This window comes from Periophthalmus magnuspinnatus, chromosome 17 (assembly GCF_009829125.3).
Source record: "Periophthalmus magnuspinnatus isolate fPerMag1 chromosome 17, fPerMag1.2.pri, whole genome shotgun sequence".
Classification (NCBI taxonomy): Eukaryota; Metazoa; Chordata; class Actinopteri; order Gobiiformes; family Gobiidae; genus Periophthalmus; species Periophthalmus magnuspinnatus.
The window spans coordinates 8,340,905-8,614,802 of NC_047142.1; the positions used below are offsets into that span (position 1 = coordinate 8,340,905).

Sequence of the window (273,898 nt, forward strand, 5' to 3'; positions counted from 1 at the left end):
GAAGGTAAAACTCCCTCACATCTCCATCAGATAACAGCAGCTGCAGTAGCACTAACATAAGTAGTTTGCAGGAAACAGAGGAAGTCCTGAGGTCCATGTGTGAAGCAGATAAGATAAGAACAAGGAAGCACGTCTCCTCCTCCACTCACAAAGGAGTCTGCAAACAAGAACCTACAGAGTCCATGTCTGAGCCAGGATCCGGGTCAGGATCAAGCCGGACCTTCCAGATCTGAGTCAGGATAGATTAGTCTGGTGTTCGTGTTCGTGTCTTGCTTAATAACAATCCACGGATCAGAGTTTTCACATCAAGGATAAAAGTTTGGCTGTGAGTCATGTGCGGGATCCATGTAAACATTTAGATGCTCTTCCTGCTGCAAACCTCATCTGTGATTCTGCCAAAGATTTTAGATCTGTGCTCCCTGGTGGCACAGTAGTTTGACCTCGGGATCATGAGTTCACCTCCCGTATGTCTCTCCCTCTCTCCCCCCATGTCACTCCGCGGTCCTGTCATTATTAAATTAAAAGTATACCCGTGCAATATCTAAAAAACAGTCCCAGTTTAGTCCTTAAATTCCACCCAAACAGTTTTAGACTAAACCACAGCCTCTGCGTAAATCCCGCCTGAACACGCGCACGGGAGCGGAGCGCAACACGTCCGCCTCCTGTCAGCTGCGCGTGCGTCCGACCACAGCCACGTGCACGCGCTCTCTCCGCTTCTGCCGCTGCTCGTCTCTCGCGCGGCGCGGCACTACAGTCGGCACGCGGCACAGGCGGAGGGAGGAGCGCGCTTTCCGCCCCCTCCTCGCGCACACGCCTTCAACTAGTGGTTCTCGGCTCATTTGGAAGTCCGCAGCAGTTCTGTCCGCACCGACACCGCTCTTCTTTCGGATTTTACGCGCTGGATTACCGCTCTTTCTCGGGAATATTCGCTTTTTGTGGATGTGTTTGTGACGCGCAGGGGATGCCGGGACCGTAGCGCTGCAGTTTGGACCGTACGGAGCGCGTTTCTCTTCCGTCTCCAGCGCGATGTTTGACGGAGCCAGGATGAGCCGCGGGTCGCTATTGTTCCTCCTGAGCCAAGCGCTGCTGGTGGGAGCGCTCACGGGTAGGTCCTGCTCCCCGCGCTCCCTCCACTCCCTCCCTCCCGGCTCTCCCTCTGCTCCTTTCCGGCTCTACCTCCTCTGTATGCCCGCTCTCCCTCTGCTCCTTGTCCTCTCCCTGTCCGCTGTGTGCGCAATCTCTCCCGGCTCTGTCTCTGACCTCTCTCTGTGTCCACTCTCCCTGACTGTTCTTTCCTCCGCTCTCCCTCTTCTCCGTCTCGGCTCGGTCTCATCTCTCTTCCCCGGGTTCCTTCTCATCCGAATACCCGCTCTCCCTCTGCTCTCTCCCTCCTCTCTGTGTCCGCTGTCAGTGCGTAAATCCGGACCGCTGTAATCGCCTCTCGTGTGTCTACTCCATCTGACAGTGAACAATGACAGCGCGTGGCTTTTGACCGCGGGATCAGACGCGGCCACTTCGCGTCCTCACGTTTTACACCACCTTTATTCACACATGTCCCGTGTCATTTTCGCGTTTTGGTGTTTTTTTGCGGTGAACACTGCGTCGTGCCATGATCCGTCGCTCTTCACGTTACGCGCGGAGACACCTTTTTACGCGCTGTTAAACCTGCGTGACACTACATGGCACAGCTGGCACAGAATGCGGCATTTCACCTGTGAAAATGACACTTTTACGCACAACGCACCGCAGACAGAGAAGCGACACCGTTTTACCAGAACATGTGAATGAATTAGGCTAATTAAGAAAAATGCGAGAAGAAAAAAAAGAAAAAACGTTTATAGCGATAGGATTTTTTTTTATATTTGGGAATTTATATTTTAAGGTTCGATAAATAGGTTAATTAAATAATGTGCCATAATGAGTAGAGATGTGGCTGATGGATTTCAATTTGTAGATAAAAAAAAAAAAAAAAAAAAAAAAAAAAAAAAAAAGATAGAAAATTAAGTTAAACATTTGATTTTTGCCCTGTTACAGCTGGTTCATAACATTCTTTTGTGTTGGACAGTTTTACGCAGTGGCACAGGAGCTGTTATCAAATGGAAAATACGCTTTGGCGATGTTAAATCTCCCACTTTTCGCTCGTGTTTTTGTTCACATTTTGGCTGCAGACATTTCTCACACTGCGCCAGGATTCCGCTCGTGTTTCGGTTGTTTTTTTTGTTTTGTTTTTTTTAAGTTGAACTGTTGAGTTTTACCCAAATCCTCTCCCGATAATCAGGCGGTTTCTGTTCTTTCCTGGTCTTAAATTGTAAGCCTAAAACCAAAGAACGATGGGTAAAATGTTGAAATATGCGCGGTAATAGATTCCAGTGTGGTCTGCGCTGCTTGTACATTCCCACGTTTGCTCATAATGTGTGTGTGGGTCTGAACTAAACGATTCTATTTGTCACTGTGACGCTGCGTAAAGATGTGGCGTTATTTTTGAGTTTGTCAGAGAGTCATGTGACCCTCTCTCAGACGGAGCAGAGCCAGGATTCTGTCTCATTCTCTCGAATTTACGTCAGAAATGTCCAAAAGTCAAATCCACAAATGTTTTTTTCCCCCTTTTTTCATTTCTATCAGTGACGAGGTCCATTTTCCCGCTGTATTTATTCAACCACATCACAACATCTGCAGATTAACTAGAGACATCTGACCTGCCCCCAACTCAGTCTGACACTACAGGGATATACAGGGAGGATGGGAGGGCATCTGACACACAGGGATGGAAACAGAGGATGGGAGGGCATCTGACACACAGGGATGGAAACAGAGGATGGGAGGGCATCTGACACTACAGGGATATACAGGGAGGATGGGAGGGCATCTGACACACAGGGATATAGGAGGACGGGAGGGGATCTGACACACAGGAATATACACAGGGGATGGTAGGGCATCTGACATACTGATGGGTGTTTGTGTCTTGGCAGAGGAGTGCGGGGGGAACATAGAGATCGATACCCCGGACTACCTGACCTCCCCGGACTACCCCTCGGCCTACCCGCCCTCGCAGCACTGTGTCTGGGTCATCACTGCTCCAGAGCCCAGTCAAAAGATCCTCATCAACTTCAACCCACACTTCGACCTGGAGGACCGCGACTGCAAGTGAGTCCTACCCCCCCACAGAGCGCACCCACACCGGGGAGGGAACCACGGGAGGACCGCGGGGAGAGGGCTAGGGGAAACACCCGAGTCCTGCCCGCTCACAACGCACTCACACCGGGGAAGGGAGGGACAGGGGAGGACTGGGAGAAGAGGGGAGAGCTGTGTCCTGCCCGGTGACAGCTGCGGAACTGCGCCCTCTTTTGGGGAGAGGATGCGTGTCTGCTGCTGCGCGGTGTGGGGAGCAGGGAGAGATCTGTGGATTTTTTTTTTTAAACATTTTATTTAATTTGATGAATGAGGATAACTCTTTTCTCTTCTCTGCAAAGAACAAAAATACGCAAGTTCCATCAGGCGAGACTAACGGACTGAAATGGGAATGGAATTAGATTTGGGTTTAAGATTAGATTAGATTTTCGTTTTGTCTTATTTCTTGCTGGTTGGTGGTGATTTACTTAAACAAAGTGAATGACGGGTTTCACTGTTGTTTGAGCTCAATAATTGTGAATAATTATGAACTCGTGCTGTTTCTTCACAAAAATAGTAACAGTAAAACTATGACATAAATATATAAAACCATCAGCTCCAAATGATTGTCTCAAATGCCCTTGTTCTTGAGGCTGCAGTGTGTTTGGAATGAGGGGATTTTTTGACTTTTTTTTTTTTTTTTTTTTTTGGAAAGTTTTGCCTGCTGCAGTGCCTGCCTGCTGCAGGTCCTGGCTTGAAGAAGCCATCAGGACAACATCATCTGCAAACAGCAGAGATGAAATCCTGTGGTTCCCAAACCAGGCCCCCTCCGGCCCCTGGCTGCGCCTAGAAATTCTGTCCATAAATATAATGAACAGAACCGGTGACAAAGGGCAGCCCTGGCGGAGGCACTGGGGCGGTTTGCAGCCGAGTGTGAAGCGGCTGGGATGAGAATCAGCTCCTCCAAATCCGAGGCCATGGTTCTCGACCGGAAAAAGGTGGTTTGCTCTCTCCGGGTGGGTGGTGAGTCTCTGCCCCAAGTGGAGGAGTTCAAGTATCTCGGGGTCTTGTTCACGAGTGAGGGAAGGATGGAGCGGGAGATTGACAGGCGGATCGGTGCAGCGTCTGCAGTGATGCAGTCGCTGTATCGGTCCGTTGTGGTAAAGAAGGAGCTGAGCCGGAAGGCGAAGCTCTCGATTTACCGGTCAATCTACGTTCCTACCCTCACCTATGGTCATGAGCTTTGGGTAATGACCGAAAGGACAAGGTCGCGGATACAAGCGGCTGAAATGGGCTTCCTCCGCAGAGTGGCCGGGCGCACCCTTAGGGATAGGGTGAGGAGCTCGGTCACACGGGAGGAGCTCGGAGTAGAGCCTCTGCTCCTACACGTTGAGAGGAACCAGCTGAGGTGGCTCGGGCATCTGCTCAGGATGCCTCCTGGACGCCTCCCTAGGGAGGTGTTCTGGGCATGTCCCACCGGGAGGAGGCCCCGGGGAAGACCCAGGACACGCTGGAGGGACTATGTCTCTCGGCTGGCCTGGGAACGCCTTGGGGTCCCACCGGAGGAGCTGGAGGACGTGTCCGGGGTGAGGGAAGTCTGGGAGTCCCTGCTTAGACTGCTGCCCCCGCGACCCGGCCGGATAAGCGGAAGAAAATGGATGGATGGATGGATGGATGGATGGAAAGTTTTGCTCTTTTGAAACTGACAGCTCATGTTTGTGTAATTCATTGCTGTATTTGTATGGTGGCTGGTTGAATTGTCTCAGGTCTGGTCTCTGGTCTGATCTCTAGTCTTTGGTCTCTGGTCTCTGGTCCCTTGTCTCAGGTCTGGTCTCTGGTCTGATCTCTGGTCTGGTCTCTGGTCTGATCGCTAGTCTTTGGTCTCTGGTCTCTGGTCCCTTGTCTCAGGTCTGGTCTCTGGTCTGGTCTCTGGTCTTTGGTCTCTGGTCTCTGGTCCCTTGTCTCAGGTCTGGTCTCTGGTCTGGTCTCTGGTCTGGTCTCTGGTCTGATCTCTGGTCTGGTCTCTGGTCTGATCGCTAGTCTTTGGTCTCTGGTCTCTGGTCTCTGGTCCCTTGTCTCAGGTCTGGTCTCTGGTCTGGTCTCTGGTCTGATCTCTAGTCTTTGGTCTCTGGTCTCTGGTCTCTGGTCCCTTGTCTCAGGTCTGGTCTCTGGTCTGGTCTCTGGTCTGATCTCTAGTCTTTGGTCTCTGGTCTCTGGTCTCTGGTCCCTTGTCTCAGGTCTGGTCTCTGGTCTGGTCTCTGGTCTGATCTCTAGTCTTTGGTCTCTGGTCTCTGGTCTCTGGTCCCTTGTCTCAGGTCTGGTCTCTGGTCTGGTCTCTGGTCTGATCTCTAGTCTTTGGTCTCTGGTCTCTGGTCCCTTGTCTCAGGTCTGGTCTCTGGTCTACTCTCTGGTCTAGTCTCTGGTCTGGTCTCTGGTCTCTGGTCTCTGGTCTCTGGTCTCTGGTCTCTGGTCTCTGGTCTCTGGTCTCTGGTCTACTCTCTGGTCTAGTCTCAGGTCTGGTGTCTGGTCTCTGGTCTGTTTTATGGTCTGGATTTTTTTCAGTTCCCCTTTGGTCAAATGTCTCAGGACATATTGATTTAAATGATGTTTCCTATACACATACATGAAAGAACAAAGCAAGTGGCAGAGTGGTTAGCACCCCACGGCAGGAGGGTCTCAGGTCCGAGTTCAGGACAGCCTGGCTTCAGGACAGCTGTGGAGTGACTGAAGACTGCACCACACTGTAAACCTCAGTATAAATCTAATGAATTATTATTACATCACACAAAAGTTCCATAGGATAATCTTAATCTTAATGTTTGTTTTGTGACTGTGGCTAAGTTCTTGGTTCCTCTCTGAGTTCTTGTGGATCTAAAGAAGCAGAAGCTCGTCTGTTCTGCAGATGTGTTTGGGATAAAGATAACAGAATTATGTGGGAGAGATTAGGTAAAAACAAACATGAAATTTTTTTCAAATTGTTGATAGAAAAGCTACAGCAGGAATAAACCAAAATTAAATCAGGATTTCACAAAGATTAAACTAGGTGTAAATTAGGTTCAAACCAGGACTAAATCAGAACTAAATAAGGTCTAAGCCAAGACTAAAGCAGGTCTAAGCCAGGAGTACAGCAGGACCAAAGCAGGTCTGGACACAGTGACATATGGGAGGTCAGCTCTGTGACCCGACACAACAGTTCAAAGTCTGTCCATCTGTTTCTATAGGAGCAAAACAAGAGGTAATATTTCACATGCCCACACAGGAAACAGGACTAAAGCAGCACTGGAAATGGACTAAACCAGGACTAAACCATTACTGAAACTGAACTAAACCAGGACTAAACCAGGACTGAAACAATACTAAAGCAGGACTAAAAACAAGACCTAATCAGGACTAAAACCAAGACTAAAATGGGACTGAAACTGGAGTAAACAAGGACTGAAACTGGACTAAACCAGGAATAAACCAGGACTTAACCAGGACTAAAACTGGACTAAAGCAGGACTGCAACTGGACTAAAACAATTCTGAAACTGGAAAAAAAGCAGGACTAAACCACGAATAGGACTGGACTAAAATAGAAATAAACCAGGACTAATTTTAGAAGTTAAATGAGGTCATTTAAACCCCACAAAAGTCAACCTAAGTATAAAAAGCTTTAATACTGGTCCGTGAGTGTCTCTGTTCCTTTCTCAGTCATAGAATGTGAGGTCAAGACTGCTCTCACACACTCTCACTCTCAGAGACTCTGCACACTCTCACACACTCTGCACACTGTCACACACTCTGCACACTCTCAGAGACTCTCTTAGACTCTGCACACTCTCACAGACTCTGCACACTCTCACGCACTCTGCACACTCTCACAGACTCTGCACACTCTCACGCACTCTGCACACTCTCACAGAGTCTGCACACTGTCACACACTCTGCACACTCCCAGAGACTCTCTTAGACTCTGCACACTCTCACAGACTCTGCACACTCTCTCAGACTCTGCACACTCTCACACACTCTGCACACTCTCACACACTCTGCACACTCTCAGAGACTCTCTTAGACTCTGCACACTCTCACACACTCTGCACACTCTCACACACTCTGCACACTCTCACACACTCTGCACACTCTCACACACTCTGCACACTCTCACACACTCTGCACACTCTCACACACTCTGCTCTTTCGTCAGTTGGTCAATATTTGGGAATAAGCTTAGAAATGTGATGTTTTTTCTCACAATACTCACAATAATCAGTGAAATGTGACATGTTACATCACTACTTATTAATCAATATGAAACTTGAAAATGGCTGACCGCTGAGTGCTGAGTCTACATTCTTTCTATGCTTTATGTTTTTGTTTAGTTAAATCAAATCTAAACCGGATCCTCTCTGTGTCCCTGATCCTTCACTGATGTTTGAGTTTCACATGTTCTCGTATCATTCCATTCCTCTGGACCATGATCAGAATCTGAGCCAGACTTGGACCGGTCTAGACTCTGGACTCGGGTATAATCTTGGTCTAATCCTCCAGAAGTTTGGAACATTCTGACTTAGTCCCAAAAACAACAACGTCTTACTGCCAAAGTCTGAATCTCTGAGGCCCACCCACAAGATACAAATCTGACAAGAGGACAGAGCGTCAGAAAAGCAGAGGAGCAGAGGAGCAGAGGGTCAGAGGAGCAGAGGGTCAGAGGAGCAGAGGGTCAGAGAAGCAAAGAAGCAGAAGATGGGTGTAGCTGTGGTTTCTGGTCACTTAAACTTCCTGGTTTCATTTCCTCATGTTCTTAACAGTAAAAACTCTGTCTCTGCAGAACATGGCTTTGGGTGGAGGTTTGTTCTCCATCGTTTGCATTTTTTTATAGTTTAGTGGTTTGGTCCTGTTGCCATGAGTCCCCGTTCAGTGCCGGCTCAGTCCCGGTTTAGTCCTGGTTTTCCCTCTCACATTAAAGTTTTTATGAGGCGACACGACTCAACGTGCTGCAATGTTTTAATTTTGCAACAACAAATATTTGTATAATTATGGTTTTTAAACTTCAGTGATACATATTTCCTCCGGGCTTTTCTGTCCGATGCCCTCCCACAAACAAAACAAGCTTATCCACCTTCCTCAGCACAATATATTTACCTTCTTTTAAAAATATTTTCCTACACAAGTGATGTCGTTGTTTTGAATTGGCTGAAGTCACATGACCCCAGCTCGGAGCAGTCACATGACCTCCTGAGTGGAACTGTCATGGCCGCCGGGGGGTTTACAGTCTATTTTGGACTTCTGAAAGGAAGAGGAACTGATTTCAGGAATTGTTTTGAGTGTGTTGCAGTAATCCTGAAGATTTTTAGTTTTAATAACATTTCACAACAAGACTTACCTAAACCAAGTCTAAACCAGGTCTAAACCAGGTCTAAACCAGGTCTAAACCAGGTCTAAACCAGGTCTAAACCAGGTCTAAACCAGGTCTAAACTAGGATTGAACTGGGATTGAACTGGGACTAAATGAGGACTAAACCAGAACTGTTTGCAGATGTGGTAATGTTGACATTAACCACACAGGACAAGACCTTGACTCTCCCATAAAAACTAGGACAAACAAATAAACCCTGACCTATTTCTGTGCACCAGGTCTAAATCAGGACTAAACCAGGACTAAACCAGAACTAGACCAGGAATAAACCAGGAATAAACCAGAACTAAACCAGGACTAAACCAGGACTAAACCAGAACTAGACCAGGAATAAACCAGGACTAAACCAGGACTAAACCAGGCCTAAACCAGGCCTAAACCAGGACTAAACCAGGACTAAACCAGGTCTAAACCAAGAATAAACCAGGACTAAATTAGGTCTATACCAGGACTAAAGCAGGTCTAAAGCAGAACTAAACCAGGTCTAAACCAGGACCAAACCAGGACCAAACCAGGACTAAACCAAGACAAATCCAGGTCTAAACCAGGACTAAATCAGGACTAAATCAGGGATAAATCAAGACTAGACCAGGACTAAACAAAGATTAAATTAAGACCAAACCAAAACGATATCAGGACTAAACCAAGACTAAACCAGGACCGCAGCAGAATTAAAGGAGGCCTAAACCTTGAAAAAATGACCTGGTTTAGTCCTGTTTCAGTCCTGGTCCAGTCCTGGTTTAAGGTAGATAACAGTTCTCATTTTGACCTTATTTAAACTGTAGTGTAAAAGTGAATAAATCTGGTTCCTGTTTCTGTCCTAAACATTTGTCCAGAAAAATCCCGTCTGTTCTTTTGGCCGGAGCAGAGTTTAGATTCTGAGGAAGTCGCCTTAATCTGAAAATAAACAAGTCACAAAGAATTTACAAAAACAGTGTGAACAATGAGCCAGAGGGAAGTTACACAGTGAAGCTTTAACAGCAATGTAACACAATGGGACTGAACCAGGACTGAACCAGGACTGAACCAGGACTGAACCAGAACTGAACCAGGACTGAATCAGGACTGAACCAGGACTAAACCAGAACTGAACCAGAACTGAACCAGGTTTGAACCAGGTCTTGTTTACCTCTGTGTCACAGTGAAAGTCCATGTTGTACAAACCTCAGAGGTCGTTGAACTCTGACCCCTCCATGACCCCTGTGACCCCTGCCTGACCCCTCCAGTGTCACATCAGGTCAGACCCGAGAACGTCACATAAAAAAAGTTTGAGAATGAAAGAAATGGTGTCAAATTCAGATCTGACACTCTGACAGAAGAGTTACAGTGTGACTGAGTTCAGTCCTGGTTTAGTCCTGGTTTAGTCCTGGTTTAGTCCTGGTTTAGTACTGGTTTAGTACTGGTTTAGTCCCGGTTTAGTCCTGTTCCTTACATGTTTTTATTTTGTTGTTTCACTATTTTGTTTTACTTAAATTGAAGAGTCTAAACCAGGACTCAATAGGGACTAAACCAGGACTTAATCAGGACTAAACCAGGACTAAACCAGGACTAAACCAGGACTAAACCAGGTCTACACCAGGTCTCAGTTTGTGTTACACTAAAGTAGGTCGTGAGTTGAAAAGTGCTGCGCCTCAGAAAATCTTCCTCTGGGAAATTAACTCTGAATCTCATTTAGAAACTTCATCTGAAACAGAAAGAGAAAGAGAACAGAGAGAGGGATGGAGGGAAGAGAAGGGGTGAGAGAGGGAAAGAACAGAGAGAGGGAGGCAGAGAAATAGAAGAGGAGGAGAGAGATCGGTGAGACAGGGAGAGAAAAGAGAGAGAGAGCAAAAGAGGAGGGACAGAGAGAGAAACGCTGAGGTGAAGGAGAGAGAACAGAGGAGGAGAGAAGCAACAGAGAAGAAAGGAAACTTCATCTGAACAAGAACTAGAGAGAGAGAGAGAGAAGGAGGAGAGAGCGAAAGTAGAGAAAGAGAAAGAGAGAGGAGGAGGTGGGAAGAGGAGGGGATGGAGAGGGAAAGAGGGCAAGGGAGAAGAGATAGAAAAAGGATTATTGACACTAATATGAAAACAATTATGCTGCTTTTAAAGCAATCTGACTCTCCTCGGGGTCAAAGGTCGCTGCAGTCGCTGTTGGCCATGTTGTGTTTGTTCAGAGAGTCCAGATAAATCCCTCACACAAATGAAACAAAACAACCACATTCAGCTGTTTGACAAGAAAACACCTCCACGACTGAACCAGCAGCTCCTGAAGTCAAGTCACATGAGTTTAGAACATTTAACAAGGACCGCAGTGCTTCAGTCATGGTTCAGCTTCAGTCCTGTTTTAGTCCTGGTTCAGCCCTGGTTTAGTCCTGGTTTAGTCTTGGTTTAGTCCTGGTTTAGTCTTGATTTAGTCCTGGTTTAGCCCTGGTTTAGTCCTGGTTTAGTCCTGGTTTAGCCCTGGTTTAGTCCTGGTTTTGTTCTGGTTTAGTCCTGGTTTTGTTCTGGTTTAGTCCTGGTTTAGTCCTGGTTTAGCCCTGGTTTAGTCCTGGTTTTGTTCTGGTTTAGTCCTGGTTTAATCCTGGTATAGTCCTGGTTTAGTCCTGGTTTAGCCCTGGTTTAGTCCTGGTTTAGTCCTGGTTTAGTCCAGGTTAATCCTGCTTTATTCTTCTGTATTATATTTGTTCTAATTTCACCAGATTAGATTTCAAAACCTGAAACACAAAATTAAGGGAGTTGTGGTGTTTGTGGGTGAGCTCGTCGATGCTGATGGGTGTTTTTGCTCTGGAACATTCTGTTGTTCAGTTGAGTTTGAGTTGTGTTCTTTCCAGTGTTGTATATAGAGTGATTCATGAATCTTTGAGTTATTTTCATTCTTCTGCATTTTAAGGTAACATTGGTCTGAAAATCCCAGTTTTCCCCTACCCCCCAGACACGCCCACTGTGACGTACACACTTCCATCTCCAGTTTGATTCTCCTAATCGGTGATACACATTGGATTTGGTAGAGTTGCGTTGTCATTACAGATGGAAATTGTAATGCAAATAAAATGAATAAAATGTAATATAACCTACGTTTGTTTGCTCTCTACCATGTTATAACATTGTTCCCTCATCAAAAAAATGTCTGAAGAGGTTTGAGATGTCATCCCTGTATGTTTGAATAATTTAGCGATCTCTCCAGGGCCCTATTCAAACCCTCCTTATGGTTAGCAGTACGAGCCTGTACAACGCTCCGCCCACAAGCCTACATCACCCATGTGCCCACATGACAATCATCCATACATATACAAAACATGAAACAAAACTGTCCACAGCAACTTGACAAACCTGATGTGATGTGCAGTAGTTTCATAAGTGGGATGCATGATGATTGTGTTGTGAAAGGGGAGTGACTTAGTGTGGAGAGCAAAGGGAGAGGGGAGTGAAACTTATAAAACATGTTAATACGTTGCTTTGGGTGAATATAGTATTAATGTAATACCCCGTAGAAGTGAAGTAGCTCCTCTTTAATCATGTCGTGTTGTGTGTTGTGTGTTGTGCGTTGTGTGTTGTGTGTTGTGCGTTGTGTGTTGTGTGTTGTGCGTTGTGTGTTGGTGCTGTAGACTGTGGACAGTACAAACACAGTCTGCTCCTGTACGTCACATGACTTGATAACCCAGAGCTGCAGAGACGTCTGTACAACATGACAGTTTGATTCTGATCTCATCGTGTTTCAGGTTAAACTCAAAAACACTCGTTTAAATGATCACTGCTTTTACTGTGGAAATAATGATGGGATTTTACTGCAGTTTGTCCTTGGGCCATTCTCTCTCTCTTCTCCCCTCTCTTTCTCTCTCTCTCTCTCCTCCCTATTGTCTCTCTCTCTTCTCCTTCTCCTCTCTCTCTCCTCTCCTCTCTCTGTATCTCTCCTTCCTTCCTTCACTCACTCTTTCTTTTTCTCTTTCTCTCCATCCTTTTTCTCTCCCTTCTCTCTCGCTCCTCCCTCTCTCACCCCCCTCTCTGTCCTCCTCCTTTGCCTTCTCTTTCTCTCCTCCCTCCCTCTCTCACCTCCTCTCTTTATCTCTCCTCTGCTCTCTTTACTTTCTCTCTGTATCTTTTCTCCTCCTCTTGTTCTACACATGTTCCTCATCTCCCTCCCCCCTTCTCTCTTTTCCCCTCTTTCCCTCTCTCTGTTTCTCTCATTTTACACATGTTCAGATCCAGAGGTGATTTTTTACAATGGGACATAATGACTGTAATAAAACGTCTTTTATTTTTATAAGGTCAAAGTTTCATCAGGATTTTACTACTGACCCACAGACATGCAGAGGAGGGACAGTGGGGACAGAGGAGGGACAGTGGGACAGAGGAGGGACAGAGGAGGATATGGTACAGAGGAGGGACAGTGGGACAGAGGAGGGACAGAGGAGGATATGGTACAGAGGAGGGACAGTGGGACAGAGGAGGGACAGTGGGGCAGAGGAGGATATGGTACAGAGGAGGGACAGTGGGACAGAGGAGGGACAGTGGGACAGAGGAGGGACAGAGGAGGATATGGTACAGAGGAGGGACAGTGGGACAGAGGAGGGACAGTGGGGCAGAGGAGGATATGGTACAGAGGAGGGACAGTGGGACAGAGGAGGGACAGAGGAGGATATGGTACAGAGGAGGGACAGCTGTGCAGAGGACACACGTGGGACAGAGGAGGGACAGTGGGACAGAGGAGGGACAGAGGAGGATATGGTACAGAGGAGGGACAGCTGTTCAGAGGAGGGGCAGTGGGACAGAGGAGGGACAGCTGTGCAGAGGACACACGTGGGACAGAGGAGGGACAGTGGTAGAGAGGAGGGTTGTTGAGGTCTAGAGGAGGACAGATTTATGCCGCAGAGTATAGTTTTTCATGACAGAGGAGTACAAAGGCCTCCTGTGCTGCAGTGCATTCTGGGCCATTACTCATAGTGTAGCAGTGATTGCAGTTCTCTGTGGGGGTTCCAGATGGCGCTGCCATTGTGCCCTGGAGCAAGGCGTTGTTTGTGCGGCGGACAGACCCCCCTCTGTCACAGCAGGTCGTTACCATGGCGCCTCGGGGCGTTTACAGCGGCGGACATTTTGGTTTTTTCAGACACACTGCTGTAGAGCGGAGTGTCACACAGAGGAGCTGAGGCTGAGAGAACGACTGCTGTCAAAAGAATCGAACATCAGACACTAACGATACTGAAACTAGTATCAAAACTAGATACTCATTTAAGTAGGTATCGATACTGAAAAAGTCACATTCACAGGACAGAAATGAACTTTTCCTGAATATCTTTTTGTGAAATTTGTTGGTGCAGAACGTTTCATTGACATTGTGGGTTTTGTCGGAGAGAAAACTTACAAACATACAGCACTTCAGAGTCACACTGTGATCCAACATTTATGTAAATTTGTCTGAACACATTCTGTACTGTACAGGAGACACGGCACAGAGGAGACTGATGGACAATGGTCTACAGTCCAACAGCCAATCAGGACGTAGAACACAATGCATGTTCAGACGCTGTAAAAAAACATGTAAAATTGCACACACAAAAAAAATGTGCGAGACTACAAAAGGTGAACCATGATATAGTGAGGGACCGTTGTACACAGATATAAGGCCACATGGAAATATAAAAGAAAGTACTACCATTTAATGTGGAAAATCACATTCTGGTGTCTAAAGAAAGAATGTTTTTTATTATCATTGTAGTATCAGAATCGGCATCGAGTCTATTCCTTAACAATGAAATCACCTTTGAAATTGTAGTATCATGACAACACTTCTCCTGACACATTACACACAATACTCAGTCTTTCTAAAATGTGTAAAATCTATAATAACATTTCTGGATGTATAGAGTCAAAACAAGAATTTAAAGCTTCAGTGTGTAACATCCTGGAGGTGTCACGTCACCTGGATGATTCCATGGAAATAGAACGCAATGCTTCAGAACAATCTCCATGGAAACAGATATGTTTTATGCCATAATGTGGAAGATTATTGACAAAGGAACAGCATTTCCATGGAACAATACTGGAGTGTCTCATAAAGACCATGAACTCTGCAGCAGTGATTCTCAACCTGGAATAGTCCCGTTATAGACCTGGTTTAGTCCTGTTATAGACCTGGTTTAGTTCTAGATTAGACCTGGAATAGTCCTGTTATAGACCTGGTTTAGTCCTAGATTAGACCTGGAATAGTCCTGTTATAGACCTGGTTCAGTCCTGGATTAGACCTGGAATAGTCCCATTATAGACCTGGTTTAGTCCTAGATTAGACCTGGAATAGTCCCGTTATAGACCTGGTTTAGTCCTGGATTAGACCTGGAATAGTCCTGTTATAGACCTGGTTTAGTCCTGGATTAGACCTGGAATAGTCCTGTTGTAGACCTGGTTTAGTCCTAGATTAGACCTGGAATAGTCCTGTTATAGACCTGGTTTAGTCCTGTTATAGACCTGGAATAGTCCTGTTATAGACCTGGTTTAGTCCTGGATTAGACCTGGAATAGTCCCGTTATAGACCTGGTTCAGTCCTGGATTAGACCTGGAATAGTCCCGTTACAGACCTGGTTCAGTCCTGGATTAGACCTGGAATAGTCCTGTTATAGACCTGGTTTAGTCCTGTTATAGACCCGGAATAGTCCTGTTATAGACCTGGTTTAGTCCTGTTATAGACCTGGAATAGTCCTGTTATAGACCTGGTTTAGTCCTGGATTAGACCTGGAATAGTCCTGTTATAGACCTGGTTTAGTCCTGGATTAGACCTGGAATAGTCCCGTTATAGACCTGGTTTAGTCCTAGATTAGACCTGGAATAGTCTCGTTATAGACCTGGTTTAGTCCTGGATTAGACCTGGAATAGTCCCGTTATAGACCTGGTTTAGTCCTGGATTAGACCTGGAATAGTCCTGTTATAGACCTGGTTTAGATCTGGATTAGACCTGGAATAGTCCTGTTATAGACCTGGTTTAGTCCTGGATTAGACCTGGAATAGTCCTGTTATAGACCTGGTTTAGTCCTGTTATAGACCCGGAATAGTCCTGTTATAGACCTGGTTTAGTCCTGTTATAGACCCGGAATAGTCCTGTTATAGACCTGGTTTAGTTCTGGATTAGACCTGGAATAGTCCTGTTATAGACCTGGTTTAGATCTGGAAGGACCTTCCTGTCTCCACATATTTGATGACACAGTGCGTGACTCCCAACAGTGATTTTGAGCTAATAACTGACCAGTGTCTCGCTCCCTCCAGATTCTTAAAAACACTTGTCAGACAGACGGACTCCACTGCTGAAAAAAGCATGTGTGTGTCAGTTATTTCTCACATCACGGGGACCAAGAATCTTATTATCAAAAACTTGATTTAAAGTTCTGATCTGAGTTCAGGACTGAACCAGGACAGGTTAAGGTTAGGGTTTAGGTTAAGGTTTGGCAAGTAGTGACTGAGTGGTTAAGCTTAGTATTAGTCTCCAGAAAATGAGCAGAAGTCAATGCAATGTCCTCGAGAAGCATTGAAACCCAGCGTTGTGTGTGTGGTCTATCTGAAATCAGGTTTAAATGTGACGGGACTTGGAGTCGCTGTTTTGTCTTGAACTAATCAAAAATGTCTGGTATGTCTCTACTCCTGTCTGCTTGGGTTTTTCTCTGACTGAGCAAGGGATTTTGGGTCTGGCCTCTCTGGACTCTGTTCTGGTCTCTGGTGTCTGGTGTCTGGTGTCTGGTCTCTGGTCTCTGGTCTCTGGTCTCTGGTCTCTGGTCTGGTCTCTGGTCTCTGGTCTCTGGTCTCTGGTCTCTGGTCTCTGGTCTCTGGTCTCTGGTCTGGTCTCTGGTCTCTGGTCTCTGGTCTCTGGTCTCTGGTCTCTGGTCTGGTCTCTGGTCTCTGGTCTCTGGCCTCTGGTCTCTGGTCTGGTCTTTGGTCTGTGGTCTCTGGTCTGGTCTCTGGTCTGGTCTCTGGTCTCTGGTCTCCGGTCTCTGGTCTCTGGTCTCTGGTCTCTGGTCTCTGGTCTGGTCTCTGGTCTCTGGTCTCTGGTCTCTGGCCTCTGGTCTCTGGTCTGGTCTTTGGTCTGTGGTCTCTGGTCTGGTCTCTGGTCTCAGTTCTCTGGTCCGGTCTCTGGTCTCTGGTCTCTGGTCTCTGGTCTCTGGTCTGGTCTCTGGTCTCTGGTCTCTGGTCTCTGGTCTCTGGTCTCTGGTCTCTGGTCTCTGGTCTCTGGTCTCTGGTCTGGTCTGGTCTCTGGTCTGGTCTCTGGTCTAGTCTCTTGTGTCTATAGTTAAAATCTATAACTCGTGTGGATCATTTTGTTATAATTTGCACATTTTAAATCACAATATTCATCTGAAACGACTTAATAAAAAAACAAATCCGTTGATCTCTGGGCTGGAAAATTGCACAGCCCAATGAGGTGTGAGGAGAAACTCTCTGAAAAGTACATTTTGAAGAATAAATCCTTTAATATTTGTGGATTACGTTGTTCACAAAAGTGTTTAAAGGGAGAGAGAGTAGTAGTAGTAGTAGTAGTAGTAATAGTAGTAATAGCAGTATTTTCAGAGACATGTCCTTCACATATAAAACAGTCAGATTCCTGTTGAGTCCAGAAAAGTTCAGTTTGAATTTGTTGCGTAATTTTGACATTTTCGAAGTGTCTGTGCAGATGTGGAACAGATGTGATAGACAGAGGAGAGAGAAAGAGAGAGGACAGGAGGAGGGGAGGAGAGAGAAGGAGGTGAGAAAGAGAGGGGGTAGGGAGCGAGAGGGGTGGCGAGAGCAGAGGAGCAGAAAAAGAGAGGAGGGAGAGGAGAAAGACAGGAGCGAGAGAGGAGAGGGTGTTTGTGCAGATGTGGAACAGATGTGATGGACAGAAGAGAGAGACACAGAGAAGGAGGGAGAGAAAGAGAGGAGGGAGAGAGGGGAGATGAGGAGAGACAGGGAGAAGAGAGGGAGACTGTGCAGATGTGAAGCAAATGTGATGTACAGGGGAGAGAGAGCGGGGGATGGAGAGAAGGAGGAGAAAGAGGGAGAGGGAGAGAGAAGAGAAAAGAAGAGGAGGAGGATGGAGGGAGGGAGGGAGGGAGGGAGAGGAGGCTACGGGAGCAATGTTGATAACTGTTTAGAGAGTTGTGGGAGAAAGAAAGGAGAGTGAGAGAAAGAAAGAAAGGAGTGAGAGAGAAGGAGAGAGAGGGAGAAAGAGGGGGGAAGAGGGGGAAGAGAGACAGCAGGAGAAAGAGGGAGAGAGCAGAGAAAGTGAGAGGGAGAGAGAGAGCAGAGAAAAAGAGAGGGAAGAGAGACAGTGGGAGGGAGAGGAAGAGAGAGGGGGAGGGAGCAGAGAAAGAGAGAGAGAAGAGACAGCGAGAGAAAGTGGGAGAGAGCAGAGAAAGAGGGAGGGAAGAGAGAGGGAGAGAGGGAGAGAGAGAGCAGCGACAAAGAGAGAGAAGAGAGACAGTGGGAGTGGGTGGGAGAGAGCAGAGAAAAAGAGAGGGAAGAGACAGTGAGAGAGAGGGATAGAGAGAGCAGAGAAAAAGAGAAGGAAGAGACAGTGATAGAGAGGGATAGAGAGAGCAGAGAAAAAGAGAGGGAAGAGACAGTGATAGAGAGGGATAGAGAGAGCAGAGAAAAAGAGAGGGAAGAGACAGTGATAGAGAGGGATAGAGAGAGCAGAGAAAAAGAGAGGGAAGAGACAGTGAGAGAGAGAGGGATAGAGAGAGCAGAGAAAAAGAGATGTAAGAGAAACAGTGGGAGAGAGGGAGAGAGCAGAGAAAAAGAGAGGGAAGAGAGGGAGAAAAGACAGACGACAGCAGTATTGATTTCATATTTCACTGTCTGTGTTTGGAAACCTGAAACATGCTGCTCTTGTGAAACAAACTTGGCTTTTCTTTGCTTTCGTCAAAGAGTGAGACCCCTGTAGATCTGAGCAGGTTCAGAGGAGGTTCTGTGGAGGTTCTGAGGAGGTTCTGAGGAGGTTCTGAGGAGGTTCTGAGGAGGTTCTGAGGAGGTTCTGTGGAGGTTCAGAGGAGGTTCTGTGGAGGTTCAGAGGAGGATCAGAGGAGGTTCAGAGGAGGTTCAGAGGAGGTTCTAGGGAATGGAGTGCATGTAAACAGAGACAGATCAGATCTACTTTATAAAATACATTGTTTCCTAGTACTTTTTCTGCATAAACAGAAGTTTTTGCATGAACTCCCCCTGCAGGTGTACTCTTGTGAGTGCAGTCTGGGTCAGATATATACAGATACGTAATAGTTATAGAGCTTTTGCCACTCTCCCATTTTAGTCGACCATTTGACACAGCTTTAGTTAACTGCAGCCCTATTCTGAACTCTATAATCTGAAGAGTGTGTGAGAAGTGTGTGAGGAGTGTGTGAGGAGTGTGTGAGGACTGTGTGAGGAGTGTGTGAGGAGTGTGAGAGGAGTGTGTGAGGAGTGTGTGAGGACTGTGTGAGGAGTGTGTGAGGAGTGTGAGAGGAGTGTGTGAGGAGTGTGTGAGGACTGTGTGAGGAGTGTGTGAGGAGTGTGAGAGGAGTGTGTGAGGAGTGTGTGAGGAGTATCTGAGGAGTGTGGGTGGAGTGTGACAAGAGTGTGTGTGAGGAATGTGTGAGGATTATCTGAGGAGTATGTGAGGAGTGTGAGAGGAGTATGTGAGGAGTATCTGAGGAGTGTGCGAGGACTGTGTGAGGAGTGTGAGAGGAGTATGTGAGGAGTATCTGAGGAGTGTGCGAGGAGTGTGAGAGGAGTATGTGAGGAGTATCTGAGGAGTGTGCGAGGAGTGTGAGAGGAGTATGTGAGGAGTATCTGAGGAGTGCGAGAGAAGTGTGAGAGGAGTGTGTGAGGAGTATCTGAGGAGTGTGCAAGGAGTGTGTGAGGAGTATCTGAGGTGTGCGAGGAGTGTGTGAGGAGTATTAGAGGAGTATCTGAGGAGTATCTGAGGAGTGTCTGAGGAGTGTGAGAGGAGTGTGTGAGGAGTGTCTGAGGAGTGTGCGAGGACTGTGTGAGGAGTATTAGAGGAGTATCTGAAGAGTGTGTGAGGAGTGTCTGAGGAGTGTGCGAGGACTGTGTGAGGAGTATTAGAGGAGTATCTGAAGAGTGTGTGAGGAGTGTCTGAGGAGTGTGCGAGGACTGTGTGAGGAGTATTAGAGGAGTATCTGAAGAGTGTGTGAGGAGTGTCTGAGGAGTGCGAGAGGAGTGTGCAAGGAGTGTGTGAGTAGGAGTTCAGATGTGGAGCAGATGTTCCAAGCACAGATTCCTCAGGGAGCTTTTCATTCTCTCACCTCGTTAAGATCCAATCGACCCACACATCTCATCCTCCTTTCTCTCTCCCCTCTACTTATCTTCTCATCCCTCTTTCTCTCTCCTCCTCTACTCATTTCTCTCATTGCTCTTTCTCTCTCCTCCTCTCTCATCTCACTTTGTCTCTCCTCTGCTCATCTCCTCCTCTCAATCCCTCTCATTTTTTCTCATCCTCTCTTTCCCTCTCACTCTCTCTATCTCTCCTCCTCTCTTTCTACCTGTCCCTCCCTCTCTCCTGTCCTCTGCTCCCCCTCTTTCTCTCCTCTGTTCCCTTTCTCTCTCTCACTCTTCTCTTTCACTGCCGTTGTGGTATTTCCTGGTTGCGAGTGCGATTCCCCAGATGCTGAATCAGAATAGTTGTGATTAGGAATGTTTAGATCAGCAGGAGCTTTCCTCTTTTCCGAGTCGCTCTCAAAGGGATGTGGAATGACACATTATACACTGTTATGGGGAATAGTTCATATTTGATTCCTCACATCTATGTTTCTGTAAATGTTTGTGCACTGACACATGAGGAATGGCTCATGTTTCATAGTTAGCTCACGTCTAAATATAAAAGTCTATCTGCAGAGGTGATGGAGTAGACAGAAATTGTACTGCACTGTATATATTACTCGAGTAAGAGTACTGAGCACTGTGAATACTGCAGATGTCTGACAGGAGCAGGTCTGTGACAAGAGCAGGTCTGTGACAGGAGCAGATGTCTGACATTTGAGTTAAAGCCGCTCTGGGGGAGACACATCTGGTCTGGATTCATCACTTTTACAACTATTTTTGGAGCAGATTTTTTTTTACTCAGCACTGTAGATCTGTAGTCCTTTAGTCTAATAATCATGTTATTCAGATGATAAGGATTTATGTGGGACAGCAGCAAAAAGAGGAGTGAGGGAGGGAGAGAGTGAGGGAGTGAGGGAGTGAGAGAGTCGGCAAGTCAGGGAGTGAGGGAACAGAAGATTTGTTAATTTTGGTATTTATCTGTAAAACATCAGATTAAACATCAGATTAAACTCATGATTAACTCGTCTTTATATAAATACATAGTTTCCCATAGTCATATAGGCCCCGCCCACCACCTGAAATTCAGTTCAAGTTTATTTATGTAACATATTTAAAACACCTTCAACTGACCAAAGAGCTTCACTTAAAAGTCAACTGTGTGTATATATATATATATATATATATATATATATATATATATATATATATATATATATATATATATATATATATATATATATATATATATATATATATATATATATATATATATATATATATATATATATATACATACTGCTTGTTTGTTTATTATTTAATGAAGGGACAATGCATATTAAGAACAAAGGCATGGGGAACAAATTCCACACCTGTAAATATGCAGGATTATAGCCAGTGCCAATTTTCATCCTTTGTCCCTTGCTAGAAAAAAACAAAAAACAAACCACGCAGCCACACCACAGCTTATAAAAACAATACGTACAAAATACAAACCCTCTTTCATATCTTAAAACTCCATAGACCATCCATAGACCATCTATGTATGTGTATATATATATATATATATATATATATATATATATATATGTATGTGTATATATATATATATATATATATATATATATATATATATATATATGTATGTGTGTGTGTATATATATATATATATATATACACACACACACATATATGTGTGTGTGTGTGTGTATATATATATATATATATATATATATATATATTATATATATATATATATATATATATATATATATATATATATATATATATATATATATATATATATATATATAGTCTAATCTTAAACTGCATTAAAGACTGAGGATCTGATAAGCAGAGGGTGTTCCATAGTCTGGGTGCAGCCACAGAAAAGGCTCTCTCACCTCTGGTCTTGAGCCCGGCTTTGGGCACAGCTGACCTCTGACCTCAGGGCTGTGGGTGGAGTATAGGGCTGCAGCAACTCAGAAGAGGATGACCCATAGTGCGCAGACAGAGGACTGATAGAGCATAGACAGAGGACCGATAGAGTGCAGACAGAGGACCCATAGAGCGCAGACTGAGGACCCATAGAGCGCAGACTGAGAACCCATAGAGCGCAGACAGGACCCATAGAGCGCAGACAGAGGACCCATAGAGCGCAGTTTGAGGACCCATAGAGTGCAGACTGAGGACCCATAGAGCGCAGACTGAGAACCCATAGAGCGCACGCATTTAAACATAATCACATTTTTGAATTACACTTAATGTGAAACAGGAGTCAGTGCAGATCACACTCTCAGGCCTGATGTGTCTTGCGTCTTAATTTTTGTCTCAGTCGAACTGTAGTCTTCTGGACATTTTGTGAGCACTGCAGGGAGCCGTGGTTCAGCTTCACAGACAAAATATTAAAATAATCCAGACGCCATGTTACAAATGTGAGGATTGCATTTTTAAAATCCGCCTGTGGAAGGTAGAACTTTACTTTGGCAAGGAACCTCAACTGAGAGAAGCTGGACTTTATCACATAGTTAATGCCCTTGTCCAGTTTGAACCTGGAGTCCACAGTCGCCCAAAGGTTTTACACTGCAGGGAAATGACTTCATCCAAATCTGGAACATTGATGATTGTGTAATTTTTCTGTTGAAATGTTATTGTGTAATTCCAGATATGACTATGTGGAGGTGTATAACGGAGGAGGCGAGAGGGCTCCGATGATTGGGAAGTTTTGTGGGAAAATCGCTCCGTCTCCGATCGTGTCCAGCGGCTCTCAGCTCACCGTCAAGTTTGTGTCCGACTACGAGACGCACGGAGCCGGCTTCTCCATCCGCTACGAGGTCTTCAAAACAGGTGTGTCAGATGCCCTACCATCCTCTTATATCCCTGTAGTGTTAGACTAAGATGGAGGCGGATCAAATGTCTCGAGTTAATCTGCAGATGTTGTGATGTGTCAGATGCCCTCCCAGATGTTGTGGTGTGGTTGGAGAAATATAAACATGAATATAAGACTGGACTAACAGGAGAAATACATGACTTTTTATAACATTATTGAATCAAAACGTCAAAAAAGGATACACTTTTTTTCATTTTTACCAATACTACACTTTGTACATACATATTCTATCTTGATGTCTTCATCCATCAGATTTAAAGAGCGGGTATTTTACTTCTATGGGGTATTAATTGTGACACATAACATATTTAGATCACAATTTTACCTTTTATTGTTTTCAAAATGCTATATTCGCCCAAAACAAACATATTAACATGTTTTATAAATTTTGCTTTCTTTTTTGTTGCTCCGCTTTCCCTTTGCTTTCCATGCTAAGTCCCTCCCTCCTTCAGAGCGCAACACAATCAGCGTTCAGTTTGGATTTGACTTTTGTAGATTTAAAAATGCCAAAAATGTCAGAAAATGAAGCAGGCCTTATATCAGATGGACTAATCCTTTTAAAAGTCCTGTTGACCTCTGCACTGGGGTCAGATGAACTCAAACTCCCACAATCCCCCTGGTGTGCGCTTTAACCCAGATAAACACAGTGTCCTTCATGAGAGCGCCCCCTCCTGGTCTCCGCTGGTCCCTGAGGAGCGTTCAGAGCGCTGTAGCCCAAAAACGTCACTCTAAATCGGGCGCGGCGTTTACCTCCTCTCTCTGCCAGCTCCGGCGGGTCCCTGGGGTCCAATAAGAGTCCACACTGAAGCCTGAAATAACTGCCCCCTAGTGGAACGTGAAGAGTGCAACGAGAGAGAATGAGACAAAGAGAAACAGGGGGAAGGGGGAGAGACAGGAGGAGAGAGGGAGGGAGAGAGGGAGAAATGAGCTGCAGAGAAATAGGACCGCAGAAGAGGAGAAAGAGAGGGAGAGAAAGAGGAGAGAGGGGTAGAAAAAGAGGGAAAGAGGGAGAGAGGGATCAACAAATGAGCCACAGGGAAACAGTAGGGGAAGAGAGGAGGTTTGGCAGGAAAAAAGAGGAAGGGAGAGAAGAGAGGGAGAGTGGAGGCACGCAGGGTAGACCGGAGAGAAAGAGGGAAAATGAGGAAGACAGAAAGAAGGGAGAAGGACAGAGGGAGGGAGGTAAGGAAGAAGGGAGAGGAAGAGAGAGGGGGAATGATGGAGAGGGGAAAAAGAGGAGGCAGAGAAGGACAGAAGAGCGAGGCAGGGCAGACAAAAGAGAGGGAGGAGGAACAAAAAAGGTAGAGAGAGGATGTTTTTGGCCAAAACATGGAAACAGTTTAGTTTGATAAATATGTGTTTGTTTGAGCTGTTTGTTACACGACTGCGGCTGCTGCTGGAGGAGTCATGTCTCTGATTTAGATTCTGTTAAACAAACTGTGTCTGAGACTATAGGACCAGACTTCTGCTCCTCCCTGTACTTGTACTTGTACTTGTATTACATGTACCTAATATGATATGATTTACCTTATTGATCCTTTGTGAGGGAAATTCATCAAACCAGGGACCCTCTTGCTGTGAAGTGTGAGTGCCGCCACAGCTGTACTACAGTAACTGAGCAGTAGCTATACTTGTACTACAGTATACTCAAGCAGTACTTTTGCAGTATTTTAGGCATGTTTGTGGTTTTCCTGTTTTGGTGGAGGAGGTCTGTTGTTCTGTTCCTCTGTTTAACCACAAAAATAAAACACGGAGAATGTAAAGAGGGGTTTTCCAGAGAGAGGGAGAGGAGGGGGAGTGAGGGAGTGAGGGAGTGAGAGAGAGGGAAAAGGGAAGCGGGGGTGAAAGAGAGGAAGAGAGAGGAAGAAAAAAGAGATGTAGAAAGAGGTGGATAAGGGACAAAAAGGAGGGGAGGAGGAGAGAGGGGGGAGGAGAGAGGTAGTAGTGGGACAGGTGGAGCAGCGGTTAAGCTCATAGGGAGGAGGGGGGTGAATTGAGAGAAACAGGGGACATAGAGAGAGGGAAAGAGGGGAGGAGGAAAGAGAGAGTGGAGGAGGAGGAGAGGGTTATAGGGAGGCAGGTGGAGCAGTTGTGGAGCAGTGGTGTAGCTCATTAGCCGGCGTCGTGTTCGTCCTTGTTCGTCCAACACTGAGATGGATCTGTGTTTAAGAATAACACAAAACAACTGGGTCAGACTGCAGGGGGCGCAGTCCTCTGTGTGTCTGTGTGTGACTGTGTGTGATTTAGAGAACAGAACTGCAAAACAAATTGCACAGGTTTAAAGCAGTCCCCTTCCTCTCCCGCTCTCTCTTTCTCTCCTTCTCTTTTCCCATCTCCCTCTCCCTCCTCTTCCTCTCCTCCCTTTCTTCTCTCCCCCTCTCTCTCCCCCCTCCATCCTTTCCCTTCTCCCTCTTTCTCTTCTTTCCCTCCCTCTCTTCTCTCCCTCTCCTCCTCTCCTCTCTTTCTCCTCTTTCACATTAACCTAAATGTATTGGTGCTGTCTTCCTCCTATGAATCTTCTAAACCGCCGGAGCTTCATTCTCAGATTAAAAAAACAAAAAAACAAAAACCATCTATCTGGACTGAAGCATCATGGGAGAATCTTGTGTTTTAATTGCTCTGCACTCAGCCCTGTCATTCACAAAACCAAAACCACCCCACACTCCCTGCCACGCACCACAGCCCCGCCCCCACACACCACAGCCCCGCCCCCACACACCACAGCCCCACCCCTCCTCACCACAGCCCCGCCCCACACCATACTGTTTTTGTTTTTTGTTTAATTCTTCTTTCCAGACACTGTTGCATCTGCACGCGTCAGTGGCTTTGTCTGCGGCCAATCAGAAACAGTTTTATAGCTAAAAAACACAAGCCACTCAGGCCTCTTATTGAGCTCAGAAGTCCCGCCCACTTCAAAGTCCGCTCTGCTTCCGGAAAAAAAGTTTCTCATAGACTTTTCCAAAACATTAAAATATACATGCAGACATTTGAGCTGGTTAAATAATGACACTCCCGCCCACTCACCACAAGCCCCGCCCCTGGTCACAAGCCCCGCCTCCTGTCCTCTTCCTCGTCACATTCTAGTGGTCATGTCGCCGCTTTAATGAACACTTCCTAAATAGAAACACATGTGCCTGCGGTTGAACCAATCAGAGGGGAGCAGCGACGAGTCCAGACCACAGTGACTGACAGGGCATCTGACTCTCACAGGCAAGGACTCCTCCATAAACTGTCACTGCTTAAGCTGAAGAGGGGGCAAATATTCAAAGAGTCCAGTTCAAGTTCAGTCCTGGTCTAGTTCAAGTTCAGTCCTGGTCCAGTCCTGATCCAGTCCTGGTCCAGTCCTGGTCCAGTCCTGGTCAAGTCCTGGTCCAGTCCTGGTCCAGTCCTGGTCCAGTCCTGGTCCAGTCTTTCCTCGGTCCTAGTCTGATTTTTAGTCTGGTCTTTGGTCTGGTTGTTAACATAGACTATGCTATATAAATGGATATAGCTAACCTCCTTGCTGCCACGTTCCAATAAGGAAGGTAGCATGGTCGGCTCCATCGACGTTGGCTCCAATTCAATTTACATTGAAAAACTGTCGCCTTCTCTCTTGTATTAACCCGCTGTATATGATTCAAGTATTTTTATTTTGCTATTTTGTCTGTAAATCCAGATGTTAACATTAATAAGAGACAAATCGGGTGCCTTCTTTCCCCGTGGACGTTCCGGCTAGCGTTAGCAACAGGTTTGACTGACAGCATTGTTAAGAATCAGTTCCTTGGTAAAGCAGCTGGTCTGGGCTTTACCTTCAACAGCCTCACTCCAGATTGGCTCTTTTGTTGCTATGATACTCACGGTCGGAATTTTAAATATGAACTTGGCTCCGTCTCTATAACCGTTAGCCTCGATGAGCTTCACTTGACTGGAGCCGAACACTATGGATGACTTCCCACTGACTTAGTCCACTTCTTTATACAGTCCAGGTCATGCATTTGACCCTTGGGCCTTCAGTAATGTCCCACTTACACATTACAATCACCTCAATACAGGCTCGTCAACCATCATTTAATTTCAGGTGCATTTAAAACCAATAAGCAGCACTGCATTCACAATTAAGAGTAGGAAACTAAGTTCACAGATACTGTCAAAAATAAAAAATAAAAATGTGATTTAAAGATGCCAAACAAAATGGCACCAAAATGATCTGGAGTTAAAGAAGTCTGTACAATAAATTGTGCAGTTTCATATGACACACAAACCAAACAATAACAAAACAAACTATTCTTTGAAAATAAATTAAAGATGTCATTTGTATTTTTTGACAATAGCCTATGCAACAGCAAATAACTGAAAATATGGCACAGCTGAGATTGAACGAACTTTAGTGCAGTTTTAACTGAAATGACTTCAATGCACCACGTTATTATTAACATTATAAATGTACTTTTTCATGATGGAGCTCCGTCTCCCTGCGTACTGCTAAGCTGCAGGTCCACTCGAGTGTCTCCAAACATTTTGAAACGTGCAGCTCCAAACACCAAATCGATGAGTTGCAAGCAACAGGCATTACCAACAGCACAATTTGCAGCTTTTCTCAGAAGCTGTGACTATGGGTACAGTTCATAGTCGCTCGTCTGGAAATGACGGACAAACCCTTTTCCTTGCTGGGACAGGTTAGTTAGCGCAGGGGTTGGCTGACCTCTTCTCATAATATCCAGCTTTTCATGAAAGGCCTGTCTTGAAAATGACGTGGAAAGTATATCTGCAACCAGATCAATCTCTTCTCCTCCTTCTGCCATTATGGGTTAATAGCACAGCAATAGCTGTTGGATCTCTGGGTTTAGTTTGACATTCTGCAAACTGCCACCTTTCACACTGTAGCAGTGTATATGTGTATCCAATCACAGGACACGTACATGTCCAGTTCAGAGTAGGACCTTTACCCATCCCTGGTATGCAGAATCAAGATCTGACTGGCTATTGACACTGACTGTGTCTGTGTCTACTTACAGTAGAGGGGCCTGCTCTGTTTACTCCCAGGAAAATGAAGGTCCCAGGAAAATGAAATTTGCCTGACAACTCAAGCAGCTGAAATATAATTGGATAAAAACTGTAACACAATAAACAACATTGGAAGTCACTCAACTAAGTGGATATGATATGACATACAGAGAACAGAGGATAGAGAATATTTTTGTTTACATATTTATTGTAGTTCTTTATTAAAATAAAATTGAATAAATTCACTTTCCTGAGCTTGATTAGGCCAGCTGGCCCTGACAGCCCATCACTGCTACAGTCTATAGTCTTTAGCCTGATCTTTAGTTTGGTCTTTATTCTGGTCTTTGGTCTGGTCTTTGGTCTGGTTTTGGTCTGGTCTTTGGTCTGGCTTTGGTCTGGTCTTTGGTCTGGTTTTGGTCTGGTCTTTGGTCTGGTTTTGGTCTGGTCTTTGGCCTGGTTTTGGTCTGGTCTTTGGTCTAGTCTTGGTCCCTCAGACTCTGGTTCAGCCTCTATTAAAGTGTGAACCTTCATCTTTAAACGGCGAGAAGCTTTGAAATGGTTTGACCTGACTCATGATGTCATCACCTTTGACCCTGTGACCTTTGACTTTGCCTCGGGAGCCTATGGACCAGCACTAAATCAGGACTAAACCAAAAGAGAGTAAAGTCAATGTCATGCCTTCTAAATCAGGACTAAACCGGGACGAAAGCTGAACTAGACCAGGTCTAAAGAAGGTCTAAAATAAGACTCTGGGTCTATACCACGTCCACAGTCCACACCTGTCCAATACTTCTGAAGACGTGAGTGTGGTCACCGCTCAATCTCCCAGAGTTCAGATGGGCGTGACTGACAGGTGGATTAGCCAATCAAGGACACACATGGTCTGTCCATATCAAAACAAATATGGCTGTTACGAGGAAAAAAGAAAGGACAAAAATATCACAAGGGTTGAAAAATATCAGAGAGCGAAGCACTAAACTGTTCATCTGAGGGGAAAGAAATGTGATTTTGTTTGTAAATGATGAGTGACCAATGACCTCCTTTCTCTGAAATAAACAAATCTGATTGGACGATCATGTTTGGTTCTGGCTTGAGACGTGACAGAGGGAGTTTGGACCAGACTCATGTCACTTTGTACACAACATACAGACTCATATCAGTCTGGATTTGCCAGGCAAGTGACCCAGCACAAAATTATGGGTGAATTTAAAGCCATATTATGTCATTTTTCTGTCAATTTATTTATTTATTATTCATTGCACTGAAAAACTTGGAGTTCCTCCTCCTGCTTGTTTTCATGGAAATATTGTTCTTTTGGCTATAATGTTCCACAGTATGGCATAAAACCTTTCTATATCCATGGAATCAATCAGGTGACGTGCCACCTACAGAATGTTACAGGGTGCTGCTTTAAAAAGAAAACATTTATTAACCCTGCATCCCCTCCTCCTTCCTGCTTTCTTTCTTCTCTTCTCTCTCACCTCTCTCTCCTCTCTCACCTCTCTCTCTCTCCCTCCTTTCTCTCTCTTTCCTCTCTCTCCTCTCTCCCTCTTTCCTCTCTCTCTCTCTCTCTCCTCTCTCTCTCCTCTCTCCCTCTTTCCTCTCTCTCTCCTCTCTCTTTCTTTCCTCTCTCTCCTCTCTCTCTTTCCTCTCTCTCTCTCTCTCTCTCTCTCTCTCCTCTCTCTCTCTTTGTCTCTCTCTCTTCTGTCTCTTTTCTCTCCACACCCTTTCTCTGTTTAGGTCCCGAGTGCTCGCGGAACTTCACAGCTGCACAAGGACGCCTTGTGACGCCGGGGTTTCCCGACAAATACCCAAACAACTTGGAGTGCACGTTCATGATCCTGGCGCCTCAAATGTCGGAGATCGTGGTGGAGTTTGAAACGTTCGACATGGAGCCTGACACCACGCCTCCACCAGGGGCGCTGTGCCGCTACGACTGGCTGGAGATCTGGGACGGGTTTCCTGCAGGTGAGGGCCTGTGTCAGAGTAAACCTTATTTCAACTTTATTTAAACTTTAAACTTTATTTCAACTTTATTTAAGCCTTATTAACCTGGTTTAATCGAGGACTAAACCAGGTCTAAACCAGGACTAAACCAGATCTAAATCAAGACTAAACCAAGACTGAACCAGGACTAAACTATAACTCAACCAGATCTAAACAGGAATAAACCAGCACTAAATCAGAAGAAAACCATGGCTGGGGTGTAAAGTAAATGCACTATGTAATTTTGGTCCGGTTGGTGGTTCCTCCACCTGCTTGTCTCCATGGAGATGTGATTGCTTTGTCTGGAATGGTCCACAGTGGCATTGAAGTTAGTGCAACTATAGAGAATCTACAGAGCATTTATACGCCTCTCCATAGATCAGACGTATAACTAAGCCTGGTTAGCATTAGCTTATTTTTTCCATGGAGATAGATATATTTAATGCCATACTCTGGAATGTTCTAAGCAAAACAAGAACATCTACATGGAGACAAACAGGTGGAGGACAGGAGGGTGTGGATGGATGTCTCTTACACAGGTGGAGTCCCTCGTCTTGGGGATAGTGTGGAGGGTGTAGGGGGGTGTGGATGGATGTGTGCCCTCAGGGGGAGAAAGTGTAGGGACTCAGATCTGGAGCACACCCAGAAAAAGTCACCTGTTGTGGGGACAGGTTGTCAGTGTGAGGGCGGGGTCACGGATGGATGTCTCCTCAGTAAGAGTCACTCGACCTGGGCACAGTGTGGTGGGTGCAGGGGGGCGTGGTGGATGGCTCTGGCCCATAAAACATCCCTCGTCTTGGGGATAGAATGTTGGATGGAGGCGCTCTGTATGGATGTCTCACCCAGATATTCAGCCTGACTGCCTCGTCTTGGGGATAGTGTGAAGGGTGCAAGGAGTGTGGATGGATATCTCTCACCCAGGCAGAGTCCCTCATCTTGGGGATAGCATGGAGGGCGCAGGGGGGTCTGGATGGATGTTCTTACCCAGGATGCGTGCCTCGTCTGGGGGATAGCGTGGAGGGTGCAGGGGAGTCTGATGGATGAGTGCCCTCCGGAGTGCAGGGGATGTGGGGATGTTTTTGAAGGATGTGGCCTCCTGGAGCAGAACCAGGAGGAAGTAGGCCAAAACAGACAAGACGGATGACATGGAAAGACACGGAAAAACAAGGAAAAACAGGGAAGCTGGAGTATTTTTAGACGTGTGCTGTTACTAAGGCTCAGACGGAGCAGAGAGGAGTCACATAGAACATTAACTGGAGCTGTCATCTTTAGAAATGGGACACCAATAAATTATTTACACCTTAGTAACAAAGAGGTTATTTTTTTACACTTAACCCTGTACTCATGTGATGGAATGGTTCAGCTCTGGTGTAGTCCTGATTTAGTCCTCATTCAGTCACGGTTTATTCCTGTTTAGTCCTGATTTGGTTCTGGTTTCAGTCCCGGTTCAGTCCCGGTTCAGTCCCGGTTCAGTCCTGTTTTTTTTTTGCTCGTATCCTCTCTTATATTCCTAACAGTATTCCCTTTCTGTCCCAGTGGGCCCTCATATCGGGAGGTATTGTGGTCAGACGTCTCCGGGCCGGATCGTGTCTTACACTGGGATCCTGTCCATGACCATCACCACGGACAACGCCATCTCCAGGGAGGGCTTCTCCGCCAACTACAGCATCCGAGCGAGAGGCCTCCCACTGGGGCACGAGTCCTCAGGTCAGCCCTTAACCTCCATCTCCTTCTCTGCTCCATGTGCTCCTCCTCTGACTAACTGGATCCCCTCTGCTCCTCTGACCCTCTCTTCTGCTTCTCTGACCCTCTCCTCTATTTCTCTGACCCTCTCCTCTGCTCCTCTCCTCTGCTCCTCTCTCCTGCTCCTCCTCTCCTCCTCTCCTTTCTCCTCACTTTTCCTCACACATGTATCTTGTAAAGTTGTGAGTTATGCCTGACGTTTGACCCCCCCTGCCCCTCTCTGCCCCTCTCTGCCCCCTGCTGACCTCTTGTGGAATGTTCTCCCGTGGTGTAGTTGAAGATGGTTTAATTTAAAACAGTCTTAGTTGTTCCTGTTTGTTCCTCCTGCTGCAGAGGAGGTGTGGGAAAGGTTCTGGCTCCTCTTGAAGGCCAGAAGTGACGTTTACAGAACAGGAAAACATATAATCCACACTTTGAATCAGTTGAATGTGTACACACTTATATTAAACTTCAAAAAGTTGTTACAAATCTGCACTTTGGGGAAATTAGTGCAAAATAAGTTGTTTCATTCAGTGTTGTTCCAAATGTTCTAAGTGCACTACTAGTTAAAAGTTTACTACTATACATTTTATATACACACAGAACACATTAAATCTATGACACAAGATGTATGGCATTATGTAGGAAGTTAAATGGCTCAATTGAAGTACTTTTTGTCCCTGTTCTGAAGTACTTTTTGTGCCTGTTCTAAAGTACTTTTTGTCCCTGTTCTTAAGTAATTTTTGTCCCTGTTCTGAAGTACTTTTTATCCCTGTTCTGAAGTACTTTTTGTGTGTGTTTTCCAGACTTCTCGTGCCTGGAACCGTTGGGGATGGAGTCTGGAGACATCGGATCAGATCGGATCGTGGCCTCGTCCAAATACAACCAGAACTGGTCTCCAGAAAGATCCCGACTCAACTACAGAGAGAATGGCTGGACCCCCTCTGAGGACACTGTGAGGGAGTGGATCCAGGTGAGACCAGGACCAGGACTAGACCAGGACTGAACCAGGACCAGACCAGAACCAGGACTAAACCAGGACCAGACCAGACCATGACCAGACCAGGACTAAACCAGGACCGGACTAGAACCAGACCAAGACCACACCAGGACTAAACCAGGACCAGGCCAGGACCAGGCCAGGACCAGACCAGACCATGACCAGACCAGGACCAGACCAGGACCAAAGCTAAACTAGGACCACATCAGACCAGGACCAGAACCAGACAAGGACCAGTGCTAAACCAGAACTGAACAAGGGCCAGACCAGAACCAGGACTAAACGAGGACCAGGTGAGACCAGGACCAGAATTAAACCAGGACCAGACCAGACCCAGGACTAAACCAGGACCAGAGCAGGACCAGATCAGGACCAGACCAGGACCGGACCAGGATTGCCAGCTCTTTGTTGTATATTGTTGTTGTGTCCCTGGGCAAGACACTTCCCTCTAGTAAACTGGGGGAAGTGATGATCACATCCCCATTGTCTTGGGACATTTCTTGTCTTGATACAAACTCATCAACACCTACAAAGGACAGGAAGAGGACAGGAAGTGACCAGGGGCTGGACAGGAAGTGGCTGTCATGGAGGTCACACTGTATTGTTGGTCAGTGGAGAGCTGTAACTGAACAAGGCTGTTTTATTCAAGGATGTGTTTTAGTCTTGGTTTAGTCCTGCTTTGGTTCCGGTTTTGTATTTTTATTGTTGTATTGTTTAGTATCTAGTTTAGCCCTGATTTAGTCTTGGTTTAGGCATGATTTAGTCTCTGTCCCTCTCTCTCTCTCTCTCTCTCTCTCTCTCTCTATGTCTTTTTCTATGTCTCTCTCTCTCTGTCTCTCTCTCTGTGTCTATCTCTCTCTCCCTGTCTCTCGCTCTCTCTCTGTCTCTCTCTGTGGCTCTCTGTCTCTCTCTATGTCTCTCTCTCTGTGTCTATCTCTCTCCCTGTCTCTCGCTCTCTCTCTGTCTCTCTATGTCTCTCTCTCTGCGTCTATCTCTCTCCCTGTCTCTCTCTCTCTATGTCTCTCTCTGTGGCTCTCTGTCTCTCTCTTTCTGTCTATCTCTCTCCCTGTCTCTCTCTCTCTGTCTCTCTCTTTGTCTCTTTCTCTCCCTGTGTCTCTCTCTCTCTCTCTGTAGGTCTCTGTCTCTCTCTGTGCGTGTCCCTCTCTGTCTGTGTGTGTGTCTGTGTCTGTGTGTGTGTGTCTCTGGCTCTCTCTCTCTTTCTTTGTGTGTGATTCTCTTTGTCTCTCCCTCTGTCTGTCTCTCTTTGTCTCTGTCGCTCTCTCTCTCTGTCTGTCTGTCTCTCTCTTAGTCTCTGTCCCTCTCTCTGTCTCTCTCTATCTCTCTCTCTTTGTCTCTCTCTCTCTCTGGATCCTTTGCTCTCTGTCTCTCTACCTCTATCTCTCTCTCTGTCCGTCTCTCTCTGAGTCTTCCTCTCTGGCTGTTTTCTCTCTGTCCCTCTCTCTTTGTCTCTGTGTTTTTCTCTCTCTGTCTATCTCTTTCTCTCTCTTTGTGTGTCTCTCATTGTGTCCTTCTATCTCTGTTGCTTTCTCTCTCTATGTCCCTCTTTGTCTGTGTCTTCCTCTCTGTGTGCGTCTCTCTCTCCTCCAGTCTTGTCTCCCAGGAGGATTTAAAAGTTTTATCATGTCATATTTTCAGTTTTACGATGTTTAGCCCCGGGTCGATCACATGACCTGTTTTATGATAAATGTATGAACACATCTGCGTCAGACGTAAAGGAATCATTCTGACCGGGACCATTTCAAATCACGGCACAAACACTCAATGTAGCATCATGGACAAAGAGACGTGTTAGTCCTGATTATTCCTGGTTTAGTCCTGGTTTAGTCCTGCTTTAGTCCTGGTTTAGACCTAGTTTAGACCTGGTTTAGTCCTGGTTTAGACCTGGTTTAGACCTAGTTTAGTCCTGGTTTAGTCCTGGTTTATTCCTGGTTTAGTCCTGGTTTAGTCCTGATTTAGTCCTGGTCTAGACCTAGTTTAGACCTGGTTTAGTCCTGGTTTAGTCCTGGTTTAGACCTAGTTCAGACCTGGTTTAGTCCTGGTTTAGACCTGGTATAGACCTAGTTTAGTCCTGGTTTAGACCTGGTTTAGTTCTGGTTTAGACCTAGTTTAGTCCTCTTTTAGTCCTGGTTTAGTCCTGGTGTAGACCTAGTTTAGACCTGGTTTAGTCCTGGTTTAGACCTGGCATAGACCTAGTTTAGTCCTGGTTTAGACCTGGTTTAGGAGTAGTTTAGTCCTGGTTTAGTCCTGGTTTAGACCTAGTTTAGACCTGGTTTAGACCTGGTTTAGCCCTGGATTAGCCCTGGTTTAGTCCTGGTGTAGACCTAGTTTAGACCTGGTTTAGTCCTGGTTTAGACCTGGCATAGACCTAGTTTAGTCCTGGTTTAGACCTGGTTTAGGAGTAGTTTAGTCCTGGTTTAGTCCTGGTTTAGACCTAGTTTAGACCTGGTTTAGACCTGGTTTAGCCCTGGATTAGCCCTGGTTTAGTCCTGGTTTAGCCCTGGATTAGCCCTGGTTTAGTCCTGGTTTAGTCCTGGTTTAGTCCTGGTTTAGTCCTGGTTTAGACCTGGATTAGCCCTGGTTTAGTCCTGGTTTAGTCCTGGTTTAGTCCTGGTTTAGTCCTGGTTTAGCCCTGGTTTAGCCCTGGTTTAGTCCTGGTTTAGTCCTGGTTTAGTCCTGGTTTAGTCCTGGTTTAGACCTGGTTTAGTCCTGGTTTAGTCCTGGTTTAGTCCTGGTTTAGTCCTGGTTTAGACCTGGTTTAGTCCTGGTTTATCATATATTTTTATTCTGACTGAGTCTCGGCTCTGGTCGATTTAAAATCTGCTGAAAAACTAAAGTTGAATATTTCAGCCTCGAGGGAAAAAGAGAAATGATTTTTTTCAGTTTGAAATGAAATGATCTGAAACGCTTCACAGGAACATTTAATCAAACTCAACCCAGAGCTAAAGATTAAGAACAAGGGATGTGTGAAAGAGAAGAGAGCGAAGAAAGGGATGGACAGAGAGGAGAGGAAAATGAGAATGAGAAAAAGAGGGAAAAGACCGGTTTCTCTGAGATTATGAATGAGGGATCAGGAAGACAGAGATGAAAGAGAGGAGAGAGAGAGGGGGGAGAGAGGACAGTCATGTTTTATCTGAATTTAAAACGAGCATATTGAGATGTGAATGATCCTATCTCCAAAAGAGACGTGAGAAGACGAGAGAGAGGGAGAGGAGAGAGAGACAGAGGGAGGAAAGAAAGACAGAGGAGAGAGAGAGAAAGGAGAGACAGAGAGGAGAGGGAGAGAAAGGAGAGAGCGAGAGAGACGGAGAGAGGAGAGAGAGAGAAGGAAAAGAGAGGGGCGAGAGGGAGAGAGACAGAGAGAGGAGAGAGAAAGGAGAGAGACAGAGAGAGAATGAGAGACAGAGGGAGAAAAGAAAGAGAGGAGAGAGAAAGGAGAGAGACAGAGAGAGGAGAAGAAAGAGAGAGAGGAGAGAGCGAGAGATGCAAATAGAGGAGAGAGACAGAGGGAGAAAAGAGAGTGGGTAGAGAAAGAAAGAGAGAAAGGAGAGAGACAGAGAGAGAGAAAGAGAGAGACAGAGAGAGGAGAAGAAAGAGAGAAAGGAGAGAGAGAGACTCATTAAAAATAACTCATTAAAGTGATTGCTATTTTCAGTTTTATATGTGTGATGAAAACTTTACCACACACTGTCCTGTGCTGTTCTGAGCTTTTGTCCATATACTCTTTAGTCTTTGTGGATCAACCCCGCTCAGCCGAAATTCAGTGTGTAGTAACTATTTGGCTGAGGTGCACGTATATGGCACAACAAGAGCTGCTTTCTGATTGGCTGTCAGCTGTGTCACAGAGCTTCCTGATTGGCTGTCATGTTGATTTGACTCTGGACTGTAAACCAGCCTTGAATGTGATTCTCATATAATTCATTCATTGCACTTCCTGTTTCCTGTCAGGTGACATTAATGCACTTCCTGTTTCAGGTGGACCTGGGCTTCCTGCGCTTCATTTCGGCCATTGGGACTCAGGGCGCCATCTCCAAAGAAACTCGCAAACACTACTACGTCAAGTCTTATAAGGTGGACCTAAGCTCCAACGGAGAAGACTGGATCACTGTGAAGGAGGGATCCAAACAGAAGGTAAAGAGGAGGACAGGGAGGAAGAGAAGAAGAACACATGAAACACTGAAAACTCCATTTAAAATACAGGAAGACATTTAAAAAATTGTTGATATTTATTTGTATTAGTCTAATCATAATTATTGTGTGATTTAGACAAGTTTTCCCCTTGCTCTGTTCCACCTTGTGATGTCATGAAGTGGTAAATACTAGTTAACAGCTCCTCCTTTCTGTTTGAAGGAAGGGATTGTGTCATATTGGGCTTTAAAATCTACTGTGACCTAAGTTTTAGTGAAGTCATTGCATCATTTAAAACTAAACTAAAGTAAATTCCTTGTTTAAAATCCTGAATCTCATGTTTTAATTATGTTTCTTTCAGCTGTTTGAGGGAAACCGGAATCCGACAGATGAGGTGCGCTCCTTCCTCCCCAAACCCACCCTGACCCGCTTCATCCGGATCCGGCCCATGAGCTGGGAACAGGGAATCTGCTTGAGGTTTGAGCTGTACGGCTGCAGGACGTCAGGTGAGTCCCCGTCACACCTGTCGCACTTGTTGCCCCTGTTGCCCCTGTCGCACCTGTCGCCCCTGTCAGAGGGTGTGTATGTCCTCCCTGATTTCTCTGATTGCTCTTGAACACTACCCTTGCTTGATGATGCTGGAGATGGTCTCTGGTCTCTGGTTGTGGGTTACACTCTTGCACATAGAGGTTGGGGGTTAGATTCCTCTCCTTTTTCACAAACTGTCCTTGCTCAGTGGTGCTGGGAATGGCCCCTGGTCTTTGGGGGTTGTGGGTTTGATTTCTCTGGTGTCGCTTGAAGACTACCCTTGCTCTGTGATGCTGGGGATGGTCTCTGGTTGTGGGTTAGACTTCTCTGGTGTCTTGCATATAGAGCATGTGGGTTTGATTCCTCTCGTCTTTGATCTGTGCTTGGTAATGCTGCAGATGGTTTCTGATCTGTGGAGGTTGCTGGTTTGATTCCTCTGGTGTCTCTTGAAGTCTACCCTTGCTCGGTGATGCTACGGATGATCTCTGGCGTCTGTGGGTTAGACTCCTCTTGTGTCATGCTCATAGAGGTTGTGGGTTCGACTCCTCTGGTTTCTCTTGCAGACTAGCTTTGCTCGGTGATGCTGGAAATGGTCTCTGGTCTCTGGTTGTAGTTTGGACGTCTCTGGTGTCTTGCATTTAGGGGGTTGCGGGTTTGATTCCTCTGGTGTCTTTCGCAGATTATCCGTGCTCGGTGATGCTGGGGATGGTCTCTGGGCAGATCACAGACCCTCAGATTTCCGCTTCGTCCTTTGCCGATCGTGGGTGGGTGGCAGAGAACGCCCGCCTCTTGACCGGACGCTCTGGGTGGACGGGGCAGCAGACCAAACAGCCCTTCAAGAACGAGTGGATACAGGTGAGTTACGTGTTTTTTAAAGAGAAGAAAAATTCCACCATTTATGGCCTCTAAACTCCTCAAGTTTTAAAGCTTTCTGCCATTTTATAACTTTCTAAAACATGTCTGAAGATGTTTTAGATGTCATCTGATCTGTTCTCTCCCAAGCCTTATTCAAACCCTCCTTATAGTTAGCAGTACAAGGCTCCACCCACAAGCCTATGTCACCTATGCTCCATAAACACACAAACACATTATATAAAACTGTATACAACAACTTCATAAACCTGATGTGATGTGCAGTAGTTTCATAGCACGCTGATTGTGTTGTGATAGTGCTCTGAAGGGGGCGTGACTTAACCCGAAGTGTGTCAAAAACGAATGACTCATAATAAACTGTTTTCAGTGAATTTAGCATTTCCACAACAATAAAAGATAACATGGTGATCTAAATATGATATGTGTTGGCGGTTAATACCCCAGAGAAGTAAAATACCCCCTCTTTATGTTGGTAGTTTGGATTGGAGTTTGAAATGTAATGGTCCATATGGTGTTTTTTCAATTGCATTTATACTTTTACATCTATTGGTCTACATGTTAACTTTGTTTAGTTGTTTACTTATTTACGGTTTACTCTTTGTTTGTTTCTTTGTTACCAGGTGGAACTTCTGCAGGAGAAGCTGTTGTTACCTGGTTTATATATCTGTTTATGTTTTTATCAATGTGTTTGTTTTTTTCCAGGTGGACCTTGTTTACACGTTTGTTTATTTGTTTGTTTATTTCCAGGTGGACCTTCTGCAGGAGAAGCTGTTGTTACCTTGTTTACATGTTTGTTTATTTGTTTGTTTGTTTCAGGTGGACCTTCTGCAGGAGAAGCTGGTGAGTGGAGTCCTGATCCAGGGCGGGAAACACAGAGACCGGAACGTTTTCATGAAACGCTTCAGAGTCGGACTGAGTTTAGACGGAGACGAATGGAACATCGTCAAAGAGGACAACTCCACCAAGCCAAAGGTACTACAATACTAATACTACTATTATGCTACTACTGCTACTAATACTTGTAATAGTAATAGCAGTAGTACTAGTATTAGTAGTAGAAGTTGTAGTAGTAGTAGTGGTAGTAGCTGTAGCAGTAGTAGCAGTAGTAGTAGTAGTAGTAGCAGTAGTAGTAGTAATAATAGTAGTAGTAGTCATACTAGTAGTAGTAGTAGTACCGTGTGATGAGGTCGTGTTCCTCTGCGGCGCTCACAGGAAGTTTGTCTCACATTTAAAAACATGAATCTGAAACATGAGGTTTAAACATGAGGTTTTCATCCAGTGAAGTTTAAAAAAGGAACATTCCTCCACAGACCTCGGAGAAACTGAGAGAGAGGGAGAGAGGGAGGGACAAGGAGGGAGGAGTGGAGGAGGAGGGAGGGAGGAGGAGCAAGAGAAGAGGAGGAGAAGGCGAGAGAGAGAGGCAGAGAGAGAAGAGAGGAGGAAAAAGGAACGTTCCTCCACAGACTTTTGAGAAACTGAGAGAGAGAAGAAGGAGGAGAAGAGGAGGGAGAAGAGGAGGAGAGGGAGGAGTAGGAGAGGAGGGAGGGGGAGGAGAAGCGTGAGGCAGAAAACGGAACATTTCACTTAGACCTCTGAGAAACTAAAACAGAGGGAGGGAAGAGGAGAGAGGGATGGGAGAGGTAGAGCAAGGGAGAAAGAGAGAGGGAGGGGAACAGCAGGAGAGAGAGAGGAGAGGAGAGAGGGGGGAAACAAGAGGGGGTAGGAGTTGCCTGTTTGTGTGTGTGTGTGTGTGTGTGTGAGAGAGAGGGACCTAAGATACCTCTGAGGAAATGAGAGAGTGAGGGAGGAGAAGAGGAGGAGAGGAGGAAAGAGGGCTAGGAGAAGAGAGAGAGAGAGACACAGACAGTGGCTTCCTCTTTTCTGCATCACTGAAACACAAACTCTGCCCACATCAGTCCAGACCGCCACCATCAGGGAAGCATTTAGCTACATGAAATATGGATATGTATATAAACGGACTCTGTATCTACGCAGCATGAGAAAGAGGGAGGAGAAAGAGGGAGGGAGAGAAGGGGGGCAGGAACATTCCTCTGACATTGGAGAAACTATGACTGGAACAACAAGAGAGAAGAAAGGGAGAGGAGGAAAGGAGAGAGAAGAAGAGGGAGGGAGAAGAAAAGAGGTAGGAGTGAGACGGGATTCCCTAAGTGTTCGGCATTTCGTCACAGGGGGGCGGAGCTTATTGTTCTATTTTTTCCACCTTTTTTCAGCAAATGTTTATTTTCAGCCCATATTTAATTTTAGTGTCAGGTTCAGGTCAGGATTAGGGTTATGCTGCTGTTTATGCAGAAAAATGTTCACTCCAGATTTTAAATTCAAAGTGTACTTAGTTGTGGTTTGTATCATTTCTAAGACTATTTCGTTTTTATTTTCTCCTGCTGCAGATCTTTTTAGGAAACTCAAATCACGACACTCCAGAGCTCCGATCACTGGGTCCGGTCCAAACCCGATTCATCCGGATTTATCCCGAACGAGCCACCGCTGAGGGGGTGGGGCTACGGCTGGAGGTGCTAGGCTGCGAGGTCGACGGTACGATTCCCTGCTCTTCTTGTGCTCCTCTGACCCTCTCCTCTGCTCCTCTGACCCTCTCCTCTGCTCCTCTGACCCTCTCCTCTGCTCCTCTGACCTTCTCCTCTGCTCCCCTGACCTTCTCCTCTGCTCTTCTGACTCTCCTCTGCTCCTCTCTCTTTCAGAAGTTACCACCACAACAGTGACCACCCTGCCCCCAGACGCTTCCTCCTCTGGGCTGTCCACTCTCGGAGCCACGCCCACAGCTGGCACCTCCACTCCTGGTTCTAGTGAGACTCAAGTCTGTGAGGGACTGGACTGTGAACCAGAGACTGGGACTGAGGCCGGCACCACAGAGGAGTACAGCGTCGCCACAGGTAACCACTCTGTCAGAAAGTACTATTAAAATTAGTAGCAGCTTTAACACAGAATAAAACTCCATGGGGACACAGTTGACCTTTGACCTTTGTTTCAGCCGGAGGAACAGCCATGATCGAGTCCTTTCTCCCCGATGACATCATCCCAGGTGAGACTAAGCTCTCTTAAACCTGCAGGATTATAAACTTGTGTTAAAGTAGACCTATTGTGCTCGTGTGTGCTCTATCGTTATAATCAGTGACACATGTGGATCATTATGTCAGTGAAACCACCACCTTTCCCTCTGAAGGTCACTTCACATGTACAACCACAGTTTATGAAGAACATAAAGGGAAAGGTATTTTTCTGACATTACTGGAAGTTGCAGTAACAACTCTCACGTCCTGTTTGCAACAGTAAACAGATTAACAAACCCCCCAGCTCCACTGCTGTTAGAACTAATTTCCACATCTAAGTGCAGTGAGTTTGCAGTATTCTTTATTGACAGCATCCACCTAGACACTTAGAGCTGACTCACTTTGCACCTGTAACTGACAAAACTGTCCAAGAGATTGTCACCAGTCTGAGTTCATCTACATGCTGCCTTGATGTGTTTCTACATTTCTAAAGTCTGTGCTCAACAGTTTCCTATCACCACTCACTTGCATAGTTAACATGTCACTTCAATCTGGAACATTCCCAAGAGCTTTCAAAACTGCAGTTATCAATCTGATGTGCAGATATCCATAGGACAGGCCGACATTTTGTTGTGATGATGTTTACAGAGCTCCCATTGGGCTCCAGTGAATTTGTTTCTTATATTATGTCGTTTTAAATGAATATTGTGATTTAAAATGTTTAAATGATAACATAATTATCCACGTGAGTTAGAGAGTATATCAGACAAAAGTACAATATGTCTGCTTTAAAGTCATGTCTCTATATCTTTTTTGTTTTATTTCAGCCTTTTATTGCTCAAAATAAAGTACCAGGAAAATTACACATTCTTACTATGAGCAGGGTCACCTCTTCACAGATCTGACCTGTAATTTGGCCTTCTAGATAAACTCTACTTTCCTCCATGGAGATGATTAGTTTAATGCCACACTGTGAAACTTTCCAGGCTCTATCTTTATCATCTTTTTTTATATATTTTGTTTCTTTGTATTTTTAGCCTACGTGTGGTTCGCCTGTGACTTCGACTTCTTGTCTCTGTGCGGCTGGAGCAGTGAGGGGGGACAGGGGGCCGAGTGGATGATCCAGGGCCAGGGAGGGCATCTGGCACTCAGGGGACCCGCTCTGGACAGCACAGGTGAGGAAGGCCATCTGACACACACAGGCAGGGCATCTGACACACACATTAAGACAGGGAGGGCAACTGACACACAAGACTGTACAAGACTGTGTGGTCTGAATGAACACCAGCCCATAACGAGTGTCTGAAGGCTCCTTATGCACTACTGCCCCCTGCTGCACACTACCTGTACTACAAGACTTAAACATCAGAAAATGCCTCCAGTTCAAAATTCATTTCATTTTTAGGCATGTTTTTTGAAAGATATTTCCATATGTTTTCACCTTTACGAATGTGCACCTTTACAAATTTATTTATTTAAAGAGACGGTATTCTGCAAAATCAATCTTTTGGACTTCTTTACCATGTTATAACATTGTTCCCTCATCAAAAACATGTCTGAAGAAGTTTTAGATGTCATCCATGCTTGGCTGAGTAATGTAGCGATCTTTCCCAGGCTCTGTTTGAAACCCCTTTGCTGTTAGCAGTACGAGCCTGTACAAAGCTCCACCCACAAGCCTACATTACTCATGCTCCCACACGACAATTCTCCATAAATATACAAAAACATGGTGCAAAACCATACACAGCAACTTGACAAACCTGATGTGATGTGCAGTAGTTTCATAAGCAGGATGAACACTGATTGTGTTGAGATAGTGCTCTGAAGGGGGAGTGACTTAGTGCAGAGAGCAAAGGGAGGGGAGTCTCAGAGCATCAAAAATGAAAGTGAAACTTATAAATCGTGTTAGTACGATCTAAATAAGTTATGTGTTAACAGTTAATACACCATAGAAGTAGAGTAACCCCCTCTTTAAAGAAGTAAAGTAACCCCTCAGACCAATGAGCTGCCCTCTTTCGTCAAGGTCACTCTCGCTAGTGTTAGCAACAGGTTTGATTGACAGTGTTGCTAAGCGCACGCTCCTTGCTAAACCAAAGGTGTGAACGAAAAGGGACTTTATCTTCTATAGCTCCTGATTGTTATATATAAAATGCTCTGCTCTGCCAAACCAGTACTGAACCAGAATTAAACTAAACTAGTACCAACCAGGTCTATTCTAGGACTAAGCCAGAATAAAACCAGGACTACAAAACAAGAGATTTCAGATGAGATCACTTGAAGGGCTGGAGTTCACATGTTGAATAGGCCTGGTTTATGTCCTCTTTCTGGCTCAACACATTAGTGGCATTGTTAACTCCCTGACTAAAATGTTCCACCCCTGTTTTAAAGTGTCCCATGTCCCCGGTGTGTGCTGTAGGTGGTGCTGGTAACTTCCTGTTCCTGTCGGTGTCGGAGCCAGTGAAGGATGAGCGAGAGGAGTGGGGGGAGAGAGAGAGCGTTGCACGATTGGTCAGTTTACCGGTGACCGCCCCCAACGCCGACCTGTGCCTGTCCTTCTGGCACCACGTGCAATCGTTCTCCGGAGCACTCCGGGTGGAACAGAGGGGCTGGGAAGAGGGGGCGGAGCTTCTGTGGATCTTGAAAGGCGAAGGGGCCGGAGTCTGGAGAGAGGGGCGGGTCCTACTGCCCCAGAAAGTAGCACCCTATCAGGTAAGAGAGGAGAGAGTGATATTCTGTGGTATTTATGCTGCATTCATGTGGTGCTTGGGAACTTGGCATTCCGAGATGAGATGTTGGAGTTTCGACTTGTTTTCATTCATGTGCCTTTATATTGGAAAGTCAGGATTTTGATGTCACCATTAATAAAATCACTCATTCTGCTCATAAACAACATTTAAAAGAGCTAAGAGTAAGAGCTGTTGTAGCTGTTAGCCTCTCAAAACTATGTTAGGTTATTTGTTTACTGTAGCTAGTTACCGTTATATTGGATATTGGTCATTTACCTGCTGTACATGATCCTGGTGGGTTTTTTTCACAATTTTGTCCCTATCAAGATATGATAGGGACAAAATAGTGCGTACGTTGCCAAACCAGCGTCAACAGGAAGGGGTGTTACCTTCAACACCTTCGCTCCTGATGGGCTCTTTGGTTGCTATGATACACGTGATCAGATTTCCAAATATGAAACTCAGCTCCCAATTAGCCCATATAACTGTTAGCCTTGATGAGCTTCTTTTGGAGCCAAATCTTAAGGGTGACATCACACTCACTTAATCTGTTTCTTTATACAGTCTATAGCTGTAACCCTGGAGATGGGTTTAGGTTAGACCACAAATCATATAAAGTGGACCAAGGGAGTGTGACATCACCCACAATGCTCAAGTCCAGCCAAATGAAGCTCATCGAAGCGAGCAGTTATAGTGGCTAATCTGGAACCCAGTTCCATATTTGGAATTCCAACTGCTTATCATGTAATCAAAGAGCCAGTCCGAAGCGAGGCTGTTGACATTATGTCGTTGATGTTCATATCTTGATGTAGGGACACAAAAGAACACAGCGACTAGTGGGATACATATGTCCATTTATGGAAACAGTCAATGGGCCAGATCTAAACTTCTGTAGATTCAGAACTTTATATGAAGTGTTTCTTCTGCTGGTGCTGTAGACTCATCTGTAGTACCTTCATTTGTCCTGTAGGTGGTGATGGAGGGTGTGGCTCACAGACACACTTTTGGACATGTCGCCGTCGACAACATCCAGATCCTGGATGGACTTGACCCTCAAGACTGTAAAGGTCAGAATCTATATACACACACATACATACATACATACATTTTATATATATATATATATATATATATATATATATATATATATATATATATATATATATATATATATATATATATACACCAAACGCTGACATACACACAGAAAGGTACATAGAGACACACATACACACAGAAACACATAGAGACATGACTAGAGAGACACATGCACAACCCCCAAGACTGTGACGGTCAGAACAACAACGATATACACCAAATTAAACAAATTAAATGTGTCCAAACATGTCCAATGTTTTTGTAAATCAACATTTTACATACAGTTCCTTTAACCTTTCATGTTTGTGCACAGACCCTGAGGTCCCCACAGAGTCTCCAAACCAGATCATCATCCTGCGTAAGTGCCCCTCACTCCACACTGTATATACATGTCTCATATGAAACACATCAGTGCAGTATAATGTGTGCATTTATATTTATATTTATATTTATATTTATATTTATATTTATATTTATATTTATATTTATATTTATATTTATATTTATATTTATATTTATATTTATATTTATATTTATATATAGTTGCTGCAGTCAGAATGTCTGTGTCCAGCATCTGTTTTACCTGTAATCTCTGTGTAGAGGCGACTTTAAGCACGTCAAACATTTTGAACATTCAATCCAATGCCAGAGTCGGTAAAAACAAGAACCTTTGGAGACATTGGCAAAGCATCAACATGTTCTAAGCCTCTGTTCTCAAATGCAAGGCGTCTAACTAGAGGCATTTGCCTCGGTCTGAAAGTAGCATTAAAGGTTTATATAAAACATCCGCCTCCACAGACGACTGGATCCATTATCAAACCAGACCAGTTAGGACCATAGACTGTATATAGAAGGGAGTGTGGTTTAACACACAGTATTTGGCTCCAGCCAAATGAAGCCAATCAAGGCTAGCAGTTATAGCGGCTAATTTGTAATCAGAGACCATATTTGGAATGCCAAGCATGAAACCAAAGGGGTTTGGCAGGGGGCGGGCGCTTAGCAACAAGACTGTCCATCAACCTGTTGCTAAAGCTAGTGGGAGCGACCTCGGGAAAAGGTGCCTGATTGGTCTGTTATTTATGTTAATGTCTTGACAACATGGCAAAATAAAAACCCCAGGATCATGTAGAGTGGGTTAATACATGACAAGCCTGACAGCAGCAGTTACAGAGAGGAACCACTTTGCGCCTACGCTCACTTTCTATTTGGAATGCGTCAGCGAGTGCTTTAGCTATGTCCATTTAAATATACAGTCTATGGTTAGGACAGAGAGGATCTATGTCACTGACAAACACAGACAAACCTTGAAGTCAGACCTCAGGAGACCACATCTGTGATTATAACCCCATGTCTCTGCTGCAGCGATGGACTCGTCAGAGAGCAGTGAGCTGGGTGCACCCGGCAACATGCTGAAGACCCTTGACCCCATCCTCATCACCATCATCGCGATGTCGGCTCTGGGTGTGTGCGTCGGCGCCATCTGTGGTGTGGTGCTGTACTGCGCCTGTGCTCAGGGCGGCCTCAGCGACAGAAACCTCTCTGCCCTTGAGAACTACAACTTTGAACTTGTGGACGGGGTCAAGCTAAAGAAGGACAAACTCAACGCACAGACCAATTACAGCGAGGCGTGAGGGCAGGGGCGGGGCTGCAGGCTCTACGGACCAATCAGAGAAAGGAGAGAGGGTCTGCAGACTCTATGGACCAATCAGTTAGAGGAGGGAGAGGCTATAAGCTCTGTGGACAAATCAGAGAGGGAAGAGAGAGGCAGCAAGCTGTATGGACCAATAAGAACAAGGGATAATACTCTGTGGACCAATCAGAGAGCAGGATAGGACTCTGTATGAGCGAGGTGCAGTGCCGCGTTAAGAACAGCAGGGGGCGTTATCTCCGAGCCCGTTCACTTTTCTCAGGAGCGGCACTGCAGGAGCTCCAGGGGGCGCTGTGTACAAAAAAAAAAAACAGGACACACTTTTACTGTTTTTAAGCTAAAATCGTACGGGCCGAAAGGACGACCTCACCGTGCGCACCGTGCGCACCGTGCGGAGGGGGCGGCGCTGCGCCGCAATTGGTCGAAAGAGGAGACTGGTTTTACGAAGGTTTACTCTGTTTGTTGTTTTGTCGAATGTGACGTGTCCTTCTCGCAGATGGGTTTTACTGTTTTGGTTGATGCTGAAATCGTACGGGCCGGATGGACGAGCTGCAAATTCCACCTTACCTCACTCCTCAGACCAACAGCCAATCAGAGCCGTGCACCTGTCCCTCAGCCCCGCCCGCCTCGTCCCTCCGGCACGTACTAAACATGTTGCATTTGTGCATTTGTCTCTCGCTGCTGTTCAGAATGTCACACTTTTCCGTTTAAAAAAGTTTTTATAAAGTTTGTGTTTTATTTTGAAACAGAGGAGACCTGACCTTGAATGATGTGACCTGCTGACCTCATGCAGAGTAATGCAGTGTGTGTGTGTGTGTGTCTGTGTGTGTGTGTAATTGAAACTACATACTCATTTCAGCAGGTATCAATACTAAAAAAGTCCTATTTAAAGGACAAGAATAAACCTTTCCTGAATATCTTTAGAGCGATCTTGAGCTGTATCAGAACAAGTATAAGACACACAGACTAGTTTACACCCATTGACCAAATTTTGCATCATGACATGAGAATAAACTCTGTCCACTCTCACATCATGGGCATTAACAACATGGCTTAAACTTCAGATCTGGTTTTAGTTTTGATTAGGCAAGTAGTTAGGGTTAGGTAGGAAATGAATGGAAGTCAATGGAATGTCCCTGAGTGTGCATGTGTGGATGTGAGCGTGCATGTGTGGGGGTGTGTATGTGTGTGTATGGGAGATGAAATGTGTCCATAGGTGTGTGTGTGTGTGTGTGTGTGTGTTTGTGTGTGGACTTGGATCAGTGTCTCTTCTTCACTCAGTGCCTTTAGTTTCTGCCTTTGGTTTGTGCTTCATCAGCTCCACTCACCAGGGTCCTACAGCCTGAACCAGGACTGAACCAGGTCTAAACCAGGACTAAACCAGATCTAAACCAGGACTGAACAAGGACTAAACCAGGTCTAAACCAGGACTGAACCAGGTCTAAACCAGGCCTAAACCAGGACTGAACAAGGACTAAACCAGGTCTAAACCAGGACTGAACCAGGTCTAAACCAGGTCTAAACCAGGTCTAAACCAGGTCTAAACCAGATCTAAACCAGGACTAAAGCAGGTCTGAACCAGAGACTTCATCAAACTATTTACATGTTTAGTGTTGAAGTCACAAACAAACCAAACTGGGATGAATTTAAAGATTTGATCAAATAAAGATTGTTGCTTTGCCACATGAGATTATAATGAAACCATTTACAGCTTTACACAGAACTAAACTAGGACAAAGTCTGAACTTGGACTCAACAGAACTGAACCAGGACTAGAGCAGGACTTGTAGGGCCCTGCGTGGCACATTCTTGTACATAAGTTGAGTATTGTGTTTTATGAAGAAACTCTGAGCTGTAGCATCCTTTCTGTTTAAATCACAGGGTCATAGTTTTATATCAGATGTTTTTCAGAATCGGAAAAACCGCAGAGGGGGAATTTAAATTATAAACCCACTGCCATGTCCTGACATATAGTACACCACCCACAAACGGTTAAAAAAACCCATTATATCTTTACCTCAGTATTTTGGTGTCCTCTCAAGGATAAATGTTAAAGTATACTCCCGTTTCCGTGGTAACAGAGAGGATGCTCCCGTCTCCGCGGTAACAGATCGGACTCTCCCTTTTCCCGCGGTAACTGGGAGGACGCTGCCGTTACCGCGCTAACAGGGAGGATGCTGCTGTTTCCGCGGTAACAGGGAGGATGCTGCTGTTTCCGCAGTAACAGGGAGGATGCTGCTGTTTCCGCAGTAACAGTGAGGATGCTGCGGCCGGGGCTGTTGCACTGATTGTATTTAAATGTTTTATAAAAAGAGGAGATGATGGAGACGTGTTCATGTTTGATAAAGGTTTTTTTTTAATTCTAATAATGTACATTTGATGACAGATTCATATTTGAAAAGCAGATTGTGTTTTTGTAGCGTCCTCGGAACTGCAACAAAATGGACATCGCAAAGCTGAAAGTGACACGTGTTCAGAATGTTGTTGTTTTATTATTTTATCGGGTATATGCTTAAAGATAAAGATAGACTGATACAGACGTTGAAAAGCCTATCTCTAATTGGTAAACAAAATCTTACCAAAACGTGTGAAGTGAGACGCTGCAGGTGAACAGGAAAAAATCTTATATTTACATATATCAGTTTGATCCTTCTTCTGTAGTTTACCTATTACTTTAAGTTTTTCATCATAAAAATAAGACGTTTTATGTGTAGAAATAACCAAAATGATCTATTTTCGGGACAGGTTTACATTTCTTCCTTCATTTTGTTGTCATGTTGGATAGAGATCGACCGAGATATGTTTTTTTATGACTGATGCCGATTTTGAACATTTTCTCCCAATTATTTAATTTAAATTTACTACAAAACTCACCCACAGGCCATTTTTTAACCCCAAACCTGTAAAAGAGCTGTAGTCATGTTTGGTTCAGTTATCAATTTTAAAATAAAGCTCTGTGTATGCTCTTTAGGCAGCGGGTCAGACAAAGCAAAACATCGGCCTGTGCTGGAGATTTAAGGCCGATTGTGCTAAAAAGTCCAAATATCGGCCCAGGATCTTATTATCTTACTTAGTAGTTAGAGTTAAAACTTAAAAACATCAGATTTGGAATTAGATATAAAAAAAAAAATCCTGTACATTTCGCTAAAATCTTGTTAAGTACAGGATTGTAAGGTCTGGTTACATATAGTCCTATACAATTAAATATTAAAACATCTTTGGACACACATGAAAGCTTGTAATCTAAGAGACCAAACTGACCAAATAAACACACACAAAAGAGTTTTGCCTGTAGTGTCTCGCTTTAAAATAAATCTTGAATAAAGTACAAATATGTGATTCTGAACCGTGTCCTTTAGCTCTGGATTGGTTCCTTTTTGTGTATTTCTTGTTTGTAAACTCCAGTCTGCTTCGTGTTTCAGTGTGGTGGTGACGAGCAGAGGCCTTACAGACGCAGACGTGCTTGTCGTTTTAAGAGATTTTAAATGTTTTCAAAGTTTGATATTTTAAATGGCTCATACGTCTCTGTTCAGACTCATCACTGACGTCACATTCCAAAGAACTGGACAAATAAATGTTTTCAGTAAAACACGCTCCATCTTTGTTTCATTCTAACCACAGCCAGGGGGTGAAGTGTCTTGCCCGAGGACACAAAATCTTGCATTGGTAGGAGCTGGGAATCGAACCACCCACCTTATGGTTCTGTCTGTTATGCATTTGATTTATATACGCTAAAGTCAGGTAAATTAGGTCACTTTTTTATACACATAATATATTTAGAGCACCATGTTTGCTTTTATTGTTTTGAAAAATCTATATTGCTCTCCATGCTACGCCACTCCCCCTTCAGAGAGCTATCACAGCACAATTAGTGTAGAATAACTAATTTCTTCAAAATAATACTACTCAAGTAGAAGTACAAAGTAGTAATCCAAGAAGTTACTGGTACACTGTAGTATATATTACTCAAGTAAGAGTAGGGTTACGGAAGTAAATGTAACTGAGTACTACCCCCTCTGGACCTATCTCAATTCCACTTATTTTACTGTGAGCTGGAGTCTTCTCTGTAGCATCATTCATGCTGCACATGTTCTTGGGTAGTGGGTGAAGTGTCTTGCCTAAGGACACAACAACAGTATTGGGATTTTCAGAGGTCTTCCGTCCAAGTAGTGACCCGGCCTGGCCCTGTTTAGCCCAAAGAGACACGAGTGAATGTAAATCTTTCACATTTATCCTAAATGTGCCAGAGGTTTTCATTTTTTTGTGAAGAGTTCATGATGGGGAATGTTTCACAACTGAACGAGTTTAGGCTCATTCTGGACTGTGACAGTTTCCTGTAATTACACTCTTGTCCACACGGTGTCAGTGTTGCTTTTGGAAAGATGAGCCGCAGAGAACGTGACAGTCACTTCAATACTTATAACTGAGAACTTTTTAAAGTTTTTAACCATGTTACAGTTATTTCTTCTCACTGACCCTCTGAAGTTGAATTTAGAGTGATTTATCTTTGAGTAATCTTTATTCTCCTGTGTTCTTTATTCTCCTGTGTTCTTTATTCTCCTGTGTTCGAGACCCTGTTTTCACCTCCGTACATGCCCACTGTGACCTGCGCACTTCCTTCTCCAGTTTTATTTTCTTAATCAGTGTCTAGTTTAAAAACTGCTCCTCTCTAGTGTGTTGTGAAGCTATCCATAGCAAAAAACAAAAGGTAAATAAAGGTTTTATATATATATATATATATATATATATATATATATATATATATATATATATATATATATATATATATATATATATATATATATATATATATCCATCCATTTTCTTCCGCTTATCCGGAGCCGGGTCGCGGGGGCAGCAGTCTAAGCAGGGACTCCCAGACTTCCCTCACCCCGGACACGTCCTCCAGCTCCTCCGGTGGGACCCCAAGGCGTTCCCAGGCCAGCCGAGAGACATAGTCCCTCCAGCGTGTCCTGGGTCTTCCCCGGGGCCTCCTCCCGGTGGGACATGCCCAGAACACCTCCCTAGGGAGGCGTCCAGGAGGCATCCTGAGCAGATGCCCGAGCCACCTCAGCTGGTTCCTCTCAACGTGTAGGAGCAGCGGCTCTACTCCGAGCTCCTCCCGTGTGACCGAGCTCCTCACCCTATCCCTAAGGGTGCGCCCGGCCACTCTGCGGAGGAAGCCCATTTCAGCCGCTTGTATCCGCGATCTTGTCCTTTCGGTCATTACCCAGAGCTCATGACCATAGGTGAGGGTAGGAACGTAGATTGACCGGTAAATCGAGAGCTTCGCCTTCCAGCTCAGCTCCTTCTTTACCACAACGGACCGATACAGCGACCGCATCACTGCAGACGCTGCACCGATCCGCCTGTCAATCTCCCGCTCCATCCTTCCCTCACTCGTGAACAAGACCCCGAGATACTTGAACTCCTCCACTTGGGGCAGAGACTCACCACCCACCCGGAGAGAGCAAACCACCTTTTTCCGGTCGAGAACCATGGCCTCAGATTTGGAGGAGCTGATTCTCATCCCAGCCACTTCACACTCGGCTGCAAACCGCCCCAGTGCCTGCTGCAGGTCCTGGCTCGAAGAAGCCATCAGGACAACATCATCTGCAAACAGCAGAGATGAAATCCTGTGGTTCCCAAACCAGGACCCCTCCGGCCCCTGGCTGCGCCTAGAAATTCTGTCCATAAATATAATGAACAGAACCGGTGACAAAGGGCAGCCCTGGCGGAGTCCAACATGCACCGGGAACAGGTCTGACTTACTGCCGGCAATGAACACAGCTCCTGCTCCGGTCATACAGGGACCGGACAGCCCTTAGCAAAGAGCCCCGGACCCCATACTCCCAGAGCACCCCCCAAAGGACACCACAAGGGACACGGTCGAATGCCTTCTCCAGATCCACAAAACACATGTGGACTGGTTGGGCATACTCCCATGAGCCCTCGAGGACCCGATGAAGAGTATAGAGCTGGTCCAGTGTTCCACGACCAGGACGAAAACCACACTGCTCCTCCTGAATCCAAGGTTCGACTATTGGTCGGATTCTCCTCTCCAGTACCCTGGAATAGACCTTACCGGGAAGGCTGAGGAGTGTGATTCCCCTGTAATTGGAACACACCCTCCGGTCCCCCTTCTTATACAGAGGGACCACCACCCCGGTCTGCCATTCCACAGGTACTGTCCCCGACCGCCACGCGATGTTGCAGAGACGTGTCAGCCAAGACAGCCCCACAACATCCAGAGACTTGAGGTACTCAGGACGGATCTCGTCCACCCCCGGAGCCTTGCCACCGAGGAGCTTGCCAACCACCTCAGTGACTTCAGCCAGGGTGATGGACGAGTCCGCCTCCGGGTCCCCAGTTTCTGCTTCCTCCTCGGAAGACGTGACAGTGGGATTGAGGAGATCCTCAAAGTATTCCTTCCACCGCCCGACAACATCCCCAGTCGAGGTCAGCAGCTCTCCACCCGCACTGTAAACAGTGTTGGTGAAGCACTGCTTCCCCCTCCTGAGGCATCGGACAGTTTGCCAGAATCTCTTTGAGGCCGTCCGATAGTCCTCCTCCATGGCCTCCCCGAACTCCTCCCAACCCCGGGTTTTTGCCTCTGTGACTGCCCGAGCCGCGGCACGCTTGGCCCGCCGGTACTCATCAGCTGCCTCAGGAGTCCCACGAACCAACAAGGCTCGATAGGACTCCTTCTTCAGCTTGACGGCATCCCTTACTTCCGGTGTCCACCACCGGGTTCGGGGATTGCCGCCGCGACAAGCACCACAGACCTTACGACCACAGCTACGAGCAGCCGCATCGACAATAGAGGTGGAGAACATGGCCCACTCGGAGTCCATGTCTCCAACCTCCCCCGGGATCAGGGAGAAGCTCTCCCGGAGGTGGGAGTTGAAGACCCCCCTGACAGAGGGCTCCGCCAGACGTTCCCAGCAGACCCTCACAATGCGCTTGGGCCTGCCAGGTCTGTCCGGCTTCCTCCTCCGCCAGCGGATCCAACTCACCACCAGGTGGTGATCAGTTGACAGCTCAGCCCCTCTCTTCACCCGAGTGTCCAAGACACGCGGTCGGAGGTCAGATGACACGACAACAAAGTCGATCATCGACCTCCGACCTAGAGTGTCCTGGTGCCATGTGCACCGATGGACACCCTTGTGCTCGAACATGGTGTTTGTTATGGACAATAAATATATAAAATAAAGGAAACATTGAATGAGAGGGTGTGTCCAAACATTTGACGGACAGTGTACCAGCATCGTCTGCTCTGATTGGCCAGAGCTCAGAGAACAAACCAATTATGATTTAAAACATTTTAATTCAGTTTAGTCGACCAAGTTTTCTTTAAAATACTGATCTAAAATACAGTGAAAATTGGGATAAAATGTAACTAAGTTGTACTTTGAATACTTGTTTGTTTTTCATGTGTACATTTTATATAACAGCTGTTTCAGTGACGCTCTGGTCCGGGCTAAACATGTGTCAGGAGCCTTCATACAAACTCCACACACACAGGGCAGTGCTACACATTTTCAGTTGGAGGAGCTGTCGAGGTGCTAAGTTCTTCAATGGGGGAACTCAACATTATGGATAAGAGAACAACCCCACCCACTACTGTGTTTGCTTCACTATGTTTGCTTCTATGTTTAAATGCCGTTCGCCCCTGTAGTGATTTATATAACATAGAATTCTTTTTATTGTAGTCTCATTTAGAACACTTTGAGGTTGCCATTTGAACATTTTGAGTTCAAACGTGTTATGAAAATGTGGCAGAAATGTTTGGGGGAGCTAAGGGGGTGCATTGGCCATTCTAGGGGAGGGTCATGCCCCTCAAAGGGAATGTGCATTGATGAGAAGCTATAAGAACTGCAACCAGAGACTTGTAACCCTGTTCTAATGTGATGAAATATTCCAGTGAGACTTTAATCCTGTTTTAATTTTTCACAAAAACATCCCCTTCACATATTTCAATAATCCTCCCGATATGTAGTGATATTCATGTGTAGTTTTTAGAATTTTGAATACACTTGTTCAGTTTGTGCATTTGATCATCCTTAAAGGTCCTAGATTATGCAAATTGACTTCTGTGAGCTTTAAGTCATGTCCTCCTGTGTTTTCTTTCATTCACACATGTTTGAGTAACTCTTTATTATTAGTCTATCTTCATCTCCAAAGCTCAAAATGCTCTGTTCCACTTTGTGATGTCATGAAGCGATAGATTTCAAGTTAACAGCTCCTTTTACCTTTAGTTCAGTAGAAATGGCCATTTCAGAGCTGAATTGATCCAAATGATTCCATTGAAGGTGAATGGAGTTTAAAAACACAGTGAAGCACTTCCTGTATTACCACATGACACCACAAGGTGGAACAGATTGTTTTCTGTTTGAGAGAAGAACTCAGCCTAAACACAACTCCAGGTTTGTTTGTGATGAGGAAACAACATTGTAACATGAATAGCATAATATGGGCCCCTGTGTGTTCTTCACCTCCTGTTCCTCCAGCGTGTTCTTCACCTCCTCTGTTCCTTCTGCGTGTTCTTCACCTCCTCTATTCCTCCTGTGTGTTCTTCACCTCCTCTATTCCTCCTGCGTGTTCTTCACCTCCTGTTCCTCCAGCGTGTTCTTCACCTCCTCTGTTCCTTCTGCGTGTTCTTCACCTCCTCTATTCCTCCTGTGTGTTCTTCACCTCCTCTGTTCCTTCTGCGTGTTCTTCACCTCCTCTGTTCCTTCTGCGTGTTCTTCACCTCCTCTGTTCCTTCTGCGTGTTCTTCACCTCCTCTGTTCCTTCTGCGTGTTCTTCACCTCCTCTATTCCTCCTGTGTGTTCTTCACCTCCTCTATTCCTCCTGTGTGTTCTTCACCTCCTCTGTTCCTCCTGTGTGTTCTTCACCTCCTCTGTTCCTTCTGCGTGTTCAAAGCTAACAGGTCAAAATGACACTACGCAAAGATGTTTAATGTTTATAATTTATTGAAACGGTTGCAGGTGAAGTGGCCTGTAATAAAAGACATGAGTATAAGTGCATCAGCTAATTGATTGTAGTTGAATTGGTTGAATTTCTCCTTACCTATGTTGTCTGTCATCTTAGGTGTTCTGGCCAAATGAGTTCCCAGGGAACTGGAGCCGTTTGCGAAGGTTCCAGGGCTCACAACTGTGTGCTGAGGAGGGGGGTGTCCAAATATTTTAGCTTTTTTATCTAGTTCATTTTCTACTGTTATCACTGATAAATTAATATAGAACTCTATTTTTTCTAACAGGTTTGATTGAATAAAGATTAACACTGTTTTGCTAAAGATAACTTTTAACAATATAATTGGATTTGCTGGAACGTACCTGTACTGCAGTGTGGGAATAACCAATTGAGGGAGGGGCTCTATAAAAAGAGCAAACCTCAGTCTGCTTGGGAGAAGGTGCTGTGTGTACAGGCTTTTACTGCCATGCTGGTTTTAAATTTTGCTGCTATTTTTGTAAATATTCTTTGGTGTTGGTAATAAATGCACTTGGGTCTGCACTGAACAAATCGTCTCAGCTCTGCTCTGTTCTTCATCAAGACCTCTAAGGTTGCTACCCGGGCAGTTACACTCCTGTCTTATTCTGTATAACAACTACTAACCTTAGTTTACTAGTTTAGATTTGCACAAACATGTTCTGAAATGTCCCTGTGTGTCAGATGCCGTCCCTGTGTCTCTGCATAAACCCTGTAGTTTAGATCTGTACAAACAAGTTCTGAATTACATTTCAGAACATGTTTGTACAGATCTAAACTACAGGGTTTATATTCAATACTTCGGGATGTGTTTCAATGTGGTGGTTGTGGTAGAAGTTCCTACTAGTAGTATTAGTAGTAGTAGTAATAGTAGTACTTGTAGCAGCAGTAGTACTTTTACACATACCCAGTTTCTCGACCACATACACCTCCTTGGTGTCGCTGTGGCCATTGTAGGTGAAATAGAACCAGCAGTCGTTGTGGTCTCGCTCTTTGCAGTAGGCCAGGGGGAAGCTCTGGTCTGTGGGTTGAGGCAGGCGGCTGAGGTCCTTCACTTTAATCATGGAGAAGTAACTACAGTCACGCTCACACGTCTCCTTCTTCTCCCCCGTCTCAAATGCCCGGCACTCAATACAAGCCCTGTGAAAAGAATAAAGGGTTTAAATGCCTGTCACTCAACGCCTGGCACTAAACACAACCCCTCCCCGTGCGTCTGATGCCCTTCCCATGCTTGAGATGCCCTCCCCCATCTCCTCACTTGTGTTCGGCGCACACTCCAGGGCAGGTGGGACACAGTTCACATGTGGGACCCTGGAACTTGCGGTCAATGCATTTGCAGATGCCACACTCACAGATACCACGGCCGTTACAGATCTGACCGTTTTTAGCCAAACAAGGAGTCAGGTCCAGAGAGCAGTCGCACGCGCTGCTTGTGAAGTTAGCATCACAGATACACTTCCTGCACTCGCACCGCCCGTGTCCTGGACCAGACAGAGAGAGAGAGGGAAAGATAGAGTTTTTGCTATGACTAATATTTGTGTTAGTCATAGCAAAAACAAACCATTGACTGAAACTATGGCAAACCAGATTATAACCCCTGCTCCTCTGACCATCTCCTCACGTCTCCTGTACTTACCTCCGCACAGTTTATTGTTGGAGCGGTCACAGTTGAAGTTGTCACACTCGCAGTACTTTCCACTGTAGACCTCTGTTGGGTTCTCTCGTTTCTTGCACTCACACGTTCCACACACACAGTCTCCGTTGTTGCTGCAGATGTCGGTGCCGTTGTCTTTTCGGCAGTTTGCGTCCAGGTCTTCAGTTTGGATCTCAAATACGCTGCACTCACAGAGACGCCCAATTCGCCCCTCGTTACACCTGAAACATGACAGACACAAGAGGAGGGGGGATTGAACTCATCTGACACAACAAATCTAGTAGTTTAAAACTACAACTAGTATTTTTATCAGTAGGTGGCACCCTGCTGTAACCTGGCTCTCACTAGACTGATGTGTGGCCCTCTCAATTGAGTTCTATCAGTCTGGGATGGCTCTCGCTGAAAGAAATGGGAGCCAATGATTGGAACGTTCAAAAAATACTTCACACTGATTGGTCGAACAGTGGAACTTTGGTTAGTTCGGCGCCGACTTCTGTGAACTCACAAAAATCGCGAGTGTTCCTTCTTTTGGCCAGGTTAACCCTCCAGCGGTGTGTTGGAATCAGTCCTCTCATAAGCAACACATGTTGTGACCAGTTAAAATAAATAAAAAAATATATATAATATATACTATATATTGTACATGTACAAAACTATGACACTATGTAAGAACTTTAACGTCCAAAGCCCTGTAAACAGCCCTGTAGTTAGTTGTAGACAGGTCCAAACCGCACTCATAGCAGATATTTGAACACATGAATAAAGGGCGTCCCCCACCCCCCCACCCCTCAGTGTCAGATGCTCCTCCTCCTCTCAACGTACTTGCAGGCTCCGCATTCGAAGGTCCCGTTTCCTTCATGGCACTTCTCGCTCTGAGGTTCTCCGCCAAGAGAACACTCACACTCACAGATGAAGTTCAAAACCACTTCCACCTCCTCGTTAAAGCCCAGAGGTTTGATCTTTATCACCTCTGACTTCCCGTGCTCTGGGCACTTCTGAGCCGCAATGGAGATGTCAAAGGTCACCTGCAGCAAGAGGAGCAGAGGAGGGTCAGAGGAGCAGAGGAGGGTCAGAGGAGCAAAGGAGGGTCAGAGGAGCAGAGGAGCAGAGGAGGGTCAGAGGAGCGGAGGAGGGTCAGAGGAGCAAAGGAGGGTCAGAGGAGCAGAGGAGGGTCAGAGGAGCAAAGGAGGGTCAGAGAAGCAGAGGAGGGTCAGATGGAGTAGAGGAGCGGGTCAGATGGAGTAAAGGATGCAGAGGACGCCTTGTCCTCCTCTGTACCTCGTCACCGATGGAGATGTTGGAGCATTTGCGTCCATTCTCTCCAGTTCCTTCGGCTCCGTTCTTACAGTGGGACTTGTAGGAAATGGACATACCTTCAGGAAGTCTGCTGTTCTCCAGGATCACCTCCAATGACAGCGACTGGACCCAAACACAGAGTTTAGGAAATCTGAAATTTCCAGGAGGCATACTGCAGAATTTTGTGATATTGTAATACTTCAGTAACTGGAGTTAAAGTAGATTTTACTGTCCTTATGGAGAAATGAGCCTGTGCCAGTATTTTGTATTTACACTAAAGATGATAATACATTATCCTTAAACAAGCTGCTTTACAATGTTTGGCATTATTCACTCATCACTTAGTGGTGGTGACACTGTTGTAGCCACAGTTTCCCTGAAAGAACAGCCAAATGTTGTGTCAGCCTATCAGAGGACAGACTGGAGCTGCATTGGTCTATCAGAGGACAGACTGGTGGCATGTCAGCCTATCAGAGGACGGGCTCAAGTTGCATCAACTTATCAGAGGACAGACTCGATCTGCCTCGGCCTATCAGAGGACAGACTCACGTTGTAGGCGTCGATGATCAGTTTGATGACATTTGAGGAGTTGGAGGACAAAGTTCCCACAGCTGACTTTGGTATGAGATTTTTCAACTCCTGCAAGAGAATCACAGACTGGGTTATACAACAGAGTTTCCCCATTACTTAACCATTTGCACACTGGGGGTGTCTAATTGTCTCAGTTTAGGTGAGATTTTTGGCAAAAAGATGAGCGTGCCTAATTGAAAAACTGTTGGCTAATGCTAGCTTGTAACTGAATATTATGTGAGAGGGACTTGTTTAACAGCACAAATCAGCTCACCTGTTGCAGTTCCAGCTAAATCAGTTCTTTGTGGTCAGATTGTGTTAAAGATCAGAGATCTTTCAAGTCTAACACAGCCTCAGACAGAGCAGTGTCTACAGTTAGCATCACACCCGCAGGGAATGTTGATGACTGCTGCATCAGTAGGAGACTATGGCGGCCTCCCCATAGTCTAAATTAAACTGAGCAATAAATTTGTATTAAAAATAACACTTTTCACTTGTTGTATCATGTATAGAGTAATTTTATTTAAACTTTAATCAGTCCCTTATTGATTAATAGATGCAATAAGTGACATATTTACTCAAGATTTTTTCCAAAGAAGAACTGTCTGGGCCAACAACAAGGAAACACAAAGATGATACAATAACAGGTTTAAAAGGGCCAGTCAGTTTTAGTTAACAATTTAAATAACTAGTTGCTTTTTCTTTAGGTTTGTTATTTTTGAGGTCGGTTAGCTCTTGATTGATTCTCTCGTGTTTCCTCTGCAGCTTGGGGCCTGAGGAGGGAACAAGATAGTGGGACAAACCATGTGGACAAAGGAGGGGGTCAGAGAAGAAAACAAGAGGGTTAAAGGAGAGAGTCAGAAGATACAGAGGAGAGAGTCAGAGGAGGGGAGTCAGGCAGTTTACTTTACCCTTTTTGGGTCCGAGGCGGGTACAGGACAGTGTAGACAGACGACAAAGAGGGGACAGACCTTATAGACGGGCTGGAAGTCCTCTGTCACGGCGAAGATGGTCTGGATGTTGTGGTCGTTCAGTTTCTGCGCCAAGTGAGCAATGGAGGGGTAATCCTGAAGCACAAACACCATCACATTTAAAACTCTCTATGACATCTTCCAGCTTATTGTCAGGTAGAGAGGTTCTCCACTGACATCATTTTATTTTGAAAAATGTCCCTCAACATTTGACAGAGTGACACTGAGGCAGAACTATGGGCAAAACAGCAGGCTAAATATGTGCTTCCTTTGATTTTATTGTCTCATTTTTGTCCGTGGAGCTGTTGTTTTCTCCTCACAATAATAATCATTTCCTCACAGAGTCAGAAACATGATGTTTAAGGAGAGACAGGTTTGGTTCATCTGTATCTGATTCAAAGTCTGCATCAGTGATGAAGGTGAGTGTGTCTGCAGTGTCCCTGTGGTTTAACTGTTCACTGGTTTCAGATGCCAGGTACAAACTAAATATTTAGCAGAGTTGTAGACTTTTATAGTTATTCTTTCACATTTCAGATTTAGTGTTTTGAGCTTGTACAGAAGAAAATGTCATTACTCACCACTGGCACTAATAGTTACATAACATAGAGTACACTTTGTTCTATGGTTCAGTCCTTTTAGCTTATAGACTCCACTCTTCTCTCCAATGTTAAAGAGGGGGATTTTATGTCTGAGGTATTAACTGCTAACACATAACATCTTTAGATCACCATGTTACCTTTTATCATTTTGAAAGTTCTACATTTGCCAAAAGAACATATTAACATTAACACTAACGTTAATGAAACTACTGCATCAGGATTGTGAAGTTGTAGTGTATTGTTTTGTATATTTGTAGAGAATTGTCATGTGAGAGAATGAGTGGGCGGAGCCTTGTACAGGCCCGTACTGCTAACCGTGAAGAGGGTTCAAATAGGGCCCTGGAGAGACATTACTCAAACATGCAAACATACGTAAAACCTCTACAGACATATTTTTGCTGAGGTAACAACATTATAACAGTCGATTTTGCTAAATACCCCCTCTTTGATGTTTCTGGTTTAAATAATCATAATCCCGTACGTAGTAGTGGCTCATGGTGTACGTGTTGTTCTCCAGGTGACACTTCCCGTCGTTGGGATGAAAGATCCTGCCCAGTTTTCTGTCTCCGGTAAAATGGAACCCAGCGTCTGTGGAGAAGACCAAGAGCCGCGTGACGTTCCTCCAACCAATCTGCTCCTGTGAAAGAAAGAGTGTGTCAGATGCCCCTCCATCTTTCTATATCTCTGTGTCAGATGCCCACCCACCTGACTATACCCTGGATGGTTTTAGTCCCTGGTCCCGACGGACTCCCGGTCTAGTCCCAGTGGCTAAGCACATTTCTAAAAGGGAGTTTAAAAAAAAAATCAGAACCAAATGGACTCTGTAGTGCTGTAGATGCTTGGCTGGGCTCCGTGCTCCAAGAAAAACATATTGCCACCTGCTGTATGCAATCAGTATCACATGCACAAGAGCTCTACACAGCCCTACACGAGCCCAGGAGCAGATAGCTTGGAGCGTGGAGCCTAGTCATGCATCTGAGACACATTCAGTACTGATTTTAAAAACACCTGGTCCCCGTCTCAAGCATTTCTAAATGGGAGCAGTCGCGACCCCAGGCCTGGTCCTAGCCCCTCACTTCAGACACTGCCACCTGCATGATACCATCAAAGCTCCTTTCCACAGAGTCCAGGTTCTAGTCTGGGTTCTTGTTTGAGTTCTAGCCCAGGTTCCTCATCTCACCTCACACATGGCTACCTGCATGATAGCGTCAAACCCCCTCTCCAGAGAATACTGATTCAGACCCCGATTTGGTCCTGTTCTCTCACCTCACAGACTGCCACCTGCATGATGGCATCGAACCCGCCCTCTGGAGAGTCCAGGTTGCCGGAGATCTGCTGTTGGCTCACCAGGCGGTTGAATTCGTCTCCTCTGTCTGTGAGTTTGAGCACGTTCTTGTAGCTGAACGCGCTGGTACAGTTCTGGTTCCCGGTGCAGGGGTTTATGAGGCGTGCAGGAGTCGTGCTGTTGTACGGCATCACCGTCTTCTCCACAAAAGAACCAAAACCTGCAGATGACAAGGGAAGGAAGACGGGAAGGAGTGACTCAGAATAATAATCGTGATTTTGGATTTCAGACTGCAGCAGAAAGGAGAGGTGAGTGATTTAGCTGAAGATTTTTTGGTATTTAAATGCAAAAAGGCAGGTCTTTATGCAGAAAAAAGTACTAGGAAACTGGGAGTGTATTTATATAAATAGTTCTTTTGGCCTGAAATCCCCCGTAGGTGTAATCTTATGAGTACCGTTTGGGTCAGATAGAGATATGCAATAGTTTTTTGAGCTTTTGCCACTCCACCTTTTTAGTCAAAGAACTGCCCAGCAGCATGTCTTTAGTCCACCAAAAAAACAAAAACAAACCCCAAACTAGTTCATTTTAAATAGTTTGCAGTGGTCCAGAGTTATTCCTCACTTAGCTTCTGCATTCTGAGCATTCTAATTATTCACCTCTATGAGTTAATAAGCACTTTTTACAACTCTGATCCTGAAGTCTCGCTTTGTTAGACATTCTTTTTTCCCCTCTCTCTCTCCATAAATCTGTGTCTCACCAATTCTGAAGTCTGATCACTGATCCTATAATCGATGGTAATGGCCTCCTTCTTCTTTCCTCCACTTCTTTCCTCCCTCCTCTCCTCTCCTAGTTTACACATAAATCTGCTCCTCACCGATCCTGAAGTCTGTGGTGATGGCCTGCATCTCCTTCATGAGATCAGTCCCCAGGTTCTTGACGTTCTCCAGATCGTCTTTCATGGAGGAGGACAGGTCCATGAGGTAGTACAGGTCTATGGGGTAGTCCTCGGCACGCTTGAACTTCAGAGAGAAGGTTTGAGGCTCTCCTGAAGGAAACAAACAAGATTAGGACTATAATGTGGTCATCACAACGGGCCCCCAAACCAGGGGCCGAACAAAAACTAGTGTTGCGTAGAACTTAACTAGATAAAGGTAAAAACTGGGACTAAAACTGGGACTAAAACTTTTGGTAAAGCCAGTTGTGTCAAAGTTGGGTGTGAAAATGGACCCTGATCTAAAACTCTAAGCAAATTAAGTTCTGTCAGCAGAACATTTTGAAATGGTTACACCGCCGTTTGCTGGTGTCAGCCAAAATGCACTTTGTCATTTGCGACGTGTCCTAAACTCAGCGGCTCAACTCTTAACCACTTGATGTTTCGACGGCCCGCGGCCGTCGCCTTTACGTTACAATTTACAGCAATGTACGTGTATTTCTGCGTCACCCACGCAAACAATCTACACATCAAATGAAAGCTACGGCACTCATCTATCTGAATATGTAAACCATTTACACCTGTAATCACCACAGTGCTGACAGGAAGGACATTTTTACAGAGAAGTCAGAAATGTGGATTTGGACTTCACTTACCATTGAGCGCTCTGGTTCTGTCAAACATCAACATATTAAGTTGGTCTCATTCGTTCCGTAAAGGTCCAGAGAATATAATCCAGTCAAGAAATTATGCCCACAAAAGAAGTTAGATCCTCCATGTCCAATCTGCTGCAGAAAAGTTAACTCTGCTCTGTCACTTTTTTGCATTTCTTTTGTCGATTTCAAGCATGATAAACTTCTGACAGCGCCAACTTTGTTCCTCAGTGCAAAACAAACTTGTTAATTTGTGACTGAGTTGGCCAGTAAGGTGGGGGCTGTGGGTTACTGGAGCCTCGGACAACGAATGAGTGCTACAGGTGACTGAAAGAGTACGCCCCACTCTCCCCTTTGTAGAATCAATGATTTGATGGGCTGGATGCTGTTCCTGACCCCAAACTTGTGTATTTACTACTAAGGATTCAATAATGGTGATCATTTTAATTTGGAGAGGTCAGAACAAAGGCAATTTCACCAAAATGACACGGAATGCTAAGGAGCGTCTCACCGATTTTAGCTTTGCTCCATTGGCTTCCGTTGTGCTTTAGAGTTGATCTCAAAATTATTTTATTTATCCTTTAAGTGTTTGCATGGCCTAGCGCCCTCCTACCTCGCTGACCTGATCCATCCTTACGCCCCCTCGCGCACTCTTAGGTCAGCAGATCAACTTGCCCCATGGTTTAGTCCCAATGGTATGACTAAACCAGGGACTAAACCAGAACTGAAACACAATAACTGATGTCAAATTCTATCATCTGCACTGTTATCCATAGAACTATAGTCCAGAGTGTGTGGTTGTACCAGATCTGAGGGTGAGTGTGAGTTTCTGTGGCTGGATTTGGGTGATCTGTTCAGGCTTGAGCTTCTCAGTGGATTCCTTGTTGCGGTTGGTCACTGGTTGGTTCTTGTCGATCTTGGTGCTTCCTCGCGGATTCTCGATTTTCTCTGGAGGACAGTTGCGATTCAAGAGGGACTGGAGGTCATCGCAGCGAGCAGATATAGACTCATCAACGCTCAGGAAATTCTGCAAATAGAACAAAATATTAAAGAATCTGCAGCTTGACTTTTGCATTGGGTGAAACACAATTTTAGCAAAAAAAAATTGGATTGTGATTTTATTGCCATTAGATTTGAAGACTGAACTCTGAACTTTAACCTAATCCAAGAATCCAATGCCGTGTCATTGTAGAGGTTTAAACTACAGGAAGAGCAGCTTTTACACAGAATAAGACCCCATGGAGACAGAGGGAGGGCATCTGACACACAGGGACATGATTGTAGTGGTCTAAACTACACGTACAATGAGATTTTGTTCTTTCAATTTTTTTTTTTATTCATTACAAAATGGAGCTATAAATTGTCTTCCACAAGATAACTATATAAGGAAAAATGTTAACAAGCTAAAAAAAACAAAAAACAAAAAAAAACCTTAAACGAAACCATGTAAGTAGAGTTAAAACCATATTCTGGAACATTCACCATGGAGATAGATTAGTTTTGTGCCATACTGTGTAAGATTATAGCCAGAAAACTATATTTCTATGGAAACAAGCAACAAAGTAAGTAGTTTGTGGAGATGCAAGCCTGCCCACAAGAAAAAGGCATGTTTTTCTATGCTTCTTAGAGCAATAAGAATATCAAATATGAAAAAGAAATCATGCTTTTATCTTTTTGGGCTAAAATATAATAGGTTGAGGCTTTAATTTTACAGTTCTAAAATTGCGTTGTCCCTTCCAAAATTGATCTACAATTATGTGGTATTATTGTGTTTTTACTAGTATTGAAACTAGATACTCGTTTGAGGTATCGATGCTGAAAAGTCACATTTACAGGACAGAAATGAACCTTCCCTGAATATCTTTAGAATGATCTTGAGCTGTATCAGAACAAGTATAAGACACACAGACTATTACACACCCATGGACCACTAATATTAACCTACTGGACACTGAGGGATTACACAGATATAAGGCCACATGGGAACAGAAAAGTAAATACTACCATTTAATGTTGAAAATCACATTCTATTGTCAGAAGAAAGAGTGTTTTTATTATCACTGTGGTATCGGAATCAGTATTGAGTATTCTATTCTTTAGTACCAAAATCATGTTCTTACCTCGTCGGAGCACCAGCCGCACGTCTCTGACACCTGGATGCACTCCCCACATGACTGAGCATTGGCCTTGGTACAAATACTGCCCTCTGCAGGAACAAAGAGAAACTGCATCAGTCACAACAGTCAGAACAGAGGAACTATCTCTCTAAAGTAGGACTAAAACAGGACTAAACCAGGACTAAAGCAGGACTGAATTTCTATCAAATTCTAGTGAAATGAACCAAGACTAAACTTAAAATGGTGGCATAATGAAAAGCAGACAGAATCATGACTGTTGTTCAAAATGAGTTTAGAAAAAGCCTCTCTCCAGATCATGACGTCTGTGAAACAAAGCTAAAGTCAAACATATGAGTTTAATCTGAAACATGAGGATGTGTTTAAAAATGAGACCAAATGAGAGAAACGAGGTCCGGACTGACCTTTCTGAGCTGCACAGAGTCCGAGGAGCAGAGCCACAGACACACACAGCAACCGCAACAACATCTGGAACGACAAAACACAACAGTTACAAAACAGTTACAAAGCACTCAGAGGCGAGGATGACGTCAGAGGATCAGAGTTTAGTGTCACCATTACTGTCAGAAGGAATATCACGATTTAATGATTATTACAGGGCTGTATCTAGTGATTATTCGAGTAGTTGTTTGGATCAAGAAATGCAGAGAATGTGAGATGTTTCCAAAACTGTGCCCAGATAGAGCTGAAGAGAAGCTGCTTGAGAACATCTTGGTGGAACATACTGAGTGTTTTCATCAAAAACACAATGACATCTCACTTCTCACTTCTCATCTGTCGTGGACTCAGTGAGTGTGACGTCACCCACAGCGTTCGGCTCCAGTCAAATGAAGCTCATCAAAAGTAGCTGTTACAAGGGCCAATTTGGAGCTGAGTTTTAACCGCGAGTATCATAGCAACCAAAGAGCCACTCTGGAGCCAGGCTGTTGAAGGTAACGCCCGCACAGCTGGTTTAGCAGGGGGCAGGCGCTGAGTGATGCTGTCAATCAAACTGGTTGCTAATGTTAGTAGGAGAGGAAGGAAGAAACCTCAGTTGTCTGGTATTAATGTTCATATCTTGATTTACAGACAGAAATAGTGAAATAAAAACACCAGGATCATGTAGAGTGGGTCAATGCAAACATTTTAAGACCAAAATGATGGGCCTCACTGCAGCAGTCACACAGAGAGGGGGCGACAGCTTTGGGTGAATTGAAGCCAGAAGTGCACCCATGATCACTTCCTATAAGGAATAGGGCAGCTAGCAAGTTAGCTATATTTATTTATATATAGTGGGGCAAAAACGTATTTAGTCAACAACCAATTGCGCAAGTTCTCCCACTTAAAAAGATGAGAGAGGCTGTATTTCATTCTAGGTACACATCAATTATGAGAGACAGAATGAGGGGAAAGAATCCAGGAAATCTCATTATAGGATTTTTCATGAAAAAAAAATCCCAGAACCACATGGGGGGACCTAGTGAATGATCTGCAGAGAGCTGGGACCAAAGTAACAAAATCAGTAACACATTACGCCGCCAGGGACTGAAATCCTGCACTGCCAGACATGTCCCCCTGCTCAAGCCAGTGCATGTCCAGGCCCATCTGAAGTTTGCTATTTGGATGATCCAGAAGAGGATTGGAAGAAAGTCATATGGTCAGATGAAACCAAAATAGAACTTTTTGGTAAAAACTAAACTTACCATGTTTGGAGAAAGAATGCATCAAAAGAAAACCATACCTAGTGTGAAACATGGGGGTGGAAACATCATGCTTTGGGGCTGTTTTTCTGCAAAGAGACCAGGACGACTGATCCGTGTAAAGGAAAGAATGAATGGGGCCATGTATCTATCAGCAAGGACATTGAAGATGAAACGTGGCTGGGTCTTTCAGCATGACATTGATCCCAAACACACTGCCCAGGCAACGCAGCAGGCTTCATTAGGTCCTGGAGTGGCCTAGCCGGTCTCCAGATCCCAACCCCATAGAAAATCTTTGGAGGGAGTTGAAAGTCCATGTTGCCCATTGACAGCCCAAAAACATCATTGCTCTAGAGGAGAGCAAGAATATTGAAGTGCCACTGACCCAGTAACCCTAAAGCAGAAATATGCCCCAAAAAAAAACAAAACTCAAAATCTGTAATATAGTTAAAACAGGCTAATGAGTTCCCCACTAGCACAAGAAATACAACAAATATGAATAAATAAATATTAGCCTCCAAAACTGATTGTTCCACCTCTCATGTACTGAACTAGTCGATAGGACTATGTGATGGTAAATAACATGTAAACGCAACATGCATTTCCTGATTCTCAGACAATAAAAGACTTTATATTTAGATGCAGCAAAACACAGCAGACCTGTTCTGACCTCAAGAGCTGCTTATACAATATGTCTGTACTGAGGCACATTTTGTTCAAATACATGGGGAAAAAACAAAAACAGGCCCTTTAAAATGTGTAGAGTTTAGACTTTGATGTTTTGAATGTGAAATTTGAAGTGAACTGCATTAATGTAACCTTAATAAACCGTATTGTGCTCAGGTGATCACACGTCACTGTTGGATTTCTGTGGTTTAGTTTAAAAAGGAAGGAAACAGCTCAGTAATGAGTCTTAATGATGGACACTTCCCTCTGAGCTCCAGACTTCAGATGTTATCACAATCTCCTGTGTCTCAGATGCCCTACCCGTATGTCAGATGCCCTACCCGTATGTCAGATGCCCTACCCATGCGTCAGATGCCCTACCCGTGCGTCAGATGCCTTACCCGTGTTATACAGCTCCACTATGGGTTACTAACAAAAAACATTGTTGTGGATGTCTAAAAATACACAAAATTACACTATGTAGAGTAGTAAAAAGTACAAACTGTATTTACGTTAGTATTCATTTTAAATCATATATTTATGGGGCAAATTATCAAAATAGGACAAAAATATCAGCAGATCTTATCAGCCATCGGTTGCTCTGGATTCAAAACAATCTGTATTGTATCGGCCATGAAAAACCCATATTGGTCGACCTTTACTGCTAACCCTGTAGTTCAGACCTCTACAAACATGTTCTGAAATGCATTCAATTGGTTTAAAGATTCAGATTTCTGTCTTAGATGTGAACGCTCCTGGGCAGGTTAAATGTTTGGTGAATCGTGAGTCGTTGAGGACTTGGTGGAGAGGAGGTGTCTCCTATAAACAGGCTCTGTGTGTTTAGACATTAAGGTTTGAGTTAAAGATTTCAGACACTGGATTCAATCTGATTTGCACAAACTGTACTGGAGTCAGGACTCAGACAGAGGAGCAGAAGCAGAGGAGCAAAGGAGCAGAGCCAGCTGCCTGTAGTTTCGATCTGTATAAACATGTTCTGAAATGTGATTTTTGTGTTATGGAAAAATTACAATTCTAGATGAAAAGCAACCAATTTGTGAAGCGCGGTGAGTTTTGAAATAAAAAAAAAAAAAGGTTTAGTCTCTGTTTCGGCAGATATTGACAGGACAGGGCCCAGACCTGCCCTGACCACAGACTGGTAAACTCCCTGCCTCTCAAGTCCCTCTGGGTCTAGAGCATCTCTCCCCCTGGTCCTTAGTCTCCTCCAGAGCATCTGAGCTTTACATACATTATATAGAGAATGACAATGCTACATACATTTCAAAGCAGTCACTTTTGTTTCACACCCATGAGATAATGAATTTTTACACCTGAGGACAAGACACCAAACGCTGCATTTACACAAAGACATATGGTAAGAATATTTTTACTTCACAACTTGAACTTACACTCACATAAAGGATTATTAGGAACACCTGTTCAATTTCTCCTCAATGCAATTATCTAATCAACCAATCACATGGCAGTTGCTTCAATGCATTTAGGGGTGTGGTCCTGGTCAAGACAATCTCCTGAACTCCAAACCGAATGTCAGAATGGGAAAGAAAGGTGATTTAAGCAATTTTGAGCGTGGCATGGGTGTTGGTGCCAGACGGGCCGGTCTGAGTATTTCACAATCTGCTCAGTTACTGGGATTTTCACGCACAACCATTTCTAGGGTTTACAAAGAATGGTGTGAAAAGGGAAAAACATCCAGTCTGCCCAGTCCTGTGGGCGAAAATGCCTTGTTGATGCTAGAGGTCAGAGGAGAATGGACCGAGTGATTCAAGCTGATAGAAGGGCAACGTTGACTGAAATAACCACTCGTTACAACCGAGGAATGCAGCAAAGCATTTGTGAAGCCACAACACGCACAACCTTGAGGCGGATGGGCTACAACAGCAGAAGACCCCACCGGGTACCACTCATCTCCACTACAAATAGGAAAAAGAGGCTACAATTTGCACGAGCTCACCAAAATTGGACAGTTGAAGACTGGAAAAATGTTACCTGGTCTGATGAGTCTCGATTTCTGTTGAGACATTCAAATGGTAGAGTCAGAATTTGGTGTAAACAGAATGAGAACATGGATCCATCATGCCTTGTTACCACTGTGCAGGCTGGTGGTGGTGGTGTAATGGTGTGGGGGATGTTTTCTTGGCACACTTTAGGTCCCTTTGTGCCAATTGGGCATCGTTTAAATGCCACGGGCTACCTGAACATTGTTTCTGACCATGTCCATCCCTTCATGACCACCATGTACCCATCCTCTGATGGCTACTTCCAGCAGGATAATGCACCATGTCAAAAAGCTCCAATCATTTCAAATTGGTTTCCTGAACATGACAATGAGTTCACTGTACTACAATGGCCCCCACAGTCACCAGATCTCAACCCCATAGAGCATCTTTGGGATGTGGTGGAACGGGAGCTTCGTGCCCTGGATGTGCATCCCACAAATCTCCATCAACTGCAAGATGCTCCTATCAATATGGGCCAACATTTCTAAAGAATGAATCAGCACCTTGTTGAATCAATGCCACGTAGAATTAAGGCAGTTCTGAAGGCGAAAGGGGGTCAAACACCGTATTAGTATGGTGTTCCTAATAATCCTTCAGGTGAGTGTACTTATCACACTTTCTCCCTTTTGATTATTCATTACCGGTAATCATATTTTATAAACAATCACTGTCACAAATAGAACATGCACAGAAACATTCACTGTTGTGGATCCAAACAGAGCTCATGGAGATGAAGTCAGGTCCATTACTGTTACTGAGATGGAGGAAAATGAAACAGTTCATTGTTGTGTTCAGTTTAGTTTGTCCTTATCCAATATGATTTGTAGTCACAAAATGAATGCTGTTGGTGGTGCTGTTCAGTTAAATCTTTCCCTTCGCCTGTCCTCTGTCCCTTTGTCCTCCCTCTGAGCACGCAGCTTGGCATCTCTCTGGCCACAGCTTGTCTCTGGAGTTTTCCTTCAGCCCATGTGTCGACTTCAGGGCTGTGTTTGGGGACACGAGGATCAGGTCAAGTTCTTTTGAGTCACATAAAAATAAGTGAATGACTGTACTTTTCTGAAGTTTTCCTCCAGTGACAGTGAAACAGAAGGATGGATTTAATGATGCAGGTCTGATTCTGACCAAGAGAAGACCATGTGTCCTCCTGCTCAAGAGAAGAGCATGTGTCCTCCTGCTCAAGAGAAGACCATGTGTCCTCCTGCTCAAGAGAAGACCATGTGTCCTCCTGCTCAGGAGGTGCTTTTGGTTCAGGTCCAGTCATTTTCTTGTTGACTGTTTACAAAAGTTCAAATGTTAAACACACATTTTCCAATAACACACCTTGCATCACACAGTCTGACTGATCAGATCCAAGGACACACAAACATAAAGTTGACTGCTGGTGTCACACACTTGTTTTTTTTCTGATTTTGTTTAGTTTTTTCCCATGTTTTCCCCCATTTCCCCCATCCTACAGTTCTTCACACTTTACATTGTGTGTGAATTACAGCAGTGAGATCATTCAAAGTCAAATCTTGTAAATTTGATCAATATTAGTGCCATTGTTGTGTTGACATGACAAACATTTAAATTTGTCTTTGTGCGTTTTGCACTTAATATCTGCATTCTTAGACCTGATGTAGGTGCACTGCCCCTTTTGCTCTTCTTCATGAGAAAAGTTCAGCCGTCCTTACATGTAACTACACAGGGACTCTCACGCTTTTGCCTTTTATCAGTTATTAATAACCCTAGGCAGGATTTCACCTAGTGACTGTTCACTAAATATTAGGGACTGTTTCACCTGTTTGACTGTTCACTAGCTCGTCACAACTACAGGGGCAATGACTGTTTGGTAGTTAGCCATAATGACCCCTAAACCCTAGTCTAGAGATAACTCCAAGTAGGTCCCTGTCTGAGATATTATGTAAAGCAAAAAAACAGCCAAACTAAATTCATGCTCACCTTTCAAATACAGAGGGCTTATGGTGTAGAGGGCTCTCCTGTCTCCAATGTCCAGCTTCACAACAGATGAAGCAAGGTTCATTGGAAAAGCTTCCCGTGTTCTTTGGATTGGCTCTTGTCCCATATTTGCTCTGCTTACGTGTTGGCTGATGAGTCTGTAGTTGCCTATGAAATTGTGAATGCAGCAGGTGATTTTCATGTTCATGTTGTTGGGTCTTATTGTACATAGTGAGACGCTGCAGGTGAATAGGAAAAAATCTTACATTTAGAAATATCAGAAAAAACAAAACATCGACCTGTGCTGGAGATTTAATGACCCACTGGGCTAAAAAGTCCATTTATCGGCCCAATATATTGACTAATTGATATATCAGCCTATCTCTAATCTTAGATACTAAACAATACACATAGGGGATTTTGGATCTAGTAACCAGGCCCGGCCCTGTTTAACACAGTGAGACACAAGTAGTTTGAATGTTTCAAAGCTGAATGAGTTTAGACTTATTTAAATCTGGCCTGTGATAATGTCCTGTAATTACACTCTTGTCCACACGGTGTCAGTGTTGCCTTTGGAAAGATGAGCATAAAACCTTTTAAATCAGACCTGTTCTACAAACTGGACTTTTTAGAGTTTTTAACCATGTTACAGTTCTTTCTTGTCATTGTTCCTCTGAAGTTGTATTTGGAGTGATTCATGTTTGAGTAATCTTTATTCTCCTGCGTTCAAGACGCCATGTTGCAGGTCAACCCCCGTTTTCACCTGCACTTGTACACGCCCACTGAGATGCAGTTGCTTCTCCAGTTTTATTTTCTTAATCAGCAACACGTAGAATTCAGATGTGCTGCATAGTTATTTTGGTACAAATGAAAAATAAAATCAGCTGTTCTCTTGTGTAATGTGCAGCTATCCATATGAGGGACCGACAGCATGATGGAGTGCGACGTCAGCTCCCATTGAGCACAGCAGTTTTCTAACACAGAAGTGAGTGGACTTGTTTCTTTTATTAAGGAGTTTTAGGTCAACATTGTGATTTAAAATGTGTAAATTATAACAAAATGATCCACTGGTGTCACAGATTATAACTATAGAGCGACACAGGCACAATGTCTGCGATAAGAACGTTCGTCTCTAATCTCGTGGTGCATTCAGGGCCTGAATAGTGGTGGAAAAAGTACAGCAAATTATACCTTAGTAAAAAAATAAAAATATACTCAATTAAAAGTAAAAGTACTGCTTCCAAATTTGTACTTAAGTAAAAGTAAAAAGTACACATGTATTCAAAGTACAACTTAGTTACGTTTTATCCCAATTTTCGCTGTATTTTAGATCAGTATTTTAAAGAAAACTTGGTCGACTAAACTGAATTAAAATGTTTTAAATCATAATTGGTTTGTTCTCTGAGCTCTGGCCAATCAGAGCAGACGATGCTGGTACACTGTCAGTCAAACGTTTGGACACACCCTCTCATTCAATGTTTCCTTTATTTTTACCACTTTCTACATTACAAGCCCTTTGGAATTATGTAATAAAGAAAAGCAGTTAAATAAATAATCATTTCTTTCATAATTCCATAGGTGGTACTTGATATATTTGATGCCCTCTGAATGTATATAGAATGTCTGTGTAAAGTAGTAAAAATAAAAGACAAAGTAGTGTCTGTGGGTGTGTGAGTTTAGAGAGGAGGATTTGTTTTATATGTATAGTAGTAAAATATCTGCTGCTGCTGCTACATTTGTTTTTGCGCCAGGCAGAGGTGAGGGCAGCTATGTGTTTACACCAGTGCAAGGACCCTTTATAATGTAAATGTAAGCCCACTGTCACCAACTGGGACACATTAAAATCCACCAGAAACTTGTCTAGAATTTCAAAAATCTTGACCTCCCTTATATGTTTGTGTTGTGTTCTTATGACTGTGGTAGTTGTGACACTTTGGATGTTTTCAGTCTGATGTTGATCATATAAACACAAATACAACAGGTCAAGGTGATGAGAGCAGAGTCAGAATGTGTCAAATGTGAAGCACCAATATCTGAGTCAGGAGGCATCCACTGTTGGGGGCCCCAGAGACAAATTCAGCTTAGGGCCCCCTGAAAGCTAGGGCCGGCTCTGATGGTACGAGTGGGACTTGTGCGGTACTCAGACCTGATTAGATTTTAAAATAAACTAAAATGACATGACCAGAACTTTACTCAGTTACAAGTACAAGTACAGGTTTAAAAATCTACTCAAAAAAGCACAGTCATCCCAAAAATTGTACTTAACGACAGTGACATGAGTATTTGTAATGAGCTCCTCTCCAGCCTTGGCCCTGATTCCTCATTTCACACTAAGGATCCTGAGAGGTTTTGTTTTATTAAAATGCTGAATCAGATTTCCAGTGAAATATTGCAGTTTTCATCTGGAGCTGCATTCTGTCTCATTTATATTGGGCTGAACAATACTGCGAAATATTGGCAGGAGTCAGGAGTCTCTCTGGGACCCCTCCCCTCCTCTGGGCCCCTCACACACTCAGACCTGTGTTTTATATAACAGCTGTTTCAGTGACACGCTCTGGTCCGGGCTAAACGTGTCAGGAGCCTTCACACAGACTCCACACACACAGGGTGGCGCCACACATTTTCATTTGGAGGAGCAGTGGAGGTGCTAAGTTCTTCAATGGGGGTATTCACTTAACGTTATGGAGAGAGCAACCCCACCCACTGCCCCCTCCCCTCTGTTCCTCCTGCGTGTTCTGCACCTCCTCTGTTCCTCCTGCGTGTTCTGCACCTCCTCTCTTCCTCCTGTGGTACTCTAGTTGATTTTGTTGCAGTTTCGGTGGTTTTTGTGCCACATCCTGCAGAGTTCACACCAGAGTCACGCTCTACTCTGAGGCTGTAGTTTTCAGAGACTCTTCAAACGTCTGAGGCCTTTTAGGAAGAAAAACAGATGAATAAAAGTCAGATTTTGAGACACAGCAGGTTATAGTGTGGTGTCATTGCATTGGCATTTAGAACATGTTTTGTCAGATGCCCTGCACGGAGAAGTTCATTGGCCTTCATCACTCATTCTGATCATTTCAGCTCAAATTACAGACACACTTGATACTTTGATACTTTGCAGCTGGTGTCATTAACATTCCCTGGGGATTTGATGCTAACTGGAGGCACTGCTCCGTCACAAGATGTTACTCAAGTTAGACTTTAATCTGAGTTTTGTTTTAACTCAATCTGACTACAAAGCACTGTTAAATAAATCCTCCTCAAATAACGTTACAGTCACAAGCTAGCTAGCATTAGCCAACAGTTTTTCAGTTGGTCACTCTCACCTTTTTGTTGTAAATTAAACTCCTAAACAGGACCATGAACACTCTGAAAATGTGATGTTTAAATCCATGTTTTATTTTTTCTTAAGTTTTCAGACAATCTACTGTCTTTTTTGACTGCGCTTGATCATTTGTGCATTGTGTCACCATAGTAACTACTGAATATCCCACCATAGACATAAATTCAGTGCACTAATCTTCATTTATTAAAGGTTCACGATGAAACTTTCATGGTGAAGAGACCACCCCCTGGGATCTATTAAGATGTTGTCACTTTGCCTGGAGCATGGCATTAAAGTCTCTATCTCCATGGAGACAAGCAAATGATCACCAGGCCAAGTTACAGATCAGATCTGTGGAGAGGCGACCCTTCTCGCAGTAACAATGTATGATTTTCAAGGTATTTTGAGCATTAAAAGATATCTATAGATCTATTTAGCCTATCTTCATGAGTAAAATATGTGAGTATAAGTTTTATTCTTCTGTTTTTCTTCCTCCTCTTCTTGTTTTTCCTCTTGTTCTTCTTCTCCTTCCACTTCTTCCTCTTGTTATTCTTCTCCTTCTTCTTCCTCGTGTTCTTGTTCTTCTCCTTCTACTTCTTCTTGTTCTTGTCCTTCTTCTCCCCCTCCTCCTCCTGCTCTTCTCCTTCTTCTCCTCCACCTTCTTCTGCTTCTCCTCCTTCTTCTTCCTCTTTTTTCCTCCTCCTACCTTTCTCCTCCTCCTCCTCCTTCTTCTGCTTCTCCTCCTCCTCCTCTCCCCTTCCTCTTCCTCCCCTCGTCCTCCTCTTCTCCTCTCCATTCCTCTTCTCCTCCTCATCTCTACCTCCTCCTTCTTCTGCTTCTCCTCCTCCTTCTTCTCCTCTTCTTCTCCTCCTTTCCTCCTCCTCTCCCCTTCCTCCCCTCCTCCTCCTCTCGTCCTTCTCTTGTCCTCCTCCTCTCCTCCTCTTCTCCCCTCCTCTCGTCACCTCTTCCTCTCCTCCTCCTGCTTTCCTCCTCTCCTTTCCTCTTCTCCTCTGCTCCTCCTCATGTCCTCCTCCCCCTGTTCTCCTCCTCCTTCTCCTCCTTCACGGTGTTACCTTTAATTTACTCCGGATGTTGGTTCGTTTCGCGCACCAGGACCTCCGGTGTGGGCGGTGTCTGTAGCAGAACAAGAGATCTGTTCAAATGAGTCACTGAAGAGTCTGTCTCCTTCTCCACCGGGAAAAAGACACGTCCAATCCTTTATTTCACTCTTAAATCTCCTCCGTGGACTCACATGGACTGGGCTGATCGAGTTTAGACTTTTAAAACTTGCTCAAAAACAACAAAACCACATTTCTTCGTGTTTGTGGTTGGATTTTACTAAGGAATTAGCCGAGTCTTCAACAAAACTCGTAATCACTGGACTTTTTCTTGCCCAGACGTTTTAAAAACCAGATGTCAGCCTGAACCAAAGATAACTTCATAAGGTAAGAGTGGTTTTAATGTCATTTAGTCAGGTTTTGGTTCAGATTTAAGAGTGTAGCTGAAAACAGTGAGCGGCGCAGGAGGAATGCGTGTCCTCGGGCTAAACTTTGGGTGTGGGGAAAGTAACGGGGAAAAGTGTCAGATTTGCGATGAAAATGTGATTATTAAACAGTTTTATGTCTCTAAAATCCACTTGTGAGCGTCTGTGGGTTATTGTCACGCTTAAAACCCGCCGTTTAAACAATAGAAGAGTCTGTGTCTGGAACTAGGCCACGAAAATGACCCAGTGACTTCACCCAAATGTGTTACTGAGTTAGCCTGACCAATTACTCTACTTTATCACACTTAGACACCATTTTGTAGGTTATTTTGGTGTTTTATAGCGCTTTACCACGTTATAATGTACACATGTTTGACTTTTAGAACATTTAAAGCTTGTTTTTGGGCTACATTTTGAGTTTTTCACGGTTTTGTGAAAGTAATTCGCCATATGTTACTTTTTAGGGGGTGTCCCACTTTCTCTGTCCCGTGTCGAACAAATGTTTTCCAGCGCCAGATTCCTCCACTTTAATGTCCTTATTGTCATTAAAACGTTTTGTATTTGTGTGCTTGTATAATTTTAGACTTTTTATCATAATATTAATGCAGCAACTGTAACATGAAACAGTTTGAAGTTCATTTGTTAACTTGAGTGATGTGCTTTTATGTTTGGGACACACAGGCCAACACTTCCCTGGTCATTCTATTTACTCATGTGTTAAACATTACAGAGGTTAGTTTCCTGGTTTAGAGTTTATATAGCTTTTTAGTTCCTGGCTTAGACACAGTTCAGTCTAACTTTAGTCCTGGTTTAGTTCTAGTTCAGTCCTGTATAAATCTAGCTTTAGTCCCTGGTTCAGTCCTCGTTTCCTCACCTCTTTGTTTAGACTATGTCCTTAACCACAGCAGTCATCTCTTAGGCGTGTGGTCACTTCTCATTTCACTTGGACTTAAATGAGAAGTACTTTTAGGAAACCTCAACACTACTTGTGTCTAACCACACTCACATTCACGAGTGTTAGACCACATCTGGACTTGTCCGTCTCAAATCCTGGTGTAGTCCCTGGTCTAGTCCCTGGCCCCTGTAGGGTCCTGGTCTAACACTGGTCTAACCCCGGTCTTGTTTTGGTCCAGTCCTGGTCTAACCCTGATCTTGTTCTGGTCTAACACTGATCTTGTTCTGGTCTTTAAGTCATATAGTCCATATAAACCTCAGTCTTAAGTCCAGACCACAGTGGTTGACCTCAGCTCTTTGGCTTGGCTCTTCTCCTGGACTCCAGCAGGAGCAGAGTGCAGAATGATACTTGGTTCCTTGTATAGTCCTGATTTAGTTCTGGTTTGCTCCTGATTTATTCCTTGTATAGTATTTGTTCCATCCATCCATTTTCTTCCGCTTTATCCGGGGCCGGGTCGCCGAGGCAGCAGTTTCAGCAGGGAGGCCCAGACTTCCCTCTCCACACACACTTCTTCCAGCTCTTCCAGGAGGATCCCAAGGCGTTCCCAGGCCAGCCGAGAGACATAGTCCCTCCAGCGTATCCTGGGTCTTCCCCGGGGCCTCCCCCCGGTGGGATGTGCCCAAAACACCTCCCTAGGGAGGCGTCCACGAGGCATCCGGAATTGATGCCCGCGCCACTTCAACTGGCTCCTTTCAACGTGGAGGAGCAGCGGCTCTACCTCAAGCTCCTCCCCTGTGACTGAGCTCCTCACCCTATCCCTAAAGGAGCGCCCAGCCACTCTGTGGAGGAAACTCATTTCGGCCGCTTGTATCCGTGATCTTGTCCTTTCGGTCATGACCATAGGTGAGGGTAGGAATGTAGATTGACCGCATCACTGCAGACGCTGCACCGATCCGCCTGTCAATCTCTCGCCCCATCCGTCCCTCACTTGTGAACAAGACCCCGAGATACTTGAACTCCTTGAGGCAAGGATTCTCCACCCACCCGGAGAGGGCAAACCACCTTTTTCCAGTCAAGAACCATGGCCTCGGATTTGGAGGTGCTGATTTTCATCCCAGCTGCTTAGTATAGTACTTGGTTTAAATAGTTAATGCTACATCAGCTCACTGTAGAATCCCTCTAGTTTAACCTGAGCTGGAGACAGGTCAGAATCCTCTGGTGGAGTTTGCTGTGTAACTGTCAGATTGCAGACGTGTGGTCTAGGTGTTCTAGAGTTGGGTTATGATTAATATTTCTTTAATTACTAGGGCTATCCACATTAAACAAAAACTGGCACAAAGTTCAATGTCGTCTCTGAGTTTTTTCTCAATTGCCTCAGAAAGTGGTGCCAACATTCAACCCCAAAGCCATGATTGTTGTCAGTTAATAGGGGAACAAAGGGTGAGTCAGATGGTCAAATGACTGTGATCCTGATAAGGCTCAAGTCTGGATCAAGTATTACTCAACAAGAACTGAGTCAGGAGGTCCTCTGCCTCTGCTCCTCTGGCTCTGCTCCTTTGTTGTAAGGTGAAAGGACTATAAACCATAAGATTACTAAATGACAAGTTTACGGAGCCAATCCCAAAATAATAATAATAAGGTTAAATATTTGTGGAGCACAATTTTGGAGATTTTTCAAAAATAGTGAATCTCCCATAGAGTTATACGTGCCCTACCGTCTGTCTGAGATTATGACAACATCACATTGTAGAACATGAACTCGACCTACACACACACCTATACACAGTGAACATGGCGGCAGTGATGTTAGCCAGTGCAGCTGTGTGTTAAGCATGCTTTTGCCGTTGTTTGAGTCAGGAGCTCAGAACAGAACATGGAAGCAGATGTAAACATGTCCGTACGTGTTTAGATTCTCAACAAGAGCCTCACCTCATAACTACACTTCAGCCAAAGAGCGTCAAGAGGATGCACTGCGCAAACGGGTCCAAGAGCATTTACACACAAGAGACTGAAAACTGAACTTTAAACTCGTCCAAGAAACGCATACCTTTCAGAACATATTCGTAGAGGTCTAAACTACAAGGTTAGCAGCTTTTACACAGAATGACCTCATGGAGACACAGGGAGAGCATCTGACACAGTTTAGGGCTGAACGATTTTGGGACTGGGATGTGTAATTTCTGTTTTAAAAATAGGATTCTGTTCAAAGTTCACATTTGAAACAGGTCCAGAAAAATCGACAAAAAGAGTGAAATCTGAACAGACAAAGTAATACAAAAATCACATTTCAGAACGTGTTTGTACAGATCTAAACTACAGGCAGCTTTTTGCACAGAATAAGGCAGGATATTGTGGTGTTTGTGAGGAAATGATGATATGCTATTTGCGTCCATTCAAATCGTGATTCCGCTTTGATGAATCTCGCTGCTTTGTGTCAGTGCCTAGTTTTAGTTGACCAGTCCACAGCTTGTCGGGCTGTACTTGACCACAGATGTGTTTTGTGTTGTCCAGCCCTGGTAGTGTTAAGTGTTACTTCCCCTGTGACTGAACTCTGAGCTGTGAACAAGAGGAGGAAGAGAGGAACTAAAGAGAGGGTAAGAGAGAGGGAGGAGAGAGAAAGCAAAGAGGGGAGACAGAGGGTGAGAATGAGAGAGAAACAGATATGGAAGGAGGGGAGAGAGGGAGGGGAGAGAGGGAGGGGAGAGAGAGAAAGAAGGGAAAGAGAGAGAGAGAGCGTGGGGAGAGAGGAAGGGGAGAGAGAGAAAGAAGGGAAAGAGAGAGAGAGAGCGTGGGGAGAGAGGAAGGGAAGAGAGAGGGGAAAGAGAGGGAGTGAGGGGCGAGAGGAAGAGGAGGGAGAGCGGAGGTGGTGAGAGGAGAGAGAGGTGGGAGCGGAACAGGGGTGAGTCAGATGATTAGATCACTGTGATCCTGATAAGGTTTGAGTCCGGACCAAGTATTACTCAACAAGAACTGAAATGTGAGTCGGGAGCTCCTGTGGCTCAGCTCCTGTGGCTCAGCTCCTGTGGCTCAGCTCCTGTGGCTCAGCTCCTGTGGCTCAGCTCCTGTGGCTCAGCTCCTGTGGCTCAGCTCCTGTGGCTCAGCTCCTGTGGCTCAGCTCCTGTGGCTCAGCTCCTGTGGCTCAGCTCCTGTGGCTCAGCTCCTGTGGCTCAGCTCCTGTGGCTCAGCTCCTGTGGCTCAGCTCCTGTGACTCAGCTCCTGTGACTCAGCTCCTGTGGCTCAGCTCCTGTGGCTCAGCTCCTGTGGCTCAGCTCTTGTGGCGCAGCTCTTGTGGCTCAGCTCCTCTGCCCCTGCTCCTCTGCCCCTGCTCCTCTGCCCCTGAACTACAGGGTTAGCAGTAAAGGTCGACCAATATGGGTTTTTCATGGCCGATACAATACAGATTGTTTTGAATCCAGAACAACCGATGGCTGATAAGATCTGCTGATATTTTTGGGCCGATTTTGGTAATTTGCCCTATAAATATATGATGTGAATTGAATACTAATGTAAATACTGTTTGTACTTTTTACTGCGCTGCATAATGTAGTTTTGTGTATTTGTAGACATCCGCAACCCTGTTTTTCTTAGTAACCCACAATGGAGCTGTATAACACGGGTAGGGCATCTGACATACGGGTAGGGCATCTGAGACACAGGAGATTGTGATAACATCTGCAGTCTGGAGCTCAGAGGGAAGTGTCCATCATTAAGACTCATTACTGAGCTGTTTCCTTCCATTTTAAACTAAACCACGGAAATCCAACAGTGACGTGTGATCACCCGAGCACAATAAGGTTTATTAAAGTTACATTAATGCAGTTCACTTCAAATTTCACATTCAAAACATCAAAGTCTAAACTCTACACATTTTAAAGGGCCTGTTTTTGTTTTTTCCCCATGTATTTGAACAAAATGTGCCTCAGTACAGACATATTGTATAAGCAGCTCTTGAGGTCAGAGCAGGTCTGCTGTGTTTTGCTGCATCTAAATATAAAGTCTTTTATTGTCTGAGAATCAGGAAATGCATGTTGCGTTTGCATGTTATTTACCATCACATAGTCCTATCGACTAGTTCAGTACATGAGAGGTGGAACAATCAGTTTTGGAGGTTAATATTTATTGTAGGTTTTGTAGATTTTTTTTGTTTTTTATAATGTTAAGGGTGAGCTGTAGAGGGTTGAATAAAACACTTGAGTCACTGTAGATATAAATTAAGTACTAAAGTGTTTCATTCTGCTGGTTATTTAAAGTAGCCTATTAGCTTTTTTAACTATATTGTAGATTTAGAGTCATTTTTTGGGCCATACTTCTGCTTTAGGGTTATTGGGTCAGTGGCACTTCAGTATTCTTGTTTATCGTCTCGATTTTCTTCAGAAAAATATCACACTTCAAAATGTGTTACCGTGACGACAAAGCTCCACTCTGGCCAGAGTTGTGAAAAGCACTTGATATAAAGTGAATGAAGGATTATGTCACTATTGTTTTGTCGCAGGCTCAGTAATAACTAAGGGATGCTACAAGTTAATCAATTAATCACAGTTAATCAATAAGTTGGTTATGAAAACATGTGACAACCATTTCAATAATCGTTATGTATAAACAATGTTATGAGCTGAGAGAAGAGGTTTTAGGGCTCAGACCATAGTCTGTATATATAAATAAACATAGCTAACTTGCTAGCTGCCACTTTCCAAATTGGAAGTGATCATGGGTGCACTTCTGGCTTCAATTCACCCAAAGCTGTCGCCCCCTCTCTGTGTGAATGCTGCAGTGAGCCCCATAATTTTGATCTTAAAATGTTCAGTGTGCATTGATCCACTCTACTTGATCCAGGTGTTTTTATTTCACTGTTTTGTTTGTAAATCAAGACATGAACATTAATACCAGACAAATCAGGCTCCTTCCTTCCCCGAGGTCTCTCCTGCTAGCATTAGCAACCAGTTTGATTGACAGCATCACTCAACGCCTGCCCCCTGCTAAACCAGCTGTGCGTTACCTTCAACAGCCTGGCTCCAGAGTGGCTCTTTGGTTGCTATGATACTCGTGTTTAAAATTCAGCCTCAAATTGGCCCTTGTAACAGCTACTTTTGATGAGCTTCATTTGACTGGAGCCGAACGCTGTGGGTGACGTCACACTCACTGAGTCCACGACAGATGAGAAGTGAGAAGTGAGATGTGTAATGTCATTGTGTTTTTGATGAAAACACTCAGTATGTTCCACCAAGATGTTCTCAAGCAGCTTCTCTTCAGCTCTATCTGGGCACAGTTTTGGAAACATCTCACATTCTCTGCATTTCTTGATCCAAACAACTACTCGAATAATCACTAGATACAGCCCTGTAATAATCATTAAATCGTGATATTCCTTCTGACAGTAATGGTGACACTAAACTCTGATCCTCTGACGTCATCCTCGCCTCTGAGTGCTTTGTAACTGTTTTGTAACTGTTGTGTTTTGTCGTTCCAGATGTTGTTGCGGTTGCTGTGTGTGTCTGTGGCTCTGCTCCTCGGACTCTGTGCAGCTCAGAAAGGTCAGTCCGGACCTCGTTTCTCTCATTTGGTCTCATTTTTAAACACATCCTCATGTTTCAGATTAAACTCATATGTTTGACTTTAGTTTCGTTTCACAGACGTCATGATCTGGAGAGAGGCTTTTTCTAAACTAATTTTGAACAACAGTCATGATTCTGTCTGCTTTTCATTATGCCACCATTTTAAGTTTAGTCCTGGTTTCACAAAAGAATTCAGGCCTGGTTCTGGGCCTGGTTCAGTCCCTACTTTAGTCCCTGGTTCACAGTCCCTGGTCCAATCCCTGGTTCAGTCCTGTTTTAGTCCTGCTTTTAGTTCTTCTGTTCTGACTGTTGTGACTGATGCAGTTTCTCTTTGTTCCTGCAGAGGGCAGTATTTGTATCAAGGCCAATGCTCAGTCATGTGGAGAGTGCATCCAGGTGTCAGAGACGTGCGGCTGGTGCTCCGACGAGGTAAGAACACAATTTCGAAGGAATAAACTCCATACTCAATAGTGATTCCTATACCACAGTGATGATAAAAACACTCTTTCTTCAGACAGTAGAATGTGATTGTCAACATTAAATGGTAGTATTTACTTTTCTATGTGGCCTTATATCTGTGTAATCCCTCAGTCGTCTAGGTAGGCCCCATGGTGGTCCATGGGTGTACATTAGTCTATGTGTCTTGTACTGTTCTGAAGTGGGGCGACAGTGGCTCAGTGGTTGGAGCATTGGTCCCCGAAGGACGGAGGATCGAGCCCTGCTAGGAAAAAGCTGTCGTTGTATTCTTAAGCAAGACACTTCACCCACAAGACACTTCACCCACATTGCCTAGTATGAAATTGTTATTATTATACAGCTCAAGATCATTCTGAAGCTGTTCATGGAAGGTCCATTTCTGTCCTGTGAATGTGACTTTTTTAGTATTTATACCTGTGAAAAATTAGTGTCCAATAGTATCTGTTTTTTGATACTCTTGACAACCCTAGTAAAAACACAGTAATACAAATAGATCCATTTTGAAAGGAGGGCAATGCAATTCAGATAAAAGAAAAATTAAAGTCCTAGGACTAGCCAAGATGCTAATAGGTGTGAAACCATTAGGGGCTTGAATGACTATGCCAAGTAGGACTCAGGCACAGTTAGTGTAGCACAATAGACCTGCAAACAGAAACAATAGGCAAGGCAAGTTAAGTTAATTTGTATAGCAAAATTCATACACAAGGTAATGTCAAAGTGCTTTACAGAATATGAAAGACATGATGAATATTTGCGATTATTTCTGTTTTGATTTGTTGTATTGTGATTTTAATAAGATTAACATTAAAGGAGAAAAGTGCAGAATAAAAACCTTTCAGTCATATGCACAGATAAACAGAATCCTTTTGACCCTGGATTTAAACATTGTCAAAGTAGAGGCCTGTCCCACTAACATGTGGGAGATGTTCTTTGGTGCTGGTCCATGTAGAGACTTGTTCACACAGAGCTGCTTTAAAGTCTATTCTCTGAGCCACAGGAGCCAGAGACCTGAGCACAGGACTGATGTGTTACAGTTAGCTTTTTAATATTTTTCCTGATGCAATTATTTTGTAGAAGACAATTTACAGCCCAAATCTGTTTTAGAATAGAATTGCACAAAATTAAAAAGAACAAAATCTTGTTGTACGTGTAGTTTAGACCTCTACAATCATGTCCCTGTGTGTCAGATGCCCTCCCTCTGTCTCCATGGAGTCTTATTCTCTGTAAAAGCTGCTCTTCCTGTAGTTTCGACCTCTACAATGACACGGCATTGGATTCTTGGATTAGGTTAAAGTTCAGAGTTCAGTCTTCAAATCTAATGGCAATAAAATCACAATTCAATGTTTTCCTAAAATTGTGTTTCACCCAATGCAAAAGTCAAGCTGCAGATTCTTTAATATTTTGTTCTATTTGCAGAATTTCCTGAGCGTTGGTGAGGCTAAATCCGCTCGCTGCGATGACCTCCAGTCCCTCTCGGAACGCCACTGCCCTCCAGGGAAAATCGAGAATCCGCGAGGAAGCACCAAGATCGACAAGAACCAACCAGTGACCAACCGCAACAAGGAATCCACTGAGAAGCTCAAGCCTGAACAGATCACCCAAATCCAGCCACAGAAACTCACACTCACCCTCAGATCTGGTACAACCACACACTCTGGACTATAGTTCTATGGATAACAGTGCAGATGATAGAATTTGACATCAGTTATTGTGTTTCAGTTCTGGTTTAGGCCCTGGTTTAGTCATACCATTGGGACTAAACCAGTGAGGTAGGAGGGCGCTAGGCCATGCAAACACTTAAAGGGTAAATAAAATAATTTTGAGATCAACTCTAAAGCACACCAGATGCCAATGGAGCGCAACTAAAATGGGTGAGACGCTCTTGTGTTTTGCAGGTTCCAGTTAAGAGTTGAGCCGCTGAGTTTTGGACACGTTTGGCTGACAGCAAACAGCGGTGTAACCATTTCAAAATGTTCTGCTGACAGAGAGTTTTAGATCAGGGTCCATTTTCACATCCAAGTTTGACACAACTGGCTTTACCAAAAGATTTAGTCCCAGTTTTAGTCCCAGTTTTAGTCCCAGTTTTAGTCCCAGTTTTAGTCCCAGTTTTAGTCCCAGTTTTAGTCCCAGTTTTAGTCCCAGTTTTAGTCCCAGTTTTTACCGTTATCTAGTTAAGTTCCACTCAACACTAGTTTTTGTTCGACCCCCGATTTTGCCCCTGCTTTGGCCTCGTTGTGATGAACCCATTATATTCTTAAACTTATATACCTAATTTTTTCAGGAGAGCCTCAAACCTTCTCTCTGAAGTTCAAGCGTGCCGAGGACTACCCCATAGACCTGTACTACCTCATGGACCTGTCCTTCTCCATGAAAGACGATCTGGAGAACGTCAAGAACCTGGGGACTGATCTCATGAAGGAGATGCAGGCCATCACCACAGACTTCAGGATTGGTGAGAAACTATTTCTTTCTCTCTTTGGTTATAAGAACAGAGAGGAGAAGGGGGTATTATGCATTTTTTTTTTCAGAGCTTTCTACCATGTCATAATGTTGTTCCAGATGAATTGCACCATTTTTCCCATGTGTCTGAGCAAAATGTGTCTTGTCTCAGTACAAATATATTATATAAGCAGCTCCTGAGGTCAAAATAAGTCTCTTGTGTTCTAAAGCGTTTTATTGTCCAAGAATCAGGAAGTGCACTGATAGAATGCTATTTAATATTGGCTTTTATGTGACGGCAAAACTCTGCTCTGGTCTCAGACTTGTGAAAAGTGCTTATAAACTCATCAAGGTGAATAAATATGATGCTTAGAATGCATAAGCTAAGTGAGGAATAACGCTGGACCACTGCAAACCATTTAAAATGAATGTGTTGTTTTTTTTGGTGGACTAAAGACATGCTGCCGATTGTTTGATTGACTAAAAAGGGGTAGTGGCAAAAACTCCTAGCTTCCTAAAAAAAATTTCTGGGTAAAGACCTGCCTTTTTGCAAATAAATACCAAAACCTTAAGCTAACTCACTCACTTCTCCTTTCTGCTGTTGTGCCATATAAATCCAAAATCACGATTATTATTCTGAGTCACTCCTTCCCGTCTTCCTTCCCTTGTCGTCTGCAGGTTTTGGTTCTTTTGTGGAGAAGACGGTGATGCCGTACATCAGCACGACTCCTGCACGCCTCATAAACCCCTGCACCGGGAACCAGAACTGTACCAGCCCCTTCAGCTACAAGAACGTGCTCAAACTCACAGACAGAGGAGATGAATTCAACCGCCTGGTGAGCCAACAGCAGATCTCCGGCAACCTGGACTCTCCGGAGGGCGGGTTCGACGCCATCATGCAGGTGGCAGTCTGTGAGGTGAGAGAACAGGACTGAATCAGGGAGTGAATGTCGGACTGAATCAGGGACTGAATCGGGGACTGAACCTGGACTCTCTGGAGGGGGGTTCGACACCATCATGCAGGTAGCAGTGTGTACGGTTATGAGCTAGGACAAGGACTGGGACCGGGATTAGGACCAGGACTGGGATGAGGACTGCCCCCATTTAATGTTAATATGCATGGGATGGGGACCAGGTGTTTTTAAAAACAGTACTGAATGGACTCTGTGCCTCAGATGCATGACTAGGCTTCACGCCTGAGAGCTTGAGCTGTGTAGAGCTTTTGTGCATGTGTTACTGATTGCATACAGCAGGTGGCAACATGTTTCTTTGAAAAAGTGTCATATTAAACACTTTTTCTTGGAGCACGGAGCGTAGTCATGCATCTACAGCACAGAGTCCATTTGGTTCTGATTTTAGAAACACCCCCCTTTTAGAAATGTGCTTAGCCACTGAGACTTGACCGGGAGTCAGTCGAGACTAAAACCATCCGGGATACAGTCAGATGGAAGGGCATCTGACACACAGGGATATAATTGGGATGGGAGGGCATCTGACACATTTTCTTCTTTTTCTCACAGGAGCAGATTGGTTGGAGGAATGTCACGCGGCTCTTGGTCTTCTCCACAGACGCTGGGTTCCATTTTGCCGGAGACGGAAAACTAGGCGGGATCGTGCTTCCCAATGACGGGAAGTGTCACCTGGAGAACAACATGTACACCATGAGCCACTACTACGTACGGGATTATGATTATATAAACCAGAAACATTTAAAAAACGGCTTAAAAATTGACTTTTCTACCACGTTGTTCCCTCATCAAAAACATGTCTGAAAAGATTTTAGATGTCATCCTTGCATGTTTGAATAATCTAACTGTGAAGAGGGTTCAAGTAGGGCCAAGGAGAGATCGGTAGGAGTACAAGCCTGTACAAGGCTCTGCCCACAAGCCTATGTCACCCATTCTCCCACACAACAATTTTACACAAATGTATAAAAGCGTGATACAAAACAATACACTATGACTTCACAATCCTGATGCAGCAGTTTTATAAATGTTAACATTAACGTTAATACATTGTTTTGGCAAATGTAGAACTTTCAAAACGATAAAAGGTAACATGGTGATCTAAAGATGTTATGTGTTAGCAGTTAATACCTCATAGACATAAAATCCCCCGTCTTTAACATTGGAGAGAAGAGTGGAGTCTATAAGCTAAAAGGGCTGAACCATAGAACAAAGTGTACTCTATGTTATGTAACTATTAGTGCCAGTGGTGAGTAATGACATTTTCTTCTGTACAAGCTCAAAACACTAAATCTGAAATGTGAAAGAATAACTATAAAATCTACAACTCTGCTAAATATTTAGTTTGTACCTGGCATCTGAAACCAGTGAACAGTTAAACTACAGGGACACTGCAGACACACTCACCTTCATCACTGATGCAGACTTTGAATCAGACACAGATGAACCAAACCTGTCTCTCCTTAAACATCATGTTTCTGACTCTGTGAGGAAATGATTATTATTGTGAGGTGAAAACAACAGCTCCACGGACAAAAATGAGACGATAAAAACAAAGGAAGCACATATTTAGCCTGCTGTTTTGCCCATAGTTCTGCCTCAGTGTCACTCTGTCGAATGTTGAGGGACATTTTTCAAAATAAAATGATGTCAGTGGAGAACCTCTCTACCTGACATTAAACTGGGTTACAGGGTTTTAAATGTGATGGTGTTTGTGTTTCAGGATTACCCCTCCATTGCTCACTTGGTGCAGAAACTGAGTGACCACAACATCCAGACCATCTTCGCCGTGACAGAGGACTTCCAGCCCGTCTATAAGGTCTGTCCCCTCTTTGTCGTCTGTCTATACCAGTGGTTCTCAAATAGTTTGGTGAGATACCGGGGGGGCGCGTATGACTCCGCGTATGACACTGTAGTACTGTACGCAGCGCGCACGCAGCGCGCACGCAGCAAAGAGCAGGAGAGAGCGAACAGATCGTGACACAGGGCAGTGAACACTTTTGCTAAAGAGACACTAATGGAAAACATTTTAACAGGGATGAAAAGAAAGGTGGAGATAGACGGAGGTAAAGTCACCCGAAAAATAAGACGAGGAAGTCTCATGAAGCGTATTTAGCACTTGGCTTCACCATGACTCCGGTGGGACACGTGGACAGACCGGTGTCTGCTGTGTCTGAAAATGTTGGCAGCGGACAGTATGAAGCCAAATAAGTTAAAGCGCCACCTCATTACACCTCAGTCACGCTGATAAGATGCTGGAGTTTGTTCAGCGTAAACATGCCAAATATTGCCAACAATCATCCCGCTTTGTAAATGTCACTTAAAGCAACAAGCACCGAGCATCATATACGGTGACGTACCAAATTGCTAAATTACTTGTTTTAATTTGATATTTATTAAATTTTAATGTATTATTTTGATATTTATTTAATTTAAATTTATTCATTTGATGTTTATTTAATTTTATTTTTTTATTTGATATTTAATTAAATTTCATTATATCATTTACGGTAATTTCTTTTATTTTTTCAGGGGGAGGGGGGCGCGAAATTTTTTCTTCTTTATAGGGGGGGCATGATAGAAAATAATTGAGAAGCACTGGTCTATACTGTCCTGTACCCGCCTCGGGCCCAAAGAGGGTAAAATAAACTCTCTCTGACTACCCTCCCCTGCTCCTCTGTCCCTCGCTTCTGCATTCTCTGACCTCTCTGTTTCCTTGTTGGTGGCCCAGACAGTACTTCTTTGGAAAAAAAATTCTTGAGTAAATATTTCACTTATTGCCTCTATTAATCAATAAGGGACTGATTAAAGTTTAAATAAAGTTACTCTATATATTATTAAGTGTTATTTTTAATACCAATTTATTGCTCAGTTTCATTTACTATGGGGAGGCCAGTATAGTCTCCTTTATCGAAACTTTGCAGCTGAGGTCATCAACATGGGGGTCATTCCTGGGAGTGTGATGCTAACTGTAGACACTGCTTTGTCTGAGGCTTTGTTAGACTTTATGGTCAGATTGTGTTAAAACAAAGATTGGATTAGAGAACTGACTTAGCTGGAACTACAACAGGTGAGCTGATTTGTGCTGTGAAACAAGTCCCATTCAAATAACATTACAGTCACAAGCTAGCTAGCATTAGCCAACAGTTTTTCAATTAGGCACGCTCACCTTTTGGTTAAAAATCTTGCCTAACTGGGACAATTAGACTATCTTAAAACTTTGTTGCTGTACCTGCTCATGTATGCATTGTGTCACCATGGTTACTGCTGAACATTCCGCCATACACATATATGTGGAACACCCCCAGTGTGCAAATGGTTAAGTAATGGGGAAACTCTGTTGTATAACCCAGTCTGTGATTCTCTTGCAGGAGCTGAAAAATCTCATACCAAAGTCAGCTGTGGGAACTTTGTCCTCCAACTCCTCAAACGTCATCAAACTGATCATCGACGCCTACAATGTGAGTCTGTCCTCTGATAGGCCGACGCAGCTCGAGTCTGTCCCCTGATAGGCCGACGTAACGTTCGGCTGTTCTTTGAGAGCAACTGTGGCTACAGTAGTATCACCACCACCAAGTGTGGAGTGAATAATGCCAGACATTGTTAAGCGGCTTGTTTAAGGATAAACAATAATGCATTATCATCATTACTGTAAATACAAAACACTGGCATTTCTCCATAAGGACAGTAAAATCTACTTTAATTCCAATTACTGAAGTATTACAATCACACAAAATACTGAGTTATGCCTCCTGGAGTTTTCAAATTTCTTAAACTCTCTGTCTGTGTCCAGTCGCTGTCATCGGAGGTGATCCTGGAGAACAGCAGACTGCCTGAAGGCATGTCCATTTCCTACAAGTCCCACTGTAAGAACGGAGCCGAAGGAACTGGAGAGAATGGACGCAAATGCTCCAACATCTCCATCGGTGACGAGGTACAGAGGAGGACAAGGCGTCCTCTGCATCCTTTACTCCATCTGACCCGCTCCTCTACTCCATCTGACCCTCCTCTGCTTCTCCGACCCTCCTTTGCTCCTCTGACCCTCCTTTGCTCCTCTGACCCTCCTCCGCTCCTCTGACCCTCCTCCGCTCCTCTGACCCTCCTCTGCTCCTCTTGCTGCAGGTGACCTTTGACATCTCCATTGCGGCTCAGAAGTGCCCAGAGCACGGGAAGTCAGAGGTGATAAAGATCAAACCTCTGGGCTTTAACGAGGAGGTGGAAGTGGTTTTGAACTTCATCTGTGAGTGTGAGTGTTCTCTTGGCGGAGAACCTCAGAGCGAGAAGTGCCATGAAGGAAACGGGACCTTCGAATGCGGAGCCTGCAAGTACGTAGAGAGGAGGAGGAGCATCTGACATTGAGGGGTGGGGGGGTGGGGGACACAGAGTAATGCCCTTTATTCATGTGTTCAAATATCTGCTATGAGTGTGGTTTGGACCTGTCTACAACTAACTACAGGGCTGTTTACAGGGCTTTGGACGTTAAAGTTCTTACATAGTGTCATAGTTTTGTACATGTACAATATATAGTATATATTATATATATATTTGTATTTATTTTAACTGGTCACAACATGTGTTGCTTATGAGAGGACTGATTCCAACACACCGCTGGAGGGTTAACCTGGCCAAAAGGAACACTCGCGATTTTTGTGAGTTCACAGAAGTCGGCGCCGAACTAACCAAAGTTCCACTGTTCGACCAATCAGTGTGAAGTATTTTTTGAACGTTCCAATCATTGGCTCCCATTTCTTTCAGCGAGAGCCGTCCCAGACTGATAGAACTCAATTGAGAGGGCCACACATCAGTCTAGTGAGAGCCAGGTTACAGCAGGGTGCCACCTACTGATAAAAATACTAGTTGTAGTTTTAAACTACTAGATTTGTTGTGTGTCAGATGAGTTCAATCCCCCCTCCTCTTGTGTCTGTCATGTTTCAGGTGTAACGAGGGGCGAATTGGGCGTCTCTGTGAGTGCAGCAAAGATGAGGTCAGAACCGAAGACCTGGACGCAAACTGCCGAAAAGACAACGGCACCGACATCTGCAGCAACAACGGAGACTGTGTGTGTGGAACGTGTGAGTGCAAGAAACGAGAGAACCCAGCGGAGGTCTACAGTGGAACGTACTGCGAGTGTGACAACTTCAACTGTGACCGCTCCAACAATAAACTGTGCGGAGGTAAGTACAGGAGACGTGAGGAGATGGTCAGAGGAGCAGGAGTTATAATCTGGTTTGCCATAGTTTCAGTCAATGGTTTGTTTTTGCTAGGTTTAATACAAATATTAATTTCTCTTTCTATTTCTCCTCCCTCTCTCTCTCTGGTCCAGGACACGGGCGGTGCGAGTGCAGGAAGTGTATCTGTGATGCTAACTTCACAGGCAGTGCGTGCGACTGCTCTCTGGACCGGACTTCTTGTTTGGCTAAAAACGGTCAGAGCTGTAACGGCCGTGGTACCTGTGAGTGTGGCATCTGCAAATGCACTGACCCCAAGTTCCAGGGTCCCACATGTGAACTGTGTCCCACCTGCCCTGGAGTGTGCGCCGAACACAAGTGAGGAGGACGGCATCTGAGGCAGGGGGAGGGATTGCGTTTAGTGCCAGATGTTTGAACCCTGTATTCTTTTCACAGGGACTGTGTTCAGTGCCGGGCGTTTGAGACGGGGGAGAAGAAGGAGACGTGTGAGCGTGACTGTAGTTACTTCTCCATGATTAAAGTGAAGGACCACAGCCGCCTGCCTCAACCCACAGACCAGAGCTTCCCCCTGACCCACTGCAAAGAGCGAGACCACAACGACTGCTGGTTCTATTTCACCTACAGCGTCGACAACAACACCAAGGAGGTGTATGTGGTCGAAAAACTGGGTGTGTAAAAGTACTACTGCTGCTACAAGTACTGACCGAAAGATTGAAATATGAACAGACTAATGCATACTAATACAAGAATCACATTTCAGAACATGTTAGACCTCATAGACAGACAGGAAGGTCATCTGACACACAGCGACACTTTTAAGAACATGCTTGTACAGATCTAAACTACAGAATAAGACAGAACATTTTGTTGTCGTGGAGGAAATTACGGTACTTCAAACACTGCAGCCTGTAATTTGCTGATTGCGTCCATTCAAATTATTTTTCAATTTGATCGTGATTAATTTTGTAGCACTATGGCTCTTACATATTCCTGTTTTTGGATCCTCCAGAGTGCCCTCCTGGCCCGGACATCATTCCCATAGTCCTGGGAGTGGTCGCTGGGATCGTGCTCATCGGTTTGGCCCTGCTCCTCATCTGGAAGCTCCTCATGATCATCCACGACAGACGCGAGTTTGCCAAATTTGAGAAAGAGAAGATGAACGCCAAATGGGACACTGTGAGTACTTCAGAGCAGGCCGGGTCTACACTCTGGGTTTTGGCCCTGGTTTTAGTCCACGGCTTTAGTTCTTATCAAACATATGGCAGCTTTTGTTTTTAGAAGTAATTTATGACCTGAAATTTAGAAAGTAAAAAAAAAAAGATTTCAGATATATTTTTATTTTAAAGATTGCTATAACTATCCTGGTGTGCGGTTCATTACCTGCTTGTCTCCATGGAGATTGAGAATTTTAATGCCATACTGTGGAAGATTTCAAGCAAGTGGCAGAAGTTACGTAATGCACCGTTTTAAAGTTGCATTATAGCCACAAGTTACTAATAATTAGCTGCAAAGTAAAAACATCTTAATATTTATGGTTAACACAAATGTCCACTGCTGGGCTCCATGTTCTTAAACCTCTATAGTTTGCTTGTTTACCCGAGCTTCAAAATGGCTTCTCACTCCTGTCTCCATCTTTTCAGGGAGAGAATCCGATCTACAAGAGTGCAGTGACGACTGTGGTCAACCCCAAATATGAGGGCAAATGATAGACCGCGGCTGCTCTTCTGTTTGACACTGTAAAAATCTGAACACAATACACTGCAAAAAATGAACATCTACAGGAGCAAAAAGGACTGGTTTTGAGTAGTGCTGAGTACTGACTGGTTTACTTATCACTGTGTTTCAGATGACATCACAACATTCTGTAGGTCAATAATATTTAATACAGATGGGGACACAAAATGAATCCTGTTCAAATGTAGGTTTGTGTTGCAATACAGTGAGTCTAGTCACTGATAGAAATGATAAGGTTCAACATTTCTGAATTTAAGTTTTGCATATTTCTCTGCAAAGTACAATGTAATCAACAGGGAAAACTGTATAACATCACATTCTACAATCTGAAAACCACTCATTCATTATCAGGCCCAAGTCAAATTTTTAACCAGCATTCTCTTCCACAGGCATGGGGCTGTGCAATACACGGAATGGTTGCTCCAATTAACTACAAAAATGGCCCACTGAAACGTACATAATTCCTTTTCCAATTTTATTTTCCTAATCAGTGATGTACGTAAGATTCGACAGCGTTGCGTAGTCATTTTGGTACAAATGAAAAAAAAAATCTGCTTCTCTCTAGTGTGATGTACAACTATTCATAGGAGGGGCCGACAGCATGTGCCGCTTTCTAACATGGAAGTCAGTGGACTTGTTCCTTTTATTAAGTTGTTTTAGATCAATATTGCGATATAAATGTCTAAATTATAACATAATGATCTATGGGTGTCATCCATTATAACTATAAAGCAGATACAAGCCCAATAGGACTGATTTGGCTCATTCTGCCCCAAAAAAGCCACAGATCTGATCCAAAATGGCTTTAAAACAGAAATCACTAAACATTCATCAAAGTCAATTCTTCCTCTGCAGGTGCACGTTTGACAGTAAATGAGTTTCAAATCGTGGTTGTTCTATTGTAATCAAATTAAGATTAATATTATGAATTGTAATGGTGTAAACTCCTTTAGATACTCATTTTATGCAGTGTGAATTCTATAATGGTGCCTTGACTCCAGCGCACCCAGCCACTGTCTTTTAACTAGTTGTTTTTTGTTTTTTTTTAAGCATTTTGTAATTTGTACAGTTTTTTTAGGGTTGGGAGGGGAATCTGTTTTTGATTATAATTATGCACTGCAAAAATGTCCATATTGTTCAAATGACTTCAGATCAGTGTAACTTGACTGAGTATATTAAGGAAATGTTTATAGTAATACCAACTGTTTCTTAGACAATCTTTATTTAGGAAATTACTTGGACACATAGGCTCACACTCTACAATATAATATACAATATACGAAGAGGAAAAACTATATGGTAACACAATTCAAAATAATTAAGAGGGCATGTTATGCAAAATTTACTTTTTGTAGCTTTCTACCATGTTATAACGTTGTTCCCTCATCAAAAACATGCATGAAGAGGTTTTAGATGTCATTTGTATGTTTGAGTAATCAAGCGATCTCTCCCGGGCACTATTTGAACCCTCCTTAGGGTTCACTGTATGATCCTGTACAAGGCTCCGCCCACAGGTCTACATCACCCACGCTCCCACACAACAATTCTCCATAAATATACAAAAGCATGATACAAAACTGTACACAGCAACTTGACAAACCTGATGTGATGTGCAGTAGTTTCTTTAGCGGGATGCAGCTGATTGTGCTGTGACAGTGCTCTGAAGGGAATGACTTGAGCATCAGGAATGAAAGTGAAACTTATAAAACTTATGTTCTTCTGGGTGAATATAGCATTTTCAAAACAAAAGGTAACATATTGATCTAAATTAGCAGTTAATACCCCATGGAAATGTAATACCCCTTCTGACTTATGAAGATGGTGGTTGTAATGCATAAAATGATGTGCAAGTGGACCAGGAATATGACAAAATGTACAGTGAATTCAAGTAATTGATGCTTTTTGTCTAAACTTCATATTTTAAAATGAAGTCATTTGAACTCATTTGGATACCCTTTTTTTTTTTACAGTGCAGCTGTGCCTTTTTATACATTTAAAGCCATCAGTGTTTTTAGAGTGATGTTGATGAAAATGTAATGCCAAATAATTGTTTTGTTGTGTACGTTTGGGGTGTTTTGTCCCGGTGTATCAGGGCCACAGTCAGCTATACATTTTAAAGGAGTTGAGGCTTTTCTAGTATCTTTGACTCTCAGATGTAAACCAGTTTAGCTCAAGTTGATAAAGAAAAGCATATTTCCAACTAGGGCTGCAAGATTAATCACAATTAGCAAAGACTGTGCCATCATTTCTTCCACAAACAAAATCTCCGGTCTTATTCTGTATAAAAACTGCTGACCCTGTAGTTTAGATCTGTACAAACATGTTCTGAAATGTGATGTGTTAGTTTGTCAATTCATATTTCAGCCTTTGTCAATTCTTCTGGATGTGTTTAAAATGTGAACTATGAACAGAAATTGTAAATCCAATCGCAGTCGCAAGTAGATATTTTTTACCAAAGAGTTCAGACTTATTTCCATCTGATTTCGAGGCAGAGCGCATTAGTCATGACACACACCACCAAGCTTCTTTCAATAGGTTATACTTGTGGCCAAATACACCAGTGCAGTTTTTTCCATAATTTCTTTTAGCTTTTATTCCATTGTTGCACCAAAAGTTTGTTTCACCGTGACATGTGCAAAGCCAAGTTTAAACGAACTGAACAGCCAACCACAATGCATCTTTTAAATAATGTGTGTTTCTATATAACTCAGGTTTTATGCATTTAATTTGTTAGCAATTTTGTGCTTATTTTGTATGGTATGTACAGAAAATGAATTGTGTAATGTTTAAGTTTGAGCAGGTAGAGCAGAAAATGGGACTCACTAATGATAAAATGTCAAATATGGTTAAAATGACCAGAATTAGGAATATTCATTTAATCTTAATATTAACCTGTTGATTGGTTTTCTGTAAGTATTTTGCCTTTTTTTTAACTTCACTCTTAGGTATTTTTGACTGGTTTGATGTTAACTTTGTCACAGCAAAAGTGCATTTAGATGCTCTAGACTTGCCTTTTTTTACTCCAGCTGCAGTTAAGATTGAAATAATTGTATCTATGCAAAGTGAAAACTAGTCAAAATATTCTTGAGACCCCATAATCTAAAATGAGAAAAAAGTGCCTATTAATATTCTAAATTCTAGCCATTTTAACTGTTGATAAATCGTGTGGTGCATTCCAGAGTTGAGTGACAAAGAGGACAAAGTTATAATGCCAAATATTCACAATCCTGCCTTAATGTTATGTTAATTTCCTTGTTTTTATTGTTTGTGATTATAGAATTCTGATACATTTTGAGTGTCCTTTTAATTCAAATGTCATAGGAATCGGGTTAGGATCATTTCATTTAGAATAGAAAAATCTGCACGTTTTTACCACTGTTTTAAAGTGCCTTTACCGTCACCAGAGCCACATTTACAACTGTTTGGATTTATTTATTGAATAAAACTCACCCCAGTGTCTATAAAACGTGTGCTCAGTTCATTTCATATTTTCATAAAAATACGTACTGTTTGACCAACATTATTAGATAGATAGATAGATTTGTAACATCTCTTTAATAGAATGTAATTAAATAATAAGAAATAAACTCTTTTTTAGTTAATTTTTTCTATCGCTACAATCCAAATTTTTCCAACCAATCACGTCTCTTCTTTCCCTGTACGCCCCGCCCCTTATCCTCCTGCTCGCTTTCTGATTGGCTGAGGGCGCAGTCCAATGGCAGTGTCTTTTCCACAGTAAAGTTGTTAACCCCAAAACCACTCAGACACGGTGTTCCTCCTGACCTGCGCCTCCTGGACTCTCCTCCGCTCCTCCCTGGCTCTCCTCCGCCTGTGTCCGGCTCCTCATACCCGGGCCCAGCGCCTGCTCTCACCCGCTCCGTGTGCTCCTGTCCCCGGTGTTTGTGCGGTCGTGTGTCCGGGCTGTCGCTGCCCTGGCTCGGCTCCCTCCTCTCGGCTCTCCGCTCTGCCCCTCGCCTCGCTCCGTCGTGTTGTGTCGTGTTTTCTCTTGTGACTTTGCAGAAATGTCCCAGACGGAGCTTTAATCCCGAGGAGCGGCTCTAAACCTAAACCAGACCAGGTACGCGGTGTATGGGATAACATGTAGTATAGTCAGTCCAAAAAGGTCAGGGCGCACGGTGGACATGACGCTGCGCAGAGTCAACAACACGTACAAATGTCCCTCGTACTGGTACTTGTTTAAATCCTGGTTTGGAATTGGTGTAGTCCCAGTTTAGTCCTGTTTAAGTCCTGCTTTAGACCTACTTTGGTCCTGGTTTAGTCCTAGTTTAGTCCTGTTGCTGTCGTGTTTTCGCTTGTGACTTTGCATTTCTAACAGGGACCATGGATCTAACTCGAACCCCGAGCTTCTGGACTCAGCCATTTGACTTCTGTAGGGGTAACACATTTGTGAAAGTTTTAGAGGGTTTTTTTCAAGAAGGCATTTTGTTATTTTATTTTATTTTTCTGAAGTGTAAATGACAAATAACCTGAAACACTGCGTTGGTATTTGTTTAATCCTGGTTTAGACCTGGTTTCACACTGAATTTGATCTTGGTTTCATCCCAGTTTAGATATACCTTGTTCCTGGTTTAGTGCCAGTTAACATGTTTAGGTTCTGTTTTTTCTGTCTTGTTTTGACCGATTTTAGTTTGTCAGTTCTTTTTTAGGCCAATCTGTCCTGGTTTAGTCCCCGTGAAGGCCTTGTTTGGCTTATTTCATGGTACTGGATGACCATTGATTAGTTGAAGATTTCAAACTCTCAGTATTATTCTGGTTTCGTGCCTGTTCCATCTTGATTTAGTCTTGGGTCTATTTTTTTGTCCCATTTGTGGTCCTGGTTGAGGCCCTTATACAGTTCTTATTTTTGTCGTTTCACACTGTAGGAACCTTTTCTTGGTTTAGTTCTGGTTTCAGACCTGGTGTATTCTTGCCTTTGAGTCCGACATTAGACACAGAGGTGGTACTTCCTTGTTTAATGCTAGTTAATAAAGCTGTGTGGTCATTTTACACTGGGTTGGTCAGTTCTGGTTCCTGGTTTACTCCTGGTCTAGTTCTGGTTTAGACAATTTTTTTTCTCTCTCTTGGTTCTGTCCCTTTTTCTCCGGTTTGTTCATTCATATGTTTGGAATTACAGATACATTAACATTATGACATATATGACTTATTGCTGTGAGAAATGTGTGCTCTTCTTTTGACCCATCCCTCTGTGTCTCTGGGTTAAACCTGTCAGGAGCAGTTGGACCCATCTCCAGACTAGGGCTGGGTGATTCAGCAATATGAATCAAATTATGATCTCATCCCAGTGACAATCTGCTGTTTTGGTAAAATCACCTATTGTGATTAGCTTTTTGTTTGTTTGTTTGTTTAATGCAACTATATGGTCAAAATCACACTTTCCACACCCACTTCTCCTACTGGTCAACCTATGTCCTGCTCTCAGTGAGTGACAGGTGGACTTAACCAACCACAGTGAAGAGTAAACAATCAGATCTGTTTAAAAGATTCTAAGTAAACAAGATTTGTGATCAAGTCAAAATCAAGATCTGGCTCTAAGAAAATCACTGTATGAATTTTTTGGCATGTCGCCCATCCTTTCTCCAGACTTTGAGTTGGGTCCATGTCTTGTCAGGAGTAGGGTTGACCAAAGCGTCAAATCAGATAAAAGATAATCATTTAACTCGATATTAATTTAAGCAAGTATTAATGCAATACAAATAAATTGTGTAACTGGATAAAGTTTGATAAAACTTAAGATGAATCTGTTCAGGAAAGGTCAGAGCTAGTAGACCACATAATGTAATAAACAAATGCTATTGTTTTGTGTTCGTGTGAATGACAATCCGGTATTGTCCAAAAAAAATATTTTAAAACGATCATTTGGGTATCAAAATTGGTATGGAGTATTGAGTCCATTCTTTAATATGGAAATTGAGTTAAAATTTTTGTATTGTGACAGCACTAGTCAGGAGTACCTCGCTAACAGTTTTCTGATTGATAGGGGGTGTGAGTGTCTTGCTCAGTGGCAAAACAACTTAAAATACAAAGGGGAGAGTGTTGAACCAGCACTTCTCGTTTATTGGAGGTTCACTTTTTAAACAATTCTCCAATTAGGAAAGTTAAAGCAGGGATACCAGATTTTCAAGTATGTTTAAATCTAACTAGTCTCCATCTCTTACAAACCTCTGGCACATCTCTTTTTCTCATGTAAGAATTATTTGGACACTAGCACAGCTTTTGAGCGTCTTTTTCAGACTAAAAAGTGAAACAGCTCTCAGCCAATCAGCTCTCACCCAAAAATGTTTCTTATTCAGGAAGTTGCCGTGGGCATAGCCATTGTCGTTGAGGTTGTAGACATTTTAAAGCCTCCTGAGAATCGCAGGAGTGTTAACTTGTTGGTTCACATGAACATTTTAAACACATGAACATTTTAAACAAATGAACCTACTGTATGTCAGATTTTGGCTGCAAAACTTTTCTCAAATTCTCTATTGATATGAATGATTCCCACTTAATGGAAGTGCCACTGCAAAGAAGGTGCAGTTTAGAAGCATTTACGCCAAAAGAGGGCGGGGCCCACTAAGGTCGATAATGACTCTCATGGTTCAAGATTACTATAAATGTTTTATAATTAGATGAACACTCAATGCCACAAAGCTTTTACAGTACACTTTCAGGGGAGAAAACAGAATGGACTTGTTTCTGAGAGAAAAAGTTGGGTACTTAAATTTTAGGCAGATTTTTACACAATAAAGTTGCATGCAGTCACAAACTACAAGAAGAACTGCTGTTGTTTACACCAGTATGCTATAAGCTCATAAACGTTCATTTGATTTGAAGAATTAGGATATGCACATTACAAACATATCATGCACTTATTGTTTTACTCCTCCAGGCCTCTGTGAAAATGGATTTACTGAAGAAAAGGAAGGTTCTGTTTGTGGTGATGGAGCCTGGATGAGATCTCTACAGAGGTAAGCGCTCCAGCTGCCCAGTGTGTGAGATCTTTCATTGGTGTTTATTTTATTTATTTTACTATAAACTGTGACGACATGATGGCTGCGTTTGACCGCTCATGTATGGCACCTCTATTAACATCTTTTTATCGATAAATTCATTTCCATCTTCTAATTGTCAAGCCCTTTATTAAAATGGGCCACAAGCAGGTCTTTAGGGAAATAACATTGGTATTGTGTACAAAATGATGCATTGGATTTCTATAGCACCTTTCAGACCCCCAAAGATCCATGCAGTCCATTATTCATTCACTTCACACTCGGTGGTGGTAAAATCCTTCTGTAACCACAGCTGCCCTGGGACAGACTGACAGAAGTAAGGCTGCCATTCTGCACCATCGGGGCCTTCCACCACCGATCATTCATACACACACAATGTCACACATAAGTAAGGTAGGTGAAGTGTCTTAGTTTAGGACATAACAACAGTGCTCGCTAATGCTCTGGCTATTTTAGTTATGTTTTTGTTTGTTTGACCTATTTTTTGCATGAGTCTTGGTGTTCATGCAAAATGAATCTGTGAATCAAACTGATGAGGAATAAGATACACTTTATTGCGTAATGTGCAGATATAGCTTTCTTCTTGGACAAAAGTGTGTTTGAGTGTCACCCCGATCCTCCCTGTAAAAGTGGACTTACTATAATATTTTGTGTAAAATAGTTATATCAATATTAAGTGGGCTCAGTTTGCCCCCTCCTTGGCTCTGCGCATGCCCCCGGGCCGCGCTCTCATTGGCGGAGGCGCTGGGGGCTGCACCCTGACCGCGGCGCAGCAGCACAGTTTTAAATGTCCGCCATGTTGTGCATGGCGCACTGAAGCGGCGCGGAGCGGAGCGTCACAAAAACACAGTCCGACAGAGAGCGACGAGACCCGGCCTTCCCGGCTCCGAGGCGACGCCCTAAACACTAGCACATCCGAACATTAGCCTGAGACTACCCAGACACATCCATGAAAGCTCCACTCGGCTCCGCTGTGGATATCTGGAGATCGGATATATTTATATCGCGTCTGGAATTGTGAAAAATGAGTAAATTGTCGTTTCGGGCGCGGGCGCTGGACGCTTCCAAGCCTCTACCCGTCTTCCGTTGTGAGGATTTACCGGACCTGCACGAATATGCATCTATCAACCGGGCCGTGCCACAGATGCCCACAGGGATGGAGAAAGAGGAGGAATCGGTAGGATTTTCACTGTTAAAGCGCTGCCTTTGCTTTAGATATAATTTCTGCAGGACTCAGGCGTCCCTCTTTTTTCTGCGCCAGCTTTCACAAAATGGCGGCCAGTTTTCACAGACGTTACACGACGATTATCACAGTGAAACCGCGCCGTGAGCGGCCGCGGGGCCCCGGGGCTTTGTCACGGGCCCACGGTGCGTGTTTCTCGGGTGGAATATGTGGGTTTGAGGCGTGTATTTGTGAGCGGAGCGGCTTTCCGAGTACAAAGGGGTCATGTGACCGAGGCCCGGCCGACATTTTGTTTGTCTGTGAGGAGGGTGCAGTGCTAGAGGCGGAGAGAGGGGGCGCTGTGCACAGGCTCTGAGCATCTGTCACTAATGTCAACAACCCGCTGTCCCCGCACATGTCCCACATCTGTCCCCGCACATGTCCCGCATTTGTCCCCGGGAGACACCTCTGTACCCCAGTCCAGGCTCGTTCACCCGGATCCTGGCTCAATGTCCCCGAGTCTAGGCTCGTGTTTGCACCGGGGTTTTGGCTCTTGTCCCCGGCCTGGTGTGCCTGCGCCGCGCTCTGCCCCCGGTGCTCAGTGTCTTTTACCTGTAAATAAAAGCACTGACAATTAGCACTCTGTCATGTTAGTCTCGTTAGCATCAGACACTCCACCACACTCTCGTTTATGTAAATGCTCTTTATTTAAACCTCACATAAAAAACCCAGACCCGCGTTTTGTCCCTGTGCCTTGTCTTCTGTCTTTGTAAACATGAGTGTGGAAAACTGTCATTGACACTTGGCTTTCTGTCCTGTTAGCATCCATAGCATCACCACCCAGGCCTGTTGCAATGCTGTAGGCCTTATATTTTATGTATTACTCATAAGAAGACCCTGTTACATTTACTGTTCCGCTTATGCATCACGTTAAACCTGTTTATATCTCCTTGCATGTCTTCAGACCATGAGGGAAACATGTTAAACCTTTGGGAACAGTCTGTAGCTCTGTGTAGCATCCGGGCTACTGTAGAAAATGTCAACAGCACAGTTTAACCGCACTACCGCATAATTAAACAAACTGCATTTATATTTGGTTAAAGGTTGTTTGATTTATTTTATTAAACAGAACTCGTGTCTCTATTCAGGCTGCTTTGTCTTCTTGACAGTTGACATCTAGGCTAGCCTTCTGTCATGTTAGCATCGTTAGCATCCGTAGCTCCAGAGTCCGTACCCTGTAGATTTAAAGGCCTGTTGCTTTATTTTAAACCTTATTTTCTCTTTTCAGCAGTGTTATTTTTGTGACAAGCTGACAAGTCTATAGTTTGGCTTATGGACGTTTTTCATGCCGTTTTTGTCCTTGTTTACACTGTCCAAAGCGGGTTACCCTGGGGACATATCTGTTACCTCCGGTCTAGAGTAGATGTAATCAGATATAATAATTTTAACTTTAGGAATAAACTAAAATGTTATGTTTTTTTACGTTAGAGCTGCTTGATTAATTGGAGTGGAATTTAAACTGCAATTGTCAAATTACAAAGGCAGCACATTTTTCAAATACCATAATTTCCTCCTAGCAACAAAATCTCTTGTTATACTGCAAAAAAAGCTGCTAACCCTGTAGTCTAGATCTGCAAATATTTTCTGAAATGTCCATGTATGTCAGATGCTCTCATTTACCATATTCATTTTGATACCTCTACAAACAGGTGGCACACCCATCATCAGAAGTTACATACTGCCATCCCTGTATATCAGATGTTCTCCCTGTGTCTCCATTGGGTCTTATTCTGAATGGAAACTGCTAACACTGTAATTTAGATCTGCACAATAATAATGTTCTTGTATTGGTTTGTCAGGTTAGATATGAATATTTGTCAGTTCCTATGGACGTGTTTAAATGTAAACTTTGAACAGAAACTTATTATTAAAACAAAACCATTTCAAAGCTTGTCAGAAAAATAGGAATTGCATATTTGCAGAAACCGTTTGGTTCTACTTTGCATAAGCCAAACTTCATCAGTTGATGTCACTTCTTGTCGCTGAAGCATAAAAAATATTAGCCACAATCTGTCAGTTCAGTGGCTAGGGATGGGAGAAGATCTCCATAAGATAACATTTTTGTGTTTACATTTGGCACAGACAAAAAAGGGTTAATTTTCTGAGTTATACCTCTTGAGAGTAGTTCTAAAATATATTACGACAGAACTACGAAAATGTCAGTTACTATTACAACAAATTTTGAGGCTCAGTTCACAATTTTTATGCAATATTTTTGTCATAAGTTGTCAAAATATAGTCTTGGCTCATTCTCGTGGACACTACCTCGTGTTTCATCCCATACCCAGGCTTAAGTTCATTGATGTTCCATCCTCAGTCTCAGTTGGAGTGAAGAATACATCACAGACAAGAGGAGCTATCTACATTTTTCAAGGTCTTACAATGAGCACTGACACTTACTTGGGATAAGTGAATTTCTATACTCAAGAGAAGCCTACACATGTTTTCTACATGTAAAGCATTTTATTAAACTTTACTATTATTGATACTCTCGAAGCTAAAAATATCTAAATTAAATCACTAAGTGTACATTAATATCTCCTTACAGACAACATTTAGGCCATGATTTATTTTCCAATTTGCTTATTTTAAAAGTGCACTGTGACTTTTCTGGTTGAGGGTCTGACACCTGCCTTTCTAATGGGGATGTCAGTGCTTTGCCTGGAATATTCCACAGTATGACATTACAATTAAATCTGTTGCAGGCATTCATTTACATGTTTATTGCTCAAAAATAACTTTCGTTCTTAGCGTGAGCAGGGTCCCCTCTCCACAGATCTGAACTGTAACATCTGTAGCAATATTCTGATACTTAAGATAATGCAGTGGAAATGTGGTACGTCTTTGTACATTGTCTTTTAAATAATAGGGAAAAAAACCCTTTTCACTCAATGCGGAAGTTGACAGCAGCATATGTGTTAAATTTTGTATAATAAAAACTGCAGATTAAAAATACAAATATTAAATAGTGTTTATATCTTCTGAGCATTCACTGTATTAATTTTGATACCTCTACAATAACATCTCATCTCCATGAAGAAAAACAGGTGGCGCACCCTCCATCAGAAGTTGCATACTCCACCATAACAGTAACAATTCTGTTTATTTTTGTAAAGCCCAAAATCACAATAGCAGTGGGCCTCTTAGGGCCTAGCAGGATCTTTGATTTAACCAACAGAAAGTTAGGAAATTCAACAGTGAAACAGATATTGGCCAATAACAGACAGACCGATTAACCAACATTCATAGGAAACAAGGAAATGCCCAGAACATACCCTGTCCTTAGATCCTCCTTCTGAAGGAAAAACTAAAAAACCTCCAGGAGAACCGCAGTGAAGGAGAGATCCACTCTCATGTGCGAATGGATGCACATGTGTCCAGGACTCATCTGCATCCATTTGCAGATAAAGTTCAAGTATTTAGTGCCAGAGCCCATCCCACACTAAGGGATAGAAGCGGGGACTCATCCAGGATTGGGTCATCAAGCCAGGTGAGGGAAGGGAAAGATCCGGGTACACAGAACAGGATCAGGTCATTAGAGGGGCATCTAGGATCCAGTCATTACTGGGCAGATGGCGGGACTGTATCTGAAGTAGTTGGAGTAGGACAGGGAACAACTTGTGTTGTAATTTAAATGTGTTTTTTTCAGAGCAGAACTAGTTTACACCTAAGAACATAGTACCGTAAATTTCGGACTACAGAGCGCACCTTGATATAAGCCGCACCAGCTAAATTTGAAGAGAAAATCAATTTTGTACATATATAAGCCGCACCTGAATAAAAGCCGCAGGTTTTCATATTGTAACATGAGATATTTACACAGAAAGACGGTGCACCGACACGCTTTTTTTTAAACTGTGCCTGAAAATTGGCACCAACACGACATCAACACGGGATGAACACATCTGCAGGTTTAGAAAATAAAGCTGCACCAACACGGAAAATCTGCTTTTATTTCCTCTGAAAACTTTTGTCGTCTTTTTACATTGACCGAGTTGGATTCATTGATGTCGAGCTCACGTGCAGTGGCTCTATTTCAGGGGTCGGCAACTCGCGGCTCCGGAGCCGTATGCGCCTCTTTCAGCCTTATACTGCGGCTCTGCGTGGCTTGGGAACTGACAGACACAGCTCACAGTCCTGCGTAAAGAGCCCTGATTTTCAGACGCTGTGCGCACAGGGGTCAGGAGCAACTTTGGCCCGTCCGTAATGACACACTAATAAGCTCGTCCGTAGATGTATCATGAAAATCCTGCTGGAAATCGCCACAGAAATCTATTTGATGTAGTAGCAAGTATATTATCTGCTCTTGTCTCCGCGGTGACGTATCACGTATAACACATCAGACACGACGCACAAAAGTAGAGCCACAAGCGAGTGAAAATGAGCCAAAACAAAAGTCTTTGGGGAGCTTTTAACAAAGGGGAAAAGGACAACTGAGGAGCCAGAAGAGGAGACTACGATCTCCAAGAAAAAGAAAGATAAATTTAACAGACAATGCCTACTTAAAATCTGGGTTTGTCGCTACAGGTGACTCTCACGCACAGTCCGCTCTGCGTAACATACGGGAAAAGCAAATAAGGCAATGAAACCTTCAAAACTGCTTTGGCACATGGAGAATAAGCACCTGGGATTAAACGATACGCTACGAGTTTTTTTGTTGTTGTTTTTTTAAAGAAACTGCGGAGTAGAGTAGACATAATCACATAATCAGCGCGATGCATGATGCAGCGGTTTGGTGAGTTGTATTTTTTTAATGCACTTAAGTTGTTTTTGCCATATTTATCTGCCACGTGTAGAAGGCTTGTCCGTGAAAGTAAAACCTACATTATTCCGTTACATTATTTTTATTATACAGTGTTATCTTCATTTTAGATGTCAAAAAGTATTTGCGGCTCCCAGTGTTTTATTTTACGTGGAAAGTGGGTCCAAATGGCTCTTTGCGTGTTAAAGGCCGACCCCTGCTCTGTTTCCTTTCTGTTTCTTTATCTTAAAAACTGCATCATATCCATTTCATGATGCGCAAAATGATCGTTCAAAATCAAAACTAGTGAATTCTTCAGAGCAGAATCTTTCCCCACGTCTGTCTCACTTTTATGTTTACAGCTAGAGAGCGCCCCCCAGGGGCCGTTATCCAGTAAAATTCCATATATAAGCCGCACTGCTGTAAAAGCCGCAGGGTTCAAAGCGTGGAAAAAAAGTAGCGGCTTATAATCCGAAATTTACGGTATGTTGTTTCTTGTTTTTTATATATGAGATGAATAAATGAGGTCATGAGTTTGCTGGTCTCTTTATGCTTATTCTTCCTGTGATCACAGGGGTCATCAGCCTGTGTCCTGCTGGAGTTTGGGTGAATGTTTTGCCAGATTGTGTTATATCACCTGCACACTGCCCCCCTGTGGTCACTCTGTTGTGACCACTTTAACCAGGCACTGTCCATTTTTTTTTTTTGGTCAATTAATCCAAGGAGTTTTAGTCGCCCAAAATTTGTTTTGGTGCAACATTTTATTTAGATAAGGATTTATATGAAACAGCAGAAAGGAGTGAGTGAGCTGAATTTTCTTTTTATTCATCTGTAAAAAGGCAAATTTAACTCACCAGTTGAATCTGTCTTTATATAATCCATAATTTCCTAGTACTTTTTTCCTGCATAAATAGTAGTTTTTGTATGAACTCCCCCCTGCAGGTGTGGTCTTGTGAGTAGTTTGACTAAAAAGGGGCCCTCAAAACAATGAGGCATCTCTATGTATCAATGAGCTTCAAGCCTAGTGCTGTAATGATGCTGGGTGTGGTACCTGTCCATGCCAGCTGGAGATGGGACTTTACAGCTGTGAAACAAAGATTTACTCAATTCTCTCCCTGTCTGCCTTCTGTGTACGACATTGTCCCTGTCTCTGTACAGGGCTGTCAGGTGTTGTTGGTTGCTGTTCCTGTCTCCCTCTGCACGGTGTTGTTCCTGTCTCTGTACAGGGTTGTCAAGTATTGTCCCTGTCTGCCCTTTGTGTACGGCATTATCCTTGTCTCTGTACAGGGCTGTCAAGTGTTGTCTGGTGCTGTCCCAGTCTCGCTCTTTATACAGGATTGTCAAGAGCTGTGAGGTGTTGTCCCTGTCTGCCCCCTCTGTACAGGTGCTGTCTGGTCATGTTCCTGACTTCCTCCATGTTTAAGTCTGAGTGAAGTGAAAGTGTTCTAGTCAGTATATTCCAGCAGGTTTCTTCTGTTTACATGACCTTTGACCTCTGCTCTTGCACAGCCCAGACCTGCACTAGTGGGACACACATAATTAGACATGCTGGGACAACTGTGTTCTTTTTAGACTCGAGTACATCTGTTTCTGTACCTACGGTCTCATGTTTGTGACTCCTGCAGTTCTTGTGCTTAGTCAGTTTTATTCAAAGCTTTGTCTTTGTGTAGAGCTAATTTAAAGCCTCACCATGTCACTTTTGCACCCAAAAATAAACGTATGACTAAAATAAAATAAAATCTCAATTTTAAATGTGTTTATTGCACTGAGAAACATGTGTCCTAACAGTGAGCAGGCTTGCATCTCCACAAATCTGACCTCCTGCTGGTTTCCATGTAAATTGAAGTTGGGCTTTAACTCTCTATTTCCGTGGAATCATACAGGTGATGTGCTTGACTTTCTCCAGAAAGATACATGTTTATTTAGATCATGATGTACTCCTTTTTTAGACCCAGTCTGTCCTGTTTTAGACCTGAGGCCAAATATTTTCCTACTGAAAAGTTGTGTAATGTTCAGAACCACTATTGGTGTACATTACATTTTTGAAACACAAGATAAATTATGTTTACAGTTGTATTTTTAGAGGATCCATCTTACTCTTCCTCCTTTCTCTCTCCTCCGTGTCTGAGCAGCTGCTAGTCTGATGGATGTGGTGTGGACCCCCTTCCCTCTCTCCTTTCCTCCATCTTCTTCCACCCTTTTCCCATGTTTCTCATTGTGTGTGTGTGTGAGAGAGAGATAGAAAGAATCCGGTCCTGTTGATGCAGCCCCTTTGCTCCTCTCCTCCCTGTTCTTGCCCTCTCTCTGTCCCTTTTCCTCATCGTCCTCCTCTTCCTGTCTCCTGTGTGTGACAGTAGGTGCTGTTGGTCTGATGGATGTGAACACTTTGCTCCTCCATCTCTCTCTCTTCCTCTCCCTTTCGTGTGTGTGAATGAGACGGTAGCTGCAGTCAGTCTGATGGATGTTAACACTTAAACTCTATTTATGGAGCAGTGTGTGAGAGCGGCAGCGTGAGAACCAGGGCACAGTTTATCTCAGGGCAGTCCCAGTGAGACCTGGAAATATGACCTTATAATCTGATCTGATCAATAGGAGACTGGCTTTTGCTAAATCTGTTCTGAGGAGGGTGGGAGACTATAAAGGGAAATGTATAACTGTAGGATTACATCGATGTATTCAAGCTCTAAATACACACTTCAGTACTTTACACAGATGCGAATCTGGTCAGTCTCCACCCCATCTCAGCCACAATCAAACATGATTGCCCAATTGGATTTGTTTTTTATTTATTTTTAACAAAATTACATTTCTGTCCTCTCAGATTAAGTAACTGGAGCAGCGTCTAGAACACCACAGTTCACAGCGGAGACGTTGCAAGATCAAATTGCTGTGCACATGCTGTGAAAGCTCATGTTCTGGCTCTGGACAGTGTTGTATCTTTGAGCTGCTAAAACTCCCCTTCACAGAGACTTGTAGCTCATATTCGGACACTTATAAAAAAAAAAAAAAGAAAATCTAATTAAATATACATGGCTAATCCACAAAGAGATATTCTGGCCCTCTAAGAAAGTAGAGAGGGAAGCGCTCTTCCTCTGTGGCCCTCTGCACTGTGCATATAGATACATTACAATACATTGGGTATTGGGGATGTTTGATACTGGTATAGAATATTTGCGCCAATACTGAAAAATGCTGAATCGGGATTTGGTCCCATAATATTGGTTACGCCGATATTGTGATTGGGTCTTTAATTTGACACAATACAATTTATAGTTAGATTTTGTCCTAGAATGTCTCATAATGTTTGAACTTGTTTGAAGAATACATAGCAGTTAAATAAGTTCCTAGTTTGAACTGTGTTCACAAATGATGGCAATAAAAGGATTCTGATTCAGTTACACAACACAATTGGATCTCTGTGAAATCAGTGGAAAGAAATGCTAATTTCAGTCCCTACAATGGCATCAGGTATCGACAGATACTTTGTCACAGTATATGTTGGTATCAGGACTGAAAAAGATGGATTGAGTATAATGTAGTAATCTGTGGTGATGCATTTAGAGATTTACACTGCAGATTTGATGTTTAGACAAGGTTATTTTATGCATTTAGGCTATCAAAAGCATATGATAAACGCATTCACAACATATTAGTAAAATTAAAATCAAAATTGTGAATTGATCTGATTATTATATAAATGTGAAAGTCTCGTCCTCATGGACCCCATCTTGTGTCTCATCTCGTGAAAACTGCACAGGTTGGGCCTGGCAACTGGGAAGGGATCAGTTATACCACGTCAGTGAGAATAATAAAGCCAACTGCCGTGCATTATTTTTGTATAAGAGTTTGTTCATTGATTCTGCAGAAATCTGCCATGTTTTCACTCTGACAAACAGCAGAAAAAAAAAAAAATCACAACAGTGAAGTCTCCAAGGCAGAGTCAGTGATGACTGTTTGATGAAGGTCTGATGTAGTTAACACTGCTGTGCTTAGGATTTAATATTGTAAAGATGCTGATTTGCACTACATGCCATTAGCTCCTGGACACACTTGATGGCCTCTGCATGGATACAGTGTGGGCCTGGTTTAGAAGTTTAGTGCATTTTACACTAAGGATGTAGCAGTATCCAAAATATGATATTGTAGGTCTCAAGGTAATATTGTGCCATAACGTATTGAATTTCAAGTTTTTTTGTAGCAACAGCCAAAAACACTGAACTACATCAACCATGATCCATTTCAGTGCAGACAACATGAAGAATTCTTGATATTATTACTGATTCACACTAGTTTTGGCAGGCCACATTTTGCGGTTAAAATACCTTGTCTACAATTCTGTTAGCAACAATATTTTTTGCGATATTTTGGAGAGGCTTTTTCAAAAGAGTAACTTAAAGCAGTGTGTAAAGGATATTTCTGTTAGAAGTTCTGAAATAAGCCAACAGTGCAGTGACGTCTGCTGTAGTGTGAGGGTCTTTTACCCAAAAAACTCAAATCTGAGTGAAACGAAACCTCAGATCAACCCTGGATATATATTCCTGTGGCTCGCTGCTGTGGACCGCTGTACCCCAGAGAAGAGGGCACACAGCAGCAGCAGTCTGCCCTCAACACAAGTCCCTCTGCTCCAAGTGTGTGGTGGAGGGAGACGGATATTTGATGGAATAATGTACTTATTGTGTGCATGATTCCTTTGCAATAGTGGTGAGATTTGGTATGGGTTTGATATGGATTTTTTTTCATGGCTGATACAATTGTTTAGGATCCAGAGAAAGGCTATTTGACTCATTATTTGTTGGAGCTCAGGCCTTTTAATGATGCTGCAGGTTTAAACGTTTGTGCGGGGATGTAAACGTGACAGTTTGAACTGTTGCCTAAAATACATCAGAGTACTATATTTGAATAGGTTAGTGGGTCTGAGGTGTGCAGTGAATTTAAGTCCCATTCACAGGACAGAAATGAAATAGCTTTAGAATGGTCTTATACTTGTTCTCACACAGCTCAAGGTCACAGACTAGTATATGCCCATAGACCACTATGGAACCTACCTGGGCCACTGAGGACTTGCACAGATATAAGGCCACATGGGAATATAAAGGAAAGTACTATGATTCAGTGTGGAAAGTCATTCTATTGAGTCTATTCCTTGGTATCGAAATAATGACATTTTAGACAAGTTCAATGAAATGACCCACTGTTCATTTAGCTGCAGTTTGTTTTATTTTTTTTCCCTGCTAAACTGAACTTATTGTTTTGCAGGAGCACCACCTCCAGAGGGCAATCTCAGCACAGCAGGTTTATGGAGAGAAAAGAGACAACATGGTTATCCCTGTGCCCGAAGCTGAGAGCAACATCCCCTACTACGATTCTTTGTACCCCGGAGAGTTTAAAATGCCCAAGCAGCTCATTCATATACAACGTGAGTACTTTTACTACAGTACAACCAGAACATTTAGGTGTGCACCCTATAAATGTATGTCATTTTTTTCTAGTCAACGTTATAGATAGTTTATATGCTTTATTAATGTTAATTGCTTCTTGAGATATATATATAGGCACATAGACCTCATGCAGACCTCACGCAGACCCAGTCTGAGTGGCCTGAGCTTAGCCTCTGTTGCGCTGTGCTGCTGTGGCAGCAGATGGGAGGTGGAGCTGAGACAAGGGGAGAGAGAGATCGGTGTGAATAGGTGCAGCTATCAATAAATGTACCAATTTGAGTAATAAGACAAGTACTAAGAAGTCCTGACTGGGAAAATGATTTGGCGTTTGAATTTGTATGTATCTAACATATCTAAAAAAAAAAAAAAAATCTTGTTGCACACGTGTGAGGTTGAAAACAAAACCTTACACAGACACCAAAAATAGGGGCAAAAATGCAAATATTTAGTCGCAGTTTGGAGCCCTGCTATTTGAGTCGTGAGTGTCACAAATGTCTGTTGAAGCTACTTTTCATTAGCTCTTAGATACTGTTATTTTGCTTTATGGTTTGGTTTCAGTATTATCAATTGTCTATATTTTCTTCAATATATTGCACTTCAAAATGTTATCGTGGCCTATTATACATGTTACTGGACCTGCAGTACTTGATCTGTAAATGAGCGGTGAATAGATGTGTGATTGGTCTGCATTTACATTACACATATGAATCCTGCTGCATGCACACATTTAGGCTAACCGCTAATCGTGAAAAGTACGTTGTGCAAAAATACCATTAGGCTTACCTACTTTCTTTAAATATGACTGCAAAGAGACAGAATAACAGTAAATTTAGTCTAAATAAACCCAACTCAAAGTCTAATTTGAAGATTTACCATATGTAATTAAATTACTTTTTTGGCCTCCAAAAATCATATTGGTTAGGTACTAATATCTTGTTGTTCAGCATTCATGGTATTCTTTCTCTGCAGCGTTCAGTTTGGACACAGAGCAGCCTGACTACGACCTGGACTCTGACGATGAGGCATTTGTGCTGAAGCTGAAGAAGAAGATGGAGATCAGTCTGCTGCAGTTTGAGGAGATGATCGACCGCCTGGAGAAGGGCAGCGGGCAGCAGGTAAACCACACCTGTACTCCCCAAACACACAGGTACCAGACGCTCAGGTACCAGACTTGCCTGTACACCCCAAACATGAAGAGATAATCGACCAGCACTGGACAGCAGGTGAACCGCACCTTTACTCATAATACCAGACACATCTTTATCTCAAAAACATGAGACTGGTGTAGTGGACAGAATATAAACCACACAACCAACTTGTGAGGTACCAGCAGACCTTTACTTATGAGACTCTGGTACCAAGCTCACCTTTACACCCAAAAATCATCCCTGTACTAGGGCAGTGTTCAAACCACAAAATCCAATACTGAGGTAAGATACAAGTGTACACTCAAATACTAATACATTCCCACTTACACTCAAATATTAAACCTGTCCTGGGGCAGCAGACAGCAGGTGCCACCTTCACTGAAGATAAACCAGTACCAAACGTGTCAGAATATGTCTCTTAATTCATTTTAATTAATGCATGTTTAAGTATGATTTTCAGAAAATTGTCACTCAGCTACCTCCCTTGTCTTGATTAATCTTAACTGTGATTTTGGCTCTAAGAAAATTATAATTTGAAATAGTTTCCATATTTCTCACCCCCAAAAAACATTGTATGACTGTGGACGGAAGCAACTCCCATAGGCTTCATTTTGTCTTTTCCTATTTTATCCTGATGGCTTTTGTGTTTGGTGTAGTTGATGAATCTGATCATTCTGACTTCATTCTGTCCTTCAGTCGGTGAGTCTCCCTGAGGCGAAGCTACTGCTGAAGGAGGATGATGAGCTGATAAAGGAAGTGTTTGAATACTGGAGCAGGAAGAGGAAGAGCAGCAAAGCCCAGTCCCTCATCCCCAGTGTCAAACAGGAGAAACGGGATGGATCCTCCACCAATGACCCCTATGTGGCCTTTAGACGCAGGACCGAGAAGATGCAGACACGGAAGGTGAGGGGATGGAGGAGAGGGAGGGAGGGAAGGAGACCAAGGAAGAGGAAGGCGTTTTTTTTTTTTTTTTTTTTTTAAATATTGTACATTTAGAATAGTTTAGGGTTTTTGTGTGAGCGGTAGTATTTGTTTCAATATTATTGAGTATCGTCTATAATCTGTGATTAGACCTTTCATTTTGAAAAATATGGAGTACTGATTGTAACAGCCACACATTCACTGTAAACCCCCGTTTGCTTCAGACTTAAGCCCTCTGAGGGCAGGCAATAGCATTTTGCTTTAGCACCAACACTGCTGAAACAGGAGAAAGGGGCAGAAGTGCCTTTTCTGCTAACTACTGTCCTCCGATACATATTCTCAGCGTCTGCTTGGTTCAACAGTTACATTACTCTGGGCATGTGCATGGAGCCTCATTAAAATGCGGTTACCGTGGGCATTTGACGGTTTGTGTGGTGTAATTGATCATAATTGATCATGCGGTATTGCAATATAGTGGTTACCACGACAGCCCTATAATGTGTAGATCTCAATTCAAAAAGCGGTGCAGTTATTTTAAAGTTTGTACAACCCACATTCTTACAGGGACGACACAGCCTTTGACTGTTTGAGAGAGGCATGGTGATAGGACTTTGTCTGGATAACGAATTTAACAGTTTTTGGTTCAAACTTTTTTTCCTGTAACTTGGTGTTTCTTTGCAGAACCGTAAGAACGATGAGGCGTCATACGAGAAGATGTTGAAACTGCGGCGGGACCTGAGCCGAGCGGTCACCATTTTGGAGATGATCAAACGGCGGGAAAAGAGCAAGAGGGAGCTGCTGCACCTGACGCTGGAGATCATAGAGAAGAGGTATGGACCCCATCTTGGATTATTCACTGTGTCAGGAAGGTCCCTAAACTTATTTAAGTCAAACTCTTTATCTTTTCTGGGTGGTCTGCTTGTCTCCATTGAGATATTGCTTTGGTTGGCATGTTCCACAGTATGGTATTAAACACATCTATACCATTCCATTGCTTAAAAAAATGCCTTAAATGTGCGTTTGTAGTGTGAGCCAAGACACCTACACAGATCTGACTTGTAACTTGGCCTGGTCGGCTCAGATCTAATCTCCTTGGAGCTGAAGAGTTTTAATGCCATACTGTGGAATATTCTAAACCAGACATGTCAGACCCAGGCCTGCAGGACAAATTTGGCTCTCAATATGATCATATCAAATGTGTATTAGAGCTACGCCAGTTTAGCGCATGCACTTCCAATACTACAAATCCCAGAATGCTTTGCAGATGTGTGTGTGTCATTAGCATCTATCTGTTGCCTCTTTCAAATTTAATCCACCCCTTCAGAAGAACATGCAGATGTTGAAATTTTTCAGTAAATATTTAGTTTGGTCCATGAATTTTGACTTGGTCAGTTTTTAATCTTGGCCGTCTGTGAATTTGAGTTTAATACCCTTGTTCTAAACAATACAATCGATAAAAGCAAGGGGCTCTGATAGAAAAGGTTCCTTCTCCCAAGATGCACTGCAGAACCTGTCATTGACCTGCCCCACATTTGTATTTAGTGGGAGGGCATCTGATACACTGAGATATAATGCTTTCTCTCTGTAGAAACGGCATGGCGGATTATGGCGGGGAGGTGATGGCTGAAGTCCTGGCTGAGCGTGCTCTGGTCCGGCCTCAGATCATCCCCCTGGTCCCTCTCACCAACCAGTACCGGCACCAGGATCACACAGACCTCAAGGACTACAAATCCAAGGTACAGAACCACTATAAAGGACTATAAACTCAAAGTATGCACTCACTACGTTTGTTTGCCTGTCAGCAACACTGGATAACTGGCCTAGTCCAAATTAAACAGATTAATCTAAATGCAGTAAACCTGAGAACTACGATTGAGGTGTTGTATCTTTGGGATGTGATTCACATCTGGAGAATCAAATACTCGATACCTGCTGCATGTAACAGTAGTCTGTTTTACATTAGGCATCAACTAGGATTCAACTGCACAAGATCAGAAACAGCAGGGAAATAATAGACATGTGTTTGGCTGTGTACTCTAACAAAGTGGACCAAAACATAGGCCATAGTTTAAGTGAAAATGAAACTTAAATGTATACTTGTTCTGCGGACTTGGAGTACAAATATCATGTGTAACGCTGTTCTTAGCATGTCTGAAAATCAAATACTCGACATAAATGTGAAACATAAATGTCTCATATCTATTTCTGCCAAAAGTATGGTTATATGTATAGTTTTGATCATTATTTTATATATATTTTTATTAGTAATTATAGTTGTAAAGTGTTGGTGCTTATGCTAAATTACTAAAAGCACCTGAACGTCTCATGGCCTATTTGGTTGTTTGTTCCAAAACAGCCCACTCCTGTCCCATTTGAATTTGGTTGTTTAACCCACTCAGATTTGTAGTGCTTGAGCGCTGTCACTACACTTGCATGCACAGAAAAATCTACTTCACTTTACGGTTATCTCTATAAATACTGGGGCTATCCACATAAAAGTTTAATGTCTTCTGTCAGTAAATGTGAATTTTTGTGTGTTTGTATTTTAAGGTGCATGCTATAAATATTGTACTTTGTGTTTTCAGCCTGAGAAGTGTGAAGTCCCCCGACAGAAAAGGAAATACGAGAAGAAACAGAAAGCACTGCCACTGTCAGCAGGGGGTGCTCACCACCCTTCTTTGTTCAATGCCAAGGACCTGAACCAGTACGACTTCCCCAGCTCTGACGACGAGCCCTACTCCCAGGTCAGACACCTTCAGTGGCATTTCATAATAATTAATAAAAAATAATAATGTGCAGGATTTATACAGCGCCTTCCATGACCCTCAAAGCAGTAGACTACAGCAGTTGTCATTCATAGGCCGATCATAAGTACTATATCGCTGGAACAATATATTTTGGGATTAATATTCATCACATTGACATTTTGCAATAATGTAACAGTTGATTGAAGATATGAGCTGAGCTGTAGAGTAATTTGTTTGGCCAATTATTGGTTCATTCGATTTGCTGAGTCTCAGGCCTTTAAATAATACTGTCTATTTAAAAATGGTTTACTAGGATGAAGTTGCTTTATTTTTATTGTCAGTGGCATAAAAAAGTTTCAGTATTATCTTACAATTTTCTTGGAAGCGATTGTGCTTCAAAATGTCTTTTCATGATGGGCCTAGTCATTCACTCCATACTCAGTGGTTGTACTTTTATTGCCATAAATAAAGAATAAATTGCTGGATTAATCACAAATACAACAATCAGACAGAAGTACTGATGCTGTCATTTACATTTTAAATCTGTCATCATGGGATCAAGCATAGATAACTCAGTGGCTGGAACATCAGCCACACGGGCGCAGAGCGGAACCAACCAACCAAAGACATTGCCAAGGTGTCATACACATTAAAACCAGTAAAATACCACCAGGCCGACCTCAGAGGGTTGTATCTGGCTCCATAACAGCTAGTTATGGAGCCAATTAGGTTTAACTGCATAAACATTAAGAGGTCAGATATATGGGACACAGTTAAAATGGATAGTTTTGTGCTTGTTTGACCTCTAACCTCTGCCCTTTGCCCACAGATGCTGTCAGGGTCATCAGAGGCAGAAGAGGAGAATGACCCTGATGGAGTGTACGCTTTTAGGAGAAGAGCAGGCTGCCAGTACCATGCTGTGAGTGGAGGGGGGAGGGCATCTGACACAGGGTACAGGAGGAGGGGAGGGCATCTGACACACAGTGATATGAGGATGGGAGGGCATCTGACACACAGTGATATGAGGATGGGAGGGCATCTGACACACAGTGATATGAGGATGGGAGGGCATCTGACACAGTAGGCTGTAGCTCTGACTGTTTCTCTCCTCAGGTGCGTCAGGACTCTTTGGGCTCATGGCCTTGGTGCAGTCCGTCTGAAGGCTCCCTTTCTCAGCCTCGGTTCAGATACAGCCTCACGTCACTCACGGTGCCACGGCGATGTTTGGGTTTGGCACGAAGGAGAGTCGGACGTGGTGGAAGGTATGGCCCTGCACAGGTCAAAGGTCATCTCTTTGGATCAGTTATGTGATTGCCTCCCATTTAAAAGTTTAGAATCCAGGGAAACCAATGGCCAATAAACTGCAGTATTTTTGGGGCAATTATATAGTAGCCATTTTGATCTTTATTCACAGATTTTGGGTGAGTTTGTGTGTCTGTGGTAAAAAGGACTCATTTAAATTTACTACAAAGTTGTGTAGTCAACCTTTGTTTGAACACTTCAGTACAAAGAGATAACAAAAGGTATGTGTATTCGTAAGTCACCAATCAAAATTGTTGGAGATTTAAAGCCAATAGCTGATATGCTAAAAAACTATCAACAAATGGATAGACTTATTAATCCCAGAGGGAGAAACTAAAATACCATGTACTTGCATACGTCCTACATGTACACAATACCTGAACACACAGGAACAGACAGAACATTTTGGACTGCACTGATGTCACAGTGGGTCTGTAGCAAAGATACAATATGTCAGTAACACAGTTGGAGACAAAGTTCTCATTATAAAAATGAACAGCGGCCGGTATGAGCTGTTGAGGTGTTTAACACCTGGGCATCACCATTCGCTCACTAAAGTTTATTTAGAATGATGTGGAGAGGATGGTCTGTAAGAACAGTTTGTAACGGGCAAAGGATAAGCACCAGACTCAAGAGTCCAGGCTCCTGCTCCCACACAAATATAAATATGTATATGTATTACACCAAATACAATTTTGGGTGATGGGAGGAAACAATTGTGGTTAAAAGCTCTAAAAAGTCAATTTTGCTGAATGGCTCTTTAATATGAGTGCATTAGACTGACACTGTGTCTCTCTCAGGGTGCTTCTGGACCGGGCGCACTCGGACTTGGACCCTGTGTATCAGGAGCTGTCTCCAGAGCGACAGGACCTGCCCCCCTCACCTCCCCCTCCTCCCCCCGTGTGTGAGCGCGTGCCCCCCCTCAGCACAGACACCACCCCAGAGCGCCCCCTAGACAGACACTGGCACACCGACCTCACACACCTGCTCCTGAGCATAAAGGCCTGTCGATGGAGACACTTCAGGCCCCGGACACTACCCCTGTCACAGCTCGACAATGCCCACCCCCTCTTCAGGAGAATGAGCCGCCGAACCAAGCCTCCCACCACACAACCGGCCCCACGCAGCTGCCCCAGAGGAGGGAGGGGTATCAACCAGCCCCCTGTACAGGGTGAGTACAACCACCCCCAGCACAGGGTTGTTGCTGTCCTGCTGATCATTTGGTCAATTCAAAAGGGGGCATGGCAAAAGCATGCAAAAATGATATCTCTATGAATCTGACCCAAACTGCACTCACAAGACTACACCTGCAGGAGGAGTTAATGCTATAATAACTATTTATGCAGAAAAAAGTACTAGGAAACAATGTATTTAAACTCATTATTCACAGTTGAATCAGTATTTATAAACTCTGCCTTTATTTACAGATACCAAAAATACCAAATCTTCATCTCACTCACTTATCCTTTCTGCTGTTGTCCTATAGAAATCCTTAACTGATTACAATGATTTAGTCGACTGATACACACTTTGGTCGACGGAAGGGGAGGAGGAGCAGAGGGGGAGGAGGGCTCTAGACTATGACAACTGTAGATGGCTCACACATCTCCATACACAGAAGAATTTAGCAAAAAACATTTTTGTCTATTCCAGTGCTGACGGCAGAACAGTTCCAACATCATCAGGAACAACTCTCACTGATGAAGAAACAGCAACTGGAGCAGGCACAGCAGCATCATCCCCCTGTGAGTATCTGAGGCACGGGGAGGGAGGGGATCTGAGGCACCGGGATATGGAGCTCAGCAGTCCCACCCACTTCAAAGTTTGCTCTGGTTTCCAACCATTTAAAATAAGTGTTTTAAAACATCGCAGAGGCGAGCCAGCTACATGGAGACTACTTGCCATAACGCATTTGTTTTAAGTCCAAACTTCTGGAACCAGTGGCAGAGGAGACTAATGAACACCATAGTTGGGAAGGGAGGGCATCTGACCAACTGTGTCTCTCTGCAGCTTTCTGGAGTAACTTTGGACCAGGCCTCTGCTCAGTTGGCTGCGTCTGCGCTGGTCACAGCCGATCAGCTGCTTGCTCTGAAGAGTAAAGACGAGCTGCCACCAGGAGGCGCTGTTAACGGAGTCCTCTCCCCCTCAGGTACTGCCCCCACCCCCTACCCCTGGATCATGCAGTTTAATGACTGGAATTGTTCCCAGACCAAATAAAAATTTTGCCCCAACAATAACCTGGATTCCTAATATTGATCTTGAGATTGGATTGTCTTACTTTTTAAAACTCTGTATAGCCTCATAGTAGGACTAACTTCTTCTTTCCCACTTCTCTCTCTCTCTGTCTCAGGTGTATACAAAGCCTCTCACCTGTCCAGCTCTGCCTCCCCCTCCCCCGCAGCTCCAGCCCCCAGCCCCAGCGCTCTCCTGCCCAGTTCCACGGCCTCCACCGCCCCTCACAGCAACAACGGCACGGCCCCTCACAGCGGCTCGGCCCCTCACAGTAACAGCATCCGGGTGGGAGCTCTGGTCCCGGGGAAGCGCCTGCACAGCTCCAGGACTCTCCCCTCCATGGGCCCCTCGGCACTCAAACTGTCCCACTGTCAGAAGCCCAAAGCTCCCACACCGGCCCCCACAGCGGCCCTTAGCCTGGGGCCCAGGTGAGCAGCCACAAGAGCACAACAATAAACCACAGGTTTTACACTTCAGAAAATAATTTGCTTTCGTAACACCACCCTGATTTTTTTTAAATAATGTGATTGTGTAAAACGTGTTTTGCCCCAGTACAGATACAAGCAGCTGTTAGCCCCAGATGCTGTTGCAGATAACTTAATTAAGAACTGCTAAATCACTCTTTCTGCTTTTCGCTAGAGCTCATAGTAGGATTTAATACGATTTACACAAAATTTACAATTCAAAATCCCTTTCCTCTTTCCGTTTCAGGGAGAATCACGACCAGGAGAAAGGGACTCTCAACAGTCTGTCAGAAAACACAGTGGCCATGGAGGTTACGTAGCTCTGGTCATCACCTCCTCCTCTCCTCCTTTTTCTCCTCTTTATCACACCTCCTCCTCTTCACACAGTGGCCATGGAGGTTATGTAGCTCCAGTCTACCCCTCCTACTCCTGTCGCCTGCTTCACTCCTCCCACTCTCCCTCTCAACTGTCAGAAAACACAGTGGCCATGGAGGTTACATGGCTCTGGTCCTCTCCTCCTCTCCCTGTCTTTGTCACTCCTCCCCCCCCCTTAGTCTTTCATCTCCTTCCCTCCTGCTTCTTCCTTTCTCTCCTTCTCTCTCCTTCTCCCATCCCCAGTCCTTCAGGTGCTATGCGTCAGTACTGCGGCCGATCTCAAGATGGCTGCCCCTCTCAAAATGGTCGACTCTCTCTGGACGTGTTTGTTACTGCTGATTGGCTCCTGTGTAAACTTAAGACTGATGAACTGTACAGCACATTTGTAAAGCCCCTCATCCTTGTATATTACATTACTTGAATACAGATTTGTTCATTTGTGATGTTTTGCACTCGACATGAAAAAAATCCAATGAATTAATGAAAAGATGATTCTCTGCGGTGGAGCAGAGTGGACCGCATGGCGCCCCCCGCTGGTCGTTCGCGTGCCGTTGCCTCCCGTTAAGTTAAAATCCTCTGGTTCCTTCTTTTGACTGTGCTCCGTGTTTCTCGCGTCTGATTGGCTGTTCTTCCACCATGTGACGTCTCATTCAGGAAAAGGCTCTTCCGTGCATCACAAACCCAAGAAACAAAACGGTGCCCGCTCCGTGTGACCTTTTGATCTGATCACTACGCTCCTGAGTGACCTTTGACCCGATCACTACACTCTTCCTCAGTGACCTTTAACCCCAGCACTACTCCTCAGTGACCTTTGACCTGATCACTACTCCTCATTGATGCTGCTTTTTATGATTTCAGCGTTTGGAGCGAGCACTCTTCTGTTTCTTGTCCAAAAGATCCAATGCAGTAACGTGTCACTCCTCAGATGTACGTGTTGTTTTTAACTGCAGGCTGAACAGGCCGTGAACACGAGTTACCGGGTGCCTTTAAACTTGGGAATAAAGTGAAACGAAAATAAAACCTGTGCTCTCTTCTGTGAAGAGTTTGGTACCGAACTCACTGTGTACTGTCTGTTTGTCTGCTCTGCTATAATTTAACCTCACACTGTAATGGCTGGTCATTTGGGCCAGATCAGGAGGCCACATTTGGCCCCTAGGCCACAGTTTGAAGACCCTGGTTTAACCTGAGTGAGAGACAGAATCTGCTCATCATTAACCACACATGACCTGGTTTATGGGTATTACTGGGCCTATCGACATGGGGAAAAAAAAAAAAAAAAATCCATTAGACTGGTTTCATGGTTTTTCTAATTTTGACATGGTTTGGTGGATCCAACCAGTGCTAATTATATTTTTACATTAGTTAATGTACTGTTTGTGGAAAAGATTACAGGAAGTAGCTATGAGTTGTAAAACAATCCCTCTACTTATGTCAATACAGAAAACTTCATCCAAAATGCACTGATAATTTATGCACATGAAATGATTTAACTAAAGGTTTAATTTATATGAATTGAATCACTATTGTGAAATTTAGACAGATTTTGGCCCTTGTTTACATTATGGTGCTAGATAACAGTTATGGAATTACCTTTATGTCACTGGCTGTGTCCAACCAGGAGGTACAATTATGAACATTTTAGTGTTGATGTTGAAACTAGTACTGATGCCCGTCTTCTGTCAGTATGAACCATAGACTGTGTGTACGTATGTACACACACCTACACACACCAGAAGAGCAGGGGAAGGCCTAGTGCCCGTGGTCATCAGGCCACTCGGGGCAGGATCCGAGTGTGGAAAAGAGGTTGAGATGTGTGTGTCTACATGTAAACATACATAACATCTATGACTAGAGCAGGGGTCACCAACCTTTTGTAACCTGAGAGCTACTTTATGGGCACTGAGTCATACGAAGGGCTACCAGTTTGAGACACTCTTCTGAAATAACAAATTTTCTCAGTTTGCCTTTAGTTAAACATTATTAATAACAAACGATAATCATCTAAGTGAACACACTGATCATGTTGCAAGACACTGATCACATTAATGATTTCTCAAAATAATTATCAACAATGAGCAAGGAGGGAAACGGATATCAGTATTTAGCACTTTAACTTTACTAATCTTAGTAATTGTTAAATTTCCAGATGACACATCACTACATCTCATAGGAAAAGTGTCCCATTTTCACTTCCACTGACAAACCTTTTTAACAAAACATAAATAATACACATTGCACCATGTTTCATAAAGTTATCAATTATGTAATGTTAAAGAAAAATAAGCTTACATGTTTTTAAATAAATCTCATTTGCGTTGTGTGACTTTTTCACCGGTGTCGTGAAAAAAGCCTGTTGTTTACCCAAAGCTGCGTTTAGCTCTGGGCTTGTTCTGTCCATAGTGCGCGTCCCCGTGGGGAGTGCGCGTCCCCGAGGGGAGTGCGCGTCCCCGTGGGGAGTGTGCGTCCCCGTGGGGAGTGTGCGTCCACAGTCGCTCCGCAGATGAGATACGCGCAGGTTTCTTTTTCAGTCTTAAATGGTTGTGAAAGTGATCTTTTTATTTTCTACCATGTTTTGGAGTAAGAAACTGCATTCAGCGCATCCTCACAGCGCTCGCGAGTGGAGCACTGGTTTTGTCACGCGCACAATACTGACTTTGAAGCGAGTAGGTCAAAGTTCACCTTAACTTATCTAAACTTCACGTATAATGAACATATGTTTAAGATATTGTCATTTTGAAATCTATATAAACGCAAGGGTGATTAAAAAAAAATAGCAACAAAATAAAATTAAATTTTAGATGCAGCTCATTAGTGAGTTGTGCTATTTTTAGAACCGGTCTGTGGGCGACTCATGTGGGGCTTGGGGGGGACATGGCGCCCACGGGCACAGGGTTGGGGACCCATGGACTAGAGGCTACCGTTTATAAATGATGATTTATTAGGCTATAGTATTTCTCTCGTGTGTGTTTTAAAGTTGGGACAATTCTACACTTATAATTATGGGCTCCTGTATCCCTGTGTGTCAGGTGCCCTCCCATCCTCCCTTTCTCTTGTATCCGCCATATGTCAGATGGGCAAAAATAAAGCATCAGAATTAAGAAAAAAAAAAAATATATATATATATATACATTTTTAATCACAGTCTAGTCCTTCACATTCAGAACTAGGAAAAAAACATGTATGTATATTCACATTTTAAAACTATAAAAAATAATCAGAACTGTTCATTAGTGGTATTTCAGTTAAAACTCAAATTTTTCTTCAAACCTTAAAGCTGCACTATGTCACTTTTATGGTGCTTGTCTCATCTCATGCTTGACCACACATCCTTTAAAAACAATAACATGATCTACATCACTAAAAAACGTTCAAAAAGTCAGATATTTTCTGAGAAGGATTTGGCTCAAAATGGTGTCTGCCTCATTTGTGCAAAAGGCTGTGTGGCTCAGTGGTACACAGCTGCAGCGCATATGCAACGAAACCACAGCGTCATGAGTTCAGGTCCCGGCAAGTTCAACATGTCTCTCTCTTCATGTCCTGTCAGATAAGCCTCAATGAGGTTCAGTCCTGATTCAGACTGGTTTAGTACCTTAGGCCTAGTTCTGAAGTATGCTATGGATTCAGCCCTGATTAAGACTTGTTTCAGACTTGCTTCAGTCCTGGTCTAGTCCTGGTTCAAATCTTGTTTGCCAACATTCTTGAGTTGAGTTTGTGGAAAAAAGCTTTGAGTTTGCAGAGGTGACACTTTCCTCTCCTCCTCTTCTCCTTCTTCTTCTTGTTCTTGTCTTTCTTTTCTGCTCCACTGTTACTCCTCTGCACCTCCTTCTCCTCTGCTCCACTGCTCCTCTGCACCTCCTCCACACCCTCTTCCTCCTCTGTACCTTCCTCCTCTGGGATCCAGGGCTCCCAGGCTCCTCTGCGCCTTGTTGGGTTGGCTCTGTAAAGAAGAAACCTTTCAATTTATTCTTCATAATGTTCATGATGTTCTTCACCTCAGCCCTGCTCCACAGCCCTGCTCCTCAGCCCTGCTCCTCAGTGGACTTGTTTATTTTATTAAGTTGTTTAAATCAATATTGTGATTTAAAATGTCCAAATGATCTATGGGTGTCATAGATTATAACTATAGAACAGACAGGTATTAACATTGCACAGCAAGATGGATTCTCGTGATATCTGTGACTTCAAAAACTCATGGCTTGTATTAGATTGGATGTATAGGGAATAAACCTCATGTGATTTTACTCTCTGGTCTCCAGTGATGCTTCTGATCGGATAAAAGGAACATGCTTACAGAATCCATCTTGGCAGGTGGTTGGTGACCAATCACAGAGCAGCATTGAAGTTTGTGTGGAAGCGCAGATGTTCTTCAGCCAATTTCAGTATCAACACAGGATGATTATGTTTGAAAAAACATGCAGAAGGTAAGCACTCTGTGCATGTGTGAATAGGGAATATGTCTGTGCTTTTCTTTCAACTGGATGTAATAAAAGTTTGATTTTTCGGCTTGTACTGCTGATGTGACACTTTGACCTATCAGATTCAAGTTCTGCGTTTTTCAATTGATTGCAGCAATCCATCCCAGAGTGGCACATATCAGGCCTGCGAGCCAGGTTAGACAAGTAAAGTTCTATCAATGAATGAAGGATATTAAAGTGCACCTTAACCCTAAGCACCATTACCATAGCGACACACACCTGGGGTCATCGGGGGGGAACACCACAGGTACAGCACTCCGGTTGTAATGGGCCAGACGCTGGAGTAGGACCTGGACTATCTCTGGTCTCTGGTCCGACACGTCCTGCCTCTCGTACGGGTCCGCGCTGATGTTAAAGAGCCACACACTGGAATGTTTCATGGATTTATGAGAGAACGAAAATGATCGCTCCAGATTCCACCAGCGACCGGGAAGAGACGGGAGGATCTAAGGAGAGAGGACCAGGAGTAGATTAGGACTAGACCAGGACTAAACTAGGATGAGACCAGGTTAAACCAGGACTAAACCAAAACTAAATCTGGATGCGTCTGAACCAGGTCTAAACTAGGACTAAACCAGAGCCCTGAGGATGCTCCTGTACCTGAGGAGGAACCCAATCTCCGTGACCAGGATCTCCGGTTAGGAGCTTCCAGTCGCCCACTCTGATGGCTGCCTGCACTGATGTATCCCACAATTCACCAGGGCTGAGCGGATCAGGCTCTGGACTGGACCAGGACTCAGGACCAGGTTTGGACCAGATCTCAGGTCTGGACTTTGGGTTGGAGGTCGGGAGGGTCATGTTGTAGTACTTGGATTTAAACTGCATAAAATATAATTACATGTCACATTTTAAACCTGTCCATTCACATTTGAGACTGAAATCTGAAAACTAAACTACAAGGTAACAGCTCTGACACAAAATAAGACCCCATGGAGACACAGGGAGGGCATCTGACACACAGGGAGGGCATCTGACACACAGGGAGGGCATCTGACATACAGGGACATTTCAGGACACAATTCAAAATGGTGGACTTTGGAATTTGTGGATGTTTTCACCTTCTTGTAGCGCTGCCTGGACTCTGCCCTGGTCTTCCTCTGGACCCCCATCTTCCTCTGGACACCAGATTTCCTCTGGACCCTGGTCTTCCTCTGAACCCCAATCTTCCTCTGGGCCTTGCTCCCTCCGGCATCTCGTCTCTGGTTTTTACGTAATCGTTTTGGGAATGTTTTTTTGTGTTTCTTTTTCACTTTAAACGTTGATTTCTGCTTCGGCTTCTGCCTCAGAATCTTTTTTTTCTTTTTCTGAGTTTTTTTAAATGTGGGTCTCTTCACTGTAAAACAAATAAAGGCTTTTACAGGGAATCCTCTGCTCCTCTGACTCTGCTCCTCTGGCTCTGCTCCTCTTACCTGACCCGTTGCCAGAGCTGTCCCAGGCTGTAGAGGGTTTGTAGTTCTTGTGGAGTGGGTCGATGTTGTGAAGGATCTCAGTTCGTGGAGATGGTTTTCCCTCAGAGATGGTCGGCCACATGTCGAACCCATCCAGACCCGGACTCTAAACCAGAAACCAGGAGTTAGGAAAGAAAAGAGGCCGGGTTTAGTCCTGGTTTAGTCCTGGTTCAGACCTGGTCTGGGTCTCCTCCTGCCAGTCGGACCAGAGTGGGGAACCAATCTGTGATGTGGAGCAGGTCTGTGGAGACTCGTCTCCTGCGTTTGAGCAGCGGACTGTGGACAAAACCGACAGCGCGGATTCCTCCCTCCCAGTAAGTCCCCTGAACACACCACAAACACCAGAGGACCAGAGGGTCAGAGAAGCAGAGGAGAGGGTCAAAGGAGCAGCGAAAGAACAGAGGAGAAGGGGGTCAGAGGAGAAGAAGAGAGGAAAGGTCAGAGGAGAGGGGAAGAGGAAGAGGTCAAAGGAGCAGAGGAGAGGGGTAGAGGAGCAGATAAGATGGCCAGAGGGTGCAGAGGATGTCGGCGGTGCAGAGGATGACCTTGCGTCCTCTCAGGGGCCAGTTGCTTCCTCCAGTGAAGGGCTGGGCTCCATTGTCGGTGGAGTAGATGATCACAGAGTTCTTGTAGAGGCCGGTCTTCCTGAGGGCGTAGGTCACATTCTTCACGGCCTCGTCCACAGTCGACACCATCGCGGCTAGTTTGCGGCGGCTCAGATTGGTCATGGCGTGATACGGGTACTGGTAGGACGTTGGCGAGACCAGTGGTGTGTGCACGGCCTACGGGAGTAGTCAGGAAATGGGTCAGGAGCATGGGAGGGAAGTCAAACCCAAACATGTTAAAGTACTGGTGGGAAAGGGTTCAAAGGTCATCCACACAGTTTATGTAATCGTGATGTTTTGACGTTCGTATCATTGTACCCTCCTTTGAACGAGGAGCACAGCGACACATTTTATTAACATCTACCCCCCGTTTTCACCTCTACCGGTACACGCCCACTGTGACGTACTGCCTTTTCCAGTTAAATTTTCTTTAATCAGTGGACACAAATGAAAAAAAAATCTGCTACTTGCGAGTGTAATGTGCAGCTATTCAGGAGGGACCAAGAGCATGTGGCACTTTGTTGTGATGAAGTTTATAGCAATGTCAGCTCCCATAGGACACTGCAGTTTTCTAACACAGAAATCAACTGACTTATTTCTTTAATTACATCATTTTAGATGAATATTGTGATTTAAAATGTCAAAATCATAACAAAATGACCCAAGGATGTCATAGATTATAACTATAGAGCAGACACAAGCACATGTCTTCTTTAAGAAAATTTAATTCTGTAAGCTGGACTTTTTAAAAACTTTAATTAGTTAAACCTATTATGTGAACTGTCTCTGAGCCATCACCGAGTGTCCCATCCTCTAAAGGGTTAAACCTGTCAAGAGTACCAAGCTGGACCCTTCTCCACACCTGACCATAGACTGTATAAAGAGGTGGACTGAGGGAGTGTGATGTCACTCACAGGGGCCAATTTGAAGCTGAGTTACATACCGCCCGCACTGCTGCTTTGGAAAGAGTGGCTTAGCAACACTGTCAATCAAACCTGTTGCTAACACTATTGAGAGCAACCTCTGGGAAAGAAGGCACCTGATTGGTCTGTTATTAATGTTCATATCTTGATTTATAAATAAATTATCAAAACACAAAGATCATGTAGAGCAGATTAATACAAACATTTTAAGACCAAAATGACAAGCTTGACAGCAGCCACAGTTTTTCAAAGTCAGTGGAGCCAGAAGCATGTCCATGCTCACTTCCTGTTTGGAAAGCAGCAGCTAGCAGGTTAGCTATGTTCATTTGTATATAAAATTTAAGGATCTGAGCCTGATCCTGATCAGGAGTACCTAGCTGGAGTCTCACCTGTAGGGAGAGCATAAGGAACAGTGGCCTCTCTGGCGGGTAGTGGCTTTGTAGAATCTTTCGGGCTCTTTGGGTGAACAGAGTCGTGGAGTATCGTCCCTCCTGATGCCACGCCACACTCTCGTTCTCGTGAAGATCGTATCCGCAGACACCAGGACCATCGCACGAGCCGTAACTGAACAACAGAATGAGTACAAGCACAGAGAAGGGTTTTACTGTGAAAGAGATGTGCTTTTATTGTGAAAGGGAGCGCCTGTCACCTGTAGTAGTCCACACTTCCTGTGAGAGAACCGAAGAAGGTGTCGAAGCCTTTCCTTGTTGGGAGACACGACTTCCTGAAACAGAGGGTGAGGGTTAGATCCTCACACACTTCTATGTCAGAAGAAGTGTTTGGCCCATGGACACAGCAACAGAGTCCAGTGCCTCTAAAAAGGACATGTTTACTTTGCATGTGCACTTGTACACTTTGCAGCTGATGTCATCAACATTCCCTGGGGGAAAGAAGCTAACTGGGGGCTCTGCTCTGTCTGAAGCTCTGTTACTCCAAATAGACTTTAATCTGAGCTTTGTTTTAACAAAATCTGACCCGAAAGAACTGACTTAGTTGAAACTACAACAGGAGAGCTGATTTGTGCTGTTAAAAAAATTGCTCTCAAATAAATGTATATTATTGATCACTGGCTTCTGTTGTTAAATACATTTTGTCAATTTCTTTTTTTGGCTGTTTGCTAATATGTGCATTATATCTCCATGGTAACGGCAAAACATTCCTCAACAGACATACGTGCTGAACCTACCAGCACGATGTTACTGCAAGTGTCAATAGGTGTGTTTATATTTCTGTACTTGTTTGTGTACGTGTGTGTGTGCTGTGTGTATCTGTGTGCATCTGTGTAAGTATCTCTACGTGTGTGTGTGTTTGTCTGTGCGTGTGTGTATCTGTGTACATCTGTGTCTGTATCTCTGCATATGTGGCGTGAGTTTGTCTGTGTGTGTCTGTGCGTGTGTGTGCATGTGTGTGTCTGTCCGTGTGTGCATGTGTGTGTGCGTGGTACCTGCAGAAGCCCAGGTGCCACTTGCCCACCAGGTGAGTTTTGTAGCCGAGGCGCTGCAGTCTCTGGGGCAGAGTGTCCAGCTGAGAGGGGAGGCAGTTTGGCTGCTGCGGGCGGATGATCGAGTGCTGCAGACCTGTGTGGATCTGGTACCTGTCAATCAAACACCTGTCAGTTTTTTTGAAAGAGTGAAATTTATGTGTCAATATAAACATGAATAATAAAACTACTCAATACCACTGGCACAAAACCCTAAAGCAGGAGAATCCAGTCAAAAATATCTTAAAACAGACCTATTCTGCAAACTGGACTTTTCAGAGCTTTTAACCATGTTATAGCTACTACCGGTACTCATCATTTACTCAGTGAAGTTGTATTTGGAGTGATTTGTACAGGTTTCACAATCTTTAATTGCTTATTTTCAAGTGACTTCTTTCTAACAATGATTCAAGAGTGTCATAGCTTATAACTAAAGGGCAGACACAGACACAATAGGTTTAATTCTGTCAACTGAACTTTTGTATTAGTTAACTCTATTGTGTGAACTTTCCCTGAGTCATACTTAACAAAATCGTTCAGGAAGTGAATGAGTGAACGCAAACCAATTAGCACATTGCCTATACATACTGGCTATTAGCATACTGGCTATCCCTCTTGTTTTCCCTGTTTAGCTTTAGGTCTGGGTGATAGAAGGTACCTTAGGCCACAATTCTTTAATCGGTCATAGATATAAAACTGATTCCCTCTGGTAGTTGGGCAATGCTTAACCGACTGTGCCACTGTCTATGTAAACACATGTTATTGCACGTCTGCACTTTTGCACCTGTCATTTACACATTTTGCTCCTGTCTTTTGTTCCTGTCTTTTGCTCCTGTCTTTTGCACAGATCTGGCGTGGTACCTCCCAGTGAGCAGCTGGCTGCGTGACGGCGTACAGATCGGCTGAACGTAGTAACTCTCCAGTCTCACTCCCTCTGACGCCAGGCGGTCCAGGGTGGGGGTACGAATCCTGGGGTTATGATACCCAATGTCATTATAGCCCTGTGGAGGAATAGAGTGTCAGATGTCAAGGCAAGGCAAGTTTATTTGTATAGCACAATTCACACACAAGGTAATTCAAAGTGACATTAAAATCACAATACAACTAATCGAAACATAAATAATCACAAATAATCATCATATGAATATTGAAGGAGAAAAGTGCAGAATAAAAACCTTTCAGTCACATGCACAGCTAAACAGAACTGTTTTGAGTCTGGATTTAAACATTGTCAAAGTAGAGGCTTGTCTCACATCTTCAGGAAGAATGTTTTTAGCTGCATAAAACTGACACACTGATTCTCCATGTTTAGTCCTGACTCTGGGCACCAGCAGGAGGCCGGTCCCTGAAGTCCTCAGAGTGTGAGATGGTTCATGTGGCTCTAACATGTGGGAGATGTTCTTTGGTGCTGGTCCATGTTGTTCACAAGCAGAGCTGCTTTAAAGTCTATTCCCTGAGCCACAAGAGCCAGTGCAGAGACCTGACAAATGTATAGATAAGTTTCTCTAAATCTGGTTCTGACAGTATACCTTTGATTTTTTGCAAAGTTTTAGGTGGTAAAAAGTTGCAGATGTTTTTGATTTGATGTGGCTGTTAAAGTTCAAGTTTGAGTCCATTATTGCCTCTAAACGACGTCATAGTCCTGTATATTCCAGTTTCAGATAACCTGCCTCTACTCCTCCTGTATCCCTGTGACAGATGCCCTCCCATCCTCTTACATCCCTGTGTGTCAGATGCCCTCCCATCCTCTTACATCCCTGTGTGTCAGATGCCCTCCCATCCTCTTATATCCCTGTAGTGTTAGACTAAGAAGGGGGTAGGTCAAATATCTCTATGTCTCTGCAGATGTTGTGATGTGGTTGGATATATTTTTCTGCACCTGGTCATCGATGAGGATGAAGATCAGATGTGGTCTCCTTGGCTTCTGATCCGGTCTCAGATCCTGGTTCGGTCCCAGATCCTGCTCCGGTCCCAGATCCTGCTCTATTCCCCAATCCTTGTCCGGTCCCAAATCCTTGTCTGGTCCCAAATCCTTGTCTAGTCCCAAATCCTGGTCCAGTCCCAGATCCTGGTCCAGTCCCAGATCCTGGTCCAGTCCCAGATCCTGGTCTGGTCTTGTGTCCAGGGTCCAGCCGGGCTCAGACCTGGATGAGTTCTTGGTTTTGGAGCTGTCCACACAGAGGAGCAGACTGAGCACAGTCACAAACACCGCTGCCTTCATCTTCCTGTCAATCAAACACCACCTGTAATTCAAACGTCACCTGTCAATCAAACACCATCTATCAATCACGCAGGTCTCCCTCTCCCCAGACTACTCCCCCACACTGGACTATTGCTGTGAAATGAAATGACTTTAAATCATTATTTGGACATGTTTTGACTAGACTTTCTTCATCAACTTATCGCCCTGCATTATCTGACTTAAAAGGTGTATTGTGTAACTTTTGTGGTGAGGCTACATGTCTTTCTCCATAAAGATGAGCCACAGTATTAAATCAGACATATTGTGCCTGTGTCTACTCTGTAGTTATAATCTATGACACCCGTGAATCATTATGTTATAATTTGGACATTTTAAATCACAATAATGATCTAAAACAACTTAATAAAAAACAATTCCGCTGAAAACTGCGGTGCCCAATGGGACCTGACGTCGCCGTAAACATCATCACAATAAAGTGCTGCATCCCGTCGGCCTCTCCTATGGATAGCTGCACATCACACTGGAGATTTTTTTTTTTGTACCGAAATGACTACGCAGTGCTGCCGAATTCTACGTGTATCACAGATTAAGAAAATTAAATTGGAGAAAAATGTAAGTACGTCACAGTGGGCGTGTGCAGGTGGAGGTGAAAATGAGAGTGATCAGCAATATGGCGTCTTGAAAATAAGCGAATGAAGATTGCTCAAACACGCTCAGATCACTCCAAATACAACTTCAGAGGGTCACTGGTAAGGGGAAACAACTAAGCTATAATAAGGTTAAAAGCTCTGAAAAGTCCATTTCCACTCATCTATCTCCATGGAGACAAGGTGTTCAAGTCAGTTCAAGTCACAGGTCAGATCTGTGGAGAGGTGACATTACCCACAGCAAAAATGCATGTTTTTGAACACAAAAATGTAACTGAATTGATAGATGACTGATAACTTTAATGTCATACTACGGAACATTTTAGGCAAACCAACACAATCTCCATGGAGTCAATTAGATGTTGGACCCCCATCACAAAACTTACATAGTGCTCCTTTATTTCTCCCCAGTATCGATCTAGTGTATCTTTATTTATTTTAATCTTTCCGCACAGAGTCTGCCTCTCCAGATGTTTGTTGCCACGTTTTGCACTTTTCTCGCGCTCAGACGCCGCAGTGTTGGGCTCGTGCGGTGCGCTTTTGGCTCAGAAACGCCAAAGACACCACACAGCGCCAGGCCCGATCCCGGATCGATACCCGTGATGCGCGGATCGATACCTGTGATCAGCGGGTGGATCGGTGCCGCTGTGGCCGGGCTTCGAGCGTCTCTCCGGGGCATTCCTCACGATTCGGCCCGGTTCGGCTCAGTCTGGACCGAGGCCCGGGGCGGAGTAGCGCGGAGGAGACGGCGCCACATGTCCCAAAGTCCAGACAAAGTTCCGACAAAGTCCCGACGCAAACCAAGCCAATCCAAGTCAATGCCAGCTAAACCCGTCCCTCTCCCTGGAGCGTCTCTGTGCGTCAAGAGACACGCGCCAGCGCAGGGCACTTCCGCGAGGCTCTTTCAAAATAAAATATGTAACGTCAAATAATTATTTCATCTTCTTTGGTAGATACGACTACTACTAGTACTACTCCTGCTACTACTATGGGTACTACTGCTCCTGTGTGACCGGTGGACTTCTGCGTTGTGTTGTTTTGTGCAGTTTGTGATGTATTAAGGAGCCACGGGACACAGCGGGAATTTTTGGAGGCACTCTCCGTTTAATCTGGTTCACAAAAGTAAAAAATGGGATCAGCATGTGCAGCTGTTTATTGGTCCAGCCCAAACTACAGGAGAAAAGATAATACACAGAGTCAGCATCTCCCTGCGCGTGTTCACAGGAAGAAATGAAAACAACAGAGCAACATCAGAGCTCAATATTAACTTAAATACACGTAAAATATAATTACAGATGTAAATAAAGGCAAAAATAATAACAAAAGGGCACATATTTATCACGAGATTACAATAGATGATTGACCTCCCAATACTGGATTTATAAATGGAAGAGGCAGAGGTCAAACCCTGATTTTACAACAGGGGCAAGACAAGATCACACGAAGAACAAACAAAAACACAGAAGAGGAGACTGGAGGAACAAGGCTGCACATTAAACCAAACACCAGGAATAAGCAAAACTGTAATAAACAAAAGTACGATTTTGTGTTATTATACATACATATATGAACCGGTTACTACTGTTGTACTGCTACTCCTCCTACTACTACTTTTGTTACTACTACTACTACTACTACTGCTGCTATTACTACTCCTATACTACTGCTACTACTACTACTCCTATCCTACTATTACTACTGGTGTTTCCTCTACTATGATCTCCTATTATTGACATTACCACTGATCATTTGAAGTCCAATGACTGGAGACGTTTGCCCAGTTACCAAAAGGTTTGCAGTTCCAGCCTGTTTTTGCATTGGGCTTAGTATGAGTCAGTCTTGATTCAGTCCTGATTTAGTTCTGCTTGAGCACTGGTTTAGTCCTGGTTTAACTCTGGTTTAATCCAGAGTTCGTGGACAGATGTGTAAAATGTGTGCTTTTACTTTGAAGGCCCTTCTAAACATCTGAAGGTGCTTTTTTTTTGAAGGAAGATATATATATATATATATATATATATATATATATATATATATATATATATATATATATATATATATATATATATATATATATATATATATATATATATATATATATATATATATATATATATTCTGTTTAAAACGGCCCTCATCCAGAAGAGCACCTGGGTGAAACCTTGACTATTAGAACTGCAAAGGCACTCAAGTAGCACTCCAGTAACCTGGATTAAAATAAAATAAAATCAGGGCTGGTTAGCTGTGGTTTTGTTGACTTACTCATCCATTCAGTTTATCCATGTGCTCTTTTTGTATCTGACTACGTAGCGCTGTGGCTCTTTGAGTGGTCAAGGATAGCTGGGGCTCACTACTCCAAGCGCGTCTACGACCCCAGGACCCACTGTGATCTGCAGAAGCGGATACAAAGCCGGTTTTAGGAAGCGATACATGGATTTATGAAGGCCTGCCTCTGTGCGAAATGAGGTTCCATTATAGAAAGTGTCGAAGTGTTCAAAGTTACTTTATCAGTTAAGTAACAGTTATCATCCATCCATTTTTTTGAGACTGGGTCGCAGGGGCCGCTGTCTAAGCAAGGACTCCCAGACTTCCCCTACCCCAGACACTTCCTCCAGCTCCTCCGGTGGGACCCCAAGGCGTCACGCTAGTCAGCCAAGAGACATAGTCCCTCCAACGTGTCCTGGGTCTCCTGGGGCCTCCTCCTGGTGGGACATGCCCCAAGCACCTCCCCAGGAGGCATCCTGAACAGATGCCCGATTCACCTCAGCTGGCTCCTCTTGACACGGGGGAGCAACGGCTCTACTACGAGTTCTTGCCATGTGAGTGAGCTCCTCACTCTATGCGACATCTTTGCGCCTTTGGGTCACCAGGGTGAACTCCAACACGACAAACAAACACAAACATATATATTTTAGGTCTGAATAGTTTCGAGACACGTGGAGAGCTGTGTACACGTTTTTACGCACATGTGGCTCTTTTTCAGTCCTATTTGACTCCTCTTTGAGTGGGACTCTGGTTGGTTGGTTTGTTTTGCTCACTCGGAACTCCATTTCCCATGATGCCTTTCGAGGGGGGCGTCGTCGGCTCGCGCACATGCTGCACATTTCGCATCTGTAACCGACTGTTAATAACAGGCATAACAGCGCTTTTTTCGCATTTTCCGGGCTGTCGCCGCGTTTATTCCGCAGAAATGGACGCAGACGAGGACGAGGCGCTGCTGTTTCTTATTCATCAACATTTACAGAGCCGAGGTTTCACCAAAGCGGCTAAAAAGCTCCAAAAACACGTCTCTCAGGTAATAACTTCATCTGTTTATGCGCGAAGTCACCAGAGCTTCGGCACAGACTTATTTTGGTTTTGTTCTACCGATTTCCTCATATTCTCACTTGTTATTTCATATAAACCATGTTATTGCAGTTACATAACGCGTTAAATAAAACATGCCTCGGTACAAACTGTTCTTTTTGTCTCCTCATGTCCGAAATCGGGATATTGAGGTGTAAAAGTGCATTTTTAAGTGGTTTATTCCAGTTTGTGGCCTGTTAAGAGCGAAAGAACACAATGTTTCTGCGGCAGCGTGGTCTCAAAATGTCCCGGGTTGGAGCTTTAAAGCCTAAACACATGTACTCCTGTTACTACCGTTTAATAAGTGTGTAGTATTGTTCAGATCACGCACTGAAATAGTCTCAAATCCTGCAGATTTCTTGTAGTAGTCCATGTCCACTGAAGACTTGATTTGTAAATGTTGCAACTGTTGTGCAGAACATTTTTTTTGTATTTTTGTATTATTTTATTATTTATGTTCTAACTTGACATTTAATTTAATACAACATTTTCATTTTTGTAACCAGCTCCAAATATGCTCTTTTGTGTCTCAGGTGGAAGGCGCAGAGGGACAGTCCAGTCTGCAGGACATTTACTCTGTGTGGAAGAGGTAAGACACACTCCTCCTCCAGCTAGGTACTCCTGATCACTGCCCCTGACAGGTTTAACCTAGAGACACTGCAGGCAAAGTAAACTCATTTCAAATAAACAAAAGTTATAACCTCATCTTAGAACAAACAAAAATAGACAAATAGCTCCTACAGACACTGAAGGATGGGTCAAACGCAGGTTTAGCCTAGAGACACTGAAGGATGAGCCCAAATTTAAAATTAATCGAACCTTTCCATGATCAGCTTGAGCCAGTCTTTTTAGACCATGTTATAATGTTTTTGGCCTTGACTCCAATCTGCTGTAGTCCAGGTTCAGATCTCTCCTTAGACCATGTAAAGGCCAGGTTTAGACCGGGTTTAGTCCAGGATTAAATCAGACAGGAAAAGGCTCAGCCGATCAGACAGCAGGTTTATTCAAGTCCGGATCTAGTGATTACAACTGAACGAATCAAAAAACAAGACTGGCTGCGTGTTAACCCTTTACAGGTCAACAGCAGGACTAAATCAAGGCTAAACTAGGTCTAAATCAGGACTAAAACAGGTCTAAGCCAGGACTAAAACCAGGACTAAAACTAGGATCAAGCCTTTAAGTGTAAAAGTTATTAAAATATTTTTTTGTCTGTGTCCTGTTGCAGACTGAGTCCCGCGGCTCTGGGGACAGTGGACAGATGTGAGACGAACGGAGACATGAGTCCAGCAGAGGGCGCTGGGACAGGACCGGGGTCTGACCCAGGATCTGGAACAGGGTCTGAACCAGCGATAGACCACGAGGTGACACAGAATTTTATTTTACTTATTGATTTATTTGACAGAGACAGAGCAGTCACACATAGTCACAAGCAGAGCATGCAGCTGATGTATATTGCGGTGTATTGTCTAAATGTTTGGACACGTGCTGAAAGACTTTATCAACGTTTTACAGACCCTGTGCAGACTTTGCTCCTGGGGCCAAATTAATATGCAAAATGGGATGTTTTGGCCAAAATCCTCATAAAAGGAAGGAGAAAATGCAAATGAAGTTGTTAAGCTGGTGGATTCATCAAGACGAGGAAAACATAAACTTTATAGATATTTAATATGCTGGAAAGAAAAGTTTGAATGATCTTTGGAGGATAGACAGTTCCAGTTTCTGTAACAACGGTGCATTCAACTATTGTGTTTGGTGTCATTTAAAAAAAACAATTGTGTCTTTCATTTAAGCAGAAATTATTTCTGAATAGTGCAGTTTCAGTTTCAGACAAACTTTTGTACATAGTCTTAGTTCTGATAGCATTTCTATGTGAGCGGTGTGTGCGCATTTAAACTTACCTATAGCTCTAATTTATGAAATTGAAAAAAACTATTACAAGAATAACAACAAAAATAATGCTGAAATTCGAAACTAAAAAATCTAATAGTTTCCTGACTTTTCCTGAGCAGAAATCTCCAACGACCATCAGAGCTGATGGAACTGTAGTTATAGGGTTAGTTCAATGGGAGATGTGCCTCTGAGAATCTGTGAGAATATTGTACATTTTCTGAACTCTCAAATTCCACAGAGTAATTTAACTTCCAGGAACATGTGTCTGTCCTGTTCCTGGAGGGTTTAGAGTAAAAAGTCCCAAAACAGTTCAGGTGAAAATGGAGAAAAAATGTTCGCACTTTTAAATGGCTATGGTTACCATGGTCATTTTCAGAGACAGTTACAATTGTGCGTAAATGAAATACAGAAATGTTTTCTTTAAAATGATACCGAGCGCAATATTTTAAATCATTATCTGACGAGAGGGACATGGCCCAAACCAGAATATGGTCATAAGTCGATATAGTAATTATCATGACAGGCCTATCGTTCAGTATATGAAGCTAGAACAATATATTTTGGGCTCAGTACTTACCATGTGTACATTTTCTTTTGTAAAATTTGTAAAATACAACTTTGTTGTAATACAATTATATTTGAAAAAGGTTGAATAAGTGACTTCTATGGCTAATTATTGGTACATTGTGTTTATTATTATTTGTTGCAGCTCAGGCCTCTTCATGATACTCTCTATTTAAAACTGCTTCTCTGAGATTATCCTGCTTTGTTGTGTTTATATTATATTATCATTTATTGTAATATATCTTTGTAGCAGTATATCGTGCTTCAAAATGTGTTATCATGACAGGCCTATTTGTAAACTTCCAAGGGAGATACCGGACACAGCTGAAACTCAGTTCCACTGATGTGGCAATAGGAAGTATGCCAGTATCAGTTATCTAATGACACCAGTGGTTTAATGACCTCAAACTGTGATCAGGATTCAGACAAAAAGTATTAAGTTTTATTTCAAATGTTGAAGGAATTGTTGTAATTTGAGTTTGGGGTCTTTTTCAAACTGGTTGCAGTCTGAAGCTCCAGGCGAGGTTCCAGAGAAGGATTCCCCCCAAACAGAGGACTCTGAAGAGGCTGTGGTCCCAACACAAGACCCGAGTCCGGAGCAGGATCCAAGTCTGGACCAAGACCCAAGTCCAGAGCAAGATCTAAACCAGGAGCAGGACCCTGAACCAGAGGAAGACAATGAAATTACGGAGGTACAGACAAAAGGATACAGGAGGATGGGAGGGCATCTGACACATAAGGATACAGGAGGATGGGAGGGCATCTGACACATAAGGATACAGGAGGATGGGAGGGCATCTGATTGTGTGATTTGATTGACAGAATTCCACCCTTGAAGCCCCAGCCACATCAGACCTGACAGTTGAACTAATCAGTGACACTTCAGCAGAGACTGAAGCTCCTCCCCCTGAAGGTATGGACAGCAGATAGACACGTGTCAGACTTTGGACTGAATCAGGACTAAACCAGGACTAAACCAGACCTAAACTAGGACTAAACCAGGACTAAACTAGGACAGAACCAGGACAGGACCAGAAATGAACCAGGACTATACTAGGACTGTACTATAACTAAACCAGGTACTAAACCAGGACTGAACCAGGACAAAAAGAACTTAAACTGGTCTAAACTCAATCAGATTTGTCCTTCTTATAACAGCATTTCTTTGTTCATATTCTCAGACTCTGCAGAGCTGGAGGAGCCCACACAAGAGGCCGAGGAGGAGGTGAGATGCTTTTTAAATTAGGTCAGATTTTTACAACAGCTGTGTCCTTCAGAAGAAGGCTGTAGACGACTAAAGACACGCCCTACCAGTCAATCAATAGACTAAAAGGGAGCCAATGGGACCCTGAAAAAGGACATATATTAAAGCAGATGTATTAGCGGACTTGTGTCTTTTATCAAGTCTTTTTAGATGAATATTGTGATTTAAAATGTTTAAATTATAACACAATGATCCACAGGTGTCAGAGATTATAACTATAGAGCGACACAAGCACAATACATCTGTGTTCTTTAATATGAGACTCGGAGTGAACTGTATTCTCCTGTGGTCTGTCTGTCTTTAGGGGTCAAAGGGGATGGCTCTCTCTCTGATGCTGAGTCCAGAAGATGAAGAAGAGGAGGAGGGGGACAAAAGAGAAGGAAAGGAGGAGCAGGAGGAGCAGGGGGAAAAAGAGGAGGAGATAAAGGAGACAAATGTGGAGGAGGGGGAGACAGGGGAGAGCATAGAGGAGGAGAAAAAGAAAGAGAGCGAGGGAAAGGATGAGAGAGATGAAGGGATGGAGAGGGTAGAGGGAGAGGCGGAGGGAGGAGAGGAGGAGGAGGGGAGGGAGAAGGAAGAGTCGGAGCAGAAGGAGGCTGGCCTCACAGACTCAGGTAAGAGACAGTAAGGAGTAGGGATGTGATGATGTATATATCTCACTGTATATTTTAATAGCTGTGTTTCAGATGACATCACAACATTCTACAGGCCAATTAAATTTAATACAGACGGGGACAGATACAATTAATCTTTTTTAAATGTTTTTTTTGTTGTTATACATTGAGTAGTTGGGTCTAGTCACTAATAGAAATGGTCAGGACAGACATTTTGTGATTTGTAAATATGCTATTTCTTTTAATATTCCTCAACAAGACTTCAGTGTAAATTATTGCTGTCGTCATCCAAAAAATTCAGATTGAAGAGTGCTTAATAACAGTTGTTTTTTCAAGTAGTCTCCACTGAAACAGCAAAGGATCATGGTCTTTGTAGTTCCCTCTGTTTTCTAGCTGCTGCTGCAACAAACCAATGCATTTAAGCAAAGAGACTTATAATCTGATATGGTGTGAAAGGCCAATGTATGGAAGCCCGTTTCCGCCATGAAAAAAAAAATAAAAGCCCCACAGAAAGTCGAAATTACGAGTTTTAAACTCGTAATTATGAGTTTAAAACTCGTAATTATGAGTTTAAAACTCGTAATTATGAGTTTAAAACTCGTAATTATGAGTTTAAAACTCGTAATTATGAGTTTAAAACTCGTAATTACGAGTTTAAAACTCGTAATTTCGACTTTTAAAACTACTAATTATGAGTTTAAAACTCGTAATTAGGACTTTTAAAAGTATGAATTATGAGTTTATAACTCGTAATTTTGGGAATGTAACATTTACAAAAAGTGAACCTCATCAATTTTGATTAAATGAATTTGGTATTTTAATAATTTCCTCAATAAACCAGCGGGGTTGTGACCAGCTGGCACTCTGCTCAGACCAGGAAAACGAGCGCTCACAGACACAGAGCACAGCTCATGAGTGGTCAGAACAGCACTCAGGGCCCACTGATTTGTTCAAGACGCCAGAAACTTTACTGGAGCTTAATTTATTCATTTTTTAAAAGTATGTAGGTGATAAACATAACAGTCCTCCTCCTGTCTCCTCTGCTCTGTACACTCAGTTGCAGTGTGCTACAAGCTCAATTAAGACTTTAAAAGTTCTAATTACGAGTTTTAAACTCATAATTAGTAGTTTTAAAACTCATAATTACGAGTTTTAAACTCATAATTAGTAGTTTTAAAAGTCGAAATTACGAGTTTTAAACTCGTAATTACGAGTTTTAAACTCATAATTACGAGTTTTAAACTCATAATTACGAGTTTTAAACTCATAATTACGAGTTTTAAACTCATAATTACGAGTTTAAAACTCGTAATTTCGACTTTCTGTGGGGCTTTTATTTTTTTTTTCATGGCGGAAACGGGCTTCCATACCAATGAGAGACTTTTGATGACACGAAATCACGATATTTGGGTTATTGTTACATCCCCAGTGTGAAGTAAACTGATAAAACACATGGCATTAGAAGCAGAGGTTGTGCGCTTCGCTGCGTCAGACTCATCACAGGATAAATAATAATTGAAAATTTTAAGTAATTTCTATTCAATTGATTCAGCAAAAAAGTAGTTGATTTAAAAAGGGGATACTTTGCAAAATGGACTTTTTGATGTTCCCCCATCAAAAACATGCGTGAAGAGGTTTTAGATGTCGTCCATGCATGTTTGAGTAATCTAGAGATCTCACAAGCCTACGTCACCCATGCTCCCACATGGCAATTCTCCATAAATATATACAAATATGATATAAAACTCTACACAACAACTCAACAAACCTGATGTGATGTGCAATAGTTTCTTTAGTGGGATGCACACTGAGTGTGTTATGATAGCGCTCTGAAGGGGGAGTGACTTAGCACGAGGAGTAAAGGGAGAGGGGACTCTTATAAACTTATAAAACATTTTAATACGTTGTTTTGGGCTCATGTAGAATTTTTCAAAACAGTAAAAGTTAACATGGTGATCTAAATGTGTTTTGTGTTAGCACATAATACCCCATAGAAGTCAAATACCCCCTCTCTGTAAAATGCCTCTTTATGTCACCTCAAGTTGACTTTATTACTTGGAAAGTTTAATTCATAAAGCAGAGGATGAAGGATTTCACTGTTGCGTTAAATTGTAATATTTGTAACACTTGATGTTGTGACCTCAGTCGTCCCTAAATGTGATTTGTGTTTCATCTTTTCAGTGGTGTTGGAGCAGGAGCCATCAGAGGAGCCTCAATCCATTGGAAAGAAGAAGAGGAAGAAGAAAAAACAACAGAAAACTGAACCAGGAACAAGTGAAGCAGAGGAGAGCCTGGTGAAGAAGAGGAGTGAGGGACAGACGGAGGAGGAAGAAGTGAGAAGAGAGGGAGAGGAGGAGAGGAGAGAGGAGGAGAGGAGAGAGGAGGAGAGGAGAGAGGAGGAGAGTCCAGGTGTCTGTGAGGAGCAAACAGAAGAAGAGATAGGAGACAGAGCTGTTAAAAAACGAAAAAACAAAAAGAGGAAAAGAAAAGACGTGAGCGAAGAGAGGGAAGAGGAGGAGAGACAAGTGAAGGAGGAGGAGGAGAGACCAGGAGCAGAGGAACAAGTGAATGCGGACATCTCGCCTAAAAAGCAAAAGAACAAAAAGAAAAAGCAGAAAATAGCCGCTGACAATAGAGTAGAAGACACACTAGTGAATGAAAAAGAGGATAAAACGACAGAAGAGGAAATGGTGAAAAAGAAGAAAAAGAAGAGGAAGAGGGAAGAGTGCGAGGAGGTGCAGTGTGATGCGCCGACAGCAGAGGGCGACACTGAGCTGTCCGGAGGTCAGTGATCACAGGGGGCAGAGTCATGAATAGAATAATGCATTTTATTATAAAGCAAAAAAAGCCAAAATCTCTACAAACATGCAATACAAAACATTATGGGTGAATTCTGCAAACTACAAATCTGTTCAGAGCTTTTAACCATGTTACATTTACTCACCCGAAGTTGTATTTGGAGTTATTCATGTTTGAGCAATCTTTAATCACTTATTTTCAAGACGCCATATTGGCAATCAAGTCCTGTTTTCAGCTCCACCTCTGCCCTGGTCTTGTTTTGTTTTCTTAATCTGTGATACTCGTAGGATTTGGCAGCGTCACATAGTAATTTTGGCACAAATGAAAAAAATCCACTCCTCTCTTGTGTGATGTGCAGCACTTTGTTGTGATGTTTACGGTGACGTCAGCTCCCATTGGGCACCGCAGTTTTCTAACTGACTTTTTTCTTTTAAGTTGTTTTAGATAAATATTGTGACTTAAAATGTCCAAATTATAACATAATAATCCACAGAGTCATAGATTATAACTACAGAGTGACACAAGCACAATAGGACTGATTTAACAAAACCAAACATTAAAGTAGACTTATTCAGACTTTTTAGAGCTTTTAACCATGTTATAGTTGTTTCCTTCTCATTGACCCTCTGAAGTTGTACTTGGAGTGATTCGTGCATATTTGAGTAGGTCTGGATAATTCTAAAGAAATTCTTAATCGACAAAACTTTTAAATCTCTGATCTGACTATGCATCTGACCCAAACTGCACTCACAAGACTACACCTGCAGGGGGAGTTCATGCAAAAAACATTATAAACTATTCAAAAAGAGATGTACTACAAAATGTTGTATTTATCTGTAAAAAAGGGAGATTAAACTCACAGATCGCATTTGGTTTTGGTCTGAACTACAGCATTTACACACAATAACACCATGGAGACACAGGGAGGGCATCTGATATACTGTCTAATCTCACAGTGTTGTTTTTTCTCTCCAGCAGATGGAGCTGTGCAGCCTAAAAAGAAAGGCAAAAAAAGACACAAACTGAGTCAACAGAAGAGAATCAAACTGAAAGAAAAACTCAAGAATGGAACTGTACCTCCAACCACCATGTACGCTCCTCCTCTGACCCTCTCCTCTGCTCCTCTGACCCTCTCCTCTGCTCCTCTGACCCTCTCCTCTGCATCCTTAGACCCTCTCCTGTCCATCCTCTGACCCTCTCCTCTGCATCTTCTGACCGTCTGACCTTCTTCTTTGCTCCTCCTCTCATCCCTCTCCTCTTCTTTTCTGAACTGCTCCTCTGCTTTATTGGCCCTCTCCTCTGTGTCCTTCTGACGCTCTCCTCTGCATGCTCTACTCTGACCCTCTTTGCATCCTCTGACCCAGACTCTGTGTTTTGTGTCTCAGGAGTAAAGTATTGGAGCCTGAAAAACCAAAGAAAAAGAAAAGTAAACTGCCCCCAGAGTGTCCAGAGGGGGCGCCATGTGTGCTCCAGTCAAAGAAAAAGAAGAAGGCTGTTACAGAAGACATTCACCAGGGGAAGAGCAGCAAGAGTGAGTACTACTAATGTGACCACAGCCTCTTTTTACTGCTGAACTCCATTCAAATTTCAACAATGTCACGTTTTTTGCAGAAAAAAATAAATTACTGAAGGGAGCTGCAGCCGTACAACCAAAATTTTTTAAGGTAAGCACTAAATATTGACACGAGCAGAGCCAGAGGAGGTCAAAAAACAGAGGAGCAGGGGAGAGGGTCAGAGGAGCAGAGGCGAGGGTCAGAGGAACAGAGGAGGGCCAGAGGAGCAGAGGAGAGGGTCAGAGGAGCAGAGGAGAGGGGCAGAAGAACAGAGGCGAGGGTCAGGGGAGCAGAGGAGAGGGTCAGAGGAGCAGAGGAGAGGGTCAGAGGAACAGAGGAGGGCCAGAGGAGCAGAGGAGAGGAGCAGAGGAGAGGGGCAGAGGAACAGAGGAGAGGGGCAGAAGAACAGAGGAGAGGGTCAGAGGAACAGAGGAGGGCCAGAGGAGCAGAGGAGAGGGTCAGAGGAAAAGAGGAGAGGGTCAGAGGAGCAGAGGAGAGGGTCAGAGGAACAGAGGAGAGGGTCAGAGGAACAGAGGAGAGAGTCGAAGGAGCAGAGGGCAGAGTCAGAGGAGCAGAGGAGAGGGTCAGAGGAAAAGAGGAGAGGGTCAGAGGAGCAGAGGAGAGGGTCAGAGGAGAGGGTCAGAGGAGAGGGGCAGAGGAACAGAGGAGAGGGTCAGAGGAACAGAGGAGAGGGTCAGAGGAACAGAGGAGAGAGTCGAAGGAGCAGAGGGCAGAGTCAGAGGAGCAGAGGAGAAGGGTAGAGGAGCAGAGGAAAGAATCAGAGGAACAGAGGAGGGGCGGAGAATAGGGTCAGAGAAACAGGGAATGAAGAGTAGCAGATCAGGGGAGAGGGGCAGAAAATCAGAGGGGGCAGAAAAGCAGAGGAGAGGATAATCTGACCTGGTTTAAGAAAATGCTTTTGTTCATTTTGCAGAACAACAAAAAGAAATTTCCCAAATGAAATGGAGGACTGCATCGCTCTGGATTAAAATGTGAGTGTTTTATTAAGCCTTAAACCTTCCAGTGTGTCAGATGCCCTCTCTGTGTGTCAGATGCCCTCCCTGAGTGTTCATGAGGTCTTATTCTGGGTAAAAGCCGCTAACCCTGTAGTTTAGACCTCTGAAACATGGTTTGAAATGCATGTGATTCTTGATGAGTTTAAAGATCAGATTTCAGTCTCTCTCAGATGTGAATGCTCCTGGAGGTATTAAAAAATGTGAATAACAAAAGCTACATTGCATTACTTTCCCTTTATTCTTTCTACAATATTCCAGTCAGGAGGGGCATCTGGAGTAAACCTAGACATTGTTAACATTTATATCTTGTTTTCTTTCACAGTGAGGGTGCCTTTCTCAACACTGGTCAAGTTCAGCCTCCGTTTTTTGTGAACAGATTTTTAAGTCTAAGCTGTGAGTTATTATTTCAAGTCTTATTGTTTTTTATCTGTTTTTCTGGACAAAATTTGTAATTGAAATTTTGTTGAACTTTATTTTCTTGGATACTGTGTGAGTCTACAGGCTGTAACATTTTCATTAAAAGTTCTATATTACACAAAAGTGACTCTTGTGAGCTTTTAGTCATGTTATAATGCTGTTACCTCATCAAAAACAGACCTGAGGTTGTGTTTTGTTTCATTCACACATATTTCAGTTGCTCTTTATTATTAGTCTGTAACATCTACAAAGCTCAAAATGCTCTGTTCCACCTTGTGATGTCATGAAGTGGTCGTTTTCATGTTAACAGCTCCTTTTACCTGTAGTTCAGTAGAAATTGGCAATTCCAGAGCTGAATTGATCCAAATGATCAGTGAATGTCTATGGATTTTAAAAACACAGTGGAGCACTTCCTGTATTACCACATGACATCACAAGGTGGAACAGAGTGTTTTCTGTTTGAGAGAAGAACTCAGTCTAAATATGCAGAGTTTGTGTGTTAAACATGTGTGAATGAAACAAAACACATCTCCAGGTCTGTTTATGATGAGGAAACAACATTAGAACATAGATCATAATGCCAGACCTTTTAAAGCTGCACTATGCAGCTTTTCTGGTATCTGCCACATGTTTGTTGCCATGGAGATGTTATCGCTTTGCCTGGAATGTTCCACAGTATCACAGTATGGCATTAAACGTATCTATGTTGCATTGATTCATACGTTGAAAATACATTATTATTGTGAGCCTCTCCTCAGATCTGACCTGTTACCTGCTTGTCTCCATAGAGATAAGTTTAATGTCCTACTGTGGAGCATTCCAAGCAGACCCTCCCCCACAAAAGTCACATAGTGCAACTTTAAATATATTGATATGGGAAGTGTTGGTGCAGATTAAAACCTCAGACCTGTTTTTATCAGTTTGAAATGAACTTTAAAGCTCAAATTTTCTGCCAAATCCTGTTCTAATGTAGTTAACACGTCATAAATAAAGACGTCTGTAGTTTTTCAAAGACAAGAATAGTTTGGGTTCACTAGAATGTGATGATGTCATAATCTCATATGGAGGGCGGGCCTTTACATCGCTATTGGAGATTGACTGTTTTTAAAGAAATCTCCAAAATTCTGCTTCACAAACGTTGAAGCTTCTCTTATGTGTTTGGGATCAGCTCCACAAATTGTCATATTAATCTCATGGCTTAAAGTCATTTCAACTGACGACAATCACGTCTTTGGGTTTGAATAATGGCACCACTTTCTGAAGCTAATGTGAAAAAATCATTTCATTTTCATGTCTCCCGTGCTGTTCAAACTAGAGGGATAGGGAACAGTGTGCTGGTGTCACATGAATGCAGCGTCTCTGTACGGGATTTTGGAGCTTTAAACGGTTAAAATGTTGAGTTCTTTCAGAGTCTCTCCTGTTTTGAGATTTGTCTTCAGAGGATTTTCTGTGTGAAACATTTTGTGCTGGAGTTTTATTAAATTTGTACTTTTTATTCAGATATTTTCGAATGTTGTTGTTTTTTTTTCTGTTTTTGTGTTGGTTTTCTTCAGATCTGTTTGATTTCATACATAAATGCTGCAGATTCCGCATACAGTATTCAATAAACATAAGTTAAGAAGCATATACTTGGTTCTAAACTAAAACAGGACTAATCAAGACATAACCCGGGACTAGACCAGGACTAAACCAGGACTAGACCAGGACTAAACCAGGACTAAACCAGCACTAAACCAGGACTAAACCAGGAATGAACCTAGACTATTTTACCAGAGCAACTTGTTTTCCTTGGTTACGAGCTTGGTTACCCTGGCTACACTTTCAGTTACTTTCCATTGCCATTCAGTTTAATGCCGCTGTTGCCGTGACATACAAGTACGTTTGAATGATTTAGCCTGTCATCTTAGACATGTTTTGTTTTGATGACCTTTGAACCATTTTGAACATAAACCAGAAGAAAACAGCTGCCCAACAATACTTTTACTCCATCCATATCGACACGCCACAAAACCAGCGCACGTGGAGCCAGATGAACTTCAGAGGCCAGCGCGGTGCCCCCTATGGACCAATGAGGGGGAGACAAGGGAACTTCCACAGAGCCAGAGACAAAGCAGACCCCTGGAGGACATCGGGTCAGTGCAGTCCTGCTTTAGGCTCATGCTTTTGAACCATGTTATAACAGTGTCCTCTCATTAACGTACTTGGAGCTGTATTCTGAGTGAGGCATGTTTAAGTAATCCTGTAATGTCCTGTATTTTAGGCTTAATACTAAGAAAATTTCAGTTTTCACCTGCCCCCTATCCCCACCCACTGCTTTGTACTTGCTGTGATTATCTTGTAAAGTTTAATTTGGAACATTCCTCAGTGTGGCTTTACAGCAGACCTATTCTGCAAAATCAACTTTTCAGAGCTCATTTACCCTCTGAAATTGTATTTGGAGAGATTGGTTCATTTTTAAATAATCTTTAATCGCTTATTTTGAAGACGCTATTTTGCAGATCTACCCCCGTCTTCACCAGAACTGGTACACGCCCACTGTGACATACGCACTTTGTTTTGTAATTTTATTTTCTTAATCGGTGATACACGTAGGACTCGGCAGTATCACAAAGTCATTTTCGTACAGATGAAAAAAATCTGCAGCTCACTAGTGTGAAGTGCAGCTCTCCATGGGGGGCATGGACAGCATGCGGCGCTTTGTTGTGATGTTTGGTGGTGTTGGGATGTTACATGGTAGCTCCAAAAACTAAATCTGATTTTGCAGAATCTTTCCCATCTTTAAACATAACTTTTCTCAGTATATAAATGTTTTAAGTCACATTGTGGAATCTTCCAAGCAAAGTAGAAACTGCAACTTCATGGAAAAGTTACAGCTTTATAACAGACTCACGTTTTTCAGATGATGTGAGGCCCCCGGAATACTGCCCCCTGGAGGTGATGGGAGGCAGGGTGGAGGTGTGCTGCCCCCTGGAGGAGCAGAGAAGTGCTGCAGATGAGCACTGGGAGATCCTGGAACTATGTCTGAAGCTAAAGGAGTTCGAACTGTGTGAGATGATGGAGGAGACGCCCAAGATACACCCAGGTAAAGATCAGGACTGAACTACGACTAGACCAGGGTTGAACCAGGACTAGCCTAGAACTGAACCGGGACTGAACCGGGATTAGACAAGGACTGAACCAGGACTGAACTAGGACTGAACCAGAGCTAGACCAGGACTTATTCTAAAAATATGTCACAGTACCCATTACTGCTGCATGTGTCACCTCTGTTTGGGGTCCAGTGTTCTTGCTCCAGTGCTGTCTGTGTCCTGCTCTAGAGACACTTCTCTTGGACACTACTGTCTGGTTCTGCTGTAGACTTGTGTTTTGGACTTTATGAATAAGTCAAAGGGCAAACCCAAGATGGCGGAGTTCATGCTTTTGTTCAACTGCTGGTCAAACTCATACTAAAGAGGGCTGTCTTTATCTATAGCACAAGATAAGCCTCAACAAAGAAACACAGGATTTGTCTCTTTGAACAGACGCACATGAATGAAAAAGGAAGAGACATTAGGCTGTGTTACCTAGACTGAACCAGGACTGAACCAGGACTCATCCAGAACTGAACCAGGACTCAAACAGGACTAGAGTAAGACTAGACTAGGACTGAACCAGGGTTAAATTCAATTATCCCACTTGTGTTTGGAAATCTCTCTTCCGATTGACAGATATTTTTTCCCCAGAAGACTACAGTTCTATGACAGTATTCATATTATTATTGCAATATTAGCAATCTGCATGTAGTACAAGTACTTTTACTACAGTATTAGGTCTTTCATTATAGTATAAGTACTTTTACTGCAGTACTAGTACTTTTACTATAGCAATAGTTACTTTTGCTCTTTGCTAAGGGCTGTCCGGTCCCTGTATGACCGGAGCAGGAGCTGTGTTCATTGCCGGCAGTAAGTCAGACCTGTTCCCGGTGCATGTTGGACTCCGCCAGGGCTGCCCTTTGTCACCGGTTCTGTTCATTATATTTATGGACAGAATTTCTAGGCGCAGCCAGGGGCCGGAGGGGGCCTGGTTTGGGAACCACAGGATTTCATCTCTGCTGTTTGCAGATGATGTTGTCCTGATGGCTTCTTCGAGCCAGGACCTGCAGCAGGCACTGGGGCGGTTTGCAGCCGAGTGTGAAGCGGCTGGGATGAGAATCAGCTCCTCCAAATCCGAGGCCATGGTTCTCGACCGGAAAAAGGTGGTTTGCGCTCTCCGGGTGGGTGGTGAGTCTCTGCCCCAAGTGGAGGAGTTCAAGTATCTCGGGGTCTTGTTCACGAGTGAGGGAAGGATGGAGCGTGAGATTGACAGGCGGATCGGTGCAGCGTCTGCAGTGATGCGGTCGCTGTATCGGTCCGTTGTGGTAAAGAAGGAGCTGAGCCGGAAGGCGAAGCTCTCGATTTACCGGTCAATCTACGTTTCTACCCTCACCTATGGTCATGAGCTTTGGGTAATGACCGAAAGGACAAGATCGCGGATACAAGCGGCTGAAATGGGCTTCCTCCGCAGAGTGGCCGGGCGCACCCTTAGGGATAGGGTGAGGAGCTCGGTCACACGGGAGGAGCTCGGAGTAGAGCTGCTGCTCCTACACGTTGAGAGGAACCAGCTGAGGTGGCTCGGGCATCTGCTCAGGATGCCTCCTGGACGCCTCCCTAGGGAGGTGTTCTGGGCATGTCCCACCGGGAGGAGGCCCCGGGGAAGACCCAGGACACGCTGGAGGGACTATGTCTCTCGGCTGGCCTGGGAACGCCTTGGGGTCCCACCGGAGGAGCTGGAGGACGTGTCCGGGGTGAGGGAAGTCTGGGAGTCCCTGCTTAGACTGCTGCCCCCGCGACCCGGCCTCGGATAAGCGGAAGAAAATGGATGGATGGATGGATAGTTACTTTTACTGCAGTACTAGTAGTTTTATTGTAGTACAAGTACCTTTTACTGCAATGTTAGTATTCTTATAGCAGTCCTTTTCTCTCAGCCAGGTGTGGGCCAAACCGTTTCAGAGGCTCAGCGACAAGAGGAAGAGGCCGTGTGCAGAGACGAGCTGCGAACTGACCAATAAATACTATTACTATTATGTCCTTTATGCTAATGATTGATCCATGAGAGATTGTGGACCTATAAGTCCCTCAACAGCTGTAGAAAAGACCAAACTACCAGAACAACTATTCATGCATTTCAGAATTTTTAATACTTTTCCCTCACTAAAAAGGTATAATATGATTGTTTTGATTTGTTATTCGCTATGGCGACCACCCTGATTTTTTATCATTTTGAAGCCCAGGATTGGCCTTTTAAAATGTATTTGAGGATATGCAGTGTAAATAATCGGCCTTTGCTAAAAACAGTACAATTTTTTTCTTGGCAACAGATAACTTCCTGTTTTTCATGTGGTACACCTTTATTTTGAACAGCTATTTCCTGTTTAGCACTTTAGCTTGATATGAAAATAGACCTTAAAGGGCCCATATTACACTATTTTCTGATCTATGTTATAATGTTTCCTCATCACAAACAGACCTGGAGTTGTGTTTGGTTTTATTCACACGTTTAACACACAAACTCTGCATATTTAGGCTGAGTTCTTCTTTCAAACTGAAAACACTCTGTTCCACCTTGTGATGTCATGTGGTAATACAGGAAGTGCTCCATTGTGTTTAAACTCCATACACCATCACTAGAATCATTTGGATGATTTCAGCCCTGGAATTGCCGATCTCTACTGAATAAAAGATAAAATGTAGCTGTTAACTTGAAAACTACCGCTTCATGGCATCACAAGGTGGAACAGAGCATTTGGAGTTTTAGATGAGTAGGCCAAATAATAAAGTGTTACTCAAACAGGTGTGATTGAAACAAAACACAACTCCAGGTATGTTTTTAATGAGGTAACAACATTATAACATGATAACATTGTGGTTCAGTTGTTAAGGCGTAACCATGGCATTTGAAGATTTGCTGCCAAATCTCAAAGTGTCAACCAGTCGTGTCAGTCTGTGGTTCCTGACCTTTTTATCTCACATAACCTCTTAGTACCCCCTAATAACAGTACCAACATTTGTTTAGTAATTATAAATCTGTTTATTAGTATACTGCCAATTAACAATTACTACCAATTAAGGGTTTAAAATGTACTACAAAAATAATATACATTCTAATAGCATTCAATCCCACCTTTCTTTTAAATCTGGACGCATACCCCTGGTTGGGAAATGCTGCTATGGGTCATGAGTTTCACCATCACAGTGTCTTTGGCCCTGCCTTAGCATAAGCTCTAACCTTAACCAAACCGTAACTTTAGGATAGTTTTTCAATGTAAAGTGAATTGGAGTCGATGGAAGCGTGCCCATGCTCACTTCCTGTATGAATCACAGCAGCTAGCGGGTTAGCTATGCACATGGATATATTCAGTTCTATGCCCTAACCTTAACATAAACCCTAACCTGATTTTTGTGCCCATAGGGGAGGCAGGTCCCATGATGTGAGCGACATAGTTTAGCCCCTATAATGTGAGAAATACCCGCCCCCACACACACTTACCTCCTACTACTAGTGCTGCATCTACTATTGCATTTTACTGTGTGTACATGTGGCCTATTTCTTCTCTTCTCACATTTAGCTGCAGGTCATTAAAAAATAAATTTATGGCAAAACAAATGATGTGATGCACATTTGGAGTTAGAGACACAGGACTGGAGGGTTGTGTTCACTTGTTTATTTAGTATTAGGGCAGAAAAACTGAACATAATCCAAAGCAGAGATGATATGATTATGCACACAGGTACAGCAAATCCTCAACTCCTGATTGCTCACTTTTCACATTTCATTTTAATAATCATCACAAAACTGTTAAAACACACGTGTAATATTTCTATCCCTGCACAGGTTGTTTGTAAATGGTAAAGATGTGGTTCGTTTTCAGCCCATATCCTTCAGCTGAACATCTTTGTTTGTATGACAGGTTTTGATGATTCTCTAATGTTGACTTAATCTGGATGGATAATACCTGTTGTAAATATAAGTTATAGTTTTACGCCAATCAAGAACAAAATTTGTAAAGAAAAATTGAAAAATATGTTGAAAATTACAGGAAGTGGAGAGTTCTACTGTTCTTCTATTTCAACAAAATAAAGGTGTTTTCTTATATTTTTATTTGTCAGATAATAATTTCTGTGTACAATACATAGACTATGGTACAACAGAGGATTTCCAACAAGGAAGTACAATTGTAAACCTAAAATATTGGCCCAAAATGTATTTATGTCTTGTAAAAAACTTAAATATAATGAGCTATGTTTTAGTAAAATGGATAGTCCAACCTGTTATAGTTTCAAACTCAGATATGCCCTTCATTTTTGTAATGTGTAGCCATATAATCTTTAAATGTCTTTAAATAACCTAAAAGTGCTGGCTAGTTGTTTCTAAATCATGTTTATACAGTAATCAGGCCATTTGCCATGCTCTTATCGTAAGTTGATCTGAAGTGAAGAGATATGAAAGAGTTTGTTGGTAATGCAGAATGTTATTCATACTCTGCACAATGGCCATTTCCATTGTTTCTCAGTGTTAATGCTAAGTTGTATAAAAAAGGTAAACTCTAATATAATAACACAATTGAACATGTTATAAAGATGACCTGGGTATTTTTAGGTGTAGTGTAGCGACCATATGCCTGTGTCGCTTCGAGAGGAGTCCGGGTCCAGTACCTCGTTCTGACGCGCTATTATTTGGAAGAACTGAATGACTCACGAAGTGCGTTTTATGGTGTTTTAATCAGTTGGTTCCAGTGTCTAAGCAGGTTACACATACAAAGATGGTAAGTTGTAGGCCTACAGAAACTGGTATGGTAACAAGCAGAAAAATAAAGCGGTCAACGAAAAATACGGCTACCCGGCGTCTCCCCTCTCCACCTGTCAGACAGAAGGAAACCCGGTGCCTTTGTACGTCCCAGCACGTCACCCTTGCCCACATGAACCCCGCCCCTTACGCATTGCCACAGCAACTAACACATCATATGGCTCCTACACAACCAGCCCCTTAATTATTACATAATAATTACCACAATTACAATCAGTAATACAAATAGGAGACATAAACATGTAGAAACAACATTGATGCTCACACTTAAGTGTCCACTCTGAACAATGTTCATGGGAAAGTGTCCAAACCCATATGGTAAGTTCAGTCAAACTGATTTAAGTCCAAAGTCAAAAAAGTAATCCACAAAAACCGAGCCATTTAAAAAGGGGTCCAAAAAGGCAAGATCAAAGGATAAAAATACTACTGAAGCCAGCACGTCCTTAGCCAGCCTCAGCCTCCTGCAGCAAACAGAGTTTTGTGATGGGCCGGTCCAGACAGCTAGTCCTTGTTTTTATCTGCACCCGACGAACAAATCCTCAACATCAAGACTGAAAGCCATCTGTGTCCTCCTGTATCCTTGCATTTCCACTTCCACTGTACGTTCCTGCTGCTCCTTCGTGAGATTAGAATGTTCTAAGCTCAACTTTAACTCTCTCCTTTCCTTCATACAGGACCGAAGCCACTCTTTAAACTTTAGAATCCAGGCAACTGACTTCTTAAGGCGCGTCCAAGTAGAAAAATACTGAACCAGGCGAGACACTGGTTCCTCCTTTGTCTGTACAGCATTTACTGTGACAATCTTCTTCACCTCAGGATCTTCAGGGGAAAGCTGACCGATGTTCTGTGGACTGACAGGCCACTGACTCTCCGGCTGTAACAAGAAGTGAGGGCCTGACTGCCACGTAGGATGCTTAAGTAGTGTTTCAGCTTTCAAACCCCTAGAGGCTATGTCTGCAGGATTACTGTCAGTGACCACATATCTCCACTGTGCAGGACTGGATGCCTTAAGGATTTGTGAGACCCGGTTTGCCACAAATACTTTGTATCGTGAGGTTTCATTTCGAATGTATTTCAGCACTGACTCACTGTCTGTCCAGAATACTGAGTCCAGAAGATCCATCTGCAGCTCCCTTTTACAAAGCATATCCATACGGCTAGCCATAGTTGCGGCTATAAGCTCCATCCTTGGTATGGTCAAAGATTTGAGGGGAGCAACTCGTGACTTTCCCATCACAAATGCAGTGTGTTGCTCAGAATTCTTATTCTTTAACAGCAGGTAAGTTACGGTTCCATATCCACTCTCGCTGGCGTCACAGAAATGATGTAGCTGAGCTGTGGAGACTTCTCCAAAGTGTGGCGGCTTCAGACACCTACTCACTTTGTAATTTTCCAGCAGGTGGAGCTGTTCCATGAATTCTGACCACTGCTTTGAGATTGAATCGGGAATAGTGTCGTCCCATCCCACCTTTATTCTGCACAGGTCTCTCAGGATTTTCTTTGCCGTCAAAATCACAGGGCTCAGCATTCCCAGAGGATCGTAAATGGAGGCGATGATGGAAAGTATACCTCGTCTGGTACTTGGTCTATCCTTGAGCCTGACATTGAACTTGAATGAGTCCGATTTGATAGACCATTCCACTCCTAGCACTCTCTCCACAAACACAGAATCCAACTCCATGTTAAACAGTTCCATGCATTTTGCTTGGTGTTGCAAAGGAATGGCATCCATCACGGCAGGTCTGTTACTTCTCCACTTAGTAAGACAAAACCCTCCTTTAGAGCACAAGTCGACTAGTTCCTTGTATAACGAGAGTGCTTGTTCCTCTGTAGCCACCGAGACAAGGCAATCATCCACATAAAAACAGTCATACAGCGCGCTTACTGTATCCTGACTGTAGAGGTGCCCATAGTCCTCTGCACATCTCCTGAGGGCATAGTTTGCGCAGCTAGGTGACGATGTAGCCCCAAACAAGTGCACTTTCATCCGGTACACATCAGGTACTAGCTCCAGATCACCGTCCCGCCACCAGAGGAACCTCAGCAGGTCCAAGTCGTCGGGAGTGACTCGCACTTGGTGGAACATAGACTCAATGTCAGCCATTATCATCACTGACTCCTTTCTGAAGCGGGTCACCACCCCGATCAAAGAGCTGGTCAGATCTGGACCTTGCAAGAGTTGAGCATTCAATGATTTTCCTTGGTAAGAAGCTCCACAATCAAACACGACTCTTAACTTTCCTTTGGTGGGATGGTAAACACCATGATGTGGGATGTACCACACTTTTCCATCTCCACGAATCAGCTCCTCTTCGGGTACCTTCTCAGCGTAACGTCTGTGCAGCAGCTCCTCCATAAACATTTTGTATTCACAGAAAAATGTTGGGTCTTTCTGCAGCTTTAGTTTGAGATGTTTTAAACGCTGCTCAACCATTTTCCTGTTATTTGGCATGCAAGTGGTGCTGCGCCGCAGTGGCAAACTGATCTGATAATGGCCATCCAGGTGTTTTACAGAAGTGGTGACGGATTCCATGAACTTTAAATCTTCTCTTGACATGGCAGGCTGCTCATCCAGACTGTTCTCTGGAAAGTCATTTATAAACTGCTGCTGCCATAACTCATCCAGCTGAACAACAGAAACACGATTAACAGTTATGTTTGGCTGCTCACTGTCCATCTCTTCACTGCCTCCGCCCAGTGGTCCATTTACTGTCCATCCCAGCATCGTTCTAGTGGCAAACGGTCCTCCATCCACACTACAAACCACCTCCAACGGCTCCAGAGCTCTTGGCACGTTGGTTCCTATCAAGAGCTCGATTCCTGCATTGATGTGTGGCAAATGAATGTGTCTCAAGTGAGGCCATTGCTTAATATCCCTTTTTGTTGGGATATTTCCTTTACATACTGGCATGGACTCCTGCGTGTAGGCTTTGGGCAACCCGAGGAACTCTTCTCCATCTAATGCCGCAACCTCCAGTCCAGACACCATGTTGCTATTAACAACCTTCTCGTGGCCCATCGTCCGTAGAAGAATATGCCCTTTTCTTCCTGTTATGTTAAGTTTATGTAGCAGGCTCTCAGTGCAAAACACTGCAGTACTTCCTTGGTCCAAGAACGCATACGTGGTAATTATTCTGCTTCCCATTTTGGACTTAACTTGAACTGGAACGATAGGTAGTTTGCAGTCTTGGTCTCCAGCCCCTGTAAGGCCACTCGACACCAGAATGTTGCAAGCCTCCGTGCTGCGTTCACTCATTGCACCAGGCATTCTCTCTTTGTGGAGGACAGTGGGATGTCTCAGGCTGCACTTTGAACAGGACAACCTTTTACGGCAATGCTTGCTTATGTGCCCTGTGCACAAACAACTAAAGCAAATACCGTTCTCCTTCAGGAAGTCCATCCTTTTCTCATGTGCCATTTTTCCCAACTGTGCACAATTAGCCAATGTATGTCCTGCTCCACAACAGATGCAAACATTACCTTCCGGTGTCTTTATTTCCTTTTCATTTCTTGAAGACCAAGGCTTGTTCCCTGCTGGACCAACGGTGGTAGCAAAGCTGGTACCTTTCGCTCGAAGTTGTGGCTTAGGTTTGTTTAATTTATTTAATATGGGAGGATCTTGAATGTTTCCAAAGACTGGATCGGTGAGTATGCGCACTTGTTTTCCAATGAAATCAGCAATATCTCGAAATTGAGCTCTTCGTTTCTGCCGTTCCTGGAGCTCGCAGGCGTGGCTCCGCCACCTGTCTCTGAGCTTATAAGGCAGCTTCTTTATTATGCTTAACATGTTAGAAGGCATGTCCAAATCATGGAGATACTGTACATCCTCCATAGCATTACAGCATCCTCTAAGAAACAGGCTGTAGTCCTGCAGCATCTTTACATCTTCAGTTTTAATCGGAGGCCACGACAGAGCTTTGTCCATGTAACAAGACGCCACCTTTTGCTCATCACCGAACTGTTGCATTAATAAACTCTTAGCTTTTGTGTAGCCTTGTTCTGGATTCATGTATTGGCAACTCCTGACTAGTTCTTTTGCATGGCCTCTTGTATGCTGTTCCAGGAAGTACAAACGATCAGAATCATTTGACGTGTTCCTCTCAACTCCATTTTCAAATGCTTTTATAAATGTGTGGTATTTCAGAGGATTACCATCAAATACGGGGATCTCTCTTTTTGGCAGAGCTGCAAGGCATTGCTGTTGTATTAGCAAAGTTGTTATTTCATTTTGTCTTTCCATAATGCCAAAAACATAGTTTTTATTGTCCATATTCAGTGCATTTGTGTCGATATCTGAGGTAAGTTGTCCGTGCTGTGAAATAACTGGCTCTGCACCGTACATTAAACATTGGGAGACTTGTCTGTTAGTTGTAATTGTAGCATTTGCTATACCAGTCTGTTTTATTGAAGGCACTTTGTGCTTGTTTATTGTTGTACTTTGTTTTGCAGATGCTGGTGTGAAAATAGGTGCATTCACATTTAATGGCGGTTTCAGATAGGAATTCATTCCATCTGATACTCTTGAAGTTCCTTTTCCACTTGTTATACTTTGAGTTCTGAGAATTTCCAGTTTTGCCATTTTTTCTGCCATTTCAGTTTCAAGTTGTAATTTTTCCTTCCTTTTTCGCAGCCGCTCTTCCTCTTCCTCTAGTGCATGTCTCTCATTGAGTAGCTGTTGTCTTGCAGCTAATGCAGCTAGCTCAGCTTCAGCCTTTAGGCGTGCAGAAGAGGCTGTAGAGAGCAGGGACTGTGAGGTTTTATTATTCCCAGCATTTGAAGCGCTGTCTCCTGGTTCTACGTCATCTTCTGTTAAAAACTTGTCAGACATTTTTACCATATTTGATTCAAAACACATAAATTCTTCATTTTCAGTAAAAACTTGTTCATGTGTATTTCGTTGTGGATTTTCCCTTGGTTCAGTGCATGTAATTTCATCCATTTCATTTAAACCTTGTTCATTTGAGTTTTGTTCAGTGTTCTCAATCCATTGTTTTGCATCATTTTGAAATGTTTCTGTATATTTCATTATGCTTGCAAACCATTCATTTTGTTTGACAACTTCATCTTGAGGCATTAAAGGCAAAAGTTCACTCTGAACAGTATTGGCATAGTCACACCATTTATTCAATGTCACCAGAGAATCCTTTACTTGATACACATTTTCCTCTTGTTTCATGAGAGCTTTTATGGCAGGTATCAAGCCTTTTATTTTATTCACGTGACCTTTGCGTTCATTTTGTAGTTTTTCCACCTTATACGTTAGTGCCTTTTCAGAGAGTTTGCGTTAACGCTTTCCAGGTTTCATTTCGGGCCGAGAGGCCGCACCATTAGTTTCGCTCATTTTATTGTTATTTTTCTTTCAATTTTATTTATTCATTTCTTTTCAGTGAAACGTTGCAATATACTCATAAAATATAAACACACAGTGTATGATTAATAACTTTCCATTTCAACAAATTGGCACAATCATCATTTCCATTGAAACTCCAGGGCATCGTATTATTTGATCCACGGCAACGTGACGTCACTCAGAGCGCGCGCCTTAACCACCAAAGCGCACAAACTTTCTTATCCAAGCATTTTCCTTTTCAAAGTCCATAAACAAACAAAGACACTTAGGTCTAGTATTTGATGCACGGATTCTCTGTCCACAGACAACGCAGCAGGTGAGCTTACCTGCTCTCCGCAGAATGGCGTTTGGTTGCCCCGTTGCTGATTGGCACAGCTGTACTCACTTAGCGTCGTCCTGGCGCGTGTTCAATATTGCGAGCGCTGGCTTCCCTTTAGTTAAATGCCTTTTTCGTTGACAAAAGTGTAGCGACCATATGCCTGTGTCGCTTCGAGAGGAGTCCGGGTCCAGTACCTCGTTCTGACGCGCTATTATTTGGAAGAACTGAATGACTCACGAAGTGCGTTTTATGGTGTTTTAATCAGTTGGTTCCAGTGTCTAAGCAGGTTACACATACAAAGATGGTAAGTTGTAGGCCTACAGAAACTGGTATGGTAACAAGCAGAAAAATAAAGCGGTCAACGAAAAATACGGCTACCCGGCGTCTCCCCTCTCCACCTGTCAGACAGAAGGAAACCCGGTGCCTTTGTACGTCCCAGCACGTCACCCTTGCCCACATGAACCCCGCCCCTTACGCATTGCCACAGCAACTAACACATCATATGGCTCCTACATGTAGATTATGTCAGATTATTCCAGGACTAGCCAGGTGCGGTTGTGTAAGTGAACCAAAACAAACATGGCGACGCCAACTGAAGTATTTCAGCCTATTTTAGCATCAATACAGACCATTATATTTGTGAAAAACATGCAGAGGGTAAGTGCTTTGTCCATATGTGGACAGGGAAGATGTCTGTGCTTTTCTCTCAACTGGATGTAACAAAAGTTTGATTTTTTCTGCTGTTGTGATGCTTCGACCAATCAGATTCGTTTGTAACAACTGGTGGATCAAAAAGGTGCAGACACAGAACTAAAACTTGAACAGGGTTTATTTCAAAACAAAATACAAAGGCCAGTCCAGAGGTTGAAGCTGGACTGGTGATGGGCTGCAGGTGAGTAGTGGGTGGAACTCATTGGTGAGGGTGGTGCCAGACTCTCCGCCCAGCTCCAGACACATAGACACAGAAGGGAGGGATGAGACAGCACAGGAACACACAGGGAAAAAAACTGGAATCCTGATAGATTCAAATAATCCTCATGACATTCCGTGTTTTGCGATCGCTTTCAGCGAGAGCCGCCCAGATTTATAATGTGTAGAACTCATTTCAGAGTGACACATATCAGGCCAGATTACCTCTATGATATGACCCTGTAAACATCGTCACAACAAAGCACCGCACACTGTCAGCTCCTCCTATGGATAGCTGCACATCACACCAGCAAGCAGCGGTGATTTTTTTTTTTCATTTATACCAAAATGGCTATGCAATGCTACAGATTTTTACTTGTATCTCTGGTTAAAAAAATAAATTGGAGAATGGAGAAGAACAGAGTTGTGTGCGTGAGCTGGTGGAATGACATCTTGAACACAGGAGAATACAGATTACTCAAACATGCATGAATCACTCTAAAGACAGTCTTCAGGCGGTCAATGAGAAGGAAATGGCATGTTTAAAGACACTATACCTGTTCTTTTTTTTGAGGCAAAACTGATTTTACTTTATTATATGAATCCGTTAGAGCCATTTTAAAAACTCTTAAAAGTCAATTTTGCATAATACGTCTCCTTTAAGTGTTTGCCATTTCTGTTAATGTCGTCTATTACATTTTTTTGTTTTTATTCTAATCAAGCAAATACATTGATGGGAGAAAAATCTGTGGGCTCAGTGTTTTCTAACTCACTAAAGAATTTCCTCATGCTTTTGTTTCCCATGGCCCAAAACATGTAATCTGGGGGTTTATTTGGTGCACTGCTGTCTCAGATGTCTCATCTTCCACGTTTGTTTGAAACCAAAACGAGATGGTCCATTTGATGTCCAGGATGTAGCTGATCATGGCATTGATGAGAGTGTTCTTCCCAGATCCCACAGGTCCAATAAGCATCATGGTACCATCTTCTTTTGAATCATGAGTGAGGAACATGTTTCAGTTTGACCTATTCGCCCCTCTCACATTGTCCTCAGGGATAGTCACAGGCAAACGTTTCAACAGCTAGAATAAACAAATATACACCAAAAATATTATGTATCGGAATATCATGTGTTTCAGTGGTTCCAAAAAGGGACACATAAAATACAGGTGCAGGTAAATATACTAAATATTTTGGGTTGTGACTAGACCAGTTTTTTTTTTTAAATTTATATTTATATTTGTTTACTAATTACTAATAGATAGTGCTGCAAAGAATACTTTGAAAATGTATTTAGTTACAGAATAACGAATACCTGCTTTAATTTCTGAACACTTAGAATACTTTTTCACTGAGTTGCATTTGTATTACAGTGAAATTTCCATGCAGCTTGATTTTTGTTGCATCGTATGTTATGAATTTATTTTTGTTTTTCTTACTGACAACTTGCAGTTTAAAGCAAACATTGCGTGATCAAATACCGCCAAATATTTGTAATGTAAATGTAACTGTGTGTACTGAATGCAGTTACTCAAAAATAGTATTCAGAATTCGTATTTTCGGTGCGTGTATTCAGTTACTTCTAAACACTGCAAACACCTTTTTCAATCTCTTTTTTCTGACCACGTGACCGGAAGTCCGCACAGACACGTGACAGCTCAGATCGGAAGTAAACAATCCGGCGCGCCTGGTTCCCGCGCAGCAGAAGAGCCACAGCACAGCTAGTTTTTCACGAGCTATACCTGACTAAAACCTCACCAACACCCGGAGAAAAGCCGGGGAAAAGCTGACAAGATGGATACGCTCTATCTGGACAATATCGATGAATACGTACACGACCAAGATAAGATCGTAAGCGCCACAGCCACGTTTCTGCGCACGATCAAAACAGCTCCACGCTCTCCTGTCGAGACGAAAATCTGTTCAAGTAGTCATGACACCCTTTAGTCCTTGTTTAGTCCTTGTTTAGTGCTGATTTGGTCATTCTCTAATCCTCCTTTAGTACTTGTTTAGTCCTAGTTTTGTCCTGTTTTTTTTCTTCCTTCAGTGCTGTCTTAGTCCTGGTCTAGTCCCTCTTACATCCAGTCCTGCTTATACCAAAATTTTCTAACTAAATGTATTTGAGTGTTCCTGCTCAAAATTTAAGGGCTGAAATGCCCCGACAGGGCAGCTGGTTTGAAAATAGTGTTTTACAGTATCCACACGTTTAAAGTTTGAATTTACAGCAATTTTAAATCTGATGTAGTTTTTATACACAACAGTCAACCTGGACTGAACCAGGGACTAACCCTCACTAAACCTGGACTAAACCCACATTAGATACGGACTGAACCAAACCATGACTAAATCAGGACTGAAGCAGGACTAAAGATAGATGTGTAGATGTAAAGTAGATGTGGTCAGCACTGACCTGTTCTCTCAGAGACAGATGGAGTTCAGATCATTCACTTTTTGTGTCTTCTTTTTTCCAGGTGACATATAAATGGCTAAGTCTAACTCTGGGCGTCCATGTCAACACAGCCAAAAGGTCAGTGGGGGTGTTCCATGAAGCGAGCTAAAGCCAGGACCTGGTTTATTTGGCCAATCTAATCGGCTTTTTTAGTATCTTTTAGTATCTGACTTTCGATACTTTTGACAACCTTACCAACTGCTAATATCTCTGACAGCAAACCAAACCAGGTTCGGTCTGGGTCTTCCGAGACTATTGTAATTCTTGTAGTTTGAACTACTGCTTTGGTCCTTTAGTCATTTAGTCGATTACTTGGTCGAGTCTTAGTCAACCAAAATGTGAATTAGTCGACTAATTTATTTAGATGATTAATTATTGAGGGAGTTATCTGAAGATTTATTATTGTTTGGTATTTAAAAAAAGCAGATTCAATTCACGATTCCCAAGTTGGATCTGGTTTTATATAAATACACTGTTTCCTATTACTTTTTTTTGCATAAATTGTTCTTTTTGCATGAACTCCCCCTGCAGGTCTAGTCTTATGAGTGCAGTTTGGGTCAAATACCTAGAGATATATAATAATTTTGAGAGCTTTTGACGCGCCCTCTTTTTAGTCGACCAATCGGCCTGGAATTAAGGCTCTGGATACACGGTGGACTTCTCATTAAAAGTATTTTTTTTCTGAAGACTGTAGGGGTAAAAATATTTAAACCTCTAGAAACATGTTCTGAAATGTGTGTCAGATGCCCTCCCCATGTGTAAAATTTCAGTCTCTGTCAGATATGAATGGTCCTGACAGGTTTAAAAGTTTAAATGTGTCTTATGACTGTATCAAAATCTTTTGTGATGTTGTTATACAGAATGTTGTTCCATTACCTGGAGCACAAGAGGAAGGAGAGTTCTGCCTCACTCCATGCCACGTACCTGCTGTCAGGCAAATCTGTGGACCACGGCCAAACGGTAAAAATGACAAAACATTTAGAAGAGTCAATAATTTGAAACAACGAAAGAGTGTTAGCAGATAAGGAGGAATGAGATGTGGTTTAGTCCTGGTTTAGTCCAGTTTCAATTCTGGTTTAGGCTCTCGTTAAGCCTTGTTTCAGCCTTATTTTAACTCTGGCTTAGTCCTGGCTTAGTCTTTGCATAGGTTTGGCATAGTCCTGGCGTAGTCCTGGGTAGATCTAGTTTATTCCTGGTCTAGTCCTAGTCTCACACCTGTTTTTGCGTGTCTCTCTGTTGCAGTGCCATAAGGTGTCAGTGGTGCGTGAGGAGGAGCTGGAGGGTGAGTGCAGAGTTCTCCTCTTTGGCCTGATGATGGCGCTCTGTCTGCTCTGTTTATAGTATTTTTTCAGCTTAGGGTTGTCAAAATATCAAAGATCAGATATTAACCAATACTAAAACTAGTATCAAAACTAGATACTTGAACAGGTGAAGACACTAAAAAAGTCATATTCATTATGACAACGTTAGTTCTGCCTGACACTGGCACGCTCCACTCTCTGTGCTGTATATTCCCTCTGTGGCCTGACGATGGCGCTCTCTTCATAGATGCTAAGTCGAAGCTGAGCGCAGTTGTGAGTGTGCACGTGTACAGTGTGCACAAGGCTCTGCTCCGGGACAGCTCCCCCTTGTTTGGAGTGGATTACGACGCCATCAAGAGTAACCTGCAGCAGTGCAACAGGTAAAAACCATGCAACTGCCGCACCTGGGCATGGTATTTTCAAAGGACAGACACAAAAATTACACACAGGGAGAACATGAAACATGTACATAGAAAAGCTGAACCTTGCACAGCCTGGGAATTGAACCTGGGACCTTGTTGCTATGAAGCGAGAGTGCATTTTTCTCAGCTTCCAGCTGCAGCACTGGGTGCAGAAAAAACTGTTTCTGTTTTGTCTGTGTACTTAGTCAGAGCAAAGAACCTCCATTTATATTATCTTGCTGCTATGGATACGTTGCAGTGACATCACGCTGGGGGGGGTTCTCCCTGTATGTCTTTGATGAAATGTTCAGCAGTTACCATGGCAACACATTAGCAAACACAGATCTGTTTAAAACTGAAGAAAAAATATGGATGGATTTAAACGGCACATTTTCAGGATTAATACGATCTTTCATGGTTCTGTTTAGGAGTTTGATTTTCAACAAAAAGGTGAGAGTGACTAATGGAAGAACCGTTGCCTAGCTAGCTTGTGACTGTAATGTTATGTGAGAGGGACTTGTTTAACTGCACAAATCATCGTACCTGTTATAGTTCCAGCTAAATCATTCTGGTCAGATTGTGTTAAAACAATGCTTAGATTACCGTCTAACTTGAGAAACAGAGGTTCAGACAGAGCCTACAGTTAATGTCACACTCCCAGGGAATGTTGATGACATCAGCTGCAAAGATTGATTAACTACAAAAGATTTCGGTTTTCCATTTGGCATAACAACTTTTCTTAAATTCAGTACTTTTATAACACTACTTCACTCTGAATATCTTCTCACAGATACAGTGCGATCTGCTGCCCTGACGCCGTTCCTTTGAGCAACGCAGAGCTCCATCAGTCCCGAGAATCCCAACAACCTCCTCCCCCGGCCGCAGAAATCCCCAAACCGCAAACCAACGGTTCAAATCTCAGCGCCAAAACCTGCCCCAAGCCCAAAGGCATCTTGGGAATGTTCGCTAACAAACCCAAGACAGAGTCCAAGAGTGAGACCAAGACTGAGACCAGACCTGAGACCAAACCAGAGACCACAGTGGAGCCAGTGGTACAAGAGATTTAATATTTATTTTTTTTTACAAGCTTTCTACCATGTTATAACATTGTTCCCTCATCTAAAGCATGCCTGAAGAGGTTTTATATGTCATCCACGTGTTTCAGTAATTTAGCGATCTCTCCCAGACCCTAATAGAACCCTCTTTACAGTTAGCAGTAAGATGCTGTACAAGGCTCCGCCCACAGGTCTGCGTCTCCCATGCTTCCACATGACAATTCTCTATAATTATACAAAAACATGATACAAAGCTGTACACAGCAACTTGACAAACCTGGTGCGATGCAGTGGTTTCATTAGTGGAATGTACTGTGATTGTGTACAATAAGAGGTACCATGATGATATAAATGTGTTATGTGCAGTTAATACCCCATAGAAGTAAAATACCCCCTCTTTAAACATAAATTATATATTTATATGGTTTTAATTTTTTATTGGATATTATCACTGTTTTGTTGTCGTTGTAATTTCTTTATCTGTTCTGTTTTTAGGCCGAACCTAAACCTGCTCCTAAGGCCAACCCCGTAGCAAACTTCTTTGGAAGCCAAACTGCAAGTGAGTTCCAACTCTACATCTGGTTTTAGTCCTGGTTGTGTTCTGATTTTAATCCAGGTGCAATTCTGGTTCAGTCCTGGTTCATTGAAGCGCATGTTTTTTTCAGAGAAGCCTGTTGTGGTGGTGAAGGAGGAGAGCAGCTCCACTGAACAGCGCCCCACAGAGGCCAACAGAGACCCTCGCAGGTGAGAGGATGGAGTCACAGGCCACACCCACACTTTCAGAGAAGCATCGTTACTGTAGTGACAGTGTGTTTTTCCCCATAGTCTGTACATATACATTCATTCCAAACAAGAAGTGAGCATGGGTGTGATCCAGCTCCATCGACTTTGGCTCCAATTCACTTTGTATTGAAAAACCCTCGCTCTGTAACTACTGTCAGGCTCGTCATTCTGACCTTAAAATGTTGTTTCCACTGGTCATGAACCTGTGATTTTTATTTCACAAGTTTGTCCCTAAATCAAGCTATTGATAACAAACCAATCAGGTGCCTTCTTCCCTTAAGTTTGCTCTTACCACCGTTAGCAAAAGGCTTGATTGACAGCATTGCTAAGCGCCCGCTTTCCGCTAAACCAGTGGTGTGGACGGGAAGCAACACCCTCACTTTTGATTGGCTCTTTGGTTGCTCTGATACTCATGGACTTAATTCCAAATATGGAACTAGCTCCAAATTTGCCCCTATAACGGCTAGCCTTGATGAGCTTAATTTAGCTGGAACCGAATGCTATGTTGACGTCATATTCCCTTAGTCTACTTCTTTATACAGTCCATGGTTTTCCCACAGTAAGAGTAAACGAGTGGAGGAGTCTGACCGTGAGGAGGAGCCAAAGGAGAAGAGGAAGAGGAGGAGAATCAAGAGACCTCAGGACAGCAGTGACGAAGAGCAAGACGGTACAGACACAAATCTGTTTAGAATCCAGAGTCACTTCAGCTTGTCTAAACCTAGTTTAGATGAGCTTTGTGTCTCAAAGCATTAAGGGGGTATTTTACTTTATGGGGTATTATCGCACATAACATATTTAGATTACCATGTTACATTTATTTATATGCTCTGAGTCACTCAGAGTCCCCCCTCCCTTTACTCCCTGCAGTAAGACACATCCCTTTCAGAGCTAAATCAGAACTTAATCACTGTGCATCTTTTGCTAATGAAACTACTGCACATTGCATCATGTTTGTCAAGTTGCTGTTTACAGTTTTGTATTTTGTTTTTGTAAATTTTTGGAGAATTGTGGTGTGGGAGGATGGGTGACGTACGTTTGTGGGCGGAGACTTGTACAGGGCCGTACTGCTCACCGTAAAGAGGGTTTGAATAGGGCCCAGGCGAGATCACTAAAATATAATACTTAAATATACATGGATGATATCTAAAACCTCTTCAGGCATGTTTCTTGATGAGGGAACATTATAAGAGCTTAAGAGAGAGTAGAGAGCTTAAAAAAGGCCATTTTGCAATACCCCCCTTTTAAACATTTCTTTTTCTCTCCAGTGATCCCAGACTCTCCAGTCCAGACAAAGGTGCAGCTGTCTCCAGATCCAATCAGAGAGGAGCCTGCCCCACAGGTGAGGTCAGGGGTCACAGGTCAGGGGGTCACACAAGTGAGGCCTTAGCTTCAGGGGTCTGAGGTCACTGTAAAGCACCTTAATGGCACTTGTCACTTTGAGCACTATTGCACTTTCTGTGGCATATTTGTACTGTGACTGCTGTATTTTCTTTGGGCCATTATTTATCTAATCTTCTGTATATTATTGTGTTACTGTTTGTTTTTATATGTTGCGTGCTGCAGAACTAATTTCCCCTGAGACAATTAAGAACTTGAACATAGGTGAAGTCATAGATCTAGGGGGTTGCACAAATGAGGTCATAGGTCAGGGGTCGCACAGGTCAGGGATCACATGAAGTATTTGGTGATCACATTCATATGGTATTTTACCTAAAATGAACCTAAAAATAAACTTTAGGAATAAAATAATAAACCTTATTTTCTTTGCACTAACTTAAATGAAGTTGAACTAAGATATTAACTGACAGAACATTTTTACTTGAGTTAAATAATGAAAATATAGTCAAGCTAATGACTAGCATGATTAGCGTAAATTCTGCAGATGACACAAATTGAGGAGTCATTTGCTGAATACTAAAATAAAGGTTAGGTTTACTTGGGGGCGTGGCAGTGCAGAGGTCCACACTGGAGCTGTGACGTTAACATTAATCGCTCCAGTCTGTTACAAAACTGCATGATTGAAAAACAGATGTTGTTTTTGGGATGATTCTGGAGCATGTTCTTCCTCAGACTCAGATCATGTTTGTTTACAGCCGGAAACCTCCTCGACAAAAACAAGGAAAAGACGCCGCGTTCTCAAATCCAAAACATTTGAGGATGAAGAAGGATGCATCGGTATGTGATATATCGGGACTGAACCGGGACTGAACCGGGACTGAACCGGGACTGAACCAGGACTGAACCAGGACTGAACCAGGAATGGTAAAGCAGAACTGGACCATGACTAAACCCATGACTGAACCCAAAACTAGTAAAGCAGGACTGGACCATGGCTAGACCCAGGACTGAACCAGGACTAAACCAGGACTTACCCTATGTGTTTGCAGTGACAGAGAAAGGCTACGTGAGCGAGTCGTATTCTGAGACTGAGGAGGAGGTCCAGACTAAACCAGGTCCAAATCCTGGTCCTAAACTTGGATCTAAACCAGTGAAAGCGCAGACTGAGGAGAAGAGGAAGAAGGGATCATCTAGCGCCAAAACCACAAAACAGGCCTCTATCATGGGCTTCTTCAACAAGAAATGACACCCCCCCCCATTTTCTTCATATTTAAACTGTTTTGTACTGAATAAAGATAAACTACAGGTCTACATGTTTAAATGGGTAATTCAGCAGTTACCATGGTGACACAATACCCAAATGAGCATACACCTCAAAAAGGTTTTAACATTTTCTAAAAACTAAAGAAAAAAACACAGAACAAAATGGATTTAAACAGAATATTTTCAAGAGCCTCTCAATCAATATGAGGGCTCATGGTCCTGTTTAGGAGTTTGATTTTCAACAAAAAGATGAGAGACTAACTGAAAAAAACTGTTCGGTAATGCTAAAACTGTAATGTTATCTGAGAGGGTTCTTTATGGTTAGAGAGTTGTATTAAAATAAAGCTCAGATTCAGTCTAATAAGCCTGACAGAGCAGTGTACAATTAGCATCACAGCCCCGGGAATGTTGATGATGTCGGCTGCAAAGTATCTATTAAGGTGGAAGGCATTTAAGAATTATGTTTTAATTTGCTGTTTAACTGTCATATTGTCAACATGGTTTATGGTTAATATCTCTGTAAATACTCGACCTACCCACATGAAACAGAAACTGGCACAAAGTTCAATGTTTTCTCTGTCAGTATAAGTAACTATCCAGGTTTTTTTTTTTTAAAGAACTATATCAAAATCGTAGTTAAAACATGATTTATTAAAGACATCAGAACATAAAAGTTGAGGTAGGCTTTGTCATTGTTAAGTCAAGTGATGTCTCTGCTGCTCTGCTGCTCTGCCCACTCTGCGATCAGCCACTGTCCAATGGCATGTCTCGGAGGGAACCATGTGACCACAGGATCTCCTTTTTTGGGTGGAGCGATTTTGAGGCCGGCTTGGATTTGTCGGAGATCGAACCATCGTGCGTCCTCCAGCTCTGAGTGGTCCACAGACAGCTGTGGAATACATCATATGTGACAAAGTTTTTCATTTCACAGAAATATACTGTGCTGGGTTGTAGGTCTTTAGTCATTTGGTTGACTCATGTTATTTAAATTATAAGGATTTATATGAGACAACAGCACACAGGAGAAGTGAGTGAGCTGAAGATTTTGTAGTTTTTCACAAGTTAAATCTGTCTTTATATAAATACATTGTTTCCTAGTACTTTTTTTTCCACATACATAGTAGTTTCTGCATGTACTCCCCCAGCAGTACTGTTGTGAGTGCAGTTTTGTTCAGATACACAGAGATGGAATAGTTTTTGAGAGCGTTTGCCCTGACTCCTGTCGCCCCTTTGATTGGCAGCACGTCTTTAGTTGACTAAAGGCCTAGTCGAAACAATACAGTTATCAAATATCACATTTTTTCTCATGTTGCATAGCTGTCCTCTATCATCCTTAACTAGTTTGGATGTAGAATGGGAGCTATAGTTTTGAGGAAAAAAAACAAAACAAATGACACTTTTCAGCTGGTGTCATTTACATTCCCGGGAGGTTCCTAACTATAGGCACTGAAGCTCTGTTACGGCACTCAAGTTAGACTTTAATCTGAGCTTTGTTTTAACACAATCTGACCATAAAGGACTGACTTAGCTGGAACTACAACAGGTGAGCTCTTTTGTGCTGGTAAACAAGTCTCTCTCAAATAACATGGCACAAGCTACCTAGCTAGCATTAGCCAACAGTCTGACAAACTCCTAAACAGGACCATGAATGCTCGTATTGATCACAGACTCCTTAAAATGTGCATACATCTTGTATTTTTTCTTCAGCTCTCAGACAAGTTTAAAATGTTTTTTGGCAGTGCTTGCTCATTTGATCATTGTGCCACCATGGTGACTGCTGAACATTCCCTCACAGACATAAATACTGTACACCCCCAGTGTATGAACTGTAGCACACAGGTGCAGAATTCTATGGTGAAATGTGCTGTTTAACTGTCACATTGGTTAATGTTTAATATCTCATCAGTTAATAGGATCCTCCTTCACACATGCACCGATACACAATATAAAAACAGTAAACACACACTCAGGGCTCTCTCCTCCATCCTTTCTGGACGCCCGTAGCTACGCGGTTCACTTTTGCCTAGCTACAGTCTAGCTTTACCTGTGTGAGACTCAATAAATGCTGAGTTTACATTTCAGATTCATGGTCCTCTGACACTTAAACCAGAAATTAATATTAACTAACATATTCTCTAGTGTTTTTATTATTATCGTGGAATTGGTACTGATTATTGAGTCTATTCCTTAGTATCAAAATCAAGTTTGAAATATTAGTAGTATGACAATGTTACCTGGGAGTGGGCGGGGCTAATGGCAGCGAAGCAGCCAATCATGAAGGAACTGTTGGGAAAGGGCCAATGCTGAGAGCAGCTGTAAGTGACAGACTGCACCTCGAGTCCCACCTCCTCTGCCACTTCCCTGCGGACCGTTTCCTCCACATTCTCTCCTATGCAGGTCAGAGGTCACAGAGGTATGACAGTTAGGTCAGAGTGCGAAGAGCTTTAGCTGTACTAAACCTGAGCACACAGATGAGTGCAGAATTTATTTTTTTTACATTTTTGGCGAGTATAATAAAAATATATACTGGCAAATGACTAGCATGCCTGACGGAGATTGGGGAATGAAGAGGACAAACCCATGTCGCAGAACCCGGCAAGAGCGCTGTAGAATCCTGGAGGAAATGAAGCCTGACGCCCCAATAAACAGCGACTCCCATCATGCACCAGGGCAATGACCACTGGAGACATCTGCAACACAATAGACAGAAGCAGAGACAGAGTAGTAGGTGTAGTAGCAGGAGCAGCAGCAGTAGTAGTACCTGAGGGTAGTGGATGACCTTTGACCCCTCTGTGAACCTCTGGCTCCCAGATCGGTTCCTCTTGGTGGGTTTTCCAGAGAAGCTGCAAAATCGGTGAGTCTGATGCCAACGGAGCAATGCCTGACTCTGAAGAAAGACCAAAGGCTCTGAGGAGAGGGTATGGGCATATCTGACAGAACTGATATTTTCTGTAAGTGAAAGGCTGCAGTGACTGACCTTGGCCACAAGAGGCGCCTCTGATTTCGACAGCAGGAAAAAGGACTTCCTCAGGTCTACAAACATGGCAGCGCATTCTTCTTCTACGGTGGTGGCGTCTACAGCAGCTGAAAACACAAACGTTCTATCATTGCGTTTAAAGGGACATTCTGGACACTCTTTTCTTAAACTCTCTTCTAACAGTGTTCCTTCATCATGATCTCACTAAGAGCTGTGTCTGAGTGATTCCTGCATGTTTGAGTAAACCTGAGTTGTCCTATCTTTTTCATTTACTCCTTAACCCTGCCCACTGCTCTGAACTCAGTGAGTTTACTACAAAAAACATTTGATAGTGGTCATAAATGTAGGGTTCATAAATGAACAAAATGTGTAAGTATTTTGTATTTGTTATAGTTTAATACTAAAGCTCGTTAAAAAGCATAAAATGTCTTCTCTGATGTAAAATTCTGATATTTCACAAGAGACGTGTTACCCAGATCCAAACAGAAGTGGGCACTGCCTCTGTCCGAGCAGCCAATCAAAATAGAGTCCCGGATGATTGACAGGTCAGCGCCAAGTTTCTGGAGCAATGAGCTCACATCTGGAACATAAAAAAGAAAAATCTACCAATATCATCCCCAAACAGAAAAGCACCCGATGCCCTCCCCAGTTCATGTGACATTGGTACACTGTAGAATCCCTTTAGTTTAACCTGAGCTGAAGACAGGTCAAAATTCTGGTGGATTTTGCTGTTTAACTGCCAGATGCAGATGTGTTGACCTGGTTTATGGTTAATATCTCTGTAATGAATTACTTGGCCCCACATGTTTCACATTCATAAATATTCAGGATAACAGACTTAGACAGACTCTAACAGACTCAGATTTATGGTTTATTTAGACTTAGTGGTTTTGCCTGAATTTGTTGGTACCTCGGTGGTGTAGAGACACTGATGAGAGGGTTCTGTCACGGTTCTTCTTGAGCAGCGGTTTCAGAGAATGAAACAACATCAGGTCTGAGTTTGAGACAGCCTCTTCACAGGCAACATCATCCTCCTTCAGATGGTTCAGGAACCTGCAAAGAACCAGTACTAAACCAGGATTGAACCAGGACAAAACCATGGCTAAACCAGGACTTAACCTAATAATATTACCTCATTCTGGACACATATCCAGAGCAACATCTTGTGGTGGACTGAGCAAGACCAGAAACCAGGACTCGGAGTGGACTCAACATGATCTGGTCTCTAGTCCCTGGTCTGGTCTCTGGTCTCTGGTCTCTGGATTCTGGTCACATGATACAAATGTAGATCAAAAAACACAATTGTTTAATACACATTTGATGGCTGTTACCGATTTTTCTCAGAAAATCATCATCTTTTGTTCAGTAAAATTCAACACACACAGATCTGAACTAACACCTTAAATTTGTAAAGATGTAGTTTATTACATATCACATTCACCAAGAGTAAAAACCAGGACAAAACCTGTCTAGCGTTTATGTGGAGTGTGTTAGATGAATGCATTATTGTATTTGGTTGAATCGGGTTTAAACTTGTCTCTTTATAGGTTTAGTTTTAAGAAGCAATGTTTGTTGTACCTCCAGCTGCTGGTGTTTTGACCTCAGTTTTCTCTGTTTCCGGTCCACACCGGAAGTACTAGAACCTTTACGTTACTCTTTAGCTTTAATGTAAATAACTCACGCACGTACTTTTACCATAAGCATTTTCGCTGTTTTATTCCTGATGTTAAATATAAAAAAACGTGCAAATATGTAGTAACGTAATCTTTTTTTTCTGTTCGGACTCCATTTCCCGTGATGCCTCACTGACCCACGCCTCCGTCAGTTCCACGCAGCGCGGTGCACGTTTAGCTGCACGATGTCTGTGTTTATGGACCTAAATCTGACTTTTACCGGGGACAAGGACGAGCTCCGGAAGTTGGTGGAGACAGCGGCTCACCGTGAGTGAGCAGAGCCGGGCACGGGGCTCGTTTCACTTGTTAAAGTTAATACGAGCCGTTTGTTGTGGTTCAGAGCTAGCGGGGTTAGCTTCAGACTGACAGCTCTCTCTTGTGGCAAATGGGATAGGACCCCCTGACCCTCTCCTCTGCATCCTATGCTTCTCTGACCCTCTCCTCTGCATCCTATGCTTCTCTGACCCTCTCCTCTACATCCTGGTACATGATACAGAGGAGGGACAGTAGTTAAACATCACCTTTGTGTTTCAGTGGGATACTCAACTGTGGCCATTAATTATGTCTTTGAACCAGACACCAAAAAGAAAACAGTAAGTTTTATGTGACAAATTATGTATGTAAAGGTCTAAACTACAAGGTTAGCAGCTTTTACACAGAATAAGACCCCATGGAGACACAGAGTCAAGTGCCCTCACTTGACATATGTGGGGGGGCATCTGACATACAGGGAGGTTTACGTCTCACAGAGGATAACCTTTTGCTGTTTGTCTGCAGCCTGTGCCCACTCCTCTACCCATTTCAGAGCTCATCCAGACCCCTCCCATTGTCCAGGTGAGGCTGATGGTTGAAGACTTATTACCTGTTTATTGTTTCGATTAGGCACCATCAGATCAGATTTCTTCTTGCAAACCTAGTTTATACTTTTAGATCTGTAACATTTGACATGCCAACTCTGTCAATCAAACCTGTTGCTAACGCTAGCAGGAGCAACCTCCGGGAATAAAGGCGCCAGTTTGGTCTGTTATTAATGTTCATATCTTGATTTGGGGCAAAATAGTGAAATAAAAACATCAGGATTCAGTTGAGCGGGTTGAGACGAACATTGTTAGGTCAAAAACATGAGCCTGAAAGCAGCAATTACAGAGAGAAAAGCTCAAGTTTATTCAGTAGAAGCCAAAGTTTGGAGCCAAAAGTTAATGGACCCGAAGCACACCCGGGCTCACTTCCTGTTTGAAACGTGGTGGCTAGTGGGATGGCTATGTCTATTTATATATACAGTCTATAGGTAGTAGTTTGAAAATATTTGAAAATCTTGAGGAGCCATGATATCTCCCCAAGAGAATAAATTCAAAAGTAAATTAACGCTTTATTAACCCAAAATCAATCCTGTGTGTGTTTAATGCAGGGCCGCTCTCAGCCAATCAAAATCCTCAACAGACTGACCATCATGATGTCAGACTCCAGCCACTACGTAAGCCTTCACTGCTAATATTTAAAGAGGGGGTATTATACAAACTGGACTTTTCTGAACTTTCTACCATGCAACAAGTCTCTTCTTTGCATTAAAAGAGAAACTTAACTTGTTCCTAATTGTTTGTGTATTGAGTTTTTCTTGTATTCCTGTCCCTGTTTTGCAGAGAGCCAGTTGTCCTGAGTACAGACACTACGATCTTTTGGCCGTTCAGCCTGACACTGATAAACTGTTTCTGGTGAGACACTCAAAATTCTGTAAAATAAAAATGTAAATTTATAATAAATATAATTACACACACTACCCCACTGAACCTGAATACCACCAAATGAAAGAGTAACTGTACCAGAATACAGTTATTGCATTTTTGGTACAGATATTTAGTTACCTTATACTGTATGTGTATATTGACACTTTGCAGCATATTTTGCATGTCATCAACATTCCCTGGAAGTGTGAAGCTAACTGTAGGCACTACTCTGTCTGAAGCTCTGTTAGACTTTATTCTGACCTTTATTTTAACACAATCTGACCATAAAAAACTGACTTAGCTTGAACTGCAACAGGTGAGCTGATTTATGCTTTTTTAAATTATTATTATTATTTTTTTATATTTTTGTATAGCGTTTGCTAATGTGTGCATTGTATCATCACAGTAACTGTTGAACATTCCACCATAGAGATACATGTAGAACAACCCCAGCATGATGTTTCTGCAAAGTATCAATATACTATAGGCATCAACTGTAATGCTCCTTTTGCTAGTATTAGATCCTTCTGTATATCGTATATGCAGTAACTGAGGTGTTTGTGCTGCAGTCGGCCTGCATGACCTATGACATCGACCTCATCTGTCTCAGCGTGAGCGACAGGCTGCCCTTCTTCTACAAGAGAGCTCCGGTCTTTGGGGTGAGAATCAGGGACTAAACCAGGGACTAAAACAGGGATTTGAACCAGGGACTAGTTGGCAGTTATTTAGATATAGTTGGTATTTATACAACACTTCTAAATGCCCACCACGATAACTGGTATTTTTCAGACGCTAGAATGTGATGATGTCATACTCTCAGGCAGAGACACGAGACAGGTTTCTGTATTGATAACATTGCCTGTAGAAAGTTGTGATGTCATTTGAAATCTAGCAGTTGGATGTACAAAAACAGCTGTGGCTGGTAATACTTATGAGCAGTAGATATAGATATAGTGAAAGAAAATAGTTAATGGCTGAATACAAATGCCCATATACAACAAATGAAAGTAGTACAAATTTTAACAAAGATGTATTTAAGCACTTATTATCCATTAACAAGTGTAACCCTATGGTCTCAGGGTGCACAGCCTTGTATGTTGTTTCCATGGAGATGGATGTGTTTAATGGTAAATTTGATGGTTTGATGGTAAATTTCTGTCCTCTGTTCAGGCTCTGGAGCGTGGTGTAGCGTTTGAGGTCTCATATTCTGCAGCCATCAGAGACTCCACCAGGAGGCGCTACACTCTGGCCAACGCCATGTTCCACTCCGACATCTGCAAAGGAAAGGTACAAAACGACTATCGGTGTCCGATATCCATCCAGTTTAAACTGAGCTGAGACACAGTTCAGAATTCCATGGTGGAATTTGCTGTTTAATTGTTAGATTGCAGACCTATTCTGACCTATCCTATATGTTTCTCCTCAACATTTGCACACTCAGAGTTGTATTTGTGTTGTATGTTTGAGCGTTGTCCATGGGGTATCTTTAATCACCTATTTTCAAGACTCCTTTACTCCGATCAACACCTGTTTTCACCATCGGTACACGCCCTTTGTACATGAAACAAAAACTGGCACAAAGTTCAATGTCTTCTCTGTCTATAAAGAAACAAAAGTGAAATGATTTTTTTCACAGTAGCTTCGTAAAGTGGTACCATTATTGAACCCCAAAGACCTGATTGTTGTTAGTTGAAAGGACTTTAAGCAATAAGATTAATATGACAAGTTTGTGGAGCCAATTCTAAACAGATAATAATAAGGTTCAACATTTGTGGATCGTAAGTTTGGAGATTTTTCAAAAACAGTGAATCTCCCATAGAGTTATAGTCCACGCCCTCCATCTGAAACATGAAATCATCACATTCTATTTTCATCTCTTATTTTCTCTCATGTTTCAGAATATGGTGGTGTCGAGCGCTGCAGAGAAGGTGAGTTCCCTCTCTTTCAGGTTTTATCCAAACTTTAGAGACACAAAAGTTTCACAGACTTCTGTTTTTTAGGCTCTGGAGATCCGAGGACCCTATGATGTCATGAACCTGTATCCTCCAATCAGACACTCTGTAGTTTAGAAAGTGGGCAGCAGAGGGGGCATAGACCAGGGAAAGGAGAGTGCCACCTCATGATGTCATCAGGTGGAACAGGGCATTCTAATGCTGCATTCATGTGATCTCTGAAACTTTGAGATAACTACATATTCATTCTCAAAATCGGAGCATTTAATAACAGTAATAAAATGCATAACTGGATCATCTTTGCCGATACTTTGGAAAGTTGTGCAAAAATCCCTGCAGTTGTTACAGATACAGCAATTTCCCATAAATATACAAAAGCATGATACGAAACTGTACACAACAACTTGCCCACAATCCTGATGTGATGTGCAGTAGTTTCATCAGTAGGATGCATATTGATTGTGTTGTGAAAGCGCTATGAAGCGGGTGTGACTCAGCACTGAGGGGGAAAAATTTAACAGAAATTTATAAAACAACTTAATACATTGTTTTTAAAACAATAAAAGGTAACATGGTGATCTAAACACGTTAGCATCTAATACTGTATCCCAAAAACTGCAAATACCCCCTCCTTAATTTGAACATGCAGTTGAATTTTGGCTTAAGTATGTTTAATTGTGAAGTAAAACCATCAGTGTAATAGAAAACAAAATCTGTGTCAGTTTGTCACCACGCTGTCCCCCAATCACAAAAGAAAGCCTGTGACAGTGACGTACAAGTTTTGCACAAGTTTCTGAGATGAAATTTTGACCCGAGTTCAGATGAATGCAGAGTTGACCTCAAATGTACCTGAATGAGGCCTTGACCATTTTGAAAACTGCAGTTATGAGAAGATTAGAAAGAACAAGATTATTTAATTTAGTTCTAGTCTAAAATTTGAATTATTAATTAAACAAAAATTATTTTTGAAGTAGTCAAGATTTGGTCAAATAATTTTAGGTGTTTTATTTATTTATTTAGTTTTATTTAGCCCTGGTTTAGCCCTGGTTTAGCCCTGGTTTAGCCCTGATTTAGCCCTGGTTTAGCCCTGGTTTAGCCCTGGTTTAGCCCTGGTTTAGCCCTGGTTTAGCCCTGGTTTGGTTGTGGTTTTGTTTCTGATGTGACATCAGGACGCAGCTCTTCGGTTTGACGGAGCGCTGTGGGAAAGACGCCGTGACCACGAACTGTCGCTCAGTGGTGCTGCACGGAGGTAAACATGAGCACAGCAAGTATAATAAAAGATTATTTAGAGGGACTTGAATTAATAATAATAGTAAATCTTGATTTGACACTAACTCTGTAGTCGAGTAAAATTCTTATTTTAAAGGCATGTGCTGCAGATCAATTAGTTGACTAAAAGGGGCATGGCAAAAGCTCAACACTGTTACCTATTGCTATATATCTGACCCAAACTACACTGACAAGACTAGGCAATGAATGGAAGGGAAAAGTGAAAGAACAACACGTGCAGAAAGCCCTCTCAGCCTTCAATAGATCTAAGAGGGCTAAAAACAGGACAACAGGGAAGCTGAACTTAAAAGGAAAGGTGTTATCATTGCTTACACAGGCGGTGTGTCTGAAAAGCTGCTGAGAATTCTCAGACGGTAAGAAATTCCAGTCTATTTCAAACCTACAAACACTTTAAGACTGAAACTGGTTCAGCCAAAGGACAAAACCCAGAGCCACAAACGAAGCAATTTTGTCTACTCTATTCAGTGTAGAGAAGAGTGCAGCGAGCGTTACACTGGAGAAACTAAACGGCTACTCCATCAGAGAATGTACCAACACCGTCGAGAGAGCAGCTTGGGTACAGGAGGAGCTCACTGCAGTCTTCAGTACACTGAATGGAGTTGACCATACTACTTTCTATGCCGATAGGTGTGAGAGCACCCATTAGGGGACTGAACAATTATGCAAAATATGACTGTGTAGTTGAATAGACGTAGCCCACAAACGGGAACTGTAAACAAACAGGTATGTTAGTTTCAGTGTAATTAGCTCCTCCTTCAGACAGATATGAGGCAGAGTCCAGCAGTAATCTGACCAGAAATGAAGAAGCGACTTGAATGAGCAGGAAAACATCTTCACTCTAAAACTTTTGTCCAGTTAACATAATCAGATTTTTCTTTTGCTATGGATCAGACCAAGACGACTAAGGGATTACACAGACATCTTGCTGAAGATTTACAATTTTTTGGTATTTATTTGTAAAAAAGCGTGTTAACCCTATGATTCATCAGTTGAATCTGTCTTCATATTGTTAGATTGTTTCCTAGTACTTGTTTTCTGCATAAGTAGTAGTTTTTGTATGAACTCCCCCCTGCAGGTGTAGTCTTGTGAGTGAAATTTGGGCCAGATACATAGAGATTTGCAATAGTTTTGAGAGCTTTTGCCACGCCCAATTTTACTTATCTATCAGCAGCAGATGTTTTGGGTCTCAAACAGATTTACTTCATGTCTTTTTGTCATTTTTGTATTTTGACAGAGAGCAGGAAAACCGCAGGAGGCATCATCCGCACCTTTAAACGGCCGGACACAGCACAGATAAACTTAAGTATGTAACAGGTTTCATGGTAGTGGAATTTATTTGTTATATGTGTCCCAGTTCAAATAAATAATAAAGATTAAAGGTCCTATATTATACAGAATGGACTCTTGTGAGCTTTAAGCCATGTTATAATGCTATTACCTCCTCAAAAGCATATCTGGATTGGTGTTGTTTCATTCACACATTTGAGTAACTCTTTATCATTAGTCTGCCTACATCTTTAGAGCTCAAAATGCTCTGTTCCACCTTCTGATGCCATGAAGCATTATTTTTCAAGTTAACAGCTCCTTTTACCTTTACTTCAGTAGAGATTGGCAGTTCCAGGGCTGAAATCATTCAGATGATTCTAGTGAAGGTGTGTGGGGTTTAAAAACACAGTGGAGCACTTAATGTATTACCACATGACATCACAAGGTGGAACAGAGCATTTTCTGTTGGAGAGAAGAACTAAATATGCAGAGTTTGTGTGCTAAACATATGTGTATGAAACAAAACTCCAACTGTTTGTGATGAGGGAACAACATTATAATATAGATCAAATACTTGCATAAGAGTTAAGTAATCTTGTGCAGGTGTCAGTGTTTATAGCCGAGGATAGTTCCCATCTACAGTACATCTAGTACATCTGCACAGAGAGAGATGTTCCCATCTATGTCCACAGGGAGGCAGCACTGAGCTACTGAAAGAACTAGATTAAACTCTACAAAAACCTATCCCTTCAGGCGACTTTATTTCACAGCATACAGTATAACGTAATTATACTCTTAGTTTCCACTCCTGGTTATTAAGAAGTAATATAACTACTAAGTACAAAGAAGTACTAGCACAAATACTCGCATTACTGTAACTGACTACTTGTTCTGTAGGCCTTTAGTCAATTAATCAGCACAGGGCGTCTTAGTCAGTCAAAATGTGTACCAGTCAATTAATAATATTATTTAAGGATTTATATGGGACAACAGCAGAAAGGAGAAGTGAGTGAGAGTGAGGAGAGTTGAGGATTTGGTATTTTTTTGTATTTCTATGTAAAAAGGCAGATTAAAGTCACGATTGACAAGTTGATTCTGTCTGCATCGCCATTGTTTCCCAGTACTTTTTGCAGGTGTAGTCTTGTGAGTGCAGTTTGGGTCAGATATATCAAGGTGCATAATAGTTTTGAGAGCTTTTTCCACGCCCCCTTTATAGTCGACCAGTCGATCAACAGTATATGTTTTAGTCCCCCAAGAATTTCTTAAGTCTACTGTAGCCCTGTTGAGTACACATATCGTTAAGTGAAACTGTATTATAATGTATTCAATTCAGTTTATTGTAGTCATTGTCACAAAAAGAACAACGAAACAACGAAATTGTGTTTGGAGCATCCCATAAAGTGCCTTCATTTCTGTACACCTTTTATAATTTGTGATTGTCTAGATAATAGGGCTGTAAGGCTACTCACAAGCAAATCCAAATCACTATTTGAATGGACGCAAGTGGCAAATCACAAAGGCTGCAGTTTTTGAAGTACCATAATTTCCTCCACAAACGACAGGCTCTCCTGTGTTATTCTGTGTAAACACTGCTAACCTTGTAGTTTAGATCTGTAGAAACATGTTCTGAAATGTGATTTATTACTTTGTCACTTCATATTTCAGTCTTTTGTCAGTTCCTCTGGACGCATTTCAAATGTGAACTTTGCTATGAGATTTGCGATGTATGTTTTAATAATAGGATTCTGTTCAATCAGTGTTTGTCAGAAAAATCACAATCATCAATCAAAATCACTTTGTTTGTCCTGAGGGGCAGTTTAAGCACTGAGCAATAAAATACAATAATAATCGAAAACCTCAAACAATCGGGTAGAGACACCAGATCCAGTGTCAGGGCAGTTTGAGGAGAGTGCAATTAATGTTTTATATGTTCAACATGTTCAACATGTTTGTACAGATCTAAACTACGGGGTTAGCGTTTTTATGCAGAATAAGACCCCATGTGGACACAGGGAGGGCATCTGACATGCAGTGATACTTCAGAACATATTTGTACAGATCTGAACTACAGGATTAGCAGTTTTTATGCAGAATAAGAGATTATAGATTTTCTTGTTTGTGGAGGATATTAGGGTACTTAAAAAACTACAACCTTTGTGATTTGCAGATTGTGTCAGTTCAAATAGTGATTTTTATTCTGTTGTGTTGGATCTAATTACATTCTTATAACTGATGTACTCCATATTGTAATTTTGCTCACATTTGTGTTTGCACATGAATAACTCCAAAATACAACTTCAGAGGGTAAATGAGAAGGAAACAAATATAATATGGTTAAAAGCTCTGAAAAGTCCATTTGCAGAATAGATTTGATTTCAGAATAACTCTAGGGCATTTATTTTTAGTCCCATGTTTGGTTTTGTCTCGTATAAAAACGTGTTCTATTTGTGTTTAAGGTGAGGATTGTCCCGCTTCTAAACGAGCAAGAGCCGACATCACAGAAGGAAATTAAAATGTTTAACTTGTAAATATTCAACTCTGAAATTCTGAGTTAGATTTGATTTAAATAAAATTACTCAAAATATGTTTCAAGTTTTCAGTTTGAAATATACCAAGAGAGAAGTGAAGCCACAGTAACACACGGGGGACATGCGCATGCCTCTCAGAGAGATCAGGAGTCTAACCCACAACCTTTGCACTGAGAGGTGAGAGGGGGAGACAGGATAACCACTCTGTCACAGTCACACAGGGACTGGGGTGAGATCATGTTTCAGATGCCCTCCCAGCGGTCTTAAAGATTGGGATTTGCTTGGACCGGTTTTGCAGCAGACACACCCTTCACTCTTTGAGATAAACCCAGAAACAAAAGTCCAGAGACCAGGGAGGGGCAGAGCCAGGACTAGACCAGAACTAAATCAGGACCAAACCAAGACTAAAGCAGGTTTAAAGACAGCACTGTGTTCAACCATAAGGCCAAAAGTTTTAAGAATACTATTACTAAACGTAACATTACAGACAAGATTCGTTGAACAATTGTAACAAAAGGCTTGCAGACAGTGGCCTTTTTCACATGCACAAAATCTGATTATAATGTGATTTCTATAGACATTCTATAGGCCAATTATATTTAAAACAGATGGGGCAGTTAAAATGAATATTGTTCAAATGCAGATTTGTGTTGTAATACAGTGAGTTCTTGGATATAGTCACTGATGAAAAAAATCAGGTTCAACATTTGCAAATTTATTTTCGGGATATTTTATGTCAAAGTACAATGTGATCAATATGAAAATGTGGTTCTTGCCTCCATCTGAGAGTATGACATCATCACATCCTGGAAACTGAAAAACACCAACTGATCAGATTTTGGCTGCGCGTGGGACCGAGGTAAGAGTAATGTTAAATGTAAAGAATAATATGCATTTTTTTAAGTAAAAAATAAAATAAATAAAAAGAATAGTGATGAGATACTTTTGTAAATGACCCCCTCACAGACTGTATATGCCCCCCTCTACTGTCCGGCCAACCCCCCCAGAGCCCCGTGTGACTGAACACTCCCTCAGAGGAAGATCATGCGTTTTTCCACTTGTATTATATTTTATTTGACTATCCTTCACTTGTATGAGCTTTTTGTTTACGCCGGTGACGTGACGGAGTGGTGCACAGGGCGGGGCGCGCAGAGGTGACGTCATGTGATCCGGAGCCGCTGATCGCCGCTGTCATGGCCTCCGCTCGGACCGCGCTGTAAACGCTCCCAAAACGCAGCCAAAACGCGCCCAAACACAATCCGAACCCACGGCCCGGTCCTTTCCTGACGCCCAGAGAGGGAGCGAGGGTCCCGGGCTCCCGTCCGTCCCCTGGCCGCCCCTCGGGGACCCTCCTAACGCCGCTGCTACTCGTTCTGTCGCTGCGCTGGTCTCCGTGAACCGCGGAAGAAGATGGCGGACCCGGCGGAGTGCACCATCAAAGTGATGTGCCGTTTCAGGCCCCTGAACAGCTCCGAGGTGACCCGCGGAGACAAGTACATCCCGAAGTTCCAGGGCGAGGACACGGTGGTGATCGCGGTGAGTGATCCGGGACCATTAGGCCGAGCCCCGGGCGCAGCCTCGGGACGCCATTTGTACTGCTGTGTCTGCGGCGTTAGCATCTTTAGCATTAGCGCCTCGGAGCTAAGGGCTAAAGGAGGCTAAACACAAGAACCAGCTCCGGGTCCGGGCCCTGACACCACAGCAGCCGCCCCCCCGTCTGCCCGGGGCCCGGAGCCTTTGTCTCATTTCAGTAATTCAACATTATCCAAACACCACGCCTTATCAGGGCACCTGCGCGGCCCGGAGCGCTGTCAGCGGCTGTCAGCCAGAACCAGCGCCCCGAACCGCAGCGCACACCGGGCTTTGTACTGCCCGGCCACAGCCCCGGGTCCACATCGCCCCACCCGGGCCGTCCGGGCCGCTGTCTATATGAGGTTCTGGTTCTGTACGTGGTTCGTGCGTAACCAACGGGCCTCTGGTGCGAACAGGCGGCGTCAGCACAAAGCCAGAGTCACAGCTGCCCTCAGATTAGCCGTGTCCGTGTCTGTGCTAGCTCCACTTTAATACAGTGGAGGAATCAGAGGCGTGTGGGCCGTGCGATGCGCAGTGATCCACCCTGTGCCAAAGTGCACGGTGCCAGCTGTTGTCACGCCTGTGCTGGAGCGCTGCGCAGTCTTTTGGAGAGGGGCGCATCCTGTAGAAAGGCGCGTTTGTGATGGTTAGACTGTAGGAGATCTCCGTCTGTACTGTTGTTCATGTTGATGCCACAAACGTCACGATCTGAGGACGTTTGGGTTTATTTTTGTCATACTACTTTGGCACCTTCACGTGGTCAGTTCAGTTTTAGACTTGTGCAGTGATTATGCTTTTTCTGATTGGAGGAAACCATGGGCAGTCAGGACCAGCTTTGAAAACGCCCTGTCAAACTGCACATATGATCAATCTGACATTGAAAGCTATGTACCATATGAGGGTACATTACACCACCTTCTAATGTCATACCGTGATACTTATAAAATGCTCAAAGTTACCTTGAAAAACATGTGTCTCCTTTTCACTGATCTAACCTATAACTTGGCTTAGTAGCATGACCTCTTTGTTGCCATGGAACATAGGAGTTTAAAGCCATACTGTGGAACGTTCTATTAGGCAAAGAAATATCACTTCTATAGGGGAGATTGCAGAAAAGTTCCACAGTGTACCTAGAAATAAGACAAACTGTATTTTGTCAAAGTTTAACCTGTGAAATGCCGGTGTCATGTGACAGCAGTGCACTGGACTTTGCTGTGGTCATAAAGTCTCCACCAGGATCGAAGAGCTGTTTCACTAAACCCTGGTTTAGTCCTGGGTTGAGTCCTGTCCTGGGTTGAGTCCTGTCCTGGGTTGAGTCCTGGGTTGAGTCCTGGGTTGAGTCCTGGGTTGAGTCCTGGGTTGAGTCCTGGGTTGAGTCCTGGGTTGAGTCCTGGGTTGAGTCCTGGGTTGAGTCCTGGGTTGAGTCCTAGTTCAATCCCAGTTTGCTTTTGGCTTAGCCTTTGGCTTAGTCTTTGGTTCGGTCCCTGGCTCAGTCCTGAGTTAGTCCTGAGTTAGTCCTGAGTTAGTCCTGAGTTAGTCCTGAGTTAGTCCTGAGTTAGTCCTGAGTTAGTCCTGAGTTAGTCCTGAGTTAGTCCTGAGTTAGTCCTGGTTTAGTCCTGGTTTAGTCCTGGTTTAGTCCTGGTTTAGTCCTGGTTTAGTCCTGGTTTAACAATAGAGTAATATTTTGCCCTGGGACTTCAACAGGCTCCTATGCCCTGAGGATTTTTACCAAGCAGCAGGTTACAAGGGAGGAGGAGGATGGGGTGGGGACAAGTTGGGGGAGGAGAGATAAATGAGAGAAAGGGAAGGATGGTGAAGGGAACAAGGCCCTCAGGAGTCAGAACAACCATCAGCCTCTCATCAGCTCCACCAGGACTGAGCCAGGACTGAGCCAGGACTGAGCCAGGACTGAGCCAGGACTGAGCCAGGACTGAGCCAGGACTGAGCCAGGACTGAGCCAGGACTGAGCCAGGACTGAGCCAGGACTGAGCCAGGACTGAGCCAGGACTGAGCCAGGACTTGTTTTGATGTAGAGTTTCCAAAGTGACTCAGTGACGGAGCACTTTAACATCCTCATAATTACAGCTCCTCCGCTTCTCCTCGTTACAAACACATGCGCACACATGCGCACACATGCGCACACATGCACACACATGCACACACATGCACATGCAAAGCCTGTTTTTCTAGTTTTCAACCCAAATCCACACAGGCATGGAACAATTATTTTTGTCACCAAGTCGGCTAATTATTTTTCAGATTAGTCAACGAGTCAAACGATTCTTTCCATTGTACTCAAATTTTTAAAAATACATTTTAACCTAATAAAGGTTGAAATATGCTTACTGAAAACTTACAGATGGAACAAGATTTTATAAAACATTTATTTTAAATAATAGTATATATTAGAAATGGCTTATTATACAGTTTATGGTATTAATCAGTAGATTGGGTCTTGGCTGACTAATTTAGTTTAAATGATCAAGATTGATTTGGGACCATGGCAGAAAGGAGAGAGCCAGGAGTGTGCGAGCTCAAGATATGGGAGTGAATCATGAGTTACATATAAATACAGTTTCCTAGTATCTAGTCCAGGTACATGGTCAGATGATAAAACCGGATTGCTTTAAACACATTTGCTGCGCCTCCTTTTTAGTCGATCAATCGATTGTCAAGGACATGCCTTTAGTCGACTGCAGCCTTAGACTCTGCAGTCTGTTTAGTCTAGATAACGGTTACAATTATTCAAATATGGATATGATCATTTAATATTTAATGGTTACCATTATTCTGATTAAAAATTGGAGACCTGTCTGCACCTCAAAACTCAGACATTAGTCTTTCTGAAAAGCTAAATTTTGTTGAAAAAAATAAACCCTTTCCTCTCTCGTCTCCGTCTCTTCCCCCTCTTGTCTCCCCGCTCTCCCTCTCTTCCTCCCTTTCTCTTGCTCTCTCAGGGTAAACCTTACATGTTTGACCGAGTTTTCCAGTCCAGCACCACACAAGAGCAAGTGTACAATGCCTGCGCCCAGAAGATCGTCAAAGGTACTTTTACTGTGAATACTACTACAGCTACTACCGCTACTACCACCTCCCTGTGTTACTGTGGCAGAGTGGTTATCCTGTCTCCTCCTCTCAGTGAGGAGTTTGTGGGTTAAAAACCTGATTTTTCTATTGCTTTGCAGATGTTTTGGAGGGGTACAATGGAACGATCTTCGCTTATGGACAGACATCTTCTGGAAAAACCCACACGATGGAGGTGAGGCTCATGTTAAACTAAAATGATGCTTTGCAAACTCCGGCGTGCGCCCTCTGCCCTTGACTGTTCTGTCTTAAATCTATTTTATTCACACTTACCTTTCGTGTTGGCCCTCATTTAGAGCTGGTTTAATCTTGGTCTAGTACTTAGACCTGACTTTGTCTGGTCATTGACTTCTAGTGGTACATTGGACTGTATAAAGAAGTGGACTAAGTGAGTGTGACATCATAGCGTTTGGTTAAATGAAGCTCGCCAAGGCCCACTTCCTATTTGGAATGTGGCGGCTAGCAGGTTAGTTATGTCTGTTTATATATGCAGTCTACGGGTGGTACTTTGTTAGGGCTCTTGGTAAAGTAGTGCACTCATAATTTCCCACAATGCGTCTGAAAAAGTAGGCATGTGGTCACTGAGCTGGTCAGTATAGACCGCAATGCATTGTGAGACTCATAAAAGCAGCAGTGGACAGAGACAGGTCTTTAACTGGACGCAACACAACAATGAATGAAAGCAGAGAGAATCTGTTTAACCATAGCCTGTATATATGCTTGGACACAACCTGCTAGCCGCTGTGTTACAAACAGGAAATGAACATGGGTATGATTCGGCCCCATCGACTAAGTGCTGGCCTCGATTGGGGTCAACAGTATGCCGTCCCTATTCTATATACAGTCTTTAGTTTTAATGCACTAACTTGTGATTATGAATAAACCACTCACAAGAAAACCATTATGGTGTGAAGTCGCTAATGTTAGCTGCTTAAGCTAAACATGTGAAGACAGTTTCCAGACAGAATCCATTTTATTTTCATATTTATTGTGAAATCCATGTACAATAAAAAGTGTTAGTTAAACAGTTACCATTATTAACATTATAAAATGTTTGTGTGTGAGTCAGTACAGAGAGTGACAGACACACTCCTCCTCATTACTCCTGTCATTACCCAGTTTGTCATTTGCAGTATTTGCCTCATGCTAATCGATAGCTCGACTTTATTTTCATTATTTTACTCACCAAAAACAGTTAAATTAATTCACCTTCATTTAAGTTAAATCATTTTTATAAAAATAAACCTTATGAAACTTTCTTTACAAACACTGTCCTTCTTTACAAGTCCTGTATCACTGTAATCAGACCTCCATGTTTCTCTGCACTCATCTGTTTGCTTCGAGCTTTTTAGCAGTTAAATGTGGTTTTAGTGCCAATGTTGGACTCAGATTTAACTCCAAATAAACATATTCAAAGAATAATAAAAATGGATTGCATATTACTTGCAGTTTGTCTGTGTGTTGTGCATGCCCAGATGTTTCTACACAAAAACAAGGGCTCTGACTCAATGTAAAAGTGTACTGTACTGCCAAGCTCCTGTCAGTCCACCCCGGGGCAGCTGTGGTTTCCTTAGTGTGATCTCAAAATGACCTCAGTGTGACCTCAAACTGGACACCACAATTCAAAGCTCTTGTTATTTTTCAGGGGAACCTTCACGACACAGACTCTATGGGCATCATCCCTCGAATTGTCCAGGACATCTTCAACTACATCTACTCCATGGACGAGAACCTGGAGTTCCACATTAAGGTCCAGAACTTCTCAGACACAGTCCTGACAAAAAAACACAACATCATGTTCTTCCAGCTAATAACGCAATTACACACACATTAAAATATCTTTTCTATTGCAATATTAGTATTTGAACACATTTTCAAATATTAACACATTTCTGAGTTTTCAGTGAGTTTGATGTCAGGACAAAATGCAGCAGTTTTAGCAAACTTTGAATCAAATTTCTCTTCTGCAGGTGTCGTATTTTGAAATTTATTTGGACAAGATCCGAGACCTTCTGGATGGTGAGTGGCGTATTGGTTTGGTTTCTGACTTTTTTTGCTTTACTGTGAATTATTCCTTAATGTTTTATGCATTACAGTCTATATCTATATTTTGTAAATATAGATTTATATTGTTTTCATTTTCATATTCTCGTAATGTTTTACACCAAAACCTTTTTGGTTTTGTTTCAATAAAGTTGATTTTATGAGATGGAGTACCTATTTTTATGACAAAAAAAAATTGTTTATATAAGCATTTTTATCAGAGGGAAAAAAAACAGAGTACACTTTTTGCTGTTATAAATGTTTGGTACAAAGCCCTGGAGCAACTGGACTTATATTAGTAACTTTAGATTACTTTAGCTTACATTGATTACATCCAGGTTCTGAGCTCCTGTGTCCTTCTGTTGCAGTGTCCAAAACAAACCTGTCTGTTCACGAGGACAAGAACCGCGTCCCCTACGTCAAGGTGAGACACTGTGGTTAGACTGAACCTGTGTGTGCAGAACCTTAACCTGCAGATAGAGGACACATACAAGTGTGTCTCATTCTCAGTTTATGGACAGGGCCTCATGTGAAAGCTATGAACCTCCAGAATTCACTCAGTGAGCTGCACAGGCTGCACTAGCACTGATTCATGATTGGTTGTAGGTGCTGGGGTTTAGGTAGTGACCATTCAGATCAGAGAGAGGCATTTTAGGTTTAGAGCAGCTGGATTTCAGCATTGAAGCTGAGAGACTCATGGGAGGCTCAATCTGCTTTCTGATTGGATAATCAGAACACCAAAACACTAAATAAATGGGACATCGTGTCCAATGTAGTCCTGGCTCTGTCCTGGCTCTGTCCTGGCTCTGTCCTGGCTCTGTCCTGGCTCTGTCCTGGCTCTGTCCTGGCTCTGTCCTGGCTCTGTCCTGGCTCTGTCCTGGCTCTGTCCTGGCTCTGTCCTGGCTCTGTCCTGGCTCTGTCCTGGCTCTGTCCTGGCTCTGTCCTGGCTCTAAAAGTGTTTCTGTTTCAGGGATGCACTGAACGCTTTGTGTGCAGCCCTGAGGAGGTCATGGACACCATCGATGAGGGGAAGTCCAACCGTCACGTTGCTGTCACAAGTAAGAAAATAATAAATGAAAAGAGAAGAGGGTCAGAGGAACAAATGGAACAGAGTATGATGATGGTGATGATGATGTTGTTCCACAGACATGAACGAGCACAGTTCCAGGAGTCACAGTATTTTCCTGATAAACGTCAAACAGGAGAACACTCAGACAGAACAGAAGCTCAGTGGAAAGCTCTACCTGGTGGATCTGGCTGGGAGCGAGAAGGTACGTCAGATGGTCTCCCCCTGTGTGTGTTGGATATCCTTTCTATGTGTCCTCCCTGTGTGCCTTCCCTTTGTCTTGATGGTGTCTTATTCTGTGTAAAAGCTGCTAACCCTGTAGATTAGACATCTACAAACATGTTCTGAAATGTCCCTGTGTGTCAGATGCCCTCCCTTTCCCTGTGTCTCCAAAATTCTCCAAAACTCAAATTTCAGTCTCTCAGATGTTAAAGCAAAGGGTAACTGATTTTCAAACAATGGAGGGAAAATGTATACATTTAACTGGTCCTTTTTTGTCCCATAGCCTTTGCCACATCACAGGAGGGGGGTTTATCAATCTTCCTTGATGACTGTTGGGATATTTAAACGCTGATGTTATCGCTGATGTTATGACCGTGTTCCAGGTGAGTAAAACCGGAGCAGAGGGAGCCGTTCTGGATGAAGCCAAAAACATCAACAAGTCTCTGTCATCTCTGGGAAATGTCATCTCTGCTCTGGCTGAAGGAACCGTGAGTTTAACTCTGCATTTTACTAATATTATAATACAGTTTAGTAATAATATTACGTTTTATTTATTAAGCAACTAGACACTCACGGTCCCCTTACAACAACAAGCAAATACAAAAGCATTTGGGATGTCCCGATCCAGTTTATTTGCCTCCTGAAGCGATGTTTAAAAACTATTTGCAAATTGCAGATACCGATCTTCTTATTTTTAATTATTTTATTTATACTTTGCCTTTTTCCATGGTGAATTTAGCTCCAGTTGAACAAAATTATCACCAGATATAAAAAGGCAGACTTAAAAATGGCCTCCTCCACACACAGCAGCTTCAGAACATAGTGACAGAGACATCAGGTGATGTTTTGCCCGTTTCTAAAGGCAATGTTTTTGCACCATATTATTCATGTTTGAGGCATGTAAAAAGACAGAAGCCTGAAGCACATGGCTACTTAACATATGTAAACAGCTCATTTGTCCAGTGTTCAGTTTTCACTCTTAAAGCTTTGTTAAGACATTGCAGAGGTAAAACAGATACTATCTCTGTCATTAATTTTTTTAAGTAGCTTTAGGTGCCGTGTGGAGGATGATTTTTGCTGTATCGGCCAAATAAATTCACAAAATCCGATCCAAGCCCATACTCCAAAAATGCCTAAATCGGTGGCTGGTACCAGTATCAGATCGGGGCATCCCTAAAAAGCATTCATATAGAACAAAGTTAAGTTAAATACAGAAAAAACATACAATTAAATACATTTAAAAAGGGACTCTGCCGCTACAGTCTGGCAGTGTGGTGGAGTGAATAGGTCAGTCAAAACAGGTGTGTTTTGAGTTTGGATTTGAAGTGTGGGAGTGAATCGGTGGTCAGGAGGGAGGGGCTTCCAGAGCTGAGGACCTGAGCGGCTGAAGAAAGATGTTTATGGAGAGTAAACATGTTCAACCTGTTAATTTTAGAAATATAATAACTTGTTATACAGACACACTACGCCGCACACTCAAGAGTCAGGACAGCAGCTAATGCTGAGAAGCCTCACACATGAGTTAATAAGGGCTGAGAAAGGAAACACATGGTCCTGGTTTTGGTTCTGGTTTGAGTCCTGGTCCTGGTTTGATCCTCGTTCAGTCTTGGTTCTGTCCTGGTTCAGTATAGCCTGTAGATTTATACTGGTGTCAGGACAGACCCTGCGGAGTCTCTTTTTATAATTTCACACTTTGACCATTGAACAGAGCTGAGGTTTGTTTCTCAGATTCAGGCTTTGGGCCTCAGGTTCACCACAAGAACAAAGATCAACTGTTCAATTCTCTCAGACCTGACAGCGCTGCGATAAAGATTCACACTGTGAGAGAAATTAATGTAAATGCTGCTGTCAGGCTCGTCATTTTGGTCTTAAAATGTTCATATTAACCCGCTCTACGTGATCCTCAGGTTTTTGATTTGCTATTTTGTCCGTAAATCAAGATATGAAGATTAAAGCAGAGCATTAAATTATTTTACAAAATGGACTTTTCAGACATGGCTTTAATCATGTTATAGTTGATTCCCCTTACCATTTACTCACTTGAAGTTGTATTTGGAGTGATTAGTAAATGTTTTGCGTCTTGAAAATAAGCAATTAAAGATGACTCATTTTGCAGATCAATCCCTGTTTTTAAAAAATATATATAATCCATAACTATCCGTAGAATGGGCCCACGGCATGCAGGGCTTTGTTGTGATGACATTTACAGTGACGTCATCTCCTACTGAGCACTGCAATTTTCTAACGCGTTTTTGTTTTATCATCTTTATAGTCGACTCGAAATCGGGTCCAACCAGGACCATAGACCTGTACATATCTCAGGACATAGTTAACCTGCTAGCCACCACGTTCCAAAGAGGAATTGAGCATGGGCGCAATTCAGTTCCATTGACTGACTCTCGCTGCTGTCAAGACTCGTCATTTTGGTCTTGTATTAATCTGCTCTGTAGGATCTGGGCATTTTTATTTCACTATTTTATCCTCAAGTCAAGATATGAACATTAATAACAGACCAATTGAGTGCCTTCTTTCCCCCGAGGTTGCCCCTTCTTTCTTTCCCCCGAGGTCGCCCCTTATTTCCCCCGAGGTCGCCCCTTCTTTCCCCCCGAGGTCGCCCCTTCTTTCCCCCCGAGGTCGCCCCTTCTTTCCCCCCGAGGTCGCCCCTTCTTTCCCCCCGAGGTCGCCCCTTCTTTGCCCCTTCCCTGAGGTCGCCTCTTTCTGCCTGGCATTACTTTTAACACACTCTCTCCTGATTGGCTCTTTGGTTTCGCTCTCGGATTTCTAAATACAGTCTGTTTGCAGATTAACCGCTGTAACTGCAAGTCTGATGTTACGTTAGTGTATTTCCCCATTGTCTTACATATTTACAAAAGTGTGATTCTCTCCGTAGGCTTACATGATATTTACTAGGGCTGTAGACTGTTAGTTGTTTAGACGATAATTTGGTTGATGGTGTCTTAATCGACCAAAAAATGTATCAGTTGACTAATCGTGTTCGATAAGGATTTAAATGGGACAACAGCAGAAAGGAGAACAGAGTGAGTGCATTGATAGATTTTGTATTTTTTTTGGTATTTATATGTAAAAAGGCTGATTCAACCCATGAATCACAGGTTTAATCTTTTTAGTCTTTATATGAATATGTTGTTTCCTAGTACTTTTTCCGCATAAATAGTAGTTTTTGCATGAACTCCCCATGCAGGTGTATTCTTGTGAGTGCAGTTTTGGTCAGATATATAGAGATACATAATAGTTTTTAGTTGACTAATCGATCGACAGCACATGTCTTTAGTGGCCTGCAGCCCTGGTGATTTATGGGATTTTTTTCAGCTCATGCCTACACGCTAACATTAGTATCTGTCCCTCCGTAGGCCTACATCCCGTACAGAGACAGTAAAATGACGCGAATCCTGCAAGACTCTCTGGGAGGAAACTGTCGCACCACCATTGTGATCTGCTGCTCACCCTCCTCCTACAATGAGGCCGAGACCAAGTCCACGCTCATGTTTGGGCAGAGGTCAGTGAGAAAACTATATATCCAACCTCACCCCAACATCTGGGAGGGCATCTGACACACCACGACATCTGCAGATTAACTAGACATTTGACCTGCCCCCATCTCAGTCTAACACTACAGGGATATAAGAGGATGGAGGGCATCTGAGACACAGGGAGGGCATCCTACACACAGGGATACAGGAGGACATGGTTATAATCCTGGTTTAGTCCCTAGTTTAGAACCTGTTTATTCCCTGGTTTAGTCATTTGCAGATTAAGTAGAAACATCTGGATTTATCTAATAATTTAAATCTGTGTGTTTTTTCTCTTTGTGTTTTTTTTTTCCAGAGCCAAGACGATCAAGAACACGGTGACAGTGAACATTGAGCTAACGGCTGAGCAGTGGAAGCAGAAGTACGAGAGAGAGAAGGAGAAGAACAAGACCCTGAGGAACACCATCACCTGGCTGGAGAACGAGCTCAACCGCTGGAGGAATGGTTAGACACAACAGGACCAGACAGGACCAGACCAGACAGGACCAGACAGGACCAGACCAGACAGGACCAGACAGGACCAGACCAGACAGGACCAGACAGGACCAGACAGGACCAGACAGGACCAGACAGGACCAGACAGGACCAGACAGGACCAGACAGGACCAGACAGGACCAGACAGGACCAGACAGGACCAGACAGGACCAGACAGGACCAGACAGGACCAGACAGGACCAGACAGGACCAGACAGGACCAGACAGGACCAGAGCAGGTCTGAGGGTCCAGCTAAGTCCTCCTGACTAGGACTAGGATCAGGTCTGGAGCAGGGTCCTGGTTCTTCTGTCCTGACTGTGTTCTCTCCTCAGGGGAAAGTGTTCCGCTGGAGGAGCAATTTGACAAAGAGAAGGCCAAAGAGGAGGTTTTGGCTCTGGACAACATCATGAACGAGAAGGCGGCATCCACTCCCAACATGCCTGGGGGCAGACTCACTGACGTGGAGAAGGACAAGTGTGAGGCGGAGCTCGCCAAACTTTACAAGCAGCTGGATGACAAGGTCAGGCTAACGAGCTAACAGGCTACTGCTAACAGACAATATAACAGTTATACCTGAGAGGCTAATTCTAACACATATTCATCTGTCTAGGATGAGGAGATCAACCAGCAGAGCCAGCTTGCAGAGAAGCTGAAGCAGCAAATGTTGGACCAGGAAGAGGTGAGATCTGTTTCTTAGACACCTCACATGAGACACACAGACACATCAAAGGTCCAACCCACCACGTCCCCCTTTTGTTCTGGCTGCTACTGAACCGCCCTTAGTTAAGCTGGAATGCCATTCAAGAACTAGTTGAGATGAGTAAATAAAAAGGTAAAATATCAGTAGGATGATTTGTGTAAAATGTGCGATGTTGATGTGCACCAACAAGTAACCACTACACCCTTTCTGTGGGCGGGTGAAAACAGCTTTGTAGTCCATGTAGAATGTTTTCTGTGGGGATCTGTTGCTCTGTGAATGGCAGCGCCTGTGGGACCTTCAAGAACAAGGTGTGTTTTGGCTCAGCTCCTGGTGCAGCAAATCGTGACATGTTAAACCTGTCGTTAGGCTCTCTCTTCTCCTGTCCTCAGCTTCTCTGTCTTCTGTTAAACTTTACACTTCAGTCCCTTCTCTTGAACTTCCTCTGTCTCTTGTCCTCAGCTCCTGGCGTCCTCGCGCAGGGACCATGAGAACCTCCAGGCTGAGCTGAACCGGCTGCAGGCTGAGAATGAGGCGTCGAAGGAGGAGGTGAAGGAGGTCCTTCAGGCTCTGGAGGAACTGGCTGTGAATTACGACCAGAAGAGCCAAGAGGTGGAGGACAAGACCAAGGAGTTTGAGTTGATCAGCGAGGAGCTCAGCCAGAAGTCTGTGAGTACTACTACTGCAAATACTACTGCAAATACTACTGTGGATGATGCCACGCTCTTTCAGTCCACTTCCATGTAAGTCTACTGGGGTCACTGATGATGCTTAAACGTCAGATGGAACAATGCAGAAAGAAATATCGGAACAATCATTCGCAGTTTTACCAAAAGATTCTGCAACCAGACCTCCTTGTCTCTCCTCAGTCTGTTTTATCTCTCTTTCTATCGATCTACCCATCTATAGATCTATCTTTATCTCTCTCCAGTCTATTTTAGATCTCACCCCCCCCCCCCTCTCTCCAGTCTGTTAATATTTGACCCCTCTCTCGCTCTTGCTCTCACTCTCACGCTCAAACTTGCTCTCTGTTCTGGCTCTCTCTTGTCTCTTCTCAGTCTACCTTGTCATCTCTGGACTCCTCTCTCTTCACAGTCTGTACAGATTAGCTCTCTCTATATCTTTCTGTCTCTCTCTCTCCCTCTTTCTCTGTCCCTGTCTCTTTCTCTATCTTTCTTTCTCTGTCCCTCTCTCTCACTGTCTCTGTCGTTCTCTCTCTCTCTTTCTCTGTCCCTGTCTCTTTCCCTGTCTCTCTCTCTCTTTCTGTCTCTTTCCCTGTCTGTCTCTCTCTTTCTGTCTCTTTCTCTGTCCCTCTCTCTCTCTCTGTCCCCCTCACTCTCTCTGTCCTTCTCTCAGTCTCTCTCTCTGTCTCAGTCTCTCTCTTTCTCTCTCTCTCCATATTTGACCTCTCTCTTCTGTCTCTCCTCAGTCTGTCTTGTCATCTCTGGATTCGGAGCTGCAGAAGTTGAAGGAGATGTCCAACCATCAGAAGAAGAGGGTCACAGAGATGATGTCGTCTCTGCTCAAGGACCTGGCAGAGATCGGCATCGCGGTGGGCAGCAACGACATCAAGGTCTGCACCTGTCTACACCCGTCTGCTCCTGTGTTCACCTGTCGCTTTACCACATCCCTCTGCCCCCTCATTTGCGCCTCTCTCTCCCTGTTTCTTATCTATGTCATTATAATGTTGTTTCCTCATCACAAACAGACCTGGAGTTCTGTTTTGTTTCATTCACACATAAACGTTTAACACACAAACCATGCACATTTAAGATGAGTTCTTCTCTCAGACACAAAACGCTCTGTTCCAGTTTGTGATTTAATGTGGTAATACAGGAAGTGCTCCACTATCTTTTTTAAACTTCATACATTTTCACTAGAATCATCCAACCATCCATTTTCTTCCACTTATCTGCTGCCGGGCTGCGGGGCAGCAGTCTAAGCGGGGACTCCCAAAGTTCCCTCATCATGATCATTTGGATCATTTCAGCTCTGAAATTGGTAAAAGGTAGCTTTTAACTTGTAAACTAACACTTCATGACATCACAAGGTGGAACAGAGACGGATTATGAATGAAACAAAACACAATTGTTTTTTTTTTCAGGAGCTAACAGCTGGATTAAAGCTCAAAAGAATCACTTTTGTGTAATATACAACTGTTAACTGTAATAAATTATATGGCTGCCTGAGAAAAATTAAGATTGATGGAAACTATGATGGAAATATTTTAGTTAAAAAAATATGACCATCCTTCCCCCTTATCATTGTCTGTTTTGGAACCTTACCCGATTTGGCACCGTTTTTCAAACTTAGCATGTCCAGGTACAGTTGCTATAGTAAGTTCTACTTGGGACAAATCTAATTTTTGAGATTTTTGAACAGTTTTACTGATGACTACTTTGTGTCTTTGAGGATTCTGCTCAAATACCATAGTCTTTGTTTACATTTCTGAGAATAAATTCTATTAATAAGTCAAACGTTGGTATATATGCATTTCTGCTGAGCAGTATGTGTGTTTACAGCAGATAGAAGACAGAATAAACAGTTTAAAAGAGTTAAACAGGTTAAATTAAAAAGGTGCTAAATCGGGATTGATTCGATCCCCCTCTCTTGCGCCCTCTCCTGGTGTCTCTCACCCCGTCTTTCATCTCTTCTCTTGTACGCTCTTCTGGCGTCTCTCTCACCTCCTCTCTTCCGTTTGTCACCTCTCTTGCGCCATATCCTGGTCTGTTTCTGACCCTCTCGCTTGCACCCTCTCCTGGCAGCATGACGGCGGCAGTGGGCTCATAGACGAGGAGTTCACGGTGGCGCGTCTCTATATCAGTAAAATGAAGTCTGAGGTGAAGTCGATGGTGAAGCGCTGCAAGCAGCTGGAGAGCACTCAGTCCGAGAGCAACAAGAAGATGGACGAGAGCGACAAGGAGCTGGCAGCCTGCCAACTGCGCATCTCCCAGGTTAGACGGGGGTTACACACCTGGGGTTACACACCTGGGGTTACACACCTGGGGTTACACACCGGCCAACTGTGCAGACGTGTATTTGACAGTGTTTTTTTTTTGTAGCACGAAGCGAAGATCAAGTCTCTGACAGAGTATCTCCAGAACGTGGAGCAGAAAAAACGTCAGCTAGAGGAGAGTGTGGACTCTCTGAATGAGGAGCTTGTCAAACTCAGCGCACAGGGTAAAAATACACTTAAAACTTGTATATTTTATATAAAGGGCCTTTAAAGGGCCTATATTACGCAAATGGACTTTTACAAGCTTTAAGTCATGTTAGAATGCTGTTACCACCTCAAAAATATACCTGGAGTTGGGTTTTGTTTTATTCACACAGGTTTTAGTAATCCTCCAAAGCTCAAAATGCTTTGTTGAAAACTAATACTGCTTCATGACATCACAAGGCAGAAAAAAGGTATCTGACCTTTTACCTTTTTGTTATCTGACCTTTTACCTTTTTGGTCAGTAGAGATTGCCAATTTATTGGAAGGTGTTTGGAGTGCCTTCAGTTTGAGACAAGAACTCGGCCTAAATCTGCAGGGTGTCTTTCTATGTTAAACATTTGTGAATGAAACAAAACACAACTCCAGGTATATTTGTGATGAGGAAATGACATTATAGCATAGATCAGAAAATAGCGTAATATGGGCCCTTTAAACATAGAACACTCAGAGCTCAGGGTAAAACTGAAACATTTATATAAACAGAAATGATACCAAACTGCAGCAGTGACATGTGTCTTTGTCTTTGCTCTTACACAGAGAAAGTCCACGCCATGGAGAAGGAGAACGAGATCCAGACTGCCAACGAAGTCAAGGTTTGTTACAGCAGATTATCTGGGCATTAGCTTTTGTATTGGCATTAACCTGACGCCAAAGGTTTTTCTATGAAAATAACTGCATAGGACATTGCTAGATCAGAGCTGTCGCGAGTTGGACTAGTTGCCACTCATTGGTACTGCAGAGAAAAAAATCCCTCCTACCCACAGTGTAAACACAAATTACTCGTGTTTGACTGACAGGACCTACAGCTTTCAAAAAGGTCTGACTGAGGCAATTTTTCCTGTTTTTTCAAATCATAAACTTTCTCAGCTTAAAATTCATCAGTTGTCTTGAAATTAACTTTATATTCATTAGCTCCAGCTACTGCACATGACTGGTGGGCATGAAAGCCGCTGGATGTACCTAGCAGCTAAAGGCTTATTTATTGAGCTTGGCCCATTGACTTGAATGGGTGGCCATGTTTTCTCGTTGTTTTGTTGCTGACGTTGTCTTAATCTTTGATCTGTTTGTGTTTCAGGCAGCTGTGGAGAAGCAGATCCATTCTCACCGAGAGGCTCATCAGAAACAGATCAGCAGCCTGAGGGACGAACTGGACCACAAGGAGAAACTCATCACAGAGCTACAAGAGTGAGTCTATACACACAAATATGTACACAACTATAACAACACACAGGGCCTAATCACAGAGCCCCACCAGAGGGCACGCACGCACACACACACACGCACTCACCAGTGTTTCTCATAGACTAAGGTGGCCCCCTCCCCCATCTCATTCATTTTGTGGAGTATAAATGTCACTAGCTGCCTACTGAGTGTACCTGAATATAAGGCCGCACCACCTATTTTAAAAGAAAATAAATTTTGTACATGTATAAGCCGTATGTTACAAATATGTTGTAACAAGAGATATTTACACACAAAGACAGTACAAGGATTTTTTTTTCTTTATTTAACGCCATCATCATGGGATGAACATACCTGCATCCTCCATCTGCTTTTATCTCCTCTGAAAGCTTTTGTCGTCTTTTTACATTGACTAAGTTCTTCCCGCTGCTATCTCCAATCTTGCACCTTCGGTTCATTGATGCCAAGCTTATGTGTAGTAGCTCTATTTCATTCTTTGATGCAAGATGCATCGATTGCCTTTAACTTAAAAGCTGTACGTGACCGTTAGCCTGTTTAAATCTATAAATTAGCCACATCGTTGTATAGGCCACAGGGTTCTAATCGTGGGAAAAAAGTAGCGGATTATAGTCTGAAATTTACAATAAAAGTCACCACTGTACCCTTTCTATGAGCGGGTGAAAACTGATTTGTATTTTATATAGAACTTTTACTGTGGAGATCAGCTCTGTGTAAAATCCATAGACTGTAAACATCTCTGGACGTATGGGCACGATTCAGCTCTATTGACCCTGGCTCCAGTTTGCTTTCTATTGAATAAACGTGAGCCCACTCTCTGTAACTGCTGCTGTCAAACTCATCATTTTGGTCTTAAAATGTTCCTATTGACCTGCTTTACATGATCCTGGGTTTTGTCCTTTATTTTGTCCCCGAATCCAGATATAAATGTTAATAACAGATCAATCAGTTGCCTTCATTTCCCAAGGTCATTTCCACTAGCCTTACCAATACATTTGATATGCAACATTACTAAACACCCACTCCATGCTAAACCAGTGGTATGGGCGAGAAGAATTCCAAATATCAATCAATCAATCAATCAATCAACATTTATTTATAGAGCACTTTACAACACTCAAGGTGACCAAAGTGCTCCCCAGTAAAATCAAATTAAAACAAGTTAAAATCATACTAAAACAGTAAAAATATGGAACTCTGCTCCAAATTTGCCCAATATCTGCTAGCCTCAATGCTCCTTTGGAGCTGAACACTAAGGGTGACACTCCCTTCCATTCCCTTCCAGTCCTTTTCTTTTTTTTACAGTATATGATAAAATCATAGTAGATAGAATTACACTGGCCTCACTACAGAGCTGCACAAGAGACCAGCCCCCCCCCCCCCCCCCCCCCACACACACACCCTACCCTCTGCTCTTCACACACTGCAGCTGTCCACATGAACTTTCACACCTCCAGATAATGTTCTCCCACTTCCCCATGTACCAGCAAGTGCAGCGACAATGACAGCAGCATACTTTTACTCCTACTTGAATAATATTTTATTGAAGTGACAGTACTATTGAGTAATATATTGTACAGTGTAACAGTACTTACTTGAGTAAAAGTTGTAGACTCACAGTGGGATGAGAAACCACAAGTGACTTGAGCTTTATGTTGACAGTATGAAATAATTTGAACATTTATGTTTCTTGTAGCGCTCCTGCAGATATGATTTAGTTTGTCCCATTTTTTGAAAAAGGCCAGATGTTGAGAATTAGTTCATGTTTTGTCCTTCAGATTCACAGGAAATTATAAATTGGATGTTACGTTCCGAGAGTTACTCTTTAATTTACTCTTACTTGAGTAGTGATTTCTTGGACCACTACTTTGTACTCCTACTGAGTAATATTATTTTGAAGTAATGCTACTCTTACTTGAGTACAGGTTTTAGCTACTCTGCCATGTCTTTTATGTGTTGCCTGTGTTTTTGATGGTAAAATTGCATTTTTGTGTTTCAGTCTGAACCAGAAGATCATGCTGGAGCAGGAGCGACTGAGAGTGGAGCACGAGAAACTCAAATCCACAGACCAGGAGAAAAGTCGCAAACTGCACGAGCTCACGTACGCCATCTTTGTATTGTTACTCAAACATACAGATATAACTATTCAGAAGATGTATAGAGTTGCTCACTCAAAGTTAAACCTGACTGATGTTTGTGTTCAGGGTGATGCAGGATCGCAGGGAGCAGGCTCGCCAGGATCTCAAGGGCCTGGAGGAGACAGTGGTGAGTGTCACAGCTGCACCGGGGCAACTAACCCACTCGTGGCATTAAACATGTGGTTATGGAATCTTCTCTGTTTCAGGCCAAAGAGCTGCAGACTTTACACAACTTGAGGAAACTGTTCGTTCAGGACCTGGCCACACGTGTCAAGAAGGTCAGTAAAGTGTGTAATAATAAAATGACTAATGAGGTAATTTATTATTACAAAACTAGACTAAACTAGTCTCATCTGAACAGTGTTCAAATTTGGAACTTTTTTAGACTTTTTTTTTTTTACTTTTTAGACTAAAAATTGGATTGCTGTGTGTTGGAATCTGAAAGCAGTTTATAGTTGTTATAAGTGGGGGGAAAAAATTTGAAACTAAAAAACTGCTTCAGCGATGTGGTGCAACATAAAACAATACATAAGAAAAGTAAATTATTAAAATATAAACTATGACAAAATGAAAGCATCCCCAATGATTAACCCTGTGTCTAACTATGTGCTGTTCTGTAGTGAAAGTTTAACCCCTTATGTGTATTGCAGTGGTGTTTACCCTGTGTTTACCCTGTGTTTACCCTGTGTTTACCATGTGTTTACCCTGTGTTTACCCTGTGTTAACCATGTGTTTACCATGTGTTTACCATGTGTTTACCATGTGTTTACCATGTGTTTACCATGTGTTTGGGTTCTGTGCAGAGTGCGGAGATGGACTCAGACGACACCGGGGGCAGTGCTGCACAGAAACAGAAGATTTCTTTTCTGGAGAACAATCTGGAACAACTCACCAAGGTTCACAAACAGGTAAAGAACCATCTCCCTCCTCACTACACTGTTAGGACCATAAACTTTATACATAAATGGACATAGTTAACCTACTGACTGCAGTGTTCAAAATAGTATGTGAGCATGAGCGCACTTACGGCTCCATCAACTAATTTTTGTCTTAAAATGTTTCTATTAACCTGCTCTACATGATCTTGGGGTTTTTATTTTGCTATTTTGTCTGTAAATAAAGATGGGAACATTAATAACAGACCAATTAGGCGCCTTCTTTCCCCGAGGTCGCTACCACTAGCGTTAGCAATAGGTTTGATTGACAGCTTTGATAGGTAGCATCCCATCTTGCCTGCACTGCTGATTTAGCAGGGAGCGGACGCTTGGAAGGAGTGTTACCTTCAACAGCATAGCTTCGAAATAGCTCTTTGGACTTCGAAATATAGAACTTGGCTCCAAATTCGCCCCATAACTGCTAGCTTCGATGAGCGTCATTTAGGTGGAGCCGAACACTATGAGTGACGTCACAGTCACTTATGGTGCTTTCTAGTCTCCCTCGGAGATTGAAACTCAGATCTTGGAATCTCAGAGTTCAACATCGAATGCTCATTCCAGTTGTCAAGTCAGAAAAACAATGACCAGACTATTGCACTAAAGATTCAGCAAGTAATTAATGCTAGGAAAGTTAATTTAGTAACCCAGACAATGTTGCTACATTAACAGTAACCAGTAATAACAGTAATTAAAGCCACCTTTGAGAATGAATTTTGGCTTATAGCCGTGTGTACATGTTAGCAACATTAGCATAACAGAGTATAACAGCACATTTATAACAGTAGAGGCTCAACAGCTGCGCAGGAGCAGGTTCACAGAAGTGGATGGACAGGAGGGAGCAACTAAAGGGAAATAAGTACCATCAGTATTTTAACTGTCGAACTGTCAAACTTCACCCAAACGGAGGGCGGAGCTATATTGGATTTTCTAACTTGGACTCGGGAACTCTGAGAACATTTCAAAGTATATTGTGGTGCATTTGACTGGACGACTGGAACCCACAATTGGTCCATTTCTACATACAGTCTATGGTTAGGACCAGCTCCCTTCTCACTACACTGTTTACTGTTTAAGTCTGCTTTTAGTCAAATCCTTCTTTTTACATTTAATACTGTTTTAGTACATTGTCTAAGCCTAGATATTATTTATGGTCTGGTTATTCTTCACGTCCTTTCAATTGACAACATTCACGTCTTTGGGGTTGAAGGGCACCATTTTCTGAAGCTGCTGTGAAAAATCATTTGACTTTTGTTTATTTATACTGACAGAGGGGACATTGAACTTTGTGCCAGTTTTTGTTTCATGTGGATAGGCCAAGTAATTACAGAGATACTAACCATAAACCAGGTCAACAAGTCTGACAGTTTAACCGCAAATTCCACCTGAGAATTCTGCCCTGTCTCAGCTCAGGTTAAACTACAGACATTCTACAATGTGCTCATGTCATGTGAACGCAGCCTGTTGGAGAGCACATCCCCACTCGTCCTGTTCAGTTTAATGAAGTTTAATAATTGCTCTTTTTAGTTGCCTTTTGTAAAAATATGCTATAGTTAAAGTGTATTCTGTAAAACCTGTGTGTGTGCAGCTGGTGCGTGACAATGCAGACCTGCGCTGTGAGCTTCCTAAACTCGAGAAGCGTCTGCGAGCGACGGCTGAGCGCGTCAAAGCTCTGGAGTCTGCCCTGAAGGAGGCGAAAGAGAACGCCGCGCGAGACCGCAAACGCTACCAACAGGAAGTCGACCGCATCAAGGAGGCTGTGCGGGCAAAGAACATGGCGCGCAGAGGACACAGCGCGCAGATCGGTGAGAGACACAGGGGTCAGAGGGCACAATACGCCTCACAGCAAGAGGGTTCTGGGTTCAAAACAACATGAGAGTTTTCTGTGGAGTTTGCATGTTCTCCCTGTGTTTGTGTAGGTTTCCTCCAGGTACTCCGGTTTCCCCCATCAACCCTAAACATGCACAATAGATCAAATCCTCAAGCTGATGTAGATCCAGAAATGAACTTACAATTTGAGTTGATGCAATTATCAAATTGTGAAGGCTGTAATTATTTAGATGATAGACAGTTTAGACCTCTGCAAACACGTTCTGAAATGCACAGGATACTTGGATTAGTTTAAAGTTCAAATTTCAGTCTCTCTCAGATGTGAATGCTCCTGGATTTTGAGTTTACAATGAGCACTCTGAACAGAATCCTATTTTAAACATATATCAAATGTATGAGCAGAAAAAAGGTTTGATTGCTTCTGCAGCTGTCTCTGTATTTGTCCTACAGTATCAGTCATCAGTTTAATCTCTGTACCTCATGTCCCTGTATATTTGACCCTCTGCTTGTCCCTGTATTCATCCTGTGGTATCAGTCATAAGCCTAATCTCTCCTCTCTGTCTGGTTTTCAGATTGTTTTTTGTTTGTTTTTTTGGGTTTTTGTTTTTTTTAACCAAAATCTTGCAGTCCTGGTTCAGTGGCTATTTCTGTATTCATCCTGCAGTATTGGTCTAGCATCAGTCTAATCCTCTGTCTCTCCTCTGTCCTCAGCTAAGCCCATCCGCCCGGGACAGCAGCCGGTGGCGTCTCCCACTCACCCCAACATGAACCGCTCAACCGGGGGCTTCTACCAGAACAGCCAGAGCGTGTCCATCCGCGGAGGGAGCAAGGCCGACAAGAAGTGAGCTCCTCCCCTGCTGACACACGCACACACATTTCACCTGTTCAAATTAGAGTTTGTTATTTCAAGCTCAATCATCATAAAATGTGACTTTTAACACACCTTTAAGAAATTATGCTGTTTTCTGGCACATTGTTACAAAGTATAACCTATATAGATAATTATTTTAAATTTTGGTTATATATTGTCAATATTGACCCTGTACCTGTTTGTTTTTTTGTTTTTTTTTCCAGTACAGATATACAAGCAGCTGTTGAGGTCAAAATAAGTCCACTGTGTTCTGTCTGCAGCTAATTATAGATTAGGCGTTTTAGTGTACAAGAATCAGGACTGTTAGGCTAGTTGTTGTTAGCTTTACCTTCGCTTTTGTCTCTGGGAGTTGTGAAAAGTGCTTATAAACTCAGCATGGTGAATAATTTGGGTACTCTGAATGCATAATGCAAGTACGAAATAACCACTGCAAACCGTTTAAAATGAACTAGTTCTGGTTTTCACATTTTTAAGACAGTAAAAATCAGGTACAGCAGCTTTAAACAATAGAAACGGGTCCAGTGACTTCATGTTCAATACTGCTGAACTGATAAGCCTCGCCTCTTTTTATTGTAACAAGCAGCAGATGTTTTGAACGCTCCATGTTTGACCCAGAGTCTGATTTTCTTCTATTAAAGGGGTCATATTACACTCTTTTCTGATCTACGCTATGATGTTTCCTAATCACAAACAGACCTGGAGTTATGTTTTGTTTCATTCACATTTTTAACACACAAACTCTGCATATTTAAGCTGAGTTCTTCTCAAACACAAAAACGCTCTGTTCCACCTTGAGATGTCATGTGGTAATACAGGAAGTGCTCCACTGTGTTTTTAAACTCCATTCACCTTCACTAGAATCATTTGGATCATTTCAGCTCTGGAATTGCCAATCTCTACTGAACTAAAGGTTAAAAGGAGCTGTTCATTTGAAAACAACAGCTTCATGACATCACAAGGTGGAACAGAGTATTTTTAGCTTTGTTACTCAAACGTGTGAATGAAACAAAACACACCTCCAGGTATGTTTTTGATGAGGTAACAGGGTGAAGTTAATTTTGCGTACGACCATATATATACACATATACATATACATACGACCTTGAAACGTCTTCTCACTCTGAATTTTTTTTTTTCTGTTCCAGCTGAAGTTTGTCTGAAGTGTGACAGAAGCTCGGCCAATCCTGTCGTCCACTGCAGCGAGGCTCCTCCCCAATCCACGCGAGGCTCCTCCCTCAAATCCATATAAATATCTATAAATAAGAATCCTCCATCTGTACAGCCCCTTTTCACATCCTCCCTCCTCTTTTCCTCTCCTTGTCTCTTCGTTTCCTCTCTCCTCTCCTCTTCTTCCTTCCCTCGTCTGTTCCCTCCTCATCTCCTTATCTACTCCTCTCTCCTTGTCACCTCTCCTTCCTCCTCTCCTCTCCTCTCCTCTTCTCTTCTCCTCTTCCCCCTGTCCTCTTCCTCTCCTCCCCTCTGACCCCTGACCCTCCTTTTCCTGAGCGCGTGTGTAGCTTCAGTTCTCGGTCGTATTTTTTCTGCACATTTTAGTCGTTGCTTTGAGTTTTGGCGCTGTTCTTCTTCTGAATGTACCAGAGCAAAGCGGATTCATCTGCTCCAGTGGAAATGACCTGAACTCACAAGCTTCATCTGCGTTTGACAAGTTTAGTCTTCATCAGTGCTGCGGCGCGATTCTGTGTTGTTCAGACCTGGTTCAACGCTCTAAATGAGACAAAACACGAACTCTTTCAGCTTTAAACACAAAAAGCAACGTAAACCAGTCATACATAACACAGACTTAAAGGCGCGCTGTGCAACTTTTCTAGTGGGGGATCTGCTGCCTGTTTGTCTCAAGGTAGATGGTACTGCTTTACCTGAACGGAATGATGTTCCAATGTACGGCATTAAACATATCTTGCACATAATTTTTTTCCTGCTAAAATATCGTGGAAAAACATGCATCCTTACTATGAACGGTTTGACCTGTAACTTGGCCTGTACTTTTTAAATGTATAGCTTAAATGCCATACTTTGGAATATTGCAGACAAAAGCAATGACCAGAAATGTTACAAGGTGCGGCTTTAAACAAGAAAACTAAAGAAGCTCATAAATAAAACATGGAAACTTGTCAGACGGCGATTTACTCTTAAGAATTCGCTTCATTGTAACTGGGGCAGAGACACTTTTGCAGCGCTTCCCTCCTATCACCTCTATACGCTGTACATTTCTCCTTTAATATCGATAATAATAATATGGCTTAGACTTTACACGCTTGGTAAAAGGAGAATGGTTCAAAAAGTGTGTTTATTCTCGCACTACTGTTGTAACTGCACAGAGGGAGAGGTATGTAGATAAAGTAACGCTAACTTATTATTAATGTCATCACAGGGCGCACAGTGAAGGGGTGCGGAGGCGGTTTTCTGGAAGTAAATGTGCCTCTGAGCAAGGAGAAGGTTGTGGGTTCAACTCTTGATCTCTCTCTGGTGTCTTGCTGTTGGATTTTGTTATTTCAGACGTGCATTCGGACTTTTCAGAAACCCGTCCTCCTTTATACACCTTAAAGCATCGTACACACTCCCCTTTGTCACATTTGGATACATTGTTTTGTGCCTCGTTGATACTTCGTTTTCTTCCCTTTCGTTTCGTGGTTGTTTTTACGTCAGAATCTTTTAGCCGTTTCCCTCGCACGAAAAGACGACATAATGCGGTTGGTGATTGGTCAGAGGAGCCGCTGATCGACCAATCAGACGCGCCGACGCTGGCCTCACTGTTTCTAAGGATGAAGGGTATTTAAATAGGTGTAGGACGTCATGTCATTTGTTCTATTTTTAGAGTGTTTTTTTTTCACGATTTTGAATTTTGAATTTTGTTTTTTGTTTTTCGGCGGTTTTGTGTCGTGCCCCCCTCCTCTTTCACATTGTAAAGCCCAGAATGAAACAACACTAGTGCAATATACTGTAATGTACACTGTAGTCTCATCCAACAGTCTGTGGAGGCGCGTTTACACCAAGGATTACGGTAACAATGCTAAACTGTCTGTATTTATTTAAAATGTTGAAAGGTCTAGACTTTGTGCTTGATTTCAGTCTCTCTAAACTCTTTAAAAGTAACATGATTTGGCTGTCGTGAGGTTAAACTGTTGAAGAAATTGTGTACCGTAGTGTTTGGTGTAAAAGAGCCTTTTGTGGATAAGGCTTTTTCTCACACTCTCTGTACAGTAGAATGTATGTAACTAGGATAAAACTGCACCACGAAAAACTCTAAAACCAGTGGAAAATTTGAAGTGTCATTTTAACCAAGGGCCTGGCTGCACCGAGATATGCAAGTGTCCCAAACGTTTACTAGGTCTGGACCAGGTCTGGACCAGGTATAAACTGGGACTTTTTAAAATGGAATTGGTCCTTATTTCTCAATCCTGCTCCTCAGATTTTCTCTCCACACGTCTGTCGCATCACCCATATTAACTATTGAAATAATAAAATGAAACATTTTTGGTCGCAGCAAGGAACTGTAGTGGCTCGTCCCAAATGCATTTAAACTGCGTGTTGCCAGGCGCTTGGTAAAACCTGTAGACTAGTCCTACATTTGAGCTGTTTAATGCACTTGTACCATATGGAAGCACTCCTGGCTGCTGCGAACTCAAAATATTTGAGATGTAATTATTATTTTCTTTTGTTTTTTGGACCTCAAAGTTTCACCAAAACTGGACGCTCGGCAGTCTGTATCGTGTAGTGTGGCCTGAATCTCGGTAAACTCTAACTTAAACAAACTAAATAGTAGCCATGTTTTTATTACTGTGTAATAGTCGGTGCGTGTGACGGTTTGGGAGAGAATCATTCCTACGGGGCACAGGGACAGAAGACTGCATGTTGTAAATGTACCTGTGATTAAATAATTATGACAAATGTTTCCTCTGCCTCCTTTTGTCTTTATTTTCTATAGAATCAATATTTATGGAGATGGCTTAAAATGTGCAGCCTTGCCCTGTGTCCACTCTCATATTTGGAGTTTTCTGTGGAGTTTGCATGTTCTTCTTATGTCTGGGTGGGTTTCCTCTGGTCTTCAGTCTAGAGGGTATAATTGTGAATGTAATTTTTTTTACTGCTGTGATGGGTTGATTACTCATATTAACTTGTATGAGGGGCACTGAAGGAGCTGTCCTCATAACAAAGTCAGGAGGACAGAAATGTTGTACTAATAAAAGTGAGCCAAGAGTGAGACAGTGAGTCTTATTGAAAATGTTTTCAGCTGACCAGAATCCTGGCTCAAATCTGCTCCACAGCTCTTGACAGTTTAAATTTCAGACCCTTGGATGGGTCAAATGCAGTGGAAGTTTTCAACAGGATGCCTTAAACATTTGACGTATCAAAGTTAACTGCTTCAAGTAAAAACATGTTATCTCTCCAACTGCACAGGATTACGACTACATTTTTCCAAGCCGGTAGTGTTGTATCCATACGCACCCTGGAGGGCGCTGTCCCCGTGTGCGCCACAGAACACCTGAGGCTCAGAGAAAAGCCCAGACAGGAGCTCTCACTCGGAGTATGGCACGTCTCCAGGGACATGTAAAGTTATTAGGTTCAGATTAAACTAGTTTGGAAGTTAATTTGTGGTTCTCTGTGGGTCCAAACCTGATGTAGCCACACTAAACATCCATTTACAGTTACACATGGGAAAACAGCTGTCATTTGTCAAAACTGCACTCTCCTCCGTGTTAATCATTCTCCAAAGCGGAAGAGGCGCTCTGAGGTGACGGCGCTGGGAGTGACACCTCTGCGCCACACCACGCGATCCTCACAAAGTTACCGACAGCGGCCCACGGGAACACCACAGCCAAACGGGGCCAAACCGGGGCCGAAACTGCGTCTTTCCCGGGACAGGAGGCACCGACAATCCGAGGGGGAACTGCCCGAAGCTGAGCAAGAGCTGGAGGCGCCTGGAGCCCGTGGAGCAGAGTCCACGGAGCCGCGCATTCCAGCGGAGAAGGTGCGTAAAGGCGCGGCTGGGTGTAGCTCTCACACGGGGCACGGGGGTTTAGCCTCGGAGCTAATCACGGAGCAGTACTGCAGTAAACTTTTTAATTATACAATACCAAAACAAAAGAAGCCGTGACTGAGTGGATCCAGCTCATGTCCAGCCCTGTGCCAGCGCAGTAAACCCGAGGACAGGCTCTGGTGAAAAGTTAAGCCTCTTAGACATATCCAGTGTGACGGTGGCCTTAAGGCAGATTCCGCGCAGGAAAAACCCACCAGGAAGTTTTCAAACACTCACTTTATTTGACCAGAAATGTGATTTTTTTTGAGGGGGATGGAGAGTAAAACATCCACCGGGGACGTGCGTCTGTCTGTGCGTCTGTGGAGGGGACAGCCCGCAGAGGGGACAGCTTTAGGGGACACGGGAGCAGTGCCCGGAGGCTGCTCCAGTGAATCGTGAATCACAGCAAAATGCCTCAAGTTATGACTCACAAAAACCAACGACTAAAGAAGATGAAGACAAGATGAATGTTACCAAACTACTACTACTGCTGCTGTTCACTGACTGTGTGGGTTTTAAAACTGCACTGTGTCACTTTTCTGTGGGATCTGCCACCTGCTTGTCTCCATGGAGAGGTTATCACTTGACCTGGAGTGTTCTGCAGTATGTTATTCAAATCATCTTATATTATAGATGTGTTTATTGGGGGTGGGAGGGGGGCTCAAAAAGCATACATTCTTACAGTAAGTGGGGTCGCCTCTCCACAGACCTGACCTTTACCTTAGCCTGGTGCCATCTTCTGTTTGTCTCATTGGAGATAGATCAAATAAATGCAATACTGTGGAACATTTCAGGTAAAATTAAAATGGAGGCAAGCTGGTAACAGAACCTCCACCAGAAAGTTCCACAGTGCAGCTTTAAGGGCATTCACAGTCCAATGTGCTTCCGAGTCCTCTCCGGTTCCGGAAGTTAATTTTCCATACAATTTTCCCATACATTTTTCAGAAGATTCAAATAGTCAAGAGTTCAAAGGCATCACAGAGGCTAACCAGCTACGTGCGTTTAACTAATGACCCAGTAATAACACCGTTCTTTTAAATAAAAAATAAAAAAACAAAGATTTGACTATATGTTTAAGTTTCACAAACCGATCATATTATTATTGTGGTCATTAGTTACCGCAGAGCTGATCAGCCCTGAACTGTTGAAGTTGTATTTATTTATTTCTTATTTTCTTTGAAAAGTCTATGGGAAAAATGAGTGGGAAATGTACTTCCAGGACCAGGAGCTGGGCAGTCACTGCTGAGCTCCAAAGAATCACTATGGGTTTTTTTCCTGTTTGGATCCAAAACAGGAGACTCTGTTTTACTTGAATATTTTAATAATCCTTCTGATATCTGGACTAGTCTAAAACACATCCCAAAGAGGTTTTATATTCTCTCTTTAGAAGCCTCCAGTCTGGACATCTGACCATGGCCTGTATAAAACTATATTTACAAAATTAAAATTTACAGCAGCAGTAATGACTACTACTACTACTACTACTACTACTACTACTACTACTACTACTACTATTACTACTACTACGATTACTACTACTACGATTACTACTATGATTATAGAGAGTAAAGTCCCATTAGGGCTGCCTGGTTTCAGCAAAATATCTAATTGTGAGATTAGAGTTGCAATGTATATTTTAATAATAAAATTCTGTTCATAGTTCACATTTTAAACACTTCCAGAATAATTGACAAAGACTGAAATATGAACCGACAACCTAACACATCACGTTTCAGAACATGTTTGTGCAGATCGAAACTACAGGGTTAGAATAAAACCCCATGGAGACACAGGGAGGGCATCTGACGCACAGAGACATTTCAGAACATGTTTGTACAGATCTACACTACAGTTAGCCATTTTTATCCATTCAAATTGCGATTTCGATTCAGTTGCGATAAATCTTGTGGCTCTAATGACACAGTTTGGGAATAATAAAGTCACTGTCAAATTAAACATGTGACTGTGACAGGAAGCAGTGATGTAACTTCCTCCTCAGACTTCAGCATCATCACTTTAAATGTGCAGATTTCACAAGTGCAGAGTCTGCACCTGATTTCCTCCCCTCTCTCCCTCTCTCTGTGTGTAGCTGATGCTCTCTCTCTTTTTCTTTCTCTCTCTCTCTCTCTCTCTCTGTGTAGCTGATGCTCTCTCTGTCCCTCTCTCTGTGGCTGATGCTCTCTCTGTCTGTCTCTCTCTCTTTCTTTCTCTCTCTCTCTCTCTCTCTCTGTAGCTGATTCGCTCTCTCTCTCTCTGTATAGCTGATGCTCTCTCTCTTTTTCTTTCTCTCTCTCTCTGTGTAGCTGATGCTCTCTCTGTCTCTCTCTCTCTGTGTGTAGCTGATGCTCTCTCTGTCTCTCTCTCGCTCTCTGTATAGCTGATGCTCTCTCTTTTTCTTTCTCTCTCTCTCTCTCTCTGTGTAGCTGATGCTCTCTCTGTCTCTCTCTGTGTAGCTGATGCTCTCTCTGTATCTCTCTCTGTGTAGCTGATGCTCTCTCTTTGTGTAGCTGATGCTGTTTCTTTCTCTCTTTCTCTCTCTCTCTGTAGCTGATGCTCTCTCTCTGTGTAGCTGATGCCTTCTCTCTCTGTGTAGCTGATGTTCTTTCTCTCTCTCTCTTCTCTCTCTGTGTGTAGCTGATGCTCTCTCTCTCTCTCTCTCTCTGTGTGTAGCTGATGCTCGCTCTCTCTCTCTCTCTGTGTGTGTAGCTGATGCGCTTTCTCTCTGTATGTGTGTAGATGCTACTCTCTCTCTCTCCCTCCCTTTGTATCTGATGCTCTCTTTCTATCTCTCTCTCTCTCTCCCTGTGTAGCTGATGCTCTTTCTCTTTCTCTCTGTGTAGCTGATGCTCTCTCTGTCTCCACAGCTGATGCTCTGCTCCCCTGGTTGTGGGTGCGATGGCCAGCCTGCCGCTCGCCCCAGGGCAGCCCTACGTGGAGGTGGAGTACGATTACGAGTACAAGTCCAAGGACCGGCTCATCTCCATCCGGTCTGGTGACTGTTTCCTGCTCGTGAAGAAGACCAACGAGGACTGGTGGCAGGTGCGGCGCGACGAAGGCTCTAAACCCTTTTATGTCCCGGCGCAGTATGTCCGCGAAGTCCGCAAGGCGCTCATGCCACCGGGACATGCCCCTTCTGCCCTGGGACACGCTCCCTCTGCTCCAGGACACGCCCCCTCTGCCCCGCCCAAGCCTACACAAGGACACTCTCCCTCTCAGACTGGACAGCCCCCTTCTCAGACGGGGCGGGTCTGGGTTAAACCAGTCGCTCTGGAACTGCCCAGTGAGAATCTGAGTCGGAGGGAATCGCACTCGCGGCGCTCTTCTTCAGGGCAGAGGGGGGACAGTCCCCTCCACAGCCCGACCTCAGGGCCTGTCTCTGGGCTATCGGTCTCAGAGAGGGGCCCCGAGGCGCCGGCGCCCCTCAGACGCAGCAGCAGCAGTATGCTGCCTCCCTCCACGGGGCGCTCTCCAGAGCTGCAGCGAGAACCTCTGGATGTAGACAGTCATCAGAACGAGTCCTGGAGTCACGAGTCCGAGTCTGACCTGAGCTCCAGCTCCACTGAGCAGCTGCAAGTCAGACACAACGAGGTAATGATTATTATATTATTAATAATGCACTGTGTACTGTATGTGTACTCCATGTGTACTTTAGAGCAGCTGCAGTTCAGACACACCAGGATATCAGTAATAATAGTGATCTATAGAGTGTGGTATGGCACATAGGACCTGTACATGTGAATTGTTCCTAAAAAAGCTATATAATACAACAGCCGGTAATGAGACATGTCGTGTAAAGCCTTTTCTGTTCACTAAATGTAGTTTTAGAGGCAAGTTGTGAGTACGTACTATTACATCATGTCATAACAGTGTCCTGCACTAAACTCTTGTGGTTTTAACTCTGCTGATGAGTGGATTTGAGTGGACTTGAGCCTCTGACTGAAGGGACGCACTAGCATTTAGCTTTACCACTGACAATGCTTTTTTAAAGGGTCTCCACAGCTAAGAGCCACGTAAACATTAATTGTTTTATAGATTATTGTAAAATTACATCGGACACATCATTAAAATGTAGTTGTGTTACTGCTGTCACTTCTGTGGTGTAATTGATCATACCGTGGTGTTGTGATATTGCAGTTACCGCGACAGCCTTATATGCATACAGTGTATATACTGTGTGTGTACTGCGTGTGTGCCCTATGTATACTGTGTGTGTACAGTGTTTATACTGTGTATGTACTGTGTGTACAGTGTATGGTCTGTAGAGCAGCTGCAGGTCGCATATCATTATTTATTATAATAATAGCTATAGTACATGCACTGTGTACGGTGTGTGTGCTGTATGTGTGTTGTATGTGTGTTGTATGTGTGTTGTATGTGTGCTGTATGTGTGCTGTATGTGTGTTGTGTGTGTACTGTGTGTGTGCTGTGTGTGTATACTGTGTGTGTGCAGTGTGTTGTATGTGTAGTGTATGTGTGTTGTATGTGTGCTGTGTGTGTACTGTATGTGTGCTGTGTGTGTGTGCTGTATGTGTACAGTGTGTGCTGTATGTGTGCTGTATGTGTGTTGTATGTGTATTGTGTGTGTTGTATGTGTATTGTGTGTGTACTGTATGTGTGCTGTGTGTGTGTGTGTGCTGTGTGTGTACAGTGTGTGTTGTATGTGTACTGTATGTGTGCTGTATGTGTACAGTGTGTGCTGTATGTGTGCTGTATGTGTGTTGTATGTGTATTGTGTGTGTTGTATGTGTATTGTGTGTGTGCTGTGTGTGTACAGTGTGTGTTGTATGTGTACTGTATGTGTGCTGTATGTGTGTTGTATGTGTATTGTGTGTGTACTGTGTGTGTGCTGTGTGTGTATACTGTGTGTGTGCTGTATGTGTACAGTGTGTGTGTGCTGTGTGTGTACAGTGTGTGTTGTATGTGTGCTGTAGAGCAGCCGCAGGTCTATGTGTTTGTGTGTGTGAGTAAACTGAACTCAGATAATCTCTGGTTCTAAAAATGAAATAACTGAAAGTAACTGAGAGCTCCTCTGTCTCTGCTCCTCTGTCTCTGCTCCTCTGTCTCTGCTCCTCTGTCTCTGCTCCTCTGTCTCTGCTCCTCTATCTCTGCTCCTCTATCTCTACTCCTGTGTCTCTGCTCCTGTGTCTCTACTCCTCTGTCTCTGCTCCTCTGTCTCTGCTCCTCTGACTCTGCTCCTCTGTCTCTGCTCCTCTATCTCTGCTCCTCTGTCTCTGCTCCTCTGTCTCTGCTCCTCTGACTCTGCTCCTCTGTCTCTGCTCCTCTATCTCTGCTCCTCTGTCTCTGCTCCTCTGACTCTGCTCCTCTATCTCTGCTCCTCTGTCTCTGCTCCTCTGACTCTGCTCCTCTGAGCTTCGTGGGAAACTTTCTGTGGGTCAGTCCTGTCACTTACCTGGACGACTGGAAAAACTGGTTTAAATTCACAACATTCACAGAAAAGGGGAAGAGAGAAAGAGAGGAGGGAGAGAGTTAACCTTTATTTTGTACTGTAAAGGGGAGCTGTGGAGGGATGAAGAATACGTATGTGACTCATTATAAACATTGGTGATTGTAAATGGACATAAATAATGTGCTAGCTGCCGCGTTCCATTCTCTCCAATTTATATAACTTTGTATTGAAAAACTGAGGCCCTTCTCTCTGTAACTGCTGCTGTCAGGCTCGTCATTCTCGTCATTCTCACCTTAAATGTTCGTATTAACCGCTCTACACAATCTTGGGGTTTTTGTTTTGCTATTTTGTCCGAAAATCAAGATATGAACATTAATAACACACCGATCAGGTGCCTTTTTTCACCGAGGTTGCTCCCGCTACCGTTAGCTACAGGTTTGACTGACAAGGTTACTAAACGGTGTTAGAGACAGGTTTCCATGTTGATTACATTGTACTTTGCCATGAAATATCCAAAAGGTAAATTCACACATGTTGAACCCGATCATTATGGAGGAGAGAGTGAGTGAGAGAGGGAAAGATGAGAGTGAGATGAGAGAGGTACAGAGAAAGCGGGACAGAGAGAGAGAGAGGCAGAATGCAGTGCAGCAGGTTGGAGCTGTTTGTCCTAAACTTGAGAGTTCAGAGCAGAGGCCCAGTACTGTCCCCACAGGCTGCTTCTGGTACTGCATTCTGACTCTCCACATTTTCACTCTGTTCTGTTCATAAAACTGTAACACCAAAACATTTGAAAAAGCAAGAAGCTGTGTGACTGATCACTATGATGTACTGTTGTAGTCAAGACCACACTAATTGAGACCAAGACCAGTCCAAGACCACAGGGTCCTAAGACCTGGACAAAACCGAGACCCCGGCCCATCTAGACCATCTTCATGTCATTTTGAGACATACAGTTGAAACCAGAAATTTACATACACTATATAAAAAGACAAGCTTTTTTTCTCACTGTCTCTGTCAGACTAAACTTTTCCTGTTTTAGGTCAATTAGGATTACCAAAATTATTTCTATTTGCTGAATGCCAAAATAATGAGAGAAGGATATTTTTAGACAAATTTTCTTTCATTTATTCTAAGTCAGATGTTTACATATAGTAAGATTACTATGCATTTAAACAGTTTGGGAAAACCCAGATGATGATGTCTTTGGAAGCTTCTGACAAAATTTGAGTTAATCAGAGACACACAGCTGTGGATGTATATGAACCACACCTGAAACACACTGCTTCTTTGTGTAACACCATGGGAAAGTCAAAAGAAATCAGCCACAATATCAGGAAGACAATTGTGGACTCACACAAGTTTCATTGCATAAGGTTCATCCTTGTTGCAATTTCCAGATGCCTGAAGGTGCCACATTCATCTGTTCAAACAATTATATACAAGTATAAACACCATGGGAGAGTTCAGCCATCACACCGCTCAGGAAGGAGACGGGTTCTGTGTCCCAGAGATGAATGTGCTTTGGATCAAAATGTGCAGATCAATCCAAGAACAAAAGCAAAAGACCTTGTGAAGATGCTGCTGAAGCTGGTAAGAGTGTGTCATTATCCACAATGAACCAACATGGGCTGAAAGGACACTCTGCAGGAAGAAGACATTACTCTAAAAGAAACATAAAAAAGACAGATTACAGTTTGCAAATTCACACAGGGACAAAGACCTTATTTTTTGGAGACAAAACAAAAATTTTACTGGTCATAACGAGCATCGTTATATTTGGAGGAAAAGAGGGGAAGCGTGCAGGCCTGAGAACACCATCACAACTGTGAAATACGGGGTGGCAGCATCATGTTGTGGGGTTGTTTCGCTGCAAGAGGGACTGGTGCATTTCACAAAATAGATGGCATCATGAGAAAAGAACATTATGTTGAAATACCAGTGACGGGCCGTGCATGACATCCCACTTACACATTACAACACCAACACTCAGGAGCATTTAAAACCAATAAGCAGCATTGCATTCTCAATTAAGAGTAGGAAACTACGTTCACAGATACTGAGAAAAATATTCAAGATTTAAAGATGCCAAACAAAATGCCACCAAAATTACACTTTGAGCTTAAACATGTCTGTACAATAAATGTTTCCGTTTCATATAAGACCAGACAATAACAAAACAAAGCATTTTTTGGAAAAAGTAAACTGATCATTTGTATTTTTTGACAATCGGCTGTACAACAGCAAACAACTGAAAATGTGGCACAGCAGAGATTCAACAAACTTTAGTGCAGTTTTAACTGAAATTACTTCAATGCGCCACATAATTAACATTATAAACTCACTTTTTCATCATGGCGCTCCGTCTCCCTGTGTGCCTGTTCACTGAGCTGCAGGTCCACTCGAGTATCTCCAAACGTTTTTAAACACATCGTAGCTTTAAGTGCCCAGCTGTACAACAACGGTACAGTCTGCCGCGTTTCTCAGAAGCTGTGACTATAGGTACAGTTCATAGTCGCTCATCTGGAAATGATGGACAAACCCTTTTCCTTGCTGGGACAGGTTAGTTAGCGCAGGGGTTGGCTGACCTCGTCTCATAATATCCAGCTTTTCATGAAAGGCCTGTCTTCAAAATGACGTGGAAAGTATATCTGCAACCAGATCAATCTCTTCTCCTCCTTCTGCCATTATGGGTTAATAACGCAACAATCACAGTTGGATCTCTGGGTTTAGTTTGACATTCTGCAAACTGCCACCTTTCACACTGTAGCAGTGTATATGTGTATGTGTATCCAATCACGTACATGTCCAGTTCAGAGTAGGACCTTTACCTAGCCCTGGTATGCAGAATCGAGATCTGACTGGCTATTGACACTGACTGTGTCTGTGTCTACTTACAGTAGAGGGGCCTGCTCTGTTTACTCCCAGGAAAATGAAGGTCCCAGGAAAATGAAATTTGCCTGACAACTCAAGCAGCTGAAATATAATTGGATAAAAACTGTAACACAATAAACAACATTGGAAGTCACTCAACTAAGTGGATATGATATGACATACAGAGAACAGAGGATAGAGAATATTTTTGTTTACATATTTATTAAAATAAAATAAATTAACTTTTCTGAGCTTGCTTAGGCCAGCAGAGAAGGCCTTGCTGGCCCTGAGGGCCCACCACTGTGAAAGCGACATGTCAAGACATCATTTGGAAGACCCATTTGTGCCCAAGCTTTAACCTCCTGGATGGACAGTGACCTGACGCATGCTGCCAAACTGGTGACAAAGTGGCTTAAGGATAACTAAGTTAATGTTTTGGAGCATCCATCACAAAGCCCCGATCTTAGTCCTATTGAAAATGTGTGGTCAGATCTGAAAGGCATGTGTGAGCAAGGAGGTCTGCAAACTTGGCTCAGTTACACCAGTTCTGGCAGAAGGAATGGGCCAAAATTCAAACTCAAACTCAAAATCTGTTTCAAAATAAGTAGGATTTTAAGCATGTGTTAAAACTTTGTAACTGCAATTTGATTATCTTACTGGGTATGCAGGGATATTTTCCAGCCTCTGCACATTTACTACACCAAACACATCATGACAGATACATATATACATATATAGTGCACAAATCCATATACAGTATACATATGGATTTGTGCACTTTTAAGAGGCCAGCTTCAGCTGCATGTGGCAGACTTCTGTGTACACTGTAGCTGAAGTTTACAGAAGTTTTTGCTCAGAGTTTGGTCTGATCAGTGGATAATGCCTCTCTGATCCCTCCCTCTCTCTGTTCCACAGACAGGTCCAGACTCCCTCCACACAAACCTGCAGGAGTTGAGGCTGAGTGGGTCGGCAGTGCCCCCCCTGCCTTCAGGTGCACCCCTGTCGTCCTGTGGGGACTGGGACACTCATCGGGACCCGAGCGGTCGTCTCTTCTATGTGAACCAGAGCTCTGGGGAGCGCACTTGGAAACCTCCGCGTGCCCGAGAGCAGGGAGGTGGGGTTAGGGTGGGTGGAGAGGTGGGTGTGGAGACCAGCCGCCATAGCATTGAAAACACTAAGAGCAGCTATTTGTTTACTGTTGTTTGTTTATTTGTTTTTCTGTGGACAGTGGGTGAAGCCCGAGGATGACCGGGGGCGGCCATTATATTTGACTGCAGATGCCTCCAGATCTGAGTGGGAGCTGCCCAAGGTACGTTTTAAATTGGCTTTTACTTATTTTTTACTGGATTTCTTGGTATTAGATTAAAGTGTTTACATGCTCTGTGGAGCACCCTCAGTGGGATTACATTTAGTTCTTTTTACTTCACTTTTGGGTCAGCCTTGTTCACATGCCCCACGGTATCATTCACCATAAACACCATGAGCCACAAGAGGAGCATCAGCTGACTGCACGCACTTGCTTCCCTGGAGCTTCACATGGAGGTCTTTTCTTTCCCCTGTCATGAGGGCCCCCTGGAATTGTCACTGATTAAATTCATCCAGTTTATCTTGTCAGATGCAGATTTCAAATGGACCGCACAGCAGCGTTCATTCGTACAAATGCTATACATGTTCCAAGTGCTTACTTTCACCTGAGACTGTGTAGGTTGGCCGAAAGTCGGACGGGTTCACACCACACTCAGCCTGAGAAAGAAAGAGGAGCCGCTCCAGAGTGGAGCCAAGCCCTCCTGTTTGAGGCGTTCAGAGCAGCCATTTAATGGGAATCAGAATGAGACTGTTGAGCTCATACTGGCCCAAATGCACCACTTTCTGAGCAAATGCTCTACGTCAAACTAGTGATGTGAAAATGTGTTTATACTCAGTCCAAAGGGAAGGGAGGACATCTAACTGACTTAAATCCTGATTGTGTTCATTTTGAACCACAGTTGAACAACTCGCCTCCTCACCTGAACACAGAGATTTCTAAAACACGGAGTCTGGACCGTCGAGGCGTCGATCCCATCGTCCTGACCAAGTGGAGACACAGCACCCACATCCCTGAGCACAATGAGAAGGTACACACACAATATACATACACATAAACACCCGCATCCCTTAGAAGGTACACACACAATACACACACACATAAACCACACATCCCTGAGAAGATACACACATACATGCACACATCGCCAAGCCCACTGAGGAGTTACACACACAATATACACACACATAAACACACACATCCCCAAGCCTGCAGAGAAGGTACACACAACACACACACTCAATATACACACTCACAACACAATATACATAACACCAGAGGTGTGGTCTGGTCTGCACCACACTGCCTTTATCTCTCTAGAAATGCAGACATGCTCTTCTGTGTTTTTAAAGTGTCTTCAGCAGAAAACAGGAGTACGTAAGTATGAATTGCCTGAATTATCCAGATTATAAAAAGAGCATTCGTCAGGTTAAAGAAGACTGAATACACATATTACAAACGGCCCATTGATTTCCTGATCAAAATTGCAGAGCTGACAGGCCCGGTCTCTTCAGAGTGACTTTTACAAGCAGCAGATTTTCATTCATGTGTTTTTGTTGTTGAAAAATGTATGTGACATTTTTTAATCCTATAGTCAAAATCCAGAGTCTGACTTTTTATTTTTTTTCAAATTCTCAGTAAGTACAGAGCAGTGGGCGGGGATATGGGGTATGTGAAAGCTTTTTGAGCACTCAAGTCTCAAATGCAGGACAATACATCATTACTCAAACACAGCTTCGAGTGAGTTTAAGATGAGCAGACAGAACAGTGATACAGTATGTCCTGCTTTAAAGTGTGAGTGTTTTTTGCAGCGTCTGAAATCACGACGGCGGCTGCGTTGGGCCTCGGCTCGTCTAAAGCCGTACCCGCCTCTCAGAGTCAGTGAATGGATAACGGTGCCTCCTACTGGGCCCTGAAGGCAGCACCAATCACCGCTCCTTCTGTGCCACAAATCACACACAACCGATCTTTTACTTTTCAATCTCTGGAAATGAAATTTAGCCGATTATACTTTTAATCAGCATGAAACTGTGATCAGAGAAACTGATTGTTATGAATAATAATAAATGATTCTACTGTCAAATGCAGCTGACAGCAGACAAAAGATTATGGATGAATAGCACAGTGTCCTTCTCTGTTATCTCTTGACTTTATCATAAAAACTGACCCAGGAACAGTCGCAGCAGAGACTTTACTTCTATGGTGTATTCACTGCTAACACATAACATACACTGCCTGGTCAAAAAAAAAGTTGCCACCTGGATTTAACTAAGCAAATAGGTACGAGCCTCCTCCAGTTGGTCAGGTCTAGGTTCAACAACAGTCTGTGTTCAAAGAGTGAGGTCAGCTGACTCCTGAATATACTGAATGACCAGGTTATTCCATCAATGGATTTTTTCTTCCCTGATGACACGGGCATATTCCAAGATGACAATGCCAGGATTCATCGGGCTCAAATTGTGACAGAGTGGATCAGGAGCATGAGACATCATTTTCACACATGGATTGTCCACCACAGAGTCCAGACCTTAACCCCACTGAGAATCTTTGGGATGTGCTGGAGAAGCTTTGTGCAGTGGTCAGACTCTAACATCATCAATGCAAGATCTTGGTGAAAAATGAATGCAACACTGGATAAGCTTCTGCAATGTCACAAGATTTATTTCCATCCAAACAGTGCCACAGGGAATGTGTGACGTAATCAAAGCTAAAGGCAGAACAACCAAATATTAAAGTGTGTGACTTTTTTTTTTTGGTGGTGACTTTTTTTTTTGGCCAGGCAGTGTATTTAGATCACCATGTTACCATTTACTGTTTTGAAAAAGCTATATATGTCCATAACCATGTATTAACATATTTTATACATTTCATTTTTGACACTGAGTGTCTCCTCCCCTAGCTCCACACACTAAGTCACACCCCCTTCAGAGCGCTATTACAACAAAATCAGCTGCATCCCGCTAATGAAACTACTGCACATCACATCAGATTTGTAAAGATGTGTACAGTCTTGTGTCATGCTTTTATATATTTATGAAGAATTGTTATGTGGGAGCACAGGTGACACAGGACTGTGGGCGGAGCCTTGTACAGGGTTGTACAACTAACCGTAAGGAGGGTTTGAAGAGGGTCCAACATACAAAGTTGTGAATTACCCAAAGATACAAAGATCACATCTAAAACCTCTTCAGACATATTTTTGATCAGCGAACAATGTTATAACATGGTAGAAAGCTCAAAAAATACCCCCTTTTTAAGATTATTAGTGAAGGACACTGTTGCAGATGATCCTTTAGCTTCATGAAGAACTATGTTTGTCAGTGAAGCAGATGTAACTGCTGCTTTGAAAAAAAAAAAAAAAAAAAAAAAATCAAATTGTGACCTAAAAACTGTGATTCCAAATGTCATTCAAACCACAATCTAATCTGAACATTCACGTAAATGTTCCTCTGAGTCTGACTTGGTCTGACCTCAGTCTCTTGTGTCCAGGATCCTGCGGCAGGTGTCAGGGTCCCAGGTCTGGAGTCCCCCTCGTCCCCCACATCCCCCACGTCCCCCACGTCCCCCACATTCCCAAGACCCCCCTCTTCTGTCAGTACCCACCTCCCCCATCACATCCACTCTCCTTTACAGTATATGTACAGGGGGCAGGTCTCACAGCACTTTTTTAGATGGTTAGTGCTGGATGGTGCACTCTGGAAGGACGCTCTGCTGTGATGGTACTTTGAAGAACAGAGTTACTATAAAATACAATGTATACATTTAAATGTCAAAAATATAACAGTTTTGGCCTGTCCAAGCAACAATGTTAATAGAAAGCCAGGTTGGGAGGGACGGTCTGCTGTGAATGTTCATTTGAACTGATGAAGTTTAGGAACAGGGTTATTTTTTAAGTTATGAAATGGATTATGGTTAAAGTTAGAGTCAAGGTTAAAGTTAAGGTTAGGGTTCCAGTTGAAGTTACGGTTTGGTTAAGGTTAGGGAAATGTTTTGGGGTAGTAATATGTGGCAGCAGTAACATGTAAACATAATTGTGTCACCCAGAGCCTTATCTAAATTCACACTATAAAATAAAACATACGTCATATTTATCACTTTTTAGGCCCGCTCAGAGCAACAGAAGCTAACACGTTACTGTAGCAACCAGAGCTACATCGCTTCCATCCCTCCGGAGCAGACCATCGAGCACTAACCTTGTATCACTTTTGGTTCTTTTGACTTTTGGGGTAGCCGTGGCTCAGTGGTAGAGCGCTGCATTGGATGGAGATGTTTGTGTCCTCAGGCAAGGCACATCTCCTGCTTTGCTAATAGATACTTTGCAGCGACATCACACTGGGGGTGTTGTACATGAAAATTAAAGAAAAAAAAAAAAAAATTGATTTAAACGGCACATTTTCAGGAGCCCATGATCAGTCCGAGCATTCATAGTCCTGTTTAGTCATTCTCACCTTTTTTAACAAAAAGGTGAGAATGACTAACTGAAGGACTTTTAACAGCACATATCAGCTCACCTGTAGTTCAACTAAGTCAGTTCTTTATGGTGAGACTGTGTTAAAACAAAGCCTAGTTTAAATTCTAACAGAGCTTCAGACTGAGCAGTACCTACAGTTAGCATCACACCTCCAGGTAATGTTGAAGACATCAGCTGCAAAGTATCACATAGGAGTCTTTCTGTGCGACTGATAGTAGATGCAGATTAGCAGCCACACACGCGTCAGTCTGCCTCCTTCAGTGTACGACTGAGAGTGACTGAGAAATGCTTGAAACTTTAGTGTGCAGAGAAGCTTTATGCAGCCAGAGCACAGTGCATCTGACAGGTTCTAGTGAAGTTTATAGTTTTACTTCCTGGTTGGACACAGGCAGTAGATGCGACACACGTAGAGATAATTCCATAACTGTTACCTAGCAACCGTAATGTTAACAAGGGGCAAAACTTGTCTAAATTACACAATAGTTATGATTAGACTAATAATAAATGGCAGCACTTTTATTTTGTTAAAATGCCTTCCTTGTGTGGAAATTGTCTTAGTGTTGATGACATAGGCAGAGGGATTCCGTTTTACAACTCAGCTCTGCATCCTGTATTTTTGTACTTTTCTTTTCAACTTTTTCCCATAAACTCCAACTTAACTGATGTAAAATTAAGACACATATTCACACAAGTACTATCCACCAAACCAAGTCAGAATTGGAAAAATAGGGAAACCTGTCAGATGCATTTTAAATTGGTTTGCTCTTGCATTTTGTCGACTGTGAGGTGTTTGTCGGTGATGGTTTGATGGATTCTATTATTAGTTTTATTAGTTTTGTACATTTATTTTTTGTTTTCCCTCTCTCTCTACCCCCACTCTTTCTCTCTCCTCTCTTTCTTTCTCTCTCTCCTCCCCTACTCTCTCTCTCTCTCTTCCCTGACTCTATCCTGACTCTATTCTCTCTCTTCCCCACTCTCTCCTCTCTTTCGCTGTTCTCCCCCCCCTCTCTTCCCTGACTCTATTCTCTCTCTTCCCCACTCTCTCCTCTCTTTCGCTGTTCTCTCCCCCCCCCCCCCCCCTCTCTGTCTCTCTCTCTTCCCTGACTCTCTCTCTCTTTCTCTTTCTCTCTTGCAGCCATCTGAAAAGTGTGCCATTCTGAACATGACCAAGATCACTGAGAATGGAAAGAAAGTCAGGTATGGACGGGTCATTTCATTCCTACTGATTATTTTTAGGGGAAACTGTATTATTTATATATATATATATATATATATATATATATATATATATATATATATATATATATATATATATATATATATATATATATATATATATATATACATACATACATACACACACATATATATGTTTTGTTTTTTTTGTTTTTTTTCCTCAGTATCCCCCATCTTTATAATTTTTTTGTCTTTAAACTGAGGTGATGATGAAGATGATGCTGGACTTTTCAGATCTTTTGACCATGTTATAGTTACTTCACCTTAACTCCCTTTACAACCCTTTACTCACCTGAAGTTATATTTGGAGTGATTTGCGCACGTTTGAGCAATCTTTAATCACTTATTTTGATTAAAGATTGCAAGACGTAATTTTGCCAATTAACTCCTGTTTTCACCGTTACTGGTATGCGCCTTCCTTCTCCAATTTTATTTTCTTAATCGATGTTACATGTAGGATTCAGCAGCGTTGCCTTGTCATTTTGGTACAAGTGAAAAAAATAGATGGATGGATGGATGAAAAAAATACGCCACTCACTAGTGACATGTCCAGCTATCCCATAGACTGTATATATAAATGGACATGGCTAATCTGCTCGTCGCCGCGTTCCAAATAGGAAGGAAGTGATCACGGGGGTATTTCCGGCTCCACTGACTCTGGCTCCAATTCACTTTGTATTGAGAAACTGTAGCCCCTCTCTCTGTAACTGCTGCTGTGAATCTAGTCATTTTGGTCTTAAAATGTTCGTATTAACCCGCTCTACATGATCCTGGTGTTTTTATTTCACTATTGTGTCTGTAACTCAAGATATGGACATTAATAACAGATAAATCAGGCGCCTTCTTTACCCAAGGTTGTGGCCGCTAGCGTTAGCAGCAGGCTTGATTGACAGTGTTGAGCACTTCTTGCTAAACCAGCGGTGCGTGCGGGAAGGGGTGTTACTTTCAACAGCCTCACTCCAGATTGGCTGTTTGGTTGCTATGATACTCTCGATTGGAATTCCTAATATGCAACTACGCTTCAAATTGGCCCCTATAACTGCTGACGTCGATGAGCTTCATTTAACTAGAGCCGAATGTTATGGGTGACATCACACTCAGTTAGTCCACTTCTTTATACAGTTTATGAGCTATCCATAGAAGGAGCCGACAGCATGCAACTCTTTGTTGTGATGATTTACAGCGATGTCAGCTCCCATGGGGCACTGACATTTTTTAACGCGGAAGTCAGCAGACTTGTTTATAATTTAAGATCAATATTGTGTTTTAAAATGTCCAAATCATAACATAATGATCCACAATATGTTTTTAACACTCATACTGTCCTTTGCTTTTAATGACTATTTACTATGACAGTTTATGTGTCCTGTTAAATTGTTCCCCATTATAAATACACTTGAGTCAAACTGTTGTGTTTTCAGGAAAAACTGGACATCTTCGTGGACAGTGCTCCAGGGCTCCACGTTGCTGTTCACCAAAGGACAGGCAGGGGGCAGCAGCTGGGTGAGTCGCACAACACAAGCTCCAAGGCACAAGAGCAGAGAGACCTGGGGTAGGGTTTGAACCACCAACCTCACAGGAAGAGGGAATGTCCATGCTTCATCACAGCTCACTCCAGTGTCACATGAGACCCACATAGTAGAATCTAAATATTAAATAAGTGTCTAGTGCTGTCATAATATTAAAATCTCAAACTCTGTTTCAATACTAAGGAATAGACTCGATACTCGATACCCGTTCTGATACCATGATGAAAATAGAAACACTCTTTATTTACCAGAATGTGATTTTCCACATTAAATGGTAGTACTTTCTTTTATATTTCCATGTGTCCTTATATCTGTAATCCCTCAGTCGTCCAGTAGGTTCCATATTGGTCCATGGGTGTATACTAGTCTATGTGTCTTAGACTTGTACTGATACAGCTCATGATCTTTCTAAAGATATTCAGGAAAGGTTTATTTCTGTCTTGTGAATGTGACTTTTTTAGTATTGATACCTGCTCAAATGAGGATCTGGTTTTGATACTAGACCTAGACTGTCTATCTTTTATTATATTTGAGTCTGCTCACACAAGTTCAGAACCTACGAGTTGGTCCTGTTGAACTAAGCCCAGACCAGCACTGCACTCACACGTGGTTTATTCCGGACCAGGACCATAGACTGTAAATATAAATGGACACAGCTAACCCCCTAGCCACTGCGTTCCAAATAAGAAGTGAGCATGGATCCTGTCATTTCCCAATTTGAGTCTTTTGCAGAATTTGCGGCAATCATGTCAGTTTTTATCTTGACTATAAATATATATGAAACATTAGTTCACCATTATTTAAGTTAAAAAAGAGTTCACAAAGAAAGTTTCATATGGTTTATTTTTGTAAAAACACTGGTAAAATCCTCACTCAGATCAGCTGGCCTCGATGTTTCTCTGCACTCATCTGTTTGCTCGAGCTTTTTAGCAGTTAAATGTGGTTGTCGTTGGGTTCAAATTTAACTTCAAATAAACATATTTAAAGAATAATAAAAATACATCGCATATTACGTGTAGTTTGTCTGTGTGTGAGTTGCTGCAGAAGCATCTAGGCACGCACAGATCCAATTTTTATCAAAATTTGTCTGCCTCAAATTGGGAAATAACAGGTGCACTTCCATTCTATCGTCTCACTTCACTTTCACATTTCACTTTCTATTGAAAAAAAACATCGTCCCTCTGTCTTTAACTGCTGCTGTCAGGCTCGTCATTTTAGTCTTAAAATGTTCCTTTTAACCCGCCATACATGATCCTGGTGTTTTTATTTCACTACTTTGTCCATAAATCCAGATGTGAACATTAATGACAGACCAATCAGGCGCCCTCTGTCCCAAAGGTTGTTCCCGCTAGCGTTGGTAACGAGTTTGATTGACAGCATTGCTAAGTGCCTGCTCCCTGTTAAACCAGCTGTGTAGGTGCAAAGGAGCGTTACCTTCAACCGCTAACGCTCTTGATTGTGTCTTTGGTTGCTATGATACTAGATTTGGACTAGAGTGTTGTTGCTGTTACAGTTTGGGGGCCAGTCTAAACCAGAGCTGACTGTGGATCTGAGGGGAGCGTCTGTGGACTGGGCACCTAAAGACCGCTCCAGTAAAAAGCACGTGGTGGAGGTAACTTAGGAGTCACTTTATTTTCATTTTATACTAACCCAGTCATTTGAGATGTTAACCATAAGCACGTGTATATCTTATAATTCCTATTTCTGCACCAAAAGCTAGAGGAGAATAATCAGCATTGTTATTCTGTATTCAATATTCTTTTTTGAGCTTTCTACCCTGTTATAACATTGTTCCGTAGTTTCATTAGCGCAATGCACCCTGATTGTCACTCTGAAGGGGGAGTGACTTAGCACAGAGAGCAAAAGGAGGCGGGCAGACTTGGAGTGTCAAAAATTTAAGTAAACATATAAAACATGTTCATACATTGTTTTCGTCAAATATATCATTTTTAAAACAATAAAAGATAACATGGTGATCTAAATATGTTATGTGTTAGCAGTTAATACCCCATAGAAGTAAAATACCCCCTTTAAATTAAGCCCATAGAAATTTGCCAATCAAGACATTTATAGGTACATTTTAGCACATTCCTGATGCATTGTTAAAATACATATTCAGTCAAAGTCTATTTTTCATTTTTATGTTCTTAATTATGTATTTATCATTGCCTATATGCATTTTCATTATTATTATGAACTGTTTTATATTGCACCAAAACACTGAAGCAATGTCTAATTTTGTGAAGTTTCACTTAAACTTACTTTGATTCTGCATGTATATTGTTAACCTGAAATGCAAAAAAATGTATATACATTTCTGTCAATATTTCCCAGATAGCTGACATTTTGTGGAAGTTTGACTTGAGTTTTGTTTCAGCTGAAGACTCGTCAGGGCACTGAGCTCCTGATCCAGTCTGACAACGAAAACCTGGTGCAGGACTGGCTCCAGGCTCTGCAGGACACCATCTGTGCGCACGTGAGTATGAGAGCGTACGTGAGTATGAGAGCGCACGTGAGTATGAGAGCGCACGTGAGTATGAGAGCGCACGTGAGTATGAGAGCGCACGTGAGTATGAGAGCGCACGTGAGTATGAGAGCGCACGTGAGTATGAGAGCGCACGTGAGTATGAGAATGCACGTGAGTATGAGAATGCACGTGAGTATGAGAGCGCAGGTGGGTATGAGAGCGCACATGAGTATGAGAGCGCACGTGGGCATGAGAGCGCACGCGGGCATGAGAGCGCACGCGAGTATGAGAGCGCACGTGAGTATGAGAATGCACGTGAGTATGAGAGCGCAGGTGGGTATGAGAGCGCAGGTGGGTATGAGAGCGCACATGAGTATGAGAGCGCATGCGGGCATGAGAGCGCATGCGGGCATGAGAGCGCACGCGAGTATGAGAGCGCACGCGAGTATGAGAGCGCACGTGAGAGTGCAGGTTGGTATGAGTATGAGAGTGTGCATGTAACGTCCTGCTCACTGGCCTCCCAAAAGAGCAGTTAGACAGCTGCAGTACATCCAGAACACTGCTGCTCGGGTAGAACCAGGAAGTACTTCACACATGTGTCCTGTGCTCAGGTCTCTGGCTCCTGTGGCTCAGAGAATAGACTTTAAAGCAGCTCTAGTTAAGTCTCTCCATAGCCTAGCACCAAAGTACATCCCCCACAAAGTAGTGCAATATTTAATCTAAATGTGTTGAATCAGGTGGTCACATGTCACATCTGTGTAAAAATGGCGTGTTGTGCTTTGTTTTAGGCGTGGGAATCTGACGAGGGAATGGACGACGACCGGCCCGAGTCTTCAGATCAAGAAGACAAAAATGACAAAGAGAAGGAGCACAGGGACTCCAAGAAAGACAAAGGTCAGAGGTCACACAGCGGTCAAACAGAGGTCAGATAAAGGTCAAGTAGAGGTGAAACACGTGAAAGTACAGGAGAGACAGAGGCTATGGTAAATAGTATACCGACTTATCGTTCAATACATGAAAGATGGAACAAAATTTTTTGTTGTGGGTATTTTTTTTATATTTTTCTGTGCACTGATTAAAGATGAGATGTAGAGGGTTGAATACATTATTTCTATAACCCGTTATCTATCAAAACGAAATAGAGGTAAATGAAAACATGTTAAAATTATGTTAATAACAATCTCTGTGCAGGCATGAAGAACAGCAGCAGCCTGGACGTGTCCGAGCACAAGACCCGACGCAAACTCAAGAAATTCCTAACGCGCCGCCCTACTCTGCAGGCAGTCAAGGACAAAGGCTATATCAAAGGTAACAGTCTCCTATGCAGGTGGTCAGGGCTATATCAAATATAACAGCTCCGTTTGCAGATACGGGCCTTTACCTTTATGTAGTTTTAAATAGTTAGCAGACAAAAATGTGTCTCCACAGGTCCACTCCTCATGTGGACAATGCGTACTGCAGCCTATGTATGTCTAAGGCTGTTTCCACATCGCTGAATACTTTGCCAAAAACATTTAAAAGATGTATGTGTAAACTGTGTATAGTAAACCCAGTTTTGTATGTTTCAAATTACTCTAAGAAATATCTACAAGTGTCTCAACTTAAAGGTGCATTCTGAAACTTTTATGGTTTGATACCTGTTCATCTCCATGGAGATGTACCGTACATTTCGGACTATTGATCGCACCTGAATATAAGCTGCACCAGCTAAATTTGAAAAGAAAATCTATTTTGTACATAAACAGGCTACACTTGAATATAAGAAATCTATTTCCTTCTGTGATGCCAGATCCATTGCCTTTATCTTAAAAGCCGCATATGCATTTCTGCATGTGTTTTCCATGATGAAGGCGTGTGCATAATGGGCAAAATGTCAGTTTAAAATCAAAACTAATGTTTTCTTCAGTGCATAATCTTTCCCCACATCTATCTCACTGTTGCGTTTACAGCTAGAGAGTGCCCCTGGTGGACATTAGACAGTAAAAATCTATAAATTAGCCACACCATTGTATAGACCATGGGGTTCAAAGTGTGGGGGGGAAAAAGCAACGGCATATAGTCCAAAATTTACGATATTTTCTTTGCCTAAAATGTTCCACAATATGCCATTAAACTTACACATACAAAACATACTTATTCACTTTGAGGTGTTGCTCTTAAATAACTTGTAAAACAGGCCTTCTTACTGTCAGTTTGCTCACTTCTTCACAGATCTGACCTGTAACTTGGCCTGATGGTGTCACCTGCTTTAAACCATGGGCTTAATGCCGTACTGTGGAGCAAAAACATAGAACCGCTGAAGACGCACAAGTTACATAGTACACATTCAAGTATAAACATGTCAACAGGCAGTTCAGAGATAGTTTGGATATTTGTCAAAGCATCTGTGATATGTGAAAAATGAGCTACTGCAGTGAAAACACTTAGAGGTCATCTAAGATCCACATTGTGATTCTTTGCTTCTTGTCACTGGTCTTGTTACACAGACATCTTGTCACTGATATTTTGACCTGGTCTGATTTAAACATTTCTTTTTGAATACTTAGTTTGTGTGTTGTTGTCTCCAGACCAGGTGTTTGGCTGCAGTCTGTCCAGTCTGTGCAAAAGGGAAAACTCCACCGTGCCGCGATTCGTCAAACTCTGCATCGAACATGTGGAGACCAGCGGTGCGTCGCCGCCTCTGACACCACACAACACTGAAGGAAGCGGGATTCAGTGGAATTTATTTAAATTAAGACACTGTATATTAATCGATGTGTCAGAGTTGCCACAATTCATACTTCACTATCAGCATTCCCCAGGGGTATGATGCTAACTGGAGCCACTGCTCTGTCTGAAGCTTTGTTAGACTTAAAACTGAGCTCTTTTTTTTTTTTTTTTTTATCACAGTCCAATCATAAAGAACTGACATGACTTGAACTACAACAGGTGAACTGATTTGTGCTGTTAAACAAGTCCCCCTGAAATAACATTATAGTCACAAGCTAGTTGGCATTAGCCAACAGTTTTTCAGGTACCATGAACAGGACCATGAACGTTTGGATTGATCACAGGCATCTGAAAGTGTGTGCATTGTATCTCCATGGCTGAACATTCCACCGTAGAGATACATGTAGAACACCCCTAGCATGATTTCACTGAAAGTATCAAGAGCTACATTTAATCTATTATCTAAGGCAGAAATAATATTGCACATAACATGACTATTTACAGTAAAAACATCTTATGGTCATGTGATTATAGATGTAAAAATAGGTAAACTATACAGATTGTCGGTCATCTCAGAGTTTACACTTAACAAAAATGTGATATTCTGGTAGAAATCACCCAAAATCTCTAAATATGCCATTGTTAATATTTCTCTTCCTTATTCCTCTCAAAATGATATGATAAAGACAAATGCTTTACTTTGTAAATACACCTTATCCTGAAGACTCCAAACTCTGCTCTAAGCCCTTTGTTTGTTTGTTTATTTCCCATGATCCTTTGCAGGTCTGAGCATGGACGGTCTGTACAGAGTCAGTGGGAACCTGGCTGTCATCCAGAAACTACGCTTTGCTGTCAACCACGGTGAGTCCTCTAGTACGAACAGTGTCAGTCCAAGCATTCAGGGGACAACAAGCAGAACCTGCATCCACTAGCTATGGTTGCGTTACGAACATCAAGAAGAAATGCTGAAGTGAACAAAAGTAATTGCAGGAACCAAGAACTCCAGTAGCCACAACACTGGATAGGGGGATATGGGGGTGCTTCCACACAATTATTTTTAAATGACATAAAAAACTCTGGTCAAACAGCTTAAGATTTAATTAAAGCTGGGCGTATACCATGCAATTTTGTACGAGATGCTCCAAATTATTCCCAGACTCACACTTTGCAAGTGAATCTCATATGAAGCTCACAATGGGAGTGTGTGCATTCTTTGTGATGTTTGCATATGCAGAGCTGCTCACACTGTATGAGGGACGTGAGCTAGAGGAGGGGCCTGTGCTGTGGACCCCGCTATCTTTTCATACATGTGCATTTAGAGGTGCTTATTGGCCCAGCTCTCTTCCTCGCTCCATCTCACTGGAGCTGTGTTTAGGTCCATGCACATGCGGCTCTCACCCGGCTTCAGCAGTGCTCGGACCCGACGACTCACCACAAATATCAAACATCCCAAATATGCCTGCAGTCACACAGTTAACAGTTGTGTATTCATTCAAGCAGGTCATTGCAGTCTCCTGGACACTGTACTGAAATTAAGACAGATTTTAAAATTGTTGCGCGACCAAAATTTGTATCAATATCTGCCCAAAAATCGCACTGTGTAAGATCATCTTGAGGGCTCTACACGTTTTATATAAAAATAGTCCAAAACCCAATATTTTCTTTTGTTGGGTTGAAACTCTTAACATGAGTCAAACTGAGCTAAAAACAAAGAACAAAGAAACATATTAATCATGTTTGAGTGATTGTTAAATGAGTTGTGTGACACAGTGGCTCATTGTGGTTAGACAAACAAAGATCAGATTACAAAGGCTGCAGTTATTTAGGTAGAAGAATGTTCTCTGTCCTCAAATGTGAATGCTTTTAGGCACAGCTTTAACATGTGACCTGTGAACTGATTTTTGATCCGTGTGTTACCGTGATCCATGTCCCTGTGTTTCAGATGAGAAGGTGAACCTGTCGGACAGTAAATGGGAGGACGTCCACGTCACGACTGGAGCTCTGAAGATGTTCTTCAGAGACCTGCCAGAGCCTTTGTTTCCCTACAACCTGTTCCATGACTTCATCAGCGCGATCAGTACGGCCTCTTTGTCTCTGTTTTATAAATAATGAGATGGTTTAAATACTGCTTTTCAAAATGCAATGCAGCATAAAATACTTAGTTACATATATAATGTGTAAAGTTATGCAACACAGAGACAGCAACGTAATTATGAACACAAAAAAGAGAATACATTTACTTTAGTTCTCCAATCCATCTTGTCCAAAACTCAAAAGCACGACTTTTAACAGGAAGCAAAAAGTGTGATCACTGCAGACTTCATAAAGAAGTGGACTAAGTGTGACGTTACCCATAGCATTCTGCTCGCTCAGAGAAAGAAGGCACCTGATAGATATGTTATTAAATAAAGTAAAGTAAATAAAAACCCCAAGATCATGTAGAGTGGGTTAATACTAACATTTTAAGGTGAAAATGATGAGCCTGACCACAGCAGTCACAGAGACGGAGAGACGACAGTCTGGACTGACTATGACTAGCTATGTCTATTTATATACAGAGTCTATGGTGATCACATAACCCTAATTCTTGCATTGTTGCACTGTCTTCCTGTTTGTTTTTAAAGCTTTGAATGGGCTGGCCCCATAGTATGTCTCGGACCTCATCCAAATTTACACCAGCAGCACTCTCTGAGGACCAAGAGCCAGCTACAGCTTGTGGTGGCTAAAACCAGACTTAAACCCAGACTTAAAACCAGTGAAGACACAGCCCCACAACCCAGCAGCCCCCAGTGGAGTGTTTTAAGTCTTGTCTTAATAAAGTGGATTGGATATTTGGTTGGGCAAAGCACTATACAAAATGAGAATAAATCAGCACTGTCGTTTGTGGTATTTACCCTAGGCCACGGTTTGGCAAGTTCTGCTGTTCTGGTAAAGTTCTCATTAAGGGTTTTGTTTTTTTTTCCAATGAAAGTGCGTAACCTTTTGTGTGCTGTGTCTGCAGAGAGTCCAGACTACAGACAGCGAGTTCAGTCCATCAAAGATCTGATCAAACAGCTGCCCAAACCCAACCACGACACCATGCAAGCTCTGTTCAAGCACCTACGCAAGTATGGAACGCAAATACTAAAGATATTACTACTACTAATGTTAGTGATACTGCTCGTAAAAGAAGATTAAATTCTGTTAACTGGACAAACGTTTTTTTAAGAGAGAATATATTTCACCACTCATCCAAGTAGCTTCAAGCTCAGGTGAGTCTAACTGTCTTACATATTCATCTAAAGGGAGGAGCTATCTACACTGAGACTAACTAGCTCCTCCCTTCAGACAGGTGTAAAACAGTGACTCGCCAGAATCATGTCAGAACTTAAGGTGCTACTTGGATGAGAAATGTATTCACTCTGGCAGAATTCAATTTTTCTTTTGTGATAGAGCCTACCTGGACAAATGAAGGATTACACAGACATCTACTGCCACTTCTATTGCTCTAACCACGTGTCTTAAAGCTACAATAAGGTTTAAATCAGGACTTAATAAATACTAAAGAATCTTTAACTAAGCTAAACAAGATTCAATTAAATTAAATTCTTAACTTCTTCAAGTCTGAATTTAAACTGTACTGAAATAAACTTGTATCATGTTTGAAATAATCTTCAGAGGAGAATATAATTTAGCTCCGTTACCAGCTAAGCAAATCTCATTTTCATTTGTGAGTAAAAGTCTTGTGTTGTTGGGCAGAGTGGTGGACCATGGGGAGGATAACCGCATGACGATCCAGAGCGTGGCCATCGTGTTCGGCCCCACGTTGCTGCGACCAGAGACAGAAGTGTGGAACATGGCTGTGCACATGGTCTACCAGAACCAGATCGTGGAGCTCATCCTCATCGAGTGTGAGAGCATCTTTGGGAGGTAGACCGGAACTACACTAAGAACGGGATTCAAACCGGAACTACACCAAGATAAGAATTCAGACTGGAACTACTCCAAGACCGGGATTCAGACCAAAACTACACCAAGACCGGGATTCAGATTGTAATTCAGACTGAAACAACACCAAGAATGGGATTTAGACCACCATCCACTTCAGGATCAAACCAGAAACAGCACATTTTACTTTCACTCCACACTGGACTAAACAAGGACTAAACAAGGACTAAACAAGGACTAAACCAGGGCTACACCAGGGCTACACCAGGGCTACACCAGGACTTGTGCTGAAAATATGTCAGAATAGTTGTTACTGATGCCTGTATCACCTCTGTTTGGAAACCACTACTCTTTATGGCTATGGCTCTTTATCTCTTTCCTGCTTTAGAGACACTTCTGGACACTGCAGTCTGCACCAGGATTGGGATTCAGACCAGGATTCAGTCCAGGATCAAACCAGAAACTGCACATTTTGACTTGCTCTTCAAATTTTTCTGCAATCTCAATCTTGAACCAATAGATTTTTACAGGTATTTACAAAAGAAATGCTGGAATACAAGAAACAGACTTATTTCTACATGTTGATATTTTGTATTTTTGGGTTAAAGTTCTGGAAACGTGTTCAACTTTGAATGTGCTGTACCTAATTTTTACAGTCTTGAAAACTTGAAAAAAACAGGACTAGTCAATTTTAAACTGTAAATGTATTCCTCACATTCCTAATGCATTCCAGGCATCAAAATTATCCACCCGAATGGTCAGAGCAGAGTTTGCACATCATGCCACTGCTAACAGCAACTAGCATGCTAACTGTATTCTAAGCTTGACATGGGGCTCATGCCTGGAGTCAACCAAGACATAAAAAAGGACTTAAGAGAGGAGAAAAGAGTTCATTTGCAAAAACACAAGTACCATTTGAACAAAACAAGACTTTTAACGGACTCTTTGTCTAGCAGTGTTCTCAAAAAATCCATTGCCCCTAAACAACGTCACTCAGCTGTCTTAACAATAACATTAATATATGTAGAAGATGGTAACAAAAAAGTGACATGTTTTCAAAATGGTGAAATCTGTTTTTACAAATGATCTCTGAACAAACTAAGCCAAGTTTAGGCAAGTACCAAGTCACATTAAGACCGTAATTCAACCAGGACGAGACCAGAACTAGACCAGGACTTCACCGGGACTTCACCGCACCGGGACTACACCGGGACTACACCGGGACTACACCGGGACTACACCGGGACTACACTGGGACTACACTGGGACTACACCGGGACTACACCAGGACTACACCAGGACTTGTTCTAAAAATATGTCACAGTACCCATTACTCCAGTGCTGTCTGTGTCCTGCTCTAGAGACACTTCTCTTGGACACTACAGTCTGGTTCTGCTGTAGACTTGTGTTTTGGACTTTATGAATAAGTCAAAGGGCAAACCCAAGATGGCGGAGTTCATGCTTTTGTTCAACTGCTGGTCAAACTCATACTAAAGAGGGCTGTCTTTATCTATAGCACAAGATAAACCTCAACAAAGAAACACAGGATTTGTCTCTTTGAACAGACGCACATGAGTAAAAAAGGAAGAGACATTAGGCTGTGTTTACACAATCATGTGAAAAATATTTTTATTACCTAGATTTTACAAAAATGAAATGAAAATTTGTAAACTTTACATTAACCTTCATTGGCCCTCACTATGAATTTTAAAATCTTAAAAACAATATCACCATGTTTTATCATTATGTTATCGGACACAGCAGCAAGGAAAATATTGGTTGGTTTAATTAGATCTGTAGTAGTATGAAATCAGGATAAAGTCTGGCGAAAGCAAGGACAAAGCTGGAACCTCAACACAACAAAACACATTACAGCTGGGATTAATCTGAAAGAACCAACACTGGTGACACATGAGAACAAGAAGAAGAGTGGTGAGAGAAGCTCCAAATAAGAGCCTTTATCTTATCAGTGTAAAAACTACTACTACTGCAAATACTACTACTGCTAATATTACTCTTACTATTATCACTACTAATATTACTACTACTACTACTGCCATTACTACTGCTAATACTACTACTGATGCCACTACTACAACCATCACTACAGGCAGTCATTATTGTGTTTCTTGACCACAATGATACAAATGTGAAGCCAGTACGACCTGTATTATCTCTGATCTAATTCTCTGAACAAGGCACGAACTGCGATTGGTATTTTGTTTAAAAAATGTATTTTTAAATGTTTATTATTAATATGTGTACAGTGTTTATGTGGGGGAGGGAGAACAAATGAATGATAATGATATTGTACAAATGCAGATTTTGTGCGACTGTGGAAGCATAGGGAAGCCAGCGTCGGCCACAAGTCAATAAATGTTTTATGAATTAACTGGAGAATTGTTCAATAAATGATGTATATGTTGTGGAAAAATTACAGTTGTAGATGAAAAGTAATCAATTTACGAAGCTCGGTGAGTTTTGCAATACAGGAAAAAAGGTTTATTGTTTGTTGCAGCAGATACAGACAGGACAGGGCCCAGGCCCTGGCCACAGACTGGTGGCCTCCCGGCCTCTCCCCAGTTCCCCTCTCAGTCTAAGTCCAAGTCTCAACAACCAACCACCCTGAGCATCTGAGCTCTGAATATTTTATACCAGAATGACAATGCTACATACATTTCAGAGCAGAGTGACTTTTGTTTCACACCCATGAGATAAAGAACTTTTACACTTAGACAGGTAGAACAACAGCGAGTTTCCTGTGGGATGGAGACAGAGCTTCACACGTGTTAATGTCTGATCTGGGTCTGGCAGACACAGATCAAATGCTTTCTAAATACACAACATGAATATACTTAAATTTCTATCACACTTTCTCCCTTTTGATTATTCATTAATCATACTTCATAAACAATCATCACAAACAGAACATGCACAAAAACATTCATTGTTGGAGATGAAGTCAGTTCTATTATTGTTGACTGAGATGGAGGGAAATTCAACAGTTCATTGTTGTGTTCAGTTCAGTTTGTCCTTATCCAATATGATTTGTAGTCAGACAGTGAATGCTGTTTTAACATGATGGTGGCGCTGTTCAGTTAAATCTTTCTCATTGCCTGTCCTTTGTCCCTTTGTCCTCCCTCTGACCACACATGGCTGTTCTCTCCGTCCACACGCAGCTTGGCGTCTCTCTGGCCGCAGCTCGTCTCTGGAGTTGTCCTTCAGCCCATGTGTCGATTTCAGGGCTGTGGTTGGGGACAAGAGGAACAAGTCGAGTTCTTCTGAGTCACATGAAAAGAAGTGAATAGCTGAATTTTTCTGAAGTTTTTCTCCGGTGACATTGAAACAGAAGAATGGTTTTAATGATGTAGGTCTGATTCAGTCCAGGAGAAGACCATGTGTCCTCCTGCCCAGGAGAAGACCATGTGTCCTCCTGCTCAAGAGATGTTTTTGTTTCAGGTCCAGGTGGAAACTTATCCCTGGTTTCAGATGTTGTCAGGTTACAGGTCTTGTAGTTAACGGAACAGTCTCTAAATGATAACACCTTTTTTCACACAATCCAGTTTTGAAAACTAAAATTAAATTTGTAATATCCCCCCTTTGACACATTTATATATCTATATATACATGTGTCACTTTTGGCTTAGTTGTCTTCTGCAAGAAAACAGTCAAATTACTGTTGCTGAAATAAACATTTTGTGAAGCCCAAAACTGTTATTGGTTAGTTGTTAGTGTTGTTAGTGTGTGATTATTTCATAGGAACATGTAAAGAAAAAAGAAGAGAAATTATGCAGCATCCGCATCTCCTGTAACAAAAAAAATTATTAATGAAATCGCAGGCGCTTAGTCATCAAGGATGGTCAAGTCAGTCAAGTCAGTTTGGATTTGTGATCACTATTACCTTTGATTAGGCCTTCATTTTGTTTTTAAGAGAGCTCTTTAAGATTTTTAGGAATTCATGGAAGAATTTGGTTTCTTCTTCCTAATTACAATTGAGGAGGGTTTTTTGGTATCAGATGGACTTTTCTTAGGACATGTTTGTCATTAAACTCACTGCAATGATGAGGCAAAAAACACAAAATAAATAAAAAAAATTTCAAAAAGGAAATATAAAGAAACAAAGAAATGTAGAAAATGAGTGGATCAGTTGAAACTGCATCCTGTCATTTTCTTGTTGACACGGTTTACAATGGTTTAGCTGTTACACACATATTTTCTTATGTCACATAATTCACACCACACAGTTTGGCTGATCAGGTCTAAGGACACACTAATGTACAGTTCACTTCTTGTGTCACGCTCTGTACTTAACCATTTTCTTTCTTTTCAGATTTTTTTTTTTCAGTTTTTTTTTTGTTTTTCTTTTTCATTTTTTTCTCTTTTTTTCTTTACTGTTTTTTTTTCACACTTAACATTGTGAGTGAATTAGAGCATACTGTTGACATTACGTAAATTTACATTTGTCTGCATTTTGCTACCACATAATATCTTGATTCTTCTGAATTTACTCTCCCTCATGAAAAAGTTCATCTGTCCTTCCACTCTCACCCTTTTGCCTTTTACCAGTTAGTAACCCTAGATAGGAGTTTCACCTAGTGACTGTTCGCTAAATAGCAGGGACTTTCACCCGTTTGACTGTTTACTAGCTAGTTACAACTAGAGGGGAATTTCACCCATGACTGTTTGATAGTTAACTGTAATGACTCCTAAACCTCACTCTGGAGAATAAATTTAAGTATGTCCCAATACTAGATATTATACAAAGCAAAAAGTAGCACAACTAAACCCGTGCACCTTGCACAGGGCTTATGGCGTAGAGGGCACTCCCGTCTCCAATGTCCAGCTTGAACAGATGAAACAAGGTTCATTGGAAAATCTTCTCTTGTTCTTTCGATGGGCTCTCCTCCCATATTTGCTCTGCTTATGTGTTGACTGATGAGTCTGTAGTTGTCTATGTAATTGTGAATTCACTCGGTGATTTTCATGTTGTTGGGTCTTATTGTACATAGTCACTGCTGCCATATGCAGTTGTTTCTGAATTCTTTCTTGCTTCATTATTTTCTTTGTTTAGTTGTTCATATGCATGTGTGGCGTGTCTTTTCAGTTCAGTTAGGCGAGCAGCTTTCCAGCCAATGCAGGTTTTCTTCACAGCTGAAGAAATGTCTGTTTTTAGTCCATTAATGAAATAGTTACACAAATATGTTTCCCAAACATCACGAGTCACACCTATGTGATCAGGTCTTGTAAATCCACTGTGGGTGTTATATACTTCTGTTAAACGTGTGAGAAACTCTTCAGGGTCCTCAGTGTCTGTTTGCAGGATTGGATTGTGTCAGTATCGATAGAGGCAGGAAAGGCTTTTGTGATAGCTGTGCAGATGTTATTCACAGCTTCTCTATACAAAGCATTGGAGTCATGTTTCCAATCAACATGATTGCATCGCAGTTCAGTGTTTTGAAGTTGATCAGCTATTTTGTGCCATTCAGTAGGTTTCATTTTCAGGAGCAATACTCTCCTTAGTTCACTCATAGTAGGTTTGAAATCTTGACAAAAAGTGACAAGTTCTTTAGCAAAAGTCTGACCTGCTGCTGTTGGATTGGGCAGATGTTGGGATGATGCAGATATTTCAGAAGAAATCCAAGGGCGGAAAACTAATGTTGAACCTTGTGGACCAGAGATTTCAGCCATGTGTACATTGTGTCTTCTTCAGAACAGCTCACTTTGCTTGTTTCCATCTGTATTTTCACGTGTCCATTACTGTCCTGTGTTGTAGAGTTATTTGGTGAAGGATCAGAGAGACAGGGTGGATGGGGGTTGTTCAGATCTGGATCAAACTTCAGTACAGTCAACTGTTGAGACAAAGAGTTCTGCGAGTGGAGGAGTTTCAGCTCACACATTTCAGTTGCATCGTCAAAGAGAAGAGGCTTGTGCATAGCTTTTCTGATTCTGACTTCAGCTTCGTCTTTCCACATTTTTAAACATTCCTTGTCATTTTTGATGTTTTCAATTTTTTTTTTTTTTTTTATCAAAAATGTTATTTTTTCTCTCATTTCGACTTCAATTTCACATAATTTGTTTTCCAATGCATGAACATTTTTTAAACTGAATGCACCAAATTCTGAAGACTTCTTATCTCCATGTTTTCTTCTAATAAAATCAACGATGGGGCGTCCTGGAGGGGAATACTCCCTTGAAGTTTTGCTCCCCATTTGAGATGTTTTAGCACTCTGTCGTAACGGGTGTGTGTAGCGGACCAAGGGATGCAGACCCGGGGCAGATTTACAGTATTTATTGTTGAAAATGGAACAAAGTACGAACAGGAGGTGATCCGGAGGTGAGCAGGTGAGCAGGAACACAAGAACACAGGAACCGACGACAGGAAGACAGGCAGACCAGACGGGCGTAGGGCAGAGCGGGCAGGAGACATTCAGGGCCGGCGCACGACAGGAACACAGGGACGACAGGAACAAGTGAGGATGACAACGAACTGAGTGTCTTCTCCCATCTCCCTTTATCCATGGCAGGTGTGGTGATTAGCCAGATGGAGAGCAGGTGCGTGCGGGAGGAGCCGAGAGCTCCACCCAGCTCCAGGTACAAGCAGGTGAGGGAGGGGGAAGAGCACACGGAGACAAAACAAGAACAGAAAAGTCCACATCATGACACACTCGTAACTTCCAGTAGTCCCAAAAGTTAGGAAATCAGGAGTGGTGGAGGGCCATTGTTGCTTGGATTGTATTAGCAGCACGTTGTTAGGGCAGCATGGTGATACACACATGAGATTTTGGAGCCAAAAAGACTGAAAAGTTGTGAGATGAATCAAAAAAGGTATAGGATCAGAACTGTGGCCCTTGGGTATGTTTAGTTAAGCATTTTGTATTTCCAAAATACATTCTCTTTTGATTACCAGTCTTTGTAGATGAAGATTTCTTTTTCAAATGGAAAGAAGTCTGTATCGGAAAAGCTCACCAAGTAAACCTTGTTTGAATCCAGCGGTGATGATCCAGGACAGAAACCAGTGTCCATCCATGTTCTTCTTTGAAAGATTCATGCATCAGGACAGAAACCAAAAGGAAGACCAAATCCCATCTTCACTGTGTTCTGGATGACCACTCGTGGATCCCACTCTTCTGACACCATTATTGTTTTATGAATTAACTGGAGAATTGTTCAATAAATGATGTATGTGTTGTGGAAAAATTACAGTTATAGATGAAAAGTAATCCCTTTACGAAGCTCGGTGAGTTTTGCAATACAGGAAAAAAGGTTTATTGTTTGTTGCAGCAGATACAGACAGGACAGGGCCCAGGCCCTGGCCACAGACTGGTGGCCTCCCGGCCTCTCCCCAGTTCCCCTCTCAGTCTAAGTCCAAGTCTCAACAACCAACCACCCTGAGCATCTGAGCTCTGAATATTTTATACCAGAATGACAATGCTACATACATTTCAGAGCAGAGTGACTTTTGTTTCACACCCATGAGATTATGAACTTTTACACTTAGACAGGTAGAACAACAGCGAGTTTCCTGTGGGATGGAGACAGAGCTTCACACGTGTTAATGTCTGATCTGGGTCTGGCAGACACAGATCAAATGCTTTCTAAATACACAACATGAATATACTTAAATTTCTATCACATATGAATGTAACTGTTCACCTCAAATCATAGCTTTGTGCAGAGCCTAGTTTAACCCAAGCTGTAGGAAAGGTGAGGATTGACTAAAAACAAAATTACCTGGTTTATGGTTAATATCTCTGTGTCCACCATAACAAACCAAAACAAGCATCAGTCTGTAACCAGGTTAAGGCTGGACGATATAACTGTAACTTTAACTGTGATTAAACTCCTGACAGTCAGAGAATTACAAGTTATCCAAAGAAATCCAAAATCACCTCAATGATCCACCCGAGCTGCAGGAGTCTCTGGTAGAGCTTCACATGCATCACTGGAAAAGACACTAATGTATTTGCGATGTTCCTCTGTGCATGAAAATGGAGCATCCTAAATTAAAGTGGAAATGAGTTGCTGAAAATCTCTCTTAAATCACTAGAGTCCAAGCGGTTGTCTGGACCTTTGTGCTTAATATTTCTTGTGTAAAGCATAATTTTCCAAATCATTTTGGTTCTATTTTTAGTTTAGGACTGATACACTGATACCAAATTTGGGAATGTTGGAATTATTATTTTAGTAATAACACCTTTTTAAAAAATTATTATTGTTTACTTTAGTAAAAACAAATATAATAACATTTTGTTTTCCCAAATGTTACAAAATTTGACACTGAAATCCATTGGGTCATCCCAATCAATAAAGTCAATCAGCCCCACGTTGATTTTTGCACCGTGTTGCCATGGCGATGTGCCAAAGTGCCCATGTTATCCTAATAGGAGTGATCCCAAAATTTCCCATTCATCAAAAATTTCCCATTCATTATTATTATTATTATTATTATTATTATTATTATTATTATTATTATTATTATTATTATTACGGTTGTTATTATTATTATTATTATTATTATTAGGGGGAGTATTTACAATAGATGCACATGCTTCCTTTTTTGGACCCCGCTGGTTTCCTCTTCTTTGCCTCCCACCACATGGTCTGTTTCCTCTTGTACATCTCCACCTCTTTTGTCATCTCTCTGATCTTGGAGATGGACTTGAGGAACAGATGCTTATCGGCCGACAGCGGGTCGTCCCTCTCCTCCTCTCTGGAAAAGCTGAGGGTCAGATACACACTATACCCCGGTGAATGCTCCAGCAGCCACCGGAACCTTTGGTCCTGGTACTTCTCCATCTGGAGCTTGCAGCGAGCCAGGAACAGGTCACCAGGATCCCCTACGTTCTCCCGTCTAAAGGCAGCGGCCTCCGCCAACATCTCCTTCTTGCTCCGGGCCGTCACAGGCACCGCCGCAGCCTCTCTCCTGTTGGCCTCCTGAGTAGACGCCATAAGGAGCCAATCCTGATCAGAGGATCCACGCAACGCAGGGTATGTGTACATATTCTGAAAGGAAACACACAAACACTGAGTTATATTTAGAAACAAACTTTGTAATAGTTAAAATAATCCTTAAACATCAGCAAGTGAGCACAACATTCATTCACTCCAGACTACCCCTGTACACTGCCCAGGAACAGTACTAAGTAATAGTCGTAGTATTACATACTTGTGCTTGCTCAGTATTTAACCCCTTTAAACTGCCCTGGAACAATACTAATCATAGTATAGTATAGCTGTTGTTATAGAATATTTGCTATGCATCAAGTTATGATTTTTATAAGCACGTTATTATTTTTTAACATTCACATGTACAATTTTAGGCATTGCACTGACAACAAACCCGCCAGAAAACAATTTTGCCATTCATTTCACGTGGGATTTTAAGCATTTCGTTCATAAGTCATTATAGACTATGGTCATATTATTATTAACTACTTAATATTAACTAAATAAACTCCATCATTCTCGTGCTGTAATAGCATGTGCAAATCGTTACGAAGCAAATGATCCTTTAACTTGTAAAAAAGAAAGGAAGGCGGACTCTTATAATGGTAATACAGCTCCAAACGCAATATTATACTTGTTTAAAGTAGCTAGGCATCATAAACAGTCCTGCTAGTGTCAGCGCTCTGCTCTTATCGTTTGCTACAAATACATTACAGACGTTGCACAGAGTTGCTATTATGTACAAGTTTGTTGTCAAATCATTTATTTCTATTAAACAAGTGTATGTGAGCTAGCGGCGCTAGCAAGTCCACAAGAGTCTTATTTTTGCAACAGCTACATGGGACTGACAATAAAACGTGTGCTTTAAGTCTACAACGCTTTTAACAGCAAAAACATACAATACATTTAAACTTAAGGCGAGCAAAGAAACAAGTCCAGACACTTGTCGGTGACAGGTTCCCCATGTGGCTCTGGGAATATTTGGGAGGGCGCTGTCCGCAGCACACTCCCGGAAGAACGTGAACTTGGCGTTGCTGGCGCAAAGACTCATGGGATTGTTCCAAAGGTGTTTTTGTATTACTTTGTTATTTATACTTGAAATAATGTGATATTTTAAAAGTGAAAGTGCAAGCCTGCAAACACAAACACACACACAGACACAGACACATGCACACCCACACCCACCCCCGCACACACACACACACATAAAAAAAAAAAAAATAAGCGGGCGCTACAACTTTTTTTCTCCTAATATTATGACAAAAAAGTCGTAATATTACGAGAATAAAGTCGTATTTTTATGAGAATATAGGCTCCTGTACGTGAATGAGTGACCAGTGTGTTATGTGTTATGGAGAATTTGGAGCATTTTGTTCAGATAAACTTTCAAATGGGGTTTATGCACGATGAAATACTGTGTCTTTTAGCCCACCATCACCACACTATCATCAGTATAAGTATTTAGAAGGGACACTGCAAGCATTTGAGTTTGTTTAGTCGGAGGAACCAGACAGATTTAGAAGAAATTTCTATATCTGAACAAAATGATCCAAATTCTTCATAACGCACTGGTCTAACCTGCAGCCTATACAGCCTATATTCTCATAAAAATACGACTTTATTCTTGTAATATTACGACTTTTTTTCTCATAATATTACGATTTTTTTTCTCGTAGCACCCGCATATATATATTTTTTTATTTAAGTGACCTTTATACTCCGTCGTAGGCCGGACACCTGCACATTTTGTTAATTAGATCAATGGACTACAATTGACTTGTGTTGATGTCATAAATTATCAATGTCCTTTTTTATTGCATCAAGGTGCTAAATAACTATTAATTCTACATCTTTAATTTTTCTCAGGCAAGATGGCAAAAAGGTACAATGTTGAAGATGTCCTGGCAATGCTGGACAACGGTAATGAGAGTGAAAAAGAGGAACTTGCATCCGATAGTGATGATGATGAGGATTACCAACCAGGCCCAGGGGATGATGAGCCTTCAAGTGATGATGCTACAGACACTGACAGTGAGAGCCATGCTTGTGACACTGAAGACACCGAATCACCTGCCGATTTACCACCAGTGAAGCACAAGAAACTGCCTCCAGCTACTGCAAGACAGGGCCAATACACCTGGAAGAAAGTTGACTATGAGCCCCCTGAATCTGGATTTACTGGTGAACAACCTGAGGTTCCATTGGATGTTGGAAGCCCACTGGAATATTTCACAGCACTCATTGATGATGATATGCTTGAATTACTGGCTAGTAAGACAAATACATATACTGTACAGAAGAGTGGGAGGGAACTAAACACAAACAGAAAGGAACTTGAGCAGGTTATTGGAATGTTTCTCAAAATGGGCCTGGCTCCAATGGCTGGCACAAGGATGTTTTGGGAAACTGATAGAAGGTATCCCCAGGTTGCCGACATTATGAGCAGGAACATAATTCTAGAACGAGTGGTGGCGAAACAGCTCTGCCGCCACCTGCAGGACAATAATATATTTGAAAAATTTCAATCTGGATTCAGAGCTCACCACAGCACAGAGACTGCACTGCTTAAAGTAACAAATGATTTACTACTAGCTGCTGATAACGGGCTGGCTTCAGTCCTGGTCCTACTGGACCTCAGTGCAGCGTTTGACACCATTGATCACAACATTCTACTGCAGAGGTTAGAATGTGACATTGGAATCAGAGGGACCACCCTCAAATGGTTTAAATCCTATCTATCAGATAGGTACCAGTTTGTTAGTATAAACCAGAGCACCTCTCCCTGTTCTAAAGTAGCCTGTGGTGTTCCACAAGGATCTGTGCTTGGTCCAATCCTATTTACTCTGTATATGTTGCCATTGGGTAACATTATCAGAAAACATGGCATTAATTTTCACTGCTATGCTGATGACACTCAGCTGTACTTATCAATGAAACCAAATCAGACTGATCAAATAGATAAACTCAGTGCCTGTGTGAAGGACATCAAAACCTGGATGACCTTGAATTACCTGCTCTTAAATCCTGAAAAAACAGAGGTCACTGTCATTGGTCCCAAAGGTCAAAGAGATTCTCTGTCGGACCAGATAATCTCACTCGACAATGTGAGTATTGCTTCTAGCCCTACAGTAAAAAATCTTGGAGTCCTATTTGATCAAAATCTCTCATTCACAGCCCATATAAACATATCTTGTAAAACCGCATACTTTCACCTGCGAAATATAACTAAAATTAGAAATATTTTACCTAAAAATGATGCTGAAAAACTCATCCATGCATTTGTTACTTCCAGACTTGATTACTGTAATTCTCTGCTCGCCGCCTGCCCCAAAAGTACAATAAGGAGCCTCCAGTTGGTCCAAAATGAGTCCTAACAGGAACTAAAACAAGAGACCACATCAGTCCTGTACTAAAATATCTGCACTGGCTTCCTGTCGAGCTTAGAATCAAATTCAAAGTCCTCCTCCTGACATACAAAACCCTAAATGGTATGGCCCCATCCTATCTGCAAGATGCTATTGTCCCGTACCAGCCAAACAGAGCACTCCGCTCTCAGAATGCAGGACTATTAGTGGTTCCTAGAGTGTCCAAAAGTACGGTGGGAGGGAGAGCATTCAGTTACCAAGCTCCTGTACTATGGAATCAACTCCCTGCTGATGTTAAACAGGCCCCCACAGTCTCTGTATTTAAGACCAGGCTTAAAACCTTCCTCTTCGGTATAGACCAGGTTACATAGTGAGGGAGTTAGGGACATTAAAACCCGGGATAAGACAGGCTGCAGTAGGAGATAACTAGCTGGGGGAAGTATGGCAACCTGAGCACTATCCTCTGCTTTGTCCTATTTTCTCATCAGCAATGCTATTCACATGTTGTCCCCTGTCCCACTCCCCCTGTGGAGTGTAACTCTTTCAGATGCCCCGATGACAGCTGGACCCTCTCCTCCTCCCCGCCTGGCCCTCCTCCTCGCCCGGCTCTCCTCCTCCTCGTCTGGTCTTCCTCCTCCTCGCCTGGCCGATTTTTTTCTTGTTTTGTCTGATTTTTCCTGTTGTTTTGTTTTTGTGTGTAGGCAGCACGGTGGCTGAGTGGCAACACTCATGCCTCACAGCAAGAGGGTTTGGTTCGATCCCCGGGTCGCCAGGCCTTTCTGTGTGGAGTTTTTCATGTTTCTCCCCGTGTCTGGATGGGTTTCCTCTGGGTACTCCGGTTTCCCCCATCAACCAAAACATGAACGCCCTTCGAGACAACTGTTGTTGTGATTTTTGGCGTTACAAAAATAAATGAATTGAATTGAATTGAACATATTTCAAAACATCATTGCACATCTTCACTTTGTTGATAACATGGTGACTGAGGAAGGCAAGACAGACAAACTCCGGAAGATCAGGCCTTGGCTTACTATGTTTTGTAACAATTGCCTGAAATTTGTACCTGAGGAGTACAATTCCATTGATGAGCAGATGGTGCCATTCAAGGGTGTGAAGCAATATATGCACAGCAAACCACACAAATGGGACTTCAAAATCTGGTGTAGATGTGGCATTTCAGTACTGTTGTATGATTTTGAAATATATCAGGGAAGTGGTGTCAAGGAGGCTGGTGTTGGCCTCGATATGTCGGGAGATGTTGTAAGTCACCTTTGCTCCACACTTCCAGATGGGAAGAACTACAAAGTCACTGCAGACAATTTCTTCACCAGCATGCCGTTGATTGTCAAACTGAAAGAGCGGGGCATTCTGTACCTTGGAACAGCACATACCAATAGGCTGAAGAACTGTAGACTGAAAGATGAGAAAGATCTCAAAAAGGAGGGAAGAGGAAGCTTTGACTACAGAGTGGAAACTACACATGGTGTGAGCGCTGTGAAATGGTACGATAATCGTGCTGTGCTGCTAGTCTCATCCTACCTTGGTCCAGAACCAACAGACAGTGTCAGACGCTGGGATAAAGCAAAGAAGGACTTCACTCTTGTCACCAGACCAAACGTGGTGAAGGTGTACAATAGTCTCATGGGGGGTGTTGACTTCCTAAACTGCCTCATTTCGAAGTACAGGTACCCGATGAAGGCCAGACGATGGTACACCTACCTCTTCTGGCACACAGTCACTACTGCACTTGTTCAAGCATGGTTGCTCTATCGTAGACACTACAGTGCCCTGGCAATGCCCAAGAAGGACATCATGAAACACCGCAACTTCCAGGCTGCTCTAGCTATTGTTTTGATAATGACAAATGTGCTGGTGGCACAAAGAGAAAGGCCAACTGGAGAAGTTGCTACAGTCTACTCTCTGAGGGCATCCAGAGTAGATCAACCGGATGATGTTCGCCATGACAATGTTGGACACTTGCCAGTAAAAGTCGGCAACCGTGGCAGATGCAAAGTGTGCAAATATGGTTTCACTGACACGTCATGTGTCAAGTGCAAGGTTCGCCTGTGCTTCAACAAGAAGCGCAGTTGCTACATGGCTTACCATGTTAAGTAATGTTCTGCCTGATCTGTTTGCAGTTTGTAGTCAGTATTTCAGTTTCAATAAAGTTACTATAGCCTTATTGTTTGTCAAAATGCGGAAGAGACAGAGAGAGAGAGAGGGGGACAGATAGATATAGATATAACTATATACACATAGGCAAGGCAAAACCTTTCTCAAGGTGTGATGATATCTATTTAGAAACGTCTCCTGGATGTTTTATTGTTGTCGTGGGTCCCACGGGTGTTGGTTTAGATCAGGTATGGACCAACAGATACCATATGTCCACACTGATGCTCCTGTCCAAATGTACACTGAGAGCACAACAACAGGACACGACTCTGGACAAATGTACATCGTTTTATTAGAGTCAATAGTACACAGACACCACACACAAAAACAACTACAGTCACCAAGTATGGAAATAACCAGGTTAGAATGCTATATATACAATATTTATATACAATATACAGTATTTATATATAGCATGCTAACCTGGTTACTCTCTACTCTCATCCTTATGACTTATTTCCTCAGTTACTTCCAACACAGTTGATGCTGATCTCTTCTTGTTTTATATAAATGTTGTTTCATCTGTTATTGACCAATGTCTGTTTCACTGTGGGATTTTCTAACTTTCTGCTGTTGTGATTTTGGTCTTTACAAAAATCAGGTGAATTTTGGCAAATCTAAACTCTTAACAAAGATCATCTCAAGTATTATTTAGAACTGGCAGAACAGAGACACTGGTCCATAAGTTGTGCTTCAAAAGGTTGTGCCAACAAACCAAGACAAGCATCAGTCTGTAACCAGGTTAAGGCTGGACAATATAACTCACTTTAACTGTGATTAAACTCCAGACAATCAGAGAATTACAAGGTAACTAAAAATATCCAAAGTCACCTCAGTGATCCACCCGAGCTGCAGGAGTCTCTGGTCGAGCTTCACATGCATCACTGCTGTGGAAAAGACGCTAATGTAGTCAGAATGTTCCTCTGTGCGTGAAAAAGGAGCATCCTAAATTAAAGTGAAAATGAGTTTCTGAAAATCTCTCTTAAACCAGTGAAAAGTCCGAGCGTTTGTCTGGACCTGTTTGTGTCTTCTTCATAGCCTCAGTCTGGAGTCCCATAAACCAACTGGAAATCTCCCAGGTCATGAAGATCCTTAACCCCGGTGTTGTTCTGGGGTCGTCTCTGACCCTAAAAGCAGCTTTGTCACAGCAGAACTGTTGGTTCAAATGTTCTGAAAATAGGACCACTTTGTTATGACTTCTGTCTGTTAATGTTGTGAAGATATTTGATTATATAATAAGGATTTTCTTGAATAGAGTTGCACTGGAGGACTTTACGAGTCATTCCTGACCTCACGTTTTTCTGTAATATTTCTTGTGTAAAGCATGAATTTCCAAATCATTTTTGTTCTGTTTTTAATCTGAATCATGTTTTGTGACTATTAAATTCTTTCACTTTACAGAATCCTCACTGTTCATTCAATTACCAAGTGGGATTTGTCAGAATTTTGTGAACATGGCATTGAAATCCACCAGGGGGAGACACTGAGTGAGACTGTGACTGTGCTGACAAACGTCTTCATCTTCAGGTCTGTGAGGATCCAAGTACAAAGTCCTCAGATCCATGGAGCGTCTCAGAGCCATGTCCCTCTGTCCTCTGCTGCTCGTCTCCATTCTAACAGGTCTCATTCTTTTCTGATCATTTCTACAGCTGTGATGAACACAAACTAACTTATTTTTAACGCTCACAACTACACACTTTACTGTAAATGTGTAGGTGACTTATGTCTTCTGCATAGAACTTCATATTCCTGTGTCTCTATTGGGTCTTATTAAGAAAACAGCTAACCCGGGAAAGTGTTTCATTATTTTGTTAGTTTTGCAGTTCAAAATGTTTTTATTACAGTTGAATTTCCTAGAACACATTTGAAATGTTCACAGTGAGCTAAATATTAAATTCAGTAGATGTGTATATCCATGTTAGTTCCTCATTGAGCCCTGTGTGTTTCAGGTGTGAGCGGTGATGTCCTCTCTCCTCTCAGCCTGGAGCAGTCTGTCTCAGAAGGCTTCATGGTGTCTGTGTCCTATCAAACCTCAGCACCTACAGCATCAGGAGATCATTTCTTCTTTTATCGTCAGAATCCTGGAGATGCTCCTCCTTCTTCTTCTATCTCTCTGGAATGAACTTTTCGAGGCCGGCCGCGTCTGTCCAGTCAGACACACGACTCTCGGCTAAAGTCTCAGACAACAGACGTGGAGCTGCTCCTGTCCTCTGCTGCAGTGGGAGACTCTGCTGTGTACTACTGTGCTGTGAGGCCCACAGTGACAGGAAACCCACAGACTCTGAACAAAAACCTCTGAGAGAAAACAGCAGTACTCCACACATCCACTAGAGGGAAACACTGTCTAATTCTGAACTTCAGCATCGACCGCACACAATCACAAAAGCATCAAGCGGTGTGAGAAGAGCCAGACTGTAAGAGAGGAGCAGACACAGACACTTGAGAGGATTTGAGCTTTTAAGATGGAGTCTGCCCTGTGTACACTGCTCTCAGCTCTGGTTGTGCTCCTGTGTTCTTCCCCAGAGTGTAAAGGAGAAGACACAGTGACCCAGACACAAGGAGATGCCTCTGTCCCTCAGGGACACACAGCCACAATACAGTGCACTTTTAAAACAACTTCTACCACTGCATATTTGTTCTGGTACAAGCAAGAAGGAAGAGGAGCTCCTAAATACATGATGAAGAAAACTAGATCATCGTCAATTTGGCTGGAGACATTTAAATCTGAAGAGTTCAATGAAGAGAGATTCAGAGTATTGGCTGAGAAAGACTCTTTCTCTCTGAAGATCCAGGATGTGGATGTGACAGACTCTGCTGTGTACTACTGTGCTCTGAGGCCCACAGTGACAGGAAACACCAAAACTCTGAACAAAAACCTCTGAGAGAAAACAGCAGTACTCCACACATCCACTAGAGGGAGACACCTGCTGTAGCTCTGTCTGTCACTCCTGATTCAAGGCCTCTGACATGAATGCTCTGAGACATCACAGTCACTACGTTTACATGCCCAGATCAGACTCATGTCCCAGACTACAGCAGGGCAAAGAACAGCTGTGAACGGGCTCTGACGTCTGTAGTAATAAAGACTTTAGTTTTAATTGCATTATTATTTATGTTATTACTTTCCTTCCTCGTGTCTGTCTAAACTTGTGTGATGCTTTAAAAAGTGACATCTCCAACAGACAGAGTCAAAGCGCTACGATCATTTAAAGCTATCTTCAAATACAAACATATACACACATACACCCCCCCCCCCCCCCCCCCCCCCCGTTGTTTGAGTCAAAATGGACTTAATGGGAGACGACCAAGGAGGACACCAATGTTGAAAACAAATCATAAAAAAGCCAAATTGGAATTTGCCAAACTACATGTTGACAAGCCATAAAGCTTCTGGGAGAATGTCCTATGGACAGATGAGACAAAAATGAAACTTTTTGCCAAGAGACATCAGCTCTATGTTCACAGACGGAAAAATGAAGCATATCAACAAAAGATCTCTGTCCCTACTGTGAAACATGGAAGAGACTCTGTTATGTTCTGGGGCTGTTTTGCTGCATCTGGCACAGGGTGTCTTGAATCTGTGGAGGATACTGTCATGATGTCAGTTTTCCCTGTCCTCCCGTGCTCTCTCCCCCTCCCCTACCTGTGTGTCTGGAGCTGGGTGGAGTGCCTGACTCCTCCCGTGCACACCTGGGGTGCATCAGCCTAATCACCACCACCTGCTGCTGAGTACAAGAAGGCTTGGCAGTCTACACTCGGTGCCAGACCGTCCGCGTGTAAAACGTGAATGTTTCTAGCTAAGCTTTGTTATATGGTACTTTCCTGCAAATGCTCATTTGGATTTATGCACCCTCCAGATTCCTGCCTCCACTCGCCCAGCTCCTGCCGCCACGTTCCAGTCCCGGTATCGCCTCCAGCTCGTCTCGTCTCCTGCTCGTCTCGTCTCCTGCTCGTCTCGTCTCCTGCTCGTCTCGTCTCCTGCTCGTCTCGTCTCCTGCTCGTCTCGTCTCCTGCTCGTCTCATCTCCTGTCCGGTCCTGGTCTCTGGTTTGTCACCCGCTCCCTGCTCTGGTCTTCGCCTGCTCCGCCTGCCCTGGTACCGCACCCGCTTCTATCCCCGTCCTGGTCCTGTCCTGCCCGTCTCTACCTGCACCGCACCCGCCTGGCCCGCTTCCCGTTCCCCGGTTCCCGTGCCCGCCTGTGAACTATCACAATTATAAATAAACACTGTTAAAACTGCTCTGGTCTGCATCTTTTGGTCCTACCCGCACCGTTACGACAGAACGGTCTGGCCACTATGGACCAAGCAGGCTCAGACCCGGACCAGACGCGCCGCCTCACGCACTCTCACCCCGAGGCGGTGCTGGGTCAGCATGAACAATCCATTCGAACTCTATTAGAGCTAAATCAGACATTGTCCCAGCAGGTGGCACAGCTTAACCACCAGGTGGCCGCGCTCCTCGTCACCCCGCCTGCTGCAGCTGGAGCGCCGCCACGCCTCCCGGAGCCGAGAGGCACGGATCCGGAGCCGTATGCTGGACAACCTCACCTCGCGGATTCCTGTTCCAGTGCGAGTTCATGTTCCAGCAATGCCCTTCTCGTTTCAGCTCGGGGGCCACCAAGATCCGATATATATGTGGATTACTCCGGGGCAGAGCTCTCCAGTGGGCAGAGGTGTGCCTAATGAAGACGTCTGTGGATAGCCTGGATTTTAATGAATTTGTGTCCACGTTTAAGCTGGTGTTTGACCACCCGCACTACCAGGACAATGCTGCCTCCCGGTTATTGACTCTCAGCCAGGGCTCCAGGACGGTAGCGGATTATTCCATTGAATTCTGGACACATGCGGCGAAGCTGGACTGGACGGACAGCGCGCTGCGGGCTGTGTTTGTGCGGGGCCTGAACGAGACTTTGAAAGATGAATTGGTTTCCCGGGACGAACCCCCCGACCTGCGGACCCTCATCTCCCTCACTCACCGTATAGACAACCGGCTACGGGCTCGTCGCCGAGAGAGACGCCGGTCACCGGTCCCGCCGGAGCCACGCGCTGCCCCGCCCCCGCCGGATGAGCCCATGCAACTCGACAGGACCCTTGTGTCGACCGAGGAGCGTCAACGGAGGCGTCGTCTGGCCGGGGCTTGCCTCTACTGCGGTGAGCGCGGACATTATGTGGTCACTTGCCCAGTTCGGCCAAAAGGGGGGGCCCACCAGTAGCGCTGGGAGTACTGGTGGGCGAGCAACACATCCTGGACTCTTCTAATAGACTGCGGCTCAGCGCCACCCTGTGTGTTCGCACAGAGACTTTATGCGTTTCCGCCCTTATCGACTCCGGGGCTGAGAAGGACTTTATTGATGCCCAAGTCGCGGAGCAGCTCGGGGTCTACCTGGAGCCCCTCGAACGCCCCTTAAATGCCCAGGGGCTCAATGGACGTTTTCTGGGGCACATCACTCACATCACAGAACCTGTCACCGTGATTCTGTCCGGCAACCACCAAGAGAACCGTCAGTTTCATGTCCTGTCCTCCTCCGCTTCTCCTCTGGTCCTTGGTTACCCCTGGCTACGCGCCCACAACCCTGTTTTCGATTGGGCCAGGGGCGGAGTTTCGGGCTGGAGTCCCGATTGCCACGCCAAGTGCCTTCGGTCCGCCCTCCCTCCGGCCGGGAGGTCCGTTCCTGTCGCCGATCCGTCCCCAGACACCCCCAATCTGTCCTCGGTGCCTGCTGAATATCACGACCTGGGGGAGGTTTTTAGCAAGAGCAAGGCCCTCTCTTTACCGCCCCACCGCCCATATGACTGCGCCATTGACCTCCTGCCGGGTGCCCCACTACCATCTAGCAGGCTATATAACCTGTCTAAACCTGAACGCGAGTCAATGGAGGACTATATCCGTGGGTCCCTTGCTGCCGGAATCATCCGCCCGTCCACTTCACCCGTGGGAGCGGGGTTCTTCTTTGTGGCCAAGAAGGACAAATCCCTGCGGCCTTGCATTGATTACCGGGGTCTGAACAATATAACTGTAAAGAATAAATACCCGCTTCCCCTACTGGACTCGGCATTTACGCCCCTCCACGGTGCGACCATCTTCTCCAAGTTGGATTTGCGGAATGCGTACCACCTGGTGCGCATCAGGGAGGGAGACGAATGGAAGACGGCCTTCAAGACACCCCTGGGACATTTCGAATACTTGGTTATGCCCTTCGGTCTCACCAACGCCCCTGCCGTATTCCAAGCCCTCATCAACGATGTGCTTCGTGATTTCCTCAACCGATTCATCTTTGTTTACTTGGATGACATCTTGATTTTCTCGCGGTCCCCCCAGGAGCATCACCAGCACGTTCGCCAGGTTCTCCAGCGCCTCCTCGAGAATAAACTGTTCGTGAAAGCTGAGAAATGCGAGTTTCACGCAGAGGAGGTCAGCTTTTTGGGCTTCATTGTGGGGCAGGGCCAAGTAAGAGCTGATCCTGAAAAGATCCAGGCTGTCACTGAGTGGCCCGTTCCTACCAGCCGGAGACAGCTCCAGAGATTTATCGGCTTTGCCAATTTTTATAGACGTTTCATCCGGGATTTTAGTAGGGTTATCTCGCCCTTAACTAAACTCACCTCTCCTGCTTTGCAGTTTGCCTGGTCCCCTGAGGCGCAGACAGCCTTCGAGAAGCTTAAGAGACTATTTACCTCCGCTCCCATCCTGCACCAGCCCGACCCTTCACGGCAATTCATCGTGGAGGTCGACGCCTCCGACTCGGGAGTGGGGGCCGTGCTTTCGCAGAGGTTCGACCCCCACAACCGCCTCTGTCCCTGCGCCTTCTTTTCCCGGCGATTGTCCTCGGCCGAGGTCAATTATGACGTGGGGGATCGGGAGCTCCTTGCCGTAAAGCTGGCCTTGGAGGAGTGGCGCCACTGGCTCGAAGGGGCGGAGCAACCATTCATCGTCTGGACCGACCATAAAAACTTGGAGTACATCCAGTCCGCCAGGCGCCTCAATCCCCGTCAGGCTCGTTGGTCCCTCTTCTTCAGCCGCTTCAACTTTCTCCTCACCTACCGCCCCGGATCTCGGAACGTCAAACCAGATGCCCTCTCCCGCCAGTTCGCCCTGGAGGATAGCCCGGTCACCGCAGAAACAATTATCCCCTCCTCGTGTGTGGTGGCCGCGGTCCATTGGGAAATCGAGGACACCGTCCGAGAGGCCCAGACCAACGACCCCGACCCAGGTAACGGCCCTCCAGATAAACTGTTTGTTCCCGATTCTGTCCGGTCTCAGGTGCTCCAGTGGGTCCACGCCTCCCGTTTCGCCTGCCATCCTGGTGCCGGTCGCTCTCTCTCCCTCCTCAGGAGACGCTTCTGGTGGCCCACGATGGACACAGACACCCGGGCTTATGTCGCCGCCTGCCAGGTATGTGCTCGGGCCAAGGCCTCCCACTCACCCCCTTCTGGTCTCTTGCATCCTCTCCCAGTTCCTCGTCGCCCTTGGTCCCACATCGCCTTGGACTTCGTGACGGGCCTTCCCCCTTCCCAGGGGAACACGGTGGTTCTCACCATTGTGGACCGCTTCTCCAAGGCTGCCCATTTCGTTGCCCTGCCTAAGCTCCCCACAGCCAAAGAAACTGCCGACCAGCTGACCAGTCATGTCTTCCGACTCCACGGCATCCCGGTGGACATCGTGTCCGACAGAGGGACCCAATTCACCTCTCAGGTATGGCGGTCTTTCTGCGACAGTTTGGGGGCCACGGTCAGCCTCACGTCCGGGTTCCATCCACAATCTAATGGGCAGACGGAGCGGGCCAACCAAGACCTGGAGTCGGCTCTACGGTGCACGGCCTCCGCCAACCCCGCGACCTGGAGTACTCACCTGCCCTGGATAGAGTACGCTCACAACTCCCTCGTGAGTTCCGCCACCGGTATGTCCCCCTTCGAGGCATCGCTGGGATACCAACCCCCTCTCTTCCCCACGGAGGAGAGGGACCTCGCCGTCCCGTCTGTTCAGCGCCATCTCCAGCGCTGTCGCCGGATCTGGAAGAAGGCCAGGGCGGCCCTTCTTCGGGCTGGAGCGCGCACTAAGGCGACGGCCGATCGCCACCGTGTCCCGGCGCCCGTATACCAACCTGGCCAGATGGTTTGGCTCTCCGCCAAGACGGTCCCGCTGAAGACGGACTCCCGTAAGCTGTCCCCCCGATTTCTGGGACCGTTTAAGATCATGAGGATCATAAATCCATCGGCGGTGCGCCTCCAGTTACCCCCGTCTCTCCGGATTCATCCGACCTTTCACGTCTCCCAGGTTAAACCAGTCCGGACCAGCGACCTGTGCCCTCCGGCCGATCCCCCACCGCCCGCCCGAGTCATTGACGGCCACCCGGCGTTCACCGTCCGCCGCCTGATTGACGTTCGTCGCCGTGGTAGGGGCCTCCAGTACCTCGTCGATTGGGAGGGTTACGGTCCGGAGGAGCGATCCTGGGTGCCCAGGGCACGCATTCTGGACCCCGACATGGTGAGAGACTTCCACCGCGCTCATCCTGACAAGCCTGGGGGTCCACCAGGAGGTGGACCTTAGGGGGGGGGGGTACTGTCATGATGTCAGTTTTCCCTGTCCTCCCGTGCTCTCTCCCCCTCCCCTACCTGTGTGTCTGGAGCTGGGTGGAGTGCCTGACTCCTCCCGTGCACACCTGGGGTGCATCAGCCTAATCACCACCACCTGCTGCTGAGTACAAGAAGGCTTGGCAGTCTACACTCAGTGCCAGACCGTCCGCGTGTAAAACGTGAATGTTTCTAGCTAAGCTTTGTTATATGGTACTTTCCTGCAAATGCTCATTTGGATTTATGCACCCTCCAGATTCCTGCCTCCACTCGCCCAGCTCCTGCCGCCACGTTCCAGTCCCGGTATCGCCTCCAGCTCGTCTCGTCTCCTGCTCGTCTCGTCTCGTCTCCTGTCCGGTCCTGGTCTCTGGTTTGTCACCCGCTCCCTGCTCTGGTCTTCGCCTGCTCCGCCTGCCCTGGTACCGCACCCGCTTCTATCCCCGTCCTGGTCCTGTCCTGCCCGTCTCTACCTGCACCGCACCCGCCTGGCCCGCTTCCCGTTCCCCGGTTCCCATGCCCGCCTGTGAACTATCACAATTATAAATAAACACTGTTAAAACTGCTCTGGTCTGCATCTTTTGATCCTACCCGCACCGTTACGACAGATACAATGAAATCTCAAGACTATCAAGGGATTCTAGAGAAAAATGTGCTGGCCAGTGTCAGTGTTGGTCTCAGTCATAGGTCTGAGACCAAGCTTTGTGACACTGGCCAGCACAGTGTCAGTCATTGTGTTTTGGGTCATTGTCCTATTGCAAAACTGCAAAAAAACACCCCAGAATGGCTAAGAGGAAAACATTGGACTATTCTAAAGTGGCCTTCTATGAGCCCTGACCTAAATCCTATTGAGCATCTTTGGAAGGAGCTGAAACATGTCGTCTGGAAAAGGCACCTTCAAACATGAGACAACTGAGGAGTGGGCCAAAATATCTGCTGAGAGGTGCAGACGTCTCACTGACAGTTACAGGAATCGTTTGATTGCAGTGATTGCTTCAAAAGGTTCTGCTACAAAATATTAAGTTAAAGGTACCATCATTTTTGTCCAGGCCTGTTTCATGAGTTTATTTGTTTAGATAATTCTGTTGAAGTAGGGTTGAAAAGTAATGTCTGACTTTCATTGGTTAAATTTCATAGAATTTTTTATTTATTGTTACTTTTGTGTTGCATAAAAATAAAAGAGAAAATCTGGTGCTTCAAGTCCACCGTGTATTTTGCTGTTTTGTGTTGTTAAAGATATGCTGTTGTGTTATTCTTCCAGTGGAATTGTGTTATGGTGATTTAAAGCAGTTGTCAGTGGGAGTATCATTGTAAATAAGAAGTTGATTTGGGGTAAGATTCGATTTGGTCTATTTAAGTTAAAGGGAGATTATTCCAGCAGTTTGGGTGTCCAGCTGTGTTCAGGTGTAGACAGGGGAAGGTGTGTTGAGCTGCAGAATGCCATAAGCCTTTGATTTGGTCCAGTTTATTGTGTAGTTGTAAAGTGTTGAGTAGTTATTAACTGTAGTGAACGTTTCTTGTAGTGACACATGGATGTTGCATGTATAATAATAAATCATCTGCAGAAAGGCTACCTTTATGCTCTGTGTTTCCTATTTTAAATGTGTGAATGCTATTTAATTCTTTATCTGTCTATCTGCGTTTGAGGAGTGCTAATGAATAAGCAATTGATGTTTTGTTACGATGTGTTTTCTAGTTCTTTTTGTTTTCTTTTTTTGTGTGAGGAATCTGATATAATTGTGTCGTGAATAACTGTTTTACCCGTTTCCCAAAGGAACGAAGGGGAGATTTTAGGAGTCGTTCGTCGCCCACTCTCTCCGTGTGAGTGAGGTGAATTCCATCTTGAGTGTGGTTTGTTGGTTTTCATTTGAGTGAATATTGTTAAAGAGACTGGGGCGTGGTCACTGATTATAATTGGGTGTATTGTGTTTTCTGTTACATATTTGTTAAGTGAGTTGTTAAGGAGGAATAAGTCAAGTCTATAGTAGAAATGATGGTGTGGAGAGAAGTGTGTGTATTCTTGACGTTTGTGGTAATTATACCTAAGTCCATAATTCTCCCCTCTCTCCTCTCGAGAAAGAAGCAGCTGGCAGTGATTGTTTAAAAGAGACGGGTAGAAGAGGAGCCAGCGTAATTTCAATATTATTATTACACTGTGGGTGTATTGATCAGAAGAGCTAAGTGTTATCTTGGAATCTTTGAACATTTGTTCTTTAATGTACAATCTGTCAACAACCAGTGATGTGATGTTTTTTCTGTGGCTCATTGATTTGTTTAGGACATTGTTCATGGAGTCCAAAGTACATTCCTTTCAGTTCTTCTCCTTTGCTTTTGACCAGTAGTTTGTGTGTAAAATGTTCAATGGTCTGGTGAGGTTTGTTTCCAGATGCGTTTCCAAAGAGGTGGACACAATGAAAAGTGATAGTGTATCTTCTTTTTATTATTTTACATTGGGTCCTCATAGAGTCTTCAGCTAGTCCAGTGAAAAGGTTATCGCGCATGGATCATGTCTGTAGGTCTAGCAGCGTCTTTCAGCTTTTTGTTTTCAATCGTTATCGTTCTTTTGATTCGTGAGCGTGCGGACCATGTTGGATAGGTCATTGTTGGACTTGGGTTTCGATTTGGGAATGAGCATATTCTAAACTGTTCATGTCCTTTATTTCCTTGTGAAAGTGGAAAGAATAGTCAGTTTTTGGTAGGGACTGTCTGATAGACTCCATGGTTTGTAGGTCATCCGTGTCTGTTAAAGAGTCGGTCGTTGTGTTTTGTTTTAAGTGAGAGCTGTACGTTTTTATTTTTATCCCCTTTTTTTTCTTATTTAGATTTATGCCGTGACTTCAGGTGGCAGCCATGATGTTCCACTCCATTTGTGCTGCATCACTAAGTCACTCCATCACCCCAATCCACCCCCTCTTCTCTGTGTACACGACTGCTGCACCTTCAACCACCACTCTGTAAATCTGATCAAGTTTGAGACAACACCACTCTCATTGGGCTCATCTCGGACGACAATGAGACAGAAAACAGCAGTACTGCACATGTCCACTACAGGGACACACTGTGTGCAAGTCTGTCTATTCTGAGCCAAACAAATGGCACATTGTGTTAAGAAAACAGTTTCCAAAGAGCTGCAAAGGCTGCAAAAAACAAAACAATAAAGCTGAGACAAAGTTGAAAAAACTGAGGGACTCAAACTGGCGGGTAAAATTGTACATGTGATTGTTAAAAAAAAAAAAACGTGCTTATAATAATCATAACTTGATGCATAGCAAATATTCTATAACAGCAGCTATACTATACTATGATTAGTATTGTTCCAGGGCAGTTTAAAGGGGTTAAATACTGAGCAAGCACAAGTATGTAATACTACGACTATTACTTAGTACTGTTCCTGGGCAGTGTACAGGGGTAGTCTGGAGTGAGTGAATGTTGTGCTCACTTGCTAATGTATAAGGATTATTTTAACTAGTACAAAGTTTGTTTGTAAATATAACTCAGTGTTTGTGTGTTTCCTTCCTCAGAATATGTACACATACACTGATCAGGATCAGCTGCTGCGGTGCCTGTGACGGGCCGGAGCAAGAAGGAGATGTTGGTGGAGGATCCTGGTGACCTGTTCCTGGCTCGCTGCAAGCTTCAGATGGAGAAGTACCAGGACCAAAGGTTCCGGGGGCTGCTGGAGCATTCACCAGGGTATAGTGTGTATCTGACCCTCAGCTTTTCTGGAGAAGAGGAGAGGGACAATAAGCATCTGTTCCTAAGTCCATCTCCAAGAGATGAGAAAAGAAGTGGAGATGTACAAGAGGAAACAGACCGTGCGGCGGGAGGCAGAGCTGAAGAGGAAGTATGTCCATGGAGTGGCATTTAACACTTGCTCAAAATGTGGGAAGCCCAAAACCAAAGATTTTGGCCACAGTCGCTATGGCGGTGTCACTTTTTGTCCTCAGGCTTGAGCAGTGGTTGGCCGAGCAGCGTCTGCTAAAGCAGCTGCAAAACCCACCCTGACAGTATTTATTGTAAATATTGCATATTAGATATGTCAATATATACATTGTCAGCTTGTAAATAAACAATCACCATGCTTCTAATGTGTTATATCTTAAATCGACCACTCTATGGAAATAATACACTCGGAAATACACCTTTATACCACTCTCAAATTATAACTGACCTATCTATGTAAATAATAAACAGGTGCATCTATAGTAATTACTCCTCCTAATAATAATAATAATAATAATCATAATAGTAATTGTTGTTGTTGTTATTTTTTATATTGTATGTTTTTGCATTCTAACCTATTTCCATACTTGTTGATTGTAGGTGTTTTTGTGTGCGGTGTGTGTTTACTGTTGACTAATAAAACGATGTACTTTTGTCCAGAGTCATGTCCTGTTGTTGTGCTCTCAGTGTGCATTTGGACAGGAGCATCAGTGTTTATTTGACTGAGGTCAGTGCTACTGTAAATCACTTGTCTTTTTGTTGTGCTTTTATGACTTTTATTTCTACTCATTACTGTCAGGTTCATCTCCTTGGATTTTATTGTGCAATAGCAGCAGTAATTATGACAACAGGTAAACAAAAATAAATAATTATCAAAAGCAGATCAAAGTTTTTATGTAAACAGATCTAATTAATCTGCAGTACTTTTGCATTGGTCAGAGATTCAAGTACACGTTTAGTTTTAACAGCACAAATAAATAAATAATTATGACAAATATAAATAACTGCAAATAATACATACATACATACATACATACATACATACATACATACATACATACATACATACATACATACACACACAGATAGATATAGATATAATATAGTTATAGATATAGATATAGATATAGATATAGATATAGATATAGATATATAGATCAGTGGTTCTTAACCTGGGTTCGATCGAACCCTAGGGGTTCGGTGAGTCAGTCCCAGGGGTTCGGGGGAGGTCAAGACACGCACCAGACTCATATGATTCGCGGACTGCGAGCGTCTCCAGACGCTGGCCGTGTCCTAATTCGACAAATGCACCTTTGCTGTGCCTAAAGCGTGTCAGCAGTGGTCTCTTTTTCAGTGTGAGTCAGTGAGTGTGACCGGGGACGAGCTGCTCCAGCCAATTATGTGATTCACATACGTATTGTGCAGTTTATCAACGTCATTGACAGACGTCCTCGTGTCCCGCTCCCAGAGTTTTAGCCGATGTGGAGTGAAGACTCGCTGATGATTCTAAGTGTTTAACCCCTGAACGTTCCGACGGCCCGCCCTCTGGCAAAGATCCGCGCAAAATTACGCGCGCGTAATTGCGTAATTTTACGCACTGTTTTGCAGCAGTTTTGCGTTTTAAACATGACGAAACGGACAAAACACAGGAAGTACGCGACCGAGGACACTGTGGATGTTTGTACAAGTTAAACAAGAGGCATCTCGAACCCGGAGCGGTTCGTGCAACCGAGTGAAGATCTCATGGTGGACTGAGGAGCAGAGGACCTGATGTGCTGATGGACTGGATGCTGTTCCTGGATGCGTGGTTTATTCTGCTATTGACTTAATTGTGCGTCAAATGTGTATTATGTCAGAATCAGAATCAGAAGACTTTTATTGCCATAGTCTGTGAACACAGTTCACAAACTAGGAACTTGATACGGTGAAAAAGTGCAACATAAACACACTGAATAAATACAAATACAAATAAGGGCATGCACAAAGTTAAAAAGATATGCTTAAAAAAATCAAATGAAATACTTAAAGGGAGAAAATATGTACAACAGCAGCATCAGAACAACAGTGCAAAGTGGCTTATTAAAGTGACCGGTGTTATAAAGTGTCCAGTTTAGTGCAGATATTATAAAGTGTTCATGAGACAAACAGCAGAGGGGAAGAAACTGTTCTTATGGCGAGAGGTTCTGGTCCCAATGGACCGTAGCCTCCTGCCAGAGGGAAGTGGCTCAAATAGTCCATGTCCAGGGTGAGAGGTGTCGGCTGCTATACGGCCTGCTCGCCCCCGAGTCCTGGAGACGTACAGGTCCTGTATAGATGGAAGGCTGCAGCCAATCACCTTCTCAGCAGAGGCACAATGCGCTGCAGTCTCTGTCTGTCCCTGGCCCCAGTGAACCACACAGTGATGGAGGAGGTGAGGATGGACTCAATGATGGACGTGTAAAACTGCACCATCATCTGGACCGGCAGCTTGCCTTTCCTCAGCTGCCGCAGGTGGAACATCCTCTGCTGGGCTTTCTTGATGAGGGAGCTGATGGTCGGCTCCCACTTGAGATCCTGGGTGATGCAGGTGCCCAGGAAGCGGAAAGAGTCCACAGTGGTGATGGGGGAGTCCGTCAGGGTGAGGGGAGGCAGGGGGGCTGTGACTTTCCTGAAGTCCACAATCATCTCCACTGTCTTCTGGGCGTTGAGCTCCAGGTTGTTGCTGCTGCACCAGGACACCAGCCGGTCCACCTCCCTCCTGTAGGCAGACTCATCGCTGTCCGAGATGAGTCCGATGAGGGTGGTGTCATCCGCAAACTTAACCAGTTTGACGGAGTCGTGGCTGGAGGTGCAGCAGTTGGTGTACAGGGAGAAGAGCAGGGGAGAAAGTACACAGCCCTGTGGAGATCCTGTGCTGATAGTCCGAGTGTCCGAGACATTCTTCCCCAGCCGCACGCGCTGTCTCCTGTCTGTCAGGAAGTCAGTGATCCACCTGCAGGTGGAGTCAGGCACGTTGAGCTGAGCGAGCTTGTCCTGGAGCAGAGCAGGGAGGATGGTGTTGAATGCAGAGCTGAAGTCCACAAACAGGATCCTGGCGTAGGTTCCCGGGGAGTCCAGATGCTGGTGGATGAAGTGAAGGGCCAGGTTAATGGCGTCGTCCACAGACCGATTGGCTCTGTAGGCAAACTGCAGAGGGTCCAGGAGGGGGGAGGTGAAGGACTTGAGGTGGTGCAGGACCAGGCGCTCAAATGACTTCATGACTACAGACGTCAGCGCCACAGGTCTGTAGTCATTAAGTCCAGTGATCCTGGGCTTCTTGGGGACGGGGACAATGGTGGACAGCTTGAAGCAGGCTGGGACATGACATGACTCCAGGGAGGTGTTAAAAATGTCCGTGAAGACAGGAGCCAGTTCCTCAGCACAGTGTCTAAGGGTGGAAGGAGAGACACATGTGTAATCATTAGCATTAGCTAATGCCAATCTGCGCCCCCGACCACCACCAATCATTCATGCACACACCAAAGTGTGTGTGAATGATTGGTGAAGTGTCTTGCTTAAGGACATAATGACAAAACTAAGGACACAATGACAGAAGTTGGTCCGAGCGGGACTCGATCCTCCAACCTCTGTCACAGAATGACTGTCACACTGTCACATGTGCAGTGTGTTCTTAGTTTCCAGTGTGTGTTTGTTCACTGTTTGCAGTGTGTAGTTTGTAAATATATATTTATTTTGACCCATACCACTTGTTTTGAATATATTTTATTTACAAATACACATTATATATATTGTGTTTTGATATATATAAATGTACAGTAATAGAGCAGCTGGGTGTGCAGATACAGATTCCTCTCTGTGTATTGGTCATTGAATACTGTCACTTCGAACGGCATAAAAACATAAAACGACATAAAAACGAAGAAAAGGAACAGACTTTGCTGTGAAAATGACATGAGAGGCACTTGCCAAGGGGAAGCCCTGCATTTCTGAACTGGTCTCTCAAAGGCAACAGCAGAAGTCACACTGATTTGCAGTAAATATTCATTATTATTGTAGCCTGATGGAAATTAGGTGATGGGTGTGTGTTAAAAAGTTAAAAATAATAAAAAGCATAAATACAATAAGTTCATTATTGGAATACATAATACAATAGAAAATTAAAATTATTTCAGTGTGGTAGTGTTAAAAAAGGTCATGTCTTTGTGAAAAGGTATGTATGTCATTTGTTGTGAGTTTATACATTGTATTGGTTTTATTCTTTGAACACAGTGATGTTAATGCACGCTTTATTTTGTGCACCAGTAAAACAGACATATGGATTGAATTTGAATTTTTTTTTTTTTTTTTTATCTTTCCATAAAGAAGGGTTCGGTGAATGTGCATATGGAACTGGTGGGGTTCAGTACCTCCAACAAGGTTAAGAACCACTGCTTTAATGCTAACAAACATTAGCATGCTAACTTTGCACTTTCAGATTTTTGGAGGATAAACCGCTTTATAATTACATGTAGATAGCAAACAGCTGTCTCATTTCTGTTGTAAAAGATGCTTATACAATATATTTGTACTAGGGCAAAACGAGTTTTACTCAACATGGGAAAAAAAAATCAGGTACAGCCACTTAAACATAATGGACATTAATAAGGTTTAATAAGGGGAACGTCACAGTTTGTGGGGGTTTTATTTGTTTATTTTTTAATGCCAATGTCTCTAATTCCTCAGTTATCCAGGTATGCTCAATAATAAAAGAAAAACATGAAATCTGTTAACTTTTCCTCCAGTTGACAGATTTTATATTTTTCTTTGACTATTGCTGCTGTTGTTGATGTGTTGCTTCAAGTCAAGTGGAGAAGTTTCTGCTGATGTCTTCAATCAGCAGAAACGTCTTGTTGCTTCTCACCGACTTCTGCTTTTCCTACTATCACTACAACTGATTCCAATCATATTTATAGTAGTGTCTTGTGGAGTCTAGGGAGGTGTTACTGTCCTATTGCCGTTTACTCTTGTGATGCATACTTGGACCACAAATACTCAGCACATTCCCAAAGGACCGTAGACAGTACCACACCTCCAGCGACCACAGTAGAACCGGTCATGTAGCTGCAGAATGCCACTTGTCCTGCTAAAACGCTTCCAAAGGCGAGGAATTTCCACGGCCCCCAACCATAGTCCCGATAGGGAGTGTCCAATCCCTCTTCTGTACCCGCAGAGTCTTCAGGGGGAGTGTGTAAGGGAGAGTTCTCAGGTATCATGTCCTCAGGAATGTTGATGAACACATGTGAATTGACAGTAGCCTCTTGCTGTATTGGCTCTGGATCCATAAACACAGGGGGAGTGTGAAAAGGAGAGTCCTCAGGTATCATGTCCTCAGGAATGTTGATGAACACATGTGAATTGACAGTAGCCTCTTGCTGTATTGGCTCTGTTACTGCCACAGGTGGGCGCTGCAGGTCAGAACTGTTCGGAGGACTCACCTGAGGCACAGTGGGCTGCTGCAGAGCAAAAGTCATGGCGAGGTGGGCCTGCTCGCTGTACTGGCTGTCCTCATTCTTCAGGTGCTCCAATGTAACAAAGGGGTGTTTGAGTGCCTTTTTGGGGCTGATCCTTAGGTCAGGGTCTGGCTGCAGGAGTTTCTTAAGGAGGTCTACAAATACCATTTTGTCTCTGTGTTTTAGACACTCAGATATGGGAGGATCCTCCTGAATAAAAGCACACATTAAATTCTGAGCATATTCCAGTGGGTCAGGCGAGGCATCAAACTCCACCATCCCAAACTCATCTGTCGTCTGAAACCTCCACTGGTTACAGCTGTCTGTGGGGATGAAGTAGAGGTGGCTGAGCTGGCCTCTCCTCAACAGTCTTTTGCTGGAATATCCCACCAGGTTAAAGATGGACCTCAGGTTGCTGTAATATGAACCATCATTGAAAAGGCAATGACCAAGGATACACTCCCCCAGAGTACAGCCCAGAGACCACATGTCCAAAGCCCCAGACACCGGGCAGCCCAGAGTGACCTCTGGAGCCCTGTACCTTAATGGCTGAATGACATCTGTAAAGTGCAGCTCGGAGGTGTAACAAGCACAACCAAAGTCAATGAGCTTGACTTTGAAAGGCTGATCCGTTTGGTTGACCAGCATCACATTATCTGGCTTTAAGTCAGCGTGTACAATCCCAGCGCTCCAGAGGGCCTCCAGAGCTACCAGGAGCTGCTGGGTAACCGGCCTTATCTCATTCAAAGAGAGAGGGCCTCTATGTCGATTCATCAGGTCCCAAAGACTCTGGTCTAACATTTCAAACACCAAACATTGGCATGTCAGATCTGTGAAGCATTCAATCATCTTCACTATGTTATTCTGGTCAGGATTTCTCAGGCTCAAGTCCTTCAAGATCCTGGCTTCTTTTTCAAAGCTGTGTCGGAGGTCCCTTGTGAATTTAACAGCCACAACATCTAGGTTTGGAGGCTTATAGCATTTGGCAACTTCGCCAAAAGACCCTGCCCCGAGTAAATCCATGACAACATATTCTCCCAACATGTCGGGGTCTGGCTGTGCTCGATCCATAGTATTGTATACTGTACTCATAATGGCGAGTGGAGTAGAGTTTGATGAAAATAGCGTTAGCTGTGTAAGCTCGTGTGAAGACAGTAGTTTCTGAGTTTGAGAAAACCCTAACCCTTACACATCAGATCCAGTACATTTGTCCACTGACGTCACAAAGCGACTTCAAAGCTCCTCTGATGTCACAAAGCCTCTAGGGTCAAACTCCTCCATCCCTGAGCGCTTTGTGACGTCACAAAGCCTCTAGGGCAGTGGTTCTTAACCTGGGTTCGATCGAACCCTAGGGGTTCAGTGAGTCAGTCCCAGGGGTTCGGCGGAGGTCAAGACACGCACCAGACTCATATGATTCGCGGACTGGAGCGTCTCCAGACGCTGGCCCAATTCAACAAATGCACCTTTGATGTGTCTATCGAACACAGCTCCCTCTAAGCTGCGCGCGTGCTCAATTGCGCACTGCTGACACGGTCTCCGCGCACAGAAAATCTGTACTGCGCAAATAAAATAAACACACAACAATTCATTCTGCGCTATTTTTCAATGTGAGTCAGTGAGTGTGACCGGGGACGAGCTGCTCCAACCACATTTGTGATTCACATACGTATCTGCGCAGCTTATCAACGTCATTGACAGGCTCCTCATGTCCCGCTCCCAGTGTTTCAGCTGATGTGGCCGATGTGGAGTGAAGACTCGCTGATGATTCTAAGTGTTTAACCCCTGAACGTTCCGACGGCCCGCCCTCGGGCAAAGACCCTCGCGTAAAATTACGCGCGCGTAATTGCGTAATTTTACGCACTGTTTTGCAACAGTTTTGCGTTTTAAACATGACGAAACGGACAAAACAAAGGAAGTGCGCGACCGAGGACACTGTGGATGTTTGTACAAGTTAAACTAGAGGCATCTGGACCCGGAGCGGTTCATGGAACCGAGTGAAGATCTCATGGTGGAGTCAGGAGCAGAGGACATTATGATTTGATGGACTGGATGCTGTTCCTGATCGGTAAGCGTGGTTTATTCTGCTATTGACTTAATTGTGGGTCAAATGTGTATTATGTGTAATCATTAGCATTAGCTAATGCCAAACTGCGCCCCCCCCCCCGACTACCAATCATTCACTCACACACCGCTTTGGTGAAGTGTCTTGCCTAAGGACATAATGACAAAACTAAGGACACAATGACAGAAGTTGGTCCGAGCGGGACTCGATCCTCCAACCTCTGTCACAGAATGACTGTCACACTGTCACATGTGCAGTGTGTTCTTAGTTTCCAGTGTGTGTTTGTTCACTGTTTGCAGTGTGTAGTTTGTAAATATATATTTATTTTGACCCATACCACTTGTTTTGAATATATTTTATTTACAAATACACATTATATATATTGATATATATAAATGTACAGTAATAGAGCAGCTGGGTGAGCAGATACAGATTCCTCTCTGTGTATTGGTCATTGAATACTGTCACTTCGAACGGCATAAAAACATAAAACGACATAAAAACGAAGAAAAGGAACAGACTTTGCTGTGAAAATGACATGAGAGGCACTTGCCAAGGGGAAGCCCTGCATTTCTGAACTGGTCTCTCAAAGGCAACAGCAGAAGTTACACTGATTTGCAGTAAATATTCATTATTATTGTAGTGTGATGGAAATTAGGTGATGGGTGTGTGTTAAAAAGTTAAAAATAATAAAAAGCATAAATACAATAAGTTCATTATTGGAATACATAATACAATAGAAAATAAAAATTATTTCAGTGTGGTAGTGTTAAAAAAGGTCATGTCTTTATGAAAAGGTATGTATGTCATTTGTTGTGAGTTTATACATTGTATTGGTTTTATTCTTTGAACACAGTGATGTTAATGCACGCTTTATTTTGTGCACCAGTAAAACAAACATATGGCTTGAATTTGAAAAAAAAAAAAAAAATTATTTTTCAATAAAGAAGGGTTCGGTGAATGTGCATATGAAACTGGTGGGGTTCAGTACCTCCAACAAGGTTAAGAACCACTGACATAGATATATATAGATAGTGTGGAGGAAATTTAAGTATATTCATGTTGTGTCTTTAAATACATTTGATCTGTGTCTGCCAGACCCAGATCAGACATTAACACGTGTGAAGCTCTGTCTCCATCCCACAGGAAACTCGCTGTTGTTCTACCTGTCTAAGTGTAAAAGTTCTTTATCTCATGGGTGTGAAACAAAAGTCACTCTGTGATGGATTCAAAATATATATTCAAGTTATATTATGTTATCTCACTGTTCATTTTAAAGGTACTGTGACAAAGTGGGCCTTTGTCCCTTTTTAATAGTATTATGATTTGGTTTGCACATCTTTGTTCATTTTCAATAACTTCAATACCCAACAAAATATAACTATCCCGGGTTTGTTTTGTTTTGTTATCAGTTTAAAGCACCACACATTTGTTAGTTAAATATATTTTATTTAGTTAAATGCGTCTATTCAGTTCAGTCAATAATCATCTTACCTGTATCTCCACATGGTCCAGACAAAGAGGGGGCGTGCCCTATGTCGGCCATTTTATAGGCTTGAGTGGGGTCGTGGGCCGGACCATGTGGAGGGGGAAAAACTGGCTTAAGTTTGTTTATTTCTTTGTGTTAATGTTTTGTATATTTTCATTTCTGGAATTAAGTGTTTATATTTTGTTTAGTTAAACACTTTTGGTAAAGGACTCGGGCCCGAGAGCTGTTTTTATGCAATATATTGTTTATGATACTCCCACCGCCCCCTGGACAAGAAATGGAGTAGACCGGGGGAGGGGCTTCCAGTACAGGGAAGTATATTAGTCTGGCCAATTAGCCAGATAGGGGACACCTGTGTAGCCAGAGTACACATGGCTTTTGTTTCAGTTGCTTAAGTTTGGTTGCTTAGTTTTTTGTTGAGCACCGTTAATTTTTGTACATATGTATTATTTTTGTTTGTCCATGGTGTACCACTGCACGGGTAATAAATGTGTTTAATGGGACTTCTTTTGAGTCTGCCTCCTATTTTGATCACTCGGGCCAGCTTCCCCACAGGTACTGTAATGAAATGTTCACTCTTTATTTAGTTATTACTATTAGTTATAGTCAATTCACTACTTTATTTAGTCATTATATTCAATTATGTAAACTATGTAATCTGCACTAATGTTTGTTCTTGAGTCTTGCAGAAAATGTCTTTTGAGAGTGCAGGATCCCACGGGAAGAAGGTCACTGTGAAACCTAAAACAGAAACATCATGGGATGTTTTGTGCGAAGGGAAAGAGTGACCTTGTGGAAATGCAAAAACAGAATATATTTCTCTGTGAATTTCGTCATGTTTTTACACTGCTTGCCCCCCCCCCCCCCCTTCAGATGTGTATGTAACTGGGGTCCCTAACTTTAATAAAAGAGGTGAAAGACGGTCTGGGCCCCAGAGAGGGTGGTGGTTTGTAACTGGGGTTTTTTGCCTCTCCGCTCTTTCTCCTCAATATTGAGACAAAATAATCTCTCTTGTCTTCTCTTCTCTTTTGAACTGTAATATAGGATGTGAACCTATCAACTTGGTCCTTTGAGCCGGATCCCAATATACCGGAGGACTCCAGCGGATGTCGGAGACCCAGGAGAGACTGTGGCCACAGCATTTGAGACCTTTCCAGGACTGGTCTCTTCGATATTTTTTGGAGTCTAAAGGTTGACGGGATACCGAGGGAGAGAGAGACGAGACGAGTGAGTAAGTCTTGCTTTAAAAAACGGTATGGCTGAGGGTCATGCGCGTAGAAAAACCCTAATTATCCTAGGCTCCAATTAGGTACTAAAACCTACTAATACTAATAGTAGTAGTAGTAGTAAAGGG

General features: G+C 43.2%; 12 protein-coding genes across 16 annotated transcripts; 9 read left to right on the forward strand and 3 right to left on the reverse strand.

The window, feature by feature from the left end:
* The first annotated feature begins 837 nt into the window (after positions 1-837).
* On the forward strand, positions 838-46,752 carry LOC117385139 (neuropilin-1a-like). Its single transcript, XM_033982418.2, has 18 exons — positions 838-1,105; positions 2,973-3,147; positions 22,427-22,608; positions 29,375-29,602; positions 31,157-31,327; positions 32,149-32,315; positions 36,336-36,491; positions 36,850-36,994; positions 37,696-37,871; positions 38,706-38,861; positions 40,295-40,439; positions 40,604-40,795; positions 40,894-40,944; positions 41,950-42,087; positions 43,329-43,621; positions 44,609-44,705; positions 45,050-45,094; positions 46,099-46,752. The coding sequence occupies exons 1-18, from the start codon at positions 1,027-1,029 to the stop codon at positions 46,365-46,367; spliced, it is 2,865 nt and encodes a 954-aa protein (XP_033838309.1). The 5' UTR covers positions 838-1,026; the 3' UTR covers positions 46,368-46,752.
* Positions 46,753-55,337: 8,585 nt separating this feature from the next.
* Positions 55,338-71,846, reverse strand: LOC117385445 (integrin beta-1-like). Its single transcript, XM_055228791.1, has 16 exons — positions 71,774-71,846; positions 65,874-65,937; positions 65,455-65,540; positions 64,139-64,361; positions 62,625-62,795; positions 61,732-61,970; positions 60,947-61,102; positions 59,867-59,962; positions 58,875-58,964; positions 58,308-58,448; positions 57,852-58,054; positions 57,012-57,250; positions 56,634-56,856; positions 56,283-56,515; positions 55,457-55,547; positions 55,338-55,384 (listed from the first exon to the last, which is right to left on the reverse strand). Exons 2-15 carry the CDS (start codon positions 65,935-65,937, stop codon positions 55,474-55,476), a joined length of 2,238 nt encoding a protein of 745 aa, XP_055084766.1. The 5' UTR covers positions 71,774-71,846; the 3' UTR covers positions 55,338-55,384; positions 55,457-55,473.
* A 4,335-nt stretch (positions 71,847-76,181) lies between these two features.
* LOC117385140 (integrin beta-1-like) lies at positions 76,182-97,277 on the forward strand. 2 transcript variants are annotated; one of them, XR_008649058.1, is made up of 17 exons: positions 76,221-76,522; positions 82,923-82,986; positions 83,351-83,436; positions 84,901-85,123; positions 85,766-85,936; positions 86,602-86,840; positions 87,444-87,599; positions 88,612-88,707; positions 90,260-90,349; positions 90,682-90,822; positions 91,011-91,213; positions 91,824-92,062; positions 92,212-92,434; positions 92,513-92,745; positions 93,087-93,253; positions 93,718-94,968; positions 95,005-97,277. XR_008649058.1 is itself a non-coding variant. In XM_033982419.2 (16 exons), exons 2-16 carry the CDS (start codon positions 82,923-82,925, stop codon positions 93,781-93,783), a joined length of 2,397 nt encoding a protein of 798 aa, XP_033838310.1. In that variant the 5' UTR covers positions 76,182-76,522; the 3' UTR covers positions 93,784-97,277. The 2 variants fall into 2 exon arrangements, 1 of the variants encoding a protein (XP_033838310.1); XM_033982419.2 differs by having other exon boundaries at positions 76,182-76,522; positions 93,718-97,277.
* A 299-nt stretch (positions 97,278-97,576) lies between these two features.
* On the forward strand, positions 97,577-122,469 carry epc1b (enhancer of polycomb homolog 1 (Drosophila) b). Of its 2 annotated transcripts, XM_033982421.2 has the most exons (15): positions 97,577-97,889; positions 100,704-100,782; positions 112,044-112,203; positions 113,195-113,340; positions 114,070-114,276; positions 114,976-115,124; positions 115,883-116,030; positions 116,880-117,038; positions 117,871-117,960; positions 118,155-118,303; positions 119,144-119,514; positions 119,997-120,088; positions 120,354-120,492; positions 120,694-121,003; positions 121,287-122,469. In XM_033982421.2, the coding sequence occupies exons 3-15, from the start codon at positions 112,104-112,106 to the stop codon at positions 121,357-121,359; spliced, it is 2,133 nt and encodes a 710-aa protein (XP_033838312.1). In that variant the 5' UTR covers positions 97,577-97,889; positions 100,704-100,782; positions 112,044-112,103; the 3' UTR covers positions 121,360-122,469. The 2 variants fall into 2 exon arrangements, with proteins under 2 accessions (XP_033838312.1, XP_033838311.1); XM_033982420.2 differs by lacking the exons at positions 97,577-97,889; positions 100,704-100,782 and adding an exon at positions 101,607-102,001.
* Positions 122,470-124,530: 2,061 nt separating this feature from the next.
* Positions 124,531-134,038, reverse strand: LOC117385446 (arylsulfatase I-like). 2 transcript variants are annotated; one of them, XM_055228788.1, is made up of 13 exons: positions 133,814-134,038; positions 132,225-132,570; positions 131,207-131,346; positions 130,310-130,459; positions 129,515-129,589; positions 129,255-129,429; positions 127,883-128,119; positions 127,514-127,660; positions 127,299-127,443; positions 126,948-127,222; positions 126,490-126,708; positions 126,109-126,335; positions 124,531-125,351 (listed from the first exon to the last, which is right to left on the reverse strand). In XM_055228788.1, the coding sequence occupies exons 2-13, from the start codon at positions 132,564-132,566 to the stop codon at positions 125,090-125,092; spliced, it is 2,394 nt and encodes a 797-aa protein (XP_055084763.1). In that variant the 5' UTR covers positions 132,567-132,570; positions 133,814-134,038; the 3' UTR covers positions 124,531-125,089. The 2 variants fall into 2 exon arrangements, with proteins under 2 accessions (XP_055084763.1, XP_055084764.1); XM_055228789.1 differs by having other exon boundaries at positions 124,680-125,351; positions 132,225-132,588.
* A 2,282-nt stretch (positions 134,039-136,320) lies between these two features.
* Positions 136,321-140,785, forward strand: LOC129457018 (histone H3.v1-like). Its single transcript, XM_055228615.1, has 8 exons — positions 136,321-136,487; positions 137,071-137,126; positions 137,763-137,898; positions 139,498-139,683; positions 139,814-139,904; positions 140,173-140,216; positions 140,560-140,691; positions 140,771-140,785. The coding sequence occupies exons 1-8, from the start codon at positions 136,383-136,385 to the stop codon at positions 140,783-140,785; spliced, it is 765 nt and encodes a 254-aa protein (XP_055084590.1). The 5' UTR covers positions 136,321-136,382.
* A 2,468-nt stretch (positions 140,786-143,253) lies between these two features.
* LOC129457053 (protein FAM133A-like) lies at positions 143,254-146,689 on the forward strand. Its single transcript, XM_055228797.1, has 6 exons — positions 143,254-143,653; positions 144,644-144,758; positions 145,054-145,199; positions 145,280-145,332; positions 146,156-146,213; positions 146,560-146,689. Exons 1-5 carry the CDS (start codon positions 143,557-143,559, stop codon positions 146,180-146,182), a joined length of 438 nt encoding a protein of 145 aa, XP_055084772.1. The 5' UTR covers positions 143,254-143,556; the 3' UTR covers positions 146,183-146,213; positions 146,560-146,689.
* Positions 146,690-162,763: 16,074 nt separating this feature from the next.
* pold3 (polymerase (DNA-directed), delta 3, accessory subunit) lies at positions 162,764-170,448 on the forward strand. Its single transcript, XM_055228793.1, has 12 exons — positions 162,764-162,964; positions 163,585-163,640; positions 164,423-164,522; positions 164,805-164,844; positions 165,111-165,243; positions 166,055-166,316; positions 166,815-166,878; positions 166,985-167,063; positions 167,663-167,769; positions 168,368-168,441; positions 169,196-169,277; positions 169,490-170,448. The coding sequence occupies exons 1-12, from the start codon at positions 162,908-162,910 to the stop codon at positions 169,684-169,686; spliced, it is 1,251 nt and encodes a 416-aa protein (XP_055084768.1). The 5' UTR covers positions 162,764-162,907; the 3' UTR covers positions 169,687-170,448.
* nudt13 (nudix (nucleoside diphosphate linked moiety X)-type motif 13) lies at positions 170,404-174,279 on the reverse strand. Its single transcript, XM_033982435.2, has 9 exons — positions 174,259-174,279; positions 173,813-173,938; positions 173,591-173,733; positions 173,153-173,260; positions 172,681-172,787; positions 172,465-172,590; positions 172,282-172,393; positions 171,938-172,092; positions 170,404-170,592 (listed from the first exon to the last, which is right to left on the reverse strand). Exons 2-9 carry the CDS (start codon positions 173,893-173,895, stop codon positions 170,404-170,406), a joined length of 1,023 nt encoding a protein of 340 aa, XP_033838326.1. The 5' UTR covers positions 173,896-173,938; positions 174,259-174,279.
* Positions 174,280-174,499: 220 nt separating this feature from the next.
* On the forward strand, positions 174,500-183,171 carry rpp30 (ribonuclease P/MRP 30 subunit). Its single transcript, XM_055228796.1, has 12 exons — positions 174,500-174,620; positions 174,888-174,946; positions 175,131-175,187; positions 175,762-175,827; positions 175,994-176,065; positions 176,647-176,736; positions 177,248-177,364; positions 177,976-178,005; positions 178,078-178,115; positions 179,199-179,278; positions 180,554-180,622; positions 183,042-183,171. The coding sequence occupies exons 1-12, from the start codon at positions 174,539-174,541 to the stop codon at positions 183,095-183,097; spliced, it is 816 nt and encodes a 271-aa protein (XP_055084771.1). The 5' UTR covers positions 174,500-174,538; the 3' UTR covers positions 183,098-183,171.
* Positions 183,172-184,242: 1,071 nt separating this feature from the next.
* Positions 184,243-209,928, forward strand: LOC117385138 (kinesin-1 heavy chain). Its single transcript, XM_033982417.2, has 26 exons — positions 184,243-184,649; positions 187,643-187,730; positions 187,871-187,944; positions 189,415-189,519; positions 189,740-189,788; positions 190,181-190,236; positions 190,783-190,870; positions 190,959-191,083; positions 191,484-191,588; positions 194,472-194,617; positions 194,947-195,095; positions 195,460-195,647; positions 195,738-195,806; positions 196,287-196,493; positions 197,254-197,397; positions 198,590-198,778; positions 198,887-199,004; positions 199,582-199,637; positions 200,120-200,229; positions 202,244-202,345; positions 202,449-202,509; positions 202,589-202,660; positions 203,186-203,290; positions 204,903-205,119; positions 205,856-205,985; positions 207,161-209,928. The coding sequence occupies exons 1-26, from the start codon at positions 184,524-184,526 to the stop codon at positions 207,162-207,164; spliced, it is 2,883 nt and encodes a 960-aa protein (XP_033838308.1). The 5' UTR covers positions 184,243-184,523; the 3' UTR covers positions 207,165-209,928.
* Positions 209,929-210,495: 567 nt separating this feature from the next.
* Positions 210,496-239,146, forward strand: LOC117385159 (rho GTPase-activating protein 12-like). 2 transcript variants are annotated; one of them, XM_055228790.1, is made up of 17 exons: positions 210,758-211,005; positions 213,918-214,641; positions 220,247-220,468; positions 220,560-220,640; positions 221,317-221,445; positions 223,905-224,006; positions 226,022-226,083; positions 227,544-227,625; positions 229,165-229,263; positions 230,029-230,127; positions 230,907-231,012; positions 231,310-231,426; positions 232,686-232,784; positions 233,611-233,688; positions 234,770-234,904; positions 235,829-235,934; positions 236,566-239,146. In XM_055228790.1, the coding sequence occupies exons 2-17, from the start codon at positions 213,949-213,951 to the stop codon at positions 236,738-236,740; spliced, it is 2,385 nt and encodes a 794-aa protein (XP_055084765.1). In that variant the 5' UTR covers positions 210,758-211,005; positions 213,918-213,948; the 3' UTR covers positions 236,741-239,146. The 2 variants fall into 2 exon arrangements, with proteins under 2 accessions (XP_033838325.1, XP_055084765.1); XM_033982434.2 differs by lacking the exon at positions 223,905-224,006 and having other exon boundaries at positions 210,496-211,005.
* The last annotated feature ends 34,752 nt before the right edge of the window (positions 239,147-273,898 follow it).

What these genes read in the sequence shown, in the direction of transcription:
- LOC117385138 (XM_033982417.2), top strand. Translation starts at nt 184,524, where the DNA reads ATGGCGGACCCGGCGGAGTGCACCATCAAAGTGATGTGCCGTTTCAGG. An exon ending in CTCATCACAGAGCTACAAGA is followed by an intron (nt 200,230 to 202,243) that starts GTGAGTCTATAC and finishes TTTGTGTTTCAG; the next exon opens with TCTGAACCAGAAGATCATGC. An exon ending in TCACCAAGGTTCACAAACAG is followed by an intron (nt 203,291 to 204,902) that starts GTAAAGAACCAT and finishes GTGTGTGTGCAG; the next exon opens with CTGGTGCGTGACAATGCAGA.
- LOC129457018 (XM_055228615.1), top strand. Translation starts at nt 136,383, where the DNA reads ATGGACGCAGACGAGGACGAGGCGCTGCTGTTTCTTATTCATCAACAT. An exon ending in TGAAGCTCCTCCCCCTGAAG is followed by an intron (nt 139,905 to 140,172) that starts GTATGGACAGCA and finishes TCATATTCTCAG; the next exon opens with ACTCTGCAGAGCTGGAGGAG. An exon ending in CACAAGAGGCCGAGGAGGAG is followed by an intron (nt 140,217 to 140,559) that starts GTGAGATGCTTT and finishes GTCTGTCTTTAG; the next exon opens with GGGTCAAAGGGGATGGCTCT.
- LOC117385159 (XM_055228790.1), top strand. Translation starts at nt 213,949, where the DNA reads ATGGCCAGCCTGCCGCTCGCCCCAGGGCAGCCCTACGTGGAGGTGGAG. An exon ending in CTGAGTGGGAGCTGCCCAAG is followed by an intron (nt 220,641 to 221,316) that starts GTACGTTTTAAA and finishes TTTGAACCACAG; the next exon opens with TTGAACAACTCGCCTCCTCA. An exon ending in AGGCAGGGGGCAGCAGCTGG is followed by an intron (nt 227,626 to 229,164) that starts GTGAGTCGCACA and finishes TTGCTGTTACAG; the next exon opens with TTTGGGGGCCAGTCTAAACC.
- LOC129457053 (XM_055228797.1), top strand. Translation starts at nt 143,557, where the DNA reads ATGGTGAAAAAGAAGAAAAAGAAGAGGAAGAGGGAAGAGTGCGAGGAG. An exon ending in ACTGTACCTCCAACCACCAT is followed by an intron (nt 144,759 to 145,053) that starts GTACGCTCCTCC and finishes TTTGTGTCTCAG; the next exon opens with GAGTAAAGTATTGGAGCCTG. An exon ending in CCAGGGGAAGAGCAGCAAGA is followed by an intron (nt 145,200 to 145,279) that starts GTGAGTACTACT and finishes CGTTTTTTGCAG; the next exon opens with AAAAAAATAAATTACTGAAG.
- LOC117385139 (XM_033982418.2), top strand. Translation starts at nt 1,027, where the DNA reads ATGTTTGACGGAGCCAGGATGAGCCGCGGGTCGCTATTGTTCCTCCTG. An exon ending in GGAGTACAGCGTCGCCACAG is followed by an intron (nt 40,796 to 40,893) that starts GTAACCACTCTG and finishes CCTTTGTTTCAG; the next exon opens with CCGGAGGAACAGCCATGATC. An exon ending in CCCCGATGACATCATCCCAG is followed by an intron (nt 40,945 to 41,949) that starts GTGAGACTAAGC and finishes TTGTATTTTTAG; the next exon opens with CCTACGTGTGGTTCGCCTGT.
- epc1b (XM_033982420.2), top strand. Translation starts at nt 101,849, where the DNA reads ATGAGTAAATTGTCGTTTCGGGCGCGGGCGCTGGACGCTTCCAAGCCT. An exon ending in AGAGTCGGACGTGGTGGAAG is followed by an intron (nt 118,304 to 119,143) that starts GTATGGCCCTGC and finishes TGTCTCTCTCAG; the next exon opens with GGTGCTTCTGGACCGGGCGC. An exon ending in CAACCAGCCCCCTGTACAGG is followed by an intron (nt 119,515 to 119,996) that starts GTGAGTACAACC and finishes TGTCTATTCCAG; the next exon opens with TGCTGACGGCAGAACAGTTC.
- rpp30 (XM_055228796.1), top strand. Translation starts at nt 174,539, where the DNA reads ATGTCTGTGTTTATGGACCTAAATCTGACTTTTACCGGGGACAAGGAC. An exon ending in CAGACACCAAAAAGAAAACA is followed by an intron (nt 174,947 to 175,130) that starts GTAAGTTTTATG and finishes GTTTGTCTGCAG; the next exon opens with CCTGTGCCCACTCCTCTACC. An exon ending in TGTCGAGCGCTGCAGAGAAG is followed by an intron (nt 178,006 to 178,077) that starts GTGAGTTCCCTC and finishes TCTGTTTTTTAG; the next exon opens with GCTCTGGAGATCCGAGGACC.
- LOC117385140 (XM_033982419.2), top strand. Translation starts at nt 82,923, where the DNA reads ATGTTGTTGCGGTTGCTGTGTGTGTCTGTGGCTCTGCTCCTCGGACTC. An exon ending in ACTCTGTGCAGCTCAGAAAG is followed by an intron (nt 82,987 to 83,350) that starts GTCAGTCCGGAC and finishes TTGTTCCTGCAG; the next exon opens with AGGGCAGTATTTGTATCAAG. An exon ending in TGCAGGTGGCAGTCTGTGAG is followed by an intron (nt 86,841 to 87,443) that starts GTGAGAGAACAG and finishes TTTTTCTCACAG; the next exon opens with GAGCAGATTGGTTGGAGGAA.
- LOC117385445 (XM_055228791.1), bottom strand. Translation starts at nt 65,937, where the DNA reads ATGTTGTTGCGGTTGCTGTGTGTGTCTGTGGCTCTGCTCCTCGGACTC. An exon ending in CACACTCACCCTCAGATCTG is followed by an intron (nt 62,796 to 64,138) that starts GTACAACCACAC and finishes TGTTTCCTTCAG; the next exon opens with GAGAGCCTCAAACCTTCTCT. An exon ending in TTCGAATGCGGAGCCTGCAA is followed by an intron (nt 57,251 to 57,851) that starts GTACGTTGAGAG and finishes GTCATGTTTCAG; the next exon opens with GTGTAACGAGGGGCGAATTG.
- LOC117385446 (XM_055228788.1), bottom strand. Translation starts at nt 132,566, where the DNA reads ATGAAGGCAGCGGTGTTTGTGACTGTGCTCAGTCTGCTCCTCTGTGTG. An exon ending in GGAAGTGTGGACTACTACAG is followed by an intron (nt 129,430 to 129,514) that starts GTGACAGGCGCT and finishes TCTGTTGTTCAG; the next exon opens with TTACGGCTCGTGCGATGGTC. An exon ending in CAGCTCTGGCAACGGGTCAG is followed by an intron (nt 127,223 to 127,298) that starts GTAAGAGGAGCA and finishes TTTGTTTTACAG; the next exon opens with TGAAGAGACCCACATTTAAA.
- pold3 (XM_055228793.1), top strand. Translation starts at nt 162,908, where the DNA reads ATGGATACGCTCTATCTGGACAATATCGATGAATACGTACACGACCAA. An exon ending in GCGTGAGGAGGAGCTGGAGG is followed by an intron (nt 164,845 to 165,110) that starts GTGAGTGCAGAG and finishes CTCTCTTCATAG; the next exon opens with ATGCTAAGTCGAAGCTGAGC. An exon ending in AACCTGCAGCAGTGCAACAG is followed by an intron (nt 165,244 to 166,054) that starts GTAAAAACCATG and finishes ATCTTCTCACAG; the next exon opens with ATACAGTGCGATCTGCTGCC.
- nudt13 (XM_033982435.2), bottom strand. Translation starts at nt 173,895, where the DNA reads ATGTTGAGTCCACTCCGAGTCCTGGTTTCTGGTCTTGCTCAGTCCACC. An exon ending in GGATATGTGTCCAGAATGAG is followed by an intron (nt 173,734 to 173,812) that starts GTAATATTATTA and finishes GGTTCTTTGCAG; the next exon opens with GTTCCTGAACCATCTGAAGG. An exon ending in AGTGTCTCTACACCACCGAG is followed by an intron (nt 173,261 to 173,590) that starts GTACCAACAAAT and finishes TTTATGTTCCAG; the next exon opens with ATGTGAGCTCATTGCTCCAG.